The sequence below is a fragment of the Capricornis sumatraensis genome, chromosome 2 (genome assembly GCF_032405125.1).
Source record: "Capricornis sumatraensis isolate serow.1 chromosome 2, serow.2, whole genome shotgun sequence".
Lineage (NCBI taxonomy): Eukaryota > Metazoa > Chordata > Mammalia > Artiodactyla > Bovidae > Capricornis > Capricornis sumatraensis.
In genome coordinates, this window is record NC_091070.1 from 203222551 (window position 1) to 203443552 (window position 221002).

The 221002-nt window shown below is 49.6% G+C and overlaps 9 protein-coding genes, 1 long non-coding RNA gene, 1 other non-coding gene and 2 pseudogenes across 16 annotated transcripts; 6 read left to right on the forward strand and 7 right to left on the reverse strand.

Annotated features, from left to right (window-relative positions):
- The first annotated feature begins 24844 nt into the window (after positions 1-24844).
- HYI (hydroxypyruvate isomerase (putative)) lies at positions 24845-27701 on the forward strand. Of its 3 annotated transcripts, XM_068966338.1 has the most exons (9): positions 24845-25140; positions 25220-25304; positions 25606-25731; positions 26315-26429; positions 26829-26907; positions 26997-27046; positions 27149-27218; positions 27307-27441; positions 27552-27701. In XM_068966338.1, the coding sequence occupies exons 1-9, from the start codon at positions 24942-24944 to the stop codon at positions 27623-27625; spliced, it is 933 nt and encodes a 310-aa protein (XP_068822439.1). In that variant the 5' UTR covers positions 24845-24941; the 3' UTR covers positions 27626-27701. The 3 variants fall into 3 exon arrangements, with proteins under 3 accessions (XP_068822439.1, XP_068822440.1, XP_068822441.1); XM_068966339.1 differs by lacking the exon at positions 25606-25731 and having other exon boundaries at positions 25220-25331; XM_068966340.1 differs by lacking the exons at positions 25606-25731; positions 27149-27218 and having other exon boundaries at positions 25220-25331; positions 27552-27696.
- Positions 26592-80994, reverse strand: SZT2 (SZT2 subunit of KICSTOR complex). The gene is made up of 73 exons (XM_068966337.1): positions 80958-80994; positions 69140-69265; positions 68653-68826; positions 68185-68355; positions 64765-64896; positions 63857-63998; positions 63345-63451; positions 59667-59877; positions 59310-59480; positions 58721-58955; positions 58401-58530; positions 57356-57498; positions 56953-57105; positions 56706-56820; positions 56286-56503; positions 55988-56203; positions 55518-55596; positions 55224-55318; positions 54786-54954; positions 54502-54616; positions 54267-54380; positions 53907-54077; positions 53694-53788; positions 53336-53459; positions 53080-53244; positions 52786-52990; positions 52376-52491; positions 52021-52267; positions 51067-51208; positions 50841-50933; positions 50613-50691; positions 50218-50511; positions 49913-50054; positions 49641-49736; positions 49489-49552; positions 49072-49257; positions 48574-48744; positions 48399-48486; positions 48229-48300; positions 47850-48051; positions 46931-47030; positions 46104-46233; positions 44205-44357; positions 44000-44102; positions 43809-43914; positions 43612-43723; positions 42956-43074; positions 42686-42850; positions 42350-42434; positions 42051-42215; positions 41795-41962; positions 38691-38824; positions 38136-38302; positions 37925-38022; positions 37703-37835; positions 37473-37603; positions 37239-37339; positions 36990-37166; positions 36538-36805; positions 36355-36434; positions 36150-36275; positions 35848-36047; positions 34438-34528; positions 34133-34213; positions 33976-34050; positions 31569-31782; positions 31054-31207; positions 30789-30911; positions 30287-30692; positions 30055-30171; positions 28700-28768; positions 28354-28538; positions 26592-28159 (listed from the first exon to the last, which is right to left on the reverse strand). The coding sequence occupies exons 1-72, from the start codon at positions 80982-80984 to the stop codon at positions 28395-28397; spliced, it is 10290 nt and encodes a 3429-aa protein (XP_068822438.1). The 5' UTR covers positions 80985-80994; the 3' UTR covers positions 26592-28159; positions 28354-28394.
- A 144-nt stretch (positions 80995-81138) lies between these two features.
- Positions 81139-86310, forward strand: MED8 (mediator complex subunit 8). Its single transcript, XM_068964716.1, has 7 exons — positions 81139-81168; positions 82511-82629; positions 83630-83774; positions 84184-84324; positions 84519-84600; positions 84969-85217; positions 85946-86310. The coding sequence occupies exons 1-7, from the start codon at positions 81163-81165 to the stop codon at positions 86008-86010; spliced, it is 807 nt and encodes a 268-aa protein (XP_068820817.1). The 5' UTR covers positions 81139-81162; the 3' UTR covers positions 86011-86310.
- A 12513-nt stretch (positions 86311-98823) lies between these two features.
- Positions 98824-102372, forward strand: LOC138070506 (transmembrane protein 258 pseudogene; annotated as a pseudogene).
- A 190-nt stretch (positions 102373-102562) lies between these two features.
- Positions 102563-107313, forward strand: ELOVL1 (ELOVL fatty acid elongase 1). 2 transcript variants are annotated; one of them, XM_068964411.1, is made up of 9 exons: positions 102563-102678; positions 103390-103482; positions 105183-105242; positions 105370-105560; positions 105780-105860; positions 105984-106040; positions 106131-106236; positions 106319-106455; positions 106626-107313. In XM_068964411.1, the coding sequence occupies exons 3-9, from the start codon at positions 105197-105199 to the stop codon at positions 106845-106847; spliced, it is 840 nt and encodes a 279-aa protein (XP_068820512.1). In that variant the 5' UTR covers positions 102563-102678; positions 103390-103482; positions 105183-105196; the 3' UTR covers positions 106848-107313. The 2 variants fall into 2 exon arrangements, with proteins under 2 accessions (XP_068820512.1, XP_068820511.1); XM_068964410.1 differs by lacking the exon at positions 103390-103482 and having other exon boundaries at positions 102582-102678.
- Positions 107314-107620: 307 nt separating this feature from the next.
- CDC20 (cell division cycle 20) lies at positions 107621-111420 on the reverse strand. The gene is made up of 10 exons (XM_068965025.1): positions 111057-111420; positions 110800-110948; positions 110617-110713; positions 110327-110455; positions 110032-110228; positions 109827-109921; positions 109461-109689; positions 109175-109300; positions 108155-108272; positions 107621-107799 (listed from the first exon to the last, which is right to left on the reverse strand). The coding sequence occupies exons 1-10, from the start codon at positions 111235-111237 to the stop codon at positions 107621-107623; spliced, it is 1500 nt and encodes a 499-aa protein (XP_068821126.1). The 5' UTR covers positions 111238-111420.
- A 5813-nt stretch (positions 111421-117233) lies between these two features.
- Positions 117234-130691, reverse strand: MPL (MPL proto-oncogene, thrombopoietin receptor). Its single transcript, XM_068966284.1, has 12 exons — positions 130613-130691; positions 130315-130447; positions 129807-129985; positions 128994-129292; positions 128200-128362; positions 127699-127825; positions 123252-123430; positions 122947-123089; positions 120143-120302; positions 119853-119949; positions 117728-117815; positions 117234-117521 (listed from the first exon to the last, which is right to left on the reverse strand). Exons 1-12 carry the CDS (start codon positions 130689-130691, stop codon positions 117234-117236), a joined length of 1935 nt encoding a protein of 644 aa, XP_068822385.1.
- Positions 124312-124414, forward strand: LOC138074658 (U6 spliceosomal RNA). The gene has a single exon (XR_011144487.1). It is a non-coding gene; the product is annotated as a U6 spliceosomal RNA (small nuclear RNA).
- A 16218-nt stretch (positions 130692-146909) lies between the features above and the next one.
- TIE1 (tyrosine kinase with immunoglobulin like and EGF like domains 1) lies at positions 146910-166869 on the reverse strand. Its single transcript, XM_068963688.1, has 23 exons — positions 166788-166869; positions 163590-163907; positions 163392-163502; positions 161777-161932; positions 161490-161621; positions 161191-161331; positions 160842-160970; positions 159937-160082; positions 159543-159687; positions 157300-157458; positions 157001-157138; positions 156513-156809; positions 155689-155979; positions 154819-155009; positions 152226-152436; positions 151954-152064; positions 151558-151748; positions 150486-150599; positions 150306-150376; positions 149171-149211; positions 148973-149069; positions 148788-148887; positions 146910-147326 (listed from the first exon to the last, which is right to left on the reverse strand). Exons 1-23 carry the CDS (start codon positions 166843-166845, stop codon positions 147255-147257), a joined length of 3420 nt encoding a protein of 1139 aa, XP_068819789.1. The 5' UTR covers positions 166846-166869; the 3' UTR covers positions 146910-147254.
- A 20849-nt stretch (positions 166870-187718) lies between these two features.
- On the reverse strand, positions 187719-193732 carry LOC138072808 (hypoxanthine-guanine phosphoribosyltransferase pseudogene; annotated as a pseudogene).
- Positions 193551-197446, forward strand: C2H1orf210 (chromosome 2 C1orf210 homolog). 3 transcript variants are annotated; one of them, XM_068964006.1, is made up of 4 exons: positions 193551-193777; positions 195020-195096; positions 196266-196379; positions 196519-197446. In XM_068964006.1, exons 3-4 carry the CDS (start codon positions 196361-196363, stop codon positions 196833-196835), a joined length of 336 nt encoding a protein of 111 aa, XP_068820107.1. In that variant the 5' UTR covers positions 193551-193777; positions 195020-195096; positions 196266-196360; the 3' UTR covers positions 196836-197446. The 3 variants fall into 3 exon arrangements, with proteins under 3 accessions (XP_068820107.1, XP_068820106.1, XP_068820108.1); XM_068964005.1 differs by lacking the exon at positions 193551-193777 and adding an exon at positions 193820-193858; XM_068964007.1 differs by lacking the exons at positions 193551-193777; positions 195020-195096 and adding an exon at positions 195458-195571.
- Positions 197447-207723: 10277 nt separating this feature from the next.
- Positions 207724-208383, reverse strand: TMEM125 (transmembrane protein 125). The gene has a single exon (XM_068992057.1). It carries the CDS (start codon positions 208381-208383, stop codon positions 207724-207726), a length of 660 nt encoding a protein of 219 aa, XP_068848158.1.
- Positions 208384-208399: 16 nt separating this feature from the next.
- LOC138096020 (uncharacterized) lies at positions 208400-210321 on the reverse strand. The gene is made up of 3 exons (XR_011146423.1): positions 210221-210321; positions 208768-208917; positions 208400-208525 (listed from the first exon to the last, which is right to left on the reverse strand). It is a non-coding gene; the product is annotated as an uncharacterized lncRNA (long non-coding RNA).
- Between the last annotated feature and the right edge of the window lie 10681 nt (positions 210322-221002).

Below are 221002 nucleotides of genomic sequence, written 5' to 3' on the forward strand. Positions count from 1 at the left end.
TAAACTGACATCGATGGCAGAAGCACACTTAGAGAGCTGGTGATTAAACGTTTTCTAGTTCACCACTGTTAGAAGGGGTGGATATGTGTGTGTGCGTGTGTCTGTGTGTGTGTGTGTGTGTGTGTGTGTGTGCAGGTAGCAGGACAAAGTGAAAGCACAAGATAAGAGTAGAAATTACTTCAACTATTTCTACAGCCACATGAATGAAAAGGATTAGTCAGCCTATATTAAGAAACAAACAACCAAAACCCAATTAAACCCAGTTATACTTTGTTCACAAGTTCAGTTCAGTTCAGTCGCTCAGTCATGTCCGACTCTTTGCGACCCCATGAATCGCAGCACGCCAGGACTCCCTGTCCATCACCAACTCCGGAGTTCACTCAGACTTGCGTCCATCGAGTCCGTGATGCCATCAAGCCATCTCATCCACGGTCGTCCCCTTCTCCTCCTGCTCCCAATCCCTCCCAGCATCAAAGTCTTTTCCAATGAGTCAACTCTTCACATGAGGTGGCCAAAGTACTGGAGTTTCAGCTTTAGCATCATTCCTTCCAAAGAAATCCCAGGGCTGATCTCCTTCAGAATGGACTGGTTGGATCTCCTTGCAGTCCAAGGGACTCTCAAGAGTCTTCTCCAACACCACAGTTCAAAAGCATCAATTCTTTGGTGCTCAGCCTGCTTCACAGTCCAACTCTCACATCCATACATGACCACAGGAAAAACCATAGCCTTGACTAGACGGACCTTAGTCGGCAAAGTAATGTCTCTGCTTTTGAATATGCTATCTAGGTTGGTCATAGCTTTCCTTCCAAGGAGTAAGCGTCTTTTAACTTCATGGCTGCAATCACCATCTGCAGTGATTTTGGAGCCCCCCAAAATAAAGTCAGACACTGTTTCCACTGTTTCCCTATCTATTTCCCATGAAGTGATGGGACCGGATACTATGATCTTCATTTTCTGAATGTTGAGCTTTAAGCCAACTTTTTCACTCTCCTCTTTAGAGACACACCTGAAACACTGTTGTTGTTAAGTCACCCAGTCTTGTCTGACTCTTTGCAACCCCAGGGACTGCAGCACACCAGCCCTCTCTGTCCCTCATCATCTCCTGAAGTTTGTGCAAGTTCATGTCCATTACATCAGTGATGCCATCCAGCCATCTCATCCTCTGACTCCGTCTTCTCTTTCTGCCCTTAATTTTCCCAGTCATTGAACTTTTCCACTGAGTCAGCTGTTCTCATCAGATGACCAAAATACTGGAGCTTCAGCTTCAGCATCAGTCCTTGAGTCCATTGAGTATTCAGGGTGATTTCCCTTAAGCTTAACTGGTTTGATCTCCTTGCTGTTCAAGGGACTCTCATGAGTCTTCTCCAGCACCATAGTTCAAAGGCATCAATTCTTCGGCTCTCCGCCTTCTTTATGGTCCAGTTTTCACAACTGTACATGACCACTGGGAAGACCAACCATAGCCTTGACTATATGGACCTTTGTTAGCAGAGTAATGTCTCTGCTTTTCAACACACTGTCTAGGTTTGTCATAGCTTTCCTGACAAGAAGCAAACATCTTCTGATTTCATGGCTGCAGTCACCGTCTGCAGTGATTTTAGAGCCCTAGGGGAGGAAATCTGTCAGTACTTCCACCTTTGCTGCTGCTGCTAAGTCGCTTCAGTCGTGTCTGACCCTGTGTGACTCTAGAGACAGCAGCCCACCAGGCTCCCCCGTCCCTGGGATTCTCCAGGCAAGAACACTGGAGTGGGTTGCCATTTCCTTCTCCACCTTTACCCCTTCTATTTGTCATGAAGTAACGAAGATCATGGCATCTGGTCCCATCACTTCATGGGAAATAGATGGGGAAACAGTGGAAACAGTGCCTGACTTTATTTTGGGGGGCTCCAAAATCACTGCAGATGGTGATTGCAGCCATGAAGTTAAAAGACGCTTACTCCTTGGAAGGAAAGCTATGACCAACCTAGATAGCATGTTCAAAAGCAGAGACATTACTTTGTCGACTAAGGTCCATCTAGTCATGGCTATGGTTTTTCCTGTGGTCATGTATGGATGTGAGAGTTGGACTGTGAAGAAGGCCGAGTGCCAAAGAATTGATGCTTTTGAACTGTGGTGTTGGAGAAGACTCTTGAGAGTCCCTTGGACTGCAAGGAGATCCAACCAGTCCATTCTGAAGGAGATCAGCCCTGGGATTTCTTTGGAAGGAATGATGCTAAAGCTGAAACCCCAGTACTTTGGCCACCTCATGCGAAGAGTTGACTCATTGGAAAAGACTTTGATGCTGGGAGGGATTGGGGGCAGGAGGAGAAGGGGACGACAGAGGATGAGATGGCTGGATGGTATCACTGACTCAGTGGACGTGAGTCTGAGTGAACTCCGGGAATTGGTGATGGACAGGGAGGCCTGGCATGCTGCAATTCATGGGGTCACAAAGAGTCGGACATGATTGAGCTACTGAACTGAGCTGAACTGAATGGGGCCGGATGCCATGATCTTTTTTTTTTTTTTAATATTCAGTTTTCAGTCAGCTCTTTCACTCTCCTGCTTCACCCTCATCAAGATGTTCTTTAGTTCCTCTTTGCTTTCTGCCATTAGAGTGGTATCATCTGCATATCTAAGGTTGTTGATGTTTCTCCCACCTATCTTGATTCCAGCTTGTAACTCATCCAGCCCAGACTTTCTCATGATGTGTTCAGCGTATAGATTACATAAACAGGGTGACAGCAGAAAGCCCTGTCGTACTTTTTTCTCAATATTTAACCAATCAGTTGTTCCATACAGGGTTCTAACTCTTGCTTCTCAGCCCACATACAGGTATCTCAGGAGACAGGTAAGATGGTCTGGTATTCCCATCTCTTTAAGAGCTTTCTACCGTTTATTATGATCCACACAGTCAAAGGCTTTGGCATCACTGATGAAACAAAGGTAGATGTTTTTTGGAATTCCCTAATTTTCTCTATGATTTAGCAAATGTAGGCTATTTGATCTCTGGTTCTTCTTCGTTTTCTAAACCCAGCTTGGATATCTGGAAGTTCTTGGTTCACATAATCTGAATTCTAACATGCAAGATTTTAAGCATGACCTTACTAGCATGAGAGAGGAGGGCAATTGTCGGATGGTTAGCACATTCTTTGGTGCTATCCTTCTTGGGAATTGGAATGAGGATTAACCTTTTCCAGTCCTGTGGCCACTGCTGAGTCTTCCAGATTTGCTGACATATTGAACGCAACACCTTGATGGCATCGTCCTTTAGGGTTTTGAATAGTTCTACTGGAATTCCATTGTGTCCACTGGTTTTATTAATAACAATGCTTCCTCAGGCCCACTTGACTCCACTCTCCAGCATGTCTGGCTCTGGGTGGCTGATCACACCATCATAGCCATCTAGTTCATCTGAATCTTTTTTATGCAGTTCTTTCATGCATTCTTTCCATCTCTTCTGATCTCTTCAGTGTCTGCTAGGTCTTTACAATTTATGTCCTTTATTGTGCCCGTCTTTGGGCAAAAAATTCCCTTGATATCTCCAGTTTTCCTGAAGAGTTTTCTAGTCTTTCCCCTTCTGTTGTTTTCCTCTAGTTTTATACCCTGTCCCTTGAAGAAGGCCTTCTTGTCTCTCTGTGCCATTTTTTTGGAAATTTGCATTTAGTTGGATATACCTTTTCCTTTCTCCCTTGCTTTTCACTCTCTTCTTTCTTTAGCAATTTGTAAGGCTTCCACAGACAATCACTTTGCCTTCTTGCTTTTCTTTTTCTTTGGGAGGGTTTTGTTCACTGACTCCTGTATAATATTAAGGCCTCTGTCCATAGTTCTTCAGGCACACTGTTTACCAGTTCTAATCCCTTGAATCTACTTGTTACCACTACTGCATATTCATAGGGGATTTTACTTAAGTCATACCTGGCTGGCCTAGTGGTTTTCCCCACTTTTTTAGTTTAAGCCTGAATTTTGCTATGAGAAGCTGATGAACCACAGTCAGTGTTTTTGCTGGCTGTATACAGCTTCTCTGTCTTCACCTACAAATGATGTAATCAATTTGATTTCAGTGTTGGCCATTTGGTGATGTCCATGTGTAAAGTTGTCTCTTGTGTTGCTGAAAAAGGGTATTTGCTATGACCAATGCATTCCCTTAGCAGAATTCAGTTAGCCTTTGTCCTGCTTCATGTTGTTCTCCTAGGCCAAACTTGCCTGTTGCTCCAGGTATCTCTTGACTTGCTACTTTTGCATTCCAATCCCCAGTGATGAATAGAACATCTTTTTGTGTGTGTGTGTGTTAGTTCTAGAAGGTCTTCTAGGCCTTCATAGAACTGATCAACTTCAGCTTCTTCAGCATCGGTGGTAGGGACATAGACTTGGATTACTGTGATGTTGAATGACTTGCCTTGGAAACGAACCAAGATCATTCTGTCATTTTTGAGGTTGTACCCAAGTACTGCATTTTGGACTCTTTTGTTGATTATGAGGCCTACTTCTTTTCTTCTATGGGATTCTTGCCCACGGTAGTAGATATAAGGACCTAAAGTAAAGTTGGAAGTAATAAGATGGGAAAGCATGTAACAAAGAAAGCAAACTAGCATAGCTGGATTAATATCAATCAAAGCAGACCTTAAGGCAAAAAAAACATGCCAAGCATAAAAACAATCAGATAAAGATGATAAAATATTAAACTTACTAGAGCTCACATTTCTCAATGCATATATATTTGGATACATTTCTAAATATATATACATTATATATATAAAACTTTGAATCATATTAAGCAAAAATCAACAAAACTACCAGAAAGAATCAATGTATCTATTATAATTGTGGAAGTATCTTTTCCAAAATAGACTTTATTTTTTAGAACAGATTTATATTTACAGAAAAACTGAGAAGATAGTGTGGAGATTTTTCCTATACCTCCTCACCCAGCCTCCCTTGTTATTAGCATCTTATACTAGTATGATGCATTTCTTATAATTAATGAACCAATGTTGATAAAGTGAAAGTGTTAGTTGCTCAGTTGTGTCCAATTCCTTGTGACCCTATGGACGGTAACCTGCCAGGCTCCTCTCTTCATGGAATTCTCCAGGCAAGAAGACTGAAGTGGGTAGCTATTCCCTTCTCCCAGGGAACTTCCTGACCCAGGGATCAAACTTCATCTCCTGCAATGCAGGCAGATTTTTTACCATCTGAGCAACCAGGGAAGCCCAATATTTATATAATATTATTAAATAAAGTAGTTTATTCATATTTCCTTAGTTTTCTACCTGATATCCTTTTTCTGTTTCAGAATCCCATCCAAGATACACATTACATTAGTCATCATGTCTCCTTAGGTAGGTTCTTGGCTGTGACAGTTTCTCAGACTTTCCCTGTTTTTGATGACCTTAATTGTTTTTGGAAGCATCAGTCAAGTATTTTGCAGGGTACGCCTCTATTGGAATTTATCTAATGTTTTCCCATGATTACACACTGGTAATGTTTTTGAGGGGAAGCCAACAGAAGTAAAGTACGATTCCCATCGTACCATATCATATCACATCACATCAAAGGTACATAGCATCAGCATGACTTATGTAACTGTGGATGTTGATTTTGATCACCGGGCTGAGTTAGTGTTGGGTTTCTCCACTGTGAAGTTTTTCTTTCAATTCTCTACTCTTTGGAATGAAGTCATTATGTGCAGCTCAAGCTAAAGGAGTAAGGAATTATACTTCCCTTTTCTGAGGGCAGAGTATCTACATAAATTATTTAGAATTCTGCAAGGGACACTTCTCTCTTCTCCCCCATCTGTTTACTTATTCAATCATTTATATCAGTATGGACTTACGGATATTTATTTTATACTTAGGGCTATACTATATTACTACTTAATTTTTTTATTCATGCGGAAAATTTTCAACACAAACCTATTAAAATTTTAAAGACTGAACATTCAGAAAATCAGTAAGGATATAGAAGATTTAATAGATCAACCAATAGTTTGATCTTATGAACACAATTATAGCATTACACCCAACAACTGAAGAAAACAAACATATAAATTATTTTGAAGCGTACATGGGACATTCATAAGACTGATCATGTGCTAAATCATATATACTAAGTCAATATATTTCAGAGAATTAATGCCATTCAAGCCATACTCTTTGATCATAATGCAATTACATAAAAAGCTTTAAAATTCTATAAATTTGAAGATTTAAATGCATACTATCAGAATGATTCCTGGGCCGAAGAAGAGATGAAAATGTAAATCAGGAAATATTTAGGGACTTTCCTTTGGCTCAGTATTTAAGGCCACAACTAGGACCTGGGACAGCCAGGTAAAAGTAAATTAAAAAAAATTTTTTTAATTTTTAAAGGAGATATTTAGATCAAAATATAAAAGAAATACAACATATCAAAACTTGTGGGATGCTGCTAAAGAGAAATTTGGAGAGACATTCACATATTTTATTCAGAAACTTGTACAAGGAAAGAAGAAAATACATGTGCTAACTATTTAATTTAGAAATTAGAAAAAAGGACAACAGAATAAGCCAAATGGAGAAGGAAGTACCAAATAAAAGAGCCAAAATTACGAAAAAGAAAACAACGATATAATTGAAAAAATCAAGAAGGCTGAAACATTGTTCTTTAAAAATGATAATTAAAAGCAAGTTGGAGGACTCCACTACTTTATTGCAAGACCCGTTCAAAGGTACTGTAATCAAGTTTGTGTAGTAACAGCACAAAGGTAGGCATATAGACCAATGGAAAAGAATAGAATACAGAAATTGACTGACACATATGTGATAAACTTATTTTGTACAAAGATGCAAATACAAATTTGGAGAAGGATAATCTTTTCAATAAACAGCGCTGGAACTATGGTACATTCATATAAAAAACTGAACCTTGACCCATACCTTTCCCTTTACACAAAAATTAACTCAAAATGATTATAGACTACAGTAAAATCCAACATTCTAAAGCTTCTTGAAGAAAACATAAAAGAAAATCACCATGTCCTTAGAGTAGGCAAAGATTTTTTATATATGACAAACAAAATCTAGATCCGCTAGAAAAAAAATAAATTAAACTTCATCAAAATTAAAATTTTCTGTGGAGGACACTGTTAAAGAATGAACAGATAAGTCATAGTTTGAAAGAAAATATTTGCAAAGCATGTACCTGTCAAAACATATGTGTACAGAGTAAATTTTTTAATCCCCAAAATTTGGTAATAAGAAGATAGTTCTATTTAAAAATAAGCAATCATTTTAAACATACAGTTCACCTCAGAAGATATTTGGACAGGAAATAAGCATGTGAAAAGATTCTCAACAACATTTGAGTTAGGGAATTGCAAGATAAAATTACAGCATGACACTACTACACAGCTATTAGGATGGTTAAGCGTACAAAGAAGCAAACAAAACAGACAAAACCAAGCATTGATGAAGATATGGAGCCTTGGAACTTTCATACACTGCTGGTGGGAATGCAAAAACGATACAGCCACTTTGGGAAACAGTTTGACAGCTCATTATAAGTTAAATATATATTTTGCCTGTGATCCAGTAATCACACTCCTAGGTATTTACCCAAGAGAAATGAAAACTTAGGTCTGCACTAAAACTGGTATACAGGGTTTCCTTGGTAGTCCGTTGGTGAAGGATCTGCCTTGCAATGCAGGGACACTCGTTTGATCCCTGGCCAGGGAAAATCCCACATGCTGCATGGCAACTAAGCCCACACACTGCAACTACTGAAGCCTGCATTCTTTAGAGCCCGTGCTCCACAACAAGGGAGGCCACTTCAATGAGAAGCCTGTGCACCGTAAGTAAAGACTAGCCCCCGCTCGCTGTAACTAAAGAAAACCCACACGCAATGATGAAGACTCAGCACAGCCCCCAGATATTAAAAAGCCAAAAAATCTCCCAAACTATATACAAATGCTTACAGCAGCTTTATTCATAATTGCATAAATCCGGAAACCCAAATATTCATCAGTTTGTGAGTAAACAAACTATAATACATCCATACATTGTAATACTACTTAATACAACATATTATAGCAATGAAAATAACATACATTAGCAGGAATGAATCTCAAAGATTAATGCTGAGAATAGAGAGCAAATCACAAAATAGAAAATACTCTAATTTATATTGTGTTAACACCACAGGCAAAGCTAAACAATATATAGTACATGTCTATGTGATAAAGCTATAAGGAAATCAACAAAAGTGATCAAGACCAATTTGGGATGATGGTTACCTTTGCGTTCAGGGAGGAGGATGCATTTGAATTTGGAGAGGAGCGTACAAAAACTTCAAAGGTTTTGTTGTTGTTCTGTTTATTAACCTCGCTGTTGAGTTATATTTTGTTATTCTTAAAATTTTTCATATGTTATAATACTCTTTTGAATGTATTATATATTTCATAATTTAACAAAGATAACCATCTAATGGTAATAAAAGGCAGTTGAGAATAGCTTGTATTGGATATTTTGCATCCAATATCTCTTTAGATCTTGGCCAACTTCTAAGATGCACACACACACAGTAAGACTCCAAGAAACTTAGAAAAGAATAGCTGATAGAGTAAAAGGTTGAGCAGGGATTTCAACTAATGCCTGCTGTTGAGAAGACAGAAGTTGGAGTTCAATTACTGTCAGGGTGAAAGGGCCTTCATAAAATTTAGGCTTTTAGTTGTGACCCCAGAAAAGCCATCCTTGGGTTAAAGTCCACACATTAAGAGAAAGTTCCATGACCTTGGAACAGGGCTCTGCTCCAAGGGTAAGTCCAGCCCTCAAAAGGATTGAGGTATTTGCCCAATACTCTACCCTCCAGAGTACCCTTCTTATAGTTGGACTATAGAGAAAGCTGAGTGCCAAAGAATCGATGCTTTTGAACTGTGGAGCTGGAGAAGACTCTTAAGAGTCCCTTGGACTGCAAGGAGATCAAACCAGTCAATCCTAAAGGAAATCAACCTTGAATATTCATTGGAAGGACTGATGCTGAAGCTCAAACTTCAATACTTTGGCCACTTGATGTGAAGAACTGACTCATTGGAAAAGACTGTGATGTTTGAAAAGATTGAAGGCAGGAGGAGAAGGGGACGGCAGAGGATGAGATGGTTGGATGGCATGACTGACTCGATGGACATGAATTTGAGCAAGCTCTGGGAGTTGATGATGGACAGGGAAGCCTGGTGTGCTGCAGTCCATGGGGTTGCAGAGTCAGACATGACTGAGTGACTGAACTGAACTGAACTAGCCTCCAGAAGAAACTTTAATCCTCTTTGTAGAAAGACAACATCATCAAATCCTCAACAATTTTTCATACACAATGACAGGCATCAATAAAAATTATGAAGTATGATTGAAACAGAGCCAAATGCTTAAAAATCAAGAGAAAAATAGATCCATGCATGATTCAGATATTGGAGTTACCAGACAGGGGCCTGAAAATAGCTGTTATTAATATAGTCAAGAACATACATAGTACATTTAACCAGAAACCTGGAATCTATATGAAATGATTAACTTAAATCCCAGAAATTCAATAGAAGGGTTTAAAAAGTAACGAGACACAGAGGATTTATAAACTGGAAGACAGTCTAGAAAAGAATACATAGATTGAAACACTGAGAGATTTAAAAAAAGATTTTAAAAGACAGAAGTAAAGGATCTTTAAAAACCCATAAGAGATGTAGAGATACAGTGGAAAAGTTTAATATATGTATAGTAAGATTCCCAGGAGAAGAGAGAAAATGAAACAGAAGCAAATGGGACAGGCATAAAAGCACAAATTCAAGAGACTTTTTAAGATTCTATGAACTAGGACTTCCCTGGTGGCACAGTGGTTAAGAGTCTGCCTGCCAACACAGGGGACGTGGATTCGATCCCTGCTCCGGGAAGATTCCACATGCTGCAGACCAGCTAAGCCTGAGCGCCACAAGAACCGAGCCTGTGCTCAGCAATAAGAGAAGCCACGTGATGAGAAGCCCATACATAGCAACAAAGACCCACCACATCTAACATAAATTAAAAAAAAAAAAAATTAAAAAAAAAAGATTCTATGAACTAAATACACACAAAACCATGCTCAGGCACATTAGAGTCAAACTAATAAAAACCAAAGACAGAAAACATATTTAAAATGGCTAGAGAGGGGAAAACACATTACTTTCCTAGAAGGAACATTATGACCTATAGCTGATTCTTCAACAGAAACAATGGAGGCCATAAGACAATGGAATGCCTGTCAATCTAGACTCTATACCCAGTGTAACTATCCTTCAAAAATGAAAATGAAATTGTTTCCCAACAAACAAAAAAAAAAGCTGGGAGAATTTGTCACTATCAGAGCAACATCAAAAACTATTAAAGGGGGTTTCAAGCTGAAGTACAATAATTCCCGTTGGAAGCACAGCATTGCAGATTCATACCCAAGGAGTGGGAAGTTATGTTTTACCTCCCTGAAGGCAGAGTATTTATATAAATTATTCGGAATTCTTGTACAAGGGGGATTTCTCTCTTCTCCTTTATTTATTTATTGTATTATTTACCTATGGGCTCTGGGTATTTATTTTACAATTTGGGTCATACAGCACTCTTTTACTTTTTTTTTCCTTTGCTCAAGTTGATCCAGCTTTGGCCACTGGGAGCTTTTCATTTAATTCTTGCATTTTTTTGACATACCCTATTCTTTTTTTTTTTTTTTTAAAAAGCACTTCTTCACTTTATGGCACTACAAGATGATTTAGACTTATCTTGCATATTTTCTGTCCCAGTTTTAGTTAGCCGTTTCTCTAAGGGCCCCTGGTTTCTTTGAGAATGGCATTAGAAACCAAGGTGCAAGTGATAGCTGTGTTTGCTGCTAATGAGGTGTCATAATGTCCAGGCCCTCTCAGCTGACAGAGTAATGAAGCATATGCGCATATACTAGACTGTGCACACACATATGCAGGTACGTGTGTGTGTATATTTATAAGTATATATTTCCACATCTGTGTCTGCTGCTGCTGCTGCTGCTGAGTCACTTCAGTTGTGTCTGTCTCTGTGCGACCCCATAGACGGCAGCCCACCAGGCTGCCCCGTCCCTGGGATTCTCCAGGCAAGAACACTGGAGTGGGTTGCCATTTCCTTTTCCAATGCATGAAAGTGAAAAGTGAAAGGGAAGTCGCTCAGTGGTGTCCGACTCTTAGCGACCCCATGGACTGCAGCCCACCAGGCTCCTCCATCCATGGGATTTTCCAGGCAAGAGTACTGGAGTGGGGTGCCATTGTCTTAAATATGAGTTCATATAGATGTAAGGACATGTTCAGTCTCTATGGTAACCACTAGAAGAACAAGAAAGTGTAAAATTGATAAGGTAATGGAGGGATAAATGGGAAAAAAAATTAGTCCCAAAGATGGCAAGAAAGGAGAAATAAAGGAACAAAACCTTGATGAAACAAGTAGAAAACAAAGAACAAAATGGCAGATTTGAATGCAAAGAAAAAGAAACAGTAAGGGTGTCAGAGAAACACCAGAAGGACATTCACCTCTCCAGATCCACTGTGTACATTTCTCCACCCTGCGCTTTGCCTCGGGGCTGACCTGCACGGGCTATGTCAGTGAATTCTTCACCTTCTGACTTCTTGTTGGGTTCAGCCAATGCAGACCCCCAGCGAGACATATCCCTTAGAGGTCCGCTTGGACTGCTGTGTCCTGTGATCAAAAGTCATTGCTGCTTTCCTGCTCGATCAGAATTTTCTTACGGATCTCAGAAACCACTCCCTCTCTTCATCCCTTCAGGCCCGGGGATATTAATTATTCTGCTCTTCTTAGTTCTGGATTAACACATTATCCCTTGTGGGTCCCCTTGCACTTACACTGCCCAAACCTTAATAAATTGTCCCTTTATAAAACCTTCCTTGAATTACTCATTTCAGTGAGCCATCTGTTTCCCATTCAGACTTGGGAATAATACAGTAACTGTAGAATCAGGAAACAGTCCCTCAAAACGAAACCCTGGAATTCAGTTGCTCAGCTATTCAAGGATTACTGTTATAACCTTGCTGGCAAAGAGTTGGGAACTAAGCAATCTATGGCGTGTGGTGGTGTCATCATTACTCGAGTTATCAATGGCGGCAGCGTAGACGACATGCAGATGGAGGACAAGGCATTCAGAGAGCAAGTGGCTCTAACACGTCATTACTATGGCAAGAACAGTGGTTATAAAAGAGTGGAACCAACTGGATTCTTTTTACCACTCTGAAAAGTATATATAGGGAGAAAGAAAATAAAGCTACAGAAATACAATAAAAGAAACATATGGAAAACCAGAATACCTCCACGACAGCAGTGAAGGAGTCCCTTGTTTCCAGTAACTGCAGAGGAAATATGGCTAAGAAACAATCCTAGGGTATGCCTGTAAAGGTCATAGATTTTGCAGTGCCAATTAAATGCCAAGTCTCTTACACCTGGTCAAGGTTATTGGTGGAAAGAGTAAAACTCTGACACCTGGGAGGGAAAGCATGATGCCCGAAGGGCAGAAAATTCTGACCCTTCATACTGCTTCAAATCTCTTCTGCTGGCTGAAAAAACTAGCTCTTCTTTGTGTAAAAGCTTTACAATAATCGAATGCAGGGCAATTGCTTCATAAACTGAGGTCAATTTTCTTTAGGTCCCATCTCCTTATGTCTTATCACTTTCAGGCCCATGCAGAACCCAGATGGAGAGGTATGTGCCTGTTCCAGAAGAAGACGGCCTATGTACTTAACAAGCTATAGAAACTTGCCAACGTGTAGAATCAAGGGTCAAGCGAAAACGTGTGGTAGTGGATTCTAAGGATGTTAGACAAGAGGTTCTCAAGGTGTAGTCCCTTTATCAACAGCATTGGCACCGTCTTGAATGTGTTAGAAATGTTAATTCTTGGGCTTCACCTCAGATCTATAGTCATAAACTTTGGTTGTGGGGGGTAGGATCGGAAATCTATGTTTTAACAAGCTCTCAGGGGACTCTGATATACCCCCAAAGTTTGAAGACCACTGATAGAACAGATCCATTACAGTCCCATTTCCTAACTCAGCAGACACCCTCCTCTGTGGCATTACTGCTCAAAGCGGTGATATTGGATAAGAAATGCTGCTATCATCTAGGAGCTTGTTAGAAACTGCAGAAGTTTGGGCTCTACACAAGACACACAGAATCAGATCCTGCATTTAGAAAGCTCTCCAGGTGATCTGCATGCACACTGGAGTTTGAGAAGCCTTGTTCTATAGTAATGGTTCTCAAACTTTAGCATGTATCAGAATTACCATACTTTGAGAACAATGGTCCTGGATAAGCCTGCTCACTTCTCCCCAACCACAGCCCTTGGGAAGGCCTGGAAGACACTCCTCTCATAAAAGGCAGTGAGAAGTCTTTGAAGAGCTTGCAGTCACTGGACTGTCATCTATAGACTGCAGATGAGGTTTAGGGATAATGCAAGGGAATCCTGTCCCTTGATCTCAGCAGTAATAATGGGATCCCAGAGTAGAAAGGTCAAGGTGGCCACACTTACCTGTCAGAGACCAGGTAAGCCACAGTAAGTCACGGGTATATAATGGCTATCGGAGTGCTTTGATCTCTAGGTAACTGTGGCAAAGATTTTTAGAAATGAAATAGTTGGGTAGCCTGTGAAGGCGCTGCTTGACAAACACAGATGAAAAATTCTAGATTTCTGCATAGAGACAGAGGGGAAGGTATTCCTGGCTTTTTACCCCATTCTTAGGCCCCTGGTACCTTAGCTGGTAAAGAATCTGCCTGCAATGCAGGAAACCCTGGTTCAATTTGTGGGTTGGGAAGATCCCCTGGAGAAGGGATAGTCCACCCACTCCAGTATTCTTGGGCTTCTCTGGTGGCTTAGACAGTAAAGAATCCACCTGCAATGTGAGAGGACCTGGGTTTGATCTCTGGGTTGGGAAGATCCCCTGGAGAAGGGAAAGGCTACCCACTTCAGTATTCTGGCCTAGAGAATTCCATGGACAAAGGAGCCTTGCAGGCTACAGTCCATGGGGTCGCAAAGAGTTGGACATGTCTGAGCGACTTTCACTTTCAGTTTAGACCTAATTAAGACAGTTCACAGACTCAGAGACCCTCAACCGAGGAAGAACCGTGCAATGTGGCTGCAGACAGATACTGTGTGTTGTCCCTGAATGTTGCTGTTTAGTCGTTATGTCTGACTCTTTTGCAACCCCATGGTCTGTAGCCCACCGGGCTCCTCTATCCCTGGGATTTCTCAGGTAAGAATACTGAAGTGGGTTGCCATTTCCTCCTCCAGGGGATCTTCCCAACCCAGGGATTGAACCTGTTTTTCTGGTGTCTCCTGCATTGGCACCTGGGAAGCCCACTGTAGCCAGATGACCTGCTATCATTAACCAAGGTAACTGAGCACTGGTGAAAGGTACATACTAGATCTTCCGGAGGTTAATAGACATTGGCTCTGAATTCACGCTGATCCCCAGAGCCCTGAAGTGCCACCAAGATCCACTAGGATCTTGGAGACTGGGAGCTAATGAGAAGCAGCTGATGTATGGAGTCCTAGCCCAAGTTTAATACAGTGTCCTTGGGGTCATGGACACACTGTGTTTCTCCCACCCCACCTCCCAGAATAGATAGTGAAAAGAAAGATACTTAATAACAGGTAGAATTCTTATATTAGTCCTTTCACCCATGAAATGAAGGCTAATATGATGAAAAGGGCAAAGTGTAAGCTCTGAAAATGATCCTCCCCAGTTACATGCCCACCACACCAAGAAAGTCAGTCAGAAGCAGTACTTTCACCTTGGGGAAATCACAGAGATTAGTGCTACCATTAACACTTCAGATGTGCAAGGGTAGTGGTTCCCAGCACATCCCCATTTAACTCACTTAACTGGCTACAGCATGAACCAGGTGGGGCACAGAGAAAGAGAATAAATCTCTGCAAACTTAGATAGTGATGCCAATCACGACTAGAGCACCAAAGAGGAAATCTTTGCTGTGGCAATTCAATACAGCCCATGGCACCTGGCATTCAGCTCCACCATTTTCCATTTCACCTGGAAAATATTTTCTTTCCAGGAAAAGAAATCTGAATTTATACAGCAGGGAAAATAGTATAACTTTACCGTCTTTGCCATGACGATGTCCTGTCTTGTCCTCCCTGCCATAATATTATGTGATGGGAAACTAAGCATTTCTGTCTCTGATAGGACATTCCCATTGATGGTATTATGATAAACAGACCTGTGAGTGGGAAGTGTCTCACACTCTAGAGGCCTTTGTAAGCTAAATGTGTCCCTGAGGCAAGGGACCCACCATACAGGGGAAGTATCTAGGGGTTCTGTGGTCTGGAGCATCCTTCTGAAGGAAAAGACAAGTTGCTGTCTCTTGAATTTTACACCACAAAGCAAGAGACACACTGAGGTTGGAGGGAGGCCACTGTGGACCCCTCCATCTTGGAGGGAGCAGAGCTTGGTTCTCGTGGAGTAGATACATATTCTGCTTGTCTTCTCTGCCTGAAGTTCTTCTCCAGGATCATTTGTAGAGTTACAGAATGGCTTATCCTTAACCGTGCTACCAAATGCTATACCATCACCTCTGACAAGGGGACATGATTTACAGCATAAGAAGTGTGAAGTCCTCAAAGCCACTCACATTCCTTCTCCATCTCCAAAGCCACCACTGGACAATTTCTCATGCACTAACTCCAAATCTCTTTCACCCAGAAGAGCTCTGGCCCTTTTAAGGGCTCACCTAATTAGGTCAGGCTCATCCAGCTGCATCTTGATTTCATACCTGACTTGGGACCTTAATTGCACCTGCAAAATCCTTTCATAGCAATATCTAGACTAGCGTTGGATTGAATGACTGAGAGATGGGGCGTGTACACCAAGAGCAGGAATTTGGAGAGACTGTTTCTGGATTCTGCCTACCATACCTCCCCTCACTGTAACCTGATTCCTTATTTGAAGAACACCAGCGGCAGTAAAGCTACGGTGTCAGGAGGATTAAGCAGATTGAGATCACCTCTTGATGAAATGGCAGTCAGTGGGATTTTGTGCATCTCGTTGACGAGAACACGAATTTTTTACCCAGATGAAGAATGAAAGTGCACGCCGAGGAAAGAAAGAGGAGAACTCTGATGGATATTTTTTGTGTCCCTTGCTGTACTCCTTGCTCTCTGCCCGAATAGATGGACCAGTGTTGGCTCCATCAACAGCTTCCCTTTCCCTCGGGCTCTGACTGGTTTATCTAGTGGGGAGGCCCACCAGGAGACTAGAGGGGAGAGGAGTCAGGTGGGGTATTTATCGCTCAGGCTTCCTCCATACAGGCTGCCTCAAGCCGCCCGTGTCCTGCAAGTGAGGGCTTCTGCTCCTTGTAAGACAGTTACTGCTATTGAACCCTTTCCTCCTGGATCTCAGTCCCCTTGCCTGCACCTTTCAAGCTTAGGAGGAGGAGCAGCTCTGCTGTGATAGCCCTAGGTTGCTTCACTATCTCATGGATCTCCCCTACACCCTGCCCATGCCTTCATAAATAGTCCCTTTATTCAATCTTCCGAATTATCCTAATTTGAATGTGCCATCTGTTTTCTGTTTGGACTCTGACTGATACAAGAACCTATTAGGAGATAGGCACCGGAGTGTGGCAGATGGAGATACAAATATTACCTTTATTACCACTACAACTGGCACTGGACAATATGGCTTAGGTCTGCTAGGCAAGCAGGTTGCTGATACTTCACCCCGAGGTCAGTCCCATGAGGGCTCAGCCCTGTAAACCTTACAGTGGGGGGAGTGGGCCAGGAAGGTACTTTTTCACACAGAGAGGGGAGGATGGAACTCAGAGGAGCAGTTAGGCTCCTCTCTGCGGAAGGAGTCGCTCTGCTTCCCTGGGGAAGACTAAGAAGGCAGGGCAGACTTCCTTCACATTGGGAACATGAAGCCTGGGGGAAAGGCGGCACTGCTCCAACATTCCAAACAGCAAATACTCTAACTAAAGACAGAGATAAGTAAAACAGCCAAATACTTAACATCCAGAATTTCTAGGAAGAACATCTATAAACTAATTAAGCATCCTACTGAAAAGTGGACAAAGGCCCCAAATAAGCAATTCCCAGAAAAGGGAATGTTCATGGCAAACAAACATCTGAAAAGATGTTCAACTTCAGTAATAAGGAAAGACTTGCTTTTTTAAAATGTTTTTTCCCTGCGTCAGGTTGGCAAAAATCCAGCGTTGATGAAGATGTGGGGAAACAGGCACTCAAGGCTGTCAGAACGAATGTAAACTGATAAAGTGTTCTGAAGGGTGATTTGGCAGTGAATGAGAACTTTAAATGTGCTCATCCTTTGACCAAGCAAGTCCACTTTCAGAGACATATACTGGAAAAATATTCATATTTGTACCCACATACAAAAAGGCATATACAAAGATGTATTATTGTTGTAATAGTGATCGCTTGGAAGCAATCTTTTTGTCCAACAATAGGGGAAGGATAAAAACTTTGTATCCTGGAATAAAATGCAGTTATTCACACTTGCACCCTCTGAGTCATACACACACTGGTTATATTTAACAAAGTTTAAAGACTGCATGTGGATGGGTGTGTAACTAGCTAACACTCCATTAACTAATACTACCGAAAACAACATGCATATGTAGGGGAGGGGCACAGAAGAGTTTCTGGACACGATCCAGCCACTCAGTAACAGAATTTAGAAACTAAAGATAAAGGGCCAGTTACAGGAGCCTCCTTTTAAAGATAAGGGTGTATAACATGGAACAGCAAATATTATTATATTCTTCCAAGAATATAATGATTGTTCGTGCAAGCACAAATTTTGTAGAGTGATTCAATGCTGTTTCACATAATGATGTTATTATTCAATGTACTGTGTGAGTGAGATGACTCTGTTTAAATGTGCTGAAATTTTAGTTATACAGTCCTAATGTAGATGGACCATGGGTATTCCTCTATGACATACTTGGATACCACAGAAACCTATGGAAGAAAAACTTTACCAAAGATTTAGCTTCCTTTTTGACACAGTTACAAGCGATCATGAATCCATGTGATACGGACTATTACTGGTAAAATTGAGTAAAGTAGAAAGTTAAATTCCGAAGCCTTGGAAATGCAAACTCAATGGCTCAGACAAATAATAATAATAGACTGACACTAGATTCTTAAATCCAGGCAGCTGTAACTGAACACATGGCTGGATGTGAAAATACCTAACGTGATATATGGAGCCTGATCTGAACATGCCGTATAAAAGTAATAAAAAAAAGCCTGGGAACTCAAATAAGAAAGTTAAAATACAAAGGAAGATGCTCTTGTATTAAAGCAAGGTAGGAAAGAGATTAATGAAGATTGGGTGAAATAAAAATCATCAGCATAAATTCATTACTTTGAAAGATAGAGATTCTCTCATAGACACTGAGATCCCTAAGTTGCTGTGAGTCATTTAGCTTACTGCTACCAGCTATATGAAATTATATAAATTCATAAAATTATGCAAATACATAGCCTAAGTGCCCATGGTCCAAGTCTTTAATTTTTTTTTTTTTACCAAAAGAACCAAGTGTTTTTTGAAATGTGCACAATTCTTGGTTTGGTGATGGGAAAAGCAAGTTCGTTCTGAGACATCTCTTTCTTGGGAAGAGTTAAGATGAAGCAAGAAGGCTAGCCTGATTGATTCCCTTACAGAGGTTTCGAGGGAACACAAGGCCTCTCTCAGTTTTTCTTGCCATTTCTCTCTGTTGTTGTTGCTTAGTTGCTAAGTTGTGACCCCTCTTTTGTGACCCCATGAGTTGGAGCCCACCAGGCTCCTCATCCATGGGATTTCCCAGGCAAGAATACTGCAGTGGGTTGCCATTTACTTTTCCAGGGGATCTTCCCCACTTAGTGATTGAACCTATGTCTCCAGCATGGTAGGTGGAGTCTTTACCACTGAGCCACCTGGGAAGCACTCTGTACATCAACTTTATTCTCTCTGGCTAAGTGTCACCCTGCTTATTTTATTTATATACAGAGTACATCATGTGAAATGCCGGACTGGATAAATCACAAGCTGGAATCAAAATTGCTGGGAGATATATCAACAACCTCAGATATGCAGATGATACCACTCTAATGGTAGAGAGTGAAGAGGAACTGAAGAGCCTCTTGCTGAGGATGAAAGAGGAGGGTGAAAAAGCTGGCATAAAACTCAACATCCAAAAAACTAAGATTATGGCATCCAGTCCCATCACTTCATGGCAAATAGAAGGGGAAAAAGTGAAATCAGTGACAGATTTTCTTTTCTTGGGCTCCAAAATCACTGCAGACTGTGGCCGCAGCTGTGAAATTAAAAGATGCTTGCTCCTTGGAAGGAAAGCTATGACAAACCTAGACAGTGTGTTAAAAACCAGTGACATCACTTTGCCAACCAAGGTCCATCTAGTCAAAGCTATGGTTTTTCTAATAGTCATGTATGGATGTAAGAGTTGGACCATAAAGAAGACTGAATGCCAATGAATTGAGGCTTTTGAACTGTGCTGTGTTGGAGAAGACTGTTGAGAGTTCCTTGAACTGCAAGTAGATCAAACCAGTCACTCCTAAAGGAAATCAACCCTGGATATTCATTTGAAGGACTGATGCTGAAGCTGAAGCCCCAGTACTTTGGCCAGCTGATGTGAAGAGTGGAGTCATTCTAGAAGACCCTAATCTGGGAAAGATTGCAGGCAGGAGGAGAAGGGGACAACAGAGGATGAGATAGTTGGATGGCATCACTGACTCAATGGACATGAGTTTGAGCAAACTCTGGGAGATGGTGAAGGACAGGGAAGCCTGGCATGATGCAGTCTGTGGGGTTGCAAAGAGTCAGATAGGACCTAGCAACTGAACAAAGTGTCCTGATGAGGTATGGTTCAACTAAGGAGAAAAGAGGGAACAGACATTGGGTAGGCAATCTACAATGCCTGTTACAGGTACTTTGGTTGGTCTAGCTTGGGTCTGGTGTCCACTCACTGACCAATCACTGTGGCTGGGTTGAGAGAGGAACTTATAAGCAGATGGTAGAGCCTATTCACACTTAAGATGAAGAAGTGGTGAAAGTGATATAATTCCCCCAAACAAGAGAAGAAAGAGAACCTCTATTAGATATTGATTGCTGCTAACAAGTTACCCCAAACTCAGGGACTTAAACGACAAATGTTTACTGCCAAAGAGGCTCTGCAGCCAGGAATCTGGGTGTGGCTTAGTTGGATCTCTCTGACTCAAATCTTGTCTGTCATGAGGCAGTCAAGGTGTTGGGCAGGATAGTCATCTTAAGGCTCAGTGGGAGTGGACCTGCTTCCAACCTCACTCACAGGTTGCCAGCCAGAGGCACTGGCTCCTAGTCGCTTAGTTGTGGCCAGTTCTTAGTTGCTCTGGAAAGACTCTTAGACATAGATCTTTCCATAGGGCAGCTCACAATATGGCATCTGGTTTTCTTCAGAGCAAGTGAGTTAAAGAGGATACCCAAAACATAAGCTAAAGCCTTTTTGTTACCTAATCTCCGGGGTGACATTGTACTATTTTTGCTGTATTCTATTTGTTTGAAGTGAATGGCAAGGTCCAGCCCATATTCAAGAGGAGGGGACATGACGACCAGGAGGTGGAGATCACCAGGGATCACTTTACAAGCTGCCTCCCACAGGTTCTGAGCAGGTAATATAGTAAAGGACCACTAGCCTGAGCAGTGACACGCTGAATCTAAAAAGTAGCAATTATAGTCTAACACAAACAAGCTGAGTCTGTTGAAAAACCTTGAGATTCTCATGATAGTGAAATGAAGATGTTAATATAAAATGTGCCAACAGGTGGTAATAAAGCATATCAAAAGTTTTAAAATGCTATCATTTTAAATCTAGAACAGGTACAAAATATTTATAAAATATATGTTAGATACAGAGATGTGATCACAACACACCATAAAAAGGGGATGACCCTTAATCTTGAAGTTTCCGACACCACCCCCTTCTCTCCCCCTCCAGAAGTCACCATCATCTTGAATTTTGTGGTCACGATCACTTGCTTTTCTTTATAGTTTTACCACAGATGTTCGTATCCCTATACAAGGTATTGCTTGGTTTTCCCTGCTTTTGACTTCATGTAAGTGGAATCATATTGTATATATTTCTCTGTGATTTGCTTCTTTCACTCACAATCATGTTTCTGAGATTTATCCATTTGATGTTTTCAATTTGATCCAAAGTCACTAAGTCTTCATGCATTACTCTAATCCAAGAGCAACTCAATTTTATCATTTAAGTCACCTGTTTTCCCTTCACTTTTATAAACAACACTGCAGGGCCATGCTACAACTCACCTATATATGTATCAATGGACATTTGAGTTAGTTCCTTATTTTTGCTGCATAAATAGTGCTGTTATGAACATCACTGAATTATTCTGGGTACGCTTCTCCATAAAGACCTCCAGGGGATAAACCTGGGCATGGAACTGATGGATCAAAGGTATATGAATGTTCAGCTTTAAGAGATAATGCCAAATTAACTTCCAAAGTGGTTGTAGTAATTTATACTCCTATCAACAGTGAATAAATGCTCCAGTTATTTCAAATCCTTTCCAATACTTGCTATTGTCTACTTTTTAAGGTTTTTTTTTTTTTTTTTGCCAATCTGGAAAGTATAAAATGAAATTTCATTAAGGCTTTGATTTGCATTTCACATATGAGTTGTAATATTTTTTATGACATTGGCAAGTGCAATCAGTGATCAAATGAGACTCTGAACTCTACGTGCAAGTTTCAGCCATTATCGACATAATTATTTACAAGCTCTTCTTCTCTTAACTGATCATCATACCTGTACACATTCTTTGATTACAGTTAAATGCAGGGCCTCCCTGGTGGTCCAGTGGTTAACAGTCTGCCTTGCAATGCAGGGAAAACCGGTTCAATCCTTGCTCTGGGAAGATCCCACATGCCACAGCTTGCTAAGCCAGGGAGCTGCTGCTACTGAGCTCAAGCTCCGCATGCTACGGAAGCCCGAGTGCCCTAGAGCTGGTGTTGGACAACAAGAAGCCACTGAAATGAGAAGTCCATGCATAGCAATGAAAGCTTAGTGCAGCTAAAATTAACTAAATAAATTTAAAAGAAAGTTAAATGCAAAGAATCAAGATTTGTAAAAATAACTTAGTGTAATGCTTATTTTGCAAAGTGGGATAAGGTATAGACAAATGATGACTAAAGAAAATAATTTTCCTGGACATTGTTCTCCTCTTGTATATGTTTTGATACATTATGTGAAGGTGGATATAAGGAGAAAAGTGAGTCATGAACATCTAGTTTATACATTATCTCTGCTGCCCTAAAAAGGGTGTACAAGCAAAAAACGAGTAGACCATTGGAGTCTGGACAAATCTTTTTTCTGGTAAAGACCCAAGAAGATGGTGGTGTTTTTAAAGTCTTAAATAGAATTTGCATACTCAGAGATTTACAGCGAAGCAATACTTTGGCCACTTCATGCGAAGAGTTGACTCATTGGAAAAGACCCTGATGCTGGGAGGGATTAGGGGCAGGAGGAGAAGGGGATGCCAGAGGATGAGATGGCTGGATGGCATCACCGACTTGATAGACATGAGTTTGGGTGAACTCCGGGAATTGGTGATGGACAGGGAGGCCTGGCGTGCTGTGATTCATGGGGTCGCAAAGAGTTGGACTGAGTGACTGAACTGAGCTGAACTGTTGATAAGGAATTACTTACCTTAGATGTCACTCTGCATTGTCAACAGTGGATCATAAACATGCTGAACTTGAGACTGATTAAACTGTTAAACTTAGTGAGGTCATATCCTGAATGGACAGTGCCCAAGAAACATGAACGGCTTCCCTGATAGCTCAGCTGGTAAAGAATCCACCTGCAATGTGGGAGACCTGGGTTCGATCCCTGGGTTGGGAAGATCCCCTGGAGAAGAGAAAGGCTACCCACTCCAGCATTCTGGCCTGGAGAATTCCATGGACTGTACAGTGAATGAGGTCACAAGGAGTTGAACACAACTGAGTGAATTTCATTTTCACTTTCTTCCAAGAAACATGTTCCCGGAAGAGTCAGAGTTCCAAGCATAAAGTAGAGGGGCAAGAAATTAAGTGATTTGATTTCAGGTGAGCTGACATCCGTCTGTTCGTGGAGGCAGTGCTGAAGACACAGTACCTGCCAGGAACTGGGATTAATTTTAACTCTCAGCCTGGGCCCGGGGTGGCTGGGTGAGCCTGACTTGGGATGCAGGTGGGCAGTGACAGGAGACAGGGAACACTGTGTTCTCCTGGTGTTGCACTTCAAGCTGCCTTTTGTCAAAGTTAGCACAGAGAGCAGATCAACATGACTGCTACGCATGTGTCATCTGAGTGCAAAATTACATTTTTGAGAAGCCATTCCCGGGTGGCACTCGTGCTAAAAATTCGGCCTGCCAGATAGACTTGAGACAGGTTCGATCCCTGGGTGGGGAAGATTCCCTGGAGGAGGGAACGGTAACCCACTCCAGGTTTCTCCCCTGGATAATCCCATGGACATGGACAGAGGAGCCTGGCAGGCTGCAGTCCATAGGGGCGCACAGAGTCGGACACCCACAGCACGTTAGCACAGTCATAAAAAACTTAAGTATGGTCCTACTTTTTCACCATGTAATCCCAACCTGGAATCTGCCAATTCAGTTGGGTTAGTGTGGCTGAAATAAACTTATTCGGATGATCTGAAGAAACACCAGGAAACTACAGACACAGAAACCAGGGAAAGTCTAAACATCCTGGCCTGAGGAAGCGTAGACCTGGGAGCTGCCGTGGGTTTGGTCAGTCCTGGGAACTCTAAAGCAGCGGTATCACAATGTGCTACGCCTACTCGTAGTGTTCGGTTATTCTCTTTCTCTGTTCTAATTTTCTTCCCCACCTGACTCCAGCTTATTTATTTTGTACAGCCAAAACCATCTGCCAAACCCATCGCTTACTTGGCTCTCAGGATTTCCTTGTTTGAACTCTCCAAGAGGGAATCTAATTGGCCAGATTAGCTTTACAAACTGGACAAGGGTCTCGGGCCCGTCTATGGATTGGCTGCGCTTGGATCAGATGTCTTTCCGTGGCCCAATCAGCTGGGGCTGAGGGAGACAGACCGCCCACAGCGGCTCGGTGCGGAGTCCAGTGGTGGGGGCAGTTTGCCTTACAAGGGACTTTGAACTTTGTACCTACAAGAGGAACCTGAGAAAACGATTCAGAGATGGAACCAAAAGGTGCATTAAAGAGCTTTTATAGCACACGCGCGCGCGCGCGCGCACACACACACACACACACATACACACACACACTTTGAAACCCCTGTAAGCATGATCAATTCTAGGCTGTTCAGGTGCGGAACGAGGAGCTAATTCAAGATTTTCTCTGGGAAAACGAAATAACATGCCATAAGACCTCATATACACTGTGATCAGGGTTTTCTAGGACAAGACTGTACGTGTTGAGTTTTTGCCCTGTACAGGAAAGTTAACGGCTGAGTGGTGCGGCACATGGCTATCAAAAGTTCTTTAATGAACAGATACTCTGGTTATAATGAAGGTAAACACCAAGCGTTTGTTAGCGTCCACGTTCCTTCACCGTAACTGGGCCCGCGCCCCCTCCCCCCCCCGTTCGGAAAAGTGCACTTTTCTGGCAGGTCCGCGGCCCTTACCACCCACGCGTCTGCCAGCGGGAGAGGGCCGGCACCCAGCTCGCGGCGCCAGTGCGCCCCCGCGCGGCCGGGCCGGGTTCCTCCACCAGTTCCGGGTCCTCCACGCCCCGCCCCGCCCCGCCCCGCAAGTGCGGCCCTTCAGTCTTTTCCCCGGCCCTGCAGGCAGCGCGGGCCCTCAAGTCCCCGCTCGACCCTGCCCGCCATTGCAGCCTTCTAGCTGCGGGGACTCCTCCCCGCGCGCGCTCTCGAGTAGCCATGGCTCCGCTCCGCTTCTCGGCCAACCTGTCGTGGCTGTTCCCGGAGCTGGCGGGCTTTCCCGCGCGGCTCCGGGCCGCGGGCAGTTCGGGCTTCGAAGCAGCCGAGATCGGCTGGCCGTATGCGGAGCCGCCGGAGGCCCTGGCGCGCGCAGCGCGGGAAGCCGGGCTACGAGTGGTGCTAATCAACACGCCCCCAGGTGCGCCGGGAGGGCCCAGGCCGGGACAGGGTGGGGCAGTGGGGAAGGAGCAGGGAGCTGAGGCCCATTCTTTCCGCAGGAGACAGAGAGAAGGGGGAGAATGGGCTGGGGGCTGTTCCCGGGAGGCAGGCGGCCTTCCGAGAAGGGCTGGAGCAGGCGGTGCTGTACGCTAAGGCTCTGGGCTGTTCCAGGTAACCTCCCCTCTCCATTCCCCCGCCCCCATAATCCTCGAGAGAAGAGGCTCAGGGTTACTCCCGTCTCTGCCTCTTCAGTCCTGGTCCCTTGTAAATTGCCTTTTCGCATTTCATCTGTGTGTACGTCACTCTCAGTTTGCAACTCTTTCTTGCTCACCTCATGCTGGGAACTCAGTATGACCTGGGACATAACCCAGTCAGTTCAAGGAGACTCTGGGAGCAGAGCGGGTACTAACTCGTCTGGGAGCAGAGAAAGCTTCATAACAGGTAGTGATGTTGAACTGGGTCTCCGTGGTGGGTGCTTGCTTGACCAAAGGAGCATTCCAGGCAGGGGTGCAGTAGCCACACGCCCCCGGGGCTTGGTGTATTCTGCAGAGATTATGAGGCTGGAGGTGAAGTCTGTCTGCTTTGGAGGTGACTGAGAAAGATGAGGCGGTGAAGGGAGAAGGTGGGGGACTCCGAGTGGGCTGATAAGGTGAATGTCAAATCCTGCACAGGGCAACCAGACTGCGAAGGAACTGGCAACAAGCAGTTATGGGGCAGAGGGAGGAGTGTGTGTGCAGAAAACAGATGGGAAGCAGCTAAGAAACAGATGCAAGGAGGAGACAAGCAGCGTGGAATACCTGAGCATAAGGGAAAGTAATTTTTTAAAGGTGAGGCTTGAGGAGAAGGGCCATGGAAAAGGAGAATCTGGATGTACAGGAGGGGCTGCGTGAGGGCCTGTGGTCTCTGAAGCAGGAGGATGGTGGGCCTTCAGAAGGAATCTGGGAAAAGCCTCGGTCTTAGGTTGACACAAGTGTCTGAGGGCGCCGGGAGGCCTGAGCACCACAGCCAGGTGGTCTCACTGGGGACCTGGGGAGACGGGAGGCTGGTGCAGTAGGAGGGCAGCTGGAAGAGAAGTACCCAGCGAGCATGGGTGTGAAGGCTTCTTCGGTGAGGCTGGACTCCACAGCCCCCCTCCAGCCCCATTTTCCCCACAGGGTTCACCTGATGGCTGGCCGAGTGCCCAAGGGGGCTGACAGAACCGCGGTCAGGGGTGAAATGGAGGTAGTTTTCCTGGAGAACCTCAGGCACGCAGCTGAGGTTTTGGCTCAGGTGAGACAGTGAAAGGGGCTTCTCAGATGGCACAGTGGTAAAGAATCCACCTCCCAATGCAGGAGATGTGGGTTTGATCCCTGGGTCAGGAACGTCCTCTGGAGGAGGAAATGGCAACCCACTCCAGTATTCTTGCCCAGGTAATCCCATGGACAGAGGAGCCTGGGGTCGCATAGAGTTGGACATGGCTGAGCACGCACATGAGACAGTGAAAACACATACAGACACACATACTTCATGCATGTATGTATGTGGAGGGGAAGGACAGTAGGGAGCGCAGTGAGGCGCAAGGCTGGGCCCCGGCCGAGGCCAGAAGGGCTGGGGATCGGCTTGAGCAGTGACTGACTGAGGGAGTCGAACTTGGGGAGAGCTCTATTCATAGATCTGGCCTGGTGCTAGGAGAACCTCGTGGGACTGCTGGAGCCCATAAACACCCGCATCACGGACCCCCGGTATTTCCTGGACACGCCCCAGCAAGGTAGGCCCCCAACCCCCGGCCGCCTCCTGTCCATTGATTCTCCAGCCCTCCTTGAGTCTCACGACCCCTCTCCCTGGTTTCTCTCCCAGCGGCAGCCATCTTACAGAAGGTGGGAAGACCCAACCTCCAGCTACAGATGGTAAGTGGGGGAGAGGGTGTGCTTCTCAGAGGGCCGTGTTCTCCAAATCCAGGGACAGTGGTGTGGGCTGCAGGGTCTCTGACTGGGGAATCTCTGCCCTAGGACTTATTCCACTGGCAGATCATGGACGGGAACCTGACAGGGAACGTGCGAGAGTTCCTGCCCATTGTTGGTGAGGGCCCCTTTCTTGGCTTCTTCCTGGCCTGCCATGAGGCTTCCCCTGTCCTTCCACTCTTTCTACCCCCAACATCTACCCCCAGGGCACGTGCAGGTGGCACAGGTCCCCGGTCGGGGGGAACCCGACAGCCCCGGAGAGCTCAACTTCTCATATCTGTTCCAACTGCTGGAAGATGAAGGCTACACAGGCTTCGTGGGCTGCGAGTACCAGCCTCAAGGTGAGGGTGGGCTGAGCCTGGCCCCAGGGAAGGGCCTCTGGAGGGACACTGTCAGACAGGGGCTGTCTTCCTCCTCACGGCCTGAGATGCCGTGCGCCCGCTCCCCTCAGGAGACACAGCAGAGGGCCTGAGTTGGCTGCGTTCATACTGGGAGATGAGGGGCCGCCCGCAGGCTGGCCAGTGAGGTCCTGCGCTCCAGCCACACACCTCTGGGACGGTGAGCAGCACGACTGAGTCTCCTCTAATTAAAGACACCCTGCTGACGTTTCCACGTGTGTATGTTATTGGAGGGGGCGGGGGAGGACACACAGTGTCTTAACTCTGCGGTTTCTTTGGGCCGCTTCTCTCCTGCAGAGAAGGGCCATGCAGCTCGTGTTCAAGTCCTCCAGTCTGTGTCGGTGTTGCTGTGTCCGTGCTCCTTGGGTACAGATGAGAAAACAAGGGTACAGCGGCCAAGGGACTTGCCCACGGTCACAGCTGCTTCAAATGCAGAGCTGGGATTCAAACGGAGGTGTCTTATCTCGATGGCAATTGTCTGGCAATGATGTCCCAGTGGGAACTGATGATCAGATGACTCGTGATGGGGGTGGGGGAAGTGGGTATCGGACAGGATTCAGGCAGAGCAGCTCTAAGGGGTCTACCTGCCACCTGATATGAAGAATTCCCAGACTCAGCCAGGTGAGCAGAAAGGAGTCTCCTTCTGGAAGGGCCCAGGGACCTGAGAGGACATGGGCACCTCAGGAGGCGAGTGGACCCTCTGGAGCCCTGTGCTGGTCAGTGGCAGCAAGTGTTTAGGGAGCATAGCTCCTGCTACAGGCCCCCAAGACACATTCACACGACCTCTGGCGTCCCTCAGTGTCTAGTCTTGCCCAGGGACCTGGAAGGGCTGGTCTAAGATTTCAAGTGGGCAACCTTATAGAGCCATGGTTCGAGGACATTCAGTGGCCTGTCCTTCAGAGGAGGCGGGTCCAGAGGGTGAAGCAGGCTGTGTTGATGACGGACTCCAGGTGGTGGTAGGTGGAGACCAGCTGGGCAGGGGGGCTCTCGCTGTCCTGGGGCTGCACAGGGAAGGGCTCTCGGAAAACCACCGTCAGAGACTAAGGAACAGGGAGTGAGTGCAGTGGTGAGAGGTGGGCAGGCTGGGCCCAGGAAGCTGGGCTCCCCAAACTCAGCAGGCTCTGGGGTAGAACATTTGAGGTATAGCCTCCCACTAGGGCTGACACAAAGCCCCTCAACAGCCCCCCACCCCTGTTCTCACCGTCTTTCCCAAGTGGGAGTCCAGAAACACTAGCACAAAACAGTCCGTGAACTTCTGATTCAGCACAACCTAAAGACACAGACACAATGAGATGGACAGTGAGGCAGAGACCCTCCACGAGGGCGTCCTGGAGGCGGGACCAGCCTGAGGAAGGCCGGCTTTCATCACCACCTGACCCCACATGTGCTGCAACCTTGCTTCTCATCCTTATTGGCTCCCAGTCACCCTGTGCAGGACGTCAGGATGAGGGGAGTGGTCCTTGACTGGAAGGCCCTACACAAGCTGGCATCAACATCTGAAGCCCAGCAACAAAGGGGGGCTCTCCCCCCTCGGCGAGAGTCCTCCTTGCCTCCTGGGTTTTGTGTCTCTGTCTTCCCGGATGTCTGTCCCTGTAGCTCAGCTTTGTGATCTCTCCCCAAGCAGTTTCTTCTATGCCTGGGGCTTCAGTGACCTCCTGTTCATATAAGTGCTGCCTACACCCCTCTCCTGAGCTCTAATCCCCAATGTCCATAGACATTCCAGACTGTGGTCCTGCAAGGTCCTCTTGGGCCTCAGACTCAACTCATCACCCTTCCCCCAAACCCATTCCTGCTCCAGCACTCTTGCCACCCACAGAAGCACCCCCATCTGCTCACACTCGCCGCACTACTGCAGCCTTACCCCAACTAGCCTCAGCTTCTGGGTGATGCTTTGTCACACCTTGAAACTAAGTCTTCCCCAGAAGCACCATGTGGCAGGACCCCTCACCATGGGCCAAGTCCTTTTTTTTCAGAAGCCTCTTGAACCTTACCCTCCTGAACTGCTACTCTCAACTGGGCCCATCCTTGAGTCTTCCAGTCCCCAGTGCCCACTGCCATAACTCTCTTCTCTCCACTGCCCTTCCCAGCAATCTATCAGTCTAATGTGCACATCAATCACTTGTGGAGATGGTGGAAAAACAGCTTCTGGGCCAGCAGGTTAGGGGGCGGGGCCTTGGGTCTGCACTTTAGCCAGCTCCCAAGTGGGGCTGACGCTGCTGGTGCGAGGACCACACTTTGGTAAAAAGTCTTGAAAGCCCAAGAAGTCCTTTCTGGGACTTGAACCTACATGAACTAACCACTTCCCAGGTTCCGAGGTTCCTTGGGATCACTAGCCAAGGTTTGTGCCTTTGAGGGTCCTGAGAGCACAGCTCTAGGTTCTTCTCAGTGAGCCACAGGCTATGGCTTGGTGCTTGAAGAGTTTTCCTCCTCTACCTGTGTAGGCACTCCATCTCAGCCTCCCTCCAGAGCCTGTGTAGTCAGGCTGGGGCTCCTTGAGGGGGACCCTGTCCTCCATCTAATGAGGATTTCTTTCAGAGGAAGGCCAAGGAAACTTACCAGGTACTGAGTCCCCAAGTCTGGGCTCTGGAAATGGCGACAGCTCTGGGGAAAGCGGCTCAGGAGAACCTTGATCAGGCTTTGGTACCAGGAGACCGTCATGGACAGGAAGCAGTCCTGGGGGGGCAGGCCCACAGGCATGGGTCTGCTGTCCCGGAGCCACCTCTTGAGACTCCCGCAACCTTCACCCTGGCTGCTGGCGGCCTTCCAAGCACCCACCCCAGCCCCTTACCAGCTGCGGGTCGATGTCCCCAATGGATTTGGCATGGACTGCTTCTAGGAGCTCCTCCAGCTCGGCCAGGGCCAGGCGCCCCCCTAGCCTCAGCCGATCAGGTCCTGGTGGTTCCAGCAAGAAGAGGCGCTTCCAAAGGGTGTCCCGACGGCAGTGCCCTCCAGCCAGCCGGACCAGCTGAGCCAGCCGTGCCCGTGCCACGCCCACCTCTGCAGCCAATGGGGGGAAGAGGGGAGCTGGTCCGGGGACCACGCTGGCCCCGGAGGCCTCCCCAGGGCAACTGGCTGAGCTCCCAGGAGCCTCTGGCTCAGGCGTCAGTCTGGGCGGCTTCCGGAGCCGGCGCATGTCCGCAGTGAGTCTGGGGAACAGCTCTCGTTGGCTGGTGAGCACCACAAAGAACTGTAGCCTAGGGTGGGGAGAGGGTAGGCGTGTGATGGTCACAGTAGGACAGACAGGGCCATTTCAGGGCCAGAGCCACGTTCAAGGTAGGGGATCTGCTGACCGAAGAACGTGCCGCTCGGCCTCGCCTTGCTCCTCAAAGGGTGCAGCACAGTGACAGACAAGCAGAGACACGTCAAAGTCGTCCTGGTGACGAAGTCCCTCAGAGTCGAGGTAGGAGCCAGAGCTGAGCAGTGGGGGTGGGGGAGACGTCAAGCCTGAGGTTCTGATGAAGCCAGGGGCCCACCCTTTCAGCCTAAGAGAACACGGGTCCTCCTCCTGCGGGGATGGCCCTGCCTCCAGCTCCACCTGTCCCCACCCCGCCTTACCTGTGCCATGCCGACACCAGGGCATACTCGTTGTGTTCCGGGCCTCCTGGCCGGGCCATCCGGAGCGGCTTCATGTGGTAGGAGCTGGCGTGGTCGGCCACATAGTTGTACAGCTGGTGGGCAGCGATGAGCGGGGTGGGCAGCTCCAGGGTTCCTGAGAGGCGAGTTACAGGAGACACTGAGCCCCAGACAGACACAGTGATCTGTGGGCTGGAGGACAGGAGTCCCTGAGGCTCTGACTGACAAGCGGACTGATTCTTCTGGGGAGCTCATGTGGGACATGGAAGTGGGACAAAGCGGCTCAGGGCACACGGGGTACAGGACCTAAACTTACGAAACAGACTGGGAGCCACTTAAGACAGAAAGGTGAGGACAGGGCCCAGGTGGCACGAGGCGACTGACAACACAGGAGAGGGCAGACAAGAGACAAGGTCTGGCCCCTGGAAGTGGTCCCTTCGGTCCTGGCTTGCGGCCTGTTCTTTCCCAGGTTCACTGGCTTGCCCTTGGGCACTGACCTTGGTAAATGTGATTGCGGCCGAAGTGGGGCCCATCGGGGTGGTGGGCCAGGAAGTGACGCAGGAAGGTGGTCAGGTGGTAGCCATGCCGCAGCACCGCGTGGGCGCCCAGCACGTGCTGGCGCACGAGGCGCAGGTGGAAGTCGTAGCTGAATGAGTGGACATGCATCAGGTCCCGCACCCGGTCGCACTCCTCCGTGAACAGCATGGAGAGCTGGGAGGTGGTGGGGCCAGTCAGGAAACGACGGCAGGCTGCCCAGAGCACCCCCAGCCCCTCCTCCTGCCTGGGAAATGCCGCGCACAGTTCACCCTGTCCTGTGGTCCCTCTGCGAGAAGCCCTCCTCATTACATTCAACTCGGTTGTAACTGTTGGCATGAAACTGACCATTTTGAGAGATGAACCTTTGAACTCTGTATCCCAGAGTCCACTCAAGTCCAGCACAGATTTACTCATGCAATAAATACTTGCTGAGTGCCTACCACCTGCCTACCCGGTACTGTTCTAGGTGCTGGGGATACACACCCTTGCCCTCAAGGAGCTTACAGTCTAGCAGTGGGGACAGGATAATAAACATCAGAGGAAATGAATATGCAGCACATTAGTAGATTGTTACGGAAAATCAATTGGTAAAGCAGGTGCAGTTTTAAACAGGGTGGGCTGGGTAGGCCAGGTGTGTAATTACTGACTATTAGAAAGGTTTTTCTGGTCACTTCCCAACTCTCCAGCTTTATCTTCTCATCAAATTACTTGCTCTCCCCAAGTATATATCACATATTTTCTCTACACTTTTGTACCAGCCATTCTCTTTGCCTGAATGCTGCTCCCACTGACCCCCAATGCTGGCTAACTCCCACTCATTTGTAAAGCTTCATCTGGGACATCCTGTCAAGGCTAGCCCAGGGTGGGCCTTCTCTAGTTGATCTGCAAATGAATGAAGGAATGAATGAACAAACCACTAATGCAGGAAGAAAGGAAGGCAGAGAGGTGGAGCTGGGCTTCTCTTGGAGGAAATCAGCATTACTGAGAGTGTATTAACAGTTGGATAAGTGAGGCTGGGATGGCAGAATCTACATGAGCATGCCCCTTGGTGACCCTGGGCAAAAAACTAGTAGGAAAGGAAATCAATGACTGTAAATGAGGCAACTGCCTAGGAGTCGGAGTAGCTGCAGGACCCTGGGTAAGTCACAACCTCTCTGCTTCCGTTTCCCCATCCACTATGGAAATAAAGGAAAGGCCCTCATAAATTTGAAGCAGCGTGATAAACACTGCAGTCGCCAAGGATGAGCCTCAGATTGCAGCCCCAGTATTGCCACCAACTAGCTGTGTTCCTGGGGCACACCACTTAACCTCTGTGAACCCCAGTTTCCCCTTCTGTAGAGCAGGAATAAAATTCTCTTTGCTTAAAATGTATACTAAACACTTACTAATAGCAATAATAAAGCAACTTAGAAATCTAAGTAGGGATACAGATTAGATATGCAGGGGCAGAGAGAGCCAAGCTGGATAGAGATGAGGGGTCAGGGAAGTCAGGACTTCAGGAAGCTCAAGAGAATAATGAAGTGGGTCCATCCTGCCAATACTGCAGCAAGGTGTGGAAGAGTGCCTGCCCGTCCAATCTCCCTGCTGTGCCCTAGGCCAGGTAGGTGCCTGCACTGAAGTCACCAAGCTTTCCTGGATCTCACTTTCCTGTGATGACTAGATGGGCATCCATACCCGAATCCATACCTACGAGCTGGATCTGAAGCTGTCCAGATTTGGGAAGAGTCTATGCCATCCGTCCTGGAGAGTGATAGCCTGTGCCCAGTCAGACCCTGATCTTTAGAAACTCAACTCGAAGTATAAGGAAGGCAGAGGCCCTTGCACGACAAGCCTGACAACCCAAAGGGGCCAAACTCACTCAAGGGTGGAGGGCTTCAGGTCCCTGACCACATTCGGTCCTGACTCATTCATTCATTCTGAGCCCTCCCGAGTGCTTGTGGGGTACAGAGGCCCTGCCTTCAGGCAATCAGAGGGCTAGAAATAAAACCAAGTGTCAGGGTATGCTGTATGGGAGGGGACTTTAGTCCACATTGTAAGTGTTAGCGACTATATGAACAGTGCCAGGCTGTCCCCAGCTCTAAGCCAGGACTGGCACTGGCCCACCCAAGTGTCACATTACCCATTCAGCTCAAATATCCTCACTGTCCAACCATCTATGGTCAGTGCCAGAATGACTACAGGGCCAGACCGGCCCCTGTGCTGCACTGCCTTCTGCCCCCAGGGCCATGCCTGAACCCGGCTCTGGACTATCACAATGTGACCGGCAGATGGGCCAGTCATGGCACTGGAATGACCCAGCTACCCACAGCAGCAGATCATTCCTGGGGCTACACTTAGACCCCACAGCCCTCTGTCCCTGCCACTTACCTGAGAGTTGACAGCTTGCCCCATGGGGATTCGGGAACATTCCAGGGCAAACTGTTTGACACAGAAATAACAGCCCTGGAGAGAGGATGAAGATGAGGTCAGGAGGGCAAGAGACAGGAGGGCCTGGCTCTCCTCACATGGTGCTCCTCCTGTTTACCTGAAAAGCCAGCTCCATGAGGATGATGCCCCCGGGCAGGGCCCGCTGCAGGTGGTATGTGGTGACTGGAGAGCCTGTGCTCTGCAGAAAGGAGAAAGACGGGTTCAGGGGCAAGGATGGGGGCTCTTGGGGAAGCAGGCCCCTGGGCCAATGACTTTAATGGTGTCAGGCTGGGATCAATGACCTCAGTCATTATCCAGGGCCCCTGACTTTGGGCCTTGGGCAAATAATTCAGGCTTAGTGATGCTGCTGTCTGAGGCATCGCTGATTTCACTGCTGGGGAAAGCACATGACGATGTGGTTACCTTGGGGCTCCCTTCAGCCTTGGTTTTCGGGCAGGAGAAGGAACCCCGTCCTTCTGTTCCAAGGACAGCCATGGCCCGAAGCCGACTGGCGCTGCAGAAGAGGAAGAGGGACAGGGGGTGGGCAGGCTCGTGGGGCGAAGGGTCCCCACTACCAGACCCAGAGCCAGCTCACAGGAGTCACTGTGGAGGCGAGGAGACAGGCTCAGAGGCGACCTGCCGGGTCCCATGGTGGGTCAGTGGGCAGGCTGGGGCTGGAGTCCGGGGCTAGACTGTGGGGCGGGGCACTCTCCACAGCAGGAGCTGCTCTAAGGGGAGGTGGAGACAGGCCCCCCTATTCCAGCGAGAGGACGAGGGTGGGGCCGCCGAGGCTGCCGTGACTAAGGGGAGACCCCTGTGGGATACGGCAGTACCTGCTTGTTGGAGGCGGCAGGGGAGGATGGGAGGGGAGGGGGTGATGTCCATCTTGAGACTTCACGGGGAAAGCTCAAGTGGATGCTTGATGCCCTGGTAAGGACGGTTCCTCTGAGAGGGAAAAGGGGTTCTCTTTTGAGCCGGGAAGGTCAGTTTTAGTGATCTAAAGCCTGTTGTTCTTCCCTTCTCAACTCAGAGACAAAGGGGAAAAAGAGAAGTACTGTGAATGAGGACAAACTAGAAAGAGCCAATGAGACCCACTCATCATACTCAGGACTACAAACTCCTGGAACTGTTGCTGGGGGTGGGTGGGGGTGGCGGGGTGGGCAGTGGTCAAAGCCTTTGGCAAGAAGAAATGTCCTACTTAATTCTCAAGGAAATAGGGACCAGACCTATTGATTGGAGAGACTTGAGAGGGAGGAAGGCTTGATTTAAAATTTTCCTCTGGAAACATATATTTAACCTTAGTGTCTTTGGTTTTAAAAGGGAATTCTGACTTCTGGGAAGAACATAGCTGAATGGGAAGGACATGAACGCCAGAGAAATCCCTGCCGCTGGGACCCGGCTGTGGAGCGCAATGAGCAGAGTTCCTCCTGGGGTCTGTCCCGGAGAAATGAGAGGGGCAACTGAATGAGACTTCCTGGAGGCGCAGGCCTGTCCTCCTCCTAAGGTCGGGGAGAGAGCGGAGGCCGGGGGGATGGAGAGCTGGCTACAGAAACACTAAGGAGGTGGGAAATGGCTTTCTGGGCCTAGGGGGCATCTTGAGTAAGAAAGCATGACTTACATTTACTACTTTGAAAAGGCATCAAACTGAAAACAGGAGGGAGAAAACAAACGGACATATCTGGATATGTGAAATGAACTGTGTCATAGTGTGGGTCTGGTGAGCTGAATGTGCACGTGGCCCTAATTACCCAAACAGGACCCAAGGTGAAGGGAGTGTGGGGCTTCACCTGCCATGGAGGAGGAGAAGAGAACAGGGAGACGAGAGGGGCTCACCTGCGGGCAGGTGAGGGGGGCCGCAGCGGCACCAGCACAAAGCCCATGCTCTGCAGATACTGCACGTACTGCTGCAGGAAGGCCAGGCTCAGCTCCTTCAACCAAGGCTCCTCCCGGGCACCCAGCGGAGGCCCGTCCGAGGAGTCGCAGTTGGCGGGGGATTCTCGGCTTCCCGAGGCCAACTCAGGGCGATGGCGCCGCTGTGGGAGCAGAGGTTAAGAGACTCTACCCACCAGCAACCACCCTATCAGGGGTGAAGGAACGGAGGTCCTCCCGAAGAAATCCAGAGTCTGGAGCCTCACCTGTCCCTCCGGGGCCCCCGAGGTCTCTGGGGGCCCATGCAGCCAGGCTGCAGGGTCAAAGAGCAGGGCTGTTGCACAGTAATGCACCAGGCGGGACGACTGCTTCAGGGTCTCCAGCTCCCCGGCCTGGAGAAAGAGTGAGCACCGGGTGGGCGGCCAGGGCAGGGTCACGGGACTGCCCGGAGGATGCGGGTAGGGCACTCACACCGATAGGCATGCTGGCTGGGGCGGAGCGCTGCTGCCACGTGACAAACAGGTTCTCCATCTTCATCTGGCGCTCCAGCTCTAGGGGTTGGAGGCTTTTAGTAGCAGACCCCAGGAGCAGCCGCCCCTCTTCCTGCCGGGCTCCACAGCTGGCCCTGCCTGCCGCCTGGCCCGGCCTGCTCACCTCTGCGCTCTGCCATCTTGATCTCCAGGAACTGCTGTCCATGGTAGGTGACGGGATCGGGCGGTCTGGGCACAGGGCCGAGGGAGGAGCTGGGGCGGGTGGCCGTGATATCCCGCAGGGCCTCATCGAAAGGGAATGTGTCCAGGGGAAGGGAGCCCCCGCCCCGCGAGGAGCCACTCAGCCGGCCCTGCTCACGGCTCAGGGGGGGACTTGCACTCCGGATGAGGGTCTCTGCTTCCACGGTCGGCAGCAGGAATGGGTTTGGCTCCTGAGAGAGACAAAGCCTCACAGGTGTCTGGGCCTCTGCCCTCAGACCTCCTCTCCCACCCCGTGGCTGCCTCTTTGACTCGCCCTCCCTGCGACCTCTGCTCTGTCTGCCCCTTCTCCTGTTTCCGGACGGCAGCTTCCTTTAGCTGACCGCTCAGGAGAGGAGGGGCCCAGACGGCAGGCACCTTTTCATCCCGCACTGGGAAGTCCAACTGGCCATAGTGGTGGAAGAGCCCCAGCTTCTGGCTGAGGAGGCAGAAGATGAGGTGGGCGCGTGCGTTCTGCCACTGCACGAGGCGAACCAGAGCGCGGCCCAGGGCCGCTCCCAGGTCTGGAGCCCAGTTGTAGGTCAGCAGCTGGAGCTGGAAGTCAGGGCTCAGCGTCAGTGGGATCACAGAGCCCCTCCTACCACCCAGCCCCTGGCCCATGCCTACCTTTTTGTCCACGACCTCCAGCAGCAGGAACCTCTGCCGGGGAGCATTTCGCCCCATGCTCCCGTCACCTCCCGGCTCAAAGCGCTGCACGGCTTTGGCAGCTATGGGGTCAAGGGGCAAAATGAAGGTCTTAGGACGGATCCCTCTCAATCGCTCACTGCCCCCCACAGGGTCAGAGGCTACAGGATCAGTCCCTCTGAGACCCCCCACCCCCACTGCAGGCTGTGGCCTCACCCTGCTGGGTGGGTCTCCTCCACTGTGAGAAGTTCCTGCCCAGAAGCAGCAGGTGCCGCTCAGCTGCCGGGCGGCGTGGTGGGCCCAGCTGTCCAAGGGAACACGGACTGAAGAGCTCTGGCTCAGGAGTCCTAGTGGGAGGGAGGGACAGACAGAAAGCAGACCATCTACAGCCCCATTCCCTGGCCATCGCCTCTCCCACCTCAGCTTCCGTGAGACCCCACACTCACAAATGCTGCTCAAAGATGCGGACACTGGTGTCGCCAGCCATCGAGGTGACCAGAGTGGTGAGCTCAGACAGGACGGATGGGAGGAGGAAGCGGGACACCATGTGAGTGGAGCTCCTGGACACCGAGGCGCATCCTGGATCCCGGGCACAGAGGTCGTGGTGGGGCTCGGCGCTGGGGGCTGGGGACTGGGCCACAGGCTCAGGGGTGGGAGAAGGGTCTCACCAATCTGAACCATGAACTCCATCCAGTGCCGAGCGACACGAGCAAACACAGGCTGCAGGGCGCCTGCCTCGCCCTCTTCTAGCTGTGTGGTCCTCCGTCTGAAGACACAGCAGGAGTAAGAGCCTCACACCCACACACAAGACCTGTATGTTCACACGCACTCAACAGCCCCTGTGACTTCACAGCACGCTTTCCATGATAACACACATACCTTTGTCTCTGGGCTCCAGACTCTGGGCCCGCTGCCCGCTCAGTCCCACCCGGAGTGCGAACGCTTTCCGTTTTGTGACGCCTCCGGCCCCGAGTGTCTTCTGGCCGATCCAGGACAATGTCGTCAGTTGTTTTTGGGGAACCCAAGTCCCCACATTCTGTTTTACTCTGGGGGCAATGCAGTGAATGAGGAGGGGCTACTGGGAAGGGGAATGGGGTGGAGGATGGAGGCATCCAAGAATAGTTACAAGAACCCAGAAGGGCTGGAGGTCAACCAAATAGCCTTGAGCAGGCTACCCAACTTTCCGGATCCTCAGTGGCCTCGCTAGTAACAGGCCTGCTGAAATCTTGCAGGCTGTGAGGATCTGACAAGGAAAGTGGAAATGAAAACACTTAAGCTGAGGCGATCTGTGTGTAAGTGAGAACGTGCCATGTTCTGTATACTCCTGTCTAAGGGACAGAGCTCTGAGGCAGGGCCTCCAGGGAGTAGAGAGGGGAGACAGGAGGCAGGCAAGAAGGCAGAGGTCAACCTCACCACCTCCCTTTATTCCATTACCAGCATATCCCAGAAGCTACGCCGGCCAGCTCTGCTGGGAGGAGTCACAGGTTCGCCAGGGCCAGGGCTGGGGGGAAAGGTGCTGGCTCGGCCTGCAGGGCTCTTGGTGTCCAGCGACCCACTCCTGAGACTCCCTGTGAGTAGCAGGCATTACAGACTCCTGTCACTGACCATCAACCCCCATTTCAGACAACCCAGCCAGCCCCAAGACTGGTGAGAGACAGACATGCCATTTACTTACTCTACCTTTTCCTGCAACCTAGCCAGCCCTAAGTCTGGTAAGAGACAGACACGTATTTACATACTATACCTGTTCCTGAATGGCAGGGTGTGTGTGTGTGTGTGTGCATGTGTGTGTGTGCGTGCGTGCCCAAGACTGGTAAGAGACAGACATGTATTTACATACTATACCTGTTCCTGAATGGCGGGGTGTGTGTGTGTGTGTGCGTGCGTGTGCACGTGTGCATGTGTGTGCACATGTGTGTGTGCATGCGCGTGTGTGTGCGTGCGTGCGTGCGTGTAGGGAGTTCCCGGTTGTGTGTGTGTGTGTATAGGGAGTTCCTGGTTGTGTGTGTGTGTACACGGAGTTCCTGGTCGTGTGTGAGTGTGTCTGTGTAGGGAGTTCCTGGTCGTGTGTGTGAGTGTGTGTGTGTAGGGAGTTCCTGGTCGTGTGTGCGTGTGTAGGGAGTTCTTGGTCGTATGTGTGTGGGTTTGTGTAGGGAGTTCCTGGTCGTGTGTGTGTGTACACAGAGTTCCTGGTCGTGTGTGTGTGTGTGTGTGAGTGTGTGTGTATAGGGAGTTCCTGGTTATGTGTGTGGGGGGGTGTGTAGGGAGTTCCTGGTTATGTCTGTGTGTATGTGTGTGTGTGTGTATAGGGAGTTCCTGGTTGTGTGTGTGTGTGTGTGTAGGGAGTTCCTGGTCTTGTGTGTGTGTGTAGGGAGTTCCTGGTCTTGTGTGTGTGTGTAGGGAGTTCCTGGTCGTGTGTGTGAGTGTGTGTGTGTGTGTAGGGAGTTCCTGGTCGTGTGTGCATGTGTAGGGAGTTCCTGGTCGTGTGTGTGTGTGTGTGTAGGGAGATCCTGGTCGTGTGTGAGTGTGTGTGTGTAGGGAGTTCCTGGTCATGTGTGTGTGGGTGTGTGTAGGGAGTTCCTGGTTATGTCTGTGTGTGTGTGTGTGTGTGTGTGTACAGGGAGTTCCTGGTCGTGTGTGTGTGTGTGTGTGTGTGTAGGGAGTTCCTGGTTGTGTGTGTGTGTGAGTGTGTATGTGTAGGGAGTTCCTGGTCATGTGTGTGGGGATGTGTATAGGGAGTTCCTGGTCATGTGTGTGGGGGTGTGTGTAGAGAGTTCCTGGTTATGTCTGTGTGTGTGTGTGTATATAGGGAGTTCCTGGTCGTGTGTGTGTGTGTGTGAGTGTGTGTGTGAGTGTGTGTGTGTAGGGAGTTCCTGGTCGTGTGTGTGTGTGTGTAGGGAGTTCCTGGTCGTGTGTGAGTGTGTGTGTGTAGGGAGTTCCTGGTCATGTGTGTGGGGGTGTGTGTAGGGAGTTCCTGGTTATGTCTGTGTGTGTGTGTGTGTGTGTGTGTGTGTACAGGGAGTTCCTGGTCGTGTGTATGGGGATGTGTATAGGGAGTTCCTGGTCATGTGTGTGGGGGTGTGTGTAGAGAGTTCCTGGTTATGTCTGTGTGTGTGTGTGTGTGTGTGTATATAGGGAGTTCCTGGTCGTGTGTGTGGGGGTGTGTGTAGGGAGTTCCTGGTTGTGTGTGTACACAGTTCCTGGTCGTGTGTGTGAGTGTGTGTGTGTAGGGAGTTCCTGGTCGTGTGTGCGTGTGTAGGGAGTTCCTGGTCGTGTGTGTGAGTGTGTGTAGGGAGTTCCTGGTTCTGTGTGTGTAGGGAGTTCCTGGTCGTGTGTGCGTGTAGGGAGTTCCTGGTCGTGTGTGCATGTGTGTGTGTAGGGAGTTCCTGGTTGTGTGTGAGTGTGTGTGTGTAGGGAGTTCCTGGTCGTGTGTGCGTGTGTGCGTGTAGGGAGTTCCTGGTCGTGTGTGCATGTGTGTGTGTAGGGAGTTCCTGGTTGTGTGTGAGTGTGTGTGTGTAGGGAGTTCCTGGTCGTGTGTGCGTGTGTGTGTGTAGGGAGTTCCTGGTCGTGTGTGTGGGGGTGTGTGTAGGGAGTTCCTGATTATGTCTGTGTGTGTGTGTGCGTGTGTAGGGAGTTCCTGGTCGTGTGCGTGTGTGTGTGTGTGTAGGGAGTTCCTGGTCGTGTGCATGCGTGTGTGTGTGTAGGGAGTTCCTGGTCGTGTGCGTGCGTGTGTGTGTGTAGGGAGTTCCTGGTCGTGTGCGTGCGTGTGTGTGTGTAGGGAGTTCCTGGTCGTGTGTGCGTGTGTGTGTGTAGGGAGTTCCTGGTCGTGTGTGCGTGTGTGTGTGTAGGGAGTTCCTGGTCGTGTGTGCGTGTGTGTGTGTAGGGAGTTCCTGGTCGTGTGTGCGTGTGTGTGTGTAGGGAGTTCCTGGTCGTGTGTGCGTGTGTGTGTGTAGGGAGTTCCTGGTCGTGTGTGCGTGTGTGTGTGTAGGGAGTTCCTGGTCGTGTGTGCGTGTGTGTGTGTAGGGAGTTCCTGGTCGTGTGTGCGTGTGTGTGTGTAGGGAGTTCCTGGTCGTGTGTGCGTGTGTGTGTGTAGGGAGTTCCTGGTCGTGTGTGCGTGTGTGTGTGTAGGGAGTTCCTGGTCGTGTGTGCGTGTGTGTGTAGGGAGTTCCTGGTCGTGTGTGCGTGTGTGTGTGTAGGGAGTTCCTGGTCGTGTGTGTGCGTGTGTAGGGAGTTCCTGGTCGTGTGTGCGTGTGTGTGTGTAGGGAGTTCCTGGTCGTGTGTGTGTACACAGTTCCTGGTCATGTGTGTGTGTGCGTGTGTAGGAGTTCCTGGTGATATACTGCCAATCTAAGCGAGTGACCAACTGCACACATGCATTTCTATCACGTGTGTCACCTTGCTGGCGCAGGGAAGGTGAGGGACAGCTATGAATGTGTATTTCAGATGCAGCCTCTGCCGCGTCTCCCCAGACTCTCCTTGCACCCTGACCTGGAGTACTGTCTCACCCGGACCTCCGGGGCTCTCTGGACTCCACGTACCTGCAGATGTGTCCTCTGTGCACAGCGGCGCTGGCAGCAGCCACAGCTCCATGACGGCGTCCGCCAGGGCCTGGCGGGCTGCTGTGCGCAGCTTCTCCTCCAGCTGCACAATGCTGATGTTCCCCTTTTCCCAAACATCCAGTCGAAGCCGGGGGGCCCCGCGTGAAGCTGGAAGAAAGAACAGGGGCCACCTGAGTGTGTCCCTGGTGTCCACAGCATTAAATGAACACCCCCTCCTCTGACCAAGCTGCCCCACCTGAAGAACTGTCTGGCAGGACTGGGCAGCGAGTGACTTGAGTCAGCTGCTCGAACTCTTCCTCCTGCAGTGGGTCTGGGGGCCCCGGAGAAGAAGTGGGCCATGATGCCAGTGAGATGGGGGCTCCCTCCTCATCCACAAAAGCTAGAGTGATGCAGGCGACCCCTGGGTAGAAATCCAAAAGGAAAGCTCAGCTCTGAGACTTCTGGGCCCTGCCCCTCCCCACCCCATGCAGCTGCGGGACAGGAACCGGCTTTCCCACACCCCGTGGCGCCACGGGCCCAGGGGCTGCACTGTACCTTTGCCCCCAGTGCCCTGTCCTCCAGGCTTGTTGTACAAGTAGATGTCCAAGTCAGGGAGGCCACCCTGCGGCGGGAGCGGATGCTGTGGAGAGAAGAGCCACCGAGCACTAAGCCCAGCCAGGTGGACACAAGCTTCAGGGAACGGGTGCCCACAGGGAGAGCGGGGACAGGCACACGCAAGAGCAAAGGGAGACACAGGTAGGTGACAAGGGCTGGGCCGGGGCTGGGTGTGCAGAGGTCCACGGGTGCACAGAGGTCCATGGGTGGGGATCTGTAGAAAACAGCTTCCTCAGCAAGCATGCATGTAGGTGTGGAATGGGGGTGCAGCCTCACCTGGAAGTGGTTCCGGCTGTTGCTGTCCGTGTACTTGGGGGAGTGCAAGAAGATGAGCAGGTTCTGACGCAGGTACCAGGCCAGGGCGGGAAGCCAGGGCCGGCAGGAGGGCGGCAGGGCCAGGTGCAGCACCTCCGAGGGCAGACTCCCTGGGGGCTGGATGAACTGCAGAGAGGGAAGGAAGGGGAGTCAGAGCTGAAGAAAGTTTCTGGCTGTGACTGTCCCGGTAGCTGTGGTGGAGTCACACACGGAGCCTGGGAGGGAGCTGACCTCCACGTCAGCTGGTGTCAGCTTGCAGTTCCGCACGAGCATGACCGTGATGACGTCTAGTGTGGCCTCATCCAGGCGCCGACGCAGAACCCGTACGAGCTCATCTGTGATCTCAGGACCTGGACATAGCCATGGTGGGGAGGTGGAGACGCTCGCTGGCAGAAGATCCAGCCACTCCATCTCATCCCTTAACCCCAGACTCAAAACAGGCTGCCGTATACCAGAGGCAGCCAGCACTAAGTTCTAGTTCTGCCAAGCTACTTACTCAGCATGTGACAGATTGAGTCCTACCTCTCAAAGCCTCGGTGGCCCCCTCTATACAGTGGGAATAATAATAGAATCTATCTCATCAGTAAAATTCTTAACCCAAGGCTAGTACACACTTATTGAGCCATAAATAAATGAGCCAGTTGCCTATTGGATACCTTGGGTTCAATGTTTCCCAAACCCGCCCCAGTATCTGGCCAATGGGACCACCATCCATCCACATATTCACTCAGTTTAGACATCTGGGTGCATTTTAGCCAGCTATAGGTCCTACCCTTCAACATCTCAGGAGCCTGTCCTTTCCCACCCAGCTCCTGCTCGAGGGAGGACTGGAGCTAGTGTAAGAAGTCCCAGACAACTGTGGAACCGCATCTGGCCACTCCCCTCACCTGCTTGCCCCACGCCATGCACCAGCAGCTGGATATGTCTGTCCACTTGGCCCACAGGACGAGTAGCATCGGAACTGCGGCTGGACGCCATGTCCAGGGGAGAACGAGGACCCTGCAGGCAAACTGTGGTCAGGGCCTGGCTCCAGGGAGCGAAGTCTGCAGGAGCAGAGGGGAATCAGGGAGTGGCAGATACATGCCGAGGCTTCCTCGGAACAGATGGGCTCCTGGCTTCGGGACAGAGCAAGGGATGGGGGCAGGGCATCACTGTCCCACGGCCGCTCACTGCAGGACGTCTCCAGGAGCCTGGGAAAGAGTGGCACGGGAGGGCTTTGGACAACAGCTCCTCCACTGCCTCAGGCTGTAGCCCGGCTTCCCAGGACTCACATACCGCAGATAGTACACAGCTTTTGTTGCTCGCTCCTGATAAACAAACATGTTCTTCCGGTTCACCACAGAGAAGGCATTAAGCACAGAGCGTAGGGCCTGGATGGCTGTAGGGGGAACCAGGGTTTAGAAAACTCTTTTCTCCAAATTCCCCACCCCCAACCACAACACCACTACACTCCACCTGCCCTCTCACGGCAATCACATACCCCGAGAGACGCCCATGCTGGGTCCCATTTTGAGGCGTGAGTGGACTCGAATCACGGTTCCCCATACGACGTCGCAGGAGAAATGGCCAGGGACAAATTGCATCGTGGCGGCCAGGTACCCTCGGGGCCCACAGCTCTCATCAGCAGCATAATCTGGGGGACAGGAGATGGTGGATCAGAAACAGGGCACAGCCCTCTGCCCTCAGACTTCTCACCTGTGAACTGGCCTACCTGTCCTCAACCCCCGACTCCTCTGGCCGATCACTCTGCGAGGGGAAAGATGGTCGCTTTGGGTATTAAGATAAGCTCTTAGGAAGACAGGTCATAGCACAAAAGTTTTCAGAACTATCTCAGGAAGACATGGAGAAGGAGCTAAGAAGAGGTGTCAGGAAAGGCAAAGCATAATCCTGAGGATGCTGCCAGGACACTCTGAGCCTGTCAGAATATAATACAGAACATATCCTACTCATGTATTCATTGGGCAGTGCAATAATACATACCCCATTAAAACAGAATGTGTGTGACTGCTCACATACCCCTACAGCAGGGGGGACACTACACCCTTTGCTCTGGAGGACAGCTAGCCCAGAAAACCCGAAGGGTTGGGTGGCTCTTTGCCAGAGTCTGTGGCTGCAGCCCACGGCCTTGATTGACCCCTTCCAGGTTGATGAGGAACCTTCCAGTAGGTCAAGGTGGCAATCTGGTTTCCCAGAGAAGCTGCTCTAAGATGTGAGCAGAATACAGGACACCCAGGGGCTGCAGAGTCTGGACTGGAATGCTGGTTGCTAAGGGTTTCAGCGAAACCATATGGAAAGACTAAAACGAGGAAGGGCTGGGTTTGGGCTCCGACTAGTCTCACGTCCTGGGCTGTTGGGAGCCACTGGGAAGGAGTGCTTGGCGGTCGCAGCTCATACTCAATTTGCAGAAGATGTCTTCTAAACCCTGGGAAGTCCATCAGTTATGGGGATTCTGCTTTGATACGGAACACATCCCAGGACGTGCTGAGAGACGCACTCTCCCGTAGCTGTTAGGAACGTTTGTCTACGGCCTTGCCGAGCATGTTAAAGATAAGGAGTGATCTGACATGACTTTTAGAACTGAGGGAGAATGGCAAAGGAATGGCATGATCTGGCTTTTTTCTGTGAGCTGGGGTGAGAGGTCGTGAGGAATAAGAGAAGGGAGCGGAAGTGTGGAGATTTTGATTCCCATCTCAAGTAGATGATCCTGTGTTTCCTAACCCCTAAGGTTTCTGTGCCTGCCTGTCTGGAAGGACAGCCAATCAGAGGGCAAATCCTACAGGCACTCAGGCTCCACCCCTCCGGGGTTCTCGCCTGTGAGGTGGCCTACTTGTCCACCACCCCCTGCCATTTCCTCGGCCCCGGCCATCACCCTGCAGGGGTGAGATGGTCATTTCAGAAAACAAGGCATGCCCTTAGGAAGACAGGCCACAGCGGCGCCTGCTCCGGGTCCCTTCTCTCCTGTATTCTTCCACGGCGCCCCCTCTGCTGGCTCTCTCCCGTGGAACAGAAACATGCTCAAGTCTCTGCCTTATTTTAAATTCCTGCCTTGCCTCCCACCTCCCTTTAGTCTCACCGGATCTATCTGCCTCTCCCTTCACTGCCAGGCGACTTGAAAGAGGAGTGCCTCCCGGCTCCTCCAGCCCAACACCCTTTCATGGCCCCACTTCCTCTGGTTCCCTACTCCTGTCTCCACTGAAAGCGCTTTCACTAAAGTCACTGATGACCCCGTGGCAGCCAAACCTGGTGATCCTTTTCTGTCCTCTTCTCCTTGTTCTCACTGTATTACCTGGCACCGAGGACCAAGTAATGGTGAGTTACTTAGTCTGCCCCCAGCTTCTCAGCAGTCTTCGGTAAAGGCAGGCTCCTGAGTGGGACTCACCATCGCTGGGCAGTGGTACCCGCTGGCGGGAGTGGAAGGGGGTCTCGCTACGCCACAGATCTTCTTCACTCTCAGCCACCAGAAGAGAGTTGCAGACATGACTGTCGTGCAGGTCCTGAAGAAGCAGCCGCTGAGAGAAGGAGGAACCAGCTCTCAGGGAACTGAAATATTCCTGCATACACTGCTGCTGGTGGTGGAGAGGGGTGATCAAAGGCTAGAGAGAATGCCCATTATCTCTGGGGGGTCGGAGGTCAAAAAGAGCATCAGTAATCACTGGGAGCTCAGAGATGGTGTCTGACAGTCACTGGGCTCTGGGCGCTGAAGCCAGTGAGGAACATCTGTCCCTCCTCTTTGCCAGAATCTATTTACTGCCCTTCAGATCTCAGCTTAAAAATCTCTTCCCAGCTTTCCCTGACACTGCAGATGGTCAGATCCCTGTTAAGTGCTCTCACAGTCTCTGCTTTTCCTCTACAGAAGCCTTCACAATTCAGCGGAAATAATTTGTGTTTTAGTTGTTTCATATCCATCTCTCCCCACTTGACATAAGCTTCCCTCTGTCTTAATTTATTATCTCATCCCTAATGCTAGCTGAGTGCAATGAGAGGGAGCATCTCACAGTCATTGGAAGGGAATGAGAGAGTAACCCACTGTGGGGGTGGGTTGGGAGAGCTCCTCAGGTTGTAAGGACGTTGGGGAGTAATAGCATCCCAGTAACTAAGGGTCAAAGAAAACATCCGAGTTGGATCAACAGCCTCTGAAAGTCAAGCTCCCGGAAACTCCTTCCTCACCTGGGCTGCATCCCATGCCTGGGGAGCGCTGCCCCTTACCTGGTTGACCTCCCTGCAGATCTCCCCAACTCGCCTCACCAGGAGCTGCTGCAGGCGGCGACACTCGGTGCCTGGCCCCGCATCCTCCCGAATCAGGCTCCTGGGGAGGATGCATCAGACACAGAATTGCGGTGGGGAGGAAGAGAGGGGAGGAGGTCGTGGGAGGAGGGACCAAGGGGAAGGAAAGGAAGGAGGACTGGACAAGGGGAAGTAAACATGAAGGGAACTAGGAAAGATGGAATTCTCAGCAGCAATTCTGGAAGCCTGGGCTCCAGGCTTGCCTCACCAGCCTCCATGCAGGCACCACCTGAGGTTTCCCTCACGCAGTTCACCTCTTCTTTATCCTCCGATCTTCTTTGTCAGAATGGTGGGCCTCCCTTCTCTTAACATGCCCACCCCCATGATTAGAGCAGCACTGAGCGAGATGCCTAAGTATGGTGCTGCTGCTTACTAACTGGGATCTTGAGCAAGCATAATATAACCTATGTGTGCTGGAGTTTCTTCATTCTGACCATAAGGATAATAATATTTCGCAGGTATATTACAGATCAAATCACTGATCCATATAACAAACACCACAGTGCCTGCCACATAGCAAGTACTTGTTAAATACTACCTATTATCCCTTATTTTTATATACCTACAGCTCCTGGGCTGCTGTGAACTATAGATTCTCTTAATGCTTGGCTAGGAGCCAAAATCCTCATCAGCTTTTCAACTCCATTAGAAGAGCGGAGTGATATGCTTTGTTACAACACGTGGGAAGTGGTCAGGAGCCCCCAGCCTCGGAGCACAAGTCAGATCCCTACCCAAAACCTCAGTCCCAAGTCTAGCCTTCTAACAACACTGAAGAGGGGAGCTGTGGGACCAGGGAGAAGCTAACGTCGGCGTCAGGCTGCAGGGCCCAGCTGCTCCTTACCTCGCATGTGCGTACACTTCCACGCGGTCCTGCAGCACCCGGACAATGAGCCAGAAGTCAGGCAGGCAGGGTCCAGGGAGGCCTATGAGCGAAGGCTGTGGAGGTGGCGGCCCGGGTGGGGTCCGCAACACGAAGGGGGGCTTCTCACCTGGGGTCTCACTGGGACCCTCACTGTCTGAGCCACTGCTGCCACCATCGTAACCTGTGTCAAACATGCTTAAGTTCAACCTTACCCTTAGGCTCATGTGAGCCCCAAATGCATCACCTTGGTGGGTCCCCCTGGGTTAGTCCCTACTGATGGACCTGCCCAGACCTTTCACTATGCGGCCCTGAGTCCACTTCCCATCAGCTTGGTCTTCCCTGCTCTGCCCCAGCTTACCTAGGTGGTCGGAGTCCACACTGCCCTGACTGGACATGAGACTGAGTCCCCGGCTGGGCCCAGCCTGGCTCCCTGGGAAGAGAAGGGAAAGCCTGGAGCCTCTCTCGATCCTGCCAAGGACGCTTTCTGAACACGGTTGCAGGGCAAGGAAGGTGCAAGTCCTCTCTTACCTCCCTGGGGCAGGTTGGGGAGACTGATGAGCAGGGGGCTCTGAGAATCCTCTGGGGAGCCAGGGGCTTGGGGGCTGGCTGTCAGGGCCTGAGGGTCAGGAGGTCAGGTTGGAGCACAGCCCCATACTTCCACCACCACCCGCTCCTTTCGCAGGTGAGCCCAGGCAAGACTCACCTCCCCTTCGAGGCCTTCAGCCCTGTCCTCCTGGCTGCGCCAAGCCCAGGCTGGAGAAGTCCCAAGCTCCCTGTGGGACCCACCTGGCTGTTGGCCCACTGCCACAAAGAAGAAGCCACTGTCAGGGTCCTCAAGAAGAACATGACCAGGGAGGTGGAGGCGGCGGAACTCCTAGGGAGCAGGAGCCAAGGGCAGAGGTTAGGCAGGAGCAGCTCTCCCTACTGGTGGGCCCCACACTTCCTCATCAGACCCCTAACAAGTACCCAGTGAAGCACACACTAGCATCCCCGTTGAGAGTTATGAAAAGGCTCAGTGACTCGCCCAAGACTCAACAGGCCCAGGGGCAAGGGTGAGCTGGGCCGCCAGGCATGGGGTCAGAGTCAGACCACAGAGTGAGGAGGTGGACTCCAACCGAGAGAGGGCCTTCCGGTTCTATCTGTGCAGCCTGGGGAAGGACGGGCCCCAAGGTGACCAGGGAGCGTCTTGAGGGCAGCATACCTCCTTAAACTGTGTGAGAGAACGCTCTGGCCCAAATACAAAACTCAGGGGCAGCGTTTGGCGCAGGCAGGTGGAGCGTCCAGGTGAGCTGTGGATGTGGGCGGCTGCGCGGTGCAGGGCCGGGCTCTGGGGGATGCCCCCTCTCCGCAGCGCCCCCACCATCTCATCCTCCAGCAGCCAGCGGATCTACGGTTAGAGAGCAATGCAGGGAGTGGGGAGGGGCACCCCCCATGCTGACTGGGTCATCACCGCACTCCTCTATCAGAAGACACTGGAAGAGACGCTGCCTCACAGACTGGGACAGGCCTCAGTGGACCTCAGAATAAAGGGGGTGTCTTACGTCACCATCTGATGGAAAGGGTGTCAGTTACAGCGCTGAGGGGCGATTACTTAGGCTAGGGGAGGGAAGGCCCTCACCTCACTCATGGTGGTCTCAACAGCCAGTCTGTGGGGTGTGGCCAAATTAGATAGTCCTGGGTGCCTAATTGGAAAAAAGGTTTACATACTGGTTTCCAGAGGACAAAAACCAATGGGGAGCAAGGAAGTCTAAGAGGGAGATAAGGAAATACCTGTCTTCTCCTGGAGGCGGCAGTGGGGGCCCCAGCCCATCATCGGATGGCTGCCCTGGGGACCGAGGGAAGGACGCACTGCTTTCAGATGTTGACCTGAACAGGACAGGAGCAAAGGTCAAAGGTCAGCACCTATCATCCTCCCAAGGCCTCCTCAGCAATCCTTTCTTGGAATCCTTAAGGTACCTTTAGTCCCCAGGCACCCCTAAATTCCTTAATGGTTCCCCTACTCTAACAAGGCCCCAGACCCCCCACCAAACTTGCTGCCACACCGGTGGTGCTGAGGATCTGAGGTCGGGGGGAGCTCCACTTCCAGGGGCAAGGTCAGCACAAAGACGTCCAGAGTGACACTGAGGTCCCGCAGAGGAACTCGGCCTCCAATGGGGGGCCCCTCCAGGCTAGAAAGCACCTGGCCTGGGAGAGGGGGGAGGTTAGGGGTCACTGGAGCCCTGGGACAAGCACAGATTCCAAGTGTCCAGGGCTAAAGAGTTATACCCAGAGGCTCTCTCCCACCCCCAGACAGGCAGGCAGGCTGGCCCAGGTCCTATGGCCCTCCCCTGGGGACCTCTAGACTCACCCAGGCAGGTGGGCAGGCTGCACACAGGCACTGAGCTGTGCTGGCCACGCAGCCGCACGGAGCACGTGAGGTGCAGGAAGAGTGGCGGTAGGTCATGCACCAGGCTCTCGGGCCCCGTGGGGGAGTCGCCCCCCAGGATACTGAAGGAGTCTTCATCGGGGTTCACGGTGTCTGCGTCTGACAGCGAGGCGGAGTCCAGCCCGGCAGGCCCCAGGTCTGGTTCACGGCTCTCGCGGTACTCCACCTCCAGCTCCGGGTCACTCTCGGTGACCACGCAGCAGGCAGATGCGTCTCCTGGAGACACATGTCACGTGGTCAACAGGAGAGGCTGGCAGCGGAGGCCCCGGATGCTGGCTGGAAGCCACCTTTGCCCCTCTACCCACTGGCCTATGTACCTTCCTCTCCTATGAGCTCAGCCTCTGAAAACTCCAAGTCACTGACTTTTCTGTCGACTGTATCCCGGGGGCCCTCATCCTGGGCAAGAGAAAGGGGCAGCCTTACCTGAGGTGGGCCTCAGGGGACCAAGCAAGCATCAGGGATCGGGAGGATCTGGGTGGGCCAAGCAGGGTTTCAGGGGCTACAGGCTGTGGGGAGGGAGGGAGGTAAGGAAGATGGCCACTCACCTCACGCCTGCTGGACGGAGGGCAATAGAAGAAGTAGTGGGGGTTGGAGGGCACGGTGCGGAAGTGGAGACTGCTGATCTCCAGGAACTTCTCCTGTTTGGGGTTAGAAGGCTACGATGTCAGCTGCTATTCGGCTGAACACTGCCCCTACGCTAGAACAGACACCTACACACCCCCAACCATGAGGGACCACTGCCCAGCCAGGGCTCTGTCTCTCTATCCTCACCTGGATGAGGCTGTGAAGAGCATCATGGGCCTCTCCTCTGAGCTGACAGACGTCTGTCAGAGAGATCTCCAGGCCCGGGTCTGGATGCCCAGGGACACGGGTGCTCTGAAACTCAGGCTCGCTTAGGTCCTCGGTCTCTACGCTGAGCAGGGTGGGGGGTAGTGAAGTGTTAGGAACCATCACATCCTAGAGGAGCCTGCTTCCCAAATGGGAGCAGCGCACAACGGCCTGCCTCTCCCTCTCAGAACGGTGCTGAGCACAGGACGCTGGCAGGAGAGGTCGGAGAACCCGCCCACCCATCTCCACTCTAACTTCCATATTCCTTAGTGGCTGGACATTTCTGTGCAACAGAGGAATGAGCAAGGCTGATTCCTGGCTTTCTGACTTGGACCAGTGGGTGGAGGGAGAGATCACTCATCGTGGAAGAGAGACCCAGGTGGAGAAGCAAGGTTTGGTGGGGAGAAAGTGCACTCATCTCAGGGGCATGAAAGGTGGGGGATCTAGACCTCCAGAGAGGGAACTGGGCGTCAGCAGTGCACTCATCCCTCCGCTCCTTCCGTTTCCCCAGTGCTGACCCCTGTAGACACCAGACACACAGCTGTCTGCCTGCCTCTCTCACGCAACAGTTTCTGTCTTTGTGAGACTCAGCAATTTAGGGGATTATCACTACTATCTGGATGTCCTCGGAACAAGCTTCTGCTTTCACTGATGGCCACTGGCAACTCCCCACCACTAACCTAGCTCAACACTCCACACCAAAACAGGAAAGCTGGGAGAACCAGGAAAGTAAGATGGGGAGACTGCTGCCCATGTTGAATGGGAGACAGAAACCTGGGCAGGAGGTGGGAAACCAGTGGCCAAGCATGGCTGGTTGCCTCCCCAGGGCAAGAGGCCCCGGGCTATAGGGGCTTTGTCTGTGTGCCCCCTTATATATCATTCAAGAACCATCCCAACCTGGACTCAGAAGCCAGGACAGCTCGTTCCCGAGGCTCGGGGCCCTCCTCCATGCTGCTGCTGAAGAGCCCTGGGCTGAGGGGACCGGGGCTTGGGGGTGCATGAGGCAAACCCCGAGTGTGGCCGCACAGTGCGAGCAGAAACGGGGTGATGTCTATCTCCTGCAGCAGCTCCTCACAGGCATCTACTGCTATGAGCAGGTCCTGCGAGGTCACGCTCTGTGCTTGCTGCAAGCTCCGGAACAGCCCTGAGGGAAGCGGAAGGGGCCACGAGGTCAAGCTCTGTGAGGACCTCTCCAGTCCCCATGTCCGTAATCTGCAAAGTGGGCTTCTCCTTGCCACAGCGTCACACTCACCGCGGACATAGCACCGCTGTGCGTGCTCCTGTAGCAAGGCACAGTGGTTGGCTGCCTCCTTGTGCCTGGGCTCCATCCAGGCTGAGGAGAGGGAAGGCTGGTCAAGGAACTGAGTCCTAGGAATGGAGGAAAGAGAGGGCTTGGCTAGCTCCCCTCAATGACAGCACACACTTAACCATCCCCCACCTTCCAGTGGATTGTCCCTAGGTCCCTACCAAATGCAGTGACGGCTCAGAGACTTCAGCTGATGAGCTGAAGGAAGTCCAGCACTGGGCAGGCAGGACATGGCCAAGGAGCTGAGCTCCTGCCACTGATCATCAGCTTGTGTGTCTGTCCCTTTGAGCAATGGCTGGGGGCCATGGTTGGCTGGGGGCTGGGAAAGGACCTAGGTTAACACGGAGGGCACTCACCGGAAGATGAGATCTCGGGGTGCCTGAGGGGGCTGCATGCCAACCATCTGCTCCCTCAATGCTTCCAGAGAACAGCTATAGATGTAGACAGGACACCGGGTCCGGGGCCCATCTGCACCCTCTGTCTGTGAAGCCTGGCGCCCAGGGTAAGCTGGTAGGTCCTGACAGAAGGGTGGGCTCAGCTCTCCTGGATTCTGGGCACTGTCTGTGGGCAAGAGTGGCCCATGGCATCCAGCCCTCTGTCTGTTCCCATTCTTGCTGCTGCTTAACTGACTTAAGAGTCAGCAGACTTACCACTGGCTGGGGTGACACTGAGGGTGGGGACCTGGGACTTTGTCACCGTGACCCCAGTTCCTGCCAGATCTTTCATGCTGGGGGCCCCATTCCAATCCCCAAACTTAGGCCTCGTCTCCTCTTGAGGGGGTCCCTCTAGGCCATATGAAGCCAGATGCAGGACATCTGCAGAAGAAAAGCAAGACATAACTCAGAGCTGCCTGGCGGGCCAGTGAGGGAGCTGAGGGGATGAGTGAGAGAGGTCAACAGTCAGTACCTGAGAAGGTCGCCGGGAGGAAAGTCAGAAAAACATGCTGGGGGGTCACAAGCCTCGCATAGCAGCGCCACTGAGGGGGCTGGGCAGAGCTGACGGGCCCGGGAGTTTCAGGAGGGCCTGGACTCTGTACGAGAGAAACAAAATCAGAGCTGTCTGAAGGTACCACCCAATGCCCACTCTCTTTCTCTGCCCAAGACTCCATGCTCAGGACAGGTTGCAAGACTGGTGACCATGAGGGATGGCGGGACCCTGTCAGTGGCGGGCGGCACTGAGCCTCCCCAGACTTAGAAAGCTGGGGGGGAACATGTGGGCATGGCAGGAGGTCACCACGATGAAGGCCCGATGCACCAGTGCTGACCGGAGTGGGAAGACCGGGGTCTCCGATGGGCTGGGCGCTGCTGCCTGCTTGATCCTTTAGGATCCCAGGGTCCCCCACCGGTGGCCCCTCTGGACCTACAATGAAGGTAGAGGTGGGCGAGAGAGCAGAGCTCTGAGGTGCAGGAAAGGGGAGGCCAGAACCCAGACGGGAATCGCTCTGCAGTCTGGTAGCTGGAAAGAGGCAGGGGCTCACCTGGACTGTGGCAGCTCCGCCGAAGCACCTCGTGCAGGAAAGCCGCCTGGTCGGTGGCGGGCAGCGGGAGCTCCCGGTCACTCAGCTCCTGGCCCAGGCAGCCATGCAGCAGGCACAGCACCATGTCATTGGCGGGACAGGGCCCCTCGGCCGGAGGGACGCCCTCTGGCTCTGCCCAACACACACTCCGCTCAGCACCCAGGGCCTCCTGCTGCCCAGCGCCCCCCGGCTCCGGCCTGGCCAGCCCGGCCCTCCTGCAGCCCCCGCCCCCAACACTCTCTGCTCCTTCGCAGACTCATCTGCTTTCTGTGCTCTAATACCCCTTGGCTGGCTGGCTCTCTAGGCACAAGGCTCACCCACCTCTGGAAAGCAGGAGGAAGAACATCTGGAGCTGCTGGCACTGAGGCAACAGTCCCATGAGGTCAAAACGGAAAGGGATCTCGTGGACGCAGGCGTCTCTTCCCTGGTCCAATCCTGGGAGGGCGGTGGGGGTGGGGTGGGGGGAGACGAGCACAGGGAGGCCTGGAGTTCCCGTCTGCAGCTGGCTTCTCCCCACTCCTCCCCGGCTCCTGCCCAGGGGCCCCTCCCCACTGACCGGCAGAGACCCTTGGCTCCGGGGGCAGGGGACTCCACTCCTTGCTCTGGCAGAGCTGTATCAGATACTCGAAGCTCAGCATGGAGCCTATGCAGGCAGCGTCCCGAGGGTGGAGCTAGGGGAGGAGTCGCAGAGGGCAGGGGTGAACCCCAGCTTCCAGCTCTCAAGGAAGGCCCCACCAACACAGACATTCAGAACACAGAGGCTGAGAGGGACCAGGAAGCCATCAGGCTGTGCTACTCCCAGGGGACTAGGGAGCGGTGGGGTCCTCCGAGGCCACTCACAGCTCGAGGGATCTCACAGTACGTCAAGTCCTGGAGGTGCCTCCAGCTCTCAGGGCCAGGTCCCACCCGTCCATGCTGTGGCTCCACCCACACCTCGGTAACCAGGTTGAGTTCCGAGTCCCCCTCCAGGGCCTCCACCTCCACATCGTTGTCATCATCTGTTGAGAAGCTAAAGGAGGAAGGACACTAAGCCTGGAAGAAAGGAGAGTCCAACCCACCACCGCCTGCCTGGTCAGGAGTCGGCCCACAGAGGGCGGGAAGGCCAGGGCTCACAGGACAGCCACAGTTCACACATGGCCTTCTGTCACTCTATCTGCCCGATGAAGCGTCTAAAGATAGCATCCCCTGCCCTGACTTTCAAGGTTGGGAGGCAGACGTTCAGAGGGCAGTAGGGGGAAGGGGAACTGGAGCAAGGTGGCTCGGGGGGTCAGGGCTCACCTGTCCTTGGTGGAGGTTGAATGAGGCGGGAAGAGGATGTACTGGACCACGCACGTGTGCCTCTCCTCGGCCGCAGCCTGCCCCGGGGGCTCGTTCTGGGACAGGAGGGGAGAGTTTGGGCCCGCCCCAGCCCTGGCCCTCAGAACTTTAGGCCCCTCGCCACACTGTCCTGGGATTGGCCTCAGGCCACAGGGTCCCAGTGAGGCAGTGTTTCCATCAGCCTTGAACCCGCTCAGAAGCGAGTAGCCATGGGATGACGATGGACCTTGGTGGGATGTGAGGGATGGCACATACCTGAATCGGGAGCTCCAGGACCATGGTGATGATGCCTTCCCCACTGCAGGCGAAGTGGAACCCTTCTGAGAGCCGGACTCTGAGGCCCCGGAGAAGCAGCGGTGGGACGGGATGAGATGGGGAGAGACATTCAGCATGCAGACCCTGGCCTCCGATGCCACTCAGACGCCCACTTTCCAGTGGCCATCCAGGCAGACCTGTCTGCTGGTGGCCCTGTTCAAACCACTGGTCCCTCAGGGGCAGCAGGTCCAATGAGAACCGGAGGCCAAAGTCACCAAATTGTGGGGAAAGATGGTGGGTAGGGGAGCAGCGCGCCTGCTCTGCGCTGGCTCTGCTGCAGAGCGAGGGCCTCAGAGATGAGGGCAGATGGAGGGGCCGTGTCTGGCTTAGGCTTTCTGCCGGCATCCAAGCCCAGCGTTGACGCTTGCTCCCTCCCTGCCCGCCGTGGCCCGGTAGGTTGAGTGACGTACTCAGTGAGGATGGAAAGGAGCTGGGCGATGGCACTGAGCGGCAGCGCAGGGGCCAGTCCTGACGGGACGCTCCAGAGCCAGCGCTGGTGGTACAGGTAGCGGGACAGTGATGCCAGGCTAGAAGAGGCTGAGCGGCCCGACACCAAGGGCAGTGGCCCTGGCGGCTCCAGGGTCAGCAAGAAGGGTGCCCGGTAGTCCAGAGGCAGCTTCTCATACCTGGGCAACAAGGGCAATTCCCAGTTGACCTCTGCTCATGCTCAGCTCACGTTCCTGGCCTGTCCTCACCCTCTCTACCAACCTGATGAGCAGCTTGTCCAGCGGCTTATGCAGGACCACAAGGCAGGGCCGGTCAGACAGGGCCTGCTGTGGCCCCAGCGTTGGGGGGGACTTGGAGGGAGAGCTGCCCCCACCGGTGCCCCCCAGCCCTTTTCGTTTCACCTTGGGTGTTGGCTCCTTGCTTTGAACCCGGTGGGGGAAACGCAGGCGCAGGATTTCTTCCCGCAAGTCCGACACAATCTGAGGGGAAACTGTGATCACACCCTCCCATCTGGTATGGACATGCAGAAGGGGTCCACGGACGAGGTGGGAGAGCCTGGTGCCGCACAGCTTATTGGTCTGGGGGGCTCCTCCTTCGACTGGCCCCGGGAGTGCTGGGGAGAAGCAGCCTGTCGACACTCCAGGGCTCGTGGGTCGGAGAGTGAGTTGGGGCCCCGCTCACCTTGTGCCGAGCCTGTGCTGGTGTGCCGATGAGGAAACCCAGGCGCAGCACCATGCACGGGGCCTTGGAGATGATGCGGACCATGTAGAAGGAGGAAGGGGGCTGGTCTGGGGCACTGGGGAGAAATGGAAGGTCTGTGAGCAGCCCTCGGTTGGGAGAAGATGGGTTTAGGAGGAAGGAGGGAGAGGGTCTGGGGTGAGAGGAAGAGACACAGGCTGGAGGGAGGAGGGGACATCACGGCGCCCACCTGGAGAGCAGCTTCACGTAGGAATAGCCCTCGACCAGCACGAAGCTGCTCCAGTCACGGAGCAGGGAGGTCAGCGAGGAGTGCGAGATCCTACACTGGACGGTGCTGTAGCGGCCGTTGCTGCCCGGGGTGTGCAGGTGCTTGGGGATTGGCCTGGGAAGAGGGTGTGCGGTGCAGTCAGCCGTCCCGGCCCCAGGCGTTGGGGAGAGGGACAGGCTGCTACTTCTCTCTTCCAGGCCCTGTCTGAGGCTCTGGAGGCTCAAGAGCAGGAGGGCTAGGACGGTTGGCGCTTTCCTTGGCCAAGTCGGTATGGGCTCGTCCACTGCCTCCCTTCCCCTTCACTTCGCGCCCCGCCCGCGCCCTGCTCCTCCACCCAGGCTGTGGCCTGACCAGGGATACCCACGTGTCATGCTCCAGGATGAGCACCAGGCGGTGCATGTGCAGCCAGCGCTGCCACGAGTTAGCGTCCATGGACAGCACTGGCTTCCAGTAGGCAGCAAACTGGGCGTGGGAGGAGTCAGAGCCACTGTGCTGAAGCGACAGCACCTGGGGGCAGGAAGAGCTCATGAGTGACCTCCGCGGAGCAGCAGAGCCTGGGGTGGGCGGGGTCAGAGGCAGCAGTGGAGTAAGGCTAAAGGAACCTTCAGCCCCGCCTGGGACAGAGGCAGAAACTGCCTCCAATATGAAGGCTAGGTCAGGGGCCTCCAGCCTCTAGAATCTCATGCCTAATGGTCTGAGCTGGAAATGTTGAAATAATAGTAATAAATAAAATGCACAATAAATGTAATGTACTTGAATCATTCCAAAACGACTCCCTCAAACCCAAGTCTGTGGAAAAATTGTCTTCCACAAAACCAGTCCCTGGTGCCAAAAAGGTTGGGGACCACTGGCTAGATTAAGACAAACGACCCCAAGGACAGGCTGCGTGGCCTCTTAAAGATGAATCCAGACACAGGATGAAACTTCCATCACTGACTTTGGGGGAAAGCCTCTGAGTGATGGCAGGACCTTAGGATGAGGGTATGATTCACTAGAATAAGCCCCCAGCCCCTCAGTGCTAGGCTGATGGCTGAGGCCAAGTGTGGAGAAAGCAAAGGACAAATGGAGCCACAGTCCTTGAGAAGCACAGCAGTCAGTGGTTGGCTGGAAGTGTGGGGGAGGCTGGAGGATGCGTGTGGAGATGGCGAGAGGGCTTGCAGCTGGCTGGGAGACCACTACCGAGACATTCTGCGAGTCTTGACCTTTGACTCCAATGATCTGTTGGGGGCCACCTTTCTCTAGACACTCTTTCCTCCCCTGGGGGGGCAGTGGCGGTGGGGAGGAGGGGGCTCTGAAGGCTCAAGTTCAGGGTCCTGGTTTGGGGGCCTCAGAGGTGAGGAAAATGAACGTGCTTCTGGGCTCCAGAGGGTGAGCACAGGACAGGGAGCATGTGCGTCAGGGCCCCTCACCGGGGTGGTGGAGCCGGGTGGGATGTAAAAGAGAGGCACTCCGCTCTTGGTGCTGTCGGGCAGCGTGAAGTGCTCTGGGACGGAGGAGAAGGACTGCAGGTGGGCGAGCATCTGGTCCGTCTGGTTAATGCTGCAGAGCAAGGGCCACCCTGAGCCTCCCCGGCCTCTGGAGAGTCAGGGGAGGGGAGCCCCAGGGGCACGTGGGAGTCTGGACACAAGCCCCGAGTGCTCAGGGTGACTCTCTCCAGACCCCGCTTTCACACATCCACCCCTCCACACAGCAAGTGGGGCCTCCGTCACTGAGCGGTGACCGTGCTTACCTCTGCAGTGTGTTCCAGAACCGTCGGATAACGTGGGTGCGATACAGCGAGCGAATGGGTTGTCTCAGCGCACAGGACACGTCATGCAGGATGTCATAACCGCCTTCCATTGTCACTTCCACCCGGGTGCCTTGAGGGCCCTCAGGCCCCAGGGGCCAGGGTGCAGTAGCCACGTACTCAATGCGCATGTTGTGTTTCCACAGCAGCACCAGCTTCACCTCCAGCTGGGACCCGCCTTCAGGGGAAGTAGGAGGGGAAGAGGGCCTGGGGCTGAGTCTCGTCCACAACCTCCACCTACAGCATGGAACTCTAGCCAAAGGTTCCAAGCCTGGTTCCACAGAGTGCAGGCCCAGAGCCTACCAACTGATACAAACTGAAGTTTGCAGGCAAAATCTGAAAACAAAGCTAAGTCCAGGACACTACACCACTCTCAGCTGACTCACCTGGAACAGAAGGAGATGGAACTGGGAAGCTAAATGCTAAGAGAAGTAAGCCCAGCTCAACTGACAGGCAGAGTCTGCCGTGCATGGTACACGGGGCTCTCCTGCTCTGTTTAGATGTGTGGGATACGGCAGGGCCTGGACCTTACCTTTGGCCAGTGTGACCTCTCGGACGCTGTAGCCCTCTCGAAGCCGCACAGACACGGTGCTGACCAAGTCAGCCGGAACCTCCTTCTCAGTGTGCTTTTTCCGGCGCAGGGCCAAGGCAGGGTTGCTGCTTGCGGAGACCAAGTGCTCGTTAAACAGGCGGTGCTGAGAGCCTAGGGGATTGGGGGGGCGGGAGGGGGCGGGCGGGGGACAGTGTTATCTGTTAGCTGATGGAGAACAGGGCGAAGTCAGCCCAGTTACACTGCCCAGGGACCCGAGCCCTGGACAGATCCCTGCATCATCTCTGGGTCCACACTAGGGTCCCCCGGTTCCCACACCTGCCCTAGTCTGCCCCTCACCGCAGTAATATTCAGGGTTCAGGGCTTCCCCGCTGCGCAGAAAGGAGTAGAGGAGAAATGCCCGGTGGTAGACAGTCAGACCCAGGTTGCCAGGTTCGGGCTCAGGACAAGTGGACAGGTAGGAGCCGAATGTTGCCATGGCGATGAACTTCATCAATTCCACGTTGGGTACGTGGCCAAAACTGCAGTCATAAGAGTAAACTCCTCCCACCTGAAGAAAGGGAGCAAGTAGAGACCTAGCTCCGAGAGAGGCAACGGAGAAGAGAGTGCAAGAAGAGGCTGGGCTGCGTGGCGGCTCACACCCCAGCACAGCTGCAGCTTTCCTTCCCCGAGCCCTTCTGTCTGAAGCCAATGGCAGCTGGCCACACCCCTCTCGCCCCACGTCAAATACCAGCCTGACCCCACTCACTGAGATTCTGGCCAACAGCTCACCAAATTCCTATCATCTCAAGACTGCAGCATCTGACAGGGTGCTTCTCAAACCTTAGGGTGCACACAAAACCCGGAGGCCTGGGGTGGGAGCCTAAGAGTTTGCGTTTCTAACAAGCTCCCTGGCAATGCCAAGGCTGCTGGTCTGTGGACCGTAGTGTGAGCACTAAACCTACAGATCAGAGACTGGCGAACCACATACAACCTGCAGTCAAACCTAGCCTAGCCTCTGTTTTTGTAAATAAACTTTTATGGGAACACAGCACACCCATTCATCTTTCCTACTGTCCATGCCTGCTTTCAGGCTACAAGAGCGCAGCTGAGTAGCTCGGACAACCACATGGCCCACAAAGCTTGAAATGTTTACTAGCTGGTCCTTTGGAGGTACACTCTAGAATTTAGTGGTCCCCAACCTTTTTGGCACCAGTGACCAATTTCATGGAAGACGACTGTCCCATGAACCAGGGTTGAGGGGGATGGTCTCAGGATGATTCAACTGTATTACATTTACTGTGCCAGTTATTCCTATTATTATTATTACATCAGCTCCACCTCAGATCATCAGGCTTTAGAGACCAGAGGTGGGGACACCTAGAGATGGTTCATTCAATTTCCTGGCCACTCAGCTCCTTAACCCTCATCTCCAAGAACTTTATTCCACTCACCTGCCCCATAGCTACACACTGGCCCCTGGCTTCACCTGGAATTACTTCCTCTTTGTGAACTCAATTGCCACATCCCTGATTACACATAACTCTGTCCCATTTTTAAGTTCCTTTCATCCTCCTCCTCCTGCTGCTCTTTGATCCCATTAAGACTCCCAGGCCTTGAACCACTGCTCTTTTCAAATCTATCCACGTCCTCCTGGGCCTCTTTTCGCAACCCAGCCTGGACTGCATGTTCAAGCAATTTCTTATGCAACATTCTCAACTCCCAGGCCCTCCTCACCTTTTTTCTGCTTCCACCTGGAAACCCCAACTATGATCACAAGCTCTATACCCAGATCCCAAATGAGATCTTCAGTTCAGTTCAGTCGCTCAGTCATGTCCGACTCTGCGACCCCATGAACCGCAGCATGCCAGGCCTTCCTGTCCATCACCAATTCCCTGAGTTCACTCAAACTCATGTGCATCGAGTCGGTGATGCCATCCAGCCATCTCTGTCGTCCCCTTCTCCTCCTGCCCCCAATCCCTCCCAGCATCAGTCTTTTCCAATGAGTCAGCTCCTCGCATGAGGTGGCCCAAGTACTGGGGTTTCAGCCTCAGCATCAGTCCTTCCAATGGACACCCAGGACTGGTCTCCTTTAGGATGGACGGGTTGGATCCCAAATGGAAGGAAAACTGCATAGTTGTGTAGGGTGGCACTACATCCAAGTGTGTGGCACCCCATCCAGCTGGTCCTTCAGGCGCCATTCCTCCTTCTCAGCTCTGCCTCCCTCCCTCACAGTACATGTCTTCACTTCTATCCTAGTCTCAGAGAGGCAAGGACACTTTTCTGCTCCAGGAATCCCTCAATTTATTTTTTGAGCCAACGCTCTCCTCTTAATTTAGGGACTTCACTCCATCCAGCTTCCTTTCCTTTATTTTCAAACTCTGCTCCACTATGGCCCTTTGGAAACATGAAGTCTCTAGCTTAAAACACAAGTCAGAACACCCCTCTCTTTCCACACTATCCTCCCCTCAGGCTGCCGTTCTCTCTCTCGAGCATACTTGCTCCTCCCTTGATCTGAACAACCAGATTCCACATGCCAACACTTGTCTCTACATCCTTCCCTTCTATCCACTCTTCCACGCACTGCAATCATTTCTCTCACCGCCTCTGGACTATAGTAGCCTCGAAAAAAATTTCTATAACCTAACTGCCAAACCCAAAGGGCACTTTTCATTCCTCATTGTACATGATCTCTCTACTGCCTCTCATGCTGTTAAGTACTCCTTTTCTCCCCCAAACCCTGAAATTCTTGACACCAGAGCCTTCTGGTTTCTGTCTGATTATTTCCTCTTCATTCTTTGCTGGGCCCCTCTCTGAAAGATCTTTAAACTTCAGTAGCCCCCAAGTTCTTTGGGGACCCTTATCTATTCTCAAATGCCATGTGTAGGCTGCCCAATTCCTAACTATCTCTCAGTTAGTGTGGACTCCTGAGTATCTGGTCTACATGTCCGGCTGCTAACCGCTATGAACGGCAGTCATTTACTGCGTAATTCTGCACTATGCTAAACCCTTCAAATGCATTGTCTCACCCACTGAGGAAGGTGCTATTACAACCTCCGTTTACAAATGAATCCACCTAAGAAGTGAAGTGGTGTGTCCACATCACACAGCCAGCAAGTGGAGTCGATTCCGGCCAGGCACGCCTAACTCCAAAGCTGACACCCAGGCGCCTGGAACAACATGCACACACCTGGACTCATCATCCTGTCCGCACTCCGCCCCAACTGAGGCTCTGTTGACTCTGCTGGCTCCCAGTCATCAGTGAAGTCAGAAACTTGGAGACGCCCTTAGCCCCTCTCTCTTGTTCACCCCTCACGTCCTGCGAATCCTTAAGTCATGCTGATGCCGCCCCTTCATTTCCTTAATGCTACCCCCCATTCTCTCTTACCCTGAATTCCCCTAGTTTAAGTCCTGATCCTCTCACCTGACCACTGCAATTAACAGCCTCCCCGCCTCCACTCTTGTCCCTCCCCCAGCAATGAGTGACATTTATAAAACACAAACCCAGTAAGTGACTTTCCTTCCCTCCATCAGCATCACCCACACAATTATGCTGGAACTCCTCTAACACAGCAGAAGCACCTTTCCATGCTCTGGCCTATGCCTACCCTCTAGCCTCACTTTCCACAGCTCTCTGCCTTCTATCCTATAGCCTGTCAATCCAAACTGGCTGCAGGTCCCTGAATATACTCCCTCCTCTGCTTAAGCTAGTTTGAGCTGGGTTTTCTGACCCTTGCAACCGAAACAGGAATAACTAATCTAATGAGGGAGGTGGGACTGGAACTGACTGCCAGACAGCAAATTTTGCATTCTTCTTACTACAACATGCTGTCTCTCACATCCTAAGGAAAGAACAAAGATGAGAATCCTCTCCCACCAGTTTAATATCCTGTTCTAGACATGATGCTCCATCCCCATCCCCACCATCCCTCCAGAACTATGCTACCTGGGAAACCACTGCCTACAAGAAAGTAACCCGCCACATTCCACCTGGTAAGGTATGATAGTTTCCTCTCCTTCTTCCCAGAAAGTCCTTACCTGCACAAAAGAACAGGCCACAGTGCCACTGCGAAGCTGGTTCAGCAGCGTCTCACAGACAGCAACATCAGGGACACTGGTCACTCCATCCGTGATCACAATGATACCTGGAGCAGGAAGCATCAGACTCAGACCTGGGGTCCCTCCAGATCAGAGTCACAGGGAGGCGCCCAAGGGACAGGATCTGTGTCCACCAACCACTGTGTTTTATAATCCTCCAATACCTTTCCTTCTTCCCTTCCCTCCTGCTCCAACCTCTCGAGGGCTGGGTCCCAAACTCCTCCCAAGAGGTGATCTTGGAGCTCTGCTCCTTCCCACCAGGATCCCTGCTGGTTGTCAGAGCTGGGGCTACTCGAGATACACACTACTGAACACTTACCTTTCACAAACAAGGAAACAGACATGCTTCCCTGCAGCCCACTAATCCTTTGGAACTTCTATCTTTGCTGATAATACCACCACCCTTCCTGTACCCCTCTTTCCCCAGTCTCACCAACATTCCTCCTACTGACCTGCACTGGAGTTGGAGGGCAGCAGCTGCAGCGCCAGGATGCCCTGACGAATCATACTGACCAGCCCAAGATCAGCTGTCACCATGGAAACGCCCACTTTCCGGCCTGAGGGCTCCCCTGAGTCTGGGGACTGGTCCTCGGTCTGGCCCAAGTCACAGAAAAGATTGAATGGGACAGATGTCGCTGCTACCCCATCCACAGCAAAGCCAGAATTGATAGTCTAGCATTGCCCATGCCAGACGGGCCTAATCCTATGAGCTCTCCAGTTCCCCTACTGTATGGCCAAGTCCTGACTATGCTCCTTTCCCTGCTGTGCGCTTGGAGGCGGATCCTCAGATGGGCAAGCCGCCAGCACCAGCTGAAGCACCACACTGTCCTGGAGCAGGCCTTCCCCACCTTTTGCCAGTAAGGCCCCCTTTCCGTATTCTTCCATTGCCATTATGATACACATTAATACATCAATCAAATTAAGTCTTCAGACACACAGACCTGCCATCTGCCTGGCTCCTTCTCAGATATCTAAAAGAATAAGGGTGTGCACTGTGGTGAACCCAAGCAGCTTTATCCCAGATTATACAAAACAGTAGAAATCAAAGTCACCCACGATCAGCTTCTCAGATCCACGGGGGGAGAAGATTCAGGACTGAAAAAACACACGCAAACAGCCTCCACATTTTCTCCCCGCCACAGTGTGTGCCTTGGGGAGTCTGGTAAGCCTCTTCAACAGGGAACCTGCTGTGCGCACTCACCAGCACTTCTTCCCTTGGCGCCCTCTGCCCCTGGCTTTTTGCCCTTTCTTTCTGCTGTCTCTTCCCTCTATGACATTTGGCTTGCCCTTCCTCTGTCCCCTCTGTCCCTTAACAGCTCCTCCTTCTCCACGGCCTCTACCTGCTTTCTCTCCCACATACCTGGTTCTGGGGGTCATACTGCTGCTGTAGCATGGTGGCCACCTTATCCTCAAAGAGACAGAGCTGCGCATACACCTGCTGCAAGAACACCTCCCGCTGGGAAGGGTCCAAAAGGCAGCCCTGGACCAGCACCTGAGACGCACAAGGGAAAGAGCGGTATGTGAAGGGCAGGGGGACGCTGGGCAGTACCCCTCTGGCCTCCCTCTTTATTCGCCACACTGGGCTGCCCCAAGCTCCCGCGTGGGGGCGCCACTAATATCTCCCAGGTTCCTCCATGTTGGCCTCCAGGACGTTGTCTACAAGCTGCCCTATCTGGCCAGGAAATGCACATTCTTATTCTTGTTGATTTCCAAGCACTGCACACAGAAGCTGCTCTGTATCTTTTCTTTTTCTTTAGCTGAGAATCTTATTCCCCCAACGAGTGTTCCTTCCTTCTCTTTACCCTTAGCAGATAACTCCCAGCCACCATTTTCACAGAGAAAGGAAACGGTCAACAGGAACTCCCCACTCACCCTAACCTTCAGGGCGCACTACTCTCTGACCCACCGGAAACGCCCTCAGCATCGGCCAGTCCTTTGCATCTACCTGTGTTCTTGTTCTTCCTTCCAGGGTCCAAAGAAGAAGATTCCTCTTCCTCTTTTCTCTCCCCAAAGCTAATATCTCCACCTAACCGTGGATCTTTTGTCTGTCTAACATCTTGGTTCCCTCTCCATGGGGTTTCCTTCCTTCTACATTCAACATGACTAAGTCCTCCCATCCTAAAAGTTTTATACAGACCTGGCGGCCCCGGTGGCGGCCTTGGGACCTCTCCTCTCTCCCTGTCCTCGTCAGACTCCGACAATCTGCCCACTTCTCCCCATCCCCTGCCCCCCCACCCAACAGCTACTTCTTCACTCTCCATTCAGAACGGGGCCAGTGCGTGGGGACAGCCAGAAGAGGGCAGAGCAGGACTCTGGACAACTAAAGGCCTGACTGAGAGGAGGGGAAGACTGGGAAGTGGGGCTGTGAAAAGAGGAGCAAAACGTTCAGAGCTGTATTGTTCAGAAGAGTGAAAACTGAGTCAACCTAAGGGCCCAACAACGGTTTGGCTAAATATATAATGACGAAAAATACGATAAAATACTAAGAGAAGCAGTCATTTAAAACTGTGTTTTCAAAAAATATTTAGTGATGTGGAAAAAATGCCCATATCATATGTTAAAAGAGCAGGAGGTAGAATTGGGTGTTTGGAATAAGCTTGACGTTTCTTCTGTCTCTGGACTGAGTAGTGGTGATGAGGGAAAGAAATGCATACTCAAAGAGAAGACAGACATTCCACAACATGTCAAAAATAGCTATTTCTGGGAGGTATATTATGATCAAGTTCTGTAGGTTTAAAAAAATATATATTTTATATATTTTACAAATCTCCTTCAAAGGGCATATAGTATAAATGTGACAACTTTTTGTTTTGAAAAACAGCAGGATGCATCTTGAGGAAGTTGCCTCACGTCTTAGCTGACTTAGTGACAAGTGGCCCTGGAGGCTTCCCTAAGTTCTCAGTCCTCGTCTTCTCCACAGTGGCTGACCTTGTTCAGAACTCACCTCCTCTGCCATGCTGTAATAATCTTCTGCCTGTTCTCCCTAGTCCAGAATTTGCCCCCAATTCTCACTGGCCACAGACAACTGTCATCTTCCTAATGGACACATCTGATCCTGTCACTGACATTCCAAACCTCCAACATTTCTCTACTACCTGTGACTAATAATTTCAGTAGCTAACATTTGCACATTTTCTGTGTGACAGGCACTGTTTTATTAATAAATGCTTGACATGTATTAATTCAGTCACCATGCAGTATTGGTGACATCCCCATTTTGGAGAAAAGACCCAGATGCACAGAGAGGTTAAGTAACTTGCACAAAAGCACACAGCTGGTAAGGGGTACAGCAAGGAAGCACATGAGGCATTTGCAGATACAGATGCTCTTTACCCTCAAACTCCCCTGTAGAATAAAGTGCGAGCTCTTAGCCATGACATCCAAGGTGTTTCATAATTCTGCCCCCGCTTCTCTCTCTCCCCTTTACCACCCTCCTAACCCTCCCATCACTCAATCTTCATTGTGTCCAGCTGAGTAACATGTAGCTCCCTATAACCCCTGTGACCGACAGCACAGTTTCACCGCTCTATGTCTTTGCTTCTGCTGGCCCCTCTGCCTGGAAAGCCCATTTCCTCTGTTTTAAATAATTAACATCAATTCATCCTTCAAGACTCAGTTCACATGTCTTGGTCCAAAAGTCTCTCCTGCTGCTGCTCCAGGCTGGCTAGGTGCTCCCACAGCACCTGAGTCATAACTTATCAGTGCCCTTATCACTTTCAACTGAAATTATCTCTTTTAATATATGTCTACCCTACTAAGCTCTCAACCCCTCCCAGTAGGACAGGAACAGGGTCTGATTCATCCAGGACCTAGCCCAGGCCTGGCATCGATTGGGCTTCACTAAGTGTTTATCAAAGTGAACCAAGTGTTGAGTGATTACCTAACATCTAAACTTTTCTCACCTTGACCGTGAGTGCCTGTAAAGCCTGATCTCTGCCTGGGGATGTGGTCTACCACCAACAGTCCTAACACCAGCACTAGGAGAACACTTTAATCCTGGGTAGAGGGCTGGGACCCAGGCGTGTACCAAAGGCCATATGCATATCTCAGCTTCTCAGATGCTGTTTCTTGCATCCTCCTCTCTCAAAGCCAGTTTGATAGCTAAGCTGACAATGGAGCCATCAGGGACAGTTTCAGGGTAAGCCCCTACCAATGAGTTAAGAGTGGTTACAAGCAGATGAGGGGAAACTGGGTCAATACTTATCTAAGCCCAAAACAGATATTCTAGTAACAGACTTGACCATTCTCCAAAAGGAGTGCCTTCTGATAGCCTGTCTGGGTGTTGGATAAACCTGTAATTATCTGTATGGTCAGCATTAACACCCGACAGCTCGCAGGGCTCAGAAGAAAAATGGCCCTTCTCTTTCCTTGGAAGAAATTGTGTTTTTGGGTCTTTGTTATATTTCAAAACCACAAAACTGTCCCAAAAGACCATCTTCTAGAGGTAGTGCAAGGAGTTAGGACAGTATCCAGCCTTCCGATGGAACTAAAAGGGGCAGGGGAGAGAAAAGAGACATCCGGGAGCAGAACCAGAGACTCAGAGGAGCAATGAGAGAGGCATTTGTCCAGTCAGTGCCAACTCACCTGATGCATAAGGGAAGGCCCTTTAAGGCCAGAGCAACACTTTTAAAGAGGAGAGAGACTTGCAGAGATGACTAGGAATAGGTTTGAGGAGGGCTGGGGACTTTGGGCATGGAGAGTAGAGACGGGATAAGGACTTGGTCAGTGGACTACCCAAAATTAGGTCTGAGGATACAGACATGGAGAAAGGATGCAATACCTGATGGGACTGCAGGCCAATGATGGAGGAGTAGGCCTGGATAGTGACGTAGACCTCAGGCTGGAAGTCGATACAAGATCCAGGCACTCGGAAGGGCCGGAGCAGCCCGCCTAGGCAGCGGGAGAGGGCGTGGAAAACTTCATCAAACAAGATCTCCCCTGTGGAATCATCCTGAGGGCAGTGCAAAGAAAGGTCTCTCAAGGGTAACCAAACACAGCCCCGAGCAGAGGGCAGATACAAGCAGCTTCCGGGGTTGAGATTCTTAAGGTTGATCATACCCCCCAACACAGTGCACAGATGGGCCGGGCTCTGTCTGCAAACACCCACCATCCCTTCACACACCTGTCTCCTTTCCACAGTGGTACCACTGCGGGGTCATTTTTTCACTTATCTCAGGCTGCCTCTTCTTACCCCTCACTTCCTACCCAATCCTTTCTTCCCGCTGCCTCCCCTCAACCAACCCCTTACCACAATGCCAGTGGATGGGCTGAGGTCCAGCTCAATGGCAAACCGATACTGCCAGGCCAGGAAGGTGACCCGGGTGGATGGTACAAGGAGGAAGGGCCTGGGGACCACCGGCTCATCTGGCTGCCACCCAGGAGGCAGGACACTGAGGACTTCCAGCTCCTGCTCAGACTGAAGCTGATGATGGAGAGCAGAGGGAAGTGTCAGGGAAGTACCCCTTTCTCTCCAGGACCTGACTTCCAGACCCAAAATGACACACCACTGGGTCTACCTCCCGCAACCCAACCAAGTGCTTCTCCAAGCTGGAAAAATGACTAGACAATATTTCCCCTGTGAAATCTTGTGGCCAAAGTCACTTGCTCCTCCTCGAATTGGATCCCTCAAGAGTTAGTCTCCCCTCCTGTTTCCAGCACTCTTCTTAAAAAAAAAAAAAACAAACAAACAGATCCTCGGGGTCAGCCCTCATGTTGTGCATGTCTCTGGGCCTCACCAGCATCTCTTGGGGTGTGGCCTGCACAGTCTGGTGCAGGTGATTGAGGAACCAAGCCAGGCGAACATTTCGGGAGATTCGATAATCCTTTTTCATCAATAGGAACACCTGCCCGGCTTCTTCCACCTAGGGATAAAGAGATATTTTTAAAATCTATAAAAATTCACTAGTCCCAGGGACTTCCCTGGTGCTCCCCATGCAGGCGGCCTGGGTCTGATCCCTGGTCAGGGAACTAGGGGCTTGCCAGGTGCCTCCGTGGGTGAAGAATCTGCCTGCAATGGAGGAGACACAGGTTTGATCCCTGGGTCAGGAAGATCCCCTGGAGGAGGACATTGCAACCCTCTCTAGTATTCTTGCTGGGAGAATCCCATGGACAGAGGAGCCTGGTGGGCTACAGTCCATGGGGTCACAAAGAATCGGATACAAATGAAGTGACTTAGCATGCACGCAGGGAACTGGGGCCCATGTGCCTCAACTAAGGGTTCACATGCTGCAACTAAAGATTCATGTGGCCACAACTAAGACCTGGCGCAGCCAAGTAAGTATTTTTTAAAAATCCACTAGTTCCTAGTACATATAGATCACAGTGCAAGTAACTTGTCCAAAAAGCTCGGAATCCATTACCAAGAGGCAAGGCAGCAGAAGTGAAATGGTTACCCCCACTTCAGTGCAATGGGCTTCCCAAGGATTCAATTCTCATCTCTTGGTTCCCATTTCTCCTCTAAAGACATCTATGCAGATCAAGTGACCTTTGTACATTTCAATGGATATGTGAGTTTCTCCTATAAACTCTAAGTTCTTTGAGGGCAGGGATTGCATCTTGCTCTGTTTTGCGTCCCTCTGCTTAGCAAATCGCTTAAAACAGAACAGACACTCAATAAAGCCCAGCAGTTCCTCCTAGTAAGTCTTGACAACAGCAGGTAGTGAGAGCTCTTCACTGGGTGGATGGCAAGCCTACTGAAGACCTCAAAGCCCAGCTTCTGTGGGTCACAGTCTCCCTCCCCACCCTTCCCAGCTGTCAATGCTCCAGTTCCTTCCTTCTGTTGCCTCACAGGCAGTCGGTTCAACTGTGTCCTAACGACCATCTGTTCCCTTGCCTGTGTCCTCACCTGTCGCAACAAAAGCCTGGGCCAACTCTTGACTCCGGAGAAGGCAATGGCAGCCCACTCCAGTACTATTGCCTGGAAAATCCCATGGACGGAGGAGCCTGGTGGGCTGCAGTCCATGGGGTCGCTAGAGTCGGACACGACTGAGCAACTTCACTTTCACTTTTCACTTTCATGCATTGGAGAAGGAAATGGCAACCCACTCCAGTGTTCTTGCCTGGAGAATCCCAGGGACGGGGAAGCCTGGTGGGCTGCCGTCTATGGGGTCGCACAGAGTCGGACACGACTGAAGCGACTTAGCAGCAGCAACTCTTGACTCAGGATGAATTTAACGTTCTTCCTTATCCACACATACACTGCACCAGCTGTATACTCTGACGGAAAGAAACTTTCCCCCTTGTCGGTGGTGCCACGTCTAGTGAACGTTACCAATCATTTTACCTTTCCCTGGTCAGCAACCTTTCCTTAGTCCCCTCAGGTTCTCCAATCTGTCAGCTCCCGTGGTCCCACCAGATAAACCTGCCGATTGTTTTGCAGAGAAATAAGGGTCAGCTGGCCTGAACTCTTCAATGTGTCCTCAAGATTAACCCTTATCAGTAACATCCTTTACTCCCTTACTCTTGTCTCAGATGAAAAGATAACTCTCCTCCTACTTAGACAAACTGCAAATTTCTCTTCCCATGTTCCTAGTGAGGGGGGAAATGCCAGGCTACGAGGAAGTGAGCAAAAGTCAGTGATATCCGGTTGAGAAGTGGGATGTTGAAATGGAGATTTTTTTTTTCCAGTAATGGGGAAATACCCATGGAGAAGAGATGGAAAAAGTCCTGGAAAAGCAATAATGATGGATATCTGATGCTGGAGAAGAGTTTGGAGAGTAGAGATGCAACGACTAATGATGAAGAAAGACCTTTCCAAGACAGAAGGCAAGAATAAAGAGATACAGAAACAATGGATACAAGTATATGTATATGGCTGAGTACTTTCACTGTTCACCTGAAACTACCACAACATTTTTAATCGGCTAAATCCCAGTACAAAATAAAAAGTTTAAAGTTTAGGGAAAGAGATACAGAAAGAGACATTGGAAAATGGCAGGGATGAGAGTAGAAGGAAGAAGAGGGAAGAAACACATATTTATTGAGAACCTAAAATACATTTAATAGAACACTGTAGAGGTTAAGTATAAGAACTTCAGATTCAGACTGGGTTTGAATCCCAATTCAGCCTCCTATTAGCAGTGAGATTGTGGGAAAGCTACTTAACCTATGTAAGTTTCAGTGTCCTCATTTGTAAAATAAAGATAGTACTGGTATCAGATTTACCAGCACCAATCCTAATACCAATTGAATTGCGTTGTTCTGAGGATGACAGCAAACTACACATATGAAGTCCTCAGCACAGTGCGTGGCACTTAGTTAGAACACAACAGAAGTCAACTATTACAAGTTATGACCAGGCTCAACACTAGGCCCTTTACCTAGGTAACCACATTCAGTCTTCACACAAAACATTTAACAGAAGTAAGTGGAGATCCAAAAAAGTTAGGCAGCTTAGCAGAATTTGTAGTTCAGTTCAGTCGCTCAGTCATGTCCACCTCTTTGTGACCCCATGGGCTGCAGCATGCCAGGCTTCCCTGTCCATCACCAACTCCTGGAGCTTGCTCAAACTCATGTCCATCAAGTCAGTGACGCCATCCAACCATCTCATCCTCTGTCGTCCCCTTCTCTTCTTGCTTTCAATCTTTCCAAGCATCAGGGTCTCTTCCAATGAGTCAGTTCTTCGCATCAGGTGGCCAAAGTATTGGAGTTTCAGCATCAGTCTTCCAATGAATATTCAGAATTTTCTTTACGGTTAACTGGTTTGATCTCCTTGCAGTCCAAGGGACTCTCAACAGTCTTCTTCAACACCACAGTTCAAAAGCATCAATTCTTTGGTGCTCAGCTTTCTTTATAGTCCAACTCTCACATCCATACATGACTACTGGAAAAACCCTAGCTTTGACTAGACAGACCTTTGTCAGCAAAGTAATGTCTCTGCTTTTTAATATGCTGTCTAGGTTGGTCATAGCTTTTCTTCCAAGGAGCAAGCATCTTTTAATTTCATGGCTGTGGTCACCATCTGCAGTGATTTTGGAATCCCCAAAAAGTACTCTCTCACTGTTTCCATTGTTTCCCCATCTATTTGCCATAAAGTGATGGGACTGGATGCCATGATCTTAGTTTTTTGAATGTTGAGCTTCAAGCTAGCTTTTTCACTTTCATTAAGAGGCTCTTTAGATCTTCTTTGCTTTCTGCCATAAGGGTGGTGTCATCTGCGTATCTGAGGTTATTGATATTTCTCTCAGCAATCTTGATTCCAGCTTGTGCTTTACCCAGCCCAGCATTTTGCATGATGTACTCTGCATATAAGTTAAATAAGCAGGGTGACAACATACAGCCTTGACATACTCCTTTCCCTATTTGGAACCAGTCTGCTGTTCTATGTCCAGTTCTAACTGTTGCTTCTTGACCTGCATAGAGATTTCTCATGGGGCAGGTCAGGTGGTCTGCTATTCCCATCTCTTTAAGAATTTTCCAGTTTGTTGTGATCCACACAGTCAAAGGCTTTGGCACAGTCAATAAAGCAGATGTTTTTCTAGAACTCTCTTGCTTTTTCAATGATCCAATGGATGTTGGCAATTTGATCTCTGGTTCCTCTCCCTTTCCTAAACCCAGCCTGAACATCTGGAATTTCATGGTTCACGTACTGTTGAAGCCTGGCTTGGAGAATTTTGAGCATTACTTTGCTAGTGTGTGAGATGAGCGCAATTGTGCAGTAGTTTGAACATTCTTTGGCATTGCCTTTCTTTGGAATTGGAATGAAAACTGATCTTTTCCAGTCCTGTGGCCACTGCTGAGTTTTCCAAATTTGCTGGCATATTGAGTGTAGCACTTTCACAGCATTATCTTCTAGGATTTGAAATAGCTCAGCTGGAATTCCATCACCTCCACTAACTTTGCTCATAGTGATGCTTCCTAAGGCCCACTTGATTTCACATTCCATAATGACTGGCTCTAGGTAAGTGATTACACCATCATGGTTATCTGGGTCATGAAGATATTTTTTGTACAGTTCTTCTGTGTATTCTTGCCACCTCTCTTAATATCTTCTGGTTCTGTTAGGTCCATACAATTTCTGTCCTTTACTGTGCTCATCTTTGCATGAAATGTTCCCTTGGTATCTAATTTTCTTGAAGAGATCTCTAGTCTTTCCCACTCTATTGTTTTCCTCTACTTCTTTGCACTGATCACTGAGCAAGGCTTTCTTATCTCTCCTTGCTATTCTTTGGAACTCTGCATTCAAATGGGTATTGGGTGTGTCTTTCCTGTTCTTTGCCTTTAGCTTCTCTTCTCTTCTCAGCTATTTGTAAGGCCTCTTCAGACAACCATTTTGCCTTTTTGCATTTTTTTCTTGGGGATGGTCTTGATCATTGCCTCCTGTACAATGTCACGAATTTACATCTATAGTCCTTCAGGTACTCTATCAGATCTAATCCTTGAATCTATTTGTCACTTCCATTGTATAATCATAAGTGATTTGATTTAGGTCATACCTGAATAGTCTAGTGGTCTAGAATTTGTAGGCACAGGGTCAGAAGTCAAGCCCACGCCTGATGAGCTTAACATATGGATTAAACTGGGGACTTAGGAGCAGAAAAGTTTTAAAATGGTTACAAGAAGGAACATGATGGAGGTTTATAAAGGATGCTGTGACATAATCCAAAAAGACAATTTAAACATCAATGTGATGCGATTATTACTCTATTGTCGCTATACTGTCTAAAATCACACTTTGGGAAATACTACTGTTATCCTGCATGGGCCTGAGGTAGGCCCTGGCTAGGATTCTGGATTTTATCCAATAATTAGGTCAAGCTACCTAAATCTTTTTTCAGCGGCGCAGTATTATTGTATCTGCATTTAAAAAAATCCCCCCCTTGCTACCACAGGTTTTAGAAAGCTCCCCTAACAACCAGGGGAGATGACAATGGCCTACAGCCCAGCTACTCAAAGTAGCCATTCTGTGAGCTGTTTGAGCCTGTTCCCTGCTGAGACAAGGCGCTGTACTAGAATGTAAAACCACCACTGCCTTTCACTGACGGTCTTGGGAAAAGTCAGTTGAACTAACCTTTAAGACAAGTGAGCTCAGTTGCACTTTAAAGAACCTTTATAATAAGATGGCCAAGAACTGATGATTAATCAAAGTAGGGAAGAGAAGTGAAGTCGCTCAATGTCTCTGACTCTTTGCGACCCCATGGACTGTAGCCCGCCAGGCTCCTCCATCCATGGGATTTTCTAGGCAAGAGTATTGCAGTGGGTTGCCATTTCCTTCTCCAGGAGATCTTCCCAATCTAGGAATCGAACTCAGGTCTCCCACATTGTGGGCAGACTCTTACCATCTGAGCCACCAGGGAAGTCCAAAGTAACAACAACAACAAAAAAGGTGTCAAGGATGCTTAAGGTTAACACCAAAAACTAGTAGGTTGCAGGATGATTCCTGGTAGCTAGAGAAATCAGGTATCGTTATTTCCTATCATTTCTAACCATCATTCTCCTCAGAAGGTCCCATCAAATTGAATGCCCTTATTGCCAAACTCTTAAAAAGACAAAAGGGGTCTAATTAGCTTGAACGGAAATAGCGGCAATTACATGCCCTCTTTCTCAGAATGAGTTACTTTTATCAACTAGGCAACTTCTCCCTCTGGATTGGCTGTGTGGTTTTAGTGACCTCCCTTGTCTACATGTTGACTGTGCCACGGTTCTTATCTTGAAAAAAGCTGGGGTGGGTTCAGTATTATCAGAATAAGAAGGATATCCCAGTTCAGCAGCCCTTTCTGTTTATCACTCTATCCCTGGAGTCTGGCGCACTGCCTGGCAATAGGATGCTCTATATAATTTTGCTGAATAAGTGAGTTCACTCTATGTTCTAAGCAAAGCAAATGCAACACTTAAAACCAATCATAGGCAGAACAACTCTTCTCAAGGTGAGGTCATCATAACACTAGTCTCCATTCTATTTTCCTGTTCTTCTTTGGTGGTGAGTAAAGATATTTTTTTTAAAAAATGCCAGTTTGTTTTAGTTGTGCAAGGAAATAGCCAGGAAAGGAGTTTTTTGGCCCATACTGGGCCAGGGTTAAAGGAGGGAGAGCACAGGTCTACATGTCAGCACCATAAGGAGAGTTGGGGACACCTGGTCACTTCATCTTCTAGGACTAAAATCTTGGCCACTCGGGGCTTAATAAACGAACCTTTCTTTCCATGATTCCCTGTACTGTTTAGTATCTTGTTAGGCATTCGCAAAGCGGCCTGAATTTCTTCATATCACCCACCAGAGTTAATACTGAAAAACTCCTATCCTGCCTCATCTGCTTTGTGGAAAAACTAGTTTGGATTTTTCCTTTGCCTCCATGAAAGTTGTTTTTAACCAAGTTTTTTTCCCCCTACTAGTATGTTCTTGAGTAATATTATCTTCTTCTCTACAATTCTGGAATGGGGGGGGGTGGTTCTGGTGTAGACTCTTAACAGATTTGTTTTAGATAGAATGACAGTATTACAGAAAGAAAATGTGGTGTGACAGCTGAGACTCTGGCCTTGATCTTTAGGTTCCTCCTCTATAAAATATCATCACCTATCCCAATGATGGGTGAAAGCACATTGTAAAGTTAAAAGTGCCACATAAATGCATGTATCAATAGTAACAAGGTGCTGCTGCTTTGAGTCTGGAGGAAGTCCTGCACAGCCATTCACTTCAGCTTTTTGTGCTCACCCTCACTTGGTTGGCAGAATTAGAAATTTCTTCACACCGAGCCAGAATCTGTCTTCTTGATATTACATTGACCTGCTCTTGAAATCTGCTCTCTTGAAAATATGTAACTCACTTTGGGTTTTACCTCCTGAGGCCACAGAGGGAAAATCTGACCCTCTGCCAAAGGAGAATCTATCAGATATCTGATGATGGTTCTGAGTCTTTGCTGCTCCACAACAAACATCTCCAGGTTCCTTAAGTGTATCTCTAACAGCATGGTTCGAGTTCCCTATTTTATATCTTAGATTACAAGCCCATGAACGAACTCTGGCTGGTCTACTTTTCAACTTAAAATGTGGATGCCAAAATGAAGTATAAGACCCAGGTGAGGGCACAGATTCAGAGTATCATTCTGTTTACTTTGGGGAAAGCTTTACCATGCTGTTGACCCGAGAAATCTCTATGACTTTCTTGCTTCTGCTGCTTAGACACATCCCCCATTCTGTCCTAATGCAGCTGGCTTTTTTAGGACACACACAATTATTCAATTCGTCCTACTACATTGGATAAACCCAGCCTATTATTCTATTGTGAAGCTTAGGCTGCTGTTTTGTCTTCTAGTAAATCTCTTTACAGCTGAATTTCCCTGCTGATTCAATCACGATGCCATCAAGTTCTTATCCAAGTCCAAAGAGGACAAAGGTAAGGTGAGTATGCATCCATTTGTCACTCAACAAATTTACGGACAGTCTGCTATGTGCCAACACGGGGCTAGGTTCTAAGGATACGATGGAAAGCAAAAATTGGCATACTCTGCTCTCATAGAATTTACCCTACAATAAAAACAAACAAACCAACCAATCAGATAATCACTCTAATTATTATATTAATACAAACTAGGTGTGCCTAAGGATAAGAATGTGGTTTTATGAGAGCATGTAACAAAGTAACCTGACTCAGAGGTGGGTCTTAAGAGAAAGTGGCTCTGGAGATTGAGCAGAGTTGACTAAGGGAGGAGGGAAAGGGGGATTCAGCAGATGGAGGGTACAGACAAGCACTGTCCCATTAGAAGACTTTCTTCAGACTATTTATTAGTAGGCTGCTTAATTCCACTACTGTGTAGCTTCTGTTTCTCCACCTTGTCTCAAAGGTTATTTTGAATGACAGACTAACTCTTCAAGGCCAAACTGAAGTCTAGCTCATCAATCAGTTCTTACAGAATCCACACTCTTGAAACCAGGAACATTTCCTAACTTGAGCCTTCTCGCAACATCCCCCTTGTATGCATCCTTCAAAGTCAACAACTACAGTTTCACAAACATTAGCTCTAAGTTTTCTTCACTTTCAAGATGCAATTTATTGAAACCAAAAGACTCAAGAATTAATTCAGGCAGCTAGAGTGGTATTTTTCCAAGTGTGATCCAAGGACCCACTGGCATCAGAACCACCTGAGGTGCTTGTTAAACTGCAGAAACCTGGGCACCACCTGAGACCAAATGAATTAAGAGTTGAGAGGGCTCAGGAGTCTACACTTCATGAGCTCCCCCAAGTCACTCTTCCACTGCACTGGTTGAGAATTCCTGAGTTAGCTGTGTTCTCACAGCACTGACACTTACGTGGAGATTTAATCCCTGATACTGAATCCTCCCGAGTTTGAAGTACATTGGAGTTGTCTGGCAAAGAGAAAGCAGGGTTTTGAAGGCAGAGACCTGGATTCAAATATGTTCTACTACTTAACAAGCTTGGACAAGTCAGTTTTTCCAGGCCTCAGTTTCATCTGTAACATGTCAATAAGAATGTTTACTTCAGAAGGATGTTGTGGCAATTAACCCAGAGAATCAGACAATGATAGAGAAAGCCTATCATTCTCTGGAACATTCACTGAGGCCTACATACCATCCATAGCAAGCTGAATAAGACATGAGGCATGTGCTGCACGCTATGCACGCCAGGATGAAGGGAGCAATGTCCATCTCATTGATTTGTTTTTTTGTTTGTTGCCCCTGTCCCTTGGTGGTTAAGGTACAAATTATTCCTGAAGCCTTTTCCAACCCTGTGCTGTTTTCTGTTAGCAGCGTTCCACAAGAGTTTTCACCTGCCCTTGAACCACTGTACATATGCCAAAGTCCTGAACCTCAAGCATGGCTTCAACCTGAATCTTCTTCACCAGTCTTCTCTCTCACCCACCTCCCCCTGAGTCTGAGATCACACACTGGTTCCACTGCTTATTAGAATAAGGCCTTGGTGAAGTTACTTAAACTCTCTGTGCCTGAGTTTCCTCACCTGTGAAAGAGGGATAATAACTGTGCTGATTTCACAGGGATTTCCCAAGTAGTAGATGATGACTCAGGAAACACTTGTGTTAGCTATTCTCAGTGTCACCGAGCCCACATGAGCAGCTGCTTCCTCTAAGTTCTCTGAAGGCTCACACCTCCTCCTCTGCTGCTGCTGCTAAGTCGCTTTAGTCGTGTCCGACTCTATGCGACCCCATAGACGGCAGCCCACCAGGCTCCTCCGTCCCTGGGATTCTCCAGGCAAGAACACTGGAGGGTTGCCATTTCCTTCTCCAATGATGCATGAAAGTGAAAAGTCAAATTGAAGTCGCTCAGTCGTGTCTGACTCTTTGCAATCCCATGGACCGCAGCCTACCAGGCTCCTCCGTCCATGGGATTCTCCAGGCAAGAGTACTGGAGTGGGTTGCCATTGCCTTCTCCTCCTCCTTCCCCTCAGATTGTCAATTTTCCTTTGCCTGCAATGTATTCCGCCTCTCCTCACTGCCACCCTCCACTCCTCCATGCTTAAATGTCATTCCTCTGAGAAGGCTTTAGGATCCACCCACTTCACTTAACAATTAGGTTAAGAACCCTTGTTAAACACTCACTCGCTCTGCACTTTTCCTCTGAGGCACTTATTATAATCCAATGTTTGTTCACCCCATTAAAATAGGGAGTGTCTTACACTGCTCCCTATCCACCCTGATACTTAGCACAATTCCAAGTCCATAACAGCACACATCATTTAAGTATCTGAGGAATGATGACTTCTTAAATCTGACTAGGCCCAAACTTTCTCTCTTGGGATTATAATAACCTCTAACAGTCAGTCACTTTTCTGCCAAGGGGCAGAACTCTTCACTCCCTTTACCTTCTGGGGTAAGATTTGCAGAAATGCAAATCAAGAATTTAACAAATGAACTTGTGGCTGAGTGAGACTGCCAGGAACGTGTGTTGATTCAAGTTATTTTAGATTTGCATTGCTCAGTATGGTAGCCATTACTATCTGTGGCTACTGAACACTTGAGATATTGCTAGCCCAAAGTGACATATGCTTAAGTGTAAAATACACTCTGGATTTTAAAGACTTGGTACAAAAGAAGAACGTTAAATATCTCATAATTTTTAATATTCATTACATGTTGAAATGGCACTATTTTGGAAATATGGGGTTAAAGAAAATATATTATTATAAATTAATTTTACCTATTTTTTTTAACCTCTTTAAGCGGCTACTAGAAAACTGGCATATATGGCCTGCATTGGGTTTCTATTGGATAATGCTGTTTTAGACTATCTGCATGAAAGGTTTGTTTTATTTCACAACATCCCTCCATGTCTTCTCATTTTAATCCACAAAACATGCTCCAAATTCCTTGAGTATTCCTCAGTAATGGTATTTCTGATGCCTAGGCTACTCCACCAGCCCTGTGAGCACATTTGATCCTTTTTAATAGGGTAGTTTCCTACAGTTGTATTTAATCTTGGATCTCATTACATCAAATCCTAGCACTGGAGATTTACCATCCTGTGGCTACTTTCTTTTTGCACTGTAAACATTATGGCTAAGAACACAAGATCTACAAGGGACCACCTGTTTTGGAGTCCTGGCTCTGCCACTTACTAGCTGTGCAACTTTGTTACTCTTAAAATCTCTGTGCCTCAGTTTCCTCAACTGAAAAATGGGGATAAGTGTCTACTTCATAGGGTTGAGAGTAATCTTTGACATTGGTAAAGTGCTAAGATGGTCTCTGGGACACAGTAAGCATTCGATAGGTAAGGATTCAATACATGATTATATACCTCTCACCCTTCCCATCCACTCACATGTTCTCCTGTAACACTGGGCAACTCTCCTAGTGATGTTTTCTTTCCAAATCTGACATTTTAGACTTCTAATTCCAAAACTCTGCCACTCCCCAGCTGAGAGTAGCACTTGGGTAAGGTACTTCACTTCCCTCGATTTTTAGTTTGTCTGTAAATGAAAATGGGTATTGTCACCTTCCTTGCACAAGTCTGAACCACACAATGTATACAAAAGTTCCTTGCATGGTCCTTCGTACTTAATGGATGCTTCATTTGCATTTTCCGATTTAAAACGTGTGATCCTCACAATAGACCAGAAGATAGATATTTTACAAAGAAGGAAACGGGATCCGGGAAGTCAAGATTTGCCCAAAGTTGCACAGATAGCTACAGGGCAGCGCCAATACTAGAACGAGGTTTCACTCTGAATCCAACGTTTTTTCATGAAATCTAAGCTGCTCTCCAATAGCATGAGCGCTAGAACCTAATTAATTTATGCTGTTTCTGGCATTCCAATATTTGAATGAGGCAGCAACCGGCAAACCTGCCCACTGAAACTGCAACAGAAGATCAAAATACGTATTTTCTGAATGCCATTACGAAGTCAAAGAACCCATGAGCCCTCCCCAAGGGAGTTGAAAGTCGTGGATTAAATTTCGGCAAACAAAACTGAGCCACGAATTCCTCCTCTAGCCCTCCCCAAGGAAAGTAGGGGTGAGGAGATACTACTGTTGGGCCTTCAGGAGGGCCACGCGGCCCCCAGACCCGGAGGAGGCCACGGCCGCGCCTGGCCGCCGGACCCTCCCCCTCGGATCTACAGGCCCAGCGCTGCGCCCGCCAGCCCCTCACCTCCGGCTCCGGGCGCTCCGAGGCCATCACACAGCCCTCCCGCGCCGGCCCGGGCCAGAGACGATGCTCCGCTCCTGACCCCTGACCCGGAGGTCTCGCGACTGGCGGGGCCGGAAGTGAGTGGGAGGGTCGAGTTCTGAGCTTTCTAATTGGCCTACTTGGGAACCGGAAGAGGAAGTGATTGACACCGCCCCCCGCCGCAGCAATGCAGGTGAGGACCGGTTTGGCCCTAGCGACGGCTAGCTAGCTTGGGGTAACGAGACAGAAAGTGGGCTAGCCGAGGAGAGAGTGAGGAGTTAGGGGTGAGAGGACGGGGTCGAGACCGCGACTGTGAGATAAAGGGACGCGCGATGGGGACGAGGACCTCTGGAGAGGGATGGGGTGGAGCCCGGCTGACAGGAGACAAAAACTGCGGTTAGGTTGGGACGGAGAAGGCAGCACTGTCTTGCTAGGGTGTGGAAAAGGATCAAGTTGTTGCTAGGGTGTGGAAAAGGATCAAGTTGAAATTTGGGAAGGTGCAGTCCAAGGAAGACGGCTGAAGAAAGAGGTGGATTGGGCTCGGGCTCAGGCCCCGGCCTAGACGTTGGATGTCGACAGAACAGAGAATCTGTAATTGGAGAGAAGCCCGAGGGTGGAAGGAATTGTGGGACCGTGGTGGCCAGAAGCCAGACTAAATAATCTGAGGCCGTGGGTGGAACCCGGCTCGTGTCCTCCACATTCGGGGTTTTGCAGTTTTGTTTCATTCTTCCTAGTGTGTACCCCTAGTAGTTAAAGGGTGAAATGAGATAAAACTGGAGATCGCAGACGTAAAGGAAATGCCGTGGAGACCCCTTAGCTTTTAATATGGTTTGCCTAGTGCTTAGGGGCATGTGCGGTTTGGTTGTTGTTGTTTTGTTTTGTTTTTCACTTGTCACTGTTTGTTGCGGAAGGGTAGTTTCAGTACATTTTTATAGGTTGACTAAGCTTGCGAAAGGGGCACAGGAATATTGGCACAGCAATAAAGTGAGTGCAGATTAATTTAGCAAGGAAGAGGCTGAAACAGCAAATGCTGAGGGAAGAGGAAGGTGACGGTGGCAGTATTCAGAGGAGCCTTCCTGTGTAGGTAGGTTTTCAGAGATTATGTCATTGCCAAGAACAGCCAGGTTCACAAGGCAGGTTCTAGAACATAGGACGTCAGAGTACGTCTGCTGCTGAGGTGTGCCAAACAGAATAAATCCCAGGCATTATGTCTGGTGAAAATTGTCCAGTGAGGGAGAACAGATAAAAACCAAGCCTAATATAGAGAAACAGTCACGCCCGGATTAAAAGCAATGAGAGGAAGGAATCAGTAGGTAAGAGGAATTGAGGTCAGATGAATGGGTTTAAAGGTCTAAGGGTTGATGCTGTCTGTGATCCTAACTCCAAATAGAGTAAACAGCCTGACTGTCCCTGTGCCAATGAGATTCTGTGTCACTGTCCTGGTGTTGCACACTGTCACCCTGGCTCTTCAGCCTTCCTCTATACGTGTCATCCTTACACTCAGCTGAGTAACCAACCTATTCCTATTGGCTCAGAGGGAGGAAAAACAGCTTGAGGCATCATTAGATGCACTGCTGAATCAAGTGGCTGATCTGAAGAACTCACTGGGGAGTTTCATTTACAAGCTGGAGAACGAGTATGACCGGCTGACCTGGTAAGAGTTGCCAGGGCAAGCTGGGGAGGGCTCTATGGGTGGGGGCTAGGCCACCTGCTGCATAGGGTACCTCCAGCATTTATCACTTTATGAACATCTTTTGATTTAGAAAGAGCTGGCTTTCCCAACATTTAACACTGAAGTTGGCCTTGGACCCCAACTGTAAGGGTAGTAGAGAAATGCCCAATTTCTCAACCCAGGTTCTTTCTAGCTTTTAATTCTCCCTGTTTGACTTCTCCAGGATGAGGTCCTCCTGCAGTGGGTCCTCCCACCACAGTATTCATACTGGATTTCTTGCACGGGTTTTGCCAAGTCTTTTAGGTCCAATCTAGGAAAGTTTGGATCTGGAAAGGGATCTTTCACCCGGTTTCTGAAGTTCTAGTGATAATAGTGTAGCCATCGTTCCTATTTTGCCATTGTTCTCACCCCATTCAAATGTAGTAGCTCCTTGTAATCTATTAGGGATAAGTTCTAAGACCCACTGTGGATTCCCGAAACTATGATAGTACTGAATCCTATTCTGTATATACTGTGGGTTTTTTTTTTTTTCTATACTACTTGTGTGGGTACCGTATACAGTATGGATATGCTGGACAAAGGGATGATCAACATCCTGGGTAGGACAGAGTGGGATGAAGCAAGATTTCATCACACTCCTCAGAACACCTCCCAATTTAAAAACATGGATTGTTTATTTCCTGGATTTATCATTTAATATTTTTGGACTGTGGTTGACCATGGGTAGATGAAACCTCAGAAAGTGAAACTTAGGATAAGTGGGGATTGCTATAATGACCTGTCTTTTTTCTCCATCTGTGTCAGAAACTCAAAGTGTATCCCTCTTTCTTAACCCCAGAATCCCTGTGAGCCAGTCTAGTTCCTGCCCAGGCCAGCATAGGGCTATGAGTGTTTTGGGGGTGAGTCTGGTTATTCCTAGTCCGAGGGACCCCTTTGAGGCTCCTTTACCAGGAACATGCTGACATCTTCTTACCACCACCAGGCCATCTGTCCTGGACAGCTTTGCCTTGCTTTCTGGACAGCTGAACACTCTGAACAAGGTCTTGAAGCATGAAAAGACACCACTGTTCCGCAACCAAGTCATCATTCCTCTGGTGTTGTCCCCAGACCGAGATGAAGATCTCATGGTAAGAGGAGGAGAGGGATGCAGCTTAGGAAACGAAGCTCTTAAATGAGGACTGACAGCACAGTGGTTGGTTTCTATCTAGAAATTCTGAATATGCAGTAGTGTGTGGCAATAAGTGGGAGCTACATTTTGGAGGGCTTGCTTTTTGTCCTTCTGTCCTATTTCAATCTTTGATTAAAATGTGGCAGAGAGGGGTTTATCCTTAGATCTGGTAGAGATGGGGTGTGAGTAGATAGAGTTGAAGGATGGAATGAGGGGAATAGTGTCTTAGGAAGCCAGATATTATTAGTCTCAGGTTACGTTTTCCCTGAAAGTGCACTGTTTGCCTGTGGAAGGAACTATGTGTATATCAGGCCAGAATTGAATCTTCTTGGAGTGCACAGTAGGATCATAAAATCTGTGTGTTACAGAGGCAGACTGAAGGACGGGTACCTGTTTTCAGCCACGAGGTGGTCCCTGACCATCTGAGAACCAAGCCTGACCCTGAGGTTGAAGAGCAAGAGAAGCAGCTCACCACGGATGCTGCTCGCATTGGTGCTGATGCAGCGCAGGTTGGACCGAGTCCCTGCCCTGCTGCCCTACACCCTCGAGTTTTACCATGAGAGGCTGAGTATTCCCACTTCTCTATTGTAGGGTATGGCAGTTGGTTATGCCTCCATTGCCCCTGGAATAGCTCAAGGAAGAACCTTTCCTGTAATCATTTCTTGCTTGCCCTCAATTCTGCACAAACTTACATGTGTTACAGAAACAGATCCAGAGCTTGAACAAAATGTGCTCAAACCTTCTGGAGAAAATCAGCAAAGAGGAACGAGAATCAGAGAGTGGAGGTATGGAGGGATTGGTGGCAAAGTGGTGGGGGAATGAGGGATAAGATCACTGGAATAGGAAGGGTGGTGTTGGTAGTGGTGAAATGAGGATGCAGGGATGTGCTGTTTAGCCAAGGGTATGCATCTATTCTGTTGGCCTTCTATATTTCAGGCCAGCGCTGGGGCAGGTGGAGAAAGGAGCAAAGGGAGAAGGGCGAATTCTGAGATAGTCACGGGGGTCCTCTGGCTCTTCCTCTGGGTTGCCAGGAAGTCTGGATGCTACCAAAGTCAGAACTCCAAGCCCTGGCACTCATACTGGTCTTCCTGGTGCTAGAAGAAGTCCAGGACCAGAGGCGTACCTCAGGGTCTCCACTTACTTTGCCCTTCAGGTCTCCGGCCGAACAAGCAGACCTTTAACCCAGCAGATACCAACGCCTTAGTGGCAGCTGTTGCCTTTGGAAAGGGGCTGTCTAACTGGAGGCCTTCAGGCAGCAGTGGTCCTAGCCAGCCAGGCCAGCAGGGAGCTGGAACAGTCCTCGCAGGAGCCTCAGGATTACAGCAGGTGCAGATGGCAGGAGCTCCAAATCAGCAGCAGCCAATGCTCAGTGGGGTGCAGATGGCCCAAGCAGGCCAGCCAGGTAAGGTGACAAGGATTGGCTTGGTGACAGACCTTGAGCAGGGATGTGAGAATAAACTGGGTTATCTGCCACACTTTCCCCTCACCCCATTCCCAGGGCTGGAGACATTTTCCTTTTCTCCTTGGACTATGACCCAGAAAAAAACTCTTGAGAGTGAAAGTCTCATTTGAGACTCTGTTAATAGACACCAGACAATGAGAAAGAACTTTGACTAAAATTGCCCTTAGCTACCCTTCTGTGCCCTTTAACTTTGGGTAGGTGTGTTGTCAGTGTCTTACCCTAGGTATTAGGATCATTGGGTAGATGTGTTGGGAGTTGACAAGCAGGCAGGTTTTCCAGTGCTACGCGTATTCCTTGCTCTGTATCCTGTCTCTTCTGCTCACTTAGTAATTATCAGAACAGTCTGGAGGAGTTCGGATATAAGCAGCTAGAGGAAATATTTTCTTCCAAGCTGTCTAGGCAAAGGGACAAGCTCTCTTTTTCCATTAGGGGAGGAGCAGGAGCCTGCAGGGATGTGTTCCAGGCCTTCCCGCTATTCCTCCTCCTGACCATCTTCAGGTAGAGGGCTGGGCAGGGAGCTGTACCTCTGAGCCTTGTCACCCAAGGTCAGATGCCACAGATTCTGAGCTGATGGAGGGGGTGACAGAAGGGAACCTGGGAGGCAACACTTCTGATTTATGACGAACATCTGACTATGCTTCAGGTGTCTTTCTTCATGTTCTTTTTAGGGAAAATGCCAAGTGGGATAAAAACCAACATCAAGTCGGCTTCCATGCATCCCTACCAGCGGTGAGTGTGAGTGGCAACCTCCACTCCCAGGTGTTCTTTTCAGAGTTGGGCGGTGAAACTGCCTTTTGCCCAAAGCTGACCTGGATGGGTACAATGAAAAGAACACAGGCTTTCGGCCACAGACAGATCCCATCTCCACTGCCAACTAGCTGTGTGACCTTGGGCAAGTGACCTACTTTTTCTGAGCCTGTTTTCTGGTTTATAAATGATGATAATACCTACCTCATAGGGTTGTTGTGAGGATTAAAATGGGAAAATGATGTAAAACACTTAGCACAATCTATGAAATAATGAGTATTCAATAAATGAGAGTTTCTACAGCCACTTCTCCCCACTGCCCCCTCCTCGGTCCTCGATCCAGAACTTGCCCTGATCTGAAACTGCTTCATGTCTGTGGTGAGCTGATGGACACAAGATCGTGGACCGCTCAGCTTTGTTTGAAAGCCTGTGTTTATTTTGTGCTGCCAAAGATGGTGACAGCTTCTGTGTCCTTAGAGGCCCGCTGCCTCCACAGGCCTTGCTTCCCACATTCCAGCCTGGCCATCTCTCCAGGCTGCAGGTGACGAGGCCTCCGGGCCGAGACAGACCATCCACTTAACAACTCTGGAGAAGCTTGGGACTGCTCTACTCTCCATCCTCTCAGAAGCCAGTTCAGCTCGCATCTGGGAAATAGTCAGAGTCCCCTATCCTTTACCCCACCCTGGGCATGTCAGGGAAGATGTTGAAGTCCCAGTAGGTGGGGGCTTCCTCAGGAAGTGGCTCTGCCAGGCAGGACTACATGAGAAAGGGTTTTGTGAGCAAGTGAAAATGTCCCTTGTTCTCCAGACCTTTTTTTTTTTTCTCTTTCATATTTTGGAGGGAAAGGGGACTTGCACCTCACACTGTCGATCATCATGGTTGAGTCATCCTCAAAGTATGCCTGGTTCCTGGGCTCAGTTAGCATGGCTTTTCTCCAGTCCACTGAGCCAGTGGTTCCAATAAGGGTCAAGTGGATGGTGGGAGGTGGCAGCCGCCAGCACTTTTGCCTGCTTCTATAAAGCTGGAGAGGAGAGTGGGCTTGGGTCACCAGCTTAAGCTGCCTTTCTTGGCTCTCCTTTGCAAGCAAGGGCAGGAGTTGAGTCAGCAGAAGTGGACCAAAGGATTGCTCTGAATAAAGTTATTTAAGTTGATGACCACTGTGTCAGGGTTATCTGACAGCAGGTAAATTGAGAGAGCTATGTGGGGATTGGAGACTACACGTCAGAGACTTTCAAGGTTGTTGCAAGGCAATATTTTAAAAATTTTTATTTATTTGGCTGTGCTGGGTCTTAGTTGCAGCATGCAGGATTTTTGGTTGCAGCAGGTGAACTCTTAATTGCAGCATATCGGATCTAGTTCCCCAACCAGGGATCAAACCCAGGCCCCTTACAATGGGAGCCCAAAGTCTTAACCACTGGACCACCAAGTCCCAAGGCAATACTTTTTTCTTCTCCAATAAAAAGTTTTCTTAGGTTGTTTTTTTTTTCTCTTATCTGTAGGTTTGATCTAAAACTCCTGAGAGGTAATAAGAGGGCCTGCTGATTCCTCCCAGCTGCCTTTTCTCTGTTCTCTTCTGTCACATATTAGCACTTCGGTATTTGTTCAGTGCCAGGCAGGACTCTGCCAGGCTGTGGCAGCAAAGGACTGGAAAAGTAGTCACAGATGTCACATCCATTCCAGTTCCATCACAACCAGAAATGTATCCACACAGCTCACTGATCACAGTACACAGAGCACGAAGAGCCCTGCCGTCAGCTCTGAGGCAGTGTCAGGCGCTTTCCCCACTACAGCAGGGCTGCCTTACCAGTCTGTCAGGCCACTCGCTTGTTCCTTCTCTTCTCTTCCCTTTGCACTGGAAATATCCGAGCTCACTGTCACGTTGGATCGAATTCAAGGTGTGCGTCTCCAAAACCCCTGGAGTATCTTGGTGACCACCCTCCTTTATTCCACCCAAAGATTCCTTCCTGTTGAAAGTTTCTTGAAAACTTTTCAAACCTATTGAAACCAACCCCAAGTGTCTTTGTTGCCTCAGACTAATAGCAACGTCATTCCCAAAGTACTATTTGAAATGGATTCCTTGTCCTCCCAGAGTGGAAGTGCCCTCCTGTCCCAAGAGGAGCATACTCGGGACCCCACCTCCATCTCGTGCCCTTATGTCTGTATTCACTCTGAGAGGACATGCTCTCGTTTCCAACCTCCCAACCCCAGATCCTCTGGAGTGTACAAACCTAGCAGCATCACCACCTTTGGGGCTCATACAGCCCAGCAAGTGTCTCGGTGGAGAGTATCTCCCATCTCTAACCCACTCATCCCCAAAGGTGGGAATAGAGAGAATATTATAGTTTCGAGAAGAGCACATTGACCTGCTGCTCCCTTGCTCAGATTTAAGATAAAAAGATGGCACTCTTGCTTCCCTCTGGTAGTGTTGTCCAGTTTCTAATGTTTCTGTTTTGCCTGGGGCCTGTGTTTGCTTCTACTCTTGGGGACCCAGGGAAAATGAGATTAGGCCAGTGTCTCCCAAGTGTGTGTCTGGGATGGCGAAAGAAGCAGCAGCTGTTAAACTTAACTGCAGCACGGAGGTCATCCTGTTGAAGGCGGAAGCTTACTGCATCAGTATTTGCATGACACCCATTGCTAGGACCGCCCCCTCTCCAGCTCTGCCCTGAGGCTGGGACTCTGTCATTGCTGAACCTCTCTTTTGCACGTTGCCCCAGTCACCCTGTTTTCTTCCTCTGCTGATGTCTATTGCTGCCCTACCTAGTTAGGTCATTTAACTTGGCCTTGCACTGTCTTGGGAAACAGTCAAGGTAGATAGGTTTTAGCTAAGTGCTCCGTCAAACTCCATAATCAGTCCTGGTGTTTGGACCGAACCGGAGCCGGTATAGTGCCCACCTCCTGTCCTGCTGTTGAAGGGAAGAAGCTGATCTCTGCAGGAATGCCCTAGTGCAAGGCCAGTCCCTTTCCAACCCCCTTCTCACCTCCCCCAGGCAGCTGGGAACAACCTCTCCCTTTGTCTGAACTTCTTGTACAGAATAATCCTCCTTATGGACAATGTATTCTCTGTGCCTTGTGGACACAGGAGCCGTGTGAGCTGATCCCAGCACCAGGCAGGACGGGGGCGGAATCCTTCCAAAGGCCCATGCTAGATCAGCTCCTGATTACTGTCTAGAGAAACCGCCAAGGGATGTACATTTTCTTCCATCTTTTCCAAGTGGTGAGGGCTAGCCTATTGAAGTTTAGCAGTGGGCCAGGAGTAGGGCTGGGGGCTCTGGTCCCTTTGTGATTCAGTCTGGAGGGTTCACTGTACCAACCTGTGGAGGCTCAATGTGGCTCTGGTGTGACAGCCTTGAACACACAGGGGCTAACATTTGAAAAGAGTTTGCCACCTGCAGATGGGGCTTTCTAACTGAAACTCCAGTCATTGCATGAAGATGTATTTTGTCCTACGGGACAAATTTCCTCTCTTCCCTTTAACTTCTGTCTCTTGCTTTCTATTGAGGCAGGTTCTGGCTCTCTGTTGTCGCCTTTTGATCAGTTCATGTGCTCTCAAGATATCACCTACCATATGGACATGGCGGTTCCCCCAAGTACACAATGGGCAAGGCCCCTGACTTCCCTGGGCCTCAGTTTTCTCACGTGGGTGCTCCCAGTGATACTTCCTAGCTTTCAAGTCTTTGGCAATGATTCTGAGGCCTGTATATCCCCAGGCACTTTTCATTTTCCTCACTGCGTGACTATGTTATGGTAGGCAAAGTTTTTCTTAGACTGGCCTGCCAATCCCTTGAACCTCTCCAAACTGTTCCTAAAGTTCCCTGTCACCTGCAGTTTAGAATACAGACCTCCCTCTAGACCACTTCCCTAAAATTATTTACTAACTTTCACTAGTTCTTTAGTAAAAGTTACAACAGAGATGGTGGCTCAGATGGTAGAGCGTCTGCCTACAATGTGGTAGACCTGGGTTCGATCCCTGGGTTGAGAAGATCTCCTGGAGAAGGAAATGGCAACCCACTCCAGTACTCTTGCCTGGAAAATCCTATGGACAGAAGAGCCTGGTAGGCTACCATCCATGGGGTCACAAAGAGTCGGACACGACTGAGTGACTTCACTCACTCACAACAGAGATAAATGCGTTGAATGCCAGAAGTCACCTTCCCACTTAGGCATCTCTTTCTTTCCTCTGGGCAAGATATATGTACCAGAGACTCCCCCTCTTAAAGGCAGCAAATTACACTTTTCCACGTGATGATAACCTTCCCCATGGAATTGAATCCAGGACACCACGGGCTGCTCCCCTTCCTGTGTTTCCTCTGCCATTTCACTCCCTTCCCTGCTGTCACCTGAATTTCCCTCCTTCATGGTCATTTTGATAATTAATCTTCCCTGGCCCACAGCCCATGTGTAGACTGTCCTTGTTCTTTTGTACTCATTTCTCTAGGCTGCACCCATTTTCATGGCCCTGGTTAGTATCCTTCCGTGTTAATCTTTGAGCGCATGTCACCACTCACTTGACTCTCGGCCATGCTCTTGAAATATGGAGCCTGCCATCACCATCTTCCTTCACGCCCCATAACTCACTCTTTAGTCCCACTTCCACTCTTCCTCAGGCACTAGCCTGTCTCAGATCACTATTGACCTAAGAGCTAAATCCAGACTTTCTTCAGTCCTTCTGTTTCTTACTTATCTCCATGGTTTTAAACAGTGCTGCCCGTTGCTTTTCCACCTTTTCCCCTTCACTGACTCCCGCTTCTCTGACCATCCCTTCTCTGCAGCTTCTGGCCTTCTGTCCCTCTGCCTGCTTCTTGAATGTTGTTATTCTCTAGGACTCTGTCGTTAACCTGCTGTTCTTATTCTACCTGCTGTCTCTGCGACCACCACCTTTATGTACATAACTCAAGCAAGTTTTATCAGACAGCCCAGACCTCTTTGCCGACATGCAGATGCCTATTGGGTATTTCTGCCCCTATGATCCACAGAGGATGAGATGGCTGGATAGCATCACCAACTCGATGGACATGAGTTTGAGTGAACTCCAGGAGTTGGTGATGGACAGGGAGGCCTGGCGTGCTGCAATTCATGGGGTCGGAAAGAGTCAGACACGACTGAGCGACTGAACTGAACTGAACTGATCCACAAGTACCTCAGGTTCTGAATGTGCCAATCCAATCATCTTTCTCTACCAACCTGTTTCTTTTCTAGTATCCTAGGTGTGACCTAAGCCAGGTCTATGGAAACAGTCGTAAACACTTCCCCACTCTGTGTCCCAGCACCGCCTCCTAACTCAGTCAGATACAAATCCTGTCAATTCTGCCTCCCCAGGATCCATCCATCCTGCCCTGCAGTTTGGGCCTGGAGCCTCGCCTTAAAAGTAATGTTTGGACGCCCTGCATCCAGGCTTGCCCACTCCAACTCATCTTCCATGTGGCTGCCAGATAGATTTCTGTAGATTTGATCACATTACTCCCTTGATTGAAGTCCTTTTGATAGTTTCCTTCCTCTGGTTCTCAAACTATAGGGTCCACATTACTGGGCAGGTTGGTAGTATGCCAGGCATACTGAAAGTTACAGGGTAGAGCTCATCCTAGACTGCCCATTTTACTCAAGGGTAAGTAACTTAAACAAAATGCAGAATTATCAGGCATGCAGTAAAGAGTAAGCAGACTTTGGGGAGTTCCTACTAGTCTGAAGGATTTCATACTAAGCTGCTAAATTGTCTGGGGATATTTATTCTTTTTCTTTTTTAAACATTTACTGCAGTGGACAAGTTTGAAAAACACCTTAAATTTCCTGGAAAAACAAGTCGAGTTTTTTGTGATCTAGCTCCCTGACTTCTCCTGACTTAATTTCTGTACTGTCCTGCCACCCACTCTGTTCCCATGTTGTACAAATTGCTTGATGTTTCCTGAATGTAACTCTCTTTGGCCCCCCATCTCTTTATTCCCACTGTTCCCTCTGCACAGAACATTTTGTCCCATCGTTCTGTGATGAACATCCAATCTTCTTTCAAAATTCAGCTCATAGGTCACACTCATAAGCTTCCAAGAAACCTGTCTGTCCACAGCCCAGTGCCATTCCCACTAGGTGCAGTCAATGACCTGCTCTTTTATGCTCTACGTTTGTACCTTGTACAAACTTATTCTAGCTTCTGCTGCCCTTTATTGCCCCCAAGTTCAAGCACCCTGCACTGTCAGAGTTTAAATCCAGTTCTTCTGTCTGACAGCTATATTTTCTTCTGCAAGAAATGTGCATGCCTGGCATACATGGCATCTGGCCCACTATAAACACTGGAAGTGGTAGCTGCTGCTATTGCTGTTGTTATTTGGTTGATCTTGGAGAGAGAGTATAATCTAGCATTTTGGTTAAAAGAGCATTTTCTAGTGCCAGGTTGTTGTTCAGTTGCTCAGTTGTGTCTGACTCTGAAACCCCATGGACTGCAGCATGCCAGGCTTCCCTGTCCTTCAGTATCTCCTGTAGTTTGCTCAAATTCATGTCCATTGAGTTAGTGATGCTATCTAACCGTCTCATCTTCTACCGCCCCCTTCCCTTCCTACTCTCAATCTTTCCCAGAATCAGGGTCTTTTCCAATGAGTCAGCTCTTCACATCAGCTGGCCAGAGTATTGGAGCTTCAGCTTCAGCATCAGTCCTTCCAATGAATATTCAGGACTGATTTCCTTTAGGTTCAAATTCTAGCTGTGCCACCTACTAGCTGTGTGGCCTTCAGCGAGTTACTTTACCTCTCTCTGCCTCAGATTCCTTATTTCTAGGGGTGATAATACTAGTGACTATTTCACAAGGCTTCTGTGAAGTTTAAATATATTAATACATACAAAGCGCTTAGGATAGTGTGCCTGACAATAGTAGAAGCTCAGTGAATATTAACTATCCTCAGGGTAGTGTCTGAAAGTCTGCTGTCAGCAATTGTTGCTTCAGTCAATCATTGACCAGTCCCTCTGTGCGGAGGTAACTCTTCCTCTGTAGCTCATCTGTGCTCACAGCTACATTCACACTAGGAGAGACTCTCCATGCACATTTAATCCCCCACTGTGTGCAGAGCAGACACTGGAACATTTCTGCACTGGCTTGCCTGATGCAGTGAGTCATTTCCAGATCTAGTTGTGTGAACTTTCTTTCTCCCTCTTAGTTGTCACCTACAGACTTCTATTAAAGCCCAGTTTGGTCTCCTAAACTGTGATTTTGAGCTGAGACCATATGACAGGCTTCCTCACTGGCTTCCTTCTAAGCTCTATCTGTTCCCTATCCACACCATTTGAAGACCCAGTTCCAGTCTGCCCATCCCATCTAGAGCGGGGCATTCACCACTCAGGGGTCTCCCTGTACAGCTGGGCTGTGTCCTCTGTCCCTGCTCACTCAGTCCAGGCTTAGGTCTTCACCGGTGGCTGTGTGATCCACCGGTTATCACACACCAGAGCTCCATGCTTGCTCTCTTCCCTTCACAGTCACCACCAGTCCTTTAGGCCTTGTTTTGCCATGGCAACTCCATGGTTCTTGTCACTATACTCTAAGCTGGGGCCAGTACCTGTGGACTAGGTGCTGTCTCACACTTCCATGCCTTAAACATGCTTTGCCCTCTCCTTGGTGTGTCTGCCCTCTCTTTTTCTTGCTTCAACCTCCTGTTCATCTGGTGAACAGTTTGTCCTCCCAATAGCACCTACTCCTGTCAAGTCTTTATCACTTCCTCCCTTTTATGGTTGACCATTTTAAAATTATACCCGACCTGGAGACGGTGACTGCAGCCATGAAATGAAAAGACACTTACTCCTTGGAAGGAAAGTTATGACCAACCTAGACAGCATATTCAAAAGCAGAGACATTACTTTGCCGACTAAGGTCCGTCTAGTCAAGGCTATGGTTTCTCCAGTAGTCATGTATGGATGTGAGAGTTGGACTGTAAAGAAAGCTGAGTGCTGAAGAATTGATGCTTTTGACCTGTGGTGTTGGAGAAGACTCAAAAGTCCCTTGGACTACAAGGAGATCCAACCAGTCCATCCTAAAGGAGATCAGTCCTGGGTGTTCATTGGAAGAACTGATGTTGAAGCTGAAACTCCAATACTTTGGCCACCTGATGTGAAGAGCTGACTCATTTGAAAAGACCCTGATGCCGGGAAAGGCAGGAGTAGAAAGCGATGACAGGATGAAATGGTTGGAGGGCATCACCAACTCAATGGACATGAGTTTGGATGAACTCCAGGAGTTGGTGATGGACAGGGAGGCCTGGCGTGCTGTGGCCCATGGGGTCACAAGAGTTGGACATGACTGAGCGACTGAACTGAACTGGACACTTATCTGTTATGTGACCTTAGGCAAATTACTTTAGTTCCAAGACCCTTGATTTCCACCTCCTAAATTGGTGCTATAATCCCGTAATATGCTCAGAGAAAGGTACTTTCCACTTAGCGTATTTAAAATTCAACTTAAGTAGCTCGCTCTTTACTATATAATAAAGTCCAGGCTTCTTAGAAGGGCATGCAAGGCCTGCCAGGCATATAGTCAGCACTGAAATGCCAATACTGTTCTCCTTCCCCTGAGTAATCCCTTACACTCTCCTGAGAAATCTTGTCTTTATCACATAGCATACTAGACTATTTTGATTACAACATATTACAATTAAACTAGCGACAGACATGGTATGGACCTAACAGAAGCAGAAGATATTAAGAAGAGGTGGGCAAGAAAACACAGAAGAACTGTACAAAAAAGATCTTCACAACCTGGATAATCAAGATGGTGTGATCACTCATCTAGAGCCAGACATCCTGGAATGTGAAGTCAAGTGAGCCTTAGAAAGCGTCACTACGAACAAAGCTAGTGGAGGTGATGGGATTCCAGTTGAGCTGTTTCAAATCCTGAAAGATGATGCTGTGAAAGTGCTGCACTCAATATGCCAGCAAATTTGGAAAACTCAGCAGTGGCCACAGGACTAGAAAAGGTCAGTTTTCATTCCAATCCCAAAGAAAGGCAATGCCAAAGAATGCTCAAACTACCGCACAATTGCACTCATCTCACATGCTAGTAAAGTAATGCTCAAAATTCTCCAAGCCAGGCTTCAGCAATATGTGAACAGTGAACTTCCAGATGTTCAAGCTGGATTTAGAAAAGGCAGAGGAACCAGAGATCAAATTGCCAGCATCCCCTGGATCATGGAAAAAGCAAGAGAGTTCCAGAAGAACATCTATTTCTGCTTTATTGACTATGCCAAGGCCTTTGACTGTGTGGATCACAATAAACTGGAAAATTCTGAGAGAGATGGGAATCCCAGACCACATAACCTGCCTCTTGAGAAATCTGTATGCAGGTCAGGAAGCAACAGTTAGAACTGGACATGAAACAACAGACTGGTTCCAAATAGGAAAAGGAGTACATCGAGGCTGTATATTGTCACCCTGCTTATTTAACTTATATGCAGAGTACATCATGAGAATCACTGGACTGGAAGAAACACAAATGAATCAAGATTGCCAGGAGAAATATCAGTAACCTCAGATATGCAGATGATACCACCCTTGTGGCAGAAAGTGAAGAGGAGCTAAAAAGCCTCTTGATGAAAGTGAAAGAGGAGAGTGAAAAAGTTGGCTTAAAGTTCAACATTCAGAAAACGAAGATCATGGAATCCGGTCCCATCACTTCATGGGAAATAGATGGGGAAACAGTGCAAACAGTGTCTGACTTTATTTTGGGGGGCTCCAAAATCACTGCAGATGGTGACTGCAGCCATGAAATTAAAAGATGCTTACTACTTGGAAGGAAAGCTATGGCCAACCTAGATAGCATATTCAAAAGCAGAGACATTACTTTGCCTACTAAGGTCCGTCTAGTCAAGGCTATGGTTTTTCCAGTAGTCGTGTATGGATGTGAGAGTTGGACTGTGAAGAAACCTGAGTGCCAAAGAATTGATGCTTTTGAACTGTGGTGTTGGAGAAGACTCTTGAGAGTCCCTTGGACTGCAAGGTGATCTAACCAGTCCATTCTGAAGGAGATCAACCCTGGGATTTCTTTGGAAGGAATGATGCTAAAGCTGAAACTCCAGTACTTTGGCCACCTCATGCGAAGAGCTGACTCATTGGAAAAGACTGATGGTGGGAGGGATTGGGGGCAGGAGAAGGGGACGACAGAGGATGAGATGGCTGGATGGCATCACGGACTCGATGGACGTGAGTCTGAGTGAACTCTGGGAGTTGGTGATGGACAGGGAGGCCTGGCGTGCTGCAGTTCATGCAGCAAAGAGTCGGACATGACTGAGCGACTGAACTGAACTGACTGAACTGAAAAAGAGAGAGACCCAATGGATTTGGGTTATGCAGATGGGGAGTTGAAGGGTGACTGGCTCCAGGCAGGTCAGGGGCTCCGTGTTGCCTCGGCTCTGTCTCTGCATTTCTCCACTCTACTTCATGCTGCTCACTTCGTGGGAGAACTCTCTTGTTGCTTGGATTCTGTGCCATTAGGGGCACTGAGGGAAATGGAGAGAACGCCGTGACTAAAGCAGCAGCGGGGCTGGGAAGAAATTCCCTAAGGGAAATGAAAGCAGGGGGATGGGAAAGTATCTGAATGGGACCGGACTTAAAGCTACAACAGTCCACTGTGTGTGGTTTTATCTCAGCAGACAATTCGCAGATATTGTCCCCCGCGCCCCGCCCCCCACCATGCCCAAACCCCATCCTTTCTCCTAAACTTACAGTACTGTGTCTCAGGTTGCCTGTGGAAGGGGCCATCTTTCCTCAAACTCAGGATATCCCAAACTGCATTCACTTCCTCCATTGCTCCACGGTGTTACCCAGCTTGCCAGCCTGGCTGTCAGTTCTGGTCCCTCCCCTCTTCTTCCTTCTTGCTCTGTTGCTCTAGGTTAGGCCCTCACCATGTCACACGTGCACCTCTGAGCTGGTCTCCCACCTGGCCTCCCTTCCTCTCTGCCTTCCTGTTGATAATCTCACTGTCACCAAGTTTTTCTTTGTAAATAACAATGGGGATCATACCAACCCCTTAAAAATCTCCAGGGACATCTCAGTACAAACAAAACTCCTCTTTCTTTCATTCAAAATACTTCATGATTTGGGGCCAAGCTACTTTTTAACCTAGCATATGAAGGCCTTTCCTTCACTGGATCCTTTCGCCAAGTAGAATCACTTCCAGTTCCCTGCTCCTGACCTGTTCTTCCCTCCATCCATCCCTTTGTCCATGCTTTTTCCTCAGTTTGAATCATCTGTTACTTCCACCTCACTTGCTGTGTCACCTTGAGAGGAAACCCTTCGCCCTTTCTGATTCCATTCTTTCCCCATCTGTTCAGCAGTGATCACAGTACTTACCTTACAGGACTGAACCATAAGAGCATATGGGAAGCAGCTGGCCCCGTGCTTGCCAGAGAAAGTGTTGCATTTTCTCTGTCCCCTTTTTGGCCTTTCTCCCACATCTTCCAGATCTTGCTAACTCTCTTTCTTCTGTCTTGATAACCTCCCCTGGTTTGTCCCCTCACCAAAAGCCTTCCCTTTTCTCTCTCCAGAACTCTTCCAGCACATTTTATCACAGCCCTTTCCCCCAAACTGAATTTCTTTTTTTCTTTTTTTAACCTCAGTTCAGTGAACACTGAACAATACTCATAGGGTGTTGGCATTGGCTACCTACAATAGATCGGGCCTTGTCCCCCTGACCTCTCAAGGGTTCAGGCAGCCCCCCAGTTCAGATGGTATGATGAGTGTTCGCATGCAGTCTCTCTCTTCTGCTGGCTGGATGGCCTTCCTTCAGCCAAGGTCCCAACCTTAGGCAGAGGACACCAGCGAGCTGACTGAGGCCCATGGACATGCAGAATTATTAACCGACAAGCCCTTCCCCTCATCTTCATTCCTCTGTCCTCACGGACACAGCCCTCCCCTCAGCTCCTCTGTGCGGATACAGTTAGAAAGTGCCCTTTGTCCTTTACAGGTGGGGAAGGGAGAAGCTCGACACAGGCCCCGGGAGGCTGCTTCCATTCCTACCTGCCGCTCCTGTGGCCTCTCAGCCTCTGACCCTCAGCACCTGTTGTTCTCAGCCAGTTCTCCTGCCACCCTCATACCCTGTTCCCTCCACTGCTCCACCGGCTCCCTTGCAGGCGCATACAGATAATACCGTTTCCACTTTTCTTTTTCCTGCTTCTTTGATCCGATGTCCCTTTATTTTATTTTTTTTCCCAGAAACACATAAAACCACATAATCACGGAAATAGAGTTGTTAGAGCTCAGTTCATACAGATGGTGGTTTTCAGACTGAACCCTTGGAGAAGGTAAATCAGTAGTTTATCTTCTGGGGAGAGAGGATGGAGAAAGGCCCATGTGAGTGACCTGTGAGTCAGAGAGGGTGGGGCCCAGGGGAAGTTGTCACCTCACTTCCCTTTAGTCAGGAAGGCTCCATGAATTTCAGGGGGAGTTTCAGCTGTTGGACTTGGTATTCTTCCCTACCCACACACACACATCTGGCCTTTATCCTTATCAAGAACGACTTCCTGGACTCTTTCAGCTTCTCCAGTTTATCAGCCTGCCCCCAGTGTAGGCAGCGTTCCATGGACCCTCTTACCTCCAAGATCTTCCACCCAGCTTCCCTGCAGGTTCTAAGTGGTCCCATTTCCTAGCAGTCCATTGACAGGCTTACCCTTCTTTTCTGCATATTTCAGCCTATAAGGTGCTTTCCTGAGCCAAAGTCTAAACCCCGTGGTGTGCTGTATCTCATTGTCTTCTACACAGCACATAAACACGCTTAAGCCTCTTCCCATTAAAAACAACCCTTAGGGGAGCAGTGGATTGCCCTGAGCCCAGCAAAATGGAGCTTGAGGCCACGAGTGGACGTACCAGTCCAGTGAACCCAGCTATCTTTCCCCATATGACTGTGGTGCTGTTGGCCGTTGACATGCTCTTCACCTCTTGGTTCTTTGTTTATAAGGTCACCTCCACCAAGTACACTTGGGATATCTACAAAGAGCTCCTCATCTCTTTGGTGGCCTCACTCTTCATGGGCTTTGGAGTCCTCTGCCTGCTGCTCTGGGTCAGTGTCTTACGTCTGAGCTCCCAAGGGTTCCAACCAAGGGTCTTCACTGAGTCCTTCCTTTGGTAAATTAAGTTTTGGATTTTGTTTCTACTATTGCTAGAAGTGTCCTACCTGCTGCTCACAGTAAAGGCATATATGTGAAAAAACAAAACCTTTAGAATCAATCTGGAGGTGAGAGTCAGGCACTGATATTTTTTAAAACTCTCCAGATGATTCTGGTGTGCAGCCAGGGCTACAAAAGAGAAACAGCTAAATCTAGACTTCGTACCAGGCCATACAGAGCTCTTCATGACTGACTCCTATACATACGCCCTCTGGACCGGAGACTCCCCAGAACTCCCCACGCCAGCCATATCTTCTGCTTCAATACCTTCACACACATGCTTCCATCTGCCTGAAAATGTTTCCCTGTCTTCTTTAACACTCAGCTTTGGTGTCATTTCTGTGAAGCCTTCAAGAACTGACCCCCACCTTGGGGTAAGGTGCCCCCCCTCTGCTGCTCTCTTAACCCTCTTGGTTTAACTCACCACTTGCTATTGTAACTGTTAATTTATCTATCTGTCTTCTTTTCTAGACTGTAAATATTTTTCAGGAACCCCAGTGCCTTGGAGATGCCATTTGGTAGGACCTGGGTTGGTGGTCTATATCAGATATTTGAAGGTGCTTTCTCCTAGGACTAGGACTGGAACTGAAGGACATGGGCATGTTCATGTAGTCAGTGGGCATTTACTGAGGGCTTGCTGTGGTCATTCATTAATACCAGTGTGGTCCAGGTGACTAATGGATAGTTGAAGATCTCTCTTTACCAGGTGGCACAGTGGTAAAGAATCCTCCTGCCAAGGCAAGAGATGTGAGAGATGTGGGTTTGACTCCTGGGTTGGAAAGATCCCCTGGAGTAGGAAAGGGCAGCCCACTCCAGTTTTTTGTCTGGAAAGTTCCATGGACAGAGGAGCCTGGTGAGTGACAGTCCATGGGGTCGGAAAGAGTTGGACAGAATTGAACACAGCATCCACACACACATCTCTACCATATTTAACCTCAGGAACTGTTTCATCATTTATAAGTCTGCTTTGTTTGTCTCTAGATGGACACTTAGTTCAAGCTTCTCAATAGTGCTCTCCAAACAGTGCTTTGCACAGTTTATTCAGGAAGTATTTGTTGAATGAATGCTCATTAATCGACATACAAGAATATACCTTCTTGCTTCACCCCTTGGCTATGAAATGTCGAGGTAGAAACAGTGCTGAGTCCTTTACCTGGGTCATCTCCTTTAATCTTCACAATCCAATGAGACAGGTGCTGTTGGAGGTTCAGCCACTTAACATTAAGTCATATAAGTACTAACTGGAGATTTAAAATCAGGTCTTTGGAGTTAGGTGTGACCCCCAGGCCTACTGAAGTATACTTAACACAATAAATATTTATTGACTCAACTGATACTGTCATCCCAAGGCAAGTAGAAAAGCTTTTGAATTCTTCCTGTCTTCCCTACTTGACTCTGGGTCCCTCAACCTCTCTTCCCCTTCTCACATTTCTCATTCACTCTAATACTCTGCAAACACTGTGGAGGGGCAGATGAGTCCAACACTGGTCAGATACTAGAGGTACAGAGACGACTAAAATATTGGTCGTTGCTGAGAAAAACCTACAGTGAGGGGGTATGCAGATAACTGCATTGCAGTGAGATTGTGAAAGCGAAGGGAGGGACTGCTTTATTGCCTGGAAAAGCTGCTTTTATCTTGAGTTAGGAGACAGGGCTTGGAGGTGTGGGGGTATATGAAAGATGCTGATATCCTTGGGGAACAGTTAAACCACAGCATGTGGCCCAGGAGAATGAGGGGAGGCTGAGGACCAGAACAGATAGGCCTTCAGGTACAATGCTAATTAGTCTGAGCCTTTTGAATGGCTGAATTTTTTTTGCCATTTCCTTTCAAGGGTAGGTACTCGTAGGTACTCTGTGAGCTGGATCAGAACTATACTTTGGCTCTGACCTCTTAACTCTAAGACTAAACTTCCACATAGCTTGTTGTTTAGTGGCTAAATGTCTGACTCTTGCGACCCCATGCACTGTAGCCCACCAGGCTTCTCTGTGCATGGGATTTCCCAGGCAGGAATACTGGAGTGGGTTGCCATTTCCTTCTCCAGGAGATCTTTCCTAACCAAGGATTGAACCCAAATCTCCTGCATTGGCAGGCAGGTTCTTTACTGCTGCAGCACCGGGGAAGCCCCTCCACAAAGATCCATTCCACTACTGATGAACACATTGTTTCTTCCAAACCGCCACCTCCTCTGAATTGCACATGTACGTCATACAGTCCTGTGCAGTCACTGGATCACTGCACGCATTAGCACTGTTACAGGAGCTGCTGGAGATACAGATTTCATTTTGCTGAAACCTAGTCCTCAACCCCAGTGGTTCTGTAGAGTTGGTGAGTGTATGGCATGAGGAGGGTGCAGGGAGCCAGAGAGACAACTAAGTGTGCAGAGTGAGCCTAGCTGTCTCAGGGAAACCTCCAGTGTCTATTTTTCCAACCCTGTCAGTTTCCAGACATTCTTGGGTGAGGGTGCTCTCTCACCTGCCCGCCCTCCGCCCACCCCCCCCCCCCTCCAACCAGGTCCCCTCTCTCACTGGCTGCCAGTGTGAAGTGATTTGGCTAGACAGTGAACCCCATGTGGGGACAGCATCTGCCTTGTTCATTGAGGTGCCACCAGCAATTAACCCCATCTTGCACGTGGTAGGTGGTCAGTAACGTGGATATTTACTAACACAGGTCTGATTGTAGCCTCCTCAAAACTCTGGTTTCTCCTCTGCTTCCAGAATAAACCAAACTGCTCCATTTGGCCTTCAACATTCAGCCACAGCTGGCTTCACTTCCCCCTTTTCCTTTCACAACCTTGAAGAGGCCAGCGTAGCCAGTGATTCATTAATTTCCCCTGCCCCGGGCTACTTGTATTCTCCCACCTCCGGTCCACACAATCGTCTCAACTCCTAATGCTGGGCTCACCCAAGTTTATGGGCTGGTAAGGAAGGTCTCCCCACACAGCGGCTGAGACCTTCCCGCCGACCGAGGCCACTCTCGGGCCGCAGAGAGGCTGCCTGCACCCCACCCCTCGGGTCCCACTCTCTCTGAGGGGACGGCTGACCCTGGAACTTGCTCCAAGGTCCCAGGTGGGGTGGATCGGTTACGAACAGAAGCTGTGTTGGTCGTGCTGGTGGACGAATCCCAGAGGGTCCAGAAGGTGGCCACGCAGGGGCTAAACATTAGGAAGGCGCAGGGTACAGCCTGGGCGGGCAAAGGCCCAGGGCCAGGCCGCGCGAGCTGACCGAGGCGGGAGGCGATGCGGCGGGAAGGGGTGGGGAGCCGGGGCTGGGCGCGCTTCCTGCCAGGGGCCCAGCGGCCCGCCCCTGCCTCCGCCCTGCGGGCCCAGCAGAGCCGGGGCTGGCCGGCCCCTCCTGCCTCGACCAGAGGCCCAATCAGCGGGCGCCCCCTACCCGGCCCGCCCTCTCCCCCTCTGGTGACAGAAAGTCGGCCCAGCAGATGAGGAAGTGGCAGGCAGGCTGGCCCTGGGGACTCCTCTCCAGCCCTGCTCCATCCCAGCCCTCCACGACTGCCCGCCTGGCCCCCACTGGTGAGTCGGGACCTCCCAGGGCGGGCTCGCCACGTGCCCAGGCCCCTGACCCGCTGGGCCACTCGGCCCGGCCCGGCCCGGCCCTGCCCTGCCCAGGCTGTGGGCGAGGCTGTGCCTGTGGAGAGTGGGTGGGAGGTCCCAGCTCTCCGGGGCTGGGCCTCCCCAGCAGCCTCCCTCGTGCCTGGCCCGCATTTGCTTGAACCTGGGCCTTCCTCCACCACCTCTGACTCTGGCCCCTCTCCGTCTCTTACTCCTCCCTCCCCTTGGCGCCCTTTTGCACCCCCGCTGCTCCCTTTGCCTGTCTCCTTTTCCCTTCCATCCGTCCTAAAGCAAGGAAGGACCAGACGGAGTTTCCCTACTGGGGACACACCCAGACTCTCCTGAAACTTGGGGAGAGGGCCTTCCAGAAGCCTGGAGCCACCCCTGACCTCCAGGGTGCCGGCGTGTGTGAGGTGGGGGAGGTGAACTTGGGGATGGTGGCAGAGAGAGACCGGGAGATAACAAGCTGGCAAGCTCCCATGGGTCGAGGAGGGGCTGTGTGTTAGAGCACATGCTTCTGGGCAGGCCCTACCCTGGAATAAGCAGCCAGCAAAACTCTGGGAATGAATGAATGATGACTGCCATCGGTGAAGAGAGTTGTGGGAGTGCATGACCCAGGGCAAGTCTGTGTCAGCACACGGTGTGGATGATGTTGGCTTCATTCACCTGCAGGTGGGCTGTGTGAGTTTATGTATGTGACCGCGCTCATCTGAGACTCACAGACGCCAGAGGAAACCTGCATGTGAGCACAAGCACTTGCACATGGTAATGCGGCTCCTGTGAAGGAGCATGTGTGTTTCGGTGTGTTTGCTGGTGTGCGCGTAGCTAGGAGCAGGCCCGAGTATTAGAGACTGAGCATGTCAAAGTCCATGGAGACCTGTCCGGGTGGTGTGTCAGACAAGGGCAGTTGCAGCTGGCAGGAGGCAGGTGGGCCCTGCGTGTGTGTGCTTGCCACTGGCCGGTTGTCGCAGGGGCGGAGGGAGAGCGGTGGCAGGGGCTGTGTATGGGAGGGCTGGGGGCCTGACCGAGGTGGCGCATTTGTGGGTGGGCGTAGAGGTTGGGGGAGCGTCTGTGAGATGTATGTGCAGTCCCTGGGACTGTCAGAAGTTGTGTTCTTGACGTAGTACCTGCAGGGTTGCTTCTCTTGGTGGAGGGAACCTGGCCAACCCAAGTGAAGGCAGCTTGCAGAGCACCTGCTGTGCTGGCTGTTTGGGGAGTGCCTTGCCCCTTGAGGGCTGTCTGTCTGGAGTCCCAGGCTCTCCTCTTGGCCAAGGCTTTTGTGTCCCTTCGAGCCCTCCCCCGACATTCCTTCAGGCTCCGAGAGGGAGACGGCCTAGTCGATTATGACCCCTCCTTGAGGGAGGGGAAGATTCCTGAGACCTCTCCCACTCCCCGCCTCCTCACCTGCCACTGGCTCCCGGCCCCTCCCTGGGAGAGAGGGGTGATGGTACCCATTCTGAAGTAGGACAGCCTGCGAATTTATGGCTCATTTAGAAGAGGATGCCCGGGTATGGGTTTTCAGCAGTTCTCTTTGGGCTGAGGCTAGGCCTGGGGCTGGAGTCCAGGTTTTTGTCTCAAAACCAAGAGTTCATCTGACTGGTCCGGGGTGGCTGGGTGGGTGGTGAGTCCTGCGCTTTACTTGGCTTTCTCAATCCTGGTGGGTCCTCCAGGCACTGACCTGTGACCTGGACCCACCCTCCACCTCGGACGCTGTGCTGTGGGGGTGGGCAGAGGGTGGGGCTGCTGCCAGATCTAGTCAGACAGGTGGAGCCGCCAGGGCAGGAGTCTCAAAGAGCCAGGCTTCTGGAAAGGAAGGGTGAGAGGAGAGCATCTGAGACAGAGGAGAGGCTGCAGGTGAGAGCCCCAGGAGGGCAGAGGAGAGCCTGAGGGAGTGTCTCGGCAGGGGAGAGGAGGGAGGGACAGTTCCTGAGAGGACAGGAGGGACCATGCCGGGAGATGTGCATCCTGAAATGGGGCAAGAGAAATTGAAGGGGAGGACCTCTGGAGAGGTGAGAGACTGGTGAGGAAGGGAGAGGAGGTTCGTTCCAGAGACAAATTCCCTGGTGGTAGGAGGTAAGCCTCTCTGGAAGGAGACCAGAAATTGAGAGTCCTCTCTTGGAAGAAGAAGGGAGGGGAAGTCGGAAAGTAGAAATCCCTGGAGAGGAGCAGAGTGTGAGGAGAGGAGAGGAAGGTGTGGAGAGGAAGGGCAGAACAGCCCTTCCCAGGCATGCAGGCTGTGTGGGAAACAGATCCCCCACCCACCCCATCCCTGCCCCCTATGGCCACCTTCTCGCTCTGGTCCCCAGCAACTCCTTCCTCTCACTGCTCTGTCCTTTCTGTGGCAAGGTGTCTGGAACTGTCCTGTCTGGTCTGTGTCCTGTCTGTGGGTCAAGGGTGAAATTGGGGGGCGGGCGGTTGGGGGAACAGTCAGCCCTCTCTGACACCTCTCCTCCCGACCTCGCCAGAGCCCTTAGCCAGGATGGAGGCTGTTGTGAACCTGTACCAGGAGATGATGAAGCATGCAGGTGGGATGCTGTCTACTAGCCCTTCCTCCTTACAGACCCTTTGACCCTTGGTGACCTGACCTCATGTCTGCTGGGGACCGTTTGGACTCTGTGACCCTTCCTTACTTTTTTTTACCCTTATTCATAGATCCCCGGCTCCAGGGCTACCCTCTGATGGGGTCCCCCCTGCTAATGACCTCCATCCTCCTGACCTATGTATACTTCGTTCTCTCACTGGGGCCTCGCATCATGGCCAACCGGAAGCCCTTCCAGCTCCGTGGCTTCATGGTTGTCTACAACTTCTCACTGGTGGCACTTTCTCTCTACATTGTCTATGAGGTAGGCCCCTGGGATGCCTCAGCTTTATTCCTCCAGGATAATGGGTGGGCCCTCAGGCTAGAGGAGGCATCTTCTTTCCAGAGAGGCTCAGCTCTGTTTCTCCATCTACAGCAGGGGTGCCCAACCTCCAGGCCATGATTGGGGACCGCTGGTCTAGAGAACAAAAGAGATTTGGGGGAGGGAGGGATGTCTGGCTCTCTAATCCACCCTTCTTCATAGTTCTTGATGTCCGGCTGGCTAAGTTCCTACACCTGGCGCTGCGACCCAGTGGACTTTTCCAACAACCCGGAGGCACTGAGGGTAAGTGGTGGTGGAGGCCAGGCCCCAAACAACCACGGGTAAGAGCACTTTGGATGTGCCCTGTCTTATAGGCCCGTTTAGAGAGGCTCTTGGCAGTCCTAAGGATGTCCTGACTTCTTACAGATGGTTCGAGTGGCCTGGCTTTTCCTCTTCTCCAAGTTCATTGAGCTGATAGACACAGTGAGTAATTACGTGAGATTTGAGAACGTGTGGGGAGAAAGACGTGAGAGGCCTTGGCTTTGAAACCCCTTCCTCCCACGCTTCTCTCAGGTGATCTTTGTTCTCCGGAAGAAAGATGGACAGGTGACCTTCCTACATGTCTTCCACCACTCGGTGCTTCCCTGGAGCTGGTGGTGGGGGGTAAAAATAGCCCCAGGTGAGTGGCGATGGCCACTGGGGGAGGGACAGGTACTGGGGACCAGAGGCTTGACTCTCCTGACCCTGTTGTCCACTCACAGGAGGAATGGCCTCTTTCCACGCCATGATAAACTCCTCAGTGCACGTCATCATGTACCTGTACTATGGATTGTCTGCCCTTGGGCCTGTGGCTCAGCCCTACCTTTGGTGGAAAAAGCACATGACAGCCATCCAGCTGGTGAGGGCCCCGAGCCTGACCCACAGTCATCCCCCCGACATTCTGGTTTGGACGCTACCTCTGTCCAGTCTACCTCACCTTTGCCTCCAGCCCTCCCCACTCACTGTTCCGTCCCCTTGCCCTCCAGTCCTCTCTCCCTGTGCCCTCTGACCCATGCCTTTTGGTCCCAGATCCAGTTTGTCCTGGTCTCGCTGCACATCTCCCAGTACTACTTCCTGCCCAGTTGTAACTACCAGTACCCAGTCATCATCCACCTCATCTGGATGTACGGCACCATCTTCTTCGTGCTCTTCTCCAATTTCTGGTATCAGTCTTACACTAAAGGCAAGCGGCTGCCCCGTGTACTTCAGCAAAACGGAGTTCCAGGTACCACCAAAGTCAAGGCCAACTGAGAAACATGGGCTAGCTAGGTGCCCACCTAAGTGCCTCAGGACTGCACCTTAGGCAGCAGCCGTCATTGTCCTCCCCAGCTACACCTGTGACCAGGGTTTATGTGGTCAGGACTGAGCAGCAGACAGCTCTCTGCACCCCACAGCTGGTACACAGAGACCACCGCTTCCGTTCCTCCCTGACTTCTCCCGGCCAGCCCCAGGGATGTGGCCTCATTGCCCTCTGCCACTCCAGAGCCGGGGGCTGAAAGGGCTGGACACTTACTTCCCCCTCCCTGCCTTCCACTTGGGAGAGGAGCACTCAGGGCTGGCCCCCACCAGGGTCTTGTGGCCTTTTTCCTCACACTGTAAGAGGTCAGCAATAATCTGTCACTGTGGACCCAGGCTCCTCCCTTCTCCACCCCACACTGAAGTAGGAGCTTCTTGGCCAAAGGTCAGGGTGGGTGGGGGGCCTGGGAATACAGCCTGTGGAGGCTGCTCACTCCTTTATGTCTTTATTAAAAGTGACAGAGGAAAGCACGGTGGCTGTGTGTGTACATGTGTCAATGGAAGAGGTGGGTACAAAGCCTGCCAGCCTGTCTGCAAACAGGAGGGATGGTCAAGGTGCCCACAGGATGGATGTTTCTAGCTCTCTGATCACAGTAGAGAGGAGCCTCTGGGAAGGCTGCTAGCTGGGACAGAGGTCGTGCCAAAAGAGAGGGAGATGTGACTTTATTAGAAAAGTAAAAAACAAAACAAAAAAACAAACCCCACAGAACACTGTGAGGAGTTGGTCCTCAGCGGATGCCTTGGTGGATGAGGCTGCTTTTGGCTGCACTGGCCTTCTCCCGTTCCCGCCGCCGGGCAGGGTCCAGCTCAAAGCAGCGCCACAGTCGCAGGGTCTCATCTGCTGCTGCGGATGCCACTGTAGCCCCATCTGGGCTCATGGTCAGACTGAGCACCCGGGCTGTGTGACCTGGGATGTGAGGAGGAAACAAGTGAGAGCAATACATAGGATGGTAGGTACCTATAGCCCTCCAATTTTGAGAGTTTTTGTAACAGTTAATTGAGATAATTAATAATTCACATACTATAAAATTCATCCTTTTAAAGCATACAATTCATTGGTTTCTAGTGTATTCACAAAGTTGTGCAACCATCACAATGATAATTCATCACTCCATAAAGACAGTCACTCCTCAGTACTCTCTCCCCCCAGCCTCTGGCAACCATTAATCCGTTTCCTGTCTCTCTGCATTTGCTTCTACTGGACATTTCATACAAATAGTCATACAATATGTGCCCTTTTGTGTCTGTCACTTAGCACTCACCTTTCAGCTCAGCCACCTTGGCCATGGTTGGGTACTTCCAAATAACCAGCTGGTTCTGGGCAAAGCCGTGGCCTGAGATGAGCTCCTTGTAGTGGGGAGACCAGAGGATAGAGCACACCTGTGGAGAGGAAATGGCATGGGCGTGACACACACAGAGCCGGCACTACTCAAATCAGAACTGCGCCCACCGTGGTGTTAGGCGCTCTGCCAGAGGCTCCAGACTCAGACTTGAATGACTAGTCCTTACAAAACCCTTTTGAGAGTTAGAATTGTTAACCATTTTACAGATGAGGAATCCGTTGGAAGGACGTTCAGTAAGTTGTCTAAGCTCACATACAAATTAAGTTGAACTCTGGCTCCAGAGCCTGAGGCTCGAATAAAGCAAAGTCTGCATGTATTGGGAAGGGGGGTGTCAGGAGAGGAAGCTGCAGGGCTTGCAGGGAGACCCACCTTTGAGCTAGGGCCTCAAATATCATTCTAAAACATTTGGATTATACACTGTAGGTAATTGGGAGCCCTTGCAGGGCTTTGAGGAGGACAGAAACAGACTACCGAGACCAGTACAGAGGACAGGCTGGAAGCAATAAAAAGACCAGTGCTGTGAGTCTCCACAGGAAGAAGGATGAGGCCGAGGGGAGAGGACACATGTGAATGATACTCTGAGGGAAAACTGATATATCTTGGTGACTAGGTGAGGAAGATGAAAGAGTCTTGCTTGTTCTGATTTCTTAGTATCCCTTTCAAATAGCAGAGGAGGAACGCACATTTCAGGGAGGCACGGGGTAGCGATGAGTTTAATTTGGGACATACTAGTGTGGTGCCACCTTATAGAACGTGGGGTTAGAGACAGGCTGGCTGTGGACTGTTGAAAATGTGTGTCTGGAATTCAAGGGTGACATCTGAGCTTGGAGATCATGCCAGTATTGCATCAGTGAAGCCATTGGAGGGGAGGAGGTTGCCCAGGAAAGCTATGCAGAATAAGAACACATCTGGGAGTGAGGCTGGAATAAGGAAGACTACCTGGGAATGGGCATCCACGGCACTCAGACAGGCCCCAGAGCAGACGTTCCAGATACGAATGTGTCGATCACTTGTGCCCCCGCCAGTTGCCAGGACATTGGACTGCCAGGGACACCAAGCTACAGCCTAGGTGGGATAAAGGTGAAGTCAGCAGGTACTAGAGCAAGACAAGGAGTTACTGGGCACACAAATGAACTCAGTCCAATTCCACCATCCCATGTCCTCTTAACAGTCCCCAGGTTCTTCTGGGTGAGAGTGCAGAGGCCCGGCCCAGCCCCACTCTCACCTTGACAGCCCCTTGATGCTGGGTGAAGGTCTGCAGAGGAACCCAGCCACCCTCTCCAGGAGCACCAGGCCACACGTTGACCAGGTTGTCGTTGCCGCCGCTGGCTAAATGCCGTCCATCCGGGGCCCAGCGCAACCCACACACTTCCTGGCTGTGGCCACTCAGCGTGGCCACATGGTGTTCTGCTACCCGAACGTCATGGTGGTGGATGTGGCCGGAGCGTGAGCCACTGCAGGAGAGAAGGGAGCCAGGTCCTGCAGCGGTGCCAAAAGGCGGCAGGCCAGAGCTGCTTCTGTTCAGAGGTGTACAGTCCAGGGAGAGGGGGGCCAAAATCTGACTTTGTAACAGATTAGCAAAGCCACTGACCTGGATAGGATATAGCTATTCCAACAGAGGGAGCCCACTCGGGCAGAATGACTGGTCATGTTTCGAAGCCGTTTCTGCTGTTGCACATCCCATAGCTACAGAGAGAGAAGACCATGAGGATCGAGACTTGGCATTAACATCGTCCTGCTGGGCAAGCCCCCTGGGTCTGGGGACAACAGAGCTGCAGCACCGGGACAAATCTCACCTGCACCTCAGCACTGCTGGTGCCCACAGCCAGGTAGTTGCCCTCTTTGATCCAGGCCACAGAAGATATATAGTCCCCAGGCTGCTCCATTTGGAGCAGCTGCAAAATGTCACCAGTGCTAGCGCTCCACAAGTATACACTGTTGTCCAAAGCCACAGCCAGTACATTCCCAGAGCTCCAATCCACAAGGTTCAGGTCTGCCAGAGGGGGAAGGGAAGAGCATGAGCTGTCTCGTTTGCCTTGTCCCTCTCTCCCTCTTTCTCCATCCGCTGGACAAGGAGAAGACTGCACTTACAGTAGTCATTCCGGATTTCAGGGGCATCCAGGATGCGGTCTGGCAGGGAAGGAATGTAACGGCAGGTCTTCCTGCTGGAGCCCGGCGTGGCCTTCTGGCTATAGAGTACTTTTAGTCTGTTCTGGTAACCTATGGCAACAGAGTGGGTCTAGACACTGGGAGGATTGACACTTCCGCATGCCTTTAGCCCAGAAGGGCCAGATAAGCACTTCCTTCCCCTCAATCCTAGATGGAAAAGGCAGACAGCCATCTCATCCACCCTGAGCCCTGGGGATAGAATGACATCTTACCCTCTGGGGCATTTTGTGGTTTTCCACTGAGCCGAAGGATCTTGGCTTCCTCCATGTCAAAACCGTTCAGATTCAAAGCCCATGCTTTCTGATGTTCCTGGCACATAAGGGTGGGGATGAGGTGGCGGTATTATCTAGATTTCACAGACCAGTTTCCTGCCAGAAGTCCCCTGAGACACATACCTTCTTGGTGGGCGTCTCACTGTTGTCGGGCTGGTTCTCCTTGCTCAGGAGGAAGCTAGCCACCTCCATCTGGGAAGCATTGCGATGGGGGATATAGCGGTCACCGCCAGGTTTGCTGGGAGTGGTCTGAAGCTTGGAGCTGGATTTGCCTGGGACAGGGAAAGGGAAGCCAGACTGTCAGACCCGGCTCAGGGGGAGGAGGCGTGAAGGCTGCTTCAAGCCCTTGCCCTCCCCGCGACCCGTCGCACCCTACTGACCGGGAGTTCGGCCTGGGGTCCTGCCGGCGCTGTGGGATCGGTTGGCTGCCCGCATAGGCGAGGGGGCCGGCCCCGCGGCTTCCTTCGCTTTGCGCTGCCAGCGCGCAGGCGGTGCATTGGGGATGGGTGTATCCAGCTGCAGCAGCGAGTGCAAGTCACTCTCGAATACGAACTGGGCCATGGGAACGTCTGGAGGGAGAGGGTTCCTTGCAGTGGCTCCCTGCTGAGCCCCAGAGTAAGAGAGGCGACCGTGCTCTGGGGCGGCCGACTACAGTCAGGACCACGCTGGCCGCAGCCCTTCCCGGCGCAGCACCCTCAGCAGCGGGCCCAGACCGGCTCGCTCAGTCCAGCCGTCTCTCACCGTCAGTTTAGAGCAGGTTCCAACCCCAGACCGGCTTTAGCAGTGAGGACTTGGACGACTTAAACTCTCCGCTCCAAGCACTCATTGGCTCCTTCAAAATCCAACCGTCGCAACCGTCGCCCTAGCCCATTGGCCTCCACGGCACAGGGGCGGGTCTTCCGGGGGAAGCTCCTGATCTCACGGGAGTCCAGCAGGCGAGCGGGATTTGAAGGGTGGGAGAAAGGCAAAGGCCACCAGGTGTCGGGGAACGGGGCGGGGTGGGGGCGCGTCTGGGGGCGGGGCCTGCGCTGGCTGCCTTCCCCTATTGGTTTCATTCATTCCTCGGTCTCCCCCGCACCCGTCCTTCACGCTTCATGCTTGAGGATCGTTTTTATGATACGAAGTGCGGAACTCGGTGGAATGCCCTAAAGCACTTAAGCCTGTTTAGAGAAGGCAGTGGAAGGCAGTGGCCTTACCGACCAGCCGGTCCGAAGGCAGGCAGGCGGGTTGGGAGTGGGGTGCTGCAGGAGTTGATTGAAAAACTTAAGACGAGAGAAGGCCGGAACGTCCGTTGTTAGCTTAGTGCTTGCGGGAACACTGCTAGGAAGGAAGAAGTGCCTGTGTTTGTTTTCAAAAACTGTTTTGTTTGCTGTTGTTTTAGAAACGAGGAAAATGAGGCTGAAAGAGGGGTGAATTCGTTATGGTCAAGAAAAAAGGATTCAGACCCGCCTATCCGGGAGATAAGATTGAATAGCCCTGTGAGGGAAACTGGGGCTGACCCCCATGGACCTCAAGAGATGTCAGGATTTTTAGAGATGCACGAGTCTAATCTGCGCATGGCGCATCTCCCCATCCCAGCAACACACCCGTATTTTACAGATGAAGAAACCGCAGCCCAGAAAGGGATTTGTGCGAGGTCACATGCTGGTGGGAGTCCAGATCTGACTCCTGTTCAATAGAGTGCTCTAACAGTGACTTCAGTGAATTGTAGGATATACTTAGAGGTGAAGCAGCAATCGTAACGGAGAAGGCACTGGCGACCTGCTCCAGTACTCTTGCCTGGAAAATCCCATAGACGGAGGAGCCTGGTAGGCTGCAGTCCATGGGGTTGCTAAGAGTCAGACACGACTGAGCGACTTCACTTTCACTTTTCACTTTCATGCATTGGAGAAGGAAATGGCACCCCACACCAGTGTTCTTGCCTGGAGAATCCCAGGGACTGGGGAGCCTGGTGGGCAGCTGTCTATGGGGTCGCACAGAGTCGGACACGACTGAAGCGACTTAGCAGCAGCAGCAATCATAAAAATGATAATGGGCACCATTTACTGACCATCTGCTAACTATGATGTTTAAAGAGTTTATGTACATTACTGCAGGTAATCCTTAATCCCATAAGGCAGAAACTTTATTCCGTTTTTACAAAAAGAAAGAAAGAAAGAAACCAGGTCAGGGAAAGGTTAGAAACTTGCCCAAAGGCACACAGGCAGTAATAATTAGTGGAGCCAAACTAACTAACCTCAGAATCTAACCATATTCTACACTGTCCCAGAGAGAGGCTAGGGGGGGAAAAAAAAAATCAGTCGTTAGCCTAAAATCAATTCTGATGATGACAAGAGAAAATTTTGGAGTTTTCACCCAAATAATATTGTTATTATCTTTAATTTTGAAGCATTCATGTTATCTCTTTCCAATTACTTTGGAAAACAAGGATTTATGTGTCCTAGGGTTGGAAATGGGGAGTCCCTGAACCCTAGAGGACATAAAAGGAGTCAAGCTGGTCTGGGCCATAAATGTTAAGCTAAGGAGTTTGGACTTTTATCTGCTAGGCATTGTGGAGTCAGTGAGAGTCTCTAATTCAGGGGAGGGCCAAACAAAACATTTCTGAGGACAAGGCATGGCCAGCAATTTGCAGTTTCTGGAGTAAGGGTCACTGTAGAGGAAAAGAACAACAGGGTAAATAAGGGTACAACTTCAGGGAATTTGAACCTTGAAAAGTAAAGGAATGACAGGGCTTCTTTGGTGGCTCACTGGTAAAGAATCAGCCTGCTAGTGCAGGAGACACTGGTTTGATCCCTGATTCAGGAAGACCTCGCATGCCATGGAACAACTAAGCCTGTGCACCACAACTACTGAGCCTGTGCTCCAAAAGCCAGGAGCTGCAACTACTGAGCCGGCATGCCACATCACTGAGGCTCAGTGTCCTAGAGCCTGTACCACAACGAGCAGCCTGTGCATGGCAGCTAGAGAGTAGCCTCTCTGTGCAACTACAGAAAAGCCCCACAGCAACAAAGACCCACCACAGCCCCAAAATTAAATAAATAAAATTATTTGTTTAAAGACCATTAAAAGAAGACCTTTAATTTAAAAAATAAAAACATAAAAGGAATGGCAGAAGCCAGTGGAAATTGTACTGACTTGGACCTTGAAGTGGGAGGAATTCTAATATGCAAAATAGTCGGGTGATGACAGGAAAGATCAGAGTTGGCTATTGAGAAATAAATCATGGGTGACCTTGGAGAGAAAGGGATCAGGGGAGGGGGTGTTCGGGTTTCATTTGGAAGGGGTTGCAGAAAGGAGGGTGGGGAGAATATGGAGGCAGCAAGCATGGGCTACTTGTATAAGAAATTTGAGAGTGAGAAAGAGGGCAGTTCATGGGAGCTGGAGGGAATGCCAACACTAAGATCCTATGCATCTTTTATTTTAAATTTTTATTTTTGGCTATGCTGGGTCTTTGTTGTTGCCTGAGGGCTTTCTCTAGTTGCGGAGAAGGCTACACTTTGCTGGGTCGCCTGAGCTTCTCATTGCGGTGGCTTCTCTTGCTGAAGAGCAGTCTTGCTAAAGAGCAGGGGCTCTAGGGTGCTTGGACTCAGCAGCTGTGGTGCACAGGCTTAGTTGCCTCGAGGCATGTGGGATCTTCCTGGACCAGGAATCGAATCAGTGTCAACTGCATTGGCAGGTAGGTTCTTATTCACTGGACTTCCAGGGAAGTCCTACCTATGAATCTTTGAAGGTGGAGGCAAAAGAGCCAGAGGAGATAGAAGAGGACAGGCAATGGCCTATTGGTAGAGCAAGGTATCTGGATACCCGATGAGCTGCTTCGATAAGGGAACTCTCACCTGAAGGACCTGAAGGACCTGAAGGAGAGGGTATGGAGGGCATAAAATATGGGTAATATTCAGGGGGTGGAACAGTCTAGTTGGGATAATAATAAAGAGAACTCTGTAAATACTATTTACTATGTGCTTGGCATTGTATTAGCACTTTTAATTCTCACATAGCAAAGTAGTACAAGAGAACGAGATCAGTTCTGAAGAGCCAAACTAAAGATTTAGAGGTAAGGAGTGAGCAAGGAGTGAGATGAACAGGAAGATCAATCTGGAGGCAATATACAGGTTGGGTTTAGGGAGAGAGACTGGAGGCAGAGGTAGTTGGTAGAGGCTGTAATAATAGCTCAGTGAAGATGGAGAAGAGGACACAGAATTTGGTAAGTAAAAGGGGTTAAGGACATGATGGCTGAATTGGTGTAGAGGTGAGAGTTTCAGTGGTTTGGTTCTCAGTCCTAGTTTTGAGTCCCTAGGAGTCGAGTTGGAGCCTTGAATGTGGGTTGGAGAAGTACGGAAAGTGACTATACTAGGTGTCATCCATTTGTCCCATCCAGGGTCACATTTCATCCTTCTCTGCTCTGCTCTGTGCCCTGTGAGGCTGACTCATATGGCCTGCGTCAGTGGACTCCCTTGGACTCTGGTTTCTGTTTGTATTTCACCAAAGGGAGGATGTTATGGGTTAAATTGTGCCCCTCACCCCCAAATTTATATGTTGGATACTTAAGTCCCAGTACTTCAGAGTGTGACCTTATTTAGAAATAGAGTCACTCCAGGATATAATTAGTTAAGATGAGGTCATTTGGGTGAGTCCTAATCCAATATGACTTGCGTCCTTATAAAATGGAGAAGTTTGGACATACACACAAGTAAAGGCAGAACGCCATATGAAGATGAAGGCAGAGATGGAGGAGAGGCCTAGAAACAAGTCTAGGAACACCAGGAAAGCCCCAGAAGCTAGGTGAGAGGAATGGAACAGATTCTTCCTTACAGCTCTCAGAGGCAACCAACCCTGCTAAAACCTTGAGTTTCTAGCCTGCAAAACTATGAGACAATAAATGTCTGTTGTTTGTGGTATTTTGTTAGGGCAGTGCTTGCAAACTAATACAGAGGGGTGGTGTTGGAGGGAGGGGGAGAACAGGCAGGAGCTGTGTGTTCCCCTGGCCCCATTACTGTTACATCCCCACAGGCTGGCTGCAGCTCTCTGCCACAGCTCCTGCCAGGCAGCCTTTGTAACCACTCTCTCCCGTGACCCCCTGATACACAGGGTGGAGAGGGGTGGGCCCCACCTCCCAGTTGTTGTTAGCCCCAGGACACTGCACTCCTCCTTGATGTTTTTCCTGAATCCTGCCCCATCTTTGTAAATATGCCCTATATTAAACTCTCATCCAGATACCCAGGTTGAGTGTGTGTGTGTCATCTATTTCTGCCAAGACTCTGACTGATACAGTGGGTATGTTTGGAGTCAGCAAAAAATACCATTTGTTTGAGAATTTGAATGGGTCAGGGAATCCATAATCAGAATGGCCTAAGCATATTTACCACTGCATATGAATGGCATAGAGGATGAGAGAGGTTGGCATGGGATGAGGTGGCGTTGTCCAGAAAGATTTCCTTCATTTAGAAAACATTTATTGGAGGCCTGCTATCGTAAATCAAGCACTATTCTAGGTGCTAGGGGGTGGAGGAGGGGGAAGGCAAATGAATCACAGCCCTTGCCCCCAAGGAGCTCACAATCTAGTAACGGAAGACAGACATGTAAACAGTTATTTGCATAAAGCATTACAGGTGCTATAGTAAAAGTCTGGGCTGGAGATAAGAGCTTTAGAATGGTCAGCATGTAAGAAAGGCTATGAGAGCAGATGGGTTGGAGACTGTTAAGAATTGACTCTTAAGTGACTGCAATAATTAAGGAGTGGAAGATATGCCAAGATAAGAGATTAGGAAGGAATAATTACTATAGTCTAGTCTAGATATCTCAAACACTATATCTTAGTCGGCGCTATGTTGGTACTGCTGCTGACATTAATCCGGGATTCTCTTTCACTGTGCTTTATTTAGACTATCTCACTAAATACTCTTTACAACTCTATAGCATTCTGTATTATCCCTATTTTATAGATGAGAAAATGAAGGCTCAAAGACTTTGAATTATTTCTTCAAGGTCACGCAGCTAGCAGGTGGGAAAGATAGGAATTGAACCTAGCTCTGAGGCCACAAAGTTTATGCTGTCAACTATCAGTATACTCAGAGAAGCGCAAGCAGAGCCAGGAGAGATGGTGATACATGCGAGCCACGGAGGAGAGAATTTAAAGGAGAAATAAGTAGCCACCCTGACAAATGCCAACAGAGAGATCAAACAGGTTGAGGATTAACAAGATCTGATTGGATCTTGTGATGAGAAAGCTTGAGGTGAGCTTTGCCTGAGTAGTTTCATTAGCAGAGTGGTAGCAGGGGAATAAATTGAAGCAGTCTGAGGAGCAAATGGAGTTGGGAAGCGGAGGCTCCTTTTCAAGGACTTTGGTGTTAAAGAGCAGAGAGAAAGGAGGTGAAAGTTAGAGGGGCTTAGTGAAGTGAGCCTTGCCTGAGGAGAAAGAGTCTCAGGTTGATGCCAGCAGCATTGGTGAAAGATCAGTGCTATGAAGTCCAGCCAGAAGGGTAGACAACAGGGAAGGACGTGAGGTCTGAGATGGTGGCTGTTGGGACAGGATGGGTTAGGAAGTTCAGGAGGGAGGACTACAGAGTTTGGATCTGTCCAGGGTACTGGGAGCGAGGGACCTGCCAGCAGCTGAGTGGTAAGTAGGAATGGTTGGCAATGTGAGTGGTACAGTAGGACCCTGGCTCAGCCATTGGTGGGCACACAGACAGGGGCATGGTCCCCAGGCAAGAAGGCTGCAATCCTCGGTAGTCCAGCTGGGCCTGGGAGGGACACAGGGGCAAGGGAGCCTTCTCTGAGGATCTAGGTAGAATTTCAAGGAGGCTGGGTTCCACTTCCTCATAGACATCTGAGACTGCAGCCTTGGGCTGGGAGAGATGGGGGGGAAAGGGGTCTGGGTTAGAGCAGGTCCTGTGGGAGCAGGACCTGGACTGTGCAGGAAGGAGGGTTGGGCTGGAGGTAGGGCCCAGGGATGGTATACTTGTGGGGCAAGGGCCTTGGAGAAGTTGTGTGATGGGGCAAGGAGCTCTAAGCAGGGCTGGTGGTGGGTGGTGGTGGGGGGAGGTGCACTCACCGGACTCAGGGCTGCAGTATCCCTAAGGTACTGGCCAAGGACCCGGTGTAGGTCTGGAAGTGAGGGCCACAGGGCATGCCTCAGGCTCCTTGAGGAGAAGGAAGAGAAGGACACTGGGCTGCGGGAGTGAATTAGGAAGGGGGAGAGACCACTGAGGTGTGTGGGGAGGGGCAGCGAGGTGGGGGCGTAAGCTTGAAGAGGGAAGAGGAAGGTAGAGGAGCCCTCAGGTGGTGGGGGAGTCAGAGGTGCGGAGGCTCAAAAAGCAGTTTGAGTGTCCTCCCACATTCTTGCCTCAGGGTCTTTGCACTTTCTATTCTCTCTGCCTGGAACAGCGACTCATTTCCTCATTTTACTTAGGTTTCTGCTCAGATAGCATCCCGACAGAGAGGCCTTCCCTGACTACCCTGTCTAAAATAAAACCACTTCCCCATCACTCTTTGTCTCCTGCTCTGCTTATTATTCTTTATAGTGCTTGACTTATTGTATATTTATTAGAATCTTATTTTATATATATATGTATATAATGTAAATCCACGAGAGCAAAGAGTTTGTCTATCTGCTCACTCTGGGATCTACAGGGTATCGAACAGTATCTGACCCGTAATAGATTCTCACGAAATTAGTTGAATGAAGAGAACTCGTGGGGCTTTTATTAAGTTACTGGGGAAGATGGTCTCCCTGTGAAGAATGTGGGTTAAGGTATGTCAGGGGAACCTCCAGTTCCTTAGGCTCATATTTCCAAAAGGAAGGACTTTAGCTGAATGACCTTCGGGCCTCTTCTTTGCTTTTTTTTTTTTTTTTTTAGTTGAGCCTCTTCTGTGACCACACTTTTATCTCTCCAGGGGAGGAGGAGTGGTATCTGGTAAACTGGGGGAAAGGAACTGGGTACACTTGGGTCAGCAGCGCAGCCTCCCTCTCCTCCCTCAGCCTTTTAGGTGGATCTGGATACAGGCTACATCCCAGTCTACTCATACATTAGAGAGGATTAAAAGCTCAAAGACGTGTTCAAGGAGAGATGTGAGCCCAAAAGAGGGGCATCTAATCCAGCCTAGGGCCATCAAAAGAGGCCACCTGGAGAAGTCACCTTCTGAGCTGAGTCCTCAAGAATAAAGAGACATTACCAAAGGACTGAGGTGGTATGGAATCTATCTTTTATGTTTATAACTTCCAGTGACATTTATCCTCAGCCTTACTCTCCCCACATAAACAACTCATTCATTAACAGCATTTATTTAAGGGTGTGCTATTTGGCAGGCACTGTGCTGAAGATTTAAGGATGACCACGTAAGGCACAGGGAAGACATATAAAGAAATGAATGCAGTAAAAAGCTTCCTGCACTATGAAAGAAGTCTGTATTGGGGCACAAAGACAGTAGCCAATAGGGGAGGGTCAGGAAAGGTTTCCTAGGAGTTGGTGAAGAAAGTTATTTAAAGATAAATGGGTATTAGTCATCCAGGGAGGATATTCCTGGCAGAGGGGACATTATGTTCAAAGGCGCTGAGAAGTAAAACCACTGGACTTGTGCAGGAAATCACCGACAGTGTGGCAAGGCTGATGCACAGGGTGGGAGGTGGAAACTCTGGCAGGGGCACAGCCTTGCTTGTTTGCCTAGACCCTGGACTTTATCCTGGGGAGCTAATAGGGAAACTTAAGGAAGCGAAGTGACAAGTTCATGTGCGCCGTTTTAGAAAGATTATTCTGGTGGCTGTGTGAGGCTAGATTGGAGGGAGAAGGGGCTCCCTTTTGGTGAGTCAGGTAGTTCCTGTAGGGCTAGAGAAAGGGTGCTGTTTTTGAGGGAGGTTTAGGAGGTGGAATGACAGGAACAGACTGGATAATGGGGAGGGAGGCGCCCAAGTGGGCTGGCTTGGGTGACAGGTGGACTTGTTACTGAGATGAGGAGCCAGAAGGTGGGGCTGTTTGAGGTGTCCCGCATAGTGGATATGATCGAGTGTAAGGAGGCGGTGGGACTCCCAGGGAAGACGTGCGGGGAGCGGCAGATGCCACGGGTCTGGATGTGAGATTGTCTGGAGAGCGGGCGTCATAGAGTGACCCGAGGATGCTTCTTTAGGGGCCGCCGGCCTTGCCCGGATCACAGCCCCGTCTCCCACCTGGCCGGAGCGGTACCTGTAGTGTTCAGGAAATTGCCACCTCAGCAGCAGCAGGCCCAGAAGGGCGCTGACGCCCAGGACCAGGAGCAGAGCAGTCACCAGGAAGATCCAGACTAAGGGACAAAAAGCAGTCAGCCCTCAGTGGGAGGCGCCTGGCCAGAGCCCTGCCCGCCGGTCCACCAGCCCCACCCCACTCGCTGTGCCGGGGAGCCGGGTACATCTGCGCAACCGCAGCCTGGTGAGGTCGGAGCCCCGCCCCTCCACTCGCGCAGCCGCAGAGAGCTTTTGCCCCTGCCCGGCCCTCACCCGTCTCCGAGGCCGTCTCCACCCTCACTGGGTCGGACCAAGAGCTCCAGGGACCTTGGAAGGTGGGGCCATGGAGCCTGGCGCGCAGCTGTACGCGGTAGCGGGAGCGCGGGCGCAGCTCCAAGGTCTCTCCCTGGGCCCCAAGAGGTGGCTCCAGCACCTATGCAAAGGTGCAAGCGGTGGTCAGGTCCCCGTGGGACGGCGTTGGGCCCTCGAGAACTCGGCCTCTGTTTGACCCCAATCCTACCGCCTTGAATCCCCGGGGATTCCTCCAAAGCGCCTCACTGGCAGAAAACTGGCATCCCCGGCGGAAACTGGCTGGAGAGAACACTCGGACAGAGAGCCTCGCCTTGCCTGGCGTGAAACACCCCTGACACACTGACTCATCTACACACGGAACTACTCATCCTGACACACATACGTGTGATACGTCGGCAGAGATCCGGTACACACACACTGACCAGGTTGGGCGATGGAAACCCCGGACACACTCAGATACTCATAGCCGTGTAAGTGAAGTTGCTCAGTCGTGTCCGAGTCTTTGTGACCCCATGGACTGTAGCCTACCAGGCTCCTCGGTCCACGGGATTTTCCAGGCAAGAGTACTGGGGTGGGTTGCCATTTCCTTCTCCAGGGGATCTTCCCGACCTAGAGATCGAACCCGGGTCTCCCACAGTTGCAGGCAGATGCTTTAACGCCTGAGCTACAAGGGAGGCCCATAGCCATGTAAACCAGGCCACAAATAACATCCTCTCAGTAGAGGATGCCAGCACTGTGCCAGGTGCTGGGGGTACGAGGAGAGTCCAAGAAGAGGGAACAGACATCGTGTATACCGGCAGGGACACATTATTAACTTGATCAGTTAGTAAACATTTATGAATTGCTCGTGACGAGCCAAGCCTTGGAGTAGGCATTGGGGAAAAAGAAAAACAAGATCTCACATGTCTTATGAAGAAGATATCCAAACAAGTAAATAGTTACAAGAAGTAATGAGTGCAGTAATAACAAGATAAATAAGGTGCCACAGAGCCCTCAAAAGAGTGTTACGCTGAGTGAGTTGCTTGATTGTGGGTTACAGAGTGTTCTGTGTACCAAGAACATGCAAGCGTGGACTAGAGGGTCAAAGATAAGACTGAAACAGTGGTAGTAGAGATGTAAGGCCCATTAGTACAATAAACTCAACTAAGTTGTTGATAGAGGGAAGGGACAAGTGAGAAGGAGAGAAGAGTCAAGGATAATTCCGTGCTGAAGTAACTGGGTTAAGTGTTGGTGCCATTGTCACAGGCAAGGAATAGGAGAACTAAGTTTGAGGAAGAAATGCTGTATTTTTCTATTTGATTAAGTTCAACAATAGCCAGAACTTATGAATAGTAATGTCAGAATTGTAGTTACCTCGGAGGGTGTGTATGTGTGACCAGAGGGCATAAGACACTTCTGGGGTACCAGAAACAACCTTTATCTTTATCTGGGTAATGGTTACATGGATGTATACACATGTACAAATTAACCAATATTCTATTTAAGATTTATATTACTTCATGTAATGTATACCTCAATAAAAAAGTAAAAAAGTCTGGGGAAGAAAATGAGTTCAGTTTTGGATCTACTGAGTCTGAAATGTCCTAGGGGGCATTTAGGTATAACTGTCTGGTAAGACAGAGAAGGCAATGGTACCCCACTCCAGTACTCTTGCCTGGAAAATCCCATGGATGGAGGAGCCTGGTAGGCTGCAGTTCATGGGGTCGCTAAGAGTCAGACACAACTGAGCGACTTCACTTTCACTTTTCACTTTCATGTATTGGAGAAAGGAATGGCAACCCACTCCAGTGTTCTTGCCTGGAGAATCCCAGGGATAGGGGAGCCTGGTGGGCTGCCATCTATGGGGTCGCACAGAGTCGGACATGACTGAAGCGACTTAGCAGCAGCAGCAGCAGCAGCAGCAGCAGCAGTCTGGTAAGAAGTCATATATACACGTGGTAAATGAGAATAAAAGAGAAACTAATGTCTATTGAGTGCCTTCTATCTACCAGGCAATATGCTAAATATCTATATATTTAATTTTTACTATAACTCTGGAAAGTACATAGCTTTATCCCCATTTCACCAGTGAGGAAACTGAAACTCTTCAGAAGTTTAGGTAATTCACCTATGGTATAGAAGTTATTTTCCACATAGGTGTTGGGATAAGTTTGGGATGGATGTATAGTCATTGAAAACATGGAATCTAAGCACTCACCTAGGGAGACATCTAGATGTCGGTACAGAATCTGCCTTCCATGCAGGAGACCTGGGTTCTATTCCTGGGTCAGGAAGATCCCCTGGAGAAGGGAACGGCTACCCACTCCAGTATTATTGCCTGGAGAACTCCATGGACAGAAGAGCCTGTCGGGCTACCGTGCTTGGGGTTGCAAAGAGTTGGATACGACTGAGCGGCTAACACTTTCAGAGAAGAAAAGAGTCTAGGATGGGACTGCAGGAAGCATAACCTATTAAGGAAGTGTGGAAAGAAAGAGCCCGGGAAAGAGTGAGGAGGTTCAGTCAGAGAAGTGGTAGAGAATCAGGAGAGAATGATATCCCAAAAGCAAAGGGAAGAGAACATTGTAAATAGGCATAGTCAGCAGTGTCACATGTCAAAGAGAGATTAAGATACCAGTTGAATCAGATAGAACAGAGATAAACAAGCCCAGACACACATACACATGAGTATATAGTGATATCTTGGTTATCACTCCTGATAACAGACATCCTGAAACTCAGAAATACCCCAAGTATGAGGTCTGGGGTCATTTGTCCCTTGACTGTACCTTCCAGTCCTGATGGCCTTCTCCTGTGTATCGGAGCTGGTAGCAGGTTTCTTGGGCTGCCCAGGCTGATGGATGCTGCCATTCCAGTTCCAGCTGCCCACTGGAGACCTCCCTCCAGAGCAAGTTTGGAGTGGGGATGAGCACTACAGGGATGTCACCAGGGACTGGCCTAAGCCCTTCTGTGCATGGGACATCATGTCACCAGGGCCATGGGTCAGAAGTATCAGAGTTGGTGACCCTGGGCATGGGGTCAGACAAGGTAGGGGTGGGAACTGCGTGGGAGGAGAAGGGAAGAAAGTCCTTACCAGCCTGGTGGATCCAGAAAGGGGAGCCCAGGTAGCTGTGAACAGCACCCTGGGCTGTGGTCACCTCCACAAGGATGTGAATAGCACTGTCATTTTGTGACTTGAAGTGACAGCGGGAGAACTGGGAGGACTGTGATCCTGAGTTTTTCTCCTCTTCACACTTCTCCCAGACGGGGTCCCTACAAATCAGGCAAATGAAGTCATTTGATTCAATGCCTGCCTCGGAGACTAATCCAGGCTCACAGGGAATTCGATTATAATCTACCTTGTTCCTTGGACAGGCCTCCAGGGCTTTCTCATGCCATGTATTTTTTTCTGAGGTTTGCTTTGGGGTTCAGCCTCTTCTTAATAAAGAGGTAGGGACTTCCCTGCTGGCCCAGTGGTTAAGAATCTGCTTTCCAATGCAGGGGATGGGGGCGTCGATCCCTGGATGGGGAACTAAGATCCCACATGCCACCAGGCAACTAAGCCTGTGAAGAGCAGCTAGAGAAAAATCCCAAGTGCTACAACAGAGACCCAGTGCAGCCAAAAAAAAAAAGCAAGAGCTAGATGAGATAGGGAAATTAAATGGACTATAGAGTTCAGGTCTTGGCTTATTGGCATAAAACTCAGCAAATTACCTAATTTTCCTCTCTGCCTCAGTTTCCTCATTTGTGAAATGAGTCAGTAATACCTACTTTGAATGAGATTGTTTCAAAGAGTAGAGCAAAACATATTTTTGTTCTTAATCTGTTCTCATTAGGCAGCCTTCTTAGTCACCTCTAAATGTTATTTTACTAACAGATTATTGCGACAGTCTCCTAACTAGCTTTTCTGCCTCTGTTTCTGTCACTCCCTTCAATTTGTTCTCCACACAGCAATCAGAATTTAGACCCAAAATGTTGATCTGATAATGTCCAGAATATATGTCAAAGCTATCTCTTTATTTTGACCTTTATTCTTGCCACATTAGATGAAACCATTATCTGTTGCCTGGATTAAGGCATATTTCTAAATGGTGATCCTGCTTCCACTCTTACTTCTTTTTAATTGCACAGAGAAACATCTTTTAAAAATGTAAACGCTTCAGCAGCACATATGCTAAAATGGGAATGATACAGAGAAGATTAGCATGGCCTCTGGGCAAGGATGACATGCAAATTCATGAAGCATTTCATATTTTTTAAAATGCATTTATCGTTGCCAGGGGCAAGGGATTGTTAGGGAGTTTGGGATGGTCATATGTACACTGCTATATTTAAAATGGATAACCAACAATGAACTGTAGTATAGCACATGGAACTCTGCTCACTGTTATGGGGCAGCCTGGATGGGAGCAGGGTTTGGGGGAGAATGGATACTTGGATATACGTATGGCTGAATCCCTTTGCTGTTCACCTGAAACTATCACAGCACTGCTAATTGGCTGTACCTCAATACAAAATAAAAAGTTTAAAGTGAAAAAAATGCAAATCATATGGGGTCACGTTGTTGTTTAGTCGCTGTGGTGTCCGACTCTTTTCTGACCCCATGGACTGCAGCCCGCCCGGCTCCTCTGTCCAGAGGGTTTCCCAGGCAAGAATACTGGAGTGGGTTGCCATTTCCTTCTCCAGGGAATATTCTTGACCCAGGGATTAAACCTGCATCTCCTGCATTGCAGCTGGATTCTTCACCTACTGAGCCACCTGGGAAGCTCATATCATATCACTCTTGCTTAAATCCTTCCATGGCTCCCCATCCCAAATAAAACCCAAACTCCACCCCAGCCGATAGGACTTCATATGGTTGAGTTCCTCCCTGCCTTGCCATTCTCATCTCCTGCAAGTCTCACACAAAGTGATGGCCCTTCCTCCACGTGGGCCTTCTCTTTATGCTGCAAACATACCAGATGCACTGTCTTTGCAGCTCCCGTGCCCTGGATCGCCCTGCCTCTAGATCTCACGTGACTCATTTCTTCTCGCCACTTGGGTCTCAGCTCATCTGTCACCTCCTTGGCAAGGCTTTCTCCACCCACTCATGAAATTAGCACCTATCCCCACCCTTCCACTTAGTCTTTATCATTTAACCTTGCTCCTTTCTTTCTTGTTGATCTCCCCCCATTCCCCTCCCCCAACTAAAATGTAAGCCCCCACAATGCTGGAAGCTTCTCTTCCCCTATCCCTGGGGCCTGGTACATAGTCACCTTCAAGAGTTGTTTGTTGAACAAATAAATCCCGTCTCCTTCCTGGTTATAACCCCTAAATAGCTAGCTATTACTAAAATCATTTACCATTTTATGTATTTTTATGTTTGCTAGGTTATTCAACAAATAATTTATACTATGTGCTAGGTACTATGGTAGACCCTATGAATACACAGAGGAAAAATTTTCAAGGAGCTGTCATTTCACTGGGAAAGGGAGAAAAACAAACAGATGGTATTTTTCTGTGATGTGCACAGGCTGGCTGGGGAGTAGCAAGGAAGATCATCTAACCCAAATGGGGAGGGTCAGAAAATATTTCTTGTTTAATAAGGCAGTGCTTAGACTGAGTCTTCGACTATAAATAGGACAAGAAAAGTGTACAAACAGGCATCCCAGGCACATGCTTGTGCACAGATAAGAGATATGGTACTTTGGGGGAAACTCTAAGTGGTGCAGAAAGTTTTTAGCACAGAGGGCTTGGTGGAAAGTGGTAAGTGTGGGCAGATCAAGGTCACAGGTGGCCTTATTGCCTTTCTAAGGAGCTTGAACTTAATCTTGCAGCAATGATGGAGACACTCAAGGATTTTAAGCAGAGAATTGTCATCACTAGCTTTGTACTTTAGGAAAGTCTCTCTAACTGCAGTTTGTGAGAAAGGATCTGTGAGGGTGGACTAGAAGCCGAGAAATTTATTAGGACGATGTCATGGAATTTTACATGCAAAGTGATGAGGATCTGAAAGCAGGATTGTGGCAGTGGGGGTAGTGAGAAACAGATGGATTCAAAGGGGGTACTGAAAAGGTAGAAATGACCAGTGTTTCTGATTGGATGTCGAGGGTGTAGAAAATGCAGAAGTTCAGGGTGGAAAAGTGAGCTGATGGCAAGATGGACAAGAAGGGGAGGAGCAGGTTTTGACAGAGAGTATGTGAATTCAGTTTTGCCACCCTTTCATTCATGCCCTCTTCATAGTATGGAAATCTATACAGCTATTAGAAAGAATGAGTTACATCATTACAGATGTCCAAGACATATTTTTAAGTAAAAAAGTAAGTTAAAAAGAAGTAAGTTAAAATGAGTCATACATACAGTGTGATCCAATTTATATTGAAAATTAAATATTATGTTTAGATATACGTAAATGCATAGAAAACTGGAAGAATACACTAAAACTGTTAATGGGTTTTTTTTTTTCATCATTCCATAATTTTTTCTTTTTACGGAGCACTTACTCTGTTGTAGGCCCCATGGTAACTGAGAATACATTGGTGAGTAAAAGCGAACCCTGACTTTGCCCTCAGGGATCATGTTTAGTTAAGATCAGCCTTTCTCAACAGAGCTCTGAGAGAGAATTTTGTTATCAATCAAATAACCATGTAAGGTATAAATGTAAAATCATAACTATGTTACGTATTTAAGAAGGAGAGGTGCATGGTACAACGAGGATATATAATAGTGCCGCTGGACCTAGGAAGGAAGGTCAGGGGAGGTGACATCTGAGTTGAGATCTGAAGGATAAGTGGAGGTTAAGTAAAGATAAAAAAGCTGGGTGAACAGCATGTGCAAAGATCCAGAGGCAGGAGGGATTGTGGCAGGTAGGCGGGAAGGAAAGTAGGCCAGTATTGGAGAAAAGAGCACAGAAGGCAGCATAGAATAAGATAAAGTGGAAGGCACAGATATGGGCTGAGCCTTTTGGAACTTTACACGGTCACAGTAGAATTCTTTTCTTTGTCCTAAGATCAGTGAAACCTATGGATCTTGGAAGAGTTTTAAGCAGAGAATGTTGCATTTATTTTTCTGCTTTTAAAAACTCACTTCAGCTTCTGTGTGGAGAATGTTTTGGAGGATCCAAGAAGTGATCAGTTAGTAAGTCTTCTCAGTAACCTAACTCAGAGATGAAGATGGCTTGTACTAGGGTGATAGCTGGTGATGAACAGACACGGACAGATCCTAGAGATGTTTGATAGGTAAAATCAACAAGACTTGGCTACATATTAGATATGAAGGAAACGACATATCAGTGAGGTGTTTGGTGGAAATGCTTGAAGACCGGGTGAAGTTTTGATTGGATCCAATAGATAGTGAAAAGTTGCAGTACATATTTGGAGAAGGAAATGGCAACCCACTCCAGTGTTCTTGCCTGGAGAATCCCAGGGACGGGGGAGCCTGGCGGGCTGCCATTTCTGGGGTCGCACAGAGTTGGACACGACTGAAGCGACTTAGCAGCAGCAGCAGCAGCAGCAGCAGCAGCAGCCTATGACATCAAACTCAATCAGTGGTTCACTTCTCACCTGTCTCTGGGGCAGCACCATGCCCTGCTGTGATAGAAGAAGCCTTGGGAGCTGGCATGGTCCTGTTGTTGCCACTGACAGGTAACATTCGTCAGGTCCAAGGTAAAGCATTGTAGTCCAATTTCCCCTGGGATTGGAGAAGGAGAGATCCCCTGGAGGAGGGTATGGCAACCCACTCCAGTATTCTTGCTGGAGAATCCCATGGACAGAGGCGCTGGGTGGGCTACAGTCCATAGGATCGCAAAGACTGAGCATGGATGTGGAGAAAGAAGCCCTATCAGAGCCCACGTGCTCCTACTCCATAGGGTATCCAGATCACCTTTACACACATAACTTGAACATTTGCTCCTATCCTTTCTTCTCTCCCTGAATGTAGTTCATCCTGAGCAGTAGCAAGTTTGAGATCGTCAGGGAGGACCATAGTTCTCTGAGCTTCTATATCTAGCCCAGGTAGCTCTAGAGATCTTTTCTATCTCCTCCTTCATTCCTCTGTTGACTCACCTGCATCGCCAGGCAGGTCCACAGTCACAGGGAGGGACCAAGATCCCCAGGAACCACGGAGAGAGACCCCATCAGGTTGGCTGCGTAGCTGGAGCCAGTAGGAGTTACCAGGCTGGAGTCCTGAGATGAGGCAGCTGCCACCCTTCGTTGTCAGAGATGAAGCCTTGGGAGAAGAATCCCAGCCTTACAATCTAGGTCTGCCTCTCAGCCAAGAGAGCCTCCATCTCTTTTATTTGAAACCCCACAACATGCCTGTGGAGAGACACTCAGTTCTTCACTGGATAAATACGTGCACAGACTGGGGGCCAGGTTGGTGGGTTTCAGGTGGAGTTCAGGGTTTTTTAGGTTTCCCTGGTGGCTCAGACAGTAAAGAATCCGCCTGCAAGGTGGGAGACTCAAGTTTGATCCATGGGTCGGGGAAGATCCCCTGGAGAAGGAAATGGCAATCCACTCCAGTATTCTTGCCTGGAGAATTCCACAGACAGTGGAACCTGGTGGGCTATAGCCCACAGGGTTGCAAAGAGTCAGATACGACTGAGTGACTGATACTTTCACTTTCAGGGTTTTTTTGGGAAACCCCCACTAACTTGGGGACTTGAAGTGCTCAGTTGTGTTGGTCTGAATGATCTAAGTGGGAGATTCCTAAATAAACATGGCTTCTGAGAACTAATCAGAGCCTATGCTAACTCTCCAAGGACCAACCCAGTCTGGAATCCCCAAAGCATGGCCTGTCCTTTCTTGGGGCAAAATTGAGGGTAAGAGATAGGAGGTGGAGCAGAAGAAGGCCAGGGTACTTCTCTAGGTGGGGAGGTCTGCTCTGGTCCGGTCTGTTGAGGCATCATGGGCTGGGCACATGGAGACTGGTCCAGGGTTGCGGCTAGGTTTGGTCTCCGCCGAGCTGGGCAGCAGGTTTCTGCAGACAGCAGCTGTGTGACTGTGGGGCCAGTCGAGTTCCCGGGGTCCTTGGGGCCATAGCGCAGTTCATGCCTCAGAAATTCATTGATTTCGGGAGCTGGGGCCTCCCAGCTGATCTGAAGTTCCCCTGGCTGGCTCCCACCCATGGCCTTGATGAGACTGGGGGGAGTTGGCAGGCCTAAGGGCGAGACAGGGCACATCAGAACTCTTTGGGTGCTGCAGCCTGCAGCTCAGCCCATGGACTGTGGAGAGGGGTGCTCAAGGCTGGGGTGAGGGCAGCCCCTGGGGCAGGGGCAGGGAGGCTCCTTATCCTGTTCTGTCCTCGGACGAGTAGTGGCCTCACCACCGATGGGTAGGCTCAGTGCTCCTCAAGAGCAGGGACCCCTCCTCATCTGTGCGTCCTTGTCCTGATGCCCAGTGCCTAGCACAGCGTAGGTATTCTGTAACTGATGAATGAGTGAGTCAATGAATAGGTTAATGACGGGAAGGTCAGAGTGTCTCTGGTGTGAAACGAAGTCTAGCTCTGGACGCTGAGGCTAAGAGGAATGAGAAAGGGGTCTCGAGGTGCCTCTGGGAGTCTGGTATTGGGGGGCACTCGTGTCATCTTGAAAGAGCACAGCTCAGTCTGATTCTAAGAGCTGGCCCAAGGGTGGCAAACAGAGGGGCCGGGTTGACAGGAGGATGCTGCTTACCCACAGCATCCACAGAGAGCACCCGCTGGGTCAGATTCTGGTTCAGAAACACGTTCTTCACCCAGAGGTGCAGTTGAGAGAAGAGGCGAACTTCAGCCTGGGCCGGAAACTGGCACACGTATCGGGTTCTAAAGGGCATCACATGCTGGGAACTCAGGGGGCAGGTGCGGGGCTGCTCCCTGTGGGCACAGGAGAAGTCTGGGCTACCTACATGCTCACCTGTCCAGCCCTGAGGACCCAGGTCTGGGCCCAAGCCCGACTTCTGTTTCCGTTACCGCCACTTCTCTTCTCAGTGCCTGGGATGGGTGGGATTAGGGGGTGCGTAGGGGCTGGAGCTGGCTGTATCCAAAGCACCTCTGTTCATTAAGTGGCTACTTCGGTCTCGGACTAGTCCTCTGACAGGGCCAAAGGCAAGGAAGCTGCTGGAACAGGGCTCAGCTGCGGTATGCACAGGACAGATACAGGGGGGTGGTATATACACGATATACATATATGACACAACACATACCCCGGATAGGCATACAGCAGCTGATACATTTCACTGGGCGCTCCCTCTTCCTCATCCCAGAAGCAAGTGAGGTCCTCAAAGGTTCGAGAGAAGCAGTTCAGGGACTCTGAGTCCAAGGCCAGCGAGGAGGCATCTGAGGAACAGCTGGTGAGTTGGGCTCCCGGTCCTCCCCGGCATGTTTGTGGGCAAGAGTAGGGGACCAGCGGGGGCCTCCCACTTTGCACTTCCCTCCCTCCTCCGCCCGCCCAGGGCTCCATCTTCCTGGGTATGGGTGTTTGCTGCCCTCCACACACCTCACCTTGGCTGGTGACTTGTGCCAGGTATTGGGGGACCGGGAGGAGGTAGGAGATGACCACCAAGAGGGCCCAGGGGGGCATCTTCTCCGGCACTGTGTGCCCGCCTCAGCCCATCCGCCCTTCAGGAAGCTGGGCCCCAGTCCCCTCCCGGGCCAGCCCCTCAGGTTCCTGTCAGATACAGCCCCACGTCCTGTCCCTGTCCCTGCCCCTGTGGGGCCCATCCAGACCACACTGGGGCTGGGGGCCAGGGGAGGGGGCGTGGGAGTGGGCAGAAGGGAAGGACGAATTTGAAAGGGAGGGTACAGGCCTTTCATTAAGAGAGAGATGGGGGGTTGCGTGTTTTTTTTTTTTTTGACCACGTACCAGAAGCAGAGTAAGCCTCTGTGTTGGTCCATGTTCACTGCTGGAGAAGGCATATTGTGAGCACAGAGAGCAACACTTACTGAGTGCTGTTCACTGCTGCCACGTGTGAGGCACTTTTCATCCCCTGACTCAGCCAATCCTCGTAATAGTCTTACTTTTTCCATCATAGTGACGGGGAAACTAGAGATGCAGAAAAATTGAAGATTTGCCTAAGATGACGCAGCTCCTAAGAGGTAAAAATCAGGACATCAAGCTTAGAACCTAAGTGTTTAACAACCATGCCAGTGCCTCTGGAAGCTGAAATCCACCAAGAAATGACTGTCTGCCTTGCAGTGGTGACAAGATGGTGGCTATTTCCACTTTAATAGGTTCTGTCACTTTGTGCACAAATAAACACATTCTCCTTGGAACTGGACAGCCCCCTCCACTGTGGGGAGCCTCCACAGCCAACTTTCATCCTTTTGCTACTCAGAGTGTGGTCCATGGACCATCAGCAAAAGCCCTACCTGGCAGTTTATTAAAATGCAAACTCTTGGGCCCCGCCCCAGACCTTCTAAAGCAGAATCTGCACTGTCCCCAAATCCCCAGATGATGTGAATACATATTAAAGTTTGAGAAGCTCTGGGCTTCAGTGCTCTTATCTGGTTGGCTCAGAATCAAGGGATGGTTGGTCTCAGCCCTCCAGCTCTGGCCCATCTTCACATTGGTGGTGGAAGAGTTGGTGCAATCCCTTCTCTGAAGCCCAAGTTCCCTCCTGCGACTGTTGTAACTGTGGTGGCTTTTGCGCCGACTCTCAGGAGCTTTGACTCTGGTAGGGTGTGGGGCCAGTGCAGGCCATGGTAACTTCCCACATTTAGCCCTGCCGACCTCACCTGGGGCTCCCCTTACTGGCTTTACAGACTATGTATCTTTCTTTCTTCCTCCTGAGTTAATGATATTAACAGAGTGCTGTAGGGAGGGGTAGGAGGATTGTAGGATGTGAAACCTTCAGCGTCATCTGTGAGATCTTAGCTTCTCTTGCATCACTTCTCTGCAAGAAGTCCCTGAGGCCAGATTTGCCCTGATTCCTGTCCACCTCTCAGGTTCCATGGGACCAGCTTCCTCTGCCCAATGGAGATGACATCGGATGCCTCTCCCAGCCCCCAAGCAAGGGGCACCAAATTTGTCGGGTCAAGTGAGAGGGGAAATAACTCTAACGTTCATGGAATCCCATGGCTTTGATGCTGCGGATGTGTTGATGATTTCAAAATTAATGTCTCTAGCTGTGACTCCCCTTCCTGGGCTCCAGATTTGGATCACCAACTGCCTACTTCAAATCTCTACTTCCATGTCTAATGGGCATCTTATACTTATGATGGCCAAAATAAAACTCTTGAGTCTGGCTTCCTCCCTACACCTTTCTTGTGTCCTCTAGTCTTACCTACTCAGTTAAGTGGTGTCACCATCTACTCAGTTGATTAAGCACCGAATCTCAGTACTCCTCGATTCCTATCTTCCTATTACCCTACATTCAAGTCATTAGCAACTCTTGCCAGAAAGTCTTTCAAAATGTACCCTGCACCTGAATGCTTTTTACCACTTGCACTCCTACCATTCTAGTCCCTGTTTGAGTCACTGGTAAGCTTTCTAACTGCCTCCATTCTTAATCCCTCCAGCAAATCTTCCATAGAATGGAGCAAGATGTTCAAAATGCAAATCACATTTCTTCCCCCCCCCTTGCTTAAAACCCCTAATGTTTCCTACTGCACTTAGAATACCTCTTAATGACAAGGTCCTATCTGAGCTGACCTCGGCCTACTTAGGTCCTATCTCCTACCGCTGTCCCCTTCTCTCTGTATCGGTCACAGTAACCTCATTGTGTCTCTCATTTTAATTCTCATCATGCTCAATCTTTCTGCAATGCTTGGTACTCCCTTCCTTGGGTTCTGCAATATGTCACATTCACCTGGTTTCCTCCCACTCCTGTCATGTTCCCTTCCAGTTTCTTTCTTTCTTTGCTCCTTCTCTTAAATGTTACTATTCCAAAGATCTCCTTGCTTCCCCCTTTTTGTTACTAGTTTCTGAGTAGCCACATGGCTTCAGTTCCATTTATAAAATCTACCAGTTACTCCCCAAATCTTAACACTCTTGAACCTCAAGTTTTCAGTTACTTACTAGACATCTTGAGTGGTTGTCCCATGGGTGCTTCAAGCTCACGGGCTCGCAAACAGAACTATTCCTACCTCCCTCCTGTCTTCCCTTCCTAGGTCTGCATCTCCCCATAGGCAACCTGGGTATGTGAGCTTGGAACCTGAAATGTTTAAATTTTCATTCTGCCTCCACTCCAGCATGCAAGTCTTACCAAGTCCTGTGAATTCTACAGAGAGAGTTAGGGGTGCAGAGCCCACAAGACAAGGGGCTTGTTTATGACCATTGCAGAGTTGAGTTGGGGCCTGTTTGCTCCTGCGTGGAAGGAGGTCCGATTATCTGTCCCTTTCATTTTCCTATTTTTTTCTACTTCCACACAGCTGGAGAGAGATGCCTTCCTAGGCCCTTTGCTTTTGTAGAATATCAAACAAGGACTGGGATAGCCCTCGGGGAAGGTTCATTTAGGTTTGCTACTCTCTGGTCCGAGTCCAGTGGGTCCAGTGGGTCCAGCCCAGGTCAGCAGGCCTAGACTTTGCTGTTGGGATATCAAGCCAAAGCCCTGGCCTACAAAAGTCTGTATTTGCTCTCTGTGCAGCCATTGCTGAGGGAACTCAAAGGGTTGCTGGGTGAGGGCTGGCTCAGGCAGGTATGTGCTGTTGATCTGCTCTTTGGTGGGTGGTGGTGGAGGGGAGTGGGGGGCATGGGAGTCCTGTTGTGTAGCATTTGCTGACCTTTGTGGTATAAGTGGGCTTCCCAGGCGGTGCTAGTGGTAAAAAACCCACCTGCCATTGCAGGAGATGTGAGAGATTTCGGTTTAACCCCTGGGTTAGGAAGATCCCCTGGAGGATCTCGCAGTGGATTTACAGCAATCCATTCCAGTATTCTTGCCTGAAGAATCCCATGGGCAGAGGAGCCTGGTGGGCTGCAGTCCAGTGGGTCACAAAGAGCTGGAGAAGACTGAAGCGACTTAGCACGCATGCACATCGTATAAATACTCCAGGGACTTCCCTGGTGGTCCAGTGATTACTTCTAATGCAGAGAGTGCAAGTTCAATCCCTGGTCAGGGAAATAAGGTCCCATGTGCCACGTGGTTAAAAAACAAACAAACAAAAACCCAAGACCTGCAAAACAGCCAATTTCAAGCTACTCATGTGATGTGCTCCTGCCCTGTCCCTCCCAGATTTCCCAACATTGTCATTTTAATCCAGTCAGAAAGCCTGGGAGAGGCAGCTTTGGGCACTTGGTTTCTCCATCTCCCCACCTCTTTCCCAGCTTTGCCAAGCTTCTCTCTAGAATCCTTGTTGCGCTGGCACTGGGGGCAGTGTGTCAGGGCACTGTGTTTCCCCATATCCTCTTCAATGTTATGTTTGCCATTGCCATTGTTAACAAATGGTATCTTCTTACTCAGAACTTTTTCTGAAGCTCAAATTTGCTTTTATTCTTTCCCTGCTTAAAACCCTTTCACGATCCTTTGGACCAAGGCTCACCTCTCGATGCTGGAGCAGAAGCCCTTTGCTTCTCTTCATCCCATTCCTGACCCTCTCCCTCATGATGCCCACCTTGCTCTTTCCCAGATGCGATCCCCTTTCCTGCCACAAGCCCTTGCTTCCCTGAGCACAAAACCCTCCAGAACCTCTCAACCTATTGGAACGGTCCTTGTGACTCAAGATTTGTCCCGAGTCATTACTTTTTGGGACTCTTCTCTCCCAGCTAAATGTAATGGGCTGTGGGGGGGGCGGGGGGCATGGGAGAGTCTAACTGTAAAAGAAAAAGGCACTGTCACATTCCTTTCAGAGGCCTGGTAACTCTTCTGTGATCAAAAACAACTGCGTGAGCCTTTGGGCCTGGGAAGGATTTAGAGAGCTAATTTGCCAAACACGAAATTCGTGAGAATTTTGAAGAGTATAGTGGTAACTCCAGAGAAGAAGAAGGAGGGCTAATAAATGGAAGATAGCAGCCCGAGGAAAAGACGTCTTCACCAGGGAGAAATTTCAGTAGAACGGCTGTTGGAGGAAAATTTTAGAACAATGATGCCTAATACTCAGTTTAAGTTTATACTCTCTCTTCTGTGATAGCTTAGCTTCCCTAAAGCATACTATTGGTACAGGCATTCTATCCACGAAAACTTACATGGTGTTTTAGAAACAAAGGGAAAAGGTGACAGTATCTGAGGAATCAAGAGACAATGGCAGCCACAGAAAATGAGCAAGAAAGCGGTGAAAAATTTAGCAAGAGCAGGAATTCAGACTGAGAGGCGATCGTGAGGGTGTACTAAAGTCCTAGGCAAAATAGAGACGGGTACGGACTTTCCAGAGGATGTGGAGTAGGGACAGGGCCGTTCTGATCGGATGTAAAAGGAAAAGGTGACCTCAAAGGGTTGAAAGCCTTGAGGATATTTGGGTTACACACACATTCCTCCCTTCCTCTGAGTCCCCCCAGAATTTTGCGCCTCTATTGCGCCTCTATTGTTTTATATATAAATGGCCATGCATAACTTTGCCTTTGCTAGACAAGATGTCAACCCTGCTTAGAGGGTACCATCATTTTATACTCATGCTTCCTGGGGTAAAAGCTGGATGGGGTGGGCCAGCCTCTTTCTCTCTAATTCCCTGTCTTACTAGCTACCACTAGAGTGTTTGCTGTTTGCCAGCTCTGTGCTGACGCATTGTCTCATTACATCACATGAGGAATTGATTATATGCCCTTCTTCTGGGACTTCCCTGATAGCTGGTAAAGAATCCACCTCCAATGCAGGAGATCCCGGTTCAATTCCTGGGTTGGGAAAATCTGCTGGAGACGGGATAGGCTACCCACTCCAGTTTTCTTGGGATTCCCTGGTGGCTCAGCTGGTAAAGAATCTGCCTGCAATGTGGGAGACCTGGGTTTGATCCTTAGTTTGGGAAGATCCCCTGGAGAAGGGAAATGTTACTCCAATATTCTGGCCTGAATAACTCCATGGACTGTATAGTCCATGGGGTCCCAAAGAGTCAGACACGACTGAGAGATTTTCACTTTTACGCTTTCTGACCTGGCAGAAGAGAAAACCAAGCCTGAAATGGATTAACTGAGTTGTCCAAAGTCACGATTCAGGGGTCGAGCTGAGATTTGAATTCAGGTCTGTCTGACTCCAAAGCCTGTTCTTATAACTTCTACATGGACACCTCTGACGACGACTACCATTTCCTTCACTTCATTCACTTACAGTAAGTCCCCTATATATGAAACTTCAACTGGAGGACTTTCAACGACACACACGTGCATCTGGTTCCAGCAAGGGACCAGAACCTGTGTCACCAACGTCAGACGTGAGTGAAAGTGCAGCTTGCCCTCTGTCTCCCATTGCTGACCATCCTTCAGCTCTGCCATCTCCCACCTCCCCTCTCCTCCAGTCAGTCACTCTTCTTGCCTGCTCACTTGGTGCCAATCACTGTATGTTAGCTGTTGTACTGAACTACTGTGCTTTTCAAGGAACTGTGGTGGAGGATTAAACATGTTTATTTTTTGTGTTTTTATGTGAAAAGTATTATAAACCTATTCTAGTACAGTGCTCTATAGCTGATTGCTTTAGTTGGGCACCTTGGCTAACTGTGTTGGAGTTACAAACAAATAGGACTTCTGAATATGTTCTCGGAAAGTAATTTGTTCAGATGCAGGGGACTTACGGTATTTAATATTTTGTGCCTGGCACAGGGCCACACTAGGCCAGAATCTCCCACAGGATGAGGCTGGGTTGAAAATAGGCATCAGGAGAGACTTACTTCAAGTAAAGGGGCAAAGGATCCCTAGGTACCCACCAGTGACTCCAAGCGAGAGAGCTTCCAGAGACCCAGTTTGCTTAGCCCTCTGTTCTCCTGAGCTGCTGGGCTCTTTCTGAATCCATGTTTCCTGCTCAGGAAACATGAAGACCAGACCACCCCGGCCAGACTCAGGCAGAGGGCCTGGGGTGAGATAAGAGATGCACAACCCATGAGAGGAGCCTGAGCTGCCCGGAGGGCCAGGCAGGAAATCACCCTTTCCTTGGGGCTGAGAGGGGAATGACTCAGGGCTGACGGATGGGAGTTCCGTTTTTGCAGCCCAGGCAGGCTGCAGCAAAGCCTCTTGGGCAAAGCGCTTGGGTTTGCCTTCCCCATAGCCACCAGCCTAATGAGGCTTTAAGAGGCACGGCTTGGCCTTCCGTCTTCCGCCTTCCATCATTTCCCTGGAAACAAGTTCGTGCTGCTGGTCTGGCCTCTTGCTCCAGCGCTTATCCAATCCAGGCCAGCCCCTGTGGGAATGCAGCTGCTGAGAGAGGCGGTGAGGACCACAGCTAGACAGGACTGGGGCGGGTGGGGCTGAGAAGCCAGGCGCTTTGGCTTGAAGTTCTTATTTGCAGTGGCATCCTGGGTCCTATGGTGCCAAGTGGACATGTGAGCTCTTCTGTTGGGGAGGGTACCCTTGGGGCCCGCCCTTAGCCCGTATGGGATCAAAGTATTGGTGTTGGATTTGCAAGCTTGTATTGGGGGATAGGGCAGGCTGGCATGCTGCATGCTGTCCATGGGATGGCAAAGAGTTGGAGATGACTCAGCAACTGAACAACAACAATCACACCTCAGCTGGCCCCTTTCTCCTGTGCCAGAGAAGCACCGTAGCACTGTGGCTAACAGAAAGATTCTGGATCCAAAATTCTCAATTTGAATCCTAACTCTGCCATTTACTAACTGCCAGACTCTGGTTAAGTTACTTAACCTATCAGACTTGTTGTCTTTTCTGTTAAATGGGAATGATAATAATAGTACCAACCTAATAGGGTTGTTGAAAATTAAAGGAATTAATATATGACAAGTTCTTGGGACAGTGCCTGGCAACTAAGTATCATGTAAGTTGTTGTTCAGTCAATAAGTTGTGCTTGACTCTTTGTGACCCCATGGACTGCAGCATGCTGGGCTCCTCTGTTCTCCACTGTCTCCTAGAATTTGCTCAAATTCATGTCCGTTGAGTCAGTGATGTTATCTAACCGTCTCATCCTCTGCCAGCCCCTTCTCCTTCTGCTTTCTATCGTTCCCAATATCAGGGTCTTTTCCAATGAGTTGGCTCTTTGCATCAAACAGTCAAAGTTTGGGAGCTTCAGCTTCAGCATCAGTCCTTCCAATGAATATTCAGAGTTGATTTCCTTTAGGATTGACTGGTTTGATCTCCTTGCTGTCCAAGGGACTCTCAGAGTCTTCTCCAACACCACAATTCAAAAGCATCAGTTCTTCGACACTCAGCCTTCTTTATGTTTCAACTCTCACATCCATACATGACTACCAGAAAAAACATAGTTTTGACTATACGGACCTTTGCTGGCAAAGTCATATCTCTGCTTTTTTTTTTTTTTAATTTCTTTCTTTTAAAAAATTAATTTATTTTTTAATTGAAGAATAATTGCTTTACAGAATTGTGTTGGTTTCTGCCAAACATCAATATAAGTATACATATGTCCCCTCCCTCCTGAACCTTCATCCCATCTCCCTTACCATCACACCCCTCTAGGTTGTTACAGAGCTCTGGTTTCAGTTCCTTGAGTCATATAGCAAATTCCCATTGGCTATCTATTTTACATATGGTAATATAAGTTTCCTTCCTTGCTCCCCTGTGTGTCCATAAGTCTGTTCTCTATGTCTATGTCTCCATTCAGTTCAGTTCAGTTCAGTCGCTCAGTCGTGTCCAACTCTTTGCAACCCCATGAATCGCAGCACACCAGGCCTCCCTGTCCATCACCAACTCCCGGAATTCACTCAGACTCACGTCCATCGAGTTCGTGATGCCATCCAGCCATCTCATCCTCTGTCGTCCCCTTCTCCTCCTGCCCCCAATCCCTCCCAGCATCAGTCTTTTCCAATGAGTCAACTCTTCGCATGAGGTGGCCAAAGTATTGGAGTTTCAGCCTCAGCGTCAGTCCTTCCAATGAACACCCAGGGCTGATCTCCTTTAGAATGGACTGGTTGGATCTCCTTGCAGCCCAAGGGACTCTCGAGCATCTCCTCCAGCACCACAGTTCCAAAGCAGCAATTCTTCGGCGCTTAGCTTCACAGCCCAACTCTCACATCCATACATGACCACTGGAAAAACCATAGTCCTGGCCAGATGGACCTTTGTTGGCAAAGTAGTATCTCTGCTTTTTAATATGATGTCTAGGTTGGTCATAACTTTCCTTCCAAGGAGTAAGCATCTTTTAATTTCATGGCTGCAGTCACCATCTGCAGTGATTTTGAAGCTCCCCCAAATAAAGTCTGGGCACTGTTTCCACTGTTTTCCCATCTATTTCCCATGAAGTGATGGGACCAGATGCCATGATCTTCGTTTTCTGAATGTTGAGCTTTAAGCCAACTTTTTCACTCTCCTCTTTCACTTTCATCAAGAGGCTTTTTAGTTCCTCTTCACTTTCTGCCGTAAGGGTGCTGTCATCTGCATATCTGAGGGTATTGATATTTCTCCCGGCAATCTTGATTCCATTGCTGCCCTGCAAATAATTTCATCAGTACCATCTTTCTAGATTCCATATATATGTGTTAGTATACAATATTTGTTTTTCTTTTTCTGACTTACTTTAATCTGTATAATAAGATCCACCTCATTAGAACTGACTCAAATGTGTTTCTTTTTATGGCTGAATAATATTCCATCATATATATATATACCACAGCTTCTTTATCCATTCATCTGTTGATGGACATCTGGGTTGCTTCCATGTTCTAGCTATTGTAAATAGTGCTGCAATGTACACTGGGGTACATGTGTCTTTTTCAATTTTGGTTTCCTCAGGGTATATGCCTAGTAGTGGGATTGCTGGGTCATATGGTGGTTTTATTCCTGGTTTTGTAAGGAATCTCCATACTGTCTTCCATAGTAGCTATATCAGTTTACATTTACCAACAGTGCAAGAGAGTTCCCTTTTCTCCACACCCTCTCCAGCATTTATTGTTTGTAGACTTTTAGGAGATGGCCATTCTGATTGGGTGTGAGGTGATATCTCATTGTAGTTTTGATTTGCATTTCTCTAATAATTAGTGATGTTGAGCATCTTTTCATGTGTTTGTTAGCCATCTGTATGTCTACTTTGGAAAAAAGTCTGTTTAGGTCTTTTCCCCACTTTTTGATTGGGAGTACCTCTGCTTTTTAATACGCTGTCTAGGTTTGTTCTAGCTTTCTTTCTAACCAGCAAGTGTCTTAATTTCATGGCTGCAGTCGTCATCCACAGTGATTTTGGAGCCCAAGAAAACAAAATCTGTTGCTGCTTTTACTTTCCCCCCTTCTATTTGCCATAAAATGAAGGACTGGATGCCATGATCTTAGTTATTTTCTAATGTTGAGTTTAAAGCTGTTTTTTGTTCTTTTAGTGACTGGCACTTCCAGTAACCCAGTCATCTAAACAGAAGTGTGGCACCCATCCTAGACTCCTTCCCTTTCCTTCCTCACCCTTATTTACCCCCTGCCCAGTCTCTCACCCAAGTATTTCTTCCAGCTCATCACCACACCATCACATCTTCACTCTCTCTCTTTTTTTAATAGCTTTATTGGGATATAATTCACATACCATAAAATTTGCCTAACTAAGTGTGTAATTCAATGGCTTTTAGCATACTTTAGTGTTTATATGAAATTATAGTCAATTTTGCATCATTTTTACCTCTTCAAAAAGAAATTCTGTATCTTTTAGCTCTTGCCTTTATATCCTTCCATCTTTCTCCCAGTCCTAAGCAACTTGCAATTTACTGACTGTCTCTAAAGACTTGTCTGTTCTGGATTCTTCAAATAAATGGAATACACACAAATACCATATTAGTCTTTTTGTGACTGGTTTCTCTTAGTGTGGTATTTTCAAGGTCCATGCATGTTATAGAGTACATCTGTACTTCATTCCCTTTTAATGACTGAATAATATTCAACTGTATGGATATACCATGTTTTGTTTACCCATTCATCAGCTGATAGACATTTGGGTTGTTTCTACTTTGGGACTAATATGAATAATGCTTCTACAAACATCCATGTACAGTTTCATGTAGGCCTATGTTTCATTTCTTTTGGGTATATACCTATAAATGGAAGTGTGAGGTGCTATGGGAATTTTATGCTTAATTATTTGAGGAACTACTATTTGCCAAAGAGGCTGCACCATTTTACATTTCCACCAGCAATGTACGAAGGTTCTGATTTCTTCTTGCCAACTTGTTATTGTTTGACTTTTGATTATAGCCATCATAGTAGACATGAAGTGGTATCTCCTTATAGCTTTTTAAAAAAGGTTTATTGTAGAGTAGTTGATCTATGATGTTGTGTTAATTTCTGCTGTAAAGTGACTCAGTTACACATATTTGTTTTCAAATTTTTCCATTATGGTTTTCACAGGATATTGAATATAGTTCCTTGTGCTATACAGAAGATTTTGTTGTTTATCTATCCTATATATTTATAATAGTTTACATCTGCTAATCCCAAACTCCTAATCCTTCTCTCCCCCCACCCCCACCAACTCTCCTTATAGTTTTGATTTGAATTTTCCTGATGACTAATAATGTTGAATGTATTTTCATGTGCAAATGTCCATTCAGAGCCTTTGCTCACTTAAAAAATTGAAATATTTGTCTTTATTATTGAGTTGTAATACTTCTTTATGGGGCTTCTCAGGTGGCAGTGGTAAAGAAACTGCCTGCCAATGCACAAGACACAAAAGACATGGGTTCACTCTGCGAGTCAGCAAGATCCCCTGGAGTAGGAAACAGCAACCCACTCCAGTATTCTTGCCTGGAAAATTCCATGGAGAGAGGAGCCTGGTGGGCTACAGTCCATGGGGTCACAAAGAGTCAGACATGACTGAGCGACTGAGCATTCCACACTTCCTTATATTGGGTTGGCCAAAAAGTTCATTTGGATTTTTCTATAAGATCTTATGGAAAAACCTGAGTGAACTTTTGGACCAAGCCAATGTATTTTAGATACAAGGTCTTTATCAGTTATGTGCTTTGCAAATATTTTTTACTATTGTGTGTGTTGTCTTCTTGATAACGTCCTTTGATACACCAAGGTTTTCAACTTTGATAAAGTCTAATCTATTTATTTTTAACTTTGTTACTTGTACTTTTTGAGGTAATGAAGATTTACCCCTACTACTACTACTACTACTACTACTAAGTCGCTTCAGTCGTGTCCGACTCTGTGCGACCCCATAGACGGCAGCCCACCAGGCTCCCCCGTCCCTGGGATTCTCCAGGCAAGAACACTGGAGTGAGTTGCCATTTCCTTCTCCAATGCATGAAAGTAAAAAGTGAAAGTGAAGTTGCTCAGTCGTGTCCAACTGTTAGCGACCCCATGGACTGCAGCCTACCAGGAGATCCATGGGATTTTCCAGGCAAGAGTACTGGAGTGGGGTGCCATTGCCTTCTCCGATTTACCCCTATGTTTTCTTTTAAGGATTTTATACTTTCAGCTTGTGTGTTTAGGTATTTGATCCAGTTTAAGTTTGTTTATGGTGTTTGGGTATAGGTCCAATTCATTCTTTTGCATGTGGCTATTCAGTTGTCCCAGTGGCATTTATTGAAGATTTTTCTTTCCCCATTGAATGGTTTCAGCACTTTTGTTAAAAACTAGTTGAGAAAAAAGAAAAAAAAAAAAACCCCAAAACTAGTTGATCATAGACACCTGAGTTACTTTCTGGACTCTCAATTCTATTTTGTTGATCTGTCTATCTTTACATCAGTACCATTAATTTTTATTGCTTTGTAGTAAGTTTTAGAAATTAGGCAGAATCGTTGCTCCAAATTTGTTCTTTTTCAGCATTGTTTTTGCTAATCTGTGTCCCTTGCAGTTCTCATATGAATTTTAGAATCAGCTTGTCAATTTCTACTAAGAAGCCAGTTAGTATTCTGATAGGGAGTGCATTGAATCTGTAGATCAATTTGGGCAGTATTATTATCTTAACAATACTAAGTCTTCTAATTCATGAACATGAGATGTTTTTCCATTTATTTAGATGTGGCTTAATTTCTTTCAGTGATGTTTTATAGTTTTCAGGGTATGTTTTGCATGCCAAATTTATTCCTAAATATTTTATTCTTTTTAGTGCTATTATAGGTGGAATTGTTTTCTTATTTTCGTTTTCAGTTTGTTCATTGCAAGTGTATAAAAGAAAACTGCTTTTTGTATATAAATCTCATGTTCTGCAACCTCGCTGAACTCATTTATTAGTTTTAATAGTTTTTTTTATTGGATTCCTTAGGATTTCCTGGATACATGATCATGTTATTCTCAAATAGGGACAGGTTTACTTCATCCTTTACAGTTTGGATGCTGTTTATTTTTCTTGCACATCTGCTCTGGCTAGAACCTCCAGTACAGTGTTGAATAGAAGTAGGAAAACAGGTATCTTTGTCTTGTTTCTTCCTTTTCTTAGGGGGAAAGCATTCATTAAGTATGACGTGGATTTTTGTAAATACCCTGTATAAGGTTGATGAGGTTTCCATTTACTCTTAGTTTTAGTTTCTTTTTTTAAACATGAAAGTGTGTTGGATTTTGTCAAATGCTTTTTCTGAGCCTATTAAGATGATCATGCATTCATATTATACTAACTAATTTTTGGATGCTGAACCAACCTTGTAGACCTGGGATAAAGCCCTCTTGGTTATGTTATATAATCCTTTTTATATGTTGTTGGATTCTGTTTGCTACTATTTTCTTGAGAATTTTTGTGTCCATAGTCATAAGCTATATTGGCTCACTGTTTTCTTGTGATATCTTTGTCTGCTTTGGGTATCAGGGTAATACTGGTCTTACAGAATGAAATGGGAGCTATATTTGTGAAGAGTTTGTGAATAGTTTGTATTTATTTTTAAAGCATTTGGTAGAATTTACCAGCGAAGTCATCTGGGCATGGGCTTTTCTTTGTAGGTTGCTTTCTTATTACTAATTTAATCTCTTTACTTCTCCTAAGTCTATTCAAAATGCCTATTTTTTTCTTAAGTCAATTTTGGTAGTTCCTGTCTTTCTAGGAGTTTGTCTATTTTTTAAAAATGATTTAATTATTTATGGTTATGGTTATGGTTCTTGATGCTGCGCACGTGGGCTTTCTTTAGTTGTGGTGAGTGGGGGCTACCCTCTAGTTGCGGTGTGGACGTCTCACTGCGGCGGCTTCTCTTGCTGTGAAGCACAGGCTCTAGGTGTCCAGGCTTCAGTAGGCGTGGCTCTCAGGCTTAGTTGCCCCACAACAAGTGCGATCTTCCCGGACCAGGGATTGAACCCGTGTCCCCTACAGTAGAAATCTGGAATCTGAACCACTGGGCCACAAGCGAAGCTCTAGGTAATTGTCTATTTTGTTGAAGGTTTCTAATTTATAGGCATGTCTTCACCTTGTTCCTCTATAATCCATTCTCTACATATTTGCTAGTGATCTTTTCAAAAATGCAAAACTGATCATGACACACCCCTACATCCAGTTCTTTTACGGCTGACCTTTGCCCTAAGGATAAAGACCCATATCCTTAATAGTGCCTATAAGGTTCAGCATAGGCTGGCCCGTGTCACCTCTCTGGGGTCATTACCCTCACAGAGCTATGTTTTCACTTTGTTCCAGCCATGGGGAACTCTTTGCAGCTCTTGAATGTACCAAATATTACAGGTGTTTTTTCCTCTGCCAGAGGTTTTCTTCTATCAAGTTCCTGCTTCTTCTTCACGGCCCGTATTAAAACGTCACTTTTCCTGGAAAAGCTTTCCTGACTGCATCTTCTTTCTATGTATCCCCCAGATCCCCCTCCTGCTCCTATAGCATACACCACTGTATTTTAGTTTGTTTACAGATCTGTCATCCCACAAGGGCACCTTTGTTTATATGTTGGTCCCTATCAGAGATAACGTTTTAATCCTTCCATCCTGGACCTGGAAATAGCCCTGCAATAGGTCAGAAATGGAATTTCATCTGAGCAAATGCCATCTCCCTTAACATGCATAGCCTCCCATTTACTCCCATTAATTTCTTCTTCTTAAAGTCTCTTAGCACTGAAGTCTTTTTGGAGTACACCCCTCCCCCAACCTCCTGTATTTGTATATAATGTTATCAGCTGACACTTACTGAATACTACTTCCAAGGTTCAGTGCTGTGATATATTCAGTGCTAACAACAGGGAGTTACCTATTACTAACTCCATTTTTCAGAGGAGAGAGCTGAAGCTCAGAGAGGTTAAGTGAGTTGACCAAGGTCACACAGATAGTAAGTGATAAAGCCAGGGCTTGGACATGGTCTATGTGATTCCACAAACTATGCTGTTAACCATATCACTGCAGATGGTGACTACAGCCATGAAATTAAAAAGATGCTTACTCCTTGGAAGAAAAGTTATGGCCAACCTAGATAGCATGTTGAAAAGCAGAGATATTACTTTGCCAACAAAGGAGTCAAGGCTATGGTTTTTCCAGTTGTCATGTATGGATGTGACAGTTGGACTGTGAAGAAAGCTGAGTGCTGAAGAATTGCTGCTTTTGAACTGTGGTGTTGGAGAAGACTCTTGAGAGTCCCTTGGACTGCAAGGAGATCCAACCAGTCCATTCTAAAGATCAGTCCTGGGTGTTCTTTGGAAGGAATGATGCTAAAGCTGAAACTCCAGTACTTTGGCCACCTCATGCGAAGAGTTGACTCATTGGAAAAGACTCTGATGCTGGGAGGGATTGGGGGCAGGAGGAGAAGGGGACGACAGAGGATGAGATGGCTGGATGGCATCACTGACTCAACGGATATGAGTTTGAGTGAACTCCGGGAGATGGTGATGGACAGGGAGGCCTGGTGTGCTGCGATTCATGGGGTTGCAAAGAGTTGGACACGACTGAGTGACTGAACTGAACTGAATCATAATGTCATGTTATGTTATGGCTTCTTTGATTTTATCTGATTCTCTAAAAAAGTGTGAGAAGCAAGACATCTTGTTTTTAAGGAGCAGTGGGAGAGAAACCTGAGGTCAGCTGGGACAGCAAAAGGATGGGCAAAGCTGAAGCCCACACAGCAGGGGCAGTGATGTGGGCCTAGCTTTCAGGACAGGGAGAGCCTCCCCAAACACTGAGAGACTCTGAAGAAGGCAAGGGCATCCTGCTGGGACTGACTGAAGCTGGAAATGACTTCTGCCTTCTTCCTTTGGGGCCCACAAGCTGAGCAGTACCAAGCCAGGGAAGGCTGCCTAGAGACAAAAGGAAAATGGGCATTCCAGACAGGCCAGACTCTGGTGCTCAGTCTGAACTGAGGCTGGGCTAGAGCTGATGCTGGGAGGGACTGTTTGGACAGAGCAAAGAATCGTAGACTGGCAGCTGTCTAGGGAGACATATTGGTAATAGAGGCTGGAGAACAGGGAAGAGACTAGGGGAAAACTGGGCTTCTCATTGTGATAGTGATGTGAGGGAGTGATTATGAAGTGAAAGTCACTCAGTCTGACTCTTTGCGACCCCATGGAATTCTCCAGGCCAGAGCACTGGAGTGGGTAGTCTTTCCCCTCTCCAGAGGACTTTCCCAATCCAGGGATTGAACCAGGGTCTCCTGCATTGCAGGCAGATTCTTTACCAACTAAGCTATCAGGGAAGCCCGATGTGGGGGCAGTGTATGTGTAAAATGGGTCTTTCAGGACATCTCCCATCATGGAGGGCTTGAAATAATGACAGTGTAACAAGGGAGAGCATTTCTTTTCTTGGAAAGTCCAGTTTCTCCCTCTTTGGTTTAACTTTTCCCTGGGGTTGACCAGCAGTAAAAGGTAGACATTGCATGGAGCTTCTCAGAGCATTTATTTTTCCTGATTACGAGGCTGGGAGTAGGGCGCAGCTGAAAACTGCACGTTAGTGGTGTGAGTGCTAGCTTGAATGGAGGGGGTGAAGCGGGGGTTTGAGTGGAGGGAGCAGAAGAGCGCAAACAGCTCTGGAGCAGCTGAGCCAGAAGGAAGGATGTGAGGGTGGCTATCAGTGATGCAGGAGGCACTGGGAGCAACTGCCAAGGGTGAGGACCCCCCCACCCCGCCCTGAGCCCACCCCATCCCTGGATCTCCATGTTTCTTCCTTAAGTTAAAAACCAATTCCTTGAGGCAGCTCAGGCGACAAGGATCAGCAGTCACAGGTTGGAGAGCCGAGTGTGCTCTGGCCAGCAGAGCCAGGATCTGGTCGGACAGTTGCTCAGGCCTCCTCAGCTGTAGCGTCAATGCCTGCGTAGGTGAAGTTCTCAAACAGCGACATGTTCACATAGGCCTGGGGAGCAGAGCAAGCTTTAGTCGGGGGCCAGGGACTGGGGTATGCCTGCCCTGGAGGTCCTTGACTTCCATATGGTTGGGGTACTGGAAGAGACACTGATCCGTACTGGAGACTCAAGATGACCCCATGGCCAAGGGTGGTCCTCACCAGCCCAGAGCAGCAAGAATATCAGACCACAGCTGGGAAGCTACCATGAGAGACCCCTGACACAATGTTAGATAGGTGTTTTTTCATGCCCTTATCTACTGAATTGATGGCTAATGCATTCATCCATTCATTTACTTATTCTTGTATTCATAAGGCTATTTCTGCTGATTTACCCATTTTTATGGTTGCTTGACTATTCCTTCATTCTTAAGATAGTTGAATAATTCCTATAACTACTTAGCTCCGTTGATAAAGAATCTGCTTGCAATGCAGGAGATCCCAGTTCAATTCCTGGGTCAGGAAGATCCCCTGGAGAAGGGATAGGCCACCCACTCCAGTATTCTTGGGCTTCCCTGGTGGCTCAGCTGGTAAAGAATCCACCTGCAATGTGGGCGACTTGGTTCGATCCCTGGGTTGGGAAGATCCCCTGGTGAAGCAAATGGCTACTCACTCCAGTATTCTAGCCTGGAGAATTCCATGGAATGCATAGCCCTTGGGATTGCAAAGAGTCAGACATGACTGAGCACCTTTCGCTCTCATGGTTATTTGATCATTCCTTCATTCCTAAGATAGTTTAATAATTCCTGTAACTAGTCATTAATTTATATTTAAGTGCTGTTTTCACATCACTCATTTTCACATACTTCTTCACTTAGATTTATTTGATAATTCATTTACTTATAGTATTATTATTATCATTTACTTATAATATTATTACATTAGACTCAGTTAATCACGTGTTTTTTTGTCATGCGGCTCACAGGATCTTAGTTCCCAGACGAGGGATCAAACCCGTGCCTCCTGTAGTGGAATCGTGGCGTCCTAACCACTGGACCACCAAGCAATTAAGGAATTCCCTTAATTGGTTTATGTGTATGATTATTATATCATTCATCCACTAATTCTATACATGCATTCGTTCAGTTACTGTGTTATCCATCCATCCATTTGGTGAGCTGACCATTCATGCATTCCACCCTGGCACTGTGCCAGGTGAGAGGAGGTGTCCATGATGAGAAAGGGCTGATGACCCCAGCAGAGGAAAGCAGGGAGTCCTGGATGTGGGCTCTGGGACAGGGACTTGCTGCTGAAGCTGATCAGTGGTCTTGGAAGGCTTTAGAAAGGCCGAGGGTCCCACTCAGTGAGAGCTAGACAGGGCGCTACACCCCAGGGCCCAGTTTAGCTGTGGTGCAGCTGTTGGTGGGGACAGGGCCACGGAGACTGCTGCCTTCTGGCTGCTGTGGGCACTGTGAGGGCACTCCTGTGAGCTCAGTGAGCCCAGCTCTCCCCACACCCTGGTGCTCTCCTCACCTTCCTGGCTTCCAGCATTCGGCCCAGCTGTAGCGCGATCTGGGCAAAGGGGGGTCGCTCGTACGGACGGTCCCGCCAGCACTGCCGCATCAGCTCGTACCTGCGGGTAGGGATCGATGAGATGAGGGTCAGGGCCTGCTGGGGTGACTGACAGGGGGCCTGGGGCTCGAGGCTGAGGGACTCACACTTCATCATCACAGTTGCGAGGCTGCTCCATGCGGTAACCCTGCGGCAGCTTCTCATATAGCTCGGCACACGTCATGCCGCAGTATGGGGTGCCCCCTGTGGGAGGGCGATGCTCTCTTAACCCAGGGCCCAGGAGGAGGGGGATGGGGGTCAGGGAAAGGTGGGGGCCCTCTGGGGAACAGGGCTCAGGGACTCACCAAGGCTCACGATCTCCCAGAGGAGGACCCCAAAAGACCAACTGAAATGAGGAGGATGCACTGAGTTACCTTCTAGGCCCTGGGGCCCAGCAGCTTAATGTCTACCTACCCTAGCCTTGGCCAGGTATGGTCTCTGCTACTGAAATTCCTTCACAGCCTCCCAGGCTCAACATAATCACAGCTAACATTTTTACTGTGCACTTGCTGTGGGCCAGGCAGTCATCATTTAATGTATATGTTAATTCATCTATCCCACACACCAACCCTATGATATAGGCACTATTATTATCCCCATTTCACAGACAGGGACACTGAGGCACTGAGAGGTTAGCTAGCTCACCAAGGTCACACAGTTAGCAAGTGGCAGAGTTGGGATTCAAACTCTGGCAGTCTGGCTGCAAAGCCCTTGCTCTTAGCTGCCTCTTATATTATAACAGCAGCTTGGAAGATGAGAGGTGGCTGAGGCCAGGGTGGGAGTTCTAGTTGGGGGAGACATTTCAGGGGACCTGGGGCAGAAGTAGGAAGCAGGGGAGTAGTGGTTAGAGGGGTGCTGGTGTGGTAGACAGTGAGCTAGGCAGGCCAGGCCAAAGAGCTTGGGGAAGGGCCAGGACCAGGGCTGGAGTGCTGAGCAGGCCAGGTTGAAGAGAGGGGCCGGGGTGGCTGTCTGGAGGAGGGAGCGCAGAAGCAGCTTCTTAGGGGTCATGCTCTGGTTAGGTTCTCCGGTGGGGATGACCTGCCCTTCAGAGAGGAAGGTCAGAGCATTCTTTCAAGTGGTCTCTCCATTTGCCCAGGCGTTATCCGCCAGCAGCCCCATACCTCTCCAAGGCATCCTCCAGTCTCTTAGTCAAACACAGCCCTAAACCTCTCCTACTCCAATGCTACCTCTGAAACACCTTCCAAGATGAAGCTTCCTCCCCCGCCCTCCCAACCCCACCTTCCCATTAAGATGCTGGGCATGGCCAAGGCATGCTTAAGACACATCCGTGTCACATCTGTGTCATACCTGGAATATACCCTCGGGGCAGCCAAGTCATGCCTTGGACAACCTGAGACATCTCTGAGGTGTGTCCAGGTCACACCTACATGCATCCTTAGGGGACCAAACCCTCCTGCCTGTCTGCACTCCCACACTCACACATCACTCTTGGTGGTGTAGACGCTGTAGTTCAGAGACTCAATGGCCATCCAGCGCACTGGGAGACGCCCCTGGGAGGGAGAGGGTTTGGGGGGTTGGGTAAGGAGAAAGGGCTGTTCAGCAGGTTCTGGGAGGCAGGGCGAGGCACGGCCCTGAAGGGGAGGACTGAAGGAGACTTACCATAGTCTTCTTTACATAAACCTCCTCCCCCCGAGAAAGGCCAAAGTCTGCAATCTTGGAGGCCAGGTTCTCTCCAACCAGCACGTTTCGGGCAGCCAAGTCCCTGTGGATGAACTGCAGGCACGGTTAGAAGTCAGGGACGATGGAAGATGATGGAGCCTGGGACTCCAGGGCCAGGGAGGGGGTCCGCCTCATGGCTGGCTTCCTGGCCCCCTCTGTGCCTTTAGTAGCCCTTTGCTCTTCTGCCCACCTACCCCAGGCCTCAACCTGGATCAGAGTCTCGTGCCTGGGAAAAACCACAGTGGGGGCTGTCATCCCTTCCTACTTGTGATCTGGGCCATGGCCAAGTTCAGGCTGTATCCTTCTCCTGGGACAATAGTTGGCTTTTCCCCAGTGACCACACTGGACCTTCTCCTCTTTGAAAGCTCCCTGACCCAGTCTCTCCCTGGCCTCTCCCCGACCCCTGCTCCACTGATGAGAGTGGAAAGGCCCTTCTCTTGCCCAAAGCGATCTCTCCCTTGAGTTCCAGATCCTCCCCATTGGGCCCTCCACCTTCCTCAGAGACCTTGCTCTATCACCCCTCCCTCTGCCTTGGCCCCCTGCCCTCTACTTTCAAAGATACTCAATACATTAACAACTTCAAAATGCCTCCCTTCAGTCTCACATCCCCTCCCCCCTTTCATTCAAGCGGGGTGTCCTTGGACTTGGGTTCAGGCTTCCCATCTGTTCCACCCTTCTTCTGGTGAGTCTCACCCACTCCCTGGTCACCAGCACCCCTATCTTTGAAGTGACAGCTTCCAGACTGTTGTCCCTGGTCCAGGCCTCCTTTCTTGGTTCTAGGCTGACAGTTGCAAAATGCTAAGCCACACCCCCAAACACACACCTGCTTTGGGGGTGGTCTCACCCACTCACCCAGGCCAGCAGTTTGGGGTCACATTCTCTCTATCCTCAATCCCATATCCAATTAGAGCCTGCTGATTTGATCTCCTGAAGTTCACTTGATGGTCTCCCCTCATCCCTCTAGCCCACCTTCCCCAAAGACACATACACAGACACACACACACACACACACCTGCTTCTCACTCAGGTACTGCATGCCATTGGCAGCATCACTGGCAAAACGCAGCAGCTGCCGGGAGCTGAGGGTGGAAGCTGTTCCATGTTCCCGGGCAAAAGCTGGGTCAGTTTCCAGGACCCGGCTCTTGCGCAGAAAATCCAGCAGATTCCCATAGGGGGCATATTCAATGGCGATATACAAGTAACCTGGGAGGTGAGGAATACAGGGTGGTGATTTATACTCAGACACCTGGGATGGCAGCAGGCACCTTATGGTACTAGATAGAGAACCTGGTGCATGAAGGAGAACCAATAGTGATGTTTTGGTGTTCTGAAGCTTCCTATAAGCTACTAGAGGTATTGGCTGATGATGGGTTTGGAAGAAGGGGTAGGGGATGAGTTGGGGGCTCACCTCTGTTCTCACAGGCCCCCAAGAGGTTGATGATGTTCGGATGATGCCCCAATTTGCACAGAACTTCCAGTTCTCCCGCAAAGTCACGATGATCATTTTCAGAGGCATACTCTGTGTAAAGAATCCAATATCACTTTTGCCGGAAATAATCCTGGAGAAAGGGTGTGGGCTGTTGAGGGCTGGGGCCAGTTGCTGGTGGAAGCTAGGTGGGGCCTAGCGTTGAGGGAGAAAGGAGAGGGTCAGGGCTGGGGCAGGGGTTGCCCTCAGCGGACCTTTCAGCATCTTGATGGCGGCGTTCATCTTGAGTCCATCCTTCTTGATCATGGCCCGGATGACCTGGCCGAAGTTACCCTCTCCAATGAGATCCTCAAAGGTGATGTCCTCCCACTCCAGCACTGGGTAATTTAGGGGCTCGGGCTGAGGTTTTGGCCGCCGGGTCAGTGTCAAGGTGCCTGAGCTGAACTGCAGAATGGTCTCCTCGCCCTTCACAGGATGGGACAAGAGACAGGGGCAGCAAGATGCAGAGACAGGCAGACAAAACAGTGATCAGACAAACAGAGACCCGACAGAGGGCACCCTGGTGGCCAGCCAGGCATGGACAGACAAAGGACACATACTGAGACAGAATCATATGGGATGGAGCCACAGGTGGGCCAGTGGGTAGGCAGATGCCCAGAGAGAAATGCAGAGACTGCAGGCTGGAGATCTGGTGTGTGGGCTCTGAAGGAACACGGAGTGGGTAAAATCGCTGGAAGCCACGGCATGAGTCAGTGGAAGGTTGATACTCCTAACACTGAAACCAAGAGGCACTGGAGTGAGCTGTGATGGGAGCAATGAGCCTCCCCTTATTCTGCCAATCCCCCAGCCAGGCTGAGTTGTCACCAGGGACGCTCTGGAGTGGATTCTGGCCTTGGGCAGTGGATCGGGGTATGTTTAGTGAGCACCTACTCCATGCTAAGCCTAGAGCAGCGGGCAGCCAGTGGAGTGGTTTTCTTCTCCATAGCAGAGAAGCAGAGATGACCCCTGTCCACCCACTTGGCAGCGCCCATAGCTCTCAAACCACCCAGGACCTGAAGACAGAAAGAACATAACAGAGAAGACCATCCATTTGTCCTAGCCAAGTAGGACCTGGGCCACCTGGGCAGGGCTGAGAGCAGGGAAAGGAAATAGCTGAACGGGACCATGGGCAGCACCAATATGAGAATAGAAAGAATGGTTAAGATAGATCTGTTGGGGTGTGGATCCCTAAATGAGCTGCAGCCCAGCTTGATGGGAGAGGTCTGAGGACACAGGTCACATGGATTCACATGAAACACAGACAACTGAGAGTGCACACCTGCATGCACATGCACGTGTTCTAGAGGAGGCCAGTAGGCAGGGCGTCCGTGAGAGGTACACGTGGACGTGCGCTTGTACAGGAGAGCAAGTGGAGGGACACACGTCAGGGATACAGGTGCATACAGACGGGGGCATTCACAGATGGGCACACTCACGCCCAGCACACTCATTCATGCACACAGATACCCGCACAGAGGTGCCTGGGGCAGGGGTATGTCTTGATATATGTTAGGATGCTACATCCGTTTAAGGCTACTTTCCTGCTCCTTCCCTTCACATTCATACCCCTGACCCTCCCCCACCACAGCCAGGCCGCTTTTTGCACACACTGACCTCAGAGGGAGGCCAACAGCAGCCTGGAACAAAGAAGCCGATTGAATCTCTGAAGGGAGTATTTTAGAGGCATGGTAGAGACAACAGCCTTGGACACTAGGCTTTCTATCACAAGGATCAGCCCTTGAGAGAGAAGAGGGTTTTTTTTTTTTTAATGCCAAAACTTCTCTGTAAATACCGAGTCCAGGCACGGAGGACCCAGGGCAGTTTGGATCATAAGTGACAACAGTGGGGAGATCCCAGAGGAGAGAGAGGCGGAGGGGCGTGACAGATGGGGTGATGCTGGGGCTCCTGAAGCGGAGTTTGCACCCTCCCCCAGTCCTTACCCCCTCAGTGGGGGCCTGGTGCTCAGGTTTACAGGGAAGACAAGAAGAGTAGGGATGCCTGTGCTTCTCGCAAGGAGTGACAGGTGAGGCTGCAGGCTCAGCTCAACTCGAGAGCGGTAGAAACAGTTGTAGGAGCAGCTGCAGCAATGGATCTGAGGGTTGCAGAATATGCTGCTCTCTGCAAGGTCAGGGAAGGCCCTTGGAGTTCTTAAGTCCAAGGAGGCCCTGGGATTTGCAAAGATGGAGATTGGGATGAGGAACTCAAAGTGCAAGTGCCCTTCTGGCCCAAAGGAGGTTACAGAAGGGCTGAGGACATGAGTCACAGATGCGTGCAGGAGGGCCTGGCCAGAGAGAGGTCCTCATGAAGCCCAGGCATTCTCCATGTTCTCATCAGGCTTCCCAAGCATCCATCACCCCTCATGGGAAGGGGGAGAACCCCGAACTGACCCTGGTGCAACATGGACATAACTGAATGATTCTGAACTGGGAATACTAAATATTTCATGACTAATATACCTGGGCTCAGGAGCTGAGTTCAATTCTATAGAAATGGAGAAAATTATAGATTGCACCCTTGTATGCTGTTGGAGAAGGAAATGGCAACCCACTCCAGTGTTCTTGCCTGGAGAATCCCAGGGACGGGGGAGCCTGGTGGGCTGCCGTCTATGAGGTCACACAGAGTCGGACACGGCTGAAGTGACTTAGCAGTAGCAGCAGCAGTATGCTGTTGAGTATAGTCTTACACCTAAACATCCATGCGTGCACACATACACACTCACAGTGTACAAATACTTGTGTGTATACAGGTAGACACATATATACATAGGGTCCGCACACGTGTGCCCAGCGGCGGGTACAGGAGACTGACCGATCCTGACTGGTAGGTGAAGGTGCGTCTGCGATGCAGGCAGCTTTTGCGGATGCACGCCAAGGTGAGGAGGGCAGCCAGGATGGTGAGGCAGGTGGCAGACACAGAGCCCACCACAGCCAGGACCAGCTGTTGATCCAGGCCCTCTTCAGCTGCATGGATCTCTTGGACTGGGCCCTCAATCTGCAGCCCTGGACACCAGAAGAGGGGCAGATCACAGAGATGCCTGGGTCAGGGAACCTGGAGGCCACCACGGGGGCACACAGAGGTGGAGGTCAGAGATCCCAGTACCAGGGAGGGAGCAGGGATGTCAGGCCTAGGACCAGCAGGTTGCTGGAATGTCATGGTTGTCCCAGCACTCAGACAATGGGTCATAAAAGGGAAGGGTGGGGCTCCCCTGGTGGGTGATCCAGTGGTTAAGAATGCGCCTGCCAATGCTGGGGACAGGGGTTCGATCCCTGGTTCTGGAAGATTCCTCACACCTCGGGGCAACTAAGCCTATGTGCTACAACTACTGAGCCTGCACATCAGAGCCCTCGAACCACAACTACTAAAGCCTGTGCTCCACGACAAGAGAGAAGTCATTCCAATAAGGAGTCTGAGCACGGCAACTAGAGAGTCGTCCCCGTCGCCACAACCAGAGGAAGCCTGCACACAGCAAAGACGGCCCAGTGCAGCCAAAAATAAAAAGAAGAGCCACACCAAAGAAAACGGAAGAAATGAAAGAAGGGAAGGGTCAGGGCCCCCACTGCCCGGTGTCATATCACTCGTTGGGAGGGGCCCAGGAGGCCCTAGATCCAAGGCAGGGCATCATGTGCCAGGGAGAGCACCTGAGACCGACCGCGTGGCCCGGGCAGCCCCTCATCTCACCGTTGCCCAAGGTGGACTGTTCGACCACGTTGCTCCAGTCACCGGGGCCCTGGACACTGGCCCGCACGCGGAAGAGGTAGCGCGTGCTGGCGTTAAGGCCGCGGACGATGGTGCTCGTCTCCTCGGGCCTGTCCACGTCCATCCACAGCGGGTCTCCGGAGCCCCCCGCCACCTGCACCTCCACGATGTATTTGGATATAGGCCCGGCTGGAGCCTCGGGGCGCTGCCACATCAACTGGATCTCAGAGTCTGAAAGGGCCTGGGCATGGAGGTGCCGGGGGGCTGGGGGCCCTGGGGAGATTGGGGTGGGAAGTGGGGGCTCAGATGGGACCAGGCTGTGTGACTGCGGGGTCAGACAGAGCCGTTCTAGCTGTGTCCCCAGCTCTACTGACCCCAGAATGGGAGATCCGCGGCCGACTTCCCTGCTTCTTCGTGGGCCGTCTATTCCTCTTGCTGTGGCCTCCTTCACCAGTGAGCTTCTGCTTCCCCTGACATCCCAAGTCTTCCTCGTAGCGTCCCCATGTCCCCCAGGCCCCACGTCCTCCTCACGCCCCACCCCCTCCCGTGACCTCCCTGGGCTCTCCTCTGTCCTAGTCACTCCTGGAGGCCCACATCCTCCTGGCATCCTGGATCCTCCCGTGTCCTGTCCTCCCCGTGCTCCTGTCTCCTGACATCCAGATCCTCCCTGCGCCCGTTTCCACGTCCTGTGGCCTCTGCCTGTCCATCCAGGCTCCTGTAACCTCCCATGTCCTTCCCGGCCCCGTGTGTTTCCTGCGTGCCCTGCCCTCCCTCATCACGAGCCCGCCACCCCCTCCCGAGCGTACCGCTGGGGGGCAGAAGCACGCGTGCGGCGGGCGAGGCCGGGCCCAGGAGGGTGCAGTGGTAGAGCCGCACGTCCAGCTGGTAGTGGGTGCCAGGCGTGAGTCCGGTCAGGAGGGCAGTGCGGGCCTGGGGGGACGAGACGTTCTCCCGCCGCTCCTGTCCCCGGGCCCCGTCCCACAGGCGCAGCAGGAAACCATCGCCCACCAGCGGCCCCGGCACCGGGGGTAAGGACCAGCTCACTCGCAGCCGGTCGGGGCCCTCCACATGCCAGCCCTCCAGCCACGGCTTCAACAAGGGCTCTGGGGCCAGAGGTAGAGGTCAGAACTGTCTGGTAGGTCCTGGGGGCCGGACGGGATGGTGAACCCCCCGGGGACAACCTCCAGTGGGAAAGGCAGGGAGCCCCGGGGCCGACAGGCCGAGACAACCCCGGAGCGAGAACACGGGGCAGTGACCCCTGGGGAGCAGAAAGGGGTGACTCTGGGGCTCTCACCAGGACAGTCTGTGGTCATAAGGGTGGGAGGCCCCCAGGCCCCCTCGCCCCCTTCCCCCGGCCGGCTCAGCTGCACACGGACACTGTATCCCGTCTTTGGCCTCAGGTTCATTAATGTCACGTTCTCACTGGGATCCACTGGGGGCACGGCACACAGCGTTCAGTCCCAACTCCGTCCAGAAGCCCCCGCTCTCCCTTCAGCCCCTCTCTTCTCCGCACACTCCCCACTCCCTTCCATCCCTCCATCCCCCTCACTGCTGTCTGGCACCCCATCCTGCCCCTAGCTCTTGCCCCCTCACCCACGATGGTCGACCAGGCCATGGTGCTGTCCTGGGGCCTGTAGTGCAGGCGAACGGAGGCGACGGGTCCGTCCCCAGAGAAGGAGACCAGCGGGGAGACCACGAGCTGGCGGCTCTGCTTGGCCAGAAGCCTCGGGGCGGTCAGGGGCACTGGCGGCACTGCCAGGAGACTCAGGGTAAGGCGTGGCCCACACAGCCCACCCAGCCCTCGGACACAGAGGCAGACTCTGCACTCTGGGCATCAAAGGTAATTCTGGGTCTCAGTTTGGACCTGGGGACCCCCCTGGGCTGGGGAGAGACCAGGTGCAACAGATGATCAAAGTGGCCAGGGCCTAGGGAGGACAACTCGGGGCATAGGGACTTGGAAACAAGGAGATGAGGGTGTCCCAGAAGATGTTAAGTGAGGAAGCGACATGGCTAGACAGGGGTTTGGGGGAGGGCACTCTGCCATGCAATGTGGGGAGGACAAAGAAGGCTCGAGTCCAAGGCAGTGTCACCCAGCTCTCTGCCCCTCCCCATCATTCATCACTCTCTTAATTTAAAAAAAAGTAGCAGGTGATGAAGCACCTGCTCGACCCAGATACTTCATGTGCATGGCCTCTAATTCTGACAACTGCCTTTAGGCAGGGCTCATCATCCCTATCTTAAGAACGAAGAAACTGAGGCTCAGAGACATGGAACGACCTGCTTAAGGACATGCAGCCAGGGTTTAAACAAAGTCTGTCTGACCAGGCCATCTAAAATCAGCCCATCTTATCCCAAACAGCTTTTGTGCTCCTGCTTCGCTTCCTCACCCCGTGGTCACTGTCTTTCCTGCCTTAGCTCTTCTGTCCAGATTATTGCATTAATGTCTCAACTGGTTCCCTTGCCTTGTCCAAACATTTACCAGACGGCTTTTCTAAGGAAAATGGATATATGTATGGATGAGTGCATGCATGGATAAGTGGAGGGATGGGGGAAGGGAGGAGGGTCAAGGAGGATGCAGGGGTGTGGTAGAAGGGGTGGGAAGGAACAATGTTGTCGGGCAGGAACGCTCAGGTAAGGAAGGAGTGCTGGCCTGGAGGGAGAGGAAAGTCCAGTTTGGAGCCTATGGCGCCCTGGGCCTGCAGCTCACGCAGAGGACTAGGTGACCTGGAGTAGGGCCCCTGACTCGTGCACCAGGTGACTTCCCCACTGACTTCAGAACCAGACCCCCATTACACAGAGGTCTGGAGCCCAGGAGAGGGGTCCAGGCTGCAGATCGTTATCTGAGAGTTGCCAGGGAATGGTCGAAATCTTAGGACCGGGTGACATTATAACTACTAATAGCAATAAATGTCAACATACATCGACCACATACCCTGCGTCAGGCACTGTGCCAAATGCTTAAACGCATCATCTAATTTAATCTTCACGGCAATCCTCCCTTGGTAGGATTGCTGATATCCTCCTTTTACAGAGAGAGAAACAAGCTATGAGGGGCAAGGTAACTCGCTTAGATGATGGAGCTAGAATAGGTAGTGAAGATTCAAAGCCAAGTGGCCTGGGGAGAGCGAGAAGAGGAAGGCTGGAGGTGGGACCCTGGGGTGGTGGAGGGGGCGACAGAGAAGTAGAGAGAGGATGGGAAGCAGAGTCGGACAGTGAGAGAGAGGGAGAGGGACAAGAGGTCTGGGCTTGTGTCAGGGGAGGTGGTGGCGGGGTCAGGAGCACAGGGAAAGAGGACCAGGGGGTGGGAGGGGGTGTGAACTCCTGATGCTTATGGTGGTGCAGAAGGTGGGGGACACCTAGACTGGGGTGGGGGTGCTTGGCTATCAACAGTCTCGGGCACTGGCAGCTGCCTCCTTATTCACCAGGAAGCACTTCTGGGAAATGAAACAGGTCCACAGCCCCAGGCACTCCCCTGTTGTAGCACTGGGTGCCCGGTGGTGTGACTTGGGGTTGGAGGGAACACAGCCTCGCAGAAGTGGAGAGAAAGGCACTGTGTATCTGCGGGGTGGGGGAGATAGAAAGGAAGCATTGCCCGGGGCAAGGCTGGAGAATGCCCCATTTCTGGGGCATGGGTTCCCTTTCCAGGTGGGACTGAGCTATGCTCCAGCCTGGAGAGTGCCCGGTCCAGGCCTCAGGCTGACCACAAGCCCTCTTCTCTGCCTGGTGCTGGGCTGTGACCTTACATGCTCTTGCCCTTCCTGCTCCTATCTGAGCAGCCTCGGCTAGCGCCCACTCTATCTGCCATCTATCCTCCATGGACCCAGGACATCACTGACCTTTGACATTGATCCTGAAGCGTCGACTATCCTGGCCACCAGACGTGGACACGCGGCATTCCCAGAGTCCACTGTCCCCAAGAGCCAAGCGGGGCACCTCAAACTCGGCTGTGGTTCTATCTGGCTCCACAATGGCCTTGGTGGACTGAGAGAGGCAGGGGAAAGGGACAGGCCTCAGAGAAAGTGCCGTGTGCCATGTGGCAGAGGTTTGTGTGTTTGTCCAGGCTGACGAGGAGATAGAAACTGGGAGGTGGTCCCTCAACCATCAGCCTGACCCAATTTGAGCTGTGGTCAGGCCAGTGGGCAGAGCCTGCAGAAAGCCCCGAGGGGTGGAGAAGCCTGTGGGTGGGCAGAGGCCCTGGACCCCCAGAGGCCCAGGGGTCATGGGGCTCACCAGGAGCACCGTGCCATCCGGCTTGCGGAGCTCCATGCTTCCCCGGACTGGGAAGGGGTTCCCCGCTGCGGCACAGTTGATCCGGGGCGTTGTGTCCAAGTTGAACTCCAGTTCTGAGACCATGTCCAAGATCTGGGGGATTCGGTCTGGGGAGAGAGGGGACACTCATCCTGGAGGCCCTGTAAGGGCAGACACACGACTGCCACAGAGCCCCCTACCCCCGCCCCCTGAGTCTTTCATCTTAGAGGAGGCACCGCCCGCATCCCAGTCACTCAGGCCTGCAAGCCAGCAAAGTCCGGGCAACACCTCCAGGCCCTCACGCCCACCTCGACTGGCCCCCGAATCTGCCTCTTGTGCCCTCCGCCTCCTCAGACCCTCCCACACCGACACCAGACCCCTCGCCAGCCTCACCGACAGAACCCTGCTTCAGGCCTCTCTAATTTCTGGGCCCCGTGACAGATCCTCTGGGCGCTCCCGCTCCCTCCCCAGCAGCTGGGGTCCTCTCTCAACCCACACCTGACAGCGCTCCGACCTTGTCAACCCTCCCTGCGGGGCTATCATATTCAGTGCAACCCTGCAGCCTGTCATTCAAACGCCCTGAGAGCTGACCTCTTCTGACCTCATCCAGAGCCTCTCCTCATGCCACTGTCCTGGTATTAAAGCTTGAGTCCCCCGGCCTTTGCCCTGCTCTCTCCCTAGCCATCTTTCTCCCGTCCTTCATACCCCATCTGAGATCACGCCTCTTTCCAGAGGCCCTCCCTGACTCTCTCGGGTTGGTCAGGGCTCCCTCGGGGCTCCCACCCACCCTGGGCTGCTGCCTATCCTCAGGGGAGGAGGGGCTTTGAGCCAGGGGGATGCCTCTGGTGAAGTTGACCTGTTCCTCAGAGCCACCCCCATGCTCGTACCTGACTTCTCACAGTGCATCCCATGCCACCCGGAGGGGCAGACGCAGCCGCTGAAGCGGTCGCAAGTACCACCGTTCTGGCACTGGCACTGGAGGCGGCAGTCAGCTCCAAAACGACCTGGGGCGCAGGCTGGGCACAGAGCGGGTGTAGTTAGAGGGGTGCAGGTCGGGGGGCAACAAGGGCACAGCTGGGGCTTGGGGGATGCCAGGCTTGGTGGAGAGGGCACTGGTCAAGAGAGCAGGGGATAGTGGAGGGCTTGGTGTGTGAGGCAGGGCCAGAAGGAAGAGTTGGGGCCAGGCTTGCAGCCGGCTGTCTGGTCAGAGACTACAGAGGGTGGGTTAGTCCGTACCTTCCTGGCACTGGCTTCCTCTCCATCCAGATCCACAAGAACAGCCATAGGGGTCTGGGAGGCAGAAGGTGAGGCCCCGGCAGCCTGATGTGCCTGGGCACTGCTCCTGGCAGCTCTGCCCAAAACGGCCTTCTCTGCAGGCTAGAAAGAGGGCATGTGGGTATAGAAGCCTCTGTTGGGTCTCAGCGTTCAAGACCTCCTGGAACATGCTCACCCTCCAAGTCCATCCTCATGGTTTGAGAGTCTTCTCCCAGCCAGGCATCCTCTCCTGCCCAGGTCCTGGTGCCCCTCCTCCTTACCCTGCTCACAGCGGGTCCCAGTGAATCCAGGGGGGCACACACACTCGCCGTCCTGGTCATGGCAGACACCTCCATGCAGGCAGCCTGGGCATTCCTTGGTACAGTCTTGTCCCCAGCGCCCCGCCTCACAGCCTGCAGGAATGTACTCTCAACAGCTGACCCTCACCCACTGAACCACTGCCTCTGAGGACTGGGGCACTCCTGGGGGTTCAGGGGGATCCACAGGAAGTATGCACAGGGGTCCCAACCTCCCATATCACCCACCACCTCTGCCCTCTGCTCCTGACCCCGCACGATGAGTCGAAAGAAGGCGCTGCCCAGTGGGCTGGCTTCCAGGTATGTGGCACTGTAGATGCCGCTCGATGATGGCTGCACGTTTGGGAGCTGCAGCAAAAACTGCCCGTCCTGGGCCTCGTGCCAGTCCAGGGTGTAGAAATAGGATCCTGGGGGCATAAATGGGATAGGGGCCTTAGCATCACACAAGAGCTGGGGTCCCCTCCCTCTGCCCACCTTATCCCGAGTCACATTAGTGTGGGTCAGGCAGAGTGAACAGACCAGGGGAAGGCACCAGCGAGTGTCTGGACCTGAGCCAGGAATGTAGGAGGCAGCGCCTTTTCCATGCTCCACCAACCACTCAGTAAATCACCAACCCTGTTCAGTCCACGTCCTCCTTGTCTCCTAAAGCTGCCCGCTTTTCTCCACACTCACTGCCACTACCCTGCTCCCAGCCTCCCACAGCCTTCCAAGCTGTCTTTCTGCCTCCAGTCTCCCTGCTTCCTGTCCATCCTCCACTCAGGGTGACCAGTGAGATTTTCCTCCAATAGACTCCACCGTAGCTGCCCTGCTTAAGCCCTTCAATAGTTCTTCACTGCCCAAGGGACAGCATCGGACTCCTCAACACGTCATTTTCACCAGTTCGGCTACCGTGCAGCCCTTTAGCCCCACACCTCTCCACATCTTGACTTCTAGCATTCCTGAACTGCTTTATCTCTTCCAGAAACAATGTGGTATCTCACAGCTTCCTGCCTTTGCTCTTATTAGTCCTCCTCCTGGAATGCTTCTCCCCTCTTCTTTGTGCAGTTCATTCCCAGGAGCCTCTCCTTCCAGGATCTGTGGACCCTAATATTAGGGTTCTTGTCCCTGCACCCCTCCCCCTTCCTCTTTGCTCAGGATGGAAGAGAGATTCTAGGGAACACAGGTCTACCTGACTCCACACCTCTTATTAGTTCAGGGACCCTGGAGCTCAGGAGGCAAAACCTTTGGCTCAGGAGTCCAGGGACTCAAGAGGCAGCCAAAGGGCAGCGGGTGTGAGAGCTGAGGCAGGAATCTTTGGGGCCACACAGAAAACTGGCTTCCTCCTCTGCGGTGGCCAGAGGAGCTGACAGGGCCAGGTGGGGGCAGGCCCAGGCTGAGATCCCCAGGCCTGCCCTGGCCCCTGCTCCCATCTGGACAGATCTCTGGAAGAGGCCAAATGTCCCTTGCCTGTGCTGGGGCTTTGTTACCCCTTCTCTTCTTCAGCAGGGGGCGGGGGGGTTTCTGCTCCCTGTCAGACATGCTGTGATAGTACTTGTTAACTTCTGGGAGAGCCCAACTGGGAGGGGTTAACACAGCTAACTGGGGGGTGACAGGGAAGGAGGCAGCTGACCATGAGGCCGCTGGTCCTCCAGGCACAGTAGGAGGACATCTCACAGCCAGAGATGAGTTGGATGCAGGTGCTTCCCATAGATCTGGTGCAGGAGAAAGGATGCCCCCTCCCCAGAGGCTGGCCAGAGCGGGTAACAGGTGTATGGAGTAACGGCTGTGTCAGGGGCCAGCATTAGGAGCTTCCAGGGCCACGGAGGTGCCGGGGTGTCAGAACTAAGGGTTTACCTGCCCACCCAGTTCAGACGCCTCCCCCCTTACCGTTGCTCTTCCAGATCACATCTGTCTGCTTCTCCTTGCGTACCCGCGCGGAAAGTACAGCCGTGTCGCCCTTGTTCACTGTGTGTGTGACCTTGTCCGGGAGCAGGTGGGCTGCGAGGCGGATGGAGGGCGGGGTCAGGGGTCAAGGGCAGCCCCTCCTCCCCTCCCCCACCCCCCATCACTGGCGGCCGGACTCACCCCCGGGGCTGTTGTGCACATAGAGGACGCGCGTGCGCCGCGCCCCCGCGCCGCCCACGCAGGAGAAGACGCCCACCAGGTCGGAGGGCTGCGAGAAGCCGCGCACCGTCACTCGGCTCGAGCCGTTGCGGGCGGTGTGCGGGGGCTGCCAGGGCCGCGGCGTGCGCACGATGCGGTCGTCCTTCTCCAGCAGCAGCGGGGGCCCCCAGGCGTCCGAGCCCCTGCCCGCCCCCGCCTCCCCGGACACGCAGGTCAGGAAGAAGCGCTGGGGCTCGGTCAGACGCAGGTCGGCCAGCAGCGTCAGGTCCACCGCCGCCCCTGGGCCGGGACACCGAGCTCCGGTCTGGCAGGGTCCCGGCCCTCCCCCTGCCCCGCCCCCCACCTCTCGCCCCTCTCCTCGAAGCCTCTCCCCTCTCCTCCCCTCCCCCCCAGGCACTGCACTTCATCAGGCACGTCCATCCGCCTCCCTTTCTGTCTCTATCCCCTTCCCGGTGCACTGGCCCCTTTCCCTCGAGTCTCTTCATCCTAACAGAACAAAAACAAAAACAAAGCCCCTTCCCTAGCCTCCCCATGCCCTCCTTTCTCCAGCCAGATGGCTTCCCTTTACAGCCCAGCCTTCGGAAAGAAAGAATGATCTATGCGCCCCATCACCGTTTCCTCACTCTATTCCTGGCAGTGCCCTTTCCTGACCTGTCTCTACAGCTGCTCCGCAAAGGGGAGCCGCTCTCCCTCCCCCCTCCACTCTGCCCCCCTCAACACCAGACTGCCGGCTAGGAGAGCGCTAAAGATCAGAAGTGTCTTGGAGGGACCCTCCCGGTGCTCTGGTTGCCAGGTCACTCCGGAATCTGGACCGGTTTGCTGTGCTGGGATTGAAGGCGGGAGAGGCTGCATTCTGCAGCCAGGTGGTTATGGGGCAGAAGGGAAGAAAGCTCTGGTCCCAGCAAAAGGTCAGAAGCAGGGAGGGCAGGCCCTAGGGCCCACTTGGGGCTGAAACATGCATGGACACCAGGTGGGCCTTGGCCTTTGCCTCCTACAGAGCTTCCTCTGGACATACCTATCAAATGCACGAAACTGTGGGAGATAGGGGCTGAAGAGGTGCCTCCTGGAAGATACAGCTGGAGGGTCTTAAAGCTGAGCAGGATACAGGGTGGGGATTGAGGATGAGGACAGGGAGAGGTCATTGGTGGGGAGGACCTTCTAGGCAGAGGACATGCCTTGGTGCATGCTAAGTTGCTTCAGTCGTGTCCGACTCTTTGCAACCCCATAGACTGTAGCCTGCCAGGCTCCTCTGTCCTTGGGGATTCTCCAGTAAGAACACTGGAGTGGGTTGCCGTTTCCTCCTCCAGGGGATCTTCCTGACCCAGGGATCTAACCCACGGTGTATCTTATGTCTCCAGCATTGGCAGGTGGGTTCTTTATCACTAGTGCCACCTGGGAAGTCCCAGAGCCTGAGTAAACATGTGGAATGAAAAATATCATGGTGTGGACAGGGGGCTGTCCAAGTTCAAAGTGGCTGGGGCATAGGGTGTGAAGCCAGAGCCAGGAGGGACCTCGTAGCGCTGGAGTCTAGGCTCAGCTGAGCCTCCTCAGCCCTGGGACCCCATGCCTTCCCAAGCCCCTCCTACTCTGTCCTTGCCTGTTCACTGCCAAGTGGTTAGTTGGTTTAGATGCTACTTTGCTTATCAGTGGATATTCTTTGAACGCCTGCCACAAGTAAACGAAGCTGGCTGCCTGTCCTGTGCCAAGCACCTGTTTTCCTTTGGATCCTCACACTCTGCAGAAGTTGGTGTCTTTCCATCCACAGAGGAGGGTCATAAAAATTATTCTCCAGTCTTCCCCTAGCAAGCTCATCCCCTCTCCAGGCTTTCACCATCACTTCTGAATCAGTAACCCTGGGCAGGTCTCTCGGCTCTCCCCAAACTTGCTCTTCTCTGGACTTCCTGCCTCAGCAGACTGCAAAACCCATCTGAGATACAAACTTCGAGACATTTCATACTGCTGCTATCATAATGAGTCTATTGGAGATCAGTTATATGCCACGTCTTTACTTATGTTCTCTTGTTTTATCATCCCAGCTCTCCTGGGAGGTGGGTATTATTACCCCAGTTTTATAGCTGGAAAATTAAGGCTCAGAGAAATAACTTACCCAAGGGCATACAATTAGTAACTGGCAGAGCCTGGTTGTCTGACTCTAAAGTCCACACTTTGAAGCACTGTTCTGACTGCCCCAATCAGTCACAAAATAATTCTGTTTCCTCAGAACCTCTATAGACTTCGTCCCCACCCTCAAGTCTGCCCTTGTTAACTCTCATCCTTGCTTCCATGGACCATCCTGATAGCCACACTCTTCCCTCAGCTTGTCCTCCAAACTGACCCGTTCGAGACCTTGTGACTCTCTGGCCTACAACCTTCTGTGCCCTCCAGGATGCAGAGCTTGCTGTAGAGCTCCCTTGCAGTTCCCACTGCCCCTCCTGCTGTGCGTTCCCTCCAGAATCCCTCGCTTCCCTGTACTTCCACGCCTCTGAGACTTGTGTCTCTTGTTCTGATTGCCCTGGAATGAAGACCACTCCTCTGAGTGGAGTTTGTCCTGATCCCTTTCCATCTCCTACCCTGAAGGAGAGTAGGCTGACTCTTCCGTGCTCCTCTGTGTCTGTTCCGTGCTCACCCAGTGTCCCGGGTCTCACCACTAGACCGCAGGCCTCTGAAGGTGGCCTTTGTGTTCTAATCCTCTTTGGGCAGCACGCTGAAGGAATTGGCTACCACGTATTCAGAAGCTCTTAGCAAGTGCTCTTTGTAAATTACCTCACTGAAACCCAGCTACAGCCATAGGAGGTCAGCATCGTTCAATCTGTTGTACAGCTCTAGAAGTTCTCTGCCTCTTATAGCTCTTGGAATATTGTTGGTACTCGATAAATATTTGTCGAATGAATGACTGAGTTGAGTCCCACACACTGACTGTAGGAGCACCCCTGGAAACTTCAGGGGGCCCAGAGGCTCTGCTGCTCCCCGCTGATGTTCAAATCCGACACAGTCTGTGGCCGCTTCCCTCCCCCCATCCCTAGCTTCTGCCCGGGTTTTCCAGGCCCCGATCCCACTTTCTAGTGAATTGATGTGGAGGAAAGAGATCGCAATGATGATAGGGTTTTCGGGGGTGGGGGTAGTCAAGACCCTGGGCAGGGACGTTCAGGGGAGACTTACCAACATGAGAAGCCAGGAAGAAGATGGGCAGTAGCAAAGGGGGCTCCAGCCAGACCATGCTCCGGAGGCTGACTGCGCCAGCCAGCACAAGCGGGGCCCAGGGTCAGTCGCTGGGTCTGGTTGCTCAGCCTGTGCAGTCAGTGTGTTGGTGTTTGGGAGGAAGAGGAAATGAGTTAGCTTGGGTGGGAGGGGTGGCAGGGGAGAGGGGTGGGGAGGACCTATTCTGCTTCTGGGCGTCTAGGCCCCCCAGTCTGGGGATAGGTGTGGCCTGGAAGGTCCTGGAATGGGGTCACTTAGGGTGGGGGGAGGGTTGTCGTAAGGACAGACCTGGGGACTGTTGGGCCGTTTCCCTTCCCCTCCTCTCCCCATGGTCCTCAGTCCTGCCAGTGGGCAGGAGGCAGGAGACAGGAAAGGGAGGAAGTCGGTGGCTTCCTCCTATTGAGAAGGGATGGGGAGGATATTGTTCTGGGGTCTCTCCTCCCCCAGCACAAGCACACAATTCCTTATGTTTGCACCCCAGGACACAGTTACATGGGTGTCCTAGAGAGCAGTTCATGTATGTAACACAAGGATCCAGAATGTACACAATGGAACAAAACAACACACTCAGGGCAAAAGCCCTTTGATTCAATCTTGTGTTATTCTCTCAGTTTACAGGTAGCAAAACTGAGGCCTGAGCCTGCAGGGCCTGAGGGCTCTCTGAGGTCGTGGCGAGGCTGGGACCTGAGCTTCTGACTTAGCCGTTCCTCAGGGCTCATGCTAAGCCAACCTACAGAGTGCACAGCGGGTGAATCTCCTGCATTTGCAATCCTTGGCTTAAGCCACTAACAGGGGCTTCAGCACACTGTCTGCCTGATGTCATTATCCTTGGACACTGGGGCAGCAGAAGCCCCGCCCAGAGAGTGCCTGCACTCTTGAGGGCTGACAGCAGCCTGGAGGCAGTCCTAGCCCTTGACAAAGGCTCTGAAGTCCCATGGATCTGCTGTGCCCCTCATCTCTCCCTCCCTTGGTGCCACCTCTCCACTGGCAGTTGCCAGAGCAGAACATCATCCATGGGCATAGAATGCCCGCCAGGCTGGGGGTGGGGTCTGTCCTTGCAGGGAACAGAGGGAAGCGTGTTGGAGCCATTGAATGGCTGGGCATGCTTGTGAAATCTGACTCCTCTGGCCTCGAATGGAGTGGTTGGGGTGGGGTGAGACCTGGTGCTAGGTTAGGGGACTGGTTTGGAAGTCCACACCCTCCCTCTGGGGCTGGGACATCAACCTTCCCTTTGGGGCTGGGACATCTTCCAGAATCTGTTGCCAGGTGAAAGCTAGACTCTCTTTTGGACCCACTAGGCTCTAATTCACTGTCTGAGGGAAGCTGGGCCACTGCAGTCTAGCTGAGCTGGTTTAGGCATGGGACTCTTCAGAAAATCCCTGAAAACTCCCAGGAGAGACATTGACTCCTGGTGTAGTTTGAAAAATGGATCAGGGAAGACCCCCCACCCTACCCCCACCATGTTGGCCCCCAGATTCCTCATTCCTAGGTATGAGGCTGGGAAGAGCTTTTTGTGGATAAGACTCTGGTGGGAATGGGTGTGGCTGATGCTTTAGTCTTCAGCTTTTAAGACCTTTGACTCTGGCATAAGAAAGGAGTTGGGAAATGCTGGGGCAGTTTGTCTGGCAGGGTTGTAGGCAGAACTTTTCCCTTGTTTCTGGGAAGGCCTAATGTCATTTTGTATGTATACAGAGAGCACTTGGGCAGCATCTGTTGTGGAAAATGACAGCTACTGGCACAGGTGTTTGCTCTGAATGAAGTTTAAGGCTCTGTGACTCTATAACATGGCAAAGACTACAGGTCCATCTGGCCACCCCACTTTCAACTGGGAAACAGAACTCAGTAGTAATGATCTGTAGATGAGCACAATGTAAGTCTCGCAGAGTTTGTATACAAGAATTTGTATTATAAACAATGTCCTATAAAAGTGTATTTTTACATGTGTTGAGATTACGTTGCAAGCAACTTAAATACCATCTGTTTACAAACAGAATGTCACGAATGAACTGTCTGTGCATCAACAAATTTTGAGTGGGTTGTGTGTACATCTGCTCTTGCAATAGTAATACTTAAACCATAATGCATGCTTTAAAGTCTCAGTCACTGGAAAGTCACTGGAAAGTTACAGACCAAGAATAATGTTAATGCAGATACGCAGGTCTACACCTTGTGAGGTCAACTTTCCAATCCAGAACAAAGCTGATGATAATAGAGCTAAAGATAACTTATTTTTTAAAGAAGCAAGAATAGCAGCATGACCAACTCCACACAAGGCTGATGATTCACTGCCACAAAAGCCACCTTCCTGCAAATAGTGGGAATGCCAGCTCTTGTCACATGGTCACATATAGGGGTTTTGCCAGGTCACCAGGGGTTAAGGGCAACCAGGCCTCCTGTGGAACTCTGAAGCAGAGATTTTCAGTAAACAATCCATGCCAATTTACTTTCCCAATGCCATATTTTACTTACCTTCAGTTAGAATGTTGCTAGTAAGAAGCCTGCAGTTGGACCTGAAAAGGTAATGAAAGTAGTTATCCTTTGCCCATAAGAACTGAAGAAGGATGTGAAACTGTGGGACTGTCCAAAGCCCATCGGGCAGCCTCATGTTCCACTGTGGGGCCGTGGAGCTAAAGAGTTCTGTGTTTGCACAATTGTGTCAGCTATTGTTATCAACTGAGTGCTGCTGAAAATGGTTATGTATTTTTTCATAGCTAATCTGAGCTTTGGGGCTGCTACTTTTGGAGAAGTAGTCTGTTGTGGTCCCTTTGGAATGCCATAACAAGATACCATAGACTGGCTAGCTACTAAATAGTAAACATTTATTTCTCACAGTTCCAGAGGCTAGAAGTCCAAGATCAGGATGCCAGCATGGTCCAGTGAGGATCCTCTTCCAGGTCACAGGTCCTCACAGGGTGAAAAGGCAAAGGAGCTCTCTCAGTTCTCTTTTATAAATGTATTACAGGCATCCCTAAGAGATAGTGTGGGCTCTATTCTAACATCTCCAATAAAGCGAAGAACACAATAAAGCAAGTCACATATTTTTGGGTTTCCCAATGTATATAAAAGTTAGGCTTACTGTACTATATCTATTAAGTGTACGATACCATCATGTCTAAAAAATATATGTACTTTAGTTAAAAAATACATGGGACTTCCCTGATGGTCCAGTGACTAAGATGCTTCACTCCCAGGGCAGGGGGCCCAGGTTCAATCCCTGGTCAGGGAACTAGATCCTGCATGCAACTAAGACCTGATGCAGCCAAGTAAATAAATAAATATAAATATTAAAAATATTTTATTGCTAAAAAATGCTAACCATTATCCGAAACTTCGGCAAGTTGTAAGTTTTTGCTGGTGGAGGGTCTTGCCTTGATGTTGGTGGTTGCTACAGGAGGGGGTGGCTGTGGCAATTTCTTAAAGTAAGACAACAGTTAAATCTGTATCAATTAACTCTTTCTTTCCTTTGAACACTTAGAGGCCATTGTAGGGTTATTAACTGACCTAATTTCAATATTATTGTGTCTCAGGGAAACCCAAGGAGATGGGGAGTGACAGGGGACTGACCAATGGGTGGAGTAGTCAGAACACGCATTTATCGTTTAATTTCGCTATCTTATATGGACACCTGCCCCCAAACAAGTACAGTAACATCAAAGATCACTGATCACAGGCCATCATAACAAATGTAATAATAATAAAAAAGTTTGAAGTATGAGGATTACCAAAATGCAACACAGAGGCAGGAAGTGAGCAAATGCTGTTGGAAAAATGGCACTGATAGCTTTGCTTGATGCAAAATTGCCACAAACCTTCAATCTGTAAAGAAAAGTATCGTCTGCAAAGCATGATAAAGCAAAGCACCATAAAATGAAGAATGCCCACAATTTCACCGTCATGATCCAATCACCCAAAGGCCTCCACCTCCTAAGACTGTCACATTGGGCATTAAGATTTAAATGTATGGATTTTGGAGGGGGACAAACATTCAGACCATACTGTCATCCTTTGCTAGGAGCAGATTAATGAGACTAAGGTTTTAGCCCTTGTCTCTGTAACAGTTGGCAGACTCTGGGCCACTGGCCACATTTTGAGTAGCATTAGTCTAATGGGTAACAGACAACGAGGATCAAGGGATAGATGGCTCGAGTCATAACTGTCTGAATTTGAGAGTTACAGGGATCCCCCACTTTTTCTCTTTTATGAGATACCTGCCCTAGTACCTGTTTTTGCTGACAAAAGAGATCCGAGGAGCATTATCAATTTTATGAAAAAAGCTGAAAAGTGAAGATAGCATTCATTGTTTGTTTTGCAGAGAGTTGTTACAGAGGCAGCTTGTACCCTGAGCTGCTAGAGAGGTAGACTGCCAAGCTCCTTCTCCAGAAACTGTACTCAACATCTCAGCGTCAAGCCCCCAGAGCTTTGAACTGTGTCTGTGAGCATCTGTGCTTAATCTTGATTTATTTTGTGCAACCGTTAGTTAACGAGATGTGTCCTAAGGTAATTGCTTCTTTGCTTTATGCCATCTCAGCTTAAAGGTCTCATGGGAATGCTCTGATGGTGGGGAGACCCATAGAGCATTTCTGGCTTGTGGTGGAGTCTGTGGCACTGTAGGAGTGGCAAGGAGGTGATGGCCACAGGAGACGAAGTCCAAGCTGGGTTTGGAAAGGTCATCTGTAAGGATATGCTCCTTTTCACCCTTGTCTTTCAGAACACACTGTACTTTTACATAGATGCAGGCATGTAAAAACCCTGCACTGAACATTTCCAGTACAGGCCTTCTTGATTTGTGAACCTTCTGCACATTGTTTGTAATGCATCAATTCTGTTTTTCCTACAAGTGGTTCTAAACTCTTTGTTGGTGGTGATGGGAAGGACAGATCTCCTCTAAAATAATGGGACAGGACAGACCAATCACAAACTCTGAAATTGAAACCATGGTTAAAAACCCCCCAACAAGCAAAAGTTCAGGATATGACAGCTTCACAGGCGAATTTTATCAAACATTTAGAGAAGAGTTAACACCTGTCCTGAAACTGTTTCCAAAAAATTGCAGAGGAAAGAATACTTCCAAACTCATTTTCTGAGGCGTCCCTGGTGGCTCAGACAGTAAAGAATCTGCCTGCAATGTGAGAGGCTCCAGGTTTGACCCCTGGGTTGGGAAGATACCTTAGAGAAGGGAATGGCAACCCACTCCAGTATTCTTGTTTAAAAAATTCCATGGATAGAGGAACCTGGCAGGCTACAGTCCATGGGGTTGCAAACAAATAAAATTCAGGACCCGATGGCTTCACAGGCTAATTTTATCAAATATTTAGAGAAGTTAACACCTATCCTGAAACTGTTCCAAAACATCACAGAGGAAGGAAAACTTCCAACTTCACTTTATGAGGCAACCATCACCCTGATAACCAAACCAGACAAAGATAGCACAAAAAAATAAAAATACAGTATCAACTGATACTGTATTGTATTTTGCAACATAGATGCAAAAATCCTCAACAAAATACTAGCAATTCATATCCAACAATACGTTAAAAAGGTCATACACTGTGACCAAATGGGATTCATCCCAGGGAAGCAAGGATTTTTCAACATCCACAAATCAATCAATGTGATACACCATATCAACAAGTTGAAGAATAAAATTATGGGACAGAATAAGGATTGGAGAAGGAAATGGCAACCCACTCCAGTATTCTTGCCTGGAGAATCCCACGGACTGTAGCCTGCCAGGCTCCTCTGTCCACAGGGTCGCAAGAGTTGGACACGACTTATCGACTAAACCACAGAATAAGGGTGGTGTGCTGGCCTCCTCTGACCCATGGGTGTCCTACTTGATTCCAGGGTGTTCTGGGGAACCCAGACCGTGGAAGAGCTGCTGTATTGCTTATCTGGGTCTGGGGACTGCTTTTCTCCATGCTGAACTATTCCCCCGTCTCCGTCTATCCTGTCATTCTCTTCCATGAGTGGAGGCTCAGGAAGGGGAAGGGGAAGAGCCGGAGCAGCGGACCATGTCGGGTAGAGGGCTTGAGGCGAGGTGGGAACTTACTCTTAGGGATGAGCTCTGACTTGCCAAGGCCCCGTTTAGTTTGTGCTTTGGATGGAGGTGGTCTTGGGGGAAATGTCCCTTTCTGTCATCTTAGAGACTGCCTGATTTTTCAGTTGGAGTCTATAGAAAAGTCCGGAATGGGGCTGGAGGTGCCTGGCTGGGTTTCCTCAGTCCCCGGGCATCGGTGGGGGAGAGGGAGGGAGTGGGCAATAGCTGGTACTGCTTATAGTTCCAGCTCATGGGGACCTGTGAATCTTTTCTCCTGAGCTGGAGCGGGGCAGTGTTTTTTGGTTTTGATTTTCATTTTGGGTTTTTTGTTGGTTTTATTTTTTGTGATTTTTATTTCTTAGAACAGTTTTAGATTTATAGGAAAATGAGATGATAGTGCTCAGAGTTCCCATATGCCTCATAGCCAGTTTCCCCTCTTATTAACATCTTACATTAAGAGGGTATATTAGCCATAATTAATGAACCTTACTTAGTACATTATTATTAACTAAAGACTATGGTTTATTTAAAAATCTTCAGTTTTCACTTTTCTGCTCCAGCATCCCATCCATGATGCCATATTACATTTAGTTTTGTGTCACCTTAGGCTCTTCTTGGTATGATAATATCTCAGACTTTTCTTCTTTTTGGTGACCTTGACAATTTTGAGGAGCCTACTGGTCAAGTATTTTGTGGGATGCCCCTCTATTGGAATTTGTCTGGTGTTTTCTTACTATTAGACTGAGGTGCTAGGGAGGAAGACCAAAGAGGTCTTAACAAGGATACATACCACCACTATGTTCCATCACTGTTGATATTGAACTTGATCACCTACCTGAGGTGGTATCTGTCACATTTTCCCACTGTAAAGTCACTAATTTTCCCCCCTGTTTTATAGCCACACTGCGTGGCATGTGAGATCTTAGTTCCTTGACCAGAGATTGAACCTGTGTCCCCTGAAGTGGAAGCATGATGTATTAACCTCTGGACTGTCAGGGAAGTCCCAAAAGTTACTACTTTTTCCCTCCCTTTCCAGACACTGCTCTTTGAAGTCACTATATATAGCTCATGCTTAAGGAGGACTCTTCCCCTCTGGGAGACTTTATTGACATAAATTAATTAGAATTCTTCTGAAATGGAGATATGTCCCTTTTCTCTTCTGCTTCTCTATCTAGTCAATTATTTGTTTATGACAACATGCCCTCATGGGTATTTATTTCATATTTTGGGTTATTATAATCCAATTCTACTTTATTTATTTTGTTGCTCAGTTGTTCCAGCTTTGACTGTTGGCAGTGCTTCAGTTGGCTCCTATGTCCCTTTGATATATTCCCACCAATGTAAGTCTTTGTATGTTTTTGGTTGTTATTTGCTTGTTCTTTTCCACTTCCTTACTTCCTGGCTCTAATAAGATGCTTCAGGCTCATCTCATATATTTCCTGCTCCAGTTCTAGAATGAGTCACCTCTCTGAGGATCCTTGGGTCTTTTTAATTTTTTTTAATATTTTATTTGAGAATGACATTAGATAACAAAATCTGAGTGCCAGGTGTGCTTATCACTACTGGTATATCATTGCTTCTGGGCCCTCTCAGCTGGCAGAGCAAGGAAATATATGTGTTTATACCAGTAAATGCACATATACATATCTACAAATATTTCTGTATTTAGCAATTCATATTTATATTAAACTAAGCATCAGGAGAAGACTCTTGAGAGCCCCTTGGACTGCAAGGAGATCCAACCAGTCCATCCTAAAGGAGACCAGTCCTCGGTGTTCATTGGAAGGACTGATGTTGAAGCTGAAACTCCAATACTTTGGCCACCTGATGTGAAGAGCTGACTCACTGGAAAAGACCCTGATGCTGGGAAATTGAGGGCAGGAGGAGAAGGGGACGCCAGACGATGAGATGGTTGGATGGCATCACCGACTTGATGGACATGAATTTGGGTAAACCCTTGGAGTTGGTGATGGTCAGGGAGGCCTTGCGTGCTGCAGTCCATGGGGCTGCAAAGAGTCAGACACGACTGAGTGACTGAACTGAACTGAAGCATCAGTTCATAAGGGTGTCTCCAATTCTCCATTATTACATGAGTCAAGAGCGTGCTTTTTATTTTAGACCCACCCTGTCTCTGACCATACACAATATTCATCTCTATTATGTAATTTTTAAAAGCGTATTTTCAGAGAACTTATTTATAGTTAGAACTAAATGTATATTATGAAAATGGCAAAACGTTAAGACATGATTATCAGTGTAGTCACCTCAAGTATCAGATTTCTAAAAACGCTCCTTAGGATGTCCCTGGTGGTCCAGTGGTTATGATTCCCACACTTCCATTGCAGAGGGCCAGGGTTTGATCCCTGGTCAAGAACTAGGATCCCAGAAGTGGCATGGTGGCACAGCCTGGTAAGAATAGCCAGAAAAACTCTGAAATAGAAGATTAATGAAGGGTATTCCAGTCCTATCAGAAAGTAAAATGGGGTAGATTGTATTTTCCCCAATTGACCACAGTATTTTCTCCCACTCCATCTGTTTCTCTTACAGTGTGACCTTGACATTTGTCCCACTGAGAGATGGGATCATTTCACCTCTCTTTGGATTTGGATGAGATTGACCCACTTGTAGTAAAAGCATTGCAGAGAATCTGATGCTGCCTGGGTCAGAAAGATGAGGCAGCTTCTAGTTTGTTCTTGGAAGCACTTCACTATAATTCTAGTTGCCATGTTAACAGCCTGTCTTCTCTTCTCTGAAGCCACCATGCTGTGAGGAAGATTGAACTACCTCTCACAGAGAGACCACATAAAGAAAGCTTGAATGAAAAAAAAAACCAGAAAATTTGAATGAATGGGTAAGTTCAGTTCAGTTCACTCACTCAGTCGTGTCCGACTCTTTGTGACCCCATGAACCGCAGCAGGCCAGGCCTCCCTGTCCATTACCAACTCCCGGAGTCCACCCAAACCCATGTCCATCGAGTCAGTGATGCCGTCCAACCATCTCATCCTCTCTTGTCCCCTTCTCCTCCTGCCCTCAATCTTTCCCAGCATCAGGGTCTTTTCCAATGAGTCAGCTCTTTGCATAGGTGGCCAAAGTATTGGAGTTTCAGCTTCAACATCAGTCCTTCCAATGAACACCCAGGACTGATCTCCTTTAGGATGGACTGGTTGGATCTCCCTGCAGTCCGAGGGACTCTCAAGAGTCTTCTCCAACACCACAGTTCAAAAGCATCAATTTTTCTGTGCTCAGCTTTCTTTATAGTCCAACTCTCACATCCATACATGACCACTGGAAAAACCATAGCCTTGACTAGACGGACCTTTGTTGGCAAAGTAACGTCTCTGCTTTTTAATATGCTGCCTAGGTTGAATGGGTAAAGAAGCGGTGATACATATATACATGGACTATTACTGAGCTATAAATACGAATGCATTGAGTCAGTTCTAATGAGGTAGATGAACCTAGAGCCTGTTGTACAGAGTGAATGAAGTAAGTCAGAAAGAGAAAAACAAATATCATATATTAACGAAAGATAGTACTGATAATGGAGAAGGCAATGGCAACCCACACCAGTACTCTTGCCTGGAGAATCCCATGGACGGAGGAGCCTGGTAGGCTATAGTCCATGGGGTTGCTAAAAGTTGGACATGACTGAGCGACTTCACTTTCACTTTTCACTTTCATGCACTGGAGAAGGAAATGGCAATCCACTCCAGTATTCTTGCCTGGAGAATCCCAGGGACAGAGGAGCCTGTTGGGCTGCTGTCTATGGGGTCACACAGAGTCGGACACGACTGACGTGATGCAGCAGCAGCAGCAGCAGCAGCAGCAGCAGCAGCAGCACTGATAAACCTATCTGCAGGGCAGCAATGGAGACAGACATAGAGAACAAACTTGTGGACATGGGCGGGGATAGGAAGGAGACAATGGGATGAATAGAGAGAATAGCATGGGAGCATATACACTACCATGTGTAAAATAGACAACCAATGGAAATTTGCTGTTTGACTCAGGGAACTGCAACTGGGGCTCTATAACAACCTAGAGCAGGGGGAAGGGGTGGGATGTGGGAGGCAGGTTCAAGACGGAGGGGACATGTATACCTATAACTGATTCATGTTGAGGTATGGCAGAAACCAATGCAATATTGTAAAGCAATTATCCTTCCATTAAAAATAAATATATTAATTTTTTTTTATTAAATAAAAGAGAAAGCTTGAAGCTGCATGAGAAAAGGATGGCTGACCAGGTCCCAGTTGCTCCAGCTCCTCCCCTCCAACACTTCCAGTTCTGGCTACTTTCTGATAACTGAATGAGCCAGAACCACCCAGTCAACACTTACCCAAATTTTTAACTTAAAGACTGTGAGATATAATAAAACAATTGTTTTAAATGACTAAGTTTAGGGGTGATTTGTTTCACATCAATATTTTCTAATATTTTCTATTTATATATAATATATTGTGTGGTCCGTTCAGTTGCTCAGTCATGTCTGACTCTTTGAGACTGCATGGACTGTAGCACGCCAGGCTTCCCTGTCCTTCACCAACTCCCGGAGCTTGCTCAAATTCATGTCCATCAAGTCGGTGTTGCCATCAAACCATCTTGCCCTCTGTCGTCCCCTTCTCCTCCTGCCTTCTGTCTTTCCCAGCATCAGGGTCTTTTCCAGTGAGTCAGCTCTTCACCTCAGGTGGCCAAAGTATTGGAGTTTCAGCTTCAGTATCAGTCCTTTGAATGAATATTCAGGATTGATTTGCTTTGGGATTGACTGGTTTGATCTCCTTGCAGTTCAAAGGACCCTCAAGGGTCTTCTCCAAAACCACAGTTCAAAAGCATCAGTTCTTCGGTGCTCAGCTGTCTTCACAGTCCAGTGGTCTTTATGGTCTCACATCCGTACATGACTAGTGGAAAAATCATAGCTTTGACTAAACAAACCTTTGTTGTATACATAAGTCTCAGTAATTAAAACAATGTGTTGTCAGCACACAAATAGACCAAAAGAAGAGAAAATCCAGAAATGACCCAAATACAAATTGGAAATTAGTATGCATAAAAAGTGGCATTTCAGAAAGAAGTGCTGTTACGGGGAATTCTCTGCTGGCCTAGAGTTTAGGACCCTGCGTACCCACTGCAGGGGGCACAGGTTCGATCCCTGGTCAGGGAACTATGATTCCCCCATGCTGAGCAGTGCAGCCAAAATAGATAAATTTTAAGAAGTGGAATTTCGAATCAGTGGGAAAACTTGTTTCTTTTTAATAAATGATGTTGCAATAACAGATAAACTGTCTGGAAAAATAAAGTTGGATTTATAATTAATATCATATATCAAAATAAACTCCAAATGGGCCTAAGATTTAAACAAAACATCAAGCCCACAAAATAACTGAAAGAAAACATGGGTCAATTCTCTTATAACTTTCGATTGGGTAACCTTTATCAGTTCAGTTCAGTTCACTCACTCAGTCGTGTCCAACTCTTTGCGACCCCATGAATTGCAGCACGCCAGGCCTCCTTGTCCATCACCAACTCCCAGAGTTCACTCAGATTGACGTCCATCGAGTCAGTGATGCAATCCAGCCATCTCATCCTCTGTCGTCCCCTTCTCCTCCTGCCCCCAATCCCTCCCAGCATCAGAGTCTTTTCCAATGAATCAACACTTCGCATGAGGTGGCCAAAGTACTGGAGTTTCAGCTTTAGCATCATTCCTTCCAAAGAAATCCCAGGGCTGATCTCCTTCAGAATGGACTGGTTGGATCTCCTTGCAGTCCTTTTAGTTCCTCTTCACTTTCTGCCATAAGGGTGGTGTCATCTGCATATCTGAGGTTGTTGATATTTCTCCTGGCAGTGTTGATTCCAGCTCGTGTTTCTTCCAGTCCAGCGTTTCTCATGATGTACTCTGCATACAAGTTAAATAAGCAGGGGACAATATGCAGCCTTGACATACTCCTTTTCCTATTTGGAACAAGTCTGTTGTTCCATGTCCAGTTCTAACTGTTAACTAAGCTTTAAAAATCTGCAGACCTTAAAACATTAATCAAATTTACTAAATATAAAAGAACCTGAAAAGCAAAAGTAAGACAAATGTCAAAAATATTTTAAACTCATTATTACAGATTAGAAATCAATAAAGACATATAAAATATATAAATGGGCAGAGATTATGAAAAAGATAACATGTTAACAATTTCATGATTATGAAAGTTTATAGAGAAGTAAATACAGATGGGTTTTTAACTTATGAGTGCATGCTCAACCTCATTCATAGTAAGAGTAATACAAAATAAAACTCTCCCTAAATAGTATTTTCTTCAGCACCCAGCTTTCTTTATGGTCCAACTCTCACATCCATACATGACTACTGGAAAAACCATAGCCTTGACTAGACGTACCTTAGTCTGCAAAGTAATGTCTCTGCTTTTGAATATACTATCTAGGTTGGTCATAACTTTTCTTCCAAGGAGTAACTGTCTTTTAATTTCATGGCTTCAGTCACCATCTGCAGTGATTTTGGAGCCCCCCCAAATAAAGTCAGCCACTGTTTCCCCATCTATTTGGCATGAAGTGATGGGACTGGATGCCATGATCTTCATTTTCTGAATGCTGAGCTTTAAGCCACCTTTTTCACTCTCCTCTTTCACTTTCATCAAGAGTCTCTTTAGTTCCTCTTCGCTTTCTGCCATGAGGGTGGTGTCATCGGCATATCTGAGGTAATTGATATTTCTCCTGGCAATCTTGATTCCAGCTTGTGCTTCATCCACCCCAGAGTTTCTCAAGATGTACTCTGCATAGAAGTTAAATAAGCAGGGTGACGATATACACCCTTGACATACTCCTTTTCCTATTTGGAACCAGTCTGTTGTTCCATGTCCAGTTCTAACTGTTGCTTCCTGACCTGCATACAGGTTTTTCAAGAGGCAGGTCAGGTGGTCTGCTGTTCCCATCTCTTTCAGAATTTTCCACAGTTTATTGTGATTCACACAGTCAAAACCTTTGGCATAGTCAATAAAGCAGAAATAGATGTTTTTCTGGAACTCTCTTGCTTTTTCCATGATCCAGCAGATGTTGGCAATTTGATCTCTGGTTCCTCTGCCTTTTCTAAATCCAGCTTGAACATCTGGAAGTTCACGGTTCACGTATTGTTGAAGTCTGGCTTGGAGAATTTTGAGCATTACTTTGTTAGTTTGAGATGAATACAATTGTATGGTAGTTTGAGCATTCTTTGGCATTGCCTTTCTTTGGGATTGGACTGAAAACTGAACTTTTCCAGTCCTGTGGCCACTGCTGAGTTTTCCAAATTTGCTGGCATATTGAGTGCAGCATTTTCACAGCATCATCTTTCAGGATTTGAAATAGCTCAACTGGAATTCCATCACCTCCACTAGCTTTGTTTGTAGTGATGCTTCCTAAGGTCCACTTGACTTCACATTCCAGGATGTCTGGCTCTAGATGAGTGATGACACCATTGTGATTATCTTGGTCATGAAGATTTTTTTTGTACAGTTCTTCTGTGTATTCTTGCCACGTCTTCTTAATATCTTCTGCTTCTGTTAGGTCCCTACCATTTCTGTCCTTTATTGAGCCTTTTATCTTTGCATGAAATGTTCCCTTGGTGTCTCTAATTTTCTTGAAGAGATCTCTAGTCTTTCCCATTCTATTGTTTTCCTCTATTTCTTTGCACTGATCACTGAGGAAGGCTTTCTTATCTCTCTTTGCTATTCTTTGGAACTCTGCATTCAGATGGGTATATCTTTCCTTTTCTCCTTTGCTTTTTGCTTCTCTTCTTTTCACAGCTGTTTGTAAGGCCTCCTCAGACAGCCATTTTGCTTTTTTGCTTTTGTTTTTCTTGAGGATGGTCTTGATCCCTGTTTCCTGTACAATGTCCATAATTCATCGGGCACTCTATCAGATCTAATCCTTTAAATCTATCTGTCACTTCCACTGTATAATCATAGGGATTTGATTTAGGTCATACCTGAATGGTCTAGTGGTTTTCCCTACTTTATTCAATTTAAGTCTGAATTTGGCAATAAGGACTTCATGATGCTTTTGAACTGTGGTGTTGGAGAAGACTCTTGAGAGTCCCTTGGACTGCAAGGAGATCCAACCAGACCATCCTAAAGGAGATCAGTCCTGGGTGTTCATTGGAAGGACTGATGGTGAAGCTGAAACTCCAGTACTTTGGCCACCTGATGCGAAGAGCTGACTCATTGGAAAAGACCCTGATGCTGGGAAAGATTGAGGGCAGGAGGAGAAGGGGACAACAGAGGATGAGATGGTTGGATAGCATCACCGACTCAATGGACATGAGTTTGGGTAAACTCTGGGAGTTGGTGATGGACAGGGAGGCCTGGTGTGCCACAGTCCTTGGGGTTGCAAAGAGTTGGTCATGACTGAGTGACTGAAATGAACTGAACTACTATTTTCACCCATTATTTGGCCAAAAAAATCCACAAATTTTACAACACACATTCTTGATGGAATTGTGGAGAAACAGGTATGCTCACATATAATGCATGTTAGTCTAACTCCCATGAAAGGCAATTTGGGAATATTTTCAAATTCACAAATACATTTATTCTTTGACTCCCATTCTTGGGAATTTATCCTGTAGATATACCTGCACAGCATAAAATGTTTCATTGCAGCGCTGTATCTTAAGGTAGAAGATTGGAAATAACCCAAGTATCAATCAACACAGGCCTGATTACATAAATTTTGATGTAACTGCATAAGGGAATACTGTGCAGCTGTAAAAATGATTGGAGAAAATCTCTAAGTCTATATATTGATTTTAAAAAGCTCTTTAAGACACACTCATTAATAAGTGAAAGAAACATGATGCAAAACAGTACCTTGGCTTTTGCTTAAGAAAGGAGAAAGTAAGAATATATATTGTTAGCACTTGTATTTGTATAAAGAAACTAAAAAGATACAACAGGAATTCGTACACGTATGTTATTACTTGGGGTGAGAAGAATAAGGTAGAAAGGAATGGGGCACTGAGAGTGAGAACTTTCACTGTGTATCTTTTTTCTGTTCTCTGACTCATACTATGTCTTTGAGAACAAAATAAAATGTTTGAAATAATGGTAATTCAGCTCCTCATAGTTATTTCCTTGGTTTAAAAAAGGCAAGTGAAGACTTCCCTGGTGGCCCAGTGGATAAGAATCCACCTGCCAGTGCAGGGGACATGGGTTCAGTCCCTGGTCCAGGAAGATTCTGCAAGCCATGGAGCAACTAAGGCCGTGGGCCACAACTGCGGAGCCAGCCCGCTAGGGCCCATGTACTGCAACTACAGAAGCCCATTTGCCTGGAGCCTGTACTCCGCAATAAGAGAGGCTAGTGCAGTGAGAAGCCTGTGCACTGCAACGAAGCGTAGGACCCCGCTTGCCACAACTAGAGAAAGCCCTCACAAAGCAAGGAAGACCCAGTGCAGCCAAAAATAAAAACAGTTATTTTTTAAAGGCAAGGGATTTCCCAGTGGTGAAGAATCTGCCTTCCAACGCAGGGGACACAGGTTTGTTCCCTGGTTGGGGATCTAAGATCCCACGCGCCAGTGGGAGGTAAGGCCATGCGTGGCAATACTGAGCCTGAGCAATACTGCAACAAGAGAAACACCCCCCAACTTCCACCTGCCCCGGCACTGCAGCAAAGCCCCAGCACAGTCAAAAGGAAAAGAAGGCGAAAAACATCCTACTACCCCTGAGAGAGGGCGTCCCAGGTTGCTCAGTGGGAAAGAATTCACCTGGCAATGCAGGAGATGCAAAGAGACTTGAGTTCAATCCCTGAGTCAGGAAGATCTCTTGGAGTAAGAAATGGCAACCCATCCCAGTACTCTTGACTGGAGAATTCCATGGACGGAGGAGCCAGGCGGGCTACAGTCCATGGGGTCACCAAGAGTCAGACGCGACTGAGCATACACACCTCCGTGAGAGAACTCGGGAGCATGAATGTCTGGTTGTGGTATTAAGTACCGCTTTGGAGTGAGTACTCAGCTGCAAATCAGCCAAAACCCCGTTTTCTTGATTGTTCTTTTGTCTTACGAAAGTAAAGTCCCATTGTCTGTGGTCACCCTACTGGGTCTGGGTTCACCTTTATCCAAGCAATCCTCACATTTAGAGGAACAGAAGAACTAGACTGTCCAAGCTGCATCAGTCTTCCTTGACCAGCAGCTCAGACAGTGAACTGAGTTGTACCCCTTCCATGGTCTTCCATGATCTCAGCTTGCAGGTAAATATTTGTAAAAACACTTGACAGGCTCTTTTGAAAATGCCCATGGATTTGATTTAATGTTTTATGTAGACAAGTTCCACTGTCTTCTTGCAGAAATGGTGGCAGAGTTGAGACCCATCTGAGTGAAACTGTTACGTAAATTATGTACACACACACACACGCACACACACACACAATTGCTTGAGAAATTTAGGGATGGATCAACAGAGAGGGAAGAAAATGAATCTCTTCAGTTTGCCTCTCAAAATTGATTCTTTGCCATCTAAGCTACCAGGGAAACCCTTGTCAAAATTGATACCAAGGTCATCTAAATAAGGGTGCTAAATTGGTACTTTTTTCTGAGTAACAGAGACAGACTTCTCCCAAGGAAACCTGTCAGACAAGGGAGGATAACCTGAGTGTCCCTGCAATTATTTTTCAAAATAAACAGAGCACTCCATCTTTGCTTCTTGGATTAAAGTCAAACTATTATATATAAACTGTGTCAAGTCAGTATGCGAGGCTGAATGCTGCTTTGTTTTCCTCATTGATTTGAAAGGAAATTGGTAGTTCCAATATGCGCCCCCCCCCCACATTCCTATGTTCTCTTAAAGCATGCCCTTGTGTCTTGGCTTCTAGAATATTCTGAAAAATATTTCAGATATTTCTTTGTTGTGTGCAACCCCAAATGCTGGTGTCTATCTATTCCATAAATGCTTTAACTCTCTCTTCTATTCATCACAATTGCTTTTTGAAGCAGCAAGTAAACTGGTGCCCAACCAACATTATGAAATTTCCTTTTTTGAAATAAGTGACACATTAATCCAATTCCTAAGTCCTGTCTTTGCTTGAAAATGACTTACCAGTAAATCATTCTTCATGCTAATCAGTAAAGAAAAAAAAGAAAGTAATTATTGTAAGTTTTTTTTTTTAGGTAAATAATTGGTAACAATGGTAATTTCACTTAGCTTCTTCAGCAACTAAAGCCATACTGTTAATTCACAACCAGTTTTTGCTATTCTTCCAGGAAATAACTTTAGTGAGCGGAAGTTTGTCAGCAAATGCTTTTAGGACAGGCTGGGGCTAGGTTCCTGAAGTTAGCAAGTAAGGGAGCGTGTGTGTTTGCACTCTGGGCTGAAAAGATGTGCCAGGTGTTTGTGACAAGCTGTGCTGAGGACTGTAGATTACTTGGAATCCATTGTGTTCTTTTCCTTGTTGGAAAAAAGAAACCTTCTGAGAACAAGCCCTTATTTAAAGGAAGCCCCAGTTAATCCAACAGGCTTGAATGAAGCCCCTTTTATACAAACTGCTTGACAAAGGCCATTTGGCCCTGAGGAACCCTGGGAGAACAGAAGCTGGAATCAACACCCCATACAGGGTTCAAATAGTTCAAAGCTCAGGACCTTCTTAAAGCATATCTGACCTTGGTTAGAACAAAATTTATCTAGTACTGCAAGCAGAGGTCTTATGTAGAACAGCAACAAACCTCCATTAGAGTGACAAATGGTTATTGTATTATTTACAAGTGCCAGGAAAATACACTGACACCTCCCCATCAGCTCCTTACCTCTTGCTGCTGCTGCTGCTGCTAAGTCACTTCAGTCGTGTCTGACTCTGTGCAACCCCATAGACGGCAGCCCACCAGGCTCCCCCGTCCCTGGGATTCTCCAGGTGAGAACACTGGAGTGGGTTGCCATTTCCTTCTCCAATGCATGAAAGTGAAAAGTAAAAGTGAAGTCGCTCAGTCGTATCCGACCCTCAGTGACCCCATGGACTGCAGCCTACCAGGATCCTCCATCCATGGGATTTTCCAGGCAAGAGTACTGGAGTGGGGTGCCATTGCCTTCTCCCCTTACCTCTTGAATCAGGTTTAATTATAATTACCCCCATTTAACAGGTGAAGAAACTGAGGCTTCCTAAGAGTGTCATGTGGTGGAGCTCAGCTCTGACCCCAGACAATTTGATCTAGAACCACAGAGCTTAACTCTGGATCAGGTCTGCTAAATGGTCCCATCCAGATGGCAGGCAGGGTAAAAGTAAGTCTCTGCCAGCATTTACAGGGAGGTGGCTATCATCTGCATGCATCATCCCCAAAGTCTTAAAAATGATCTTAAAAGTCAACCCTTATGTACTCAGAAGGGCCTTGTAGGTGGCGCTAGAGGTGAAGAACTTGACTGCACCGCAGGAGACACAAGAGATGCAGGTTCGATCCTCAGTCAGGAAGATCCTCTGGAGAAAGGCATGGCAACCCACTCCAGTATTCTTGCCTGGAGAATCCCATGGAATGAGGAGCCTGGCAGGCTATAGTGCATAGGGTCACAAAGGGTCGGACACAATTGAAATGACTTGGCACTCACACACGCATGTACTCAGAAAGCATTAGAGGTTTTACTCCAGAAAAATAATTTGTCTTCTCTGTGCTGTGTCACGATTGAGTAGGGGCCCTTTAAAAGGCAAGCGTGACCGGCAGAGCTGGGCAGGCACGAATTTTCAGGGCATCTTGCCTTTAAGGTACACCAGGTCCTTACTTCATCTCCACTCTGAAATCCTAGAACCACTGGCTCGGGACACAAATGACTCATTGTCCTTGGCCTCAAACAACAGCAAGCCTACTTAGAATACAGAGCACATTTCATGGGAGAAAGCTGCCACCACCGGCCACAGTCACACTTTCCTGCAGGATCCACAGCCTGGCTGAAGCATTCGGACAGCTTCCTGGCTGTTCAATCTCACTTTGAATGTTATTTGAGAATAAGGAGTAGTGACGACACAGCCCATTCATTCACCATGTCACAGGGACAACCCCTGCTCTTTTAAACCCTTTCCCCCTGAAGACATGTTGGTGCTCCATCCTTGCCCTCACCCTGAGGAAGGGACCCTTGTTCTGCTGTGAGTGCAACAGTAGGCAGGAGTGGGCTTCATGCCATCGTGGGAAGCGTTGCCTTTCCCCAGGCATGAGTGCTGTCGACCACCAGAGGATTTCTCCTTGGGGATGCCCCAACAATCCCGGGGGCTCGGATGGGACCAACTCTCCTCCTTTCCAGCCCCCAGGAGAAAGCGAGAATGTGGAAGAGATGACTATTCCTATTGCGAGGAGCCCACAGAGGCAGGGCTGGGAGGCGCAGCCTGTGGGGTCACTCTGTCCAGCTCTCCTGTCCCCTCTGGCCACTTGCCTGGGTGTATCATCCCTCAGGAGAGGGAATGGTCATCCTCTGGTAGGTCTGCTGAGTTTTCTTCTTCCCAATCCAGTTACTTGAGAGACAGCTGATCACAGGGGACCCCAGACTCCTGCCTCAGTGTTCTGGACACCTGTGATGTCTAATTATAAATCCAGCCTGGCAAGGTGGAGCTGGTGGCTCGGGAAGAAGCTGTCCTGTGAACCTGGATGTTAGCTGTGGCAACCATCTGAGGCAATTACACTGGAGTTTCATGGTGGTGTGGTTGGGATAGAGGAGGTTTAGTAAGCTCTTGCTCTGGGCTTTGCGGAACACCATGGCCCCAGACAGGCTGGTCTGCCTTGAGGAAGTGGGGAAAGCCAAGAAGCTGTGATCTCCGAGTGTTGCTGGGATGCACCACTGGGGACACATCCTTTGATCTTACTTCACTGATGACCAGAGCAGAGAGCTCAGTCCCTGCTGGGACCATTTCAGGGACGCTCTGAATGCTGGGGCAAGTCCAGGAAGTCAGCCCTGGCTGAGCAGGAATGGGGAGGAGCCAGCCTCCAGGGAAGATGCGGGTTGAATGAAGGAGGAAGGGTGAAGAGAGGGGCCTCCACCCGCTCTGGGATGCTGGGTGTGACTGGGAGCAGGAAATGGGCAGTTACCCTCCAGAGGCTTACAAAGAAGAAGAGGTCCTCTGCCTAGTCAAAGGCGGTACCTGTTTATAATAGAATAGAGGTTCCTGCACACTCTGTGTTAATACCAGCCCTTCACCCCAAGAGAGCAAGTGAGCTCCCCGAATTCTGACCATTCAGTCATTTGACAAGTTTCTATTGAGCACTTCTTACCTGTCGGGCCTGTGAGTATATTTGTGACTGGGTGTGCCTATGCATTTTCTTGCTTTCATCATCCTCATCATCTTTTTATTTGTTAAAGAGACAGCTTCTAGTTTAAGGATTTTTATATTGAAGAATTCAAAAAGTGGTAGGTTTTTGGAACTTATTGATTTGTATTTAAAAGGAACTATTGGTTATTAATTGGCTATACTCCAATGCAAAATAAAAAGTTTAAAATTTGGAAAAAAAATAAAAGGAACTGTTGACAAAGATTCACTGGAAAGAATCTGAACAAGTGGGAAAATGCAGTTAGTACTACTAAAATAATTCCAGGATGTATGGTTTATCTGACATAATGATACCTCTCAGAGCTGTCACTGGTCTGAAACTGACTGCTTCTTACTTTTCTAAACACACAGTGGTACAAAGGACAATGTTCTATCACTTCTGTTCTTTCCCAAACATGTAGAAGTTAAAATACCAATTCAAAAACTAATAAATTCTTCTCTTTAAATGTTTCTTACAGATACAACTTCAATATTTTCATTCAATAGTGGTACAGTTTAAGAGACTTTTTATTCATGAGTCAAACAACAATTTACCCAAAGGGAAATGATAGTTTACAGGCTCCTAGTACAAATAAAGAGTTCAGTAATGCAGTAACTAATAGTTCTAAAATACAAAACAGATAAAATTCTTAGAAGATACATGCAATAATAAACTCTACTAAGCAGCTGGTCACAGAACTAGAACATTTGATAATTTTACTGGTGATATCAATGGGACACTAGCTGTTTCCAAATTCAACTTGAACTCTCATCTTAGGCTTTGTATTTTGCTTTTCCAGTTTCACTAATGACACAAACATGATTCAAATCCCTGAAGTGTTCATTGTAGTCGAGGGCATATCCCACAACAAACTTGTCTGGAATTTCAAACCCAACAAAGTCCGGTCTATAGCCAACACTTCGAGGGGTCCTTTTCACAAGCAAGCTGGCAACCTTGACCATCTTTGGATTATGCCGCTTGACCAGGGAAAGCAAGGCTTGCATCGTTTTCCCAGTGTCAATGATATCTTCAACAATCAAGACATTCTTTCCAGTCAAAGCTGAGAGATCATCACCACCAATCACTTTGATGTCGCCTGTTGACTGGTCATTACAGTAGCTCTTCATTCTGATAAAATCTACAGTCATAGGAATGGACGTGTCACTATTTCTGTTCAGTACTTTGATGTAATCCAGCAGGTCTGCAAAGAACTTATAGCCCCCCTTCAGCACACAGAGCGCCACGATGTGATGGCCTCCCATCACCTGCATCACATCTCGAGCAAGCCGTTCGGTTCTGTCCATGATTAGTCCATGAGGGATAAACACCTTTTCCAGATCCTCTGCATAATGACTAGGTATACAAAATAAATCCAGGTCATAACCTGGTTCATCATCATTAATCACGATGCTGGAGCTGCAGGTCGCCATGATGGAGCTGGTTGGTGTGCGGGCTAACAGCAGTCTAGACTTTCATCAGTTTCTTAAAGGGGATGCAACTATCCCCAGGCTAAGAGTCCTGGGTCTGCCACAGAGAGGAGCTGGGTGAGATGGAGGAGGAAGTAGTTGTGGGCTGGGTACCAGGACACCAGGTTCTTTCACCTGCTCAGCATCTGTTCCTGGTTCTTCTAATAGCAGCACTTTGAGTCACCTTTGGAAAATATAAGTAAATCCTTGAAAAGCAGTGGTTGCTGACTGTCACTCCCAGTGACTATGAGAAATTGAACACTTTGATCGTAAGGGTTACTCACAGGAGCGATTGGGAAACGTGTTTGACCTACAGGCAAAAGACCTAGGTTCAATCATGCCTCTGCCATTTACTCATTGAACTGTAGCACATAATCATTTGACCTCTGATTCAGGAGTTAATGACTTCCCTGGTGGCTCAGATGGTAAAGCATCTGTCTACAATGTGGGAGACCCGGGTTCGAGCCCTGGGTTGGGACGATCCCCTGGAGAAGGAAATGGCAATCCACTCCAGTACTATTGCCTGGAAAATCCCATGGACAGAGGAGCCTGGTAGGCTACAGTCTATGGGGTCGCAAAGAGTCGGACACGACTGAGTGACGTCACTTTCACTTTTCAGGAGTTAATATGTAGGCAATAGTAAAACCACCATCAGTCTGTAGATCCTACCTCAGGACCACTCCATGGTTCATGTCCTAGAGTTGTCTGTCTCAAGAACGGTAACCTCCACTTCCATATGCTATCATCTGCCCGCTACTTTCCATTTCTTCACCTTACTACTCTAGCCAGTAATGACTGCTAAAATCTATCAATTCTGCCGCTTTTTCAGAGTCCCTCCCACCTCCTCAACTCTGTCCACACTTCCCTTTTCACCTGGCCCCATCTCAGGCCTTGTCTACAGCTCAGTCCCCTTTATCAGACTTGCCTGGTGTATCTCCCAACCCTGATTAAGTTGCAGGCTCCATCTTCTTTCCACCTGCACTTGGAGGGGCTAGAAAACGAAACACTCAGCCGTCCTTACTGATCTCACTATAAATTCATGCTGCTCACTGCTGCCTGGCAAGCCTGCCACATGTAGTTCTCTCTCCAAAGCCCCAGGATGATAAACTCACGTCTTCTCTCCCCAAACCTCAGCACCCCTTCCCAACTCTCAGCTGAGGACACTGTTTCTTATTTCTCTGGAAAAGCAGAAGCCATGGGAAGAAAACCCCCTGACTCCCATCACTCACCTGACACTCCGCCTTCCTTTGCTCCTGCCCAAGGTCAGCCCTTTACCTGCCACTCAAGTCCCACACCCCTTGATTCTAGAAGGACGTCCCGCACCCACCGACTGTCTCTTCTCTCCTCCTTCTGCATCATCACTCTCCTCCCTCTCCTGGATTATTCTGACCAGCATACGCACATGGTCTGAAAGCTCCTAGCCGTGAAAAAAGTCTTGAAAAAAATCCTTCCACACCTGCTCCCATGTCTGCCCCATTTCTCTGCTCCTTTTATAGAAAATTCCTTGAAGGCGTTGTCCCTACCTCCTCAGTTCCCATGCCCAGGCATGGATCCAGCTGGGCATTTGTCCCTGACTTACCAGTGAAACTGTGCTTGTCAAGGTCACCAGTGCCTCCACACGGCCAAGTTCAATGTCAGTTTTCAGTTCACATTCATCTCAGTGGACCTATTCTCAGTGTTTGCTGTAGCTGGTCGAGCTCTTTCTTGCCTTTGAAACACTTTCTTCTCTGACCTCCAGGACACCTCTCTCCCACCATGCTGGCCACTCCCCTGTCCCTTTGCCTGCTTCTCCTCTGCTCCTTCACCTCTGCTCCCTGAGTGCTCCAGGGCTCAGCCCTCAGCCCTCTTTTCTCTCTGCACATCTCTAAGGGGTCTTACCTAGATGACCAGCTTTTAAAAAAAGTCTGCCTTTTGCTGGTTCCCCAATTTATATTTCTAGCCCCTACCTTCTGCTGCCTTTAGGCTAGTTTATCTACTGCCTACTTAGTATGTTACTTGGATGAATCATGGGCATCTCACAAGTCACATCTCGAAAACTGAGGTCCAGAGTGCCCTCCCAAATCTGTCCCCTCCAGAGTGTCCCCACAACTACAACCGTTGCTCAGGTCAACAGTTTGGAGCTATCTTTGCTCCCTTTCTTTTTCTCAACTCTCATATCCAATCAGCAAATTGTGTTGGCTTCCCCTTCAAAATACATCCAGAATCTAGCACTTTTCTCCATTTCTACCTAACTACCTCAATGCCATATTCCCTTCTTCTGGGTGATAGCCACGGCTCTCTAACTGGCCTACCTACCTCTGCCTTGGCCTCCTCTCAACCATTCTTTACATAGAAACTGAAGAAGGTCAGTCCCTGGGTCCCCAGCTCTGATCACCAATGGCTGCCCATCTCACAGAGGGAAGGACCTGGCGCAGCATCGTGGCTTCTCCCATCTCCCCTTACTTAATGGGCTCCATTAGCCCGCCTTCTATCTGTTTCTTGAACAAGCTAGTCCTGCTTTTGCTTTGTTCCGGCTGTTCCCTTTTTTTCTGGAATGTTCTTCCCCCAGATATAGGCATGACTGCTCTCTCTCTCATACAGATCTCAGCTCAAACACCTCCCCTTCAGTCAACCTCCCTTTTCCGACCATCTGATATAAAATAGGAGCCCCTTCCACAGCTCCATCACTCGAAGCTATCTTACTTTCTTCATAGCACTAACCATTATCTGAAATGATCATATTCATGTTTTTACCTGTGTATTGTCTATCTTCACTACCAGAATGAGCGCTGTATGGCAGCAGGAACCCTCCCCAGTAGCTAGCACAGAGCCGACCACACGGCTGCCAGGGCTGCCACGGAAGGTTGTAAAGGTTGTTCCCTGCACCAAAGCTTCTGGCTGAGAGGCTGGTAGGTGCTGATATCCAGCCGGCTCTCTGCTCTCCATGCTGTGGGGGCGTTTAGCAGGTTGCCTTCTGCTATTTTACAGTGCTTGCCTATGGGCTGGCTGTGGCTCTGTGCTGGGCATTTAGGAAATATTCATTGACTAAATGGCTGACTGATGGATGCGCAGACTTTTATTTGTTTTCTTCTGTGGGACTTCATGGAAATTACCTTCTTATGGCCTCATTTTATTCATCTGTTAAGAGGGTAATTAACATCAGTTTCATAGTACAGTCAGGAGGATTAAATAAAGCAGTTCATTAAAAAGCTGGCACTTTTAATGATTGCACTGGTAGGACATATCCAGGAGAGGCAGATCCATAGAGACAGAGAAGATCAGAGGTTGCTGGAAGCTAGGGATCGGGAAACGAAGTGTGATTATTTAACAAGCAGGGGGAATTCTCTTGGTGTGATGAAAAGGTTTTAGAACCACACTGAGTGATGGTTGCCCAACATTCTGAATGTACTAAAAGCCGCTGAATTGTGTGCTGAAATGGATGAATAGAGTGATGTTTGTTGTTGTTGTGTGAACTAAGTTATGCTATGTGAATACCTCAATGAAAACAACAACATCAAAACCATATGTACCATATGCTGGGGCAGTATCCAGCATGTGGTAGGTGTTCAATGAATATCTTTTGAATCCTATGAAATTTCCCTGCTTCAAAATCAACCAAAACTTCTGAACCCTCCTTGGATCTTCACTGCCTCATCCAGGATAATAGTCACTTTCCTCTCATTTGTTTATTTCAGGGGTACGTACTGTTGTCACTTTAGATATTAGGGATTTGAAGGGGAACAAGACAGACACAGACCCTATCCTCAGAGTTTACAGACTCATAGGGGACTCGGCCAAGTAAAGAGAAAATCACAGTACTGTGTGGTCAGGGCCCTGAGGGAGAAGGGTCAGGGTCCTCTAAGGGCGCAGAGTGGGGAGGAGGGACCTAGGCTAGGGTACATCTAGATCAAGAGGATCTCACCTAGGACCTACGTGATGGGAGGCCTGGGAGGAACAGTCAGCCAGGTGGGAGGTGGATATTTTGGGGGAGAGGATGAAGGTTGGAGGAAAGCAGGGGGTCCCAGGAACAGCACATGCAAAGCCTGGGAGATGAACACATGGTGAGTTATAGGAATGGAAAATAGTTTGGCATGACTGCAGCAGAGAACATGAGGTATGGGTGGGAGAGTGAGGAATGGGCCACTGGCAGTAGGAGTTCAGACTCCGTGCCAAGATCTTCAACGTCCTGCACGAACTGGCCATCCGCTTTCCAGCCGCATTTCTAATCGTGCCCTATTCACAAACCCAGGCCGCAGCCCTTGCTCCCTCTCTGCCCTGTGGGTCCCTTGAACTGCTATGCCCGCATCACTTAGCTCAGGGAACCCTTCCTCCCTTAGTTATTTACTGAGAGCCTGCCCTGTGTCAGGTGCTGGGAACCTAGATACTGTCAAACTTGTTTCCAACCTGGGAGAGCTCCCCAACTAGTCTAGTTGGGGAGGGAGCAGAGGAAGAAATGATTATAAAATAATGACGGAAATGCTCTGATAGGCGGAGCTCTGGGCATAGAGGAGGCGGGGCTTTCCTGGTGGAGGCGGGGCCTGTCAAGGTAGGGGCGGGGCTTGCTAGGGTAGACTGGGGACTCAGGGAAGGTGACTCCCTGAGGGTCAGAAAGGACAAGGAGGTACACTAAGCCTGGGGAGCCTAACTTTGTGGGGGTCACAGAACCCTTGAGATTCAGATAGAGGTAAACACGCAAACACAGGATAAACCCCCAGGGCACATCACATTCCCAAAAGGCCTCTAAACTCACACTCTCCATCGACTTCCACATCCGCCTCCACACACACACACACACACACACACACACACACACACGCACGCACAAACGCTTACATCTACTTTTGCAGGCAGTTTTGATTGTGCTTGGTCCCTCTGGCTTTGCCTGGAGAATGCCCACCCCTCTCCCCTTCGGTTCTGGCTCACCGCCTTCACAGGCCTGCAGAGCACCCTCTTCAACTCTGGACTTTGTACCTGTCACAGGAAATTCACTTGTTTATCAGGGCCGCCAGCTTGAGCGCCGCCGGCTGAAGACTGTCCCGTCTCTGGATCTCAGCTGCACCAACCCCCAACCCGCTCAGCACTGGGGGTAGGGGTGAGACCTGTGCCCGAAGCTTCTCCCCAAAAGCTTGGGAAGATGTAGAATTAGTCCTCCCTGTTGGCGGCGTTGCCCTCCACTCTCACCCGCGCCTCAGGCCCCGCCTGCCCGCAGCGTCCCCAGGTGAGTCATGCGACAGCTCGGGCCCGCCCACCTGGCCTGGTAACCGGAAGCTCCTCTGCGGACTGGGCACAGTTCCTACAGGTGGGGAGCAAATGGGACGGCACTGGGGGGCCTGGACGGGGAAGGCACAGATCCCTGAAGGTTCCTGGGAGCAGGAGTGTGTGTTTGTCGGTGGAAGAAATGTGACCAGAAGGGGTGGGGTGATAGCCTGAGGGTGTGTGTGTGTGTGTGTGTGTGTGTGTTCCTGGGGACAGGGCAGGAAGGAAAGGAATAGGAGTAAAATCTTAGAAACATCAGATTGAATTTAACTCATTTCAGGTTTTTTTCATTTTTAATTGCAGGCTAATTCCTTTACAGTGTTGTGCTGGTTTCTGCCATAATCAACATGAATTAGCCATATTTGTGCATATGTTCCCTCCCTCTTGAACAACTCATTTCAACTGAACAAGACTTTTTTTTTTGAGAACCCAAGGCTTAGTATGGGGCCCAGATAGGCACGCAGTGGACTTTTGCTGGTGAATGGATGAGTGAATGATTTACTTCTCCTTTCTAATGACTCCCCCACTTCACCCCCTATATCCACTCATCTCACAAACATGCACTGAACCGCTGACTGCTGAGCTCTCTCTGCCTACGGCAGGGAGTGCATGTGCCAGTCTAGTCCCTGCCTAGGGAGCTGCCGGTGAATTCTGACTGGTGGCCGAGTGGGCAGGGCAGTGAGGGGGTGATGAGGCGGGTCTCAGTACAACCTCACAGGCAGGTATGGTCTGATTTGGCCTTGAGGGATAAGGGACTCGAAAAAGGAGGGAGTGGCTGGGAAACTAGAGTGCAAGGCAGGACGTGTGTGTGTGTGTGTGTGTGTGTGTGTGTGTGTGTAGCATGGGGAGGGAATTGAGGGCCGTGTGCTTGAAGGATCTGCACAAAGCCCTAGGGGCCTAGGGAGCTCGAGCAGGACTTTTAAGGTGGAGGGTAATGGGGTCAGATTTGGTGCATAGGTCCATCACTGACGTGGATGAGAGGTAAGGAGAGATCTCAGTTAGGAGGTTATTGCGAGTTGAGGAACAAAATGAAGGTGGCTCGAACTGGGGCAGAGGAGGGGTGTCAGCATTCTAGGGCTACTGAGAGGAAGAACTCGTGGGGCCTGGTGGCAGTGCGGTGGTGTTGAGGAGGTAAGGCGTCGTTAAGGTATCGATACTAAAGACGATGGCCGAGTGCTCCCTAAACCAGGTGCTTCTCTCCTAGGTCCTTTTCTGCCTGGACACTCCTCCCAGGGCCTCTTCTGATTCAGATACCTCCAGCCCCAGCTCCTCGTCCTCCAGGTACTTCTCTAACCCAGATGCTCTTCCCCTAACTCCTCCCCTAGCTGCCCCCCGCCACCCCACCGACCCCAGACATTCCTTTGGCCCAGATGCTCTCTCTCCAGGTATCCTGAGCCTAGCTGATCTTGCTCCAGATAGTCCCTTACTTCAGATGCTCTTTCTCCTCTAGACCTTTCCCAGCCCTAGAGAGTCTCAGCCTGGTAATTTCCTGATCCAGTTGATTTACATTTGGCTACTCCTCCAGAACAACTCCCCGCCCCCTGGGGCAGAGGTGACTGAACAAGGAATGTGCCTGAAGGGCTGAGGGTAGAGGCCTGAGTGGGGACACAGGGCTCCTGACTCCAGAGCAGAGGCCAGGGCCGTTCTGGCAGTATCTGGAGCCTCCTATCCTGGATGGGGACCAGCACCATCCTCCGTTGTGGTCTCCGCTTTGCCCATTAGCTTCAAGGAATTGCTGTTGTCCATCCTCTAGAAGGTGAGACTGCTTCTGCCCCACCTCCCACCCTCAGCTTAGAGCAGGGGAGCCGCCTGGGCTCTGGGCCCTGGCATCTGAGACCTGGGTTCAAGTCCTGGGACTTTGGCTGAGTTAGTTCACCTTTCTGGGCTGCAGTGTCCTCACCTGTAGAGTGGGAATAATGTTTATACTCACATTACAGGGTGAATCATAAATTGTGCTCAGTAAGTTCCATCACTGAGCTATGTTTCCAGCCACTTCCTGGTGTTCCTTTACAAACAGCCCATGTGCATGGCTCAGCTTGTTTTGCTCCTGTGGATAGCTAGTTACGGCCAGTTGTCCAGTCTCCAGAGTCTGCGCAGTGCCCTCCTGTGGCTGTGAGTGTGGCCTGGAATGAGTGCCTGACTGGTGGCCGAGTGGGCAGGGAAGTGAAGAGGGTGATGAGGGGGGTCTTGGGACAACCTCACAGGCAGGTATGGTCTGATTTGGCCTTGAGGGATGACGGAGTCGAAAAACGGAGGGAGTGGCTGGGAAACAAGAGTGCAAGGCAGGACGTGTGTGTGTGTGTGTGTGTGTGTGTGTGTGTGTGTGTAGCATGGGGGGGGGGGTGGAATTGAGGGCCGTGTGCTGAATTGCAAAGCCTTGAAGGATCTGCACGAAGCCCTAGGGGCCTAGGGAGCCGTCCCTGACCCCCATCTGCGTGTGTATATTCCAGGACTCTGTCCCAGGGCTGCCTGGCGTCAGGGGTCTCCTTAGAACCAGGGCTCTTCTGGCAGAGGCTGAGGCTCACCAGTGTCTTCTGGCCCCGCCATGAGTGAGGCAAACCAAAGTGAGTGACAGTGGGAGGGAGACTGAGGAGGGGGTTGGGTTCTCCTTAGATTGTGGGGAGGACCTTGTGCTCATGTCTCTCAGTTTCCCCTGGGAGCCAATCCTGGGCCCCAGCCATAACACTGTCCCTTTCTCTGCAGCCATCGCGGGGCCCTCCGAGGTCCCCACGGCATCTGCCTCTGGACTGGGCAGCGGGATCCGGGCATGGTTTGTGCTGGTAGGGGTCGTCCTGGGGGCCGTGGTCCTCTCTCTCCTCATCGCGCTTGCTGCCAAATGCCATCTCTGCCGCAAATACCGTGCCAGCTACCAGCACCGCCCACTGCCTGAAACAGGGAAGGGAGCTCACCCTGAGGTGGGCGAAGATGAGGATGATGATGGCTTCATTGAGGACAATTACATTCAGCCTGGGTTTGGTGGGCCGGAGACAGGGGCAAGCAGGGACCACTTCTCCCTCTGAGTCTTCATCTTTGGACTACCCCACCCCCCATCCCTATGCTTGACAGCTTAAGGAGAGCAGATATTTCATGGAAACCACAAGCCTCAGGGACTTGGTAGTTAGGGCTTAAGGGCTGACCAGGGGTGGAGTAATCCTCCCTTACTCGACTCGAGTCACAAAAGTGATCATGAGCCTCTTTTACTCAGTGACTCTCAGTGGCTCCCTCCTGTTCTCAGAATAAAGCTTACCAAGGGTCTGACTTTGAAATCATGCCTCTGTTGGCCTTTGGTTACCCTTCTTGACTGTCCCTTCTTTACTTCCTGCTTAGCTAATTCTTTGTTATTCCTCCCTCTCCTACCGTGCTGTTTCTCCCTGGACCTTTGCTCACACTCCTCTTTTGCCTCGATGCCTTTCTTTTCTCCCAAGTCCTCTCTGACAGTGATGAAAATCACCGGCCAGTAGACTCCAGGTGGCCTGCCTACCTGCCAGCATTTAAGATGTGACCTGATGATAACATTTTAGCAGGGGAAATTCAATGTGCCAAATTTCTTACTGAGATTTTTTTCCTATCAATAAAATGGAAATCTAAATAGCTCTATTCTGTTTTTCACAGATATTAATACATCTGTTTTCATTTTAATTAAAAATAAAGTCTCTCATTTTTATTTTCCTGAACTGATGCTTGTGCATAAAAATGTCCCTTGTCACTGAAAGCTATTACAGTGCTCAGACATCCCCTCCTTTGGACACCTGAGAGTTGCTACCTCCCATAACACCTGTGAGTTTCTCTAGCGGTCTCTTACCATGTTTAATTTTCATCTTTGTTACAGTGTGCACTTACCCTTACTGGGCCAGACTGTGTATTCTCTGAGGCCATAGTCTGCACCTCGTTCTGTGTACTCAGAGTCTCGTACATAGCAGATGCTCAATAAATATTTATTGACTTTGTTGAATTATCATGAGCCTAGGGGTGAGTGGATGAGAGATGATGGAGTGGAGTTGAGTGTGGAACCTTGATGGAGAGGAGAAAGACAGGGTCATGATTGCTAGTGGGGAGTCTGGGGAAAGGGAGACAGTTTCAAGATAGCAGAGGCTTGAGTTAAGCGTCTTTTGGTTGCAAGCAACGGAAAGGAGTTTGGGGGGTGAATTAAAGGGGGATAGCTAACTCAGAAGGGCAGGAAGCAGGTGGTCCCAGCTGCCTGAGGTCGGGCATGGGACCTCTAGTGCTCTGTCATTTATGGGCACTTATGAGGTTCTATTGGAGAAGGCGATGGCACCTCACTCCAGTACTCTTGCCTGGAAAACCCCATGGGTAGAGGAGCCTGGTAGGCTGTAGTCCATGCAGTCTCGAAGAGTTGGACACGACTGAGCGACTTCACTTTCACTTTTCACTTTCATGCATTGGAGAAGGAAATGGCAACCCACTCCAGTGTTCTTGCCTGGAGAATCCCAGGGATGGGGGAGCCTGTTGGGCTGCCCTCTATGGCGTCGCACAGAGTCGGATACAACTGAAGCGACTTAGCAGCAGCAGCAGCAGCAGCATGAGGTTCTATGCCTGGGACTCCCAAACTCTTGATTCTGGGTTTCAAGTACCCAGTTGATAGAATTTGATTGGCCCAGCTTGGGACAAGTATCTACTACTGGTCTGATCAGCTCCGGTCAGTGGGAGCAGGCTCCTGTAGTCCTCTTGTGATTTGAGAAGCCCACCCATTTGTTCCAGTTCAGCCCCAGCCAAGCAGGGGGAAGTTGGGAACCAGGCAGCTGCCCAGATGTATCCACACATGCAGTGTTAGCCTTTGAGGAAAGAGCCAGGGGAGAAAGAAGGTGAGGGCTGACTAATGTGTGGGGTGCTCGAGGAAAAGGCCAGATGTCAAGGATGGCTGCGGTGTAGGGTTGAGGGTGCCCACGCCAGGGGTGAAGCTGAAGAGGGGATGCTGTGCAGGGATGGACGGAAGGGGAGAGACCAAGATGTGACTGAAGTGTGGCACAGGGAACAGAGATCCCAGGGACGTTTTAGAACGGGGGCGAGGTGGGGGGTGGGGACATGGTTGACAGGACTTTTGGCCACTGGACATGCGGAGTAGGGAGTCAGTGAAGCTGCCCTGGTTTCTGACTGACTGGCTGGGCACTTGAGGAAGAGCAGGTTTTCGGGGAGCAAGGATTCAATGCTGTACATGGGATTTCCAGCGGGTAGATGCCCGGGGCAGCTGCATTCACGGAGGGAAGTCCGGTTGGTCTGTAGATGTGGCCTTGGGAATCCTGACAATAGGATCTCTGAGGCCCTCGGGGGTGAATCAGTTCACCAGGGTGGGGCTGGCATAGAGGAGGCCCTGAGGACAGAGCAGGGAAACCCTGACCTCTAAGGGTCTGTCTGCGGAGGAGGAGGAGACAGGAGAGATTGGGGAGGAGCCAGGGAGGAGGGGAGCCCACCCTATTCATTGTTCCTCAGCCCTCAGACCCTCGAAGGGAAGAAGGCCCTGTGTGGGAGACAGAAACACCGGCTGCCCCAGCCTGAGACCCCGGAGAGGATGCTGAGTAGCAGAGCGTGTCCTGGCCTCCAGGGGAGGAGCCAGTTGGTCTCTCCTCTGCCCCTCATACATCCCCAGGGCCCACTCGGAGGGGCTGCCCTGGCTTGCACTTCTGGGCCAGGAAGCAGCTCAGCTTCTCAGGGCCTTGATTGAACCTCTGAGAAATGTGGGCAGAGGTGAGCACCCAACCCCAGATCAGAAGTTTGGAGAAGGAAATGGCAACCCATTCCAGTATTGTTGCCTGGAGAACCCCATGGACAGAGGAGCCTGACTGCTATAGTCCATGGGGTCACAAAGAGTTGGACACGACTGAAGTGACCTAACACACACATTTCTGAGCCTGGCACCAAGAAGGGTTGGTAGGGGAGGCTTCCCCTCAGAACCTGCTGTTCAGTTCAGTTTAGTTCAATTCAGTCGCTCAGTCGTGTCCGACTCTTTGCAACCCCCTGGACTGCAGCACAACAGGCTTCCCTGTCCATCGCCAACTCCCGGAGTTTACTCAAACTCATGTCTATGGAATTGGTGATGCCATCCAACCATCTCATCCTCTGTCGTCCCCTTCTCCTCCCACCTGCAATCTTTCCCAGCATCAGGGTCTTTTCAAATGAGTCAGTTCTTCGCATCAGGTGGCCAAATTATTGGAGTTTCAGCTTCAACATCAGTCCTTCCAATGAACACCCAGGACTGCTTTCCTTTAGGATGGACTGGTTGGATCTCCTTGCAGTCCAAGGAACTCTCAAGAGTCTTCTCCAACACCACAGTTCAAAGCATCAATTCTTTGGCGCTCAGCTTTCTTTATAGTCCAACTCTCACACCCCTACATGACCACTGGAAATACCACAAACTATCACACAATGGCACTCATCTCACACGCTAGTAAAGTAATGCTTAAAAGTCTCCAAGCCAGGCTTCAACAGCACGTGAGCCGTGAACTTCCAGATGTTTAAGCTGGATTTAGAAAAGGCAGAGGAACCAGAGATCAAATTGCCAACATTTGTTGAATCATTGAAAAAGCAAAGGAGTTCCAGAACCTGCTGTGGGTGGTGGGAAATCTGGACCTAGAGAGCGGCCCTGCTGGATTTCCCGGAGGGATGGTTCCCAGCAGGCTCGCATGCCTGGCCCCAGGCACGAAGAGGAAACACCATTCTGTCCCACAGATTCAAGGGCACGGGGATGCAGGAACTGCTGGGAGCCCTGGGACTCAGCCAGGCTTCTCTCTGGTCTACCCTCCTGTGGCTTCAGACACCGATCCCAGCCCACCTCTGCCCTTCGCGTGCAACCTGTCCTCATCCCTCAGTAGCTGTCACTACCTTCTCTACCCTGCGAGCGCCAACCCAGACCTGACTGCAAAGGATAGCCCAACTTCTTGGCAGCCTCATCCTTCTGTCCCCAGAGCAAGGCCACAACCCTTGTCCTTGTGTGGAGGCCAAAAACAGGGGTCACACAAGCCAGGGATGTGAAGTTGAAGAAGGCTGGCAGAGCAACCAACTGAGTTGAGAGTTCAGAGTGTGTGAGTCACTCAGTTGTGTCGGACTCTTTGCCACCCCAGGTTTGTAGCCCGTCAGGCTTCTCTGTCCATGGAGTTCTCCAGGCAAGAATACTGGAGTGGATTGCCATTCCCTTCTCCAGGGGATCTTCCTGACCCAGGGACTGAACCCCGGTCTCCTACATTGCAGGCAGATTCTTTGCCATCTGAGCCACCAGGAAGACCTGGATTCAAGTCCCAGCTCTGCCGTTTACCTGCTGTGTGACCTTGGGCAAGTTACTTACCCCCTCAGTTCTCCAATTTCTTCTCAGTAAAATAACGATCCTAGTAGCACTTGCCTCACATGGTTTTAGAAGGCTTAAATGAGTGACATGTGTAAAGTAGAACAGAGCAAGCATCTGCAAGCATTAGCCGTGTATGTAGGGGCACCACCAGGGCAATCTATCCCCATGACAGATCATCAGTCTTAATTCTGAAGAAGGAGCTTGCCATGACTCCTTCCTCCTCACTCACTCTAGACTGGGATTTGAACATGTCTGTTTCCCAGGACTCAGGTCAGAAGATTCAGTTCAGAGCAGCGAAAGACTAGAATTAGATGTTCTGATGCTCTCTCTTGGTAAATGTCACATTGCACTTAAAAATACATGGGTTGTTTTCAAACACCTTTTGCTATTGATTTCTAACATAATTCCACAGTGATAAAGAGAACAGACTCGGTACAATTTCCGTACCTTTAGACCATGAAATATTTGTGACTTGCTTTACATCCCTGGATATATTCCAGTGTCTCTTGGTTTATAGTCTATGGAAACTTGAAGAGAATCTGTATCCTGCTGTTTTAATTGCGTTGAATTGGTTCACAGTGTTTTTCATGTATCCTATATCCTTCTACTTTTCTGTCCATTCATTCTATTAATTTTTGAGAGTTTGATATTGAAACTGCAACTAAACATCTTAATTTATCCATTTAAAAATAATTCTAATATATAGTAGAACTGTATGTACTTTTGTTCTGTATTTTCTGTTTCCTGTAAATGTGTTATCACACTGTCATAATTAAAGGAGAAGGCAATGGCAACCCACTCCAGTACTCTTGCCTGGAAAGTCCCATGGATGGAGGAGCCTGGTGGGCTGCCATCCACGGGGTTGCACAGAGTCAGACACGACTGAAGTGACTTAGCAGCAGTAGCAGCATAATTAAAAGGAAAAAAAGGGGGTGACAAGTTCTGATGCTGTAGGATATAATGATAGCAACAATAATAACACTGATGTGTAAGCACTTCCTTATAACAGCCCTGCTGGATAGGCAGCCCATTTGGTAGACTGAGAAGCTGAGGCTCAAACAGGTTAACTACAACTTGCCTGCTTCACTGAGCAATAACACTATTACCTCCCCTCTAAGTCATGATCAATCAGACCCAGAGAAAGAATCTCCTGGTAGTTGAATTCGTCCCCATCCTTCCTGGGTTGGCACCCCTTGCCATGTGAATCAGGGCCAAGAAGTTCCAGGTTTGGGAGAGTAGTCTGGGAGGGTAAAAATGGTGTGTCCCATCCCTGACTGGGGAGCGGACCAGAGCAGGCTGTTCTCTGCTGTGCCCAGGGCAGGTCCTGCGCAACAGTCCAGGAGGCAGACTGGTCAGTGTGCAAACACTGAGCTTGTGTTGGTCCCCTGGTCCCTTGAGGAAGCTCCTCAAGGGGAGCCTGAGGTCTCCTGTGGGGTGTGACTGGATATGATGGAAGGACCACCTGAACTAGAACAGATTTGGAGTTTTCTGGAACATATTCTTCTAGGATCCAGGCACCCAGGAGACCCAGAAGGAACATGGGGCAAGCCTCTCTCTCTCTTCATCTTGCCTGCTTCCAGTGGGAGCTTTTAGGAGCTGACCACTCTATGCTGTCTTTATCAGCTCCCCTTGTCCCTGACACCTGTTTCGATTACAGGGTCTTTGTGTTAACCTCTCTCTTGCCAATGCCTGCCCCATCATGTCACCACTGCATACTCCAGGTGACACTCCAACCTGAGGCCTGCATCTTAACCTCTGCAAGCTGTTGAAGAACCTTCCCTCCCACCCCTCACCGCCACCCGCACTGCCCAGTCCATGCTTCTGTTCCTGCCCGTTCTCCAGCTTCTCATGGGCTCTCAAAGCCTCCATTTTCCAGCCTCCCTCAGGCTTTCAAAGTCTCCATTCTCCAACATTCTCCAGGCTCTCAAAGCCTCTGGCAACCTTGCTGTTTCCTTGTTCATTTTCCCTAAAAGTTCTTTAAAATGGCCTCAATCTGCCTGCGATGCAGGAGACCTGGGTTTGATTCCTGGGTTGGGAAGATCCCCTGGAGAAGGAAATGGCAACCCACTCCAGTATTCTTGCCTGGAGAATCCCATGGGCAGAGGAGCGTGGCAGGCTACAGGCCATGGGGTCACAAGAGTTGGACATGACTTAGCAACTAAACCACCATCATGACTGCCTCACAGAGAGAATGGGTGTTGGTCAGTTTCCAGTTATAAAATTCTCAAACTTACCTGTGTCCACATTCTTCCTTCTCTCCTATCAAAATAGCATCGTGAGCCCAATCACTCCACTGTGGGCTCCAGTCACTCCACTGTGGGCTCTGATCCACTCTCCCCACCTTCCTGCTCAGGGACTTAAAGACCTACTTCTTCTCTATCAATGTGGACCCATCACATCTGTCTGGTCCTAAAGAAGCTCCTCCAGGTAGATAGTCAAAAAGACCTGTGAGTCCTACCTTCTGAGCATCCATAGAACCTATCCTATAAGACTGTCTCAGCAGACACCTCCTTGTCCAAGCCCCATCATCTGGAGATGGCATCAATCTACCACTGGAGTCTCGGCCTCCACCCAGCTGATACCATCCTTCCCATGTTATAGTTGGGTGTATAGATGATGACTTCCACTCCCTTTGGAACAAGTCCTCTGTGAGCAGAGGCAGAGGCTTTCTCTGCCTCCATTTTTGCCTCTTCCAATGAATTCTAAAATACAATTTCAGCCAGGCCATTGTTTTCCTTACAGTCCATCACTGATTTCCTCTTGACCTCAAGAAACTGTGCTACCTGCTAAGGAGACTCTAAAGCCAGGGAGGGGCTCAGGACTCCCCTCAGGTATGCCCTTGCCTCTTGCCCGCTAATGCTCCATGTTTCCATCATGCACAATCTCTGTGGTTCCTCAAAGGACCAGTTCTCTCATCTCTGGGTACTTCTGTCCTTTCTTCTTTCTGGGATTCTCTTCCCAACCTCCCTAGCTTGGCCAGCTGCTTCTCATCCCTCAGGAGCTAGCTGAGATGGCACTTCTGGGGCTGTTTAGTCATTTTTTCTTACTCTTTTTATCCTTAGACCAATCTGGGCTTCAGAGGGCAGTCAGGTGAGTCCCCAGTCCCATTCTGGTCAGGGTACCACCCTAATTAAAACCTTCCCAGGTTTCTAAGTGTCCTGAGGACAAAATCCAAATTCCTCAGCTTGGCTGACAAGACCATTTGACAGACAGGAGTTAAGAAGCAGCAGTTTCATGGGAGCAAGGTGGAGGTTTCCTGCCCCATGACTCTCATTTTCTCATGATGAGGGAGGCCAAGTTGTCTGCAGAGAGCAGTGTTGGGGGCTGCAAGGAGAATGATGCTGGGGTGTGAAGGGAGTGGCAGGAACTTGAGGGCCATGTGGGAGCAGGAGCTGGCCTGGGAAACAGGGTAATTTGTTTCAGACCAGGCTGGGATCAGTGATGGGGAATCACGGTGACACCAGGCTGCCTGGCTCTTCAGATTTCTCTAGTAGCCACTTGCTGTGAGTGTTTATCCACAGAGGGGATTTTTGCTGGGAGGGAGGGACCAAAGTTCAGGTAGCTAAGTTGTTGAGGAGTCTGTCAAGGAGTGGGTGAGAGGATGAGTCACAGAATCTTAACCAGATGGAATGAGAAGACAGAATGGACTGCTTTAAGAGAGAGGCAGAGAGCAGAGGTGGTCAGTGGATAACTGGTGGTGATGGAGACCAAGATGGGGTTTAGTGAGATGCTCTGAGCACACAAGCTGGAAGTGGGAGGTTGTGGGGTTGGCTTTAGCGAATGAGTAAGGATCAGCATTTTCACCATGCCTGGGCCTCCGCCCAGCTGTTACCGTCCTTCCCGTGTTATAGTTGGGTGTATAGATGATAACTTCCACTGCCCTTTGAAATAGGTCCTCTGTGGGCAGGAACCATGCTCCTCATGTAGCGTCCTTCCCAGGAGAGTCTGATGCTGCCTGACCTACAGGAACTGCTCATCCAGACACTTTCATATGTAACTCTCTCCCCTCCCAATTTTCTGTTTCTGTTTCCCTTTAGTTTCTTGAAAGAAATTTTGTGAAAGAATCTAATCTCGTCTCAGCTGAAAAAAACCCGGGATGTAACCCCCGTTTTACAGGATGGAGAGGCATTTGGTGGTTCTCTGATGGGCCAGGAGTTGGGTGAGAGTGAGAGCTCCCTCTTGGGAGCCCTGGAAGAATGAGTTACCGGGGCAGATGGTGTGGGGCCTCAGGAGGGAAAGATTCAGGGCCAACAGCAGACAGTGGTATAACCTCCCACCCTTCCCAGTTCTAGGAGGGTCTCAGTGAGCTGAGTCTTTTGTCCACACATCCGTACCCTACTACGTGCCAGGCCAGTGTGGGGGGCTAGGAACACATGGGTGAGCAGGACACAGACCCTGCCAGAAGGAGATCACTGTCTGGTTAAGGGGATGGATTCATAGAGAAAGAACTGCAGGCTGGTGTCTACAATGGAAGGTTTGGCCACAGCAAAGGGGTAATTTGCTAGTGTAGGGGGAGAGGGTCAGGAAAGGTTCCCCAAGAACATGGCTTCTTAGGGCACAGGGTCTTGAAAAGTGCCACAGCAGGGGAAGGGAGCCATGAAGCCTGGGAAAAGGCAGAGAACATGTTGGGGTCACCCTGATGCTGCACCACGGCTGGCTCATGGGTGCGTTGAGGAGAGGGAGGCCAGTCCTGTTGGGGAGTCCGCATGTTAGCCTGCAAAACCAGGGGGGACCTTGGCACCTGAGGTCTTTAACTGGATGCTGGGTGAAGGGTGAGACCGGGAGCTAGTTCAAGGTAGAGAGGAGAGGGGCTCATATTTGAATATGTAGAGTCTGAGATGCCCACGGAATTCCTGGTGCTCCTCAACTTTCCTATTCTCTCTGCTCATGTTGCTCCCTGTCGTGGCTGGCAACACCCTTCCCCTCATCCATCAGCTCAGCGTTTTCTCCAGGAAACTGCCTTGATGTTGGCAGCTGAAAGCGATTTTCCTGTCAGAGCCTCTGTAGCTCCACATTTAACACCTCTTAGGCAGCACATCTGGAAAAGGCAATGGCACCCCACTCCAGTACTCTTGCCTGGCAAATCCCGTGGATGGAGGAGCCTGGTAGGCTGCAGTCCATGGGGTCGCTGAGTCAGACATGACTAAGCGACTTCACTCTCACTTTTTCACTTTCCTGTATTGGAGAAGGAAATGGCAACCCACTCCAGTGTTCTTGCCTGGAGAATCCCAGGGACGGGGGAGCCTTGTGGGCTGCTGTCTATGGGGTCACACAGAGTCAGACACGACTGAAGTGACTTAGCAGCAGCAGCAGCAGCAGGCAGCACATCTGCCCGGCTTCCCCGCCGCTCCTGGTTTCCTCAGTGGGGTATCCCACGCTCTTCACCTTGTGAAGCAGGAAGCGATGAAACAATAACTCACGCCACGAGTGTCCCTGCACCCACAGAGGGAGAGCCCTTTCAGGGCTGACCTTAAGCAGGAAGAGACTCTTAGGCCCCAGCGGGCATCCAACACTCCTCCCATGCCTGGGAACCCAGAGGCAGGCCAGCCGGTGCTGCGATTACACAGACCAGGATGTTCTGGTTTCAGAGGTGGGGTTGGGAGCTGCAGCCTCTGGAGAAACCAGCCAATAAAACCTAAATACTCAGGCTTCATGTGGAACCAGCACCTAAGCAGATGAGGACTCATCAGCCTCCCCACCCACACCGCCTTCTCCCTGGGACCAGAGGCCCACCACCTTCCTGAGGGTGAGCAGCCCCTCACCCGTCCCCACTCCAGCTTCCTAGTACCTATGAGGAGAAGCCACAGGCCCGGCTGAGGACACCTTCAAGGTACCTCTGTTAGCCTGATAGAGGCACACAGTGTTCCTTTTGGAAGGGATGGCTGTGCGGGACGGGGCAGGGCCAGGGGAAGGGACGGTCTCTAAGGGAGATGCTTAAAGACAATACTAGTAATAGCAGCCACCACTTTTATTGCACACCTGCCATGGGCCTGGCCCTTCCACACATCATGTCATTTGATCCTAACAATTGATGACCATGACTGTTTCTCTTAAGAGACTGGGGCTCAGAGAGGTTAAGCCACTTGCCCAAGGCCCTCGGCTGCTGAGTGATGGAGGGGGCACTGCCACCCCGGCCTGTCATGCCAGAGCCCATGTTCTGTCCACTTTGCTGCCACAGTCTCCTTGATGAAGAGGGCTCACTTGGCAGTCTCTGGGGGTGGGCAGCAGCCTCTGCTGGGCAAACAGGTGATGGGTGTTACAGGCAGAGCTGGCTCTCAGAGGTGTTGGGAATAGGGGCCAAGAATCTTCAGGGATCTCAGACCCTTCTCTGCCGAGAGGCTCGGGACACCAACAGGCAGACCCCGACAACTCCATGAGCTCCAAGGAGAAGCAGCCCTCTCCTCGGGATGTGACGTGTGGGTGCATGCCGGCTCCTCATCACAGGTCAGCTGCACAGTCCCTCAGTGGGCTGGGCAGTCCTGGGGATACACCCGCTGTCACTATCCCCTCAGTATGCGTGTGCACACACGCTTGCACACACACTCACTCACGCTCAGGCACGGTTCTGTGGAGGCTGAGGGCAGTTCGGGGGACAGAGGGCCTGGGCTCGGTCAGATGAGGCTGGCGATACTGGATGTGGTCTCGTGACGCTGACCAGCGGACAGCTGTCCTGAGATGCTGAAGACGCTGCCATTGCCCCTGCGGTCACTGCGGGTGGCGGGGGCGGCCGTGCGGGTTGGGGGGCAGTGTCCACTCACAGCCACCTGATAGAGCAGCAGGCCCAGCAGCAGGAGCGCCCCAGAGGCAGCCAGGGTGATGCCCACGGACAGCATGGCGGCCAGCGGCCGGGCCGGGGCGGGGCCGGCAGCCAGGCCGGCCAGCGTCAGGCCGGTGACCAGCAGCACCAGGCCGCTGAGCAGTACCACCAGCGCGTCCGCACCTCCTCCGCTGCGCAGCAGGGCCACGTGGTGAGGCTGGCGGATGCAGTTCATGTCCTGCACGGCCGAGCTCATCAGCTGCTTAACCAGGACCAGCAGGGCCAGCAGGCAGAGCGCCGTGCCCACTGCCAGGCGCCACTCCCCCGAGCGGCTGCTGGTGGAGGACAGCAGGGCCACGCCGCCCGCCCCACAGCCCGCCACGAGGCCCACGGCCACGGCGAAGCAGAGCGCCGAGCGCCGCGGCTGCTGGGACCACCACAGCTCCACCTGCTCCGCCAGCACGTCAGGGGGCAGCCCCCGGCCCCGCGGGGCCTGAGCCTCTCCTTCAGACATGGCTGATCTGGCACGAGTGAGGGCGGAGGGCAGCGTCAGGGGGCAGAGGTGCAGGTCATGGCCTGGAGCCCCCACCACCTGCGTGGCAACTAGAGGCCCAGAGTCTCATTCCTCGCATGGTCCAGGGTCTGGTCACCATCACCTGCCAGGGAAGAATCACACTTGCTATCTCCCCAGCCCACCTTCCCCTCATGGTCTCTCCTGGGAGCCTTGGGGATGCTCCCGTGTCCCCTGGGAATCCTCCCGTGTCCCTTGCAATCCTCCCGGGCACCCAAGTCCCTCCCTAGCACTTTCCCTTGGGAATGCCTCTCCAGAGAGCCTAGGAGAGCTTCTCCACCCAAAGCACCCCCAGCCCTCTAGGGAACCCCCTGCCCAACCCCTGACCTCTCTGGCTCTTGCTGTCTCAGTTGCCTGTCCCATGCCGGCTGGCCGACGGAGCTGGTGTCACGGTGGATGATGGCACTGGATGAAGACTGGCAGATAAAGCCTCATTCAGGATCTGACTCACATGGCCTCAGCTGTCACCGCTGGCTCCTGGGGGGAGGGTTATGGGGAGGGAGGGGGCTTATGATTTAACCCTTCTGGAACCAGCAGCCTGACCCTGCATCTTCTCTCTCGGGGCTGTGGCTCCTTCCCTGTGAGTTAGAATCTGACCCCGTAACCTCCTCCTTCCCCTTGAGGTCCCATCCAATCTCATAGCCACAGCTATTGGCTCCCGAATCCCACTCTCTGCCAAACCCAGATCTCCCTCCCAAGCTCCAGACCTGTAAGGTGGTAGTCACTTTGATGTCCCATAGGCACCTCTGACACAGCAGGTCCCAACCCAAGCTCGTCATCTTACCCTGAACCTGCTCCTCCTTTGCGCTCCTCCCTTGGGTACATCCTGGGGACGCCACCTCTGAACTTTTCCATCTCAGCCCTGCCCTCATCCTCCTGCTCCTGCACTTCAGCTTCTGTCCCCCCAACAACGCCCTCACTGCTCTTCCTGCCTCCCCCACGCTTCTCCTCTCACCGCCCCCCACGCCACAATTTCTCTAACGTGGTACAAAGCGAATGCGGGCTCTGGCCTGGTCCCCCAACTGCAGTCCCTCCACCATGGGTGTGTGGGCGAGGGATCTTGCAGTGGTTCCTCATCGAACACGTCCTCCAGAGGCCAGTCAGAGTGACTCCCACAGGGCAAAGTACAGCCTTCCAGGCCCTGCCACATGGAGCCCCAGTTTACAGCAGGGGTGCTGCTGTGATGAGTGCTGGGCTGTGGGTTAGTCAGAGAGGGGCCTGCAGGAGGTCAGAGAAGCCCCCATGAACTCACCTCTTGGAGCTCAGACTCCTAATCTGAAAAGTGAGGCCAATAACCTTTATCTGGGGGGAGGGGGCATTAAAAATCTCCAGGTCAGAATTTCAGTGGGAATTCTAGGGCCTGTAAAGATGCCCAGAGTGTGCTTTCTGAATAAAAGAACCCAGCATTCTTTCATCCAATTCAGGATGAAGACTCCTGCTTTATGTGGAGGACGCAGGCCCTAGGTCATTCTGCGAATGTGACTTCATGACTATACGTGGGTTATACCCCTGTTGAGGTATCCGTTGTCCCAATCCCTCAGCAGGGGCTACCTGGCACATGAGGTAGGAGGGGCAGCTGCAGATGCCCCCAGGGGAGGTGGGGGAGGGGCTGAGGAGGGGCCCTGGAATCAGTCCCAGCTTCCCCAGGTCTGTGACTTCCCCGGGCTGAAACTGTTTGCACAGGTGTGCTGGGACTGCAGACCTGAGGTTGGGGGTTCTCAAGGGAAGAGCCAGTGGGAGAAGGTGGGCTGGCAGGGGTAGGGGATCATGGGGCACTCACAAGAAGCCTGGAGTTGTTGGATCCGATCCCGAGCGGTCAGGGCGGGCAGGTGGGGCATTCCAGCTCCGTTTCCGGGGAGGCGCTTCACCTGCCTAACCTGCACCTAGGTGAGCTGAGGAGGGGGAGGGGGAGGAGGATCAACAGGTGTTTCCAAGGCAGAGCCTGAGCCGATTGGCTGACGTGGCACTGCTCCTTCTGCTGGGCTGAGGCATTCCAGGGAAGGGAGGGGCTTCTGTTTGCTGCTGTTAGGGCTCGAACACAATTCCTAGACCTGGACAGCAGGAGGAATGCTGTCCATCTGCCCCAGAGCCTGGGCCTGAGCCCATCCCCCAGCTCCACCCTCTGTTTAGCTTTAACTCCAGCCTGCAACCCAACCCCAAAACCCAGCTGCGGTTTTAAACCCTACCTAGAACTCCTAGATCTAACTGAGGCCCCTACCTCACATCTCAGCCCCAACTCTGAATCTCAAATCCAATCCTAACCTCAGCCCCATTTCCAAATCCAATTCCAGTCCCAGCCCCAAATGCCAACCCCAAATCTGACTTGAAACCTCAGCTCCAAATTCTGGAATGAGGTCTTGGACTGCAACCTCATCCTCGGCCCCAAACTTGCCCCATTTCTGAATGTAACCCCCAAATTCTAACTCCAAACTCAAATCCTGCCTCTGCCCCAAATTCCAAAACCAGCTGTGCCACAAACCCAGCCCCACCACTTCCTTGCCACTTTCCCCTAGGCAGGAGCCCCCCAAGACCCTTGCCCACTTTCCTTCTAAGCCTCAAGGGCCTGAGCAAGGTAGGTTTGCCCCACATCTTGGTCCCACTGAGGAGGCAGGGTTTGAGTGGACAGGGAGACATGGGTAATGGCTCTTCAGGTAGAAAGCAAGGGTTCCCTTGCTTAAAACACTTGCAGAATAAACACTTGGGGATAAATGCCTTTCTCCTTCACAGGCTCACAAAACCCATCAACACTGGCCAGTTATTTTCCTCTGGCCCCTGCCTTGCAGCCAGAATGACTTTCTTTCAGTTATGCATGCTCTGCATTGCTCTGCCCTTCTGCTTGGTTTTTGAACTCAGAGTTCCCTCTCCCTGGGATATTTACAACATCCTCAACCTCACTCTGACCAACTTGAATTCTTCAGCTGAGATGTCACCTCCTCCAGGAAGCTCTCCTTGACCTCCAGGCAGGTTCAGGTGCCCCTCTGCGGTGCCCACGGTCCTGGGGCTTCCCCTACCACTGCTCTTACTAAATGTACTAAGAGTGCCTTTATTTACTAACCTGTCACCCCTCACTAGAAAAGACCCTGATGCTGGGAAAGACAGAAGGCAGGAGGAGAAGGGGATGACAGAGGGTGAGATGGTTGGATGGCATCACTGACTTAATGGACATGAGTTTGAGCAAGCCCTGAGAAATGGTGAAGGACAGGGAAGCCTGGCGTGCTGCAGTCCATGGGGTCACAAAGAGTGGAACACGCCTGAGTGACTGAACAACAGCAATACCCCTCAACAGATGAGAGGTTCCCAGCGCATACAGGTTTAGTGCCTGTTTTGCTAACCATGGTGACCTCAGCAGCCAGCACTGTGCCTGGCACCTGGGAAGAAATCAGTAAACACTTGCTGTGTGAATGAATGTGCGAACTGTCAGATGTGGGGTTTTTACACAGGGAGTTTGTGAGATGAAGCTGGAAAGACAAGTTTGGCTCAGGTGGCACAGGGCCTTGAATGCCCTGGTGAGGCATTTGGACTTACTTGAGGTACTCAAGGCGGGTTCTGAAGTATAACAAGAACTTTGGCAGGGCTCTGCTTCTGATGGGCGAATCTGGCACCACACACCACACAATGGGTGAGGGGGGCTGGTTGGAAGTGGCTCTAGACTGGATTGAACCCCCTGTAATACCTCCTGCTGTCTCTTCCTTCTGGTGTGTATGAAACACACAAGAAAGACAAAATCGACATTTTCTTTCCAGCATCAGCTCACAAAGTCATTATGCCGGACCCGTCCATTGCTTTGTCTGTAGAAATCATTGGGGCCTGGTCATAACTATAGAGCAGAATCGTCCAGTAGAAATATAACACAAGCCACATATGTAACTTAAAATTACCTAGTAACCACGTGAAAAAAGTAAAAAGAAACAGGTGAAATGAACACATTGAAAATTTTTATTGAAGCCCCAGATATTTTCATTTTACTATACAAGTGATTGAGCTATTTTAATCTTTTATTCTGTCTGTGTATTTTATACTTATAGTGCATCTCAGCTCAGACTAGTCATCTGTCTAAAGCTTTCCAGGTATGGCTTGCAGATATTTTACTGGATGGCGTCCCTTCAAGGAAAAAGGGGAAGAGGCAGGCTGGACCTTGGGACAAACGTGGTTTTACTACTTCGCAAAACATTACGGAGTTTCCTGCCCTGGGGCAGGCATGGAGCAAGGACCTGGCAGGGCTCAGGGGCTGTGTATTCCTCTTGTTCCTCTGACATTCCTTTTCTTCCTGGTTCCAGGGAGGGGCCACTTCCAGCCAGACCCATGGTCCAGCTGTCCTGAATAGAGCTAGACAGGGTAAGTCATGAGATTCGCCCCCTGCCCAACGTACCCGCCCCCCCCTCGCCCCCGCCCCCGCTTCCTCTGGGGATTTGAAGGGAGTTTTTCTGGGTGGAGGGAGCAAAGCCTAAAAGCTTCTTCAGTTTAAACATTGATCAGGTGACACTCTGTTCTCATTATGGGTCTATCGAATAACTTGGAGTTAAGGTGGATAGGCAGGCTCCTCACAGGGCTGTTGAACTCTGTCCCCAAATCATAGGCCGCTGGGACAGCTCAGATGGGTGGTACTGCAGGCAGGGGGAGGAGGCGACAGTGGGCAGAGAGCGCAAGGTGTAGATCCCAACTGATCCCTTAGCCGGTGGGAGGACCCAGGAGAAGGGAGGGGCCCTGCAGCCCAGCCTCCCTGCTTGGGCCAAGTTCCCACCTCAGACTGTTCTCCACCCAGTAAGCTGCAGTGACACTGTTAGGGTTCCAGCAGATAATGTCACTGGTCCGCCTCCAACGTCACTCCTCCAATGGCCTATCTTACCCAGAGAAATAGCCAGAGTCCCTCCACCATCTCTAACGCCTTCTCTGACTTCATCCCCTGCTGTCTCTCTTCTGCTTGTGCTTGCTCAGAGCCTTTGCACTGACTGTTCCCTCTGCCTGGAACACTTTCCTCCTGTGGGCTCCCTCCCTCACCTTTCTTCAGGAAGGTGCCCAAATGGCCCTTCTCAGGGAGCTTTCCCCCGCTATCCTGTCTAACAGCACAGCCTTCCCACCTGGGGACTGTTGTACTGAGGGAAGTAAGACAGAGAAGGAGAAATATTGTATGACACCCTTTAAATGGGGAATCTAACAAGAAGTGATACAAATAACTTATTTACAAAACAGATACAGACTCACAGACTTAGAGGAGGAACTTATGGTTGCCAGGGGAAAAAGATGGAGGGAAGGGATAGTGAGAGAGTTGTGAACCTTATGAACAGTTACATTTAAAGTGGATGGTCCACAAGGACCTACTATATAGCACAGGGACCTCTGTTCAATGTCAGATGGCAGCCAGGATGGGAGGGGAGTTTGGGGGAGGATGGACACATGTACACGTTTGGTTGAGTCCCTTTGCCGTCCACTTGAAACTATCACAACATCGTTAGTTGGCTATATTCCAATACAAAATTAAAAAGTAAAACAAAACAAAACAAAACACAGCCTTTCACATACTTCCTATCTCCCTGCCCTTAGTTCTCTGATTTCCTTTATTCTCTCATGTTTCTCCTTAGCTTTTTGCTGTCTAATATGCCATATATTCTTCTTATCTGTCTGGAATATTGTCTGTCTACCCCACTAGAAGATAAGTTTCATGAAGAGAGAGATTTGTGTAGAGAGATCCTGGCCGCTAGAACAGGCCTGGCACATAATAGGTGTTTAGGAAACACATGGACAGTAGAGAAAATTCTGGTTTCGAAATTAGATTGACCTTGAAGGTCCCAGTCCCAGCTCTAGCTGTGGAACCTTAGAAAAATGGCTTAACCTCTGTGTGTCCCAGTCTCATTTGCAAGGCTGCAAAACGTGGACAAACATTTGCTGTTTCCCTTCTCTGGATCAGGGATTGTGCAGGTGCCGGAGCCAGCAGTGAGCAAATGCAGTCCCGTCCCTGTGACCCTGAAAGGCGGTGGGGGACGAAGGGCTTAAAGCACAGGTGCAACAGTAGGCCTTCGATGGCTCCATCCCCTCCGCCCCTACTCCAGATTCCATGCCTGACAGTTGCCCAGATAGACATTATTGGAGTATCTACCCTGCTCACAATGACCAACTTCACTCTGGTAATGAAGCCCAGTAACCAGGATTCCATTCTGTGACCCAGCACTACGGGCACAGTTGATTGGATAGAAGTGAACTCCAGACTCAAGCTGTGTGTGTGTGCTAAGTCGCTTCAGTTGTGTCCAGTTCTTTGTGACCCTATGGACATTTGTGACCCCATGGACTGTATCCTGCCAGGCTCCTCTGTCCATGGGATCCTCCAGGCAAGGACACTGGAGTGGGTTGCCAGTCCTCCTCCAGGGGATCTTCCCGGCCCAGGGACCAAACGCTAGTCTCTTGCGTCTCCTGCACTGGCAGGTGGGTTCTTCACCATTAGTGCCACCTGGGAAACCAAACAGTCTCCTTTGGCAATTTGAGGTCAGACTAGACTCCATGTCAGCCTTATGGCATGTACTCACGGGATGCTAAGGGTTCCCTTCTGCCAGCTGAACTGGCAATAGGAGGCTGGTCTGCAGAGAGCCGAGAATAAGAGAGGGGGTGATTTTAGCCAAGTCCCAGGTCTTAGTTTAAGTCCTTCTCAAGACCTGATTGTATCTCAGCCCTGAGATTCTATGACACACCCCCAGGGCTAGACAATAAACTTTCCTTTTGCTTAAACTGGCTAGAGTTGGTTTCTGTTTTTTGTGAACAAAGAAGTGCACCCATAAGTTCTCTGTTCAGAACTATAATCTTGTGGTCCCAATTTTACTACGTTTAATACATTAGGGCATACATTTTAATACATTAGCAACACTAGTCTACACTTGCTACCCCTGCCAAATCCCACCATGTGACGTATACTAGATGAGCAATAAATACAGATTCCTTTACGTGACTGGTCATCATAGGTGATCAAGAATGCGAGCCCTTCCCACTGCCTGGGACACAGCACATTTCCTTCCTTGAGAATCTGCTCCCCAGTTTTGCTCAGCTGTGGGCAGTCTGATGGCATCTCAGACATGCCCTGAGCATAAGCAGGCCCCAGAACCTCCAAGGCCTAGGGAAGCTCACCCCAACAGAGCTCAGAGAGAATGAGCCCCAGAACCCTTGGGGTTCATTCATGTTCAACCCTGACATGCCTCCTCTCTCACCTCTCACTCCAGATCCTGAACAGTGAACGTTGGGGGTCCAAGCTGAACATGCAGATATTCCCAGGCTCCCCAGTCCCCCTTCCACACTTGCTGAGACCTGCTGGTTTGGTAATGGCTTGTTACACTTTGTAAGAAACAGTGGAGAGTCTATGGATCTGAGTGGGTCTTTGGACACTTTGACCACTTTGATCAACAACATAGAAGAAGTTATAATATTGCCAGTTTCCAAGCCCAGGACTGAAAAGAAATAAAATATACATTTCTTAGGTGTTGAAACCAACCTCCATTCTGAGAAGGTCAACACATTTCAGCATAGAGGTCCTTGAGTTTCCCAAATGAGCGTGGGGCTGACAGACAATATAGTAAGTCCTCTACATGCCAACCATCAAGTTGTAAACTTTCAAAGGTCCAAACGTGCATCTGGTTTCAGCAAGGAAGCAGAACCTGTGCCGTCAACGTCACACGTGAGTGAAAGTGCAGTTTGCCCTCTGTCTCCTGTTGCTGACCCCCCTTCAGCTTTACTATCACCCACCTCCTCTCCCTCCTCCAGTCATAACTCTTCTTGCCTACTGACTCAGTGCCAGCCTCTGTATGCCAGCTGTTATACTGTACTACTGTACTTTTCAAGGTATTGTATTTTCAGTTCAGTTCAGTCACTCAGTCATGTCTGACTCTTCGCAATCCCACGTACTGCAGCATGCCAGGCCTCCCTGTCCATTACCAACTCCCAGAGTTTACCCAAACTCATGTCCGCTGAGTCGGTGATGCCATCCAACCATCTCATCCTCTGTCGTTCCCTTCTCTCCCACCTCCAATCTTTCCCAGCACTGGGGTCTTTTCAAATGAGTCAGCTCTTCACATCAGGTGGCCAAAGTATTGGAGTTTCAGCTTCAACATCAGTCCTTCCAATGAACATTCAGGACTGATCTCCTTTAGGATGGACTGGTTGGATCTCCTTGCAGTCCAAGGGGCTCTCAAGAGTCTTCTCCAACACCACAGTTCAAAAGCATCAATTCTTCGGCACTCAGCTTTCTTCACAGTCGAACTCTCACATCTATACATGACCACTGGAAAAACCATAGCCTTGACTAGATGGACCTTTGTTGGCAAAGGAATGTCTCTGCTTTTGAATATGCTGTCTAGGTAGCTCATAGCTTTTCTTCCAAGGATCAAGCGTCTTTTAATTTCATGGCTGCAGTCACCATCTGCAGTGATTTTGGAGCCCCCAAAATGAAGTCAGCCACTGTTTCCCCTGTTTCCCCATCTATTTGCCATGAAGTGATGGGACCGGATGCCATGATCTTAATTTTCTGAATGTTGAGATTTAAGCCAACTTTTTCATTCTCCTCTTTCACTTTCATCAAGAGGCTCTTTCTTCTTCATTTTCTGCCATAAGGGTGGTCTGCATATCTGAGGTTGTTGATATTTCTCCCAGCAATCTTGATTCCAGCTTGTGCTTCTTCCAGCCTAGCGTTTCTCATGATGTACTCTGCATATAAGTTAAATAAGCAGGGTGACAATATATAGCCTTGACGTACTCCTTTTCCTATTTGGAACCAGTCTGTTGTTCCATGTCCAGTTCTAACTGCTGCTTCCTGACCTGCATACAGATTTCTCAAGAGGCAGATCAGGTGGTCTGGTATTCCCACCTCTTTCAGAATTTTCCACAGTTTATTGTGATCCACACAGTCAAAGGCTTTGGCATAGTCAATAAAGCAGAAATAGATGTTTTTCTGGAACTCTCTTGCTTTTTCCATGATCCAGCGGATGCTGGCAATTTGATCTCTGGTTCCTCTGCCTTTTCTAAAACCAGCTTGAACATCTGGAATTTTACAGTTCATGTATTGTTGAAGCCTGGCTTGGAGAATTTTGAGCATTACTTTGCTAGTGTGTGAGATGACTGCAATTGTGGGGTAGTTTGTGTATTCTTTGGCATTGTCTTTCTTAGGGATTGGAATGAAAACGGAACTTTTCCAGTCCTGTAGCCAATGCTGAGTTTTCCACATTTGGTGGCATATTGAGTGCAGCACTTTCACAGCATCGTCTTTTAGGATTTGAAATAGTTCAACTGGAATTCCATCACCTCCACTATTGTAGATTAAGAATGTTTATTTTTAATTTTTTTCTGTATTATTTGTGTGAAAACTATTATAAACCTATTAGAGTAGAGTACTAGGTAGTTGATTGTGTTAGCTGGACACCTAGGCTAACTTTGTAGGACTTCCAAACAAATCGGACTTATGAACCCGCTCTCAGAATGGAACTTGTTTATATGTTGGGGACTTATTATACAAACTTGCCAGCCATGTAAGTGAGCCACCTTCCAGCCTTAGTCACCTTCCCTAGCTGATACCACTTAGAAAGCAGAGATAAGATATCAAGGGAAGTCCTTCTTGAACTTCTGACCCATAAAGTGATAAACAAAATAAAGCTGTTGCTTTAAGCTGCAAAGTTTTGGTGTAGCTTTAGATATAACAATAAATAACCAAAACAATTGATGATCCAGAATTTTCTAAATAAGGTGAGGGAATTTCATTCTCGCAAAGGAAGGGACGGTTGAAAAGAGGAAAAAAAAAAAAATCAGACTAGAAAACTATTTTGGCTTAAAACCAGTCACTACTCTCAAATACCTGCAAATATTTTATAGTACTTGCTATGAAATATTGATGATATTTATTAATAATTGATAGGCAATAATGATTATAAATATCTAATATAATGCAACTTTTATGATTTTGGGAGTAATAATTTTAGAATATTTAATCCTATATTATAAGAGACAAATACAAATAATTTAAATCTCATTCTTGTAAGCCTGTTAAAAATTAAACATGGCAAGTAATAAACTGAAGCAATAAACTATGACTATTTGCATTGCTAAGATGAATCTTAATAGAAAGGCAAAATAATAAATATTATCTTTGAGGGAAAGTGGGAGGTTAAATTCAGCAAATCCTCATATTTTCCTACAGAAAAACCTTTTAGAAAGCAGGTTTTTAATCACCAAAAATAAATGTACTCCTTGAGTGGGAAATATGTAGGAGGTCAGCTATTCCTTAACCACGTTGGTCTTTTAATTCTGAGAATAACAACAGGGATTCTGAGAAGCCCATCCTTTCCCTTTGTTCTAAAGCAACATTTAGTTTCTTTGATGACTCCATCCTTAATGGCAATCTTCCTCTCTCTGACTCTGGAAGAGTGACCCTCAGGTTTTTCCATTTTTCTCAAATATGTTTTTCTAGCAACTCCATGTTGCTGAAATATTTTCATGCCTCTAGGGTTGCATTTCCACTAATTGTCATATGTTTGTATGTCTTCTCACAAGACCAGGTTCAATGAATATAGAAGTTCCTATGAATGCTGCCGTGTATCTCTCGCCCCATCCCCATGCTGCCTGAGACTCTAATAAAACCTAATGTTAAGTTGTAAAACAAGCAAACAAAGCAGTAGGGAGAGGTAGACCCTGATGTACGCACTCCTACAGGGCAGTGTCTTCAGTGCTGGCAGAACAGGATGGCAGAGGTGTCTCAGCTGAGCAGCTCACCCTGTCTGGCCACCACTGATGCTAAGACTCCAGATGAAGGGGAAGAGAGCCAAAGGATGTCTGGGATCCAGAAGAGGGTAGCCCCCAAAGGCACAGCTGTCACACCAGCTTTGAGTGGATCCCCAGTAGCCTGCAACCAGAAGAACAAAGGCAGAGTCCATATGCTAGTGCCTAGGCACTTGGGTGACCAGCAGAGGTGACTGCCAGGCCCATTCCACCAGTGAGAGGTCAACTGGCTCAAGGGAGCCTGTGAAGGAGAAGGTGGCACCAGCGGGGTGGGAACCTCCCCATGGAGTCAGCTTAGGCAAAGTGAAGGGAAGCCTCATCAGCAGCAGCCACTCAGCAATGCCACCTAACCAATGCCACCCAACAGTCTGGTAGAGAAACAGGGAGGACAGAACATGGAGACGCTGGAAACAACGTCTGCCAACAGATGAAAGGATAAAGAAGATGTGGTATGTATATACACACAATAGAATACCGCTCGGTCATAAAAAAGAATGGAATAATGCAGTCTGCAGCAACACAGATGGAGCTAGAGGTTAGCATACTAAGTGAAGTATTTCAGGCAGAGAAAGACAAGAATCATATGATATCATTTATAGGTGGAATATAAAATAGGACACAAATGAACTCATTTACCAAAGAGAAGTAGACTCACAGGCATAGAAAACAAACTTATGGTTACCAAAGGGGAAAGAGGACGGGGGAGGAATACATTAGGAGTCTGAGACTGGTTGATGTGAGCTGTTATATATAAAACACATAAACAATGGGGTCCTACTGTATAGCACAGGAAACTATATTCAATACCCTGTAATAAACTATAATGGAAAAGAAGAAGAAGACGACTATGTATATATATATGGCTTCCCAGGTGGTGCTAGTGGTAAAGAACATACCTGCCAACGCAGGAGACTTAAGAGATGTGGGTTTGACCCCTGGGTTGGGAATATCCCCTGGAGGAGGGCATGGCAACCCACTCCAGTATTCTCACCTGGAGAATCCCGTGGACAGAGGAGCCTGGTGGGCTATGGTCCATGGGGTCGCAAAGAGTTGGACATGACTGAAGTGGCTTGGCGTGCACACACACATGTACAACTTGATCATTATGTTATACAGTGGAAACGAACACAACACTTTAAATCAACTATACGTCGATCAGAGAACAACACGGAGACGTAAACAAGATTGTCCCTTTGGTCCCAGATTTGCCAGCAGGAAGCTGTGCTCAGCCCTGTGCAGCTGAGAAAGTGCCCTGCTGACTTGGTGGCTGAGGTGCCAGGCTCTGCCTGCGTGTGGGGCTCTCCCTCGGCCTGGGATTTCCTCACCTCGTCCTTCCCCAGTGGACCACAGCCAGCCACGGGCTTAGGTCAGTTTAGTGACAGAGTCACCAAGTTTAGCGACTTCTGCGTTAGATGCTGTGGGCCTCAAACTCTGTAACCTCCACCACCTGGCTCAGTGTTCCAGTCCCGGATTAAGAGCACAGGATGTGGATGCCGCTGGGCAAACCAGGCTGTAATCCTGACCCCGTGCCAGCTACTTTAGCCATCCTTGGTTTCTTCATCAGTAACATAAGACCCATCTTGTAGGTGAAATGTGACGTCTTCATTCTAAGCCATTTTTAAGGTGAAAAATTCCAGTGAATTTCCTTCTGGCCTTCAGAAGAGCCCCAGTTACCCCTGCAGGGCCCTTCTCCCTCCTGCTTTGCTTGGATAACTCCCTCTAGTTCTCAAGTCAAAAGCACTCTCTTCTCTGAATGTCCGTGGTCACGACCTTGGTCCCAGCAGCTGTCCCCTTGTGTGTGGTTGGCCACGGAGCCCTCCTA

Coding starts and splice junctions, on each gene's coding strand:
- TMEM125 (XM_068992057.1), bottom strand. CDS start 208,383: ATGTCTGAAGGAGAGGCTCAGGCCCCGCGGGGCCGGGGGCTGCCCCCT.
- HYI (XM_068966338.1), top strand. CDS start 24,942: ATGGCTCCGCTCCGCTTCTCGGCCAACCTGTCGTGGCTGTTCCCGGAG. Junction 27,047..27,148: donor CCAACCTCCAGCTACAGATG/GTAAGTGGGGGA, acceptor TCTCTGCCCTAG/GACTTATTCCACTGGCAGAT. Junction 27,219..27,306: donor AGAGTTCCTGCCCATTGTTG/GTGAGGGCCCCT, acceptor ATCTACCCCCAG/GGCACGTGCAGGTGGCACAG.
- CDC20 (XM_068965025.1), bottom strand. CDS start 111,237: ATGGCCCAGTTCGTATTCGAGAGTGACTTGCACTCGCTGCTGCAGCTG. Junction 109,301..109,460: donor AGCATCAAGGGGCTGTCAAG/GTGAGAGTGGGG, acceptor TATCCCACCTAG/GCTGTAGCTTGGTGTCCCTG. Junction 108,273..109,174: donor CCGTGGATGCCCATTCCCAG/GTAGTCTTCCTT, acceptor TCCTCTCCACAG/GTGTGCTCTATCCTCTGGTC.
- TIE1 (XM_068963688.1), bottom strand. CDS start 166,845: ATGGTCTGGCTGGAGCCCCCTTTGCTACTGCCCATCTTCTTCCTGGCT. Junction 157,139..157,299: donor GGCCTGGTCGACCATCGTGG/GTGAGGGGGCAA, acceptor CCGTGCCCCCAG/TGGATCCCAGTGAGAACGTG. Junction 149,070..149,170: donor CTGGGAGATCGTGAGCCTTG/GTGAGTCCCTGA, acceptor GCCCTCCCACAG/GGGGCACCCCATACTGCGGC.
- MED8 (XM_068964716.1), top strand. Junction 84,325..84,518: donor TTGGTGCTGATGCAGCGCAG/GTTGGACCGAGT, acceptor CATGTGTTACAG/AAACAGATCCAGAGCTTGAA. Junction 85,218..85,945: donor GGCCCAAGCAGGCCAGCCAG/GTAAGGTGACAA, acceptor TGTTCTTTTTAG/GGAAAATGCCAAGTGGGATA.
- MPL (XM_068966284.1), bottom strand. CDS start 130,691: ATGCCCCCCTGGGCCCTCTTGGTGGTCATCTCCTACCTCCTCCCGGTC. Junction 120,303..122,946: donor AAGGCCATCAGGACTGGAAG/GTACAGTCAAGG, acceptor ACCTTTGCATAG/GTGCTGGAGCCACCTCTTGG. Junction 117,522..117,727: donor ATACTGCAGCCCTGAGTCCG/GTGAGTGCACCT, acceptor CATCTCTCCCAG/CCCAAGGCTGCAGTCTCAGA.
- SZT2 (XM_068966337.1), bottom strand. CDS start 80,984: ATGGCCTCGGAGCGCCCGGAGCCGGAG. Junction 37,340..37,472: donor GAGGAGACCCACCCAGCAGG/GTGAGGCCACAG, acceptor TTGACCCCATAG/CTGCCAAAGCCGTGCAGCGC. Junction 28,769..30,054: donor ACTTGGGGACTCAGTACCTG/GTAAGTTTCCTT, acceptor CTGTGTCTTTAG/GTTGTGCTGAATCAGAAGTT.
- ELOVL1 (XM_068964410.1), top strand. CDS start 102,588: ATGAGGAAGTGGCAGGCAGGCTGGCCCTGGGGACTCCTCTCCAGCCCT. Junction 106,041..106,130: donor TCATTGAGCTGATAGACACA/GTGAGTAATTAC, acceptor CGCTTCTCTCAG/GTGATCTTTGTTCTCCGGAA. Junction 106,237..106,318: donor GGGGGTAAAAATAGCCCCAG/GTGAGTGGCGAT, acceptor GTCCACTCACAG/GAGGAATGGCCTCTTTCCAC.